Source organism: Prionailurus viverrinus, chromosome E1, assembly GCF_022837055.1.
Source record: "Prionailurus viverrinus isolate Anna chromosome E1, UM_Priviv_1.0, whole genome shotgun sequence".
Classification (NCBI taxonomy): domain Eukaryota; kingdom Metazoa; phylum Chordata; class Mammalia; order Carnivora; family Felidae; genus Prionailurus; species Prionailurus viverrinus.
Window position 1 is genome coordinate 2197065 of NC_062574.1, and position 233698 is coordinate 2430762.

At 60.2% G+C, this 233698-nt stretch overlaps 30 protein-coding genes across 62 annotated transcripts in view; 18 read left to right on the forward strand and 12 right to left on the reverse strand.

Moving 5' to 3' along the window:
- The window catches only part of ACADVL (acyl-CoA dehydrogenase very long chain), a 5016-nt gene extending 3323 nt beyond the window's left edge, over window positions 1–1693 (forward strand). The window contains 9 exon segments of the mRNA XM_047833296.1: window positions 37–150; window positions 235–297; window positions 399–500; window positions 583–680; window positions 756–828; window positions 914–986; window positions 1085–1157; window positions 1246–1321; window positions 1396–1693. Of these exon segments, the coding sequence (XP_047689252.1) occupies window positions 37–150; window positions 235–297; window positions 399–500; window positions 583–680; window positions 756–828; window positions 914–986; window positions 1085–1157; window positions 1246–1321; window positions 1396–1536 (813 nt within the window). The 3' untranslated portion in view covers window positions 1537–1693.
- Window positions 1694–1762: 69 nt separating this feature from the next.
- Window positions 1763–9556, reverse strand: DVL2 (dishevelled segment polarity protein 2). The gene is given in 17 exon segments (XM_047832511.1): window positions 1763–2638; window positions 2640–2758; window positions 2880–3095; window positions 3499–3678; window positions 3865–3996; window positions 4085–4213; window positions 4385–4452; window positions 4940–5016; window positions 5096–5235; window positions 5324–5393; window positions 5535–5625; window positions 5769–5904; window positions 6009–6118; window positions 6213–6271; window positions 6273–6359; window positions 6628–6697; window positions 9080–9556. Coding segments are annotated over 17 exon segments (2208 nt in total). The 5' UTR covers window positions 9274–9556; the 3' UTR covers window positions 1763–2308.
- Window positions 9557–9995: 439 nt separating this feature from the next.
- On the reverse strand, window positions 9996–14450 carry PHF23 (PHD finger protein 23). Of its 2 annotated transcripts, none has more exons than XM_047834033.1 (5): window positions 14220–14450; window positions 12596–12627; window positions 12300–12392; window positions 10914–11751; window positions 9996–10810 (listed from the first exon to the last, which is right to left on the reverse strand). In XM_047834033.1, the coding sequence occupies exons 1-5, from the start codon at window positions 14251–14253 to the stop codon at window positions 10596–10598; spliced, it is 1212 nt and encodes a 403-aa protein (XP_047689989.1). In that variant the 5' UTR covers window positions 14254–14450; the 3' UTR covers window positions 9996–10595. The 2 variants fall into 2 exon arrangements, with proteins under 2 accessions (XP_047689989.1, XP_047689990.1); XM_047834034.1 differs by lacking the exon at window positions 14220–14450 and adding an exon at window positions 13187–13213.
- Window positions 14451–15350: 900 nt separating this feature from the next.
- On the reverse strand, window positions 15351–17469 carry GABARAP (GABA type A receptor-associated protein). Its single transcript, XM_047832670.1, has 4 exons — window positions 17240–17469; window positions 16610–16688; window positions 16332–16450; window positions 15351–15847 (listed from the first exon to the last, which is right to left on the reverse strand). Exons 1-4 carry the CDS (start codon window positions 17327–17329, stop codon window positions 15782–15784), a joined length of 354 nt encoding a protein of 117 aa, XP_047688626.1. The 5' UTR covers window positions 17330–17469; the 3' UTR covers window positions 15351–15781.
- A 1035-nt stretch (window positions 17470–18504) lies between these two features.
- CTDNEP1 (CTD nuclear envelope phosphatase 1) lies at window positions 18505–25136 on the reverse strand. Of its 2 annotated transcripts, none has more exons than XM_047832667.1 (8): window positions 24373–25136; window positions 21772–21838; window positions 21556–21674; window positions 21251–21322; window positions 20479–20595; window positions 20162–20273; window positions 19438–19522; window positions 18505–19183 (listed from the first exon to the last, which is right to left on the reverse strand). In XM_047832667.1, the coding sequence occupies exons 1-8, from the start codon at window positions 24472–24474 to the stop codon at window positions 19123–19125; spliced, it is 735 nt and encodes a 244-aa protein (XP_047688623.1). In that variant the 5' UTR covers window positions 24475–25136; the 3' UTR covers window positions 18505–19122. The 2 variants fall into 2 exon arrangements, with proteins under 2 accessions (XP_047688623.1, XP_047688622.1); XM_047832666.1 differs by having other exon boundaries at window positions 20162–20291.
- A 29-nt stretch (window positions 25137–25165) lies between these two features.
- On the forward strand, window positions 25166–31335 carry ELP5 (elongator acetyltransferase complex subunit 5). 2 transcript variants are annotated; one of them, XM_047832665.1, is made up of 8 exons: window positions 25531–25772; window positions 25930–25990; window positions 26078–26158; window positions 27734–27954; window positions 29284–29465; window positions 29982–30077; window positions 30224–30324; window positions 30965–31335. In XM_047832665.1, the coding sequence occupies exons 1-8, from the start codon at window positions 25730–25732 to the stop codon at window positions 31077–31079; spliced, it is 900 nt and encodes a 299-aa protein (XP_047688621.1). In that variant the 5' UTR covers window positions 25531–25729; the 3' UTR covers window positions 31080–31335. The 2 variants fall into 2 exon arrangements, with proteins under 2 accessions (XP_047688620.1, XP_047688621.1); XM_047832664.1 differs by lacking the exons at window positions 25531–25772; window positions 30224–30324 and adding an exon at window positions 25166–25509.
- Window positions 31336–31598: 263 nt separating this feature from the next.
- On the reverse strand, window positions 31599–34160 carry CLDN7 (claudin 7). Of its 2 annotated transcripts, XM_047832669.1 has the most exons (5): window positions 33973–34160; window positions 33179–33859; window positions 32271–32435; window positions 32074–32158; window positions 31599–31978 (listed from the first exon to the last, which is right to left on the reverse strand). In XM_047832669.1, the coding sequence occupies exons 2-5, from the start codon at window positions 33399–33401 to the stop codon at window positions 31816–31818; spliced, it is 636 nt and encodes a 211-aa protein (XP_047688625.1). In that variant the 5' UTR covers window positions 33402–33859; window positions 33973–34160; the 3' UTR covers window positions 31599–31815. The 2 variants fall into 2 exon arrangements, with proteins under 2 accessions (XP_047688625.1, XP_047688624.1); XM_047832668.1 differs by lacking the exon at window positions 33973–34160 and having other exon boundaries at window positions 33179–33939.
- A 9766-nt stretch (window positions 34161–43926) lies between these two features.
- LOC125151823 (collagen alpha-1(I) chain-like) lies at window positions 43927–45548 on the reverse strand. The gene is made up of 5 exons (XM_047833297.1): window positions 45512–45548; window positions 45137–45385; window positions 44290–44480; window positions 44041–44173; window positions 43927–43937 (listed from the first exon to the last, which is right to left on the reverse strand). Exons 1-5 carry the CDS (start codon window positions 45546–45548, stop codon window positions 43927–43929), a joined length of 621 nt encoding a protein of 206 aa, XP_047689253.1.
- SLC2A4 (solute carrier family 2 member 4) lies at window positions 45518–50903 on the forward strand. Its single transcript, XM_047833784.1, has 11 exons — window positions 45518–45739; window positions 47091–47207; window positions 47324–47496; window positions 47584–47708; window positions 47827–47942; window positions 48044–48206; window positions 48332–48519; window positions 48692–48796; window positions 48910–49011; window positions 49716–49919; window positions 50404–50903. The coding sequence occupies exons 1-11, from the start codon at window positions 45707–45709 to the stop codon at window positions 50608–50610; spliced, it is 1533 nt and encodes a 510-aa protein (XP_047689740.1). The 5' UTR covers window positions 45518–45706; the 3' UTR covers window positions 50611–50903.
- A 1023-nt stretch (window positions 50904–51926) lies between these two features.
- Window positions 51927–57361, reverse strand: YBX2 (Y-box binding protein 2). Its single transcript, XM_047833785.1, has 9 exons — window positions 57082–57361; window positions 56419–56482; window positions 55005–55038; window positions 54053–54142; window positions 53497–53781; window positions 53243–53346; window positions 52789–52966; window positions 52391–52475; window positions 51927–52307 (listed from the first exon to the last, which is right to left on the reverse strand). The coding sequence occupies exons 1-8, from the start codon at window positions 57344–57346 to the stop codon at window positions 52425–52427; spliced, it is 1071 nt and encodes a 356-aa protein (XP_047689741.1). The 5' UTR covers window positions 57347–57361; the 3' UTR covers window positions 51927–52307; window positions 52391–52424.
- A 16209-nt stretch (window positions 57362–73570) lies between these two features.
- On the forward strand, window positions 73571–78337 carry EIF5A (eukaryotic translation initiation factor 5A). 3 transcript variants are annotated; one of them, XM_047831666.1, is made up of 6 exons: window positions 73571–73750; window positions 75659–75844; window positions 76949–77053; window positions 77222–77353; window positions 77440–77513; window positions 77674–78337. In XM_047831666.1, exons 2-5 carry the CDS (start codon window positions 75680–75682, stop codon window positions 77500–77502), a joined length of 465 nt encoding a protein of 154 aa, XP_047687622.1. In that variant the 5' UTR covers window positions 73571–73750; window positions 75659–75679; the 3' UTR covers window positions 77503–77513; window positions 77674–78337. The 3 variants fall into 3 exon arrangements, with proteins under 3 accessions (XP_047687622.1, XP_047687624.1, XP_047687623.1); XM_047831668.1 differs by lacking the exon at window positions 73571–73750 and adding an exon at window positions 73954–74071; XM_047831667.1 differs by lacking the exon at window positions 73571–73750 and adding an exon at window positions 73984–74114.
- On the reverse strand, window positions 76268–81224 carry GPS2 (G protein pathway suppressor 2). Of its 3 annotated transcripts, XM_047831661.1 has the most exons (11): window positions 81075–81224; window positions 80752–80914; window positions 80285–80394; window positions 80094–80206; window positions 79888–79967; window positions 79714–79796; window positions 79359–79512; window positions 79180–79269; window positions 79013–79092; window positions 78821–78916; window positions 78522–78696 (listed from the first exon to the last, which is right to left on the reverse strand). In XM_047831661.1, the coding sequence occupies exons 2-11, from the start codon at window positions 80843–80845 to the stop codon at window positions 78613–78615; spliced, it is 984 nt and encodes a 327-aa protein (XP_047687617.1). In that variant the 5' UTR covers window positions 80846–80914; window positions 81075–81224; the 3' UTR covers window positions 78522–78612. The 3 variants fall into 3 exon arrangements, with proteins under 3 accessions (XP_047687620.1, XP_047687617.1, XP_047687618.1); XM_047831662.1 differs by lacking the exon at window positions 81075–81224 and having other exon boundaries at window positions 79180–79248; window positions 80752–81065; XM_047831664.1 differs by lacking the exons at window positions 78522–78696; window positions 78821–78916; window positions 81075–81224 and adding an exon at window positions 76268–76278 and having other exon boundaries at window positions 79000–79092; window positions 80752–81065.
- A 102-nt stretch (window positions 81225–81326) lies between these two features.
- NEURL4 (neuralized E3 ubiquitin protein ligase 4) lies at window positions 81327–94947 on the reverse strand. 4 transcript variants are annotated; one of them, XM_047831656.1, is made up of 29 exons: window positions 93510–94947; window positions 92138–92582; window positions 91837–91902; window positions 91387–91685; window positions 91108–91219; window positions 90934–91022; window positions 89824–89896; window positions 89444–89708; window positions 89014–89195; window positions 88607–88692; window positions 88323–88485; window positions 88029–88227; window positions 87862–87938; window positions 87684–87762; window positions 86657–86826; window positions 86432–86563; window positions 85916–86061; window positions 85586–85810; window positions 85390–85488; window positions 85145–85306; window positions 84786–84950; window positions 84070–84228; window positions 83487–83666; window positions 83293–83380; window positions 83100–83207; window positions 82867–83011; window positions 82593–82705; window positions 82346–82511; window positions 81327–81968 (listed from the first exon to the last, which is right to left on the reverse strand). In XM_047831656.1, the coding sequence occupies exons 1-29, from the start codon at window positions 93789–93791 to the stop codon at window positions 81764–81766; spliced, it is 4680 nt and encodes a 1559-aa protein (XP_047687612.1). In that variant the 5' UTR covers window positions 93792–94947; the 3' UTR covers window positions 81327–81763. The 4 variants fall into 4 exon arrangements, with proteins under 4 accessions (XP_047687612.1, XP_047687611.1, XP_047687608.1 ...); XM_047831655.1 differs by having other exon boundaries at window positions 86651–86826; XM_047831652.1 differs by having other exon boundaries at window positions 86651–86826; window positions 88327–88501.
- LOC125151150 (uncharacterized) lies at window positions 94935–98269 on the forward strand. 2 transcript variants are annotated; one of them, XM_047831659.1, is made up of 9 exons: window positions 94935–95462; window positions 95832–95939; window positions 96075–96146; window positions 96375–96463; window positions 96561–96815; window positions 97143–97349; window positions 97441–97578; window positions 97824–97979; window positions 98132–98269. In XM_047831659.1, exons 1-9 carry the CDS (start codon window positions 94972–94974, stop codon window positions 98188–98190), a joined length of 1575 nt encoding a protein of 524 aa, XP_047687615.1. In that variant the 5' UTR covers window positions 94935–94971; the 3' UTR covers window positions 98191–98269. The 2 variants fall into 2 exon arrangements, with proteins under 2 accessions (XP_047687615.1, XP_047687616.1); XM_047831660.1 differs by lacking the exon at window positions 94935–95462 and adding an exon at window positions 95651–95737.
- A 559-nt stretch (window positions 98270–98828) lies between these two features.
- Window positions 98829–111220, forward strand: ACAP1 (ArfGAP with coiled-coil, ankyrin repeat and PH domains 1). The gene is made up of 22 exons (XM_047831658.1): window positions 98829–99045; window positions 99614–99671; window positions 103589–103708; window positions 103905–103958; window positions 104056–104114; window positions 104376–104559; window positions 104673–104717; window positions 104832–104927; window positions 105043–105117; window positions 105208–105317; window positions 106850–106901; window positions 106993–107093; window positions 107452–107575; window positions 107675–107886; window positions 108431–108500; window positions 108655–108749; window positions 108834–109003; window positions 109440–109612; window positions 110069–110178; window positions 110261–110371; window positions 110695–110744; window positions 111036–111220. Exons 1-22 carry the CDS (start codon window positions 98993–98995, stop codon window positions 111134–111136), a joined length of 2223 nt encoding a protein of 740 aa, XP_047687614.1. The 5' UTR covers window positions 98829–98992; the 3' UTR covers window positions 111137–111220.
- A 1454-nt stretch (window positions 111221–112674) lies between these two features.
- On the forward strand, window positions 112675–114648 carry KCTD11 (potassium channel tetramerization domain containing 11). The gene has a single exon (XM_047831665.1). The coding sequence runs from the start codon at window positions 112712–112714 to the stop codon at window positions 113408–113410; it is 699 nt and encodes a 232-aa protein (XP_047687621.1). The 5' UTR covers window positions 112675–112711; the 3' UTR covers window positions 113411–114648.
- A 306-nt stretch (window positions 114649–114954) lies between these two features.
- On the forward strand, window positions 114955–116890 carry TMEM95 (transmembrane protein 95). 2 transcript variants are annotated; one of them, XM_047833292.1, is made up of 7 exons: window positions 114955–115191; window positions 115320–115376; window positions 115582–115662; window positions 115764–115784; window positions 115924–116004; window positions 116131–116218; window positions 116352–116890. In XM_047833292.1, the coding sequence occupies exons 1-7, from the start codon at window positions 114984–114986 to the stop codon at window positions 116383–116385; spliced, it is 570 nt and encodes a 189-aa protein (XP_047689248.1). In that variant the 5' UTR covers window positions 114955–114983; the 3' UTR covers window positions 116386–116890. The 2 variants fall into 2 exon arrangements, with proteins under 2 accessions (XP_047689248.1, XP_047689249.1); XM_047833293.1 differs by lacking the exon at window positions 115924–116004.
- A 7858-nt stretch (window positions 116891–124748) lies between these two features.
- On the forward strand, window positions 124749–131550 carry TNK1 (tyrosine kinase non receptor 1). 7 transcript variants are annotated; one of them, XR_007146817.1, is made up of 14 exons: window positions 124895–125389; window positions 125956–126182; window positions 126373–126443; window positions 126558–126752; window positions 126886–127041; window positions 127134–127417; window positions 127597–127870; window positions 128967–129061; window positions 129394–129558; window positions 129788–129867; window positions 130171–130469; window positions 130551–130646; window positions 130757–130989; window positions 131085–131550. XR_007146817.1 is itself a non-coding variant. In XM_047832592.1 (13 exons), exons 2-13 carry the CDS (start codon window positions 126020–126022, stop codon window positions 130868–130870), a joined length of 1992 nt encoding a protein of 663 aa, XP_047688548.1. In that variant the 5' UTR covers window positions 124749–124807; window positions 125956–126019; the 3' UTR covers window positions 130871–131550. The 7 variants fall into 7 exon arrangements, 5 of the variants coding, with proteins under 5 accessions (XP_047688548.1, XP_047688549.1, XP_047688547.1 ...); XM_047832592.1 differs by lacking the exon at window positions 124895–125389 and adding an exon at window positions 124749–124807 and having other exon boundaries at window positions 130757–131550; XM_047832593.1 differs by lacking the exon at window positions 124895–125389 and adding an exon at window positions 124759–124869 and having other exon boundaries at window positions 126018–126182; window positions 130757–131550.
- PLSCR3 (phospholipid scramblase 3) lies at window positions 131511–135976 on the reverse strand. Of its 2 annotated transcripts, none has more exons than XM_047832598.1 (8): window positions 135827–135976; window positions 135431–135607; window positions 134937–135172; window positions 134781–134823; window positions 134461–134681; window positions 134052–134213; window positions 132351–132512; window positions 131511–132161 (listed from the first exon to the last, which is right to left on the reverse strand). In XM_047832598.1, exons 2-8 carry the CDS (start codon window positions 135435–135437, stop codon window positions 132105–132107), a joined length of 888 nt encoding a protein of 295 aa, XP_047688554.1. In that variant the 5' UTR covers window positions 135438–135607; window positions 135827–135976; the 3' UTR covers window positions 131511–132104. The 2 variants fall into 2 exon arrangements, with proteins under 2 accessions (XP_047688554.1, XP_047688555.1); XM_047832599.1 differs by having other exon boundaries at window positions 135431–135611; window positions 135827–135959.
- A 7185-nt stretch (window positions 135977–143161) lies between these two features.
- On the reverse strand, window positions 143162–144396 carry TMEM256 (transmembrane protein 256). The gene is made up of 4 exons (XM_047832600.1): window positions 144090–144396; window positions 143818–143849; window positions 143485–143565; window positions 143162–143390 (listed from the first exon to the last, which is right to left on the reverse strand). The coding sequence occupies exons 1-4, from the start codon at window positions 144379–144381 to the stop codon at window positions 143247–143249; spliced, it is 549 nt and encodes a 182-aa protein (XP_047688556.1). The 5' UTR covers window positions 144382–144396; the 3' UTR covers window positions 143162–143246.
- Window positions 144397–148419: 4023 nt separating this feature from the next.
- NLGN2 (neuroligin 2) lies at window positions 148420–159692 on the forward strand. Its single transcript, XM_047832589.1, is given in 10 exon segments — window positions 148420–148473; window positions 148475–148726; window positions 148728–148793; window positions 148795–148876; window positions 151741–151791; window positions 153936–154085; window positions 154258–154443; window positions 154593–154785; window positions 155128–155724; window positions 156623–159692. Coding segments are annotated over 10 exon segments (2505 nt in total). The 3' UTR covers window positions 157497–159692.
- A 367-nt stretch (window positions 159693–160059) lies between these two features.
- Window positions 160060–161371, forward strand: SPEM1 (spermatid maturation 1). 2 transcript variants are annotated; one of them, XM_047832596.1, is made up of 3 exons: window positions 160060–160273; window positions 160371–160428; window positions 160631–161371. In XM_047832596.1, the coding sequence occupies exons 1-3, from the start codon at window positions 160130–160132 to the stop codon at window positions 161341–161343; spliced, it is 915 nt and encodes a 304-aa protein (XP_047688552.1). In that variant the 5' UTR covers window positions 160060–160129; the 3' UTR covers window positions 161344–161371. The 2 variants fall into 2 exon arrangements, with proteins under 2 accessions (XP_047688552.1, XP_047688553.1); XM_047832597.1 differs by having other exon boundaries at window positions 160060–160264.
- A 1852-nt stretch (window positions 161372–163223) lies between these two features.
- On the forward strand, window positions 163224–165029 carry SPEM2 (SPEM family member 2). Its single transcript, XM_047832595.1, has 3 exons — window positions 163224–163361; window positions 163459–163516; window positions 163658–165029. Exons 1-3 carry the CDS (start codon window positions 163224–163226, stop codon window positions 164953–164955), a joined length of 1494 nt encoding a protein of 497 aa, XP_047688551.1. The 3' UTR covers window positions 164956–165029.
- Window positions 165030–165684: 655 nt separating this feature from the next.
- SPEM3 (SPEM family member 3) lies at window positions 165685–170160 on the forward strand. The gene is given in 4 exon segments (XM_047833392.1): window positions 165685–165876; window positions 165999–166056; window positions 166157–169593; window positions 169595–170160. Coding segments are annotated over 4 exon segments (3672 nt in total). The 5' UTR covers window positions 165685–165738; the 3' UTR covers window positions 169634–170160.
- Window positions 170161–171166: 1006 nt separating this feature from the next.
- Window positions 171167–173808, forward strand: TMEM102 (transmembrane protein 102). 2 transcript variants are annotated; one of them, XM_047833394.1, is made up of 3 exons: window positions 171167–171798; window positions 172118–172350; window positions 172647–173808. In XM_047833394.1, the coding sequence occupies exons 2-3, from the start codon at window positions 172137–172139 to the stop codon at window positions 173792–173794; spliced, it is 1362 nt and encodes a 453-aa protein (XP_047689350.1). In that variant the 5' UTR covers window positions 171167–171798; window positions 172118–172136; the 3' UTR covers window positions 173795–173808. The 2 variants fall into 2 exon arrangements, with proteins under 2 accessions (XP_047689350.1, XP_047689349.1); XM_047833393.1 differs by having other exon boundaries at window positions 171169–171798; window positions 172476–173808.
- Window positions 173809–175702: 1894 nt separating this feature from the next.
- On the forward strand, window positions 175703–181222 carry FGF11 (fibroblast growth factor 11). 4 transcript variants are annotated; one of them, XR_007146977.1, is made up of 6 exons: window positions 175703–176033; window positions 177697–177807; window positions 178009–178112; window positions 178209–178438; window positions 178903–179101; window positions 179382–181222. XR_007146977.1 is itself a non-coding variant. In XM_047833395.1 (5 exons), exons 1-5 carry the CDS (start codon window positions 175841–175843, stop codon window positions 179450–179452), a joined length of 678 nt encoding a protein of 225 aa, XP_047689351.1. In that variant the 5' UTR covers window positions 175703–175840; the 3' UTR covers window positions 179453–181222. The 4 variants fall into 4 exon arrangements, 2 of the variants coding, with proteins under 2 accessions (XP_047689351.1, XP_047689352.1); XR_007146978.1 differs by having other exon boundaries at window positions 175703–175987; window positions 177741–177807; XM_047833395.1 differs by lacking the exon at window positions 178209–178438.
- A 133-nt stretch (window positions 181223–181355) lies between these two features.
- CHRNB1 (cholinergic receptor nicotinic beta 1 subunit) lies at window positions 181356–189794 on the forward strand. 2 transcript variants are annotated; one of them, XM_047833529.1, is made up of 11 exons: window positions 181356–181468; window positions 181554–181693; window positions 182287–182331; window positions 183010–183119; window positions 183225–183333; window positions 183903–184050; window positions 184386–184595; window positions 187514–187737; window positions 188238–188419; window positions 188742–188889; window positions 189180–189794. In XM_047833529.1, the coding sequence occupies exons 1-11, from the start codon at window positions 181408–181410 to the stop codon at window positions 189318–189320; spliced, it is 1518 nt and encodes a 505-aa protein (XP_047689485.1). In that variant the 5' UTR covers window positions 181356–181407; the 3' UTR covers window positions 189321–189794. The 2 variants fall into 2 exon arrangements, with proteins under 2 accessions (XP_047689485.1, XP_047689486.1); XM_047833530.1 differs by lacking the exon at window positions 181554–181693.
- Window positions 189795–190838: 1044 nt separating this feature from the next.
- ZBTB4 (zinc finger and BTB domain containing 4) lies at window positions 190839–205920 on the reverse strand. 7 transcript variants are annotated; one of them, XM_047833522.1, is made up of 6 exons: window positions 205799–205908; window positions 203490–203521; window positions 198033–198128; window positions 197704–197774; window positions 196213–197309; window positions 190839–195507 (listed from the first exon to the last, which is right to left on the reverse strand). In XM_047833522.1, exons 5-6 carry the CDS (start codon window positions 197298–197300, stop codon window positions 193512–193514), a joined length of 3084 nt encoding a protein of 1027 aa, XP_047689478.1. In that variant the 5' UTR covers window positions 197301–197309; window positions 197704–197774; window positions 198033–198128; window positions 203490–203521; window positions 205799–205908; the 3' UTR covers window positions 190839–193511. The 7 variants fall into 7 exon arrangements, with proteins under 7 accessions (XP_047689478.1, XP_047689482.1, XP_047689481.1 ...); XM_047833526.1 differs by having other exon boundaries at window positions 198033–198120; window positions 205799–205856; XM_047833525.1 differs by lacking the exon at window positions 203490–203521 and having other exon boundaries at window positions 198033–198120; window positions 205799–205913.
- A 172-nt stretch (window positions 205921–206092) lies between these two features.
- On the forward strand, window positions 206093–209168 carry SLC35G6 (solute carrier family 35 member G6). Its single transcript, XM_047833531.1, has 2 exons — window positions 206093–207135; window positions 207631–209168. The coding sequence occupies exons 1-2, from the start codon at window positions 207133–207135 to the stop codon at window positions 208642–208644; spliced, it is 1017 nt and encodes a 338-aa protein (XP_047689487.1). The 5' UTR covers window positions 206093–207132; the 3' UTR covers window positions 208645–209168.
- Window positions 209169–210126: 958 nt separating this feature from the next.
- On the forward strand, window positions 210127–232759 carry POLR2A (RNA polymerase II subunit A). The gene is given in 34 exon segments (XM_047833520.1): window positions 210127–210633; window positions 219156–219288; window positions 219405–219541; window positions 219668–219841; window positions 219961–220242; window positions 220489–220650; window positions 220755–220975; window positions 221112–221151; window positions 221153–221245; window positions 221726–221850; window positions 221949–222159; window positions 222756–222965; window positions 223104–223211; window positions 223213–223273; window positions 223441–223535; window positions 223644–223742; window positions 223744–223816; window positions 223819–223847; window positions 223974–224106; window positions 224109–224195; window positions 224693–224876; window positions 225257–225428; window positions 225521–225626; window positions 225722–225927; window positions 227611–227835; window positions 227973–228219; window positions 228468–228568; window positions 229444–229548; window positions 229643–229825; window positions 230007–230210; window positions 230401–230587; window positions 230674–230787; window positions 230927–231076; window positions 231181–232759. Coding segments are annotated over 34 exon segments (5907 nt in total). The 5' UTR covers window positions 210127–210540; the 3' UTR covers window positions 232338–232759.
- Window positions 232760–233698: the final 939 nt, after the last annotated feature.

Consider the following 233698-nt stretch of genomic DNA (forward strand, 5'->3'; position numbering starts at 1 on the left):
AGGTGCTCGGGTCGAGTCTGACACGCTGCTTTTCCTTCCCGCGTCCCCACCCCGCAACCTCAGTCCATGGCTTACATGGTGAGTGCCAACATGGACCAGGGATCCACGGACTTCCAGATAGAAGCCGCCATCAGTAAGATCTTTGGCTCGGTGAGGTCCCAGGCCCACAGGGCGGGAGAACCCAGCGTGGGAGCTTGGCTCCAAGACCAGTCTTACAGGGCTCTCTGTTCCCAGGAGGCAGCCTGGAAGGTGACCGACGAGTGCATCCAGATCATGGGCGGCATGGGCTTCATGAAGGTACAGGCTGGCTCTGTGCCCCGGGTGGCCACGGCTGGGACGGGGGGCGGGGCAGGTGGGTGCACCTCGGCAGGGGTGTACGTTCTGGCTTCCTGTGGCAGGAGCCTGGGGTGGAGCGCGTTCTCCGAGATCTTCGCATCTTCCGGATCTTCGAAGGGACGAACGACATTCTCCGACTGTTTGTGGCTCTGCAGGGCTGTGTGGTAAGAGGGAACGGGGTGAGGGTGGAGGGGTGGGAGTAGGGAGAAGAGCACGTCCTGAGCACTAGGCCCTCTCCCCACACAGGACAAAGGAAAGGAACTCTCTGGACTCGGCAATGCTCTGAAGAATCCTTTTGGGAACGCCGGCCTTCTCTTAGGCGAGGCGGGCAAGCAGCTGAGGAGGTCAGCTCAGAGCCGGGGTGGGGCTGGTAGGGGCACGGGGCGGCCACTAACCCGTCACTCTCGCCGTCCTCTCAGGCGGGCAGGGCTGGGCAGTGGCCTGAGTCTCAGCGGCGTCATCCACCAGGAACTGAGCCGCAGCGGGGAGCTGGTGAGTAGTCGGGCGGGCCTGAAGGAGGCGGCGGAGGGCCCGTGCGGCTGGGCTCCCTCCCCCAGCCCCTCTCCTCTCGGGGCAGGTGGTGCAGGCCTTGGAGCAGTTCGCCGCCGTGGTGGAGGCCAAGCTGATAAAACACAAGAAGGGGATTGTCAGTGAGTGAGATCTACCCCGTCCCCCCCCCCCCACTCCCCCCCGCTCCCTCTCCCTCCGGCTGACACCTCCCCCCCCGACCGTCCCACGTACCCGACAGATGAACAGTTTGTGCTGCAGCGTCTGGCAGACAGTGCCATTGACCTCTACACCATGGTGGTAGTGCTGTCCAGGTGAGGGGGGTGGCGTGGGAGGCCTGAGCCGCAGGGGTCCCGGGTTGGGGCTCCCAGCCCAGCTGTGTGGTCTCTTGCCGTGCACCAGGGCCTCGAGATCCCTGAGCGAGGGCCACTCTACAGCCCAGCACGAGAAGATGCTCTGCGACAGCTGGTGTATCGAGGTGAGGCTCGGGGTTACCGAGGGCGCGCGGGGGGCCGGAGGCGCAGGCCTGGACCTCTCCTGCCCTCTCCCCAGGCGGCCGCGCGGGTCCGGGAGACCATGACCGCTCTGCAGTCTGACCCGCAGCAACAGGAGCTCTTCCGGAACTTCAAAAGCATCTCCACGGCCTTGGTGGAGCGAGGCGGTGTGGTCACCAGCAACCCTCTCGGCTTCTGAGGACTCCCCGCCACCTGCCCGCCGGCCCCCCCTGTGCCTTCTCCCAAGCCAAAGCCCAGCCCCCTCGTTCTGCCTTAAGGAGGGCCTGGCCCCCGGGCGGCGGCTGCTCTCGGAGGCCCAATGCCTGCCTCACAAGTAAAGGTTCTCACCAGCCGTGCCTCGCTGCTGCCTCAGTTCTCTCCCTCACTGCCTGCCTCCCTCCAAAGAAAGGAGCCAGAGGCGTGCGCAGTTGGCCTCTATTGCTTTATTTGGTGTCTTATACAGGTGACTAAATAAATAGAGTAACAAAAGCAGCTACACGGGCCCCCGAGACCGAACACCCCACCTTCCTTTGCTGTCTAGGGTGCCCAGCCCTTCCTCCTCCCAGGGTACCGCTGACCACCGCTACCCTGCACAGGACAGAGTTGGACGGACAGAGGAGGAGGTCACATTTTGGGGTTGGGAAGGGCCCAGGAGATAGAGGTTCTTCGTATAAAAAGAGAAACATCTACTAAAAAAATAGTCCAAAAAACGTACGAAAGTCTACTTCAACCCCCCCCCCAAAAGGCGTACAAAAACAGTAAAGCTAAAAATAACCCAAGGTCCCTTGTGCACCCCCGGAGGGAAAGGGGAGGAACCAGGCACTGCTGGTGAGAGTCCCAGGGGCAGCCGCCTCCCAGCAGCCCACAGGCCGGGCTGAGCTGGGCCAGAGGAGTGCCAGGCACGTGACGGACGAGACCCCCGGCACAAGACAGAAGCACCAAGCGCTGACTGGACAGGCCCGCCACGTGCTCTACATAACATCCACAAAGAACTCACTGGGGTTGCCCATGGCCATGTGGAAGCTCTGGCGGCTGGCGGTCAGCTCCGGGGGCACAGAGCCCAGGTCTCTGACCGGAGGGGCCCCCGGGGGCTGCACTGCTGGAGGCACGGGGGGAGGGGGCGGGGGCACCATGACCACCATCATGGGATTGTAGGGCAGGGCCATGCCAGGGGGTGGTCCGTAGGGATGCAGCCCAGGGTGGGCTCGGAGATTGGGCGTGCCCCCCGAAGAGCCTCTGGAAGGGGGCGGGCCCCCGTCACCAGCTCCACCAGGGTCCCCGCCCCGCCGAAGGCTGCCCCCCCCGGGTGGAGGGCTCGGACTCACTGCCGCTGCCGGACTTAGACTCGGGGGCCCGCTCCTCAGGCCTCCCCGCACGCCCTGCCCCCCCGTCGCTCCGTGTTGACCCACTGCTCCGGCTCCCTGTGGGGTGGAGGAGAGGAGGCGAACTGAGCCCTAGTCCAGCGGCCCCGGGTCACCCACCTCCCGCACCAGCCTCTCCTGCCTGCATCCCCCCCGCCGCTGGCGTCTGGCCGCGACTTACCCTCGCTGTGCTGGCTGCTGGCACTGCCCCCGCCGTAGGTGTAGGATGAGAGCTCATGGTAGGGTGGCGGCTGGGGGCTGTATGGGTGCGGGGCCGGGTACTGGTAGGAGAAGGTGGGCAGCAGGGGCCACGGGGTCGCCCCAGGCAGAGGGGCCAAGGTGTCCTGGTCCGAAGCCCCGCTGGAACCGTCATCGTTCAGGGACAGGTTGACCAGGTCTGGAGAGCGAGAGGGAGACCGGGAGTCACTGCTTCCAGTGGCCAGGACGCAAAGATGGTGAACGGAGGGAAACCAGGCACTGCTTCCCCAGAACCATCCACGACGGGGGGCGGAGACGAGGGCCTCTGACAGGAAACACCCACCCCTCTGCCGCGGTCAGGGCAGAGCTCACCCAGGGCCCCGAGTCCCACGCTCTCCTGAGACTCAGGAGACTCCGCTCCCCCCCAGCACACAGCCCTGCGCGTGGCGCACGGCTTGAGAGGCAGGACGCAAGTGGACGTTGGCCGGGGCGGGGCCTGACGCAGGACACACACTGCTCAAGTGACCACGGGCACCCTGGCGGGCTGTGGGCCGGAGACAGGAAGGGGCGGGGATGGGGGCGGGGGGGGGGGGGGCACTTACAGCTCTCACAGCCGCCACTGAGGTCCCCGAACACGTAATAGCACTGCTCAGAGAAGGTGATTTTGTTCACCGTGTGTCGGATGAGGCCAGCCTTGAGCAGCCCGCTGGCGTATTTGCGGGCCTCCCGGCGCTCAGGAAAGCCTTCCACGTGATGGTAAAGCCAGTCAACTACGTCCGAGCCTGGGGGCGCACGGAGCCGAAAAAGCGCTCAGGTTTTCCTCCCCGACTGCTGCCTCACCCCTGCCTGGGCCCTTCCCAGCCTGGGCCTCCTGCCCCGCCCCCTCCCCAGCACCACCTGCCCAGAGACAGCCTGGGCCTCCTGCCCCGCCCCCTCCCCAGCACCACCTGCCCAGAGACCGGAGCTACCCAGGAAGGCGTTAGGGATGGTGATCTTGAGCCACATGCGGTCCCGAACTTCCAGTCCAGATTCGGGAGCTGCCATGGCCTTGGTCACAGACGCCATGTCTGTGTGGATGGAGAGGCCCCGCCCCTCACAACCTGTCAGAGAAAGGAGGCGGCAGGGTAGGGCCCCGGCACCACGGAGAGGCCTCCCGGGGAGGGGAGAGAGGCGGGGCTGAGGGCTCACCGTCAGGCAGAGAGGACCCCGATGTCATGGTGCTCATGGACGAGGAGCCCGGATAGGCTGGGAAGGTGCCCGTCAGCGCGGCGGAGTGGGACACCCAGGCAGCGGGGTCAATGGGCTGGATGGGCTCGTCTGGGACAGAGGAGGCCCCCCGAGACGGATGCTTCCCCGGCCCTCCCCGACTCAGACTCCCACCCCGCCTCCCTCCCGACCCTCCCCCACCGCCTCCCGCCACGTGGAGGCCCAACCCCGACCCCTGCTCTCTTGCCCAGGCAGCCACAGACCCTCCCTGACGCCACTCACTCCGAGGAAGGGTGAAGTAGGCCTGGGGAGAGGGATCCCAGCACTTGGCCACCGTCAGCACGATGGGGCTGTGGGAGGGGAGAAGCGGTCAGGCGGGGGGGTGGCTGGCAAGGGCTCGGGAGTGTGCGGGCCTGGAACTAACGGGCCGAGGGACAGGACGGAGAAGACACCAGAGACAGAGGGACCCACCAACGCAGACCAGTCTAGAAATGCCGCTGAGCGTTAAGTCCGGGAACCAGAGAGCTAACCGATGCGGTTCACGAACCCGCATACACGCGTGCGCACGCACACGAGGTGGGGGGACCGGATGGAACAGTGACAGCAAGGCAGGAGAACAATGCCCTCCGGGGAGACCGAGGACAGGGCGTCGGAGGCGCCGGCCACCTTCTAGGTCACGATCTGAGTCGGGCTCACACAGGCACCCCCACGCCACGGTTACTTGTCACGTCACATGGTCCCACCTCGCACTCTCGGGACACGCGTGATGTCACGCCCCCGCTAACCGAGACGCCGCCACCACTAGGAGAGCAGACCGAGGCCGGGCCAGCGGCTCACCCCGGCTTGTGCACGATGTCCCGCAGCACCCGCACCGCGTCGTCATTGCTCATGTTCTCGAAGTTCACGTCGTTCACCTGGAAGCCGGGCCAGCGGGTCAGAGGCCGCCGGGGCCCCCAACCCTACCCCCCGCCCCGGGGCCCAGGACCAGCGCACCTGCAGCAACATGTCGCCCGGCTCGATGCGCCCGTCGGCCGCCACGGCGCCCCCCTTCATGATGGAGCCGATGTAGATGCCGCCGTCGCCCCGCTCGTTGCTCTGGCCCACGATGGAGATGCCCAGGAAGTTGTACTTCTCTGCGGAGGGGGCGCGGGTGACCGGGGCAGCCCGCCGCGCGCCCCCCGGGCCCCCGCAGACCCGGCCCCCGCCCGGGCTCCCCCGTACCCATGTTGAGCGTGACCGTGATGATGTTGAGGGACATGGTGGAGTCAGTGACACTGCTGAAGGACGAGGCCTGTCGGGGAAACGGGGAAGGAGCCGCACTGCCTCCGACGACCCAGGGACGGGCCCTGGGGTGCTCGCTTCCTGTGCCCTCGTACCCCCTGAACCAAGGCCCCCGACTTTAGGGCCAGCTGTCCCGTGAGAGCCCCCTCACCCTCTCCAGGCGGGGCGGCCGCTGCTTCCTCCGCCGCCGGTGGCGCTTCAGGAGGCGGGAGGCGCTGCTCTGCTCCGTGGAGCTGCTGAACCTGTTGGGAGGCGGAGGCGGTCACGGGGCGGGGGGGGGGGGGGGGGGGGGGGGGGGGGGGGGGAGGGGAGGAAGGGAGGATGGCAGAGGAGGGACAGGAGGAGGAGGAGGAGGAGGAGGACAGGAGGATGGGCGGTGCCCTACCTGCTCATGGTGTCGTCGTCGTCAGAGTCGCCCAGGCTGGTGCTCTCCAGCTCGCTGGTCATGAGCGTCGAGGAGCTCTCATACCCGGCCAGGTGGCGCTCCAGCCTCGAGGGGCCGCCAGGCCTATGGCCCCCCGCTGAGCATGAACAGGAACCTCAGGAAGCTGTCCCCCCTCCTCACTCCCACCACCGCCCTCCCCGGGCTCCCGGAGGACCCGGCCTCGGGCCCGCCCCCCCTCACCGCCATGCTCACTGCTGTCTCTCCTGCGAGGCCGGTCCCGCCGCAGAGACACCACCGACTCTGTTTCTGTCTCGGGCTCCAGGTTTTCCCGGCTGCTGGACACGTTAGGGCTGGACGGGCAGAGACGGTTCGCAGCCCGCATCAGTGGGCTGGGGCTCCACGTCCTCGCCTCCCTCCCCTGGACTCAAGGATCCCCAATCTCACTGGAAGGACGGAGGTCTGGAGTCGCCAATGCCACTGGTCCTCTCCGGCGGCAAAGGGGGGTAACGGTGGCGGCGGCGGCGCCAGCTCGGTCCCGAGGCTCGTGGGCTGGGGAGCCACCTCGGGTTGGGGGTTGTCCGACGACACCAGCTGAAAAGTACAAAGACAGAAACTGCCTCGACAGGAAGTGAGGCGTCCCAGGACGGGGAGAGGGGCAGGGGGTGGGTCTGAGCGAGGACGGGGGCTTGGGATGAGCACAGAGAGAGCAGGAGCTGGCAGTACAGGCCCCAGAGGAGGCTGATGGGCCGCGGCTGGCTCTCCAAGCCGCCGAGGAAGCAAAGAGCCAGGGCCTCCAACGAGCGGGCCGGGGACACTGAGGCTCAGAGCGCCCAGCGGCGTGAGAGGGACGGCCGCTCACCCAGGACACCACCCTTCCGTTGAAGCAGGGGAGGCGGGCGCTGTCATCTGAAATCTCCTCCTTCACCACCCTGCCGAGAGAGGGCACAAAGGCCGGTGAGACTGGCCTCACCACCCCCCCGACACACCCCCAATTCAAACCTCCTGACCCGCATCCATGAAGCTCGGGGGCGCCGACTTTCTCCAGCCCTGACCCAGTCCTCTTCCCTGACGCTGAAACCCTTCGCGTGCACGCCTACGGGGTCTCCCCATTCGCTCCCTTTCCTTCCTCCTCTCCCCAACTCATCCTCCGGGCTCAATGCTGCTCCAAAGATTTCCTGGGGTCCGCTTCCAACTTCTCACTCGGATCTCCGAGACCGTCCTGTCCCCTTGGGCGACCCTACAGGTAGGTCTGTCTCACCTTAGGAGCCTTGCCGGCACCTCCCCCAACCCCCACCCCACTCCTCACGCCCTGTCCCCAAAACCTTTGGCCCCGAAGCCTCCAGTCTCACGTTTTCCTTGCTTTTCTCTCTCTCCCTCCCTCCCAGAGAGCTCTCCAAATGGGCTACTTTTCCCCACCTGAAAACACCTGCTAGACCAAAAATGGTACCTCCTCACTAGGCGGGGCCCTCCCAGGGACAGACGAACCCCAGCCGTGACCCGCCCCCCCGTGCTTCCCACAGGTCTCTGCACCAAGCAACCTGTCTTGCCTGACAGACCCCAAAGCCCAGCGTCAGGATGGACACGACTCGCACCTTCTTCTCACCCACCACGTGAAATCACGGCCGCCTGTTCTGTTCGGCACCCTGTCCTGGCCGCACAGCGACAGACCGGACACTTGTTAAGCGTCAACAAGCGTTGGTTGAATAAATACACGAACTACGAGAATCTCTGCCCTCAACGGGTTCTCTCTCTCACACGCACACATTCTCACCTCCAAATTCAAATAGCCTGTCTCATTAACCCTCTGGCTTAACGTGGTTCTAGAAGTCTGGGTATGTGACATCTTAATCCCATTTGTTACCAATGGGACAACTCAGCCCAATCACTGTCAATCAATCTCGATACAACACAGGATGTTTTGTAACATAATTCAGTCTCTGCGTAACCGAGTCTGGCAAATCACTCCGTCTTACGTCACACCATAACCTCACTTATGGACAGGTCAGACCCGACGTTATTAACGACGGTACCAACTTACCGAAAAGCTGCTGTGCGCCACGCACCTATGAGATTTTCTATACTAACTACGTCAACATACTGCTAACAAACAGTAGAACCTTGATTTAAATCCCAGCCAAGTCCCAGGGGGCGCCTGGGTGGCTCGGTTGGTTGAGCATCCAACTTCGGCTCAGGTCATGATCTCACGGTTCCTGGGTTCGAGCTCCACATCGGGCTCACTGCTGTCAGCACAGAGCCTGCTTCAGATCCTCTGCTCCCCATCTCTTTCCCCCTCCCCCTCTTTCTCTTTCCGTCTCTCTCTCTCAAAATCAACCAATCAATCAGTCAACCCCAGGTAACTCCCAAGATAATACCGCCTTCCCAACATCCAACAAACAGTCTTTCTCGGTAGAAGCCAGTCTGTTCAGCTATCCATAGAAGCCAGACTGCCCCAGTCTAATCCAGCCTGCCTTCAAGAGCTGAAGGTGGAGGGCTCCGTATCAAGAGCTATAAACCCAAAAGGGCTCGCTGTGTATTGAAAGTCCTAGTCGAGTCCAGAATGACCCAAATTACTCCAGAATAGCCCAATATATTTTAGAAACAGCGGAGAACGTCCTCACATGCAGCTGTCTGTACCAATATAGAGCGGATTATCCCTATACAGTTGTCCGTACTGGCATAGACCCCCCCCAAAGCCCTGCTTGTCTGCCCCTGAACTGAGGCTCAATAAAAACCAAACCCCAGCAAAAACTAACATCAACCAATACAACCCAGTAGAGACCAGGGTGGCCCAAGTTTTTCCCAGACAGTCTCATCTACCCCATGGCAGCCTAGAACATCCCAATACAGCATTCTTTGCATTAGTACATACCAGAACGTCCCCAAACAATCCTGTCTGCTCTAATGCAGTCCAGGATGTCCCAAATTGCCCCAACACAAATCAATCTATACCCGAAGATTCCACGACATCCCTCATAGCCTGTGTGCTACAGGACTGCTCGGAATACAGGACGGGTGAATTCAGCACCTCCCCAAATAAAGCACTGTGTCCCACTCTATTCCAGGATAGCCTAATCTCCCCTAATCTGGTTTAGCACAGCCCAGTCTGTCGTCCTACAGCGCCGAGCGCCCCAATCTGTCCAAGCATAACCTTGCCCGTCCTGGGATAGGCAATCTAACCCCAGTATAACACAATCTGCTCCACTAGAACCCAGAAAACCCAGTACGGCCCAGAGCAGACCTGTGCCCCTCGATATTGCCCAATCCACGCCAGCACGGCCCCCCATCGGCTGCAATCTAGGCCTCGCGCTCACCCGAAATCCTGATCCATTGACTTGAAAAAGTACTTAGCGCCCGCGGGCCGCTGCAGGACGCTCTTGAAATCGCCCAGGGTGATGCGCTCCGCGGGGACGGGAATCTTCACCAGGTACGGGGTCTCTTCTTCATCCAGGTGGTAAATCACCTTCGTCTCCCCGACACCACCGCCCCCCGCGCCGCTGCCCGCCATGGTCTCGCCCGCGCGCTCCCGGGCTCCGCCGCCCACCCAAAGGGGCGAAGCGCCCCCGCCGCGCCTGCGCACACCCGCCACCCGACGCGCGAGGCGACCAGGACCGGCCCGGCGCCGGAGAGGGGCAGCGGGGCGGAGGGCGGGGGGCAGCGGGGTGGCGGCCGAGGGAAGGGGGGACGGGCCGCAGGGCTCGACCCGAGGCCGTAGACGCCGCCGCCGCCTCCTCCTCCGCCGCCGCCGCCGCCGCCGCGCGCCACCGCCGCCGACGTCGCGGGCGCCCTTCAGCACCCCGCCCACCTCTCCCCATGTCACGTGGTCCGCGTCGACCCGCCCTCCGCCACGTGACCCCCTCCCGGTCACGTGACCTCCCGGCTCCTCCCAGGGCCCCTGACACGTGATCGTTGCTTTCAGCAACGGTCTCCCAACCCTCAACGGCCCCGCCCCCGAATGTGTCCCCACCCGCGTCCACCCGGCCTCTGCCCCCCCCGCCCCCCCCCAGCACCCCCCCTGCTCTGCTCCGCTCAGGCGGGGTGCTCCGAGCAAGTCTGATCCCCTGGAGCGTGCGTGTCGGGGGAGCGGATGGGGGGTGTGGGGGTCCCGGACTGGGGGGAGGGGGGAAGGCGCGCCGCCAGGTCGTGGAGGTGGGTTTCGGCCCCACTCCCAGCCAGTCTTCGGTCAGCTTTTCCCAAGCCTCCCTCCCAAGCAGGACAGTCAGTGAGGGCTATAAACACAAAAGAGCCCACTCCGCTTTATTTACAACACGCAGGCTGTCTGTACAAACAGCTGGCCGACGGTATTAAAAACAAAAGAGGTGAGTGAGTCCCGTCACCTTTCTGTTTTCCTTCCTCCCCTCGGCCAGGCTCTGGTTGGCCCTCCACCTCCGAGCTGCCCTGCCCGAAAGGGGAAGGCCGAAATTAAAACTACAACCGGTGTAGAATAAATGGGGAGTGAGAGAAAAGACGAGGAAGGGGAGGGGGGTGCTGTATTTACACTCGAGTTTTACAGACAACTGTCCCGTTCCACCCCAATTCCAACGCTGGCCCACAAGGTGAGGGGTGGCAGGTCTAAGGGGCAGAAAGGAAGTGTCGAGGGACCCAGACGGCCTCCCACCCCCAACCGTAATGGGTCCACGTTCAAGTCCACAAGGTGGGAAGGAAAGGTAAGGTTGGAGCCGAGATACTCATTTCCAAACCAGCCTCCCTCGGGTATTCCTGCCTTTGAAGTGGGACAATATCCAAGCTCCAGGGGACATACTGAGGACCCCGAGGCTCAGTTCCCAAGTCCTGTTGTCATCTGGAAGTCCCAGCCTAGAGATGGCGATGTCACGGCTCTCCCGATTTGGGAGGCCCCCCTAACCGCCGGGCCTCTGGCCGCAGTTCCTTGCATTTCTGGCAGTAAAAGAAGTCGGGGACATTGGTCTTCTTAATCTTCGCACAGGACAGGTGGATCCATGTCCCACACAGGCTGCACTCGATCATGGGCCGCCCTGCAAAGGGCTTTCGGCAGTAACACGTGATCAGGTCCCATGAGTCATCACCTGGGGAAAGAAGGTTTGTTTGGTGCTCTGCCCGAGCTCTTAGGTCCCCAGCAGCCCTGAGCCCGTCCTCCTAGCTAACCCGGGCCAGCCCCAAACCTCGCACCTGATTCCACCATGATGTCCTCGTCCATGACGCGCATCTCGCCTTCGCTGGAGCTGGCGTCTCCGTCTTGGCTGGTTTCCGTGCTCCCCACTTCCTTGCTTTCGCTGTCAGTGGGAGGGGCTCCTTCGGGGTGCACCGTGGCAGGAGGCCTAGGAGCCTCTGGGGGTGTCGGCAGCACGGGGGCGGGGGCTTCACCCCCCACCATTGCCGCCATCTCTTCTTCCTCCTCCTCTTCCTCTTCTTCCTCCTCCTCTTCAGAGTCTGTGTCACTGGGGGGTGCCCGGGGAGGCCCAGGAGGTGGGAGTCTATCCCCCCGCTCTGCCTTTTTCAACTTCCGTTTCTTGCTCTTCTTAATTCGAGACCTCTTTTCCCCATCCCCGGGAGCCGGCCGAGGCCTCCGGAGCACCCCAAAGCCAGCCCCCCCTCCCGGCCCCAACTTTCGGTTCTTTCGGTCCTTCTTTCGAGGAGGTTGGGAGAGGTCCCCCTGGGAAAGGGGCACCGGGGTGAGAGCAGCAGGGGGCCGGGAGGCATGTGTCAGGGATGTGGGGGACAGTGGAGACGCCATCTTGGGCCCATCTAGATCAAAGAGCGAGTCCTTGAGCTTCATCTTCTCAAGCAGGGTCGCGCTGTCAGGGGCCTGCAGACGAGAAAAAGTGGACCTTGGGGGTCCTGGTTGAGTGGGGCCTGCTTGAGCCGCCCTTCTCTTGGATGACTTTGCTTTCTTAACAAAGGTCTGGATGGTTCGGAGATCTGAGGGGGCCGAGTCCCAGCCATCACTGTCTGCCGCACTCTCACCTCGCAAAGGAGAGCTGGAGCCTGAGGCTGGCCAATCGCTTTCCTTAAATGGGGGGAAGAGACCAGGGTCAGCAGGGGCCCAGGGGCACCTCAGCCCCTGTACAAACCCAGCCTAAAAACCAGGGACAAGATCTACCCCGAGATACCCTGGCCCAAACCACTAAAACAAAAAACAAAATCACTGTACTCAGAAACTTTGTCCCCTCCCCAATTCCCCTCAGCATCTCCCCTTGAACACCTGCACGTCACCTCTGCAGTCCCCACAGCCTTGCGGCATTGTCACCCCCAGACCAGAGCGCGATTTCTTTACCTGCTTCCGTATAGCCCCGTTTGTTGCCATTTTCAGCTTCCTAATACTTATCCAGCAGCGCCCTCCCATTAATAGCCCAAGACCGACCATTCACTGCTGCTCGGCCCCGCCGAGTCTCTGAGTCACCCAGCTGCCCCCAGGTACTGGTTTTCCCACGTTTCCCATTTCCCTGGTCTTCTGTGTCCCATCATCGGGTAGAGGTTTCCCTTACACAGTGACACAGACTGCCCTCTCCAGTCCTAGGACACCCACCCTCAGGCTACTGGCCCTCCAGTCCCTACCTCTTTGCTAGAGGGAATGTAACCGGCATAGGCCAACACGAAACTGCAGAATTTGTTGAAGTCCTCAATTGTTCTCCGACGTTTCTCTGGTGGCTGAAAGGAAACATGTATCACAAGGAATTTAAGAGGGGCATTCCCAAAGGCAGAAACCCCGGAGCAAGGGATCTAGAAGAGGCAGGAGGAAGGGGGAGAGGGAGAAGGGGGGTGGGGGTGGGGAGAGAGAGAGAGAAGGAGAGGGAGAGAGAAAGAGAAAGGAGAGGGAGGGCCCCCGGCAGCAAAAGGAAGAGAAACCTCACCTGAGTTTCTGGCTTAAGGGTCGGAGGTGGATCTGTGGAAGCAATAAAAGCTGAGTCAAGGCACTAGCGAAGAGTCCGCATGAAACCCCACCTCTAAATCTCGGAGGATCCAGGCAGACCCCTTCTTCTCTCCGGTCTCCCCCGGCCCGGCCGGCAGGTCCCCAGCTGTGCTGGACCCGCCCCTGCTCCCCCTTCCGCCCTGCGAGGGGCGGAGCCAGGGCGCGGCGCCCTCTCAGGCCTCGCTATAGCGCTCCCCTTCCCCCCACCGGAGGCCTGGCGCCCCGCCCCCCCAACTCACGGTTTCTCTAGACTCCAGTCTACTCGATCACTCGGCGCCCCACCCCGCCATACCGCTCCCCGGACCGAGCCCGGGCGGCCGCCTGCCCCTGTCCTTCACACGCGCCCAGAGCCCCGAGTTCCTACCCGGTCGCGATCTGCCGCCCGGGGCCCTCCGCGACCGCACACGCAACCCGCCCGCCCCCAGGGTCCAGGATGACCACGCCGAACCGCTCCCCGCCCTCCGGGCCCCTTCTACTCGAGCACGAGGCCCGGCGCGCCCCTCACCCCCACCCTAAACACACACAGGCTCACACATCCAACGCCACTTCGCGGCCGGGACAGACGAGCGAGCACTAACCCGGACGCGGCCCCACCTGCCCCCCCATACCGCGCTCCCCACAATTTCGCCGTCCCTCCGCCCCCATCCGGGGCTTTGGCCCCTCCCCGTCTCGAGCTCCTCGGGCTCCCCGCCGGGCCCCCGGGCCCAGTTCCGAGCCCTCCGGCCGCCGCCCCCCCTCCGCCCCCGTACTCACCGCCAAGTGACTAGGCTGCGGACCCCTAAACTCTAGCCCCCCCCCCCCCCGCCAGCTACTCTCCCTCTACAGCGACCCCCGCTGCTGCCGCCGCTGCCCCCCTCGCCCTCCGCAACTCCCGGGCTCTGGCCCTCGCCGACCAACAGCACCCCCCCCCCCCCCGCAACTCGCCGGTCTCAACCCCCCCCCCCACACCCCGCCCCACCGCCCCTACAACTACCCGGCTCTCCTCGCTTCCCGGCGCTCTCTCCCCACAACTACCCGCCCTGTACAGGTCCCTCTACCGCAGACAATACCCAGACCCCCTCTTCTCCCCACAACTATCTGCCCACCCCTCCAACGATCCCCGGGCTCTCTCCGGCGGCAACTACCCGGAGCTCCGGCACCACCGCCACAAACTCCCCCACCTCGGCCAACTACCGGGCTCCTCACTCAGTCCCCTTCCACATCCTCCCTCCTCAACAACTCTCCGGCCCCCAGATTCCCCCAGCCTCCCGGCCTCAGGGCCCCAACGTGCTGGAGGCCCTCTCGGCCCCTAACCCCCGGAGCTCCGGGGTTCAAGCTCCCGCTCCCCACCCCCCACCCCTACACACACACATTCACGGTGTCTGATCTCCAGCTACCCCCAGCCCGAGCTCCCACTCCTCTTTCACCAAGGTCTCCCAACTCGCCGCTCTCCTACCTCCAGGGGCAGGCCCCCGACCCCCTCCCCGCGCTCCCCCGCCGGGCTCTGGGCTCGACCTCCAAGTTTGCCAATTGATTCCTCGCCCGCCCCCCACCGGCTCAGCGCTCCGTGCCGGTCGAGAGCTCACCTTCGGGACTGGGCTCCGCCATGGCTTCCAGCATCGCCCCCTCCCCTCCTCCCGGTCCGGCGCCCCCCTCCCCTGAGCCGGGGATCCCGGTGCCGCCTCCGGTGCTCGGTGCTCCTACTGCCTCGCTCCACAGAGGTGTCTGCCTCGGCCTGGTAATGACTCGAGTCCGCTAGCCGCTGCCGCCACCTCCCTCTACCCCTGCCTCCCGCACTCCCGGACCGGGCCCCCTCCCCCCGCGCCGCCGGCCGCCTGCTCCCTCCTCCTCCTCTCTCCTCCCTCCTCTCTCCCTCCTCCTCTCTCCCTCCTCCCTCCGCGGGCGCCGACGCGCAATGCATCAAGGGGCCTGTAGTCCGTCTGGGGGCAGCGGAAAGGGGACCCCATAGGCCTCTGGAACTTCAGTTCCCAGCAAGCCAAGGATGGGCGCAGGCGCATTAGTCCGCTCCCCTCCCCCGGGGAGTGGCGGGGAGATTGGGAGCAGAGGGTAGGGCGGAAGAGCGCGCGCAGGATCCTGGGAAATGTAGGCTGGGCGGGACTAAGAAAGAAGGAAAAGAAGGGATTAGAACTCTCGGCCACCATACTGCCTCTTTCTGCGGCTTCTTTCTCCCCCGTGGGACCGCCCCACTTCCGGCCAGAGGGAGAAAGGGTTGCTGGGGGATGAAGTCCTCCTGATGATAATGGCTCCCTCCTCCCCCGTCTTCTGCCTCCCTTGAATTCCACACACCGGCATTAGTCCGGCCAAGCGAGATGCCAAGCGAGGACGGAGTCCCTTCACCAGCTCCCACACGCGACCAGCTCTTCCCTAACCCAAAGGCCGTAACAAACTTGGGAGGTATTTATTTAAAGCAGGTACTTTCCAACTTTGTCCACCGGAACCCACGGTGTAAAAAACAAAAACGATTCTTTATATCAAGACCCAAAAGACAGGCATATAAAACGGAAGTTTCACGAAACGATACTCCGTATTCTTTTCATCACAGCAAAAACACTGCCCCTCCCCTCCCCTCCCCCAGGAAAAAAACCAACATGAACAGAGTAAACCAAAATATATTACTGTCCCTCCAACCGCCACTTTGCCCACCTCCGGATAACTATCCCCACCTCGGGACAACTAAAAAGCAACGCAAAGCAAGATCCAGTTCGGCTCGGTGGTTTCCTCTTTATTGATGTGCCTCCTACCTTCCCCCCACAATTCCAGTCCCTCCCCTCTACCCCCCAAAAAGAAGGTAGTGAAAGGAAGGGAATGTCGGGGTTCTGAGCCCTTTGGGCAGTTAGAAAGGGAACAGGAACCAAAACAATCGCTAGATGTGACAGAGATTGACAATCGAGAAGTCTAAAGCACAGTGGGGAAGGTGGAAAGAGAAAGGGGACAAAGGAGAGGTCCTAGAAGCCACCTCCCCCATGAGCCCTCCTGCTAAGAGGGGCTGGAGGAGAGCCTCGAACGTTAGGAAGTGCAGGTCCTGAAGGAGGGAGGTGGTGGTCGAGCCTGAAGGAGGACTAGGTCAAGGAAGGGGGGCCACCTCTCTCTTTGTAGGCTGGGACCCCCCACCTCAGGGGCAGCAGCTTCACAGACCGTAGACACTTTCATCACTGTAGGCGATGTATAGAAAGAAGTCTTCTTCGTGATGTTCCTGGGGCAGAAGCAGAGGACACCGGTACTCAGGCACCCGGGCTATAGTCACTTGAACCACCCACTGACCCCCTCCTTCTCCAAAGTCCCGTTCTGGAGGCAGACCCCCCCCCAAAAAAAAAAAAAAAAAACTAGCGTCCTGACTCACTCCCTCACTTCAGACCGAAGCAGCCAAGCAGCGTCACCCCTAGCAGCAGTCCTGGGCAAAAAGCCCTCCCTCTGACTGTTCTCTGCCTTGGAACGGGGAGGACGCTGGGGCAGGTGGAGGATCGGGACTGCGGTCCACCTCACCTTTCTCTCCCTTCTGGCCATTCCCATGGCCTCGTGCAAACCTCCAACCCAGGACTATGCTGAAATTCTGAGGCCGAAGATAAAGTGGAGAGCGGAGCAAGGCAGCGGGTCCAGGAACTGCTGACTTAGCACCTTCTTCCCCTCAAGCTCTCCCCACACCTCTCCCAAGCCTCCCGGCTTCCCCAGGGACATACCTGGTACAGCTGACCCATTGTGGCACTGGTGGGTGGAATGACATTGTTGACAAAGAAAAACAAGGCATCCTCAGCTCGGAGATGAATTCGCTTCCGAATCAAGAAGTAGAACTGACCGACTGCCAAAGAGACAAGGCAGGAGGAAGCCAGAGATCACAAGTGCCCCCGAGACCCCGAGAGAGAGAAAGAGAGAGAGCAGTTACAATGTGGAACCTTCTCCCACAAAGATGCCCGGCCACCCATAGGAAGCTAACCCGGGGCCTGGGTCAGGTCCCCACCTGTGAGATCAGAAGGCACCAGATATTTCTTCTTGTCCAGGTCTCCTATCCGAGCTTTGGGAGCCTTTTCTACAATCACCTGATGAAGGGTAAGATGAAAATTAGGAAATATTAGGTGTACGGTCCCAGACTTACCCCTGCCAAGAACTCGAGTAACACAATTCCCAGCACCCAAATCTGTCCGACTCCGTTTTCTTTGTCTCTGAACACGCGGCGCAGCCTTGAGCAGAGATCCTGACCCCACTGTGCTGAACTCACCCAAACATTCAGGATCCCTCAGCAGGGCGTCATGATCAACAACTATCCTAATAGGGCACGGACGACTCGAGTGGGCCGCCTAGAGCTTCAGGCTCAGAAGCCTGGCTAGCTCGGGGTAAAGACCATGAGCAGCTCAGGCTGTCAAACTCCCCGCAGCCTCGCACACCAATCCCCAGGTCTCCCTCTCCCATCTGTGTCCCCCCCACCCCCAGCTCTCCCGCCACCCCGCTTTCAACCTCCGAGCCCGGGGACAGCAGGGTCGCGCCCGCCACAGCCCGCAGCCCAGTGCCCGCGCCGCCTGGCCGGACCCAAACCCAGGCTGTGGCGTCAGAGCCAGCGCCCCGCGCCCTCGGCCCTGACTACTGTCCTCACCGGAACCCGGTCCGGGTATTTCTTTCGGATCTTCTCGCCCTCAGAGCGGCGCTTCTCGAACGGATGCTCCTCTTTATACACGAACTTCATCCTCCCGGGAACCGGGCTGGACCGGGCTGGGCTGAGGGAACCCGGGGGGGGCCGGGACGGGGGGCGGCGGCGACGGCGGCGACGCGCGGGCGGATTCAGCGGAGCGATCCCGGGACTTGCGCCACTTCCCTATTCACCAACCCCACCCACGACGGTCCGGGGCCGCCCCGCCTGCTACGCTACGCCACCAGCGCAGCGGCCACAACGCCGCCAGCGTAGCACCACCCCCTGACCGCCCCCCCCCACGCCGTCTGCGTAATCGCTTTGGAATCAACTTGTGGGCTACGCCGACGACGTAGCAAAGGTGGTTGGCTTGTGCTATGGTCGAAAATAACCGAAAACCCACATTCTGACCTTCCCCCACGAGGCTGGGGATGAAAAGGGCTGCGAGTCCCTAACTGTAATTTGAGACTCGGTTCTCCGAAAGTTCTTTTCGGGAATAACGTAAAGAGGGGGAGGAAAAAAAGGCAGAGATAATTACAAGGATAGCTATTCACGAAACGCGTTGGTACGCCGACGGCGGCAGCTGACACCAAAACAAAGTAGTACCCAAGTCGGGGAGCTGGTCTCCGGAAATGAAGGGGGACAGAAGCGAAACACCCGTTCAGGGAAACGCACCGGACGCTTAGGTTCCAGGGAAGAGCAGACCAATAGGGACCTGAGAGGAGGTCCGAAAGGTAGGGACTACGTCATCGCGGAGGAACACACTCGGCGGTCGCGAGAGAAAATCATGTGATCTCAGAGAAGGGCGGAGCGTCACGTGGCGGCCGCGGGAAGTAGAGCCGGCCGCGGGGAGGTGGGGGGAGGGGCGCTGGGGGGCGGGGCAGGGGCGGCGGGAGCGGGGCCGGGCCTGGCGCTAGGCCCCCCGCCGTCGGGCGTGTCCGCGTCGGCCCCCGGCGAGGTCCCGCCTGTCTGGCTTCTGGTCCAGTATCTCCTGCCGCCACACTGCCGCGTCGTCCTAGCCCGCAGGCCAGGTTCCTTCAGGACACACGGCCGCCCTCCCGGTCCCCACCGGGGCGCCCATCCCGTCTCCAAGACCCTTCCCGCCAGAGCACCTGATGTCGAGTCTCCCCACTCCTCCCCCAAAGCCAACAGCACCTCGCCCCGACAGGGGGGGACGCGAACAAAGACGCCTCCCTTCATCTCCCAACCCCCAGAGAAGGACCTGGGGCAGCTTTGGTTTCAAAGTTATAATGCATGGTTTAAAAGAGAGAAAGGAGAAAAAAAAAAAAAGAAAAAAAGAAAAAAAAAGAAAGCTGGTTACAGGTCTGAGGGAGTCTAGGAAGAAGGGAAAATAGAAGGAAAAGAAAGGGGGGAGGGCAGGACAAGTTTGGGGAAAATCCAGTGGCCCAAAATCCCAGTTTCCCACCCACAGCCCAGCCCTTGGAGTGAAGAATTAGATCAGTTTTGTACAAGAGTTTTTAAAAAATCAAATCACAACAAAGCTGGCTTGGCTTTTCTTTGAGCCTCCCGGATTACCGAATGTCTGTCTCTCATTCTGGCCGGTCTGGTCTCTCCACCAGACAGTTCGGGCTCTCCCAGGCCTCCGCTTCTGTCCCAGTCTGGGGTTTCCAGGGAGCTCGAACTCGAAGTCAGAGTGAGGCTGCTTGCGAGTGTGGCCCGTGTGTCTGTCCAGACTCCACACGGAGCGCAGGGCTCCCTGGGCAGAGAGGGGCGGGAGGGGCAGGTCCTGCCCAGGCAGTCCTCACCATCGGACAGGGCATCAGACGGCATCCCGAGAGCTCACCCTCCCTCTCCCCCCCACCCCAGCGCAGGTGGAGGGGGAGCAGCCGTCACCAGAGCCTGTGTTGGTGAAGGTTTCGGCTCAGCACAGAACGAACGTCGGCGGTGAACCTGGGATGACAAGATGAAGCCTCGTTGGAGATGGGGGGGGGGGGGGGGGAGGAAATAATCACCATTCTCACATGACACTGAGGTCCAGTTTGCCCAAAACCCACTGGCTACAGGTGATGAGCTTTACTGTAAGAACACCTGGGTTCAAAGGCTAAGTTCTTAAGGGAAAAGGGATAAGTCAAACAGGACGCGTTTTTATTCCCTCCCGGGATCCCCCACCTCCTTTCCTCAGCAATGTGTCTGGCTTCCGTTACCTGAGGGCGTCCAGCATGGGAAGCAGGTTGAGGAGGGCGGTGTCGCTGGGGTCACTGAACCACGATTTGATGGGGATGGCGTTGTCTAGGGTGGGTGAAAATATGAAAAAAACCACACAATTCAAGACTCAGGCCGGTTTTTCTTTCCTTTGGGAAAATGGGGATCATTACTTTAAAATCCGCACCCTCTCCCTGACCCACCCAAACCTAACCACCTAGGTAAACCTTCCTATTTTATTCTCCAAAACAAACTTTTTAAAAGAGGCATTCATACTCATGTCTATTTGAGAGATGGGGGTGGATGCGTGAGTGGGAGAAGGGAGCAGAGGGAGAGACTGCCAAGCAGGCTCCACGCTCAGTGCAAAGCCCGACACGGGGCTCGATCCCATGACCCTGGGATCGTGACCTGAGCCTACATCAGAGTCAGATGCTCAAATGACTGAGCCACCCAGGCCCCACCCCCAAAATAAAATTAACCTATAATCACCGTATCTCACATTAACGTGAGGCTGCTAATCAAATTTATTGCTACTGTCTCACCTGAAGCAAACTGATACGAGCAACGTGACCTAGGAAGTGGACAAGTGGGGAAGGGAGAGTGTCTCCCAGAAACACCTGGCATCCTGACCTACAGTAAGCCAGGAATCCCTGCTCCAGGCATTCAAAATAACCTTCTCGGAACCACTTCCTGGTCCTGCCAGACTCACCCCCCCCCCCCCCATACCTGGGTGGCTCCGGTAGGCCCCTGGGGAGTTATCCAGGATCACGATGCTGGAGAGGTCGCTGTGGACCACGGAGAGGTCCTTGATGTAGCTGCCCAGTTCCAAAGTGCAGTGCTGGAGGGTAGGGCCACGCTGGGCATCAAAAGGAGACTCGGCCCCTGTGACGGCTGCCCAGTCCCAACAATGCCCACGGGCAGCCACCTCCCACAGAGGGGGTCATGCAGTATGCCTCCGCTCACCCCCCAAAAGGTCCCTTTCTGGGGAAACTGCTCAAACCCAGACCCCTCCCTGCCAGCCTGCCTCCCGAGCCTCCTCTTACCTGTCTGTAGTATCTCCTCTTGAGAATGCTTCTGCTATTGTCCAGTTTATCTGCCACAGCAGAGCCGTAAATCTCCATGCTTGCTGTGAACACCACCAGCTCGTACCACTGGCTCACCTGAAATTGATCAGGGGGAGGGTGGGGTCAGAAGAAGCGATCCTTCCTCTGAACGCACAACTCTCCTTCACTAGACTCCAGCCCGGTCCTTCAGGCCTTTCAAGAGCATCAGATGTCTCTGAGAACACAAAATTCTGAAGGCCCCCAAACCCAAGAGTCTTAGGCCCCGTACACCCTTAAAGGTTCAGAGGTGCAAGAACAGAAGATCAGGAAGCCTGTGGAAGAACAGACTTGCATCAGCACCACAAATGAACCCAAGCTACTGACAGCCGCCCTCCGAGCGGCCCACAGCTGCCTTTCTCCAAAACTGCCCATACCTATTTTCTCCTCACCCTGCACTTCCTCCAACCGCTCTGAATTCCCAGAGCCTTAACGCCATTCCTTCATCACAGGGCTCCCCACAGCTTCCACAAATTCACCATTTTTTTTTCTAACGTAATTTTTTTCCTTTTTTTTTTTGAGAGAGAGTGAGTGTGTGAGCCGGGGAGGGGCAGAGAGAGAGACGGAGACACAGAATCCAAAGCAGGCTCCAGGCTCTGAGCTGTGAGCACAGAGCCCGACGTGGGGCTCGGACCCACGAACCACGAGATCATCATGACCTGAGCCGAAGTCAGATACTCAACCGACTGAGCCCCCCAGGTGCCCCCAAACTCACCACTTCTAAGAAGAAATCCACATGGGGCCTCTTATGTACAAAAAACCGGACGGGATGTTTGTCTATTACCACCTGTAGAGGAACAGGGAAGAGCTGGGGGGGTGTCCTGAGCACAGGCCTAAAGGACACACACCCCTCCCTGCCACCTCCCCCCCCCCCCCTTCCCCACTGCCTGCTTCCCTCCTGGCTGCCGCTGGTGCCAGAGGATGGGGACAAGGACGATATGCTCTGGGACTGGGAAAGGAAGTCTAGTTGTGAGCAGAATCACAGGCATGACCATCCCATCACTTCCCACCCCAACACACCTTAAGGATGAAGTCGGGAGGCGTTCCAGGCCGGACGGTAGGCCTCAGGACCCCATCGTGATGGGAGTGGATAAGTGTCTCATCCAGATCCAGCACCAGGATCTTCCTCTTCACCTGGCCTGAACCACAACAGCCAGGAATGATACCCACCAACCTCCAGCCCACACCTTGAGCCCCACCTCACCTTACAGGAGCCTTCCCAGCCAGCACACTCACCTAGCCGATTCCGGGACACGGGAGATAAGGGAAGGATATCATAGCGAACAGTTTGGTACTGAATTATCTAAAAACAGCAAGAGAGAGGATTAGACCCCTTGAGCGGGAGATCTTGACAGAGGAACGTTTACTATATACGGGGCATCGTGGAAGTGACTGACGATCACCTCATTTAATCCTCAAGAATGCGGTAACGACGCTATAGTAACGACAATGACAGCAACATCATCGTGTCTATTTTAACAACGGAGAGACCGAGGCTTAGCCAGGTTAGATGCCTTGTGTAAGACCACACTGCTAGGAATTATCTTATTTGGTCATTTGTCCCCCCAGTTAGAATGAAAACCTGGCGAGAGCACCCGGTCCCGGCTGCGTTCCCAGGACGCTGTCACAGGGTGGGTGGTTAATATCAGAGCGGATGCAGTCGTGGAGCCAGGACCGCCCTGAGGCAGGCCGACCCAAAACCTGCCCTCTTCCCTGTGCTCTGCAAGGAACAGAGACACGCACGGCTCCCCACATCTCCGCCCCACGGATCCTTCGTGACGACTCTCGTCACTCGGGGGACTGAGAGGAGTCAGTACAGGAGGTCCTTGGGCACCTGAGGGGAAGGAAGGGCAAGGAGGGAATCCAGGGGTTCTCAGGTCAGCTAAGTTCCCCTGGCTGGTGGCCGCCAGGCCTATTTTAACCAGCCACCTGTCCATTTCTGTCTCTACCAGCCAAGTCACAAGTGGCAGAGAACCTCGGCCCTCCGCGCTGCCTCCTTATTCCGGTACCCAGGACAAGGCACACTGGGAAGCCCCACCCACCAGGCTGACTGATAGGGTGGCGAGAAGGCCAGAGTGAATGAAGGGCTGTGAGGGAAGTCAAGAGGGGACAAGGACGTCAACCTTCCAGCTCCTCCGAGTCTTCTCTAGAAGCTCCTGTTTCTAGCACTCAGTTCTCTTCCACGCGAGCCTGGCAGTCCCTTCCTCTGCTCTTTTCTTCTAGGCTTCTGTCCATCCCTAGGCCCCATCCCTAGGCCCCAGCCTCGTCAGAACCAGTCTCGCCCCTTGCAAGCCACAGGGCCCTCTCCTCCGAATGCCAAGGCACCTGCCCTTTTCTCCCTGCAGCAGGATGAAGGCCGCGCAACAGCTCGGGTGTCCTGGCCTGCTATCTCGGGTTGCACATGCTGGGCATGTAGGGAATGCTCCAAGCATCTGCCAGCAAGGGGGTGGGGGGAGAAACCAGATTGGAAGGGAAGGAAGGGAAGACAAAAGGCCGTGGGGTCAGCGCTTGCCCGGAGAGGTGCAGTTTTGCCAAAAGCTAGCCTCTAGAGGGGCTGGAGCTCTACTCCCTGCCTCCAGAACAGAAATTTCAGGGGCAAACGGGGCGTGCTCGGAGCAAAGCCAGGCAGATAGAACAGCAGCTGACATGTAGAGAAAACCCCAGGAGCCAGCCCCACACACACCTCAGCATCTCTGACCCCAAATTCTTCCGGGCTCCTAACACGTGTTTCGGGGAAATAGCCTTGCCTACCACCGTGATCACCCAGAAACAACCCTCACCCTAAATCAGGAAGCGGAAAGCATAGACTGGTAAAGGAGACACTGAATCTGAAGCAGGCCCACTCCCCCAAGTCAGTCAACAACGACCACCACCACCCAGGGCTCTCTGGAGACTCTCGGACCTTCCAGGTATTACTGAGGTACACCAAAGAGCACGGGCCAGGGAACTTCTGCATGTCGGCTTACTGAATTCTCCCCAGCAGTGAGAACACAGCACATTCGCTAAAGGATGTTAGCCTACGGGAGCTCTGACCTTGGAGAGAAGCTCTCTGGGGGAGGGAACCCACAGATACTTGGGTACGTGCAGTCTTCGCTGCCCACAGGACCCCTCTCAAAGCTGGGGTCTCCTGGAGAGGCAAGCCTGCCCTCAGGCTCAAGCCTACAACTGCCAAGCGCTGTCTTCCCAGAGAGACACCCCAACACCAATGTGCTCCTCTCCCTAAAGCCCAACATAAAACCATCCTTCTTAGTCCCAGGGACTAGGTGACCCCAGATGCCCACACCAGGAAATAAGTTTCCGGGACCCTTTTTGGACGAGTCCCCGTAAAGCCAACGGCCGGGGTTTCTCCTTCACACCCAAGGCTGTTCCCCTGTTTGTCACGTATGGTCTCCCACCCACACCCCTACCCTTGCCACATAAGCCCGTCTGTCCCTTGTTCTGAGCCCTAACACACAGGGAGGCTCCTAGTAACGGAAGGGTCTGTCACAAGCCCACAGCAGACAGAGCCGGTGCCATCAAACAGGTGTTCCCCTCCTCTTGGTCTCTAACAACAACTCCAGCTTTCCTAAACGGCGCCCCACCCACCACCCTGGCCCCCAAGAGTTGCCACATCCAGTCTCCGTCTTGCCCCCCCCGCCCCGATCTCGATTGTCCTACGGGGGTCTCCCCCCTCCCCATGCCACCCCATGCCCAGCCAAGGGTGCCCCAACCCTCTAACGGGAAACGCCGCCGCCAGGACTCCGTTCCGAAGCCCAAACAGAGGCCCGACACTTTCCGAAAACCCGTGAGCACCGCTGACACGGGTTCCCACCACCACCAGCGCCCACCCAGGCTCACCGTGCGGATCTGCCTCCGCAAAAGGTAAATGAAGAAGCTCCAGAGCTTGGCGGCGAAGGCCACGAACGTGCGCAGCCCCAGCAGACACTGCGTCCGCATCATCCCGATGACCCCGGCACCGCCGGCCCCGGGGCCCCCGCGGCCCAGCTCCGCCAGCCCCCCGGGGGCAGCCCCCCGCCTCCGGGAGGGGGAACGGGGGCCCCGAGTGGCAGGAAAGGCTGCAGAGAGGGGCACGGAGCGGGCGGCTCAGAAAGCCACCCCCGGCGAGGGGAAAGCCCAGCGGAACCGGGAGCTGGGGGACAGGCGTGGGCAGCCCGCGGGGGCCCACATGGGCGGGGAGTGGCACCGACGGCTTCGCGGAGGTTGCGGGCCGAGACGGGTCGGGGTAGGACGGGGTCCTCAGAGACCGGGAGGGAAGGGGATGGAGAATTGGGGGAGGGGGCAGTGGGGGAGGGGGCCAGGGAGAAGGGAGGGAGGGAGAAGGGAGGGGGAGGGGAAGGGGGAAGCGGAGGGTGGCCCGCTGCGCAGGCGCGTTAGGGGGCTGCCCGCGGGAAAGGGCGGGCGGGGGCCGCGGCGCGCGAAGGGCCGCGGCGGCGGCGGCGGCGGCGGACGGGCGGGCTGGGCGAAGGAACGGGGAAGGAGGGGGAGGGGGAGCCGAAGGGCGCGGATGGCTAGACCGGAGCGGCCTCCCCCTCCCCGAAGTCGGGGGTGCCTTAGCCGCTGGGGAGCGGGGCTGCAGCCTCTGCAGCCTCTGCAGCTGGATTTCCCACTCTGACAGGCGCCATTTTACCGCCCTAAGGGCTCCCTCCTCCCTTCTTCCCCCCTCCTCTTCCCCTCTGACACTGCTTCCGGTGGTGACGTGTATTCGCTTCACCGGGACTAAAGTTCCCCCTCCTCGGTCTATGGGGGCGGGTAGAGGAAAGCCGAGAGCGCTCCCAACAAGGCCGCAGTATCGCGCAAGCGCGGAAGGTGGCAGCGGGGCGGACCCCGGGGGCGAGGCGGGCCCCGCCTGGAGCGGCGTGGGCGGGGCGGGTGACGTCTCTCGTCCCCGGGTGTCGGGCCGTCGGACGGGCTCGTGCGGCCTCCTACCCCTCCCGCCGACTACTGCCCCCAACGGCTCTTCCGGCCCCAGTCGTGGTAAAAATGTCCTGCGTCTGTGCGCCGGAGCTCGGGAGGGGCCCCTCCGCGTGAGCGCCCCCTGGGATATTGGACATAATCACCTCTCATTCCGGACCGGGCCGGGTCTCGGTTGTGGGAGGACTCATGGGTGCCCCGCCCCTTTTCCCTGGAGGGGGCGGGGCGGCGGGCCGTGACGCCATCAGAGGGCGCCCGAGGAGGGACGGGCCGCCAGTTGGAGATGGAGTCGGTGCTGGCTCTGCGCGGCCTGGTGCTGCTGCGGGGTGAGGGCCAGAGGCGCCGGGGGTTGCGAGCTGGGCTCGAGGGGCGGCAGCGGAGAGGAAGAGCCGCGTGTCACCGGCGAGGGGTGGTCCCCCGGGGTCGGTGAGGACGGAAACGTCAGCGTTCTCACGCTGGTTATCCGTCCCCCGCTCTCCCCAGACTCCGTGGAGTGGGAGGGGCGCAGTCTCTTGAAGGCGCTCATCAAGAAAGCTGCGCTGGGGTGAGTATCCCGCAGCCTTCCCCCCGAAGTCCCCGGGAAGGAAGGCTGGGCCCAGCTCTGTGACACTCTCCTTCATCTCTGCCTTAGTGGGGAGCAGGTCCACATCCTGGGCTGTGAAGTGAGCGAGGAAGAGTTTCGTGCAGGTTTTGACTCCAGTATCAACAGCCGGTAAGCACAGATCGGGAGAGAGTTTGCCGGGTGTAGGATCCCTGTAAGGAAATTGCTCTACGGCATATTCATTGAAGGAATGGAGATGTGTCTTTCGGGAGGCCAAGATTCGTAAGAGAAATGAGTGGCGAGTTAATGGAGAACCCAGAGCATGGGCCATAGAAGCGCAGACGGAAATGGAGCGTAATAAGAGGCCGACGCTGTAGTTTCGCACCAGAAGCTGTACTGGTGGATAAAAATGAACATATTCTGTCTTTTGAGGTATTCAGAATCCGGATGGTTATTCCAGACGTGGATTCCAGATTTGCACCAACACTAGCTGCCAGCTACTGAGCGATCTGTTCTAGAGGCGAAAGTAACAGAGTGTGCAAAATGAGGGACGTATGGGAAGGCATAGCTGTTCATGGGAGTTGGAAGAGCTTCCTGAGACCAGACCGATAGCAAAAGGTCTCAGCGTGAAAATGAGTTCAGTTGTTATCCCCAAGGCAGTGACGGCCCTTTCAACGTGTAAGAGGCGAGTGATAATCTCATACTGTTAGACTACTCCAGCGACCAGTGTGGAGAATGGGATTAGAAGGGGGCAGCCTCAGACAGACCGGGAGGGAAGGCTGCTGTGGTAGTCCAGGTTCACTCAGGGGTGTATGTGTACTGAGCACCAGTTACGAACCGGGTGCTGTGGTAGGCATGGTGAATGAGACGGCTGTGGTCTCTAACGCATCTTAGGGAAAGATGATAGGGGGTGACAGATCTGGCTTAAGACAGTAGCAGTAAGTAAGCATAGAGAGTTTAAGAGGAAAGTAAAAGGACTCTAGCAGGTAGAATTTCCAGGAGTTATAGACTGATGTGGAATAGACCTTAGGAGACCCCTGAACCCACCTGTGTGCCTGGATAAAAAAAGATTACTTCCCGGTCTAGACAGCTCAGTAGCTTACATCTGTGTTCAGCTCTGGTTTTTCAACCATGTGATGGAAGTGATGTTTCATGTTAAGGTGGCACTTACAAGAGAAGCAACAGATAGGACGGTGGTGTCCAGGAACAAGTTGGGCCACGTGAATCCGATCCCAGGATGTCTAACCCACGTCAGACTCCCTTTTTCTGTGGTGCTATTTTATCTGTAGTTAGTAACACAGGATCTAATTCTTGATCTTCTCTAAACTGTCCTACAGGCAGGAACCATGTCTCACATCCTGTCCTCTCCCTGTTCCTCCAGGGAATGACACGAGTTAGGCTCCGCTCGGGAAATGTTTGATGGTGATGATAACTAACGTTTGTCAAGCGTTTAATACGTGTTAAGGATCGTTCTAAAGATCAAACAGTTGGTATCTGGGCATTTGTTCTACAAATGAAGAAACGGTTTTAGGATAAGTAGCTTATCAGTTAGGTGACCTTGGGTAAGTAGTAAAGCCACGCTTAGAGCCCGGGGCTTTCTGACACCAAAGCCTGTGCTGCCCACATGGTAGCCTGTGTCTCAGTTTTAGCTCTAAGTCACAGAGAGCCACAGAGATCACAGGGTGAAGTTCAAGATTGAGGGGAAGGGGCAGGGTTAATAAGTTGTCTCCTGTTTTCCCTTTGCAGGCTGGTTTACTATGACCTCTTCAGAGACCCGCTCAACTGGGCACAGACTGGGGAAGCCCTTCCGGGGGGACCCCTGGGAGCCTTGCAGGCCATGTGCGAGAGGACGGATCCTGGTCCTGTCACTGTGGCTCTCGATTCACTGAGCTGGCTGCTGCTGCGTCTTCCCTGTGCCGCCCTCTGCCAGGCCCTCCATGCCATGAGCCGTCAGCACGCCTGCCGTGGTGAGACCCCCTTCATTACTACTCATCACGTACCTTCCCCTGCCAAGGAGTAAGCCCAAAGAACATGATTAGGGATTGCCAGTTGGGCCTTATTCCATCTCTTTAACGTTTATTCTAGTTCTGGGCTTCTTCGTAACCAGGCTTTTGTTCCTCTTCCGGGTTCATTTTTACTCATTTGTTTCATTCGTTCACTCAATGAGTACAAATTACGTGCTATGTGTCAGGCACAAATCTAGATACCAGGAGAGTAAAGACTAGCTGTGCTCAGGTTCTTGTCTTCCAGGAGCTCAAAGTGCCAAAAAGGATACAGACAAGTTAGCAGTTACAAGACAGTCTGATAGCAGCCGTGATGATAAAGGAACATACACAGGGTGTCCTAAGGAAAGAACTGTCTCGAAGAGGAAGGGGTTAGCCAGGCAAATTTGGCCAGACCAGGGGCCCTGGGAGTAGCCCTGAAGTATACCGTGGATTCTAGAACTGACCATGCAGTCAGCTACCCAACTTTGTATTAAGATGCTTGAGTCTCTCAGTGTTTCAGTTTACTCTGTAAGAGTGGGGGGAAGGGGTGAAATTACAGTATTAGCATGAACTATTTAATTTTTTTTAATGTTTATTTTTGAGAGAGAGTGTAAGTGGGGTAGAGGCAGAGAGGGAGACACAGAATCCGAAGCAGGCTCCAGGCTCTGAGCTGTCAGCACAGAGGCCGACACGGAGCTCGAACTTACAGACCGTGAGATCGTGACCTGAGCTGAAGTCAGACGCTTAATCAACTGAGCCCCCCAGGCGCGCCTAGGAGGAACCGTTTAGAATTGCTGTTAGGTCAAGTGATAGCGATGTCATATGCTTCAGCCCAAACATGCCGACGTTTGTAAGCGTCAAAACACGAAGGCATCTTCTAGCACAGTGCTGACGCTCTTTAAGCGTGTGTGTGCGCGCTCCGCAAAAGGGAGAGACGACGGGAGGGAGTCAAAGGCACTGACTGGGATGGGGTCAAGTTCCAAAAGCCTCAAGTAGTTCATCATGTAAGAGATGAGGCTGGAAAGTAAGCAGAGACTGGAAGAGGAAGGGGTTAACTCTGTCCCGAAGGCCCTGAGGGAGGAGCTCCGAGGACGAGGACCAAGTCAGAGTGGGCCTGGCTCACATTCACTCTGAGGAGGTGAGAGCTGCAGCTCCACAGTCCCAGCCTCACCAAGGGAAGTCAGGATTGTGGCGGAGCAGCAACGGAACGTGGGGCACCCCCTCCTTCCTCCTCCTCTACTGTTCCATCCCTGGCCTCCGCTCTGAGCGTTCCCCACTGCCCTTTGCGCCCCACGCTCCTTGTCCTTCCAGGTGGCGGCCCCGCAGCGGAGCAGCTGTGCGTGCTAGGCCTGCTGCACCGAGAGCTCCACGGCCCGGGCCCCATGGGAGCATTGAGCAGCCTTGCCCAGACCGAGGTGACCCTGAGTGGTACAGCGGGCCAGGCCTCGGCCCACATCCTCTGTCGGAGGCCCCGACAGCGCCCAACCCTCGAGGTCAGGAGAACCCCGGGGAAGCACTAAGGTCAGGGTCAGACGGAAGGGGAGTCTTGGCGGAAAGAAGAGTAAGAAAGCTGGTGTGGCCGAGCGCTTCCCTGTGTCTCCTTGTTTTGTCATTTCCCTCCTGATCCTCACCACGGCCCTGGGAGGTGGCTTGTTTTGTTGTCCCCTTACCCAAGTTACAGACAGTGAGTGGTAGAGCCAGGATTTGAACACAGGATTGCCTGATTCGGATCCCGTGGGCTTAACCAAGAGGAGATCTTGACTTCCAAGAAACGGCAACGGAGAAAAGACTGGGAGCGGTTGTTGGGGGAGAAGGAGCGAGTCCCTTCGGAGAGCTTTGAAGGAGGGCGAGGGGAAGAGCAGGGGCTGGAAGCTGTTACACTGATGGTGGGGTGGGCAGGGGCAGGGCCGGCGGGGCCGGGGGGGGGGGGGGTGGTCTAAGTTCTTCTCTCTGGTTTGTTCCGTCAGGTGGAAACAACCTTTCTGTAAATACTCTTTCTTCTCCCCCAGACTCTGTGGTTCTCCGTCCTGCCAGACTTGAGCCTGGATCTCCAAGGGGGACCCCCGCTAGAGTCCCAGCCCCACCCAGATCCTCACACACCGCAGGTATCTCGCAGGCCAGGGGCGGAAACGAGGGAACTGGGGAACGGAGCTTGTGGGTCTGGTGAAAGGAGAGACTGGAAACTGCAGGGGGTGGGGGTGGGGTCAGGGGTGCAGCCATGAGGCAGTGGCAGTATCCCTCGTGCCTGCAGGTGGACCCCGCCTCCCACTTGACCTTTAACCTCCACCTGTCCAAGAGAGAGCGAGAAGCCAAGGATAGCCTGACACTGCCTTTCCAGTTCAGCTCCGAAAAGTAAGGTTGGGGGCCAGGCGCCTGGGTTCCTGAGTAGAGCCCCGCGTCCGGGCCTGAGAGGTGGGGTGATGGCAGGTTATTGATTAACCTCAGACTTTACAGGGGCTGAAGTCCACCTCCAAAGACAAGTCTGGGGAGTGGTTCTCTACCCGCTCCTGCCCCAATGAGGCTAAAGGGCCTCTATGTCTCTTTTCTCGCCATTAGAGCCTTAGGTCACAGAGCAATCGGGTCTGGGCTGAGCCAGACCAGACCCTGGGGAAGTGGCCCTGCCCCTCTCTAGGCAACAGTGTTACTGGGAGGACGGGAAGCCGGTTGGGTGTGGTAGGGACAGGTTCATAATGGCCTCTGTATGCCTGTCGTTCTGTGCTCAGTGTGTGGGCGGGCGAAGCCAGACCATGGCAGGATCCGTGCCCTCGAGCTGCTAAGAACGTAGGGGATCGTTAGGAGAGCGGCATCAGTCTATCCCGGTGCCGGATGCGGCTCCCATGCTGACTAAACGAGGAGGTCAGAGAAAGGGACTTGAACCCAGAAAACACGAAAGCCAACGAGAAAGAGGAGGGAGTCGGTCACCAGGAAGCGTGTCCAGACGGGACCCCGTTACCCACCCTCACCAGCACCCGCTCCCCCCTCCTCTCCCCAGACAGCAGGCTCTGCTGCGCCCTGGGCCCGGCCCTGCTACCAGCCGCATCTTCTATGAGCCAGACGCGTTCGATGACCTGGACCCAGAAGACCCAGATGGTGACCTGGATGTTTGACGGGGAGCCTTGACTAGCCTGTACTGGGGAGGGGGGAGAGAGACCTTGGACGCGTAACCATCCTTTCGTTGTTTGCGGCGGCCTTACCCTGCCCTACCTGTGTTCCCTGTGTGCGGAGGTCCTGCCTCGTGACCCCCGAGTCAGGGAGTAGCTTCCAGGCGGGACAAAACGTGGGAAGGGGCAGAGGGGAAGGTGAGGGAACAGAGACGCCTCCCTTCCCAGCCTAATAAAATCTATTTTTTTACGAAAAAAGAAACTTTGCTAGCTGTGTAAGCGGGAGTTGGCAGTGGGAGGGACTGCGTGGGAAGAGGCAGGGAAGCCAGGCACCTGAGTCTTGGAGAGTCCCTAGCGTTGGGGCCCAAGTGACAACGGTGCCACAGGGAGGGCCTTGCACCCCGATAGCGCTCAGGGTGTGTTGTTTTAAACTGAAGCAGATACACTTAAAGGTGCCGGGTTCCCTGCAAGGATCTGGGTTGAAAGAAAGCAGAGACCCTGAAGGGGGAGGGGAAAAAAGCCTCCTTTCCAAAACATACGGTTTTATTCCTGTACAAAAAGCACACCCTCCTCTTTTTGCGTCCCTCACCCAACCCCCTCGGGGGAACTGTACAAGGCGCGCGAGCGGGGTGGCGGGGCTTGTCTGTCTCCGCATCCCGCCCACAGGCCGAGCTCTGCCCCAGGCCGGTTCAGGTCCCCGGGCACACCATAGGCCGCCAGGCCGGGCCAGGGGGCCCCCGGCTCACACATACTCCTTGGCAGAGTTGGGCTTGGGGTAGGAGCGGGGTGCACGGTACCCAGCTTTGCTGTCACTCCCGGGACAGGAGCAAGAGAGCAGGGCGCCTCCCAGGATGACCAGAGCCGACCCCGCCCAGCCAATGAAGATGGCAGGACCGAACTCGTACCTATGGAGAGAGGGGGTTAGGGTCAGAAACGCTGCCTTTCCTGGAGGGGGATCCGGAACTGTCGCCCCTGTAGGAGGCCGGGCTCCCATACTTACTTCAGATTCATGGGGACCAACGGGTTATAAAAGTCTGTGACAATCTGGTGGCCATACCAGGAACAAGCTACCAAGGCAGCAAGACCTGGGGGAGAGAAAGACTGGCGTGTTAGGAGGCCCCAGGCCGGCACCTTGCACGCCTCCACGCTACGACCGGAGAAGAGAGGCGCTGGGCCCTCCTTGGGCCTGCTGCTCACCTGCCACGATGAAAACGATGCCTCCGGTCATGGCTATCCGGGCCTTCTTCACTTTGTCGTCTCCCCCGCAGCTTGTACACTTCATGCCCATCGTGGCCACGAACATGGCCAGGAAGCCCAGCACCAGGGACACCACCATGAGGGCTCGGGTGGCCTGTATGGCCGCTGCGGGGAAGGGGGAAGGACGCCCTCATTCCTGGAGACGCGGGTCGCTGGGCTGGGGCCCCTTGGGCGTCCAAGCCCCGCGCAGCGCCGGGTGGATCCCGCCCCCTCCCGGCTCCGCGGCCTTGCCGCTCCGCCCCGCCCTCCTTCTGCCCTAGGACCCGCCCGGGGCGCGAGGGTTTCGGCGAAACCGCCCCGGCTGGGGAGAGGGGGGCAGGGAGGAAGGGGCCCCGCGGAGAGGGGCGGCGGCGGCGGCCGGAGCCCCCGCACGGGCCGCAGATCTCGGCCCGCGGCCCAGCCCTGACCCCCACTATCGCGGCCACCGGCTCTGTGGCCTCGGCTAATCGGCCGATAAGATTACAGGCCGCAGGCGGCGGCCCTCGTCTGACGGCGCGCACGGCTCCTCCGCGGACCCAGCGCCCTCCGCCCCGCGCCGCCTTTTGTCCGAGAGAAAAGGGCGGGAGACGGAGGCCGCCAGCCGCGCAGGGCGGCGGGGGTAGGAGAGGCCTAGAGGGGGCTGGGCCGCCGGGCGCCGAGACCCGGGGAGGCTCGGCCGGGGGGGGGGGGGGGGGGGGTGGAGCGCAGCCGACGTGCAGCCCCCACCACCCCGCCCCCGGCCCGGTCCGGCCGCTTCCGCGTCCTGCTCCCCGGCAACCCCGGGCGTCGGGGCTCGCGCCCTTGCCCCGCACCCCGCCCGGCGCCCTCGTTCCCTGGGCGCGTCCGCCCCGTCGGCCCCGCGGCCTTACCCGGCAGGGCGAGCACCGAGTCGTACATCTTGCAGCTCATCATGCCGGTGCTCTGCGTGACGCAGTCCATCCACAGCCCCTTGTACATGGCCTGGGCCGTGATGATGTTGTCGCCCGCGTACGAGCTCATCTGCCACTGCGGGATGGCGGTGGCCGCCACCAGGCCCACCCAGCCCAGCAGGGCCAAGGCAAAGCCCAGCAGCTGCAGGCCCGAATTGGCCATCTTCGCCCTCGGAAGAGCCTGGGGACGCCGGGCGGGCGACCCTGCGGTAAAGCAAACCCACCTCGGGGGGGCAGCCCCACAGAAAGAGACGAGTCACCCGAAGAGAAGTTTGGGGTCAAGTGACTGCAGATCTTTTTGTCACTCGAGAAAAACACCAAAAAACAAAAAAGCCACACACACACACACACACACAAATCGATCCTTCCGGCGGGGCAAGGGTCTCACAGAAGGATCAGGCCACGCCCGGGGACTGGTGGTCGAAAAAGCGATCCCGCGAAGGCCAGGCGGTCCCCTCCGGCGTTCTCCGCGACCCTACCCAGACGGAAGGCGGAGGGGCGGTGTGCGCGCGGTCCTGGGTACTGGAAGCCCCCAAAGTGCCCTGGGCTGTCGGCCTGAGGCTGCAGTTCCCGGTGGCTCGGCGGTGAGCGGGCAGGTGCGGGCGGACAGGTGCGGCGCACCTGAGTATATGTAGGGCGTCAGGGGCGCGCCCCCGCGGGCACCGGGAGCGCGGGGGGGAGGCGGGACCGGAGGGCGGCCGAGGGTGACCTGACGTCACCGAAGGGACACTCACCTGAGCCGGAAGTCCTGGCCCCCACCCCTCCTTGCCCAGGTGAAGAGGAAGAAACCTGAGCCCCAGGGTCACGCCCCTTCTCCTGCCCGGCTTGGATTGCGGGTAGGGAGGAGGCGGCGGCTTCTCCGGAGTTCCCAGCTTGGAGTCAGCCCCTCCAGACTGGACTTCCCTGGGCAGCGGGATGCCCCTTCTCCTCTCCCGGGCAGGTGCATCCTCCCCAGCGGGGGACACCCTGGGCCCCTCGGTTCCGCCCCCCCGCCCCTCCCCTCCGCTGGGACTCTTGGTTTCTACTCTAGGCGCTCTTTGTCCTGCCCTACTTTCGTCCCCACCCCTCTGCTCTTCCTTTTCTTCAGTCGGCTCTCCTAAGCGTCCCCACCTTGGAGAACCCTAGCTCCAGTCCCTCAGAACTGCCCCCCTTCAGCAGCCTCCTTGGAGTCTGCATTCCCAGAGCCACCAGCCCAGCAGCACCCCGACGCCCCGGGCCCCCTGGCCGCCACCCTCCTGTCCCGCCCTCCAGCTGACACCTGGCTCCCAGGCCCCGGCCTCCACAGCCCCGTCTTCTTGGCAGTCCATTCCAATCCCTATCCCTGACCTGCCTGGACCCTTGGCACCCCACCTCTAGGGGGTCACTATCCCCCACCTGCGACGAGGGTCCTTCCTAGCAAAAGGAAGAAAGCACTGAGGCCAGAAGTCAGCAGAGGGTGGGGAGCGGGGTCAGGCCTAGGTGACATTCTTGGCCACACCTGTCGCTCCCTTCCCTTGGAGACTTTCCAAACCTGTACTCCACTTTCTCCTTCCCTCCCGTCTTACACACATTTCCCTTTCCTTCTTTCTGAGCCTGGACCTGACTCTGTGCACCCTCTCTGTCATGCAGGGCTTCCTCCCTCCGGAGTCCACCTCCCAGCCCCTTCCCTGCCCCCGCGCCCCGCAGCGCCACTCTGCTGCCCCCTTGCCCGGAGTCCTCCCCACCCACCTCTCCGCTCCCAGACCCACATGTTTCCAGCCCCCTCTCCGTGTCTATTTTTTCCCTCCACTCTCCCACATTTCCCATTTTTCTTCCTCCTCTCAAACATTTCTCTGTAAGGCTCTTCTTTTTTGATTCATGGTGAGGTGTTGTTGTTTTTTTTAACCTATCGTTTTTTCTTACAATTTATTTTGAGAGAGAGAGAGAATCCCAAGCAGGCTCCACACTGTCAGCCCAGAGCCCGATGTGGCTCGAACCCACAAGAGTGAGATCGTGACTTAAGCCAAAATCAGGAGTCAGAAGCCCAACCAACTGAGCCACCCAGGTGCCCCGAGTTGGGTTTTTTTGTTTTGTTTTGTTTTGTTTTGTTTTGTTTTGTTTTTTAAGGTGCTTTCCAGCTCCAAAATGTTATGTTTCTCATTACGGAAGTATATCCAGCTTGTGTGCAAGCTCACTGCCACACCTCAGGCCGACCCGCCCCATCTGCCTCTTGCCTGCCCACCCCAGCTGCCTCCAAACCGACAGCCCCGTTTCCCCGCTTGTCCTTTTGAAATCTATTCTCCGGAAGTGAACTGGTTTGTTTGTTTCAGACTTGGGTCCCGTTACTTTCTGTTTAAAATCCTTAAAGCAGGGGGCACCTGGGTGGCTCAGTTGGTTAAGTGTCTGATTTTGGCTCAGGGCCTGATCTCACGGTTCGTGAGCTCGAGCCCCATGCCGGGCTCTGAGCTGACGGCGCTGAGCCTGATCCTCTCTCTCTCTGCCCCTCCCCTACTCGTTTCCTGGCGCCCGTGCCTGCGTGCACGCGCGCTCTCTCTCTGTCTCTCGCTCTCTCAATAAATACACTTAAAAAAATAAAAATGAGGGGCGCCTGGGTGGCGCAGTCGGTTAAGCGTCCGACTTCAGCCAGGTCACGATCTCGCGGTCCGTGAGTTCGAGCCCCGCGTCAGGCTCTGGGCTGATGGCTCAGAGCCTGGAGCTTGTTTCCGATTCTGTGTCTCCCTCTCTCTCTGCCCCTCCCCCGTTCATGCTCTGTCTCTCTCTGTCCCAAAAATAAATAAATGTTGAAAAAAAAAATTTAAAAAAAAAAAAAAAAAAAAAAAAAAAGAAAAAAAAATAAAAATGAAACAAAATCCTTAAAAGCCTCCAATGTCTCTCCTCGCTCCAGTGTTGCTACACTGGGCTTGGCAAAATAAATGCCGTGTGTGGCTCGCCGGACTGTGCCTCGGCCATACGAGCCCTCTCTCTGCTCCCCACGTGTATCTCTTTTACTATTCCTTCACACACTCTGTTCTCTACGCCTGGATGCTCTTGTCCCTGTCCCCTCCCCTCCTTCCCCCACCCTGCTGACCGACGCATCCGACTCATCCTTCAGCAATCAGCTGGAGCCTCGCTTCTCCTGGGAAGCCTGACCTGACCACCCCGCCCCAGACTGAGTCATATCCCTCGGTGGATGTGTTCACTCACCGCTACTTGGTGCTTTAACTGCACGACTTCTTATCACAGAAACTATTTACTCGTGTGCCTATTTACTCAGTGTCAGTCTTCCCCTGTCGATGCCTCCGGGTTTATCGCCAATAAATATTTGATGAATGAATGAAAAAATAAACTACAAATGAACGATGTTTTCATCCACTGGTTCAACAAGTGTTTCCCGAGGGCCCGTATAAATGGCTCCAGACGTTGCTCCGGACGTACAGCTGGAGCGACCCAGATGAGGACACTGCCCTCCTCGGGTCACTCGGATGCTAGAGGGAGGAAGCAGACAATAAAGGCATAAACAAGATGCCACATGTTATCAAGGCAATAAAACAGGGCAATGTGAGGAGATTGGGTCCACTGGAGGGAGACCTTTCTAGGAAGTGACTAGCAAGGAACCAGCCAAGAGAAAACCATGTTGGGTGAAGAAAGTGGAAAGGGCCGAGAGACCCTGTGTGGGTTGCCCCTTTGCGATTTTGTAGTATTCATTTCTTTTTTTTTTTAATTTTTTTTTCAACGTTTATTTATTTTTGGGACAGAGAGAGACAGAGCATGAACGGGGGAGGGGCAGAGAGAGAGGGAGACACAGAATCGGAAACAGGCTCCAGGCTCCGAGCCATCAGCCCAGAGCCTGACGCGGGGCTCGAACTCTCGGACCGCGAGATCGTGACCTGGCTGAAGTCGGACGCTTAACCGACTGCGCCACCCAGGCGCCCCTCATTTCTTTTTTTTTAATTGTCTTTAACGTTTAATTATTTTTCGGAGAGACGGAATGTGAGCAGGAGATGGGCAGAGAGAGAGGGAGACAGAGAATCCAAAACAGGATGCAGGCTCTGAGCTGTCGGCCCAGAGCCCGACGTGGGTTTCGACCCCACAAACCGTGAGATCATGACCTGAGCCCAAATCAGGCACTTAACCAACTGAGCCACCCACGTGCTCCTATGGTACTAATTTTATTTTATTTTTTTTAATTTTTTTTCAACGTTTTTATTTATTTTTGGGACAGAGAGAGACAGAGCATGAACGGGGGAGGGGCAGACAGAGAGGGAGACACAGAATCGGAAGCAGGCTCCAGGCTCCGAGCCATCAGCCCAGAGCCCGACGCGGGGCTCGAACTCACGGACCGCGAGATCGTGACCTGGCTGAAGTCGGACGCTTAACCGACTGCGCCACCCAGGCGCCCCATATGGTACTAATTTTAAAGCAGGAGCTCTCAACCTCAGCACCATTGACCTTTGGGGCCAGATAACTCTTTGTTGCAGGTGACTGTCCTGTTCATTATAGGATATTTAGCATAACATCTTTGACTTCTATTGATTAGATGCCAGGAGAGCCCTCCGCTGAGCCCCAAGGTGACAATCCAAAATGGCTCCAGACGTGGCGGGATGTCGGGGTGACGAGAGGGGCAAAATGGGTCCCGGCGAAGAGCCACCGATTTAAACCGTGGCCAGGCAGCGTCGCTGTGGCTGTTTAGCTCTGGTAGCCTCCAGTAAACAGTTGGGTACAGGGAACTAGTAGACGGATGATTGGACTTGACCACGGTTGGGATTTTGCTAAGGAGAGGAAGGAGTTTGAGGTGTTGGCACGAGAGTGCTTCAGGTGTTCGAGCCCGGATGTAAATTGGGTCGTAAGAAGAGTTAAACGCAAAAGGCTTGGGCGTTAGTGGAAAACCGGGGGTGGATGGTGTGGAGGTCTCTCCCCACGAAGAGAAGGGAGCGAGATACCTGGGAACACGAGCTGGTCGGCTGGGAGGGGCCTGGGACCGCCGGAAGAGAAAGATGAGGTTCGACACCTACCGATGACAAGAACTTCTAGCAAACAGAGATTAGAAAGGACATTCTTAGACCTCGTGAAAAAGTATCAGGCTCACCTCTTTTATTTTCGGGGAAAAGGATAAAGAAAGTCACTGTTACCGCTTTTGTTTGGACCGAGTTCTGGATGTCTTGATTGCTGCTACTACAAAGAAATAAAAGAAGGAGGTGGTGCAATGATTGAAAGAGACAAAATGAAACTGATTTGCAGATGTTATAACTATATCCTTAGAAAAGCGAATGGAGGGGCGCCCGGGGGGGGGCTCGGCTGGTGGAGCATGCAACTCTTGATTTCGGCTCAGGTCGTGACCTCACGGTTTGTGGGTTCGAGCCCCGCGTCAGGTTCTGCGCTGACAGCACGTTCTGCTTGGGATTCTGTCTCCCTCTCTCTCCTCCCCTCCTCCCTGCTCCTTATCTCTCTCCCTTAAAAAAAAAAAAAAAAAAAAAAAAAAGGAATAGAATCGAGAGACACTGTTAGTAATTAGTTTCAGCAAGGTTGCTGTATGCGAGATGCAGCTACAAAAAACAAAACAAAACAAATTGCTAGCATTTTGCTACACCAGTAATAACCAACTGGAAAATACAATGTAAAATTCGATTTGCATCAAAATTATAAAGCGCCTAGGAATTAACCAAGTATTGACAAGACCTCAGTGGGAGAAAAAAACCAGTTTAATTCAAATAAAGGACATAGATAACTTGGAAGAATAGAGAAACCGCCCCTGCGCTTATAAATGCGGTGACTTCACATTATAAAGACATCAGTTGTTTCCAGAATAAATAATTTTATATATTACCAGCAAAATCCAATTAAAAAAAATATTTCTTTAGGGGCGACTGGGTGGCGCAGTCGGTTAAGCGTCTGACTTCAGCCAGGTCACGATCTTGCGGTCCGTGAGTTCGAGCCCCGCGTCGGGCTCTGGGCTGATGGCTCAGAGCCTGGAGCCTGTTTCCGACTCTGTGTCTCCCTCTCTCTCTGCCCTCCCCCGTTCATGCTCTGTCTCTCTCTGTCCCAAAAATAAATAAATGTTGAAAAAAATATTTCTTTAGAGAGCGCGTGAGCGTGAACGGAGGAGGGGCAGACAGAGAGGAAGATAGCAAGAATCCCAAGCAGGCTCCTCACTGTCAGCACAGAGTCTGATTCGGAGCTCGAACTCTCAAACAGGGAAATGATGACCTGAGCCGAAACCAAGAGTCAGACACTTAGCCGACTGAGCCACCCAGGCGCCCCAGAAAGGAATGAACTCTTGAGATACACAACAGCATGGATGAATCTCAAAATAATTATGTAGTGAAAGAAGCCAGACCCCCACACATCCTGTATGTCTCCGTTTGCATAAAATTCCAGAAAATGCAAAGTGTTCTAGAAAGACTGGCACTGGCTACCTACAGGGGTGGGTGGAAAGGGCTGTAGGGAGGGATTACAAAGAGGTAAAGGAAACCCCAGGGGATGATGGATATGTCCACTCTCTTGATGACGGGGATGGTTTCATGGGTGTGGACATCGGTCAAAACTTACCAAATTGTACATTTGAAATATGTGCAGTTTATTGTTTGTGAATTATACCTCAATAAAGCCGTTAAAAAAACAAAAACAAAAACATAACTGGGTTCGACCCACTGTAAGCACCATATGAGTGTTTCATTATTCCCCTTCATTAAAACCCTAAGATGTAGATGCTATTATTATCTCCTTTCTTGTTTTACAGATGAGGTATATAAGACACAAAGAACTTAGGTAACTTTCCCAAGGGCAAAGTTAGCAAGTTGGTAAGGGCACTCAAACTCAGGGAGTGTGAGCCCAGAGTCCATACTTTTTTTTTTTTTTTCATGTTTATTTGTTTTTGAGAGAGAGACAGAGCATGAGCCCGGGAGGGGCAGAGAGAAAGGGGACACAGGATCCGAAGCAGGCTCCGGGCTCCGAGCTGTCGGCACAGAGCCCGACGCGGGGCTCGAACTCACAGACCGTGAGATCCAGACCTGAGCCGAGGTCAGGCGCTCAACCAACTGAGCCCCCCAGGCGCTCCCCAGGGTCCATACGCCTAACTGCGCTGCATCTAGCCGTTTGCTGAGAGGCTGGGGTGGTAACAGAAGCCTCTCGCACTGCTGATGGACGCGGAGCCCGGGACAGTCAGTCTTCAGAGCAAGCTGGTGGTACTTAGTCAAAGTAGGTGTAAGTATGCCCTATGACTCAGAAATTCCACTTGTGTAGACAGATATAATTAATAATAGACATACGGACAGGCAGCGATGTCTCTCCCAGAGAAGTTCTCACAGGAAGCGGTAACAAGCCGGGTAGGAAATGTGCGTTGACACATTCTTTTGTTGCGTTTGGGAACCGCAGGTGACTTGGGTGTTCATCAGCGGGACCTCGAGCAACTACACGTGGCGTGAGTGACACCGTGGAGCCCCCACGCATCAGACAGAGCATGAAGGAGGACGGAAACCATGGTGCTTACAAGGGCACCTGGGGGGCTCAGTCGGTTAAGCATGGGACTCGTCATTTTGGCTCAGGTCATCGAGTCCCGAGTGGCACTGACCGCAGGGAGCCTGCTTGGGATTCTCTCTCTCTCTCTCTGTCTCTCTCTCTCTCTCTCCCTCCCCCACTCGTGTTCTCTCTCTCTCTCACACACACACACTCTCTCTCTCTCTCTCAAAATAAATAAACTAAAAAAAAAAACCACAGTGCTTCTGGTCAGTAAGTAGGATCAGAATGAAATATATAACAAGATGCTATTTACATAAATTAGAAATGTTTGCGGGAAGGCCAGCTGGTGCAGCCACTCTGGAAAACAGCATGGAGGTTCCTCAAAAGACTAAAAATAGAACTACCCTACGACCCGCCGATTGCACTACTAGGCATTTATCCACGGGGTACAGGTGTGCTGTTTCGAAGGGACACATGCACCCCCATGTTTACAGCAGCACTATCGACAAGAGCCAAAGTCTGGAAAGAGCCCAAATGTCCATCGATGGATGAATGGATAAAGAAGATGAGGCATATATATGCAATGGGGTATTACTCGGCAATCAAAAAGAATGAAATCTTGCCATTGGCAACTACGTGGATGGAACTGGAGGGTATTATGCTAGGTGAAATCAGAGAAAGACAAAAATCATAGGACTTCACTCATATGAGGACTTTAAGACACAGACAGATGAACACAGGGAAGGGAAGCAAAAATAATATAAAAACAGGGAGAGGGGCAAAACAGAAGAGACTCAGAAATATGGAGAACAAACTGAGGGTTGCTGGAGGGGGTGTGTGGGGGGGGAATGGGCTAAGTGGGGGAGGGGCATTAGGGAATCTACTCCTGAAATCATCGCTGCACCATATGCTAACTACTTTGGATGTAAGTTTAAGAAAATAAAAAATAAAATAAAATAAATAATAAAATAGGATTTGTCAAAAAATAAAAATAAAGAAATGTTTGCACAGAAAACAACTGATGTTTTGCAAGAGCACAAACACAAGTGAGCATGAAATGCATTGGAATGGCTGCCTTTTGAGGGAGGACAAAGGGAAATGGGTTGTGAATCCAAAAAAAGTTTTGTTTTCCTTTTTTTTTTTTTTTTTAAGTAAGCTCTATGCCCAAACGTGGGGCTTGAACTCACAACCCTGAGATCAAGAGTCACTGGGGCGCCTGGGTGGCGCAGTCGGTTAAGCGTCCGACTTCAGCCAGGTCACGATCTCGCGGTCCGGGAGTTCGAGCCCCGCATCAGGCTCTGGGCTGATGGCTCAGAGCCTGGAGCCTGTTTCCGATTCTGTGTCTCCCTCTCTCTCTGCCCCTCCCCCGTTCATGCTCTGTCTCTCTCTGTCCCAAAAAATAAATAAAAAACATTGAAAAAAAAAAAAGAGTCACATACTGTGCCAACTGAGTCAGCCAGACGCCCCAAAAGAGAATAGCTTTTAAAATAAAAACAAGACGTATGGGGCGTCTGGGTGACTCAGTGGGTTGAGCATCCAACTTGGGCTCAGGTCATGATCTCACAGTTTGTGAGTTCGAGCCCCGCATCAGGCTCTGTGCTGACAGCTCGGAGCCTGGAGCCTGCTTCGGATCCTCTGTTCCCCTCTCTCTCTGCCCCTCCCCTGCTCGAACGCGCTCTCTCTCTCTCTCAAAAGTAAAGATAAACATTTCAAAATAAAATAAAAACAAGACATCAATCAACACAGACAATGCACCAAGAACTGTGTCATTAATTCAATCCTCTGCACCTCAGACCCTGATCTATAGACAAAATGCAGCGAAGGAGCGAACAGGGGAGACGGCATTGCTGAAGCTTGGGAATCCAGGTTGCCTTCCAGAAACTGGAAGCCAAATGGTCCTGTGAAGTAGGAGCAGAAGGTAGTGTGTGTGTGTGTGTGTGTGTGTGTGTGTGTGTGTGTGTGTGGCGGGGGGGCGGGGGCGTCCTGGCTTTCTCCTGCCCCCTCCCACCTCCATCGCTTACCCATCACGGGCTGAACCCAGCCAGAAGGCAGTGGTCACAGGAGCTTTGGAAACAAAAGCCTGCAGGGATGAACTCCCCGTGGCAGAGGGCAGAGTTTGGGAAGGGCTACAGCTGTCTATCAAGAAGCAAGACACACACACACACACACACGCACACACGCACGCGCGTGTGTGCGCTCCGATGTAAAGCCCCCCCCCCAATGTCATGTGTCTCTCCTCTCCTTCCATCTTCTATCAACAACCCCTTGCTCACCTTCCAGACCACCTTTCTTTCTCCCTCCCAGCTCTCCTGACTTCTCTCTTGTCTAGAAGGGTCGCTGAGAAGCACCGGAAACACAGCATCTGAATGAGAGCAGGAATGTGCCCTCATAGAACGGAGCCCAGAACCTCACCTGCTACACTGACTTTCCATCTGCCCCCAGTCTGCGCCCCCCTTTAACCCCTCTGTTCTAGGCACCTTGCTTGGCTTTTCCCCTCCTCCCCTTGTAGCATCCCCGAGTCTCTGGTTCCTCGTCGGCCCTTCCCTGCTTCTATCAATGGCCTCTGCTCCTTTCGGCTCCTAAAGGATTGGTACTCCTCAATGTTGACACTTTAGTTCTTCATCTGTGCCCCCTTGGCCAGATAGGTGGAGCCAATCCCCTGATAGTTCCCTCTTTTGTGCCGGCTCTCCAGCCTGTGCTCTTGGCCATAGGGCCAGACATTCATTCATTCATTCATTCATTCATTCAACATGTACTGAGTGCCCGCCACTAAGGCTGGGTGCTGGGAGCACAGAGGGAAACAAGGTGAACTTCTATGCTCAAGGCTTAAGTACAGAGGGAAGAAAACAAATGACAATCTACTACGCTGAGGACACGAGGCTTTCTTTCTCTACCCCCGCCCCCCAGAGGAAGGCCAAGAAAGGTTTCAGAGAGGAGGTGGGCATTTTTTGAAGGGTGAACAGAAGTCTTCTGGTTTTCCAGATTGAGAGATTCGTACAGCAAAGGCACTCAGGATAGAAATGACACCATGTGTTCTGGGTACAAAGAGTCAGGTACCGGGCCCCTGGGTGGCTCAGTGGGTTAAGCATCCAATTTCGGCTCAGGGCATGATCTCCCGGTCTGTGAGTTCCAGCCCCCCTATGGGCTCTGCACTGACAATTCAGAGCCTGCTTGGGATTCTCTCTCTGCCTCTCTTTCTCTGCCCCTGCCCCACTTTGTGCTCACTCTCACAAAATAAATCAATAAGCTTAAAAACAACCACCACCACCAAGGGGTTAGGTATTGCCTAGAAGACGAGGGAAAAGAAGGGAAGGTGAGGCAGAGATAAGAAAAGCAGGAGTTTTCACTCTGAAAAGGGGTTTGAATCTGACGTGGGGGCAACAAGGAACCAGAGAGTTTGGGGGCAGGAGTGATGAGGTTGAACTTTTTGCCTTGAGCGCCGTCCTCCGCGGCAGGGAAAGTAAGGAGCAGGAGGTTAATGGTGGTCTGGACCAAGGCGGCAGCAAGGCAGGTGGAGAAAATCTGATGAATGTGAAATTTAGGAGGTCAGCGCACCAAAGCTGGTAACGCACCGGATAAAGGCGGGAGGCGGGAAGGGGAGGAGGGGAAGGGGCAAGGGAGGAGGAAGCAAGCAGGACCTCCGGGATCCCCCCAGGAGTGACAGGGTGGGCAACGGGACCATCCACTGGGATGAAGAGGTCAGAAGGAAGAGCGGGTGTGGGCATGCTGATGATGCGAGCCGCCCGGCGCAGGCGGTAGCTGAATACTGGGGTCCGGAGCTCCCGAAGGAGGCCTGGGCTGGATGTAACGAAGCCTTTCCGAGGCGGACCTGAGAGGGAAAGGGGGGCCAGAGACGACTGTGCCCGGATCCGCTGCGGATCCTCGCTCGCCCCGCAGGTGGTGCTACAGCCCCGCGCTTCGGGGACCCGAGGGCTGCGCCGCGCGTTCCGCGGAACGCGCGGCGCGCCAACACTAGGTCGCGCCCTCCTGGCTGGGGGTTCAGACCCGGAGCGGCCTCTGGAGAGCGTGTCCAAGTCGTCCACGCGGCCGGCACACTGGTGGCGGCTCGGGAACCTCAGGCTGGTGGCGTGACTGGTGTGAACAGCTGTCCCTCAGGCCGCCTCCAGGAGCCAGTGTGCGGGACGGCTGTAGGGGGAGGGCCAGATAGGTGCAGGGGTGCACGGAAGGAGGACCTCCAGGCCCACACACGCCACCCTCTAGGAGCGGAATTTCCTGTCCCCCTCCTCCCACCCGGGCCGTCCCCGCGTGGGAAGCGCGCCTCGGACCCTTTAAGGCTCCATCTCCCTGCCCTCCCCCGCCCGGGACAGGCCGGGACACCCGGGACCTGACATTTGGCATCTCCCAACGTGGGAGCTAAAAATAGCCGCGGGGGGGTTACTCCAGGCCATTGCTCCCCAGCCACCCCGCGCGCCACCTCGCGCGCGCTGCGTCGGGCCGCCAGACTTGTCTCCCGGCCCAGCCTACCTGCCGCATCCCCTCCTCCCGGACCCCGCGGTCCCAACCCGCGGCGCAGGGCACCCAAGTCGCCTCTTCGGCCCCAACCCCGGCTGCGGGGCGGAGTCTCCGCACGCGGCGGGGCGGGGCCGCTGTGTCCTGGGACCCAGTCTCCAAACTTGCCCGCGGGAGGCGGGCGGGAACCCGCGGGGCGTGTCCCGTCGGGCACGTCGGGGAGGCGTGGTCTCGCCGGCCCCACCCGCTCCCCGGTGCCAAATTCTGAACACAAGGCTTAGGGAGGGGCGTGGCCTTCTGGGGTGTGCGGGCTCCTGGCCAATGGGTGCTGCGAAGGGCGTGGCCCGTGGGGGCCGCGGGGGCTCTTCGGGTCTCTCCCCCCAGCCCCGCTGCGCCAGATCCCGGGGAGCCCTGCCGCTCTCTGCATCCTTGGCTGGCGGCAGTGGGTCCCGCCAGGCTCGCCCTCCGCGCGGTCGCTCCGGGACGCCCGTCGCCCCGCGCCCTCGGCCCGCCAGTCCGGGACCGCCGACCCCCAGTCGCCTCCCCGTTAACTGCTGCTCCTGCGCCTCCGGTTCTTGAGACAAGATGCCGTCGGGTTTCCAACAGATCGGCTCCGAAGTAGGGTTCAGCATGAGGGGGCGGGACGGGGGCACAGGGTCCTCTTTCTCGGGCTGGGGTCGCCTTTGGGGTCAGCTAGGGGGCGGTCCCTGCGCAGGCGCAGGGGGGAGGGTGGGGGTGGGGGTGGGGGCCTGGCTATTTATACCCCTGCGGGGCAACCCGTGACTGTCGGATTCCAGTCCTTCCAAGAGGCTGAGTGGGTCTCGGGGACAGTTCGGGGACACGGGCCACCACTGGATTTCCCGAGTCCAGGGTTCGCTCCCTTCTCCAGTACGAGGCGCGCTGCGCCGGGATCGGGGACACCCTGCCCTCGATCCAGCTTGAGAAAGCAGATCCAGGCGAGCCGTGCCCTCCTGGAGCTGTCCGTCTGTCCCGGCTCTCTCGGGAAGTTTTTCGAGGACCGGAGGCTCTCCGTGGGCCCCCACCCCCACCCCTGGCCGTCCTCCAGGACGCTGAACTTTCCCTCAGCCCCACGGTTGGTGGAGGGGCTGAGGGGAGTGTCAGCCCCCCCCCTCCCCCAGCTCAGGTTTCCGCTTAGAGACACTCCGTACCGCCAGCGAGCGGCCACCACCGCCACCGCCCCTCACACCACCTTCCCGCCCCCATCCCCTGGGCCTGGCTCCCCCAGGCAGAAGCCAGGCACGGCCCCCCGCCCTTCGTCGGAGCCTGGAGGGGGAAGGGAGGCCGGGGCGGGGACAGAGAAGGCCACCCCAAGGGCCATATGCGGGGAGGAATGACCGCGATGTCCTTTTTGGAATTGTCTTTTGTTGAGCCTGTTGGGCGCCTCCGGGAGCCCGCTGAGGGAGCCCCCAGAGGGGGAGAGGAAAGAGGGCAGAGGCGGATGATAAGGCCCACTTCGCTTTATCAACCCAGCAGTGTCCGGAATACTGTTAACACTTGACTTTGACTTTCTGACTTTTACTGACAGGTAGGCAAAGCAGGCAACATCACCCCTACCCGCCCCCCCCCCAACCCAGTGGAAACCTAGGCTCAGAGTGGGGAAGGGACTCACCCAAGGTCACCCAAATTCCAACTCAAGTCTTAAGGCCAAGCCTGTCCCAAGGTCACAGAGGAATGGTGAGGCCCGAGGTCCTCAAACATTTCTCAGCTTGCTGGACCCAAAGACCCAGTTTTGGTGTTTTTCTTTTTCATGGCTGATCACTGTTGGGTTCTTCCCAGTACTGTTTACACTGAGATCTTTGCTCTATTCCTAATATGGCCCAGCTTCCCTCACCCAACATGTTGGATAGAACCCAGCATCTTAAAGCTCCGGCTGGGCCCGGGCCCCTGGAGGAAAGAAAGGAAGCATGATTCTGTGTGACATGCCTCGTCTCTTCTTCTGCCTACCCAGGACGGGGAGCCCCCACGGCAGCGAGTAACTGGGACCCTGGTCCTCGCCGTGTTCTCTGCTGTGCTTGGCTCCCTCCAGTTTGGCTATAACATTGGGGTCATCAATGCCCCGCAGAAGGTGAGGGGTCTGTGGCTGGCACGGTGTGGACTGTCTAAACAAGGAGGGCAGGGGACAGCAAGGGACAGCAGAGGGAGACGCCTCTGCAGGCACTCACTCTTACGCTGTCCCCCCAGGTGATTGAACAGAGCTACAATGAGACGTGGCTGGGGAGGCAGGGGCCGGAGGGACCCAGCTCCATCCCACCAGGCACCCTCACCACCCTCTGGGCTCTGTCCGTGGCCATCTTTTCTGTGGGCGGCATGATCTCCTCTTTCCTCATTGGTGTCGTCTCTCAGTGGCTGGGAAGGTATGGGCCTGGAGGGCAGGGGTGAGGGACAGGACCAGGGGTCACAGCATGGCACCCTAACTTCCAGCCCCACTCTTTGCCCGTCAGGAAGAGGGCCATGCTGGTCAACAACATCCTGGCGGTGCTGGGGGGCACCCTCATGGGCCTGGCCAATGTTGCTGCGTCCTACGAGATGCTCATTCTCGGACGGTTCCTCATCGGCGCCTACTCAGGTACCGACGGGCGCCATGGCCCTGCCCAGTGCCCTGCTATCTTGTCCGTTCACCATCGCTGAACCTGCAGGAGGGAGTGGCCAGCTGCCCTCAGCCCTCTCTTCTCCCCTCTGCCCAGGGCTCACGTCGGGGCTGGTGCCCATGTACGTGGGGGAGATCGCCCCCACTCACTTGCGGGGCGCCTTGGGGACGCTCAACCAACTGGCCATCGTCATTGGCATTCTGATCGCCCAGGTGACCGGGCCAGGCCTTATGAGTGGCTAGGCGGGGGGGCGGGGGGCTGGGTGGGGCTCCGGGCTGAATGGCCTGTCCCGTTTCCCACCCTCGTTCCTCAGGTGCTGGGCTTGGACTCCATGCTGGGCACGGCCACCCTGTGGCCACTACTGCTGGGCATCACGGTGCTGCCTGCCCTCCTGCAGCTGGTCCTACTGCCCCTGTGCCCGGAAAGCCCCCGATACCTCTACATCAGCCGGAACCTGGAGGGGCCGGCCAGAAAGAGTGAGCCTGTGCCCCACCTTGCTCGGCTGCCCTCCCAGGCCCCCCCCCCCAGGTCCCCCTCCCTGCCCTCCCCGCCCCCCTCCCCGCCCGCCCTCCCTCTCAGGCCCCACCCTCCTCGCCCCCAGGCCTGAAGCGCCTCACGGGCTGGGCTGACGTGTCTGGAGCGCTGGCTGAGCTGAAGGAGGAGAAGCGGAAGCTGGAGCGTGAGCGGCCGCTGTCCCTGCTCCAGCTCCTGGGCAGCCGCACCCACCGGCAGCCCCTGGCCATCGCTGTCGTGCTGCAGCTGAGTCAGCAGCTCTCGGGCATCAACGCTGTACGCGAGCCGCGGCCTCCGGGAAGGGCAGGGGTCGGGGCCCGGCCCAAGAGGAGGGGAGAAGAAGGGCGCAGGCTCCCTGCGTTCAAACTCGGGTCGGTCGGGCTTGGTGTGGCCACCAGGGGGGAGAGGGGCACCCCTGCCATCCCCTTCTCTTCTCCCCCGCTCCTAGGTGTTCTACTATTCAACCAGCATCTTCGAGACAGCAGGGGTAGGACGACCAGCCTACGCCACCATAGGGGCCGGCGTGGTCAACACGGTCTTCACCTTGGTCTCGGTAACTGCGGGCGCCCACCATCGCCTTCGTGTCCCCCACTAGCCCCCACCCGCCCAGTCCCTCCCACTCCTGTGCCCGGAGGCCCCCTGCCAAGCCGCGACTCTTCCTCGCAGGTGTTCTTGGTAGAGCGCGCGGGGCGTCGGACCCTCCACCTCCTGGGCCTGGCGGGGATGTGTGGCTGTGCCATCTTGATGACCATAGCTTTGCTGCTGCTGGTGAGGCCTGGGGAGGGGGAGGGAGCCAGCGGCCCAGCCCGAGGGCACCGCCCCGAGGAGCTCTGGGTCCAGGACCATGGTCCGCGTTCCCCTTTGTTCCTGCACCTCTTCCTGCTCTGGGAGGAAGCTCGGGCAGCACCCTGGCAGCCAGGGAGGAGAGCCACTGTCTAGTTTTGGGAACAACAATCCCTAAGGACCCAGTTTGAGAACCAAGAGAGAACCAACTAGCTTTTCTTCTTTTTTTTTTTTTTTTTTTTTTTTTTTTTTGTTTTTTGAGAGAGAGAGGGAGAGAGAGCGCAAGCAGGGGAAGGGCAGAGCGAGAGGGAGAGAGAGAATCCCCAGCAGGTTCCACGCTGTCTGTGCAGAGCCCAGTGCGGGGCTCGAACCCACAGAACCATGAGATCACGACCTGGGTCGAAATCAAGAGTCAGACGCTTAACGGACTGAGCCACTCAGGCGCCCGGAGAAGCGACCACCTTGATAGCTGAGAACGTAGAACATTCTCTCTGCCCTGAATGGAGTAGCGGTTGGGCAGCCAGCTGGATGTCAGTGGTCAGAAATGCTCCAAGACCTGTTCTAACTTAGGGTGGCAGGCTCTTCCGTGAGCCGCTGGGAGGGGTAGATGTCAGTTCTCTGCACTGAGAGCAAAGGAAGATCCAGAAAGACGGGACCTGAATTCCTTCCTCTCCTTGCCCGTCCCCCAGGAGCGGGTTCCAGCCATGAGCTACGTCTCCATCGTGGCCATCTTTGGCTTTGTGGCGTTCTTTGAGATTGGCCCTGGGCCCATCCCCTGGTTCATCGTGGCTGAGCTGTTCAGCCAGGGCCCCCGCCCGGCGGCCATGGCCGTGGCTGGTTTCTCCAACTGGACGTGCAACTTCATCATCGGCATGGGTTTCCAGTACATAGCGGTAGGTGCCCTGCCCCCGTCCCACCTCCTACCCGGTAGGCCAGGGTGGGGCAGGTCCCCGCCAGCCCCCTTGCTTCCTCCAGCCCCCCACCCCCATCCCCGGCCCCAGGGTCGCTCTGGTGGACCACGTGGGCCCTGAAGACCACCTGCTCCACTAGAGTCGAAGGAGACAAGGGAGCTGAAGGAGTAAGGACAGAAGGGCCTCCGAGCTGTGGCGTAACCGCAGAGTAACGCGCCCAGCTTCACGTCCACACTGCAGGTGGCTGGGGATCCAAGCTGAGCGGAAACGCTCTGGCCCTCACCATGGTAAAGACGGCGAAAAATTCTGAGAGAGGCTGGGGAATGGAGAATCCTTTCCTCCCTCCGTTCTCATTCCTGGTTGTTCCCCCTGCCCCCACGAAGGAACCACCTGCTGTGTGTGTAGCACCACCCCCCCCCCCCCCCCGCCCTCCCCTCCGTCAACACCTCTTCCTCCGCCTGTCCAGGAGGCGATGGGTCCATACGTCTTCCTCCTGTTCGCGGTTCTTCTGCTCTGCTTTTTCACCTTCACCTTCCTAAGAGTGCCTGAGACCCGAGGCCGGACATTTGACCAGATCTCTGCCGACTTCCGCCGGACGCCCTCTCTCTTAGAGCAGGAGGTGAAGCCCAGCACGGAACTGGAGTACTTGGGGCCGGACGATGAGAATGACTGAGGGGCCTGGCAGGGGCGGGAGGGCCGTGCTCTCGCCCACCCCCACCCCCACCCAGACCCCCTCCTCACCTGTGCACTTTAACCCTCTCTTCCCTGTTACTTCCAGGGCGGAGGAGCCCCTGCAGCCTGGGGGGGTCGGGAAGCTGGAGGGAAGGGCGGTCTTGGCAACGCCTCATTCCCCTCGTGTGACTCGTGGATTATTGATGTGGTGTGATTAGGCTGTGGCCGTCAGGGTGGGCCGTTCTCCCGTCTCGCCCCCTCCTTCCTCCGTGGCCCACCCCACCCACCCCCCACCCTCAGTTCCGGAAGACGTGGCTCCCTTGCTAGAGAAGGGGGGCTGCAGGGAGGGGAGGCCCGGGGACCGTTTCGTGGGCAGACTGAAGCGGAGAGGACCGGAGCCGTGGCCCCTGCCACCTCGGACTCGCCCTCCTCCTCTGGCACTTTGCTCTGAGTTCTTGCCTCATAGACTCTGGGCCAAGCGGGTCCGGTTTCGACCCCTCCCAGAGGACGCCCCCTCCCAGGGCCTACGCTCCCCTCTCCTGGCAGGCTCAGCCCTCTGGGCCCAACCTTCTGGGGCAAGAAGGGAGCACGGGCCAACGCGCGGGGAGAGGGGGCCCTGCTCTGGTCTCTTCTCCCGTCCCGAAGGGTGTTGTACCCACAAGCTTTTGACCAACTAAGGGAAAGAGGAATTTGAAAGGCGGCCTGTAAACAGGGGGTGGGAGGAGCCTTTCGATATTTTTGTATAGGTCTGGAAAAGGGGCAGGGAGAAGGAACCAAAGGTCTGTCGTACGACGTGTATATAGGAGATGCAGACATAAAGTCGCCGTACGAGACGCGCGTCCTGTCGTGGGGGTGCCCAAGGACCGGCTGGACAGCGCGCACAGCTCCCCTTCCCCCCGCTGTCTCTCTCACCCTGCCTTAGCTCAAGGCCAAAGAATCCTCCGTAGGCAGTCACTCCGCCCCCACTTGTTTCTAGTCATGGTTTTAAGAAACACAAAACACACACCCGACATGGGGACTGAACCCATGGCCCTGAGATCAAGAGTCACACGCTCTACACCGAGCCTGCTGGGCGCCCCCAGTCACTGCTCTTATCGACGGCGAATGAGCAGGAAGTTGGAGCCGAAAGTGCCAGAGCTGCTCTCAGGACTTTCCAGACCATTCATCCTGCAGGAGAGACACCAGCCCCAGGTTACAGATGGGAAAGGGACTCTCACGGGCCAGAGACGCCAGGAGGAGGGCTCAAGGCCTGGCCCTGCCTCCCCTTCCACGGGGCCTTAGCAGTGATTCTCCACAGAAAAGAGGCAGAGACAAGACCACAGAAAAGCCTGTTTTCGTTTTTACTGGAGGCTCAGGTGGCACATGACGGTTCATAAAATGGCTTCAGAGGGACGGGCTGGAAGGGAGACGAAAAATAAACTGGGTGGGAAAGAAAACAACCAGGAGGAGGGAAGGGCCGGCTGGTTCCTTCTCAGCCTGATTCAGGGGAGGGCGGTGGGGCCTCTGAACAAGAAGGCTGGGTCCCTTCCCTCCACCCACGGTGGGAGGGAGAGAAAGCAAAAGGCGGTTGTTTGGGCCCTCCTGAGTCTCAAGGAAAAGGGGAAAGCCGCTGTTTCGATGTCAGGAACTGGGGGGAGGGGGCAGGGGGTGCTGGGGGGGGGGGTGGTTACAGAGCAGTTGGAAACACTGGCAGATAACCTGAGAGAGAGAAACGGATAAATCGTGAGTGGGGACTCCTCAGGCACAGTGCCCCACCGCCCGGCGCCGGGGCCGCCGCTCACCAGATGATAGCTCTACGTGTCCTTCGAGTTGGGGTCACTCCAGTATGGTGGTGGGGGGCTCCCCACTGTTGATGGGGGCTGAGGTCTAGAGAGAACAGGGGCGGTCAGCCCCCGACCCCAGCCTTCTCGCACGCACCCTTTTCCTTTCCGCTCCTCCCCAGCTCGCACCCACGAGCGGCCGCAGTGGCTCCAAGCAGCGCAAGAGAGGGGTCTGCGGGGGCTTGGGGTGGGGGGGGGGCACCTGGGCTGCGCGGCCTGGAGGATGGGGGGGCTTGCAGTCTGGGCCCTCTGGTTCAGGTGGGGGGCGGGGCTGGGTGAGGGGGAAGGGAAAGAGGGCGAGTGGGCCCCAGCCTCTCCTCTTACCTGCCCCCCACCCCCCAAGCGGCCCAGGTGCTCACCTCCGGGGCTGTGGGCTGCCTGGGTCCGGGTGGCTGCTGCCGCCGCCTCTGGAAGTAGGGCCGGTTTCGCGGGCGCTGGGGCTCGGGCCGAGACCCGTCCGCGGGGCCCTGGCTGGGCTTGGTCTCACCATCCCCACCTTCTGTGGTAGGCTGCTGGGGCGGCCTGGGGCGGAAAGGCCTGGGGAGAGGAGCAGGGGGCCGTGGGGGGAGCAGGGACCCAGTGTGCCCCACCTCCCTCCCTCCCGGGGCTCCCCCAGCAGCCTCCCCATCCGGCGCCCTCCCCCCCAGGCTTCCAACGCCCTCCCCCACCGGGCCCCTTATCAGCCATCACGGAACTGCCAGCCCCTCACCGCCAGCTCCAGATTCTCCTAGAACTTGGCTCTTCCCCCCTTCCCGGGAGGGCCCAATGCCGGACAGCAGCAGAGGGAAGACAGCCCCAGAGAGGGACTCTCACCTTCGGTACCTAGGCCGGAATCTGGGTGGGGGGACCCGCTCGTCTCCCTGCTGTTGGTCCCCCTCCAATGGGGCTGTCTCTTTGGGCTCCACCCCATCGGTGGCCTAGGAACACACGAAGGCCTGGGGGAGCCTGGGGAACGAGGTCGCCCGGCGCCGCGCGTCGGCGGCCCTTCCCAGCCCTCCGGGGGTCTCTGTTCTCGCGGGCGCCCTTCCCGGGGTGGCAGCGGGTTCCACGTCCCCAGGCCCCCTCACCTCTATAGGCTGCTGCTGGTTGGGGGGCCGAGGGCCTCTCACAAAGCGCCGTCGGTAGAAGAAGGGGGGCGGGCGCCGCCGCCTGGGCCTCTGCCCGGAGTCCTCGGCGCGCTCCCCTTCGCTGCCTGGCTCCGTCCCGCCCGACGGGGCCTCGGCCACCATGGGCGGCGGGGCGGCCGGGCGCGGCCGGGGGATGAAGCGGCGGAACCGGCGTCGGTTGGGGGCGTAGCGGCTGCCCTTGACTGGCACGCCCCCCGGCCCAGTTACGTTCGCAGCTTCGGCGCCCTGGGGAGGGGGCGGGGAGCGCGCCGTGAGACCCTGGCCCAGCCACACGCGGTCCCCAACCTCCCTCCCCGCGTCCCGCTTCCCTCCGGCTCCTGCCTCCCCCGGGGAAGGAAAGAGCGGCTCCCGGACCCTCGGGGGGGGGGGGGCCGACGACAGACGCCGGCAAGTGCTGGGTGCAGGACGGAGAAGCCCGGAGGTCACCGGGTGCGGGGCAGGGATGCGGTCTGGAGGCCCCGGGCTAACGGGCCCCGTCCCCCGCCGCCGCCCGAACCTTCTCTCCCTCCACGACATCGAACTCCACCGTCTCCCCGTCGCCCACGCTGCGCAGGAACTTCCTGGGGTTGTTTCTTTTAATGGCCGTCTGGGAGGGGAAAGGCCACGGGAAGGTGAGGGCAGCGGGCCCGAGGCCTCCCTCCCCCCTCCCCCCACCCCCGCCGGGTCCGCCACCCCATTTCTCGGTCTTCGGCACCTTCCTTCCTCGTGGCCGGGCCGCAGGGTGAGCGCGGAGGCAGGCCCAGCTTAGCGGGGGAGAAGCCGCGAACTAGGGCCTCCCGGCAGCCTGTGCCCTCAGCACCGCCCCAGGGCGCACTCCCTCCTCCCTTCGCCCCGCAGGGGTTTCCGAAAGGGAGGCCAGAGACTAGAACTCAAAGCAGAACACACAGCGGAGGCGTCCGAAGTGGCAAAGTGGGTAAAACGCGCCGCGCCTCTTACCTGGGAGCTCCGGCCGCCACGGCAGCGGTTCTCAAACTGGGGCCGCATCAGCATCACCTGGAGAGCTCGTGACAACAGGTGGGCGGGCTCCTACCCCTGACTGACTGATTCGGCACGTCTGGGGTGGGGCCCGAGAATCTGGCCGCCAGGTGATGCTGCTGCCGCGGGGCCCGCACTTTGAGAACCAGCGCACCCAAGTATCGCTAGCCTGTGTCCTTTGCCTCTGAACACTGCCTAGGATTCCTTCTTGTGTCAACGCGTCCCGATGTAGGTAGTGAGCATGCCGTGACCAGAGGGCAACAAGTTGCTTCTCACAAAGACACCCTGACACAAGTGGGGCCCATGGTGGTTAACACAGGCACCTGAGGCGGGTGGAGGGGGACCATTTCCTGTGGGGCACGCTGTGCCAGGGGAAGGCAGGAGAAACGCTGTGTGCGGCTGAGGATTATGGCACAGGCCTTCCAGGAGAGGGTGGGTTCTCCCCCCCCACCCAAAGACGACCCAGCACTTACCTGGTGAACAAAGACATCCTCCTTGGTGTCATTCCTGCAGAACAGGAGGGGTTGTTAGGGGGGGTGACCTTGGTGAGGCCTCCCCAGCTGCCTGTTCCTCAAAGCAGCAGGCCAGCATCCCCTGGCTTCTTGAGGGTACACAGGACCCATGGGGGGACAGGAGCTGGAAGCTCCAAAAACCTCCCTGAAAAGCCTGGGCTTTGTAAGGGCGGGAGAGGGGGTGCAAAGTCACCTTGAAGCAGCTGGGCCAGCTCTTACCTGCCGAGGACGAAACCCTCCACCCCAGGGGCACCGTAGGACCTGGCAGGACTGGGTGTAACTGTCCCTGGCCAGCACCCCCTCTGTTCCAACCCCCATCCCGGCTGGAAAATCCCCGTGTCTTCCCTCCTACAGTCAAGGAGGAAGGTGGGGTGCGGGCGGAGCAGAATATGTCTGAGAAGGGGACAACGTGTCAAGAGCCTGCTCTGAACATCCCCAAGACTTTATTCTCGCCCTCAGCCCAGAGGGGAACCCCAGGGTCAGGCCCCCACTCAACACACCCAGGGACCAAGGGTGAGAAACAAGATCATACTCGATCCTTCTCTCTGCCTGCTCGCCCGTTACCCCGGTTTAGCCTAGCATCCCACGGCGGGGAGGGGAGAACGCAAAGGTTTTCCTTCAGAACCTCCCGGGAGTCCTCAGTTTCCAGAATTAGGGAGGGATCCTTCCCTAGATCAAATGTTCTAGCTTTAAAGCACTTGGATCTGTACAAAGGTCAGCCTGCTAAGAGGGAACTGGGGCCTCCCAGGAGGGCTGGGCTGGGCAGGGTGCCCGGGCTGGGGAAGGGCCCGCTGGGGGAGACCTGGCTCTGCTCACAATCAGCCACCACAGTCGCTCCCAGCAGCCCAACCGAAGAGAAGCAGCAGCAGCCGCCTCTGTCTGCGGGGGCTGGCTTCCTGCCTCGGCCCCAGCCCCCAGCCGGCACGGGCCTCCGTCAGGTGGGGGATTCAAATGAGCCAGCAGCCCTTTCTAAGGGCGGTGAGTCAGGGGACCGTGCTGGGAGCCGCCCTGCACGGGAAACGAGTGAGGACTCCAGCCCCGAGCCCCGAGGCGCAGACAGCAGGTACATTCGGCCCCAGAGGTGAAGCAAACCAAAGCACAAGGTGAGACAGACGAGCAGCGGGAGGCCCGGAGCCAGGTTGGCCAAGTTCCTAGATCATTAACTCTCTGCTGCCCTTGAAGATTCCGAGGCGGCTCCATCCCGCCCACGTTTGTGCTGTGGTTAAAGACTTTCAATCAGCGTCAGCTGGACACTGCAACCACGTGCCTCGGCAGGGGTAGAGATGGGGCTGGGAAGGTGTCCAGCCCCACAGGCCAGTCTGGAAAACACCCGTCCCCCCACCACCCCCCCCACACCCCTGGGGTTCTCAGATACCTGTTGATGAATCCATAACCGTTCCGGACGTTGAACCACTTGACGGTGCCCAGGACCTGGATCGCTGCCAGGCAGAAGCGCAGTGGGGACAAGAAGATGGGGGGAAGAGAGAGAGTTGGACTCAGTTTGGAGGCACTCCAGATCCAACCTACCTCCCCATGACCTATGAAGCGCCACTTGAAGCCACCAGTTCCGCCCAGTGGCTTCAAGGCAATCCTGACCCGGTTCCCCCAAATTGAAGCGCCCGTACAGCAGGGCTCAGGCTGTCATGACCTTTCCATCCCTACGTCCTGTTCCTCGTGAGCTACAAATCCGGGTCCTTCACCTAGAACTAGGTACTCACCAGGCCCACCAAGGCCTGCCCTAGGGGTTCCTAGCGCACCTGCTGCCCGGGCTGAGTCAACCAGGCCAAGTCTCCCGCCGCGGGGACGTGCCCCGGACCCTAGCTGGACCTACCCACCGCGCCCTTGCTGCCAGGGAGGCGCGGCAGGACTTCCCACCAGGGGAACACGCTTGGGTCAGCTGCCCCCAGCCCAGCTAGTCCTTCGAGCCTCCGGGGCCAGGCCCGCCTTCGGCTTTCTGGGTTCTGTGGGCTCCACGACACTCCTCCCCCAGCCCGTCGACACCCTCAGAGCCGCTCTGGCACGCGCCCCCCCCCCTCACCCAGCACCGGCTTGTCCGCCTGACTCCGGGCCGGTGTCGCGGGGGTCCCCGAGGCTGCCGTCGCCGGGTTGCCCGGGGTGCGGGGACCCTGCGCCGAGGGGGTCCCGGCAGCGGGGCCCGAGGCGGCTCCGACCCCGCCGCCTGCCCCGCCGCCTGCTTTCTGTGGCTCCCCCGCGGGCACCGGTACCACCACCGCTACCACCCCTGCCGCCGTCGCGGGCACCGTCGCCGCGGTCGCCACCGCTGCCGCCTCCGCCTCGCTCATCCCGCCGGGTCCAGTACCGGCCCCCGCCGCCGCCGCCACCGCCTCCTCCGCCGCCGCCACCGCCCCGGCCCCTCCCCCCGGCTCGCAAACCCGTCGCCCCGCTCAGTCCTCGCGCCCCGAGCCTCGCCCGCACGCCGGCAGCGGGCCCCGGGCCGAGGCCAATCGCAGCCCGCAGCCGCGGCGCGCGCAGGCCCCGCCTGCCGCCCCCGGGCCAATCCCGGCGGAGCAGCCCCCAGCCCCGGCCCGCACGCCGGCCACGCCTCCCGGGCTTCGCAAGGAGGCCAAGACCCGGGCTGGCCACCTCGTAAGTACACCTGGGCCCCGCCCCGAGGCCGTCACGTGACCTCCCCGCCCCAGCCCATTGGCCGACGGCCCCTTTCCCCTCCCCCTCCGCCCCTTTCCACCGGCCGCGGGAAATCAAACGGGCTGGTCGCGCCCCAACCGCCACCTGGCCTGTGCGCGCAGGGCGGGGCGGGGGGCGCAGCTTCGGGGTTGCCCCTGACGACCCCGGTGCGCGGCCGGCGCCGGCAGCCTCCTCTCTGGCTGCGCGCCGCACGGCTCATCTCCGCCCTCGAGACGGCACGTGCCCGCACACCGCCTCCTCCCGGCCCGGGGGATGCCCCGCACGCCCCGGGCCGGGGTCCCCGCCGGCCGAGCGAGCCTCCAGGCGCCGCGGAAGAACGACTCTCCCAGCTCGCAATTGCTCCCACTTTTATTTTTGAGGTGGGATGCACGGAGAGCGGAATGCACAACTCCGTTGTCCGCGCAGTCAGCGCCCTAAAGGGGAGAGCTCCCCCCCCGAGCCCTTTCCAGGCCTCCCCGGCCTCCCCAAGGACCGTCGCCGCCGTGATGTCCAGCTCCCCGCAGCTTCCCCCGCCTTCCTTCTTTGCCTGCACCTGCGCTTGCCGCCACCTAGAACGCACCTCGGTGATTTGCAGAGCAACCTTTTCAAGTACCGGCTGACCTATCGCTCCTCACCATCACGTCATCCTTTCCTTTTCTCGGGGCGTTTTTGAAAATATGAGCGTATCTCGCCCTGTGCCCCCGCTGCGCTGGACGGAGCTGGTGGGCGTGCCTGACGCCTGCAGCACTGCCTGGCACAACGTGGACGCTCACTTGTTTCTTGAGTAATCGGATGGTCCCCATTGCACAGATGGGAAGCCTGAGGCCCCGGCGCGAAGCTTGCCCCAGGTTTCCCCGGAGCCCGGGTGCTCGGCCCGGAGCTGCGATCTCCCTCCCGGAGTAGTGCGGCTCCAGAGTCGCTCCTCCCGAGGGCCGCCGCCCCGCCCCCGCTGCCGGACCCGGGCAGCGCGTATTTTTAGCCGGGACGGTGCGCGTGGACCAGCCTTCGTGCCCCTACGCGCCGCGGGCCCCAAGCGCGCCTCTCCAGCCCCGGGGTCCGCGCCAGGCTCGGCGGCGACTCTCCGGCGGCCGTGCTCCAATCCCGGTCCCGGCGCGCCCTCTGCCGGCCGCTCCCGGAGGCGCCGGCGCCGCCTTCCTCGCGGTCCTGCCACCTGCGGCTTACTCCGCCCGCCCCACCCCTCCGGCCCGGTCCGAGGCGACAGTTCTGTGTCCCCGCGCAGCCGGCACCGCGGATAGAAAGAGAGAAAAAAGCGGGAGAACAATTAAATCAAGAGGCAAGGCCGCGAAGGATGCAGAAATGACCACTCTCCCTCGGACTGTCAAGGACCCGTGTACCTGTGTCCAGCCCCGAGATCGAGGCAAGCAGACGAGGGCAGGGCTGGGGCAAGGCGAGCAGGAGACCTCCCAGTGCGGCCCCGGCAGCAGAGGAAGCACGCAGAAGGTACAGAGAGAGGGCAGGTGTGGCCTGGTTAAACCGTGACAGGAGAGGAAGCTCATAGGAAAGATGAGCCCTGTTTGCGGTAAGAGTTTTTAAGAAAAGATGTCAGGAGAGCCCTGGGCGAGGGCGCTGAGGGGCAGGCGCCTGGCGACAGGACACGACGCTTCCTCCTGCAACAGTAACATCCTCCCTATCTCCACGGTCAGGAATTAGCTGCCACCGAGAGAAGCAATTAATTTCCCTGTTGCGTTGAAGGGTCTGCACGGGTGATTTTCTGGGGATTTACAGATGTTTAGGGGCTGGAGGTAGCCCGGGCTCTGGGCGTCCCGGCAAAAAGGGTCCTCCTTTGTGGCTCTCTTTCCGTTTGCTCCCGTCCACTTGAAGTTCGCTGTCTCGCCCGTCTCGTTCACGGGTTTGAAACCAAACAAAAGGCGAGAAACAACGCCTCCTTCACTGTGGCCCTTCGCGGCTCCTGCAGAGAAGAAGATGTGCGAGGTCAGACGGAGACGCTGTTTGAAAGATTTAAGAGCCGGTGCCGAATCCTGCTGGCGACACACGTCTCCTCGCAGCCCAAACCAGAGCTTCCGCCCTGTCCCCTCTAACACCTGCTCGCTCGCTCTCTCTCTCTCTCTCTCTCTCTCTCCCCTCTCGGCTGCTCCAGGAAGTGCCACAGACCCCGCGGCCCTCTCTTCGCCCGTCGACTCTTCCTCGGCCTTTGCCTCTGTCTCCCCCGCCTTCCAAGCTCTGCTAAGACCGCTAGATCCTTGACCTTTTCTCCGCCCTCTGCCTGTCTCCTTGTCCCATCTGCCGCATCGGATATTATTTACACGTCCTTCTTGAAACTTCCTCCTTGTCTTGTTGGTTTTTTTGGGGTTTTGGGGTTTTTTTTTTGTTTTTACCCAAGAGCAGTAAGAGTTGAGATTCTTTTTTAGCACCTAACTATGTGCCACACGCTGTGCTAAGCAGCCTAGGGGACTTCGGTCATTAATTCCTCACGGCAACCCTGGGGAGTGGGTGCTATTATCGTTATACCCACTCTTCAGATAAGGAGACTGAGGCAGAGTGGAGGTAAGCCAGCAGCCCAAGACCACACAGCTCCGGAACCGGCCAAGCGGGGGGGTTCAGACGCAGAGCAGCCTGACTCCAGGACCTTTCTTCTGAGTCACCAGCCTCCTGCCACCGCGCTGGGACTGCACTTTTCCACCTTCCTCCTCCCCTCTAGTACTTTCCACGTGTCAGGCTCTTCCTTCCCAGCCAAGTGTCTTGAGAGGCCGCCTGCGTTACGCAGGCTCTGCTTCTCCCCCGGGCCCGGCATCCGGGACCGGCGTTGGTGTCGGTCGCACTACCTTGTTCGACGGACCCTTGCTTGCCCCGTTCCTCCGCCTCCGTCCCCGTGGCACATGCCCACGGAGACCGTTTGGCTCTCAGATTTCTTCAGGGACTCCGCAGCCTCTCCCTCGCCCCTTCCTCGAGGTCAGAGCCCCCCAGTTCTTCTCTTCTTCTGACTCTGTGACCCCTCCCGTGGAGGCCCCTCCACCCCCACTGCTTCAAATATGACCTGTTAGGGGTCTACCTTCTTAAGCACCGAGCTTGTGGCATTTCGTTAATGCCAGCCCTAGGGAGGCAAAGACAACCCGAACCCAGTGACCCCCCCCCCCCCCAGCCCGGACCACCTGAGCCCCAGACCCACGATGGCCGGCCGCCAGCGGGAAATCTCCAGGGCCCCCTGCCTGGGGAAAAGGCTCCACCATATCGGGGCACAGAGAGGTGAACCCCACCGCCCCCACCTGGTTCACACCGTCGGCATCTCTCACCCGCATCAGCTCGGTGGCCTCCCCCCTGCGTGGTTTCCTCGCCCTCAGAACTGCCCTCTCCAGTCCATTTTGCACAATGGACCTCACAATGGACAGCAGCTTAGCCTGTCCCACCGCCGTCCCGCTGCCCTGCTTGATTTCCACCGTAGTATTTATTCGTACCTGACATTTGCTTGTTTGTAATTTGTAAGCTTGGGATCTTGTCTGTCTTGTCCACTGCTGTATTCTCAGTGCCTCAACCTGTACCCAACACGTAGTAGGTGACCGGTAACTACTTGACCGGATAAATGAAGGCAGCCAGAAACATCTTTTATTATTACTATTTTAAGGTTTTTTTTTTTTATTTTTTTTTTAACGTTTATTTATTTTTGAGACAGGGAGAGACAGAGCATGAACGGGGGAGGGGCAGAAAGAGAGGGAGACGCAGAATCGGAAGCAGGCTCCAGGCTCTGAGCCATCAGCCCAGAGCCCGACGCGGGGCTCGAACTCAGGGACCGCGATAGCCTGACCTGAGCTGAAGTCGGACGCTTAACCGACTGAGCCACCCAGGCGTCCCTTAAGTTTATTTTGAGAGAGAGAGCACGAGCAGGGAAGGGGCAGAGAGAGGAGGAGAGAGAGGAGAACCCCAAGCTGGCTCTGCTCTGTCCGCACAGAGCCCGCTGCGGGGCTCGAACCCACCAACCGGAAGATCGTGCGTGACCTGAGCGGAAGCCGAGAGGCGGACGCGTAACTGACTGAGCCACCCCGGCGCCCTCCGAAACATCTTTCTGAAATGCATTTTGGTTTTCGCGATACTCAGGCACCTTCCACGTGCACATTGTCTATGGCCAGCAACTCATCCGCGGGGCACACGACACAAAGAGATTCCTTCCACAGATGTGCACGTCGACGTGCCTGGGAACGGGGAGGCCACCCGGGCGTCCATCGCCGGGCGCGTCCTGGGTAAAACGTGGTAGGTGTCCACCCGGGGTGTCATGCAGCACTTAGAAGTGACCCCGTGACAGGCTCCGTGCTCTGTGACAACGTGGACGGACCCTCACAACACGGCCCTTAGAGAAAAAAGAATAGGAAACCAAACGAGAAAGACCGCAGTCTCACTTACTTAAAAAAACACAGCCCCACAAACAACAAGTCACATCTGGTCAGAATACGTCAAAACCAGAAGGGAGGGGCGCCTCGGTGGCTCAGTCGGTTGAGCGTCCGCCTCTCGCTTTCGGCTCAGGTCGTGATCTCCCGGTTCGCGGGACCGAGCCCCACATCAGGCTCTGCACTGACAGCGTGGAGCCTGCCTGGGATTCTCTCTCTCTCTGCTTGTCCCCTGCTGGCGCCCTCTCTCTCTTATAATAAACTTTAAAGAGATACACAACGGCACGATTCCCTACAGAAAGGCAGGGTAGAAGGGGGTGAGAGGTTAACAAAATAACCAAGCAAACTTACGAACGAATGAATGAAATACTCTATTCTGCCGTGACTTCTCATTAAAGGCTCACGGGTGACATTCAAAGACCCGAGGTGAACTTAGCTCTAAAGACCCACCATCCAGCCCTCTCTCTTCCTGTTGCCAACGAGTCTCTACTCACCCCGGCCCCTCACTCCCTCCTGACGGGTCCTCCCATTGTCTGAATGGGCCGATGCAGCAGCCACTCGCGACCTGTGGCCATTTGAGTCCAGTCAAAATGAAATGAAATACGAAATCCACATTCGGCTCGGGGACAGGGATGGAACACGTCTGCGGAACAAACACTTCTGTCGTCACGGAGGGTTCTAGCAGGCAACGTGGCTACACGTGCTTCTCTGTACATCGCAGCTTCCGTGACGCTAAGTCTGTCCCCGAAGCCCAGGGATTCCTGCCTTGCCTTAATTTCACGGACACTTACGGACTACCTTCCTCTGGCCGCATAGTGAGGGAGGCAAGGGCACTAGCAGCTGTAATGGCCCCTGCAGTGCTCCCGGACCACTCTGCAAATCTCCTAGAGACGTCAGGTGGTTTACGGTCAAATGTGCCTCTTCATTTACGTCTCCCAAACAAACGTTTGTGGCGCACCTACTGTGTGCCAGGCGCTATAAAAAAAATAAATAAAAGGTGCTGCGGATACGGTCGTGGACAAGACACGCGCGTTCCCTGCCCCCAGACAGCTCACGTTCTAGAAGGCCCCACGATGAAATAAGGAAATGGATGCACACGATAGTTACAGATATGATCACAAGCCATGAAGGAAAGGCACAGACTGGTGTGATAGAGAGTAAGATGTGGGGGGGCGAATCTAGAATCGGGCCACCAGGCCCCCACTGCCAGGGGAGGTGTCACAGTCTATGCGCTGACCTGAAGCATGGGAAGAAGAGAGCCGAAGGAAAGGATGAGGGAAAGAGGGTTCCGGGTGCTTGAAGCCGCTAGTGCAAAGGCCCTGAGGCAGAAAAGCTTGAGCCCATTGGAGGAAAAAATTTAATGGACAAAGAGGAGGGCGAGAAAGGCAAAGCCTGGGAAATGAAAGCTTTGGAATCTGGATTTTATTCCAGAAGTGATAGGAAGCGTTTGAGGGTTTTAAAAGGGGGAGTGAGTCATATGGCCTGATTTATTTTTATATTTTTTAAATAAGGGCACCTGGGTGGCTTAGTCGGTTAAGCATCTGACTCTCGATTTCGGCTCAGGTCATGATCTCCCCATTCGTGAGTTCGAGCCCCACGTCAGGCTCTGTGCTAACAGTGTGGTGCCTGCTTGGGAATCTCTGTCTCCCTCTCTTCGTGCCTCTCCCCTGCTTATGATATCTCTCTCTCTCTCTCTCTCTCTCTCTCAAAAGTGAACAAACGTTAAGTTTTTTTAATTAAAAAATTTATTTTTTAAAGATTTTATTTATTGTTTGCTTGTTTTTATTTATTTTTGAGAGAGAGAGAAAGACACAGAAGGTGAGCGGGGAAGGGGCAAAGAGAGGGAGACAGAATCCAAAGCAGGCTCCAGGCTGTGAGGTGTCAGCACAGAGCCCGATGAGGGGCTCCAACTCCCCAACCATGAGATCATGACCTGAGCCAAACTGAAGCTTAACCGACTGAGCCACCCAAGCGGCCCTAAAGATTTCATTTTTATGTAATCTCTACACCGGGGGAGCGGAGGGGCTTGAACTCTCAACCCCAAGATCAAGACTGGTAGACTCCAGCTACTGAGCCAGCCAGGCGCCCCATGAAATAAATTTCATTTGTTAAAGCACTTTCAGGGTCACAGAGAAATTGACCGGAAGATACGCAGATTTCTCACATACCCCCCACACCTCTACTCCATCTGTTTTTGTGGGTTTTTTTTTTAACATTTATTTATTTTTGAGAGACAGAGACAGAGCACAAGCGAGGGAGGGGCAGAGAAAGAGGGAGACAGAGAATCGGAAGCAGGCTCCAGGCTCTGAGCTGTCAGCACAGGGCTCGACACGGGGCTGGAACCCACGGACCATGAGATCATGACCTGAGTGAAGTCGGGTGCTTAACTGACTGAGCCACCCAGGTGCCCCTCCAATTTTTTTTAAAGATTTTATTTTGAAAATTTTTTTTTAAATTTTTTTTTCAACGTTTTTATTTATTTTTGGGACAGAGAGAGACAGAGCATGAACGGGGGAGGGGCAGAGAGAGAGGGAGACACAGAATCGGAAGCAGGCTCCAGGCTCTGAGCCATCAGCCCAGAGCCCGACGCGGGGCTCAAACTCAAGGACCGCGAGATCGTGACCTGGCTGAAGTCGGATGCTTAACCGACTGCGCCACCCAGGCGCCCCTATTTTGAAATTTTTTAAATGCTTATTTATTCTTGAGAGAGAGAGAGAGAGAGAGAGAGACAGCGTGAGTGGGGGAGGGGCAGAGAGAGAGGGAGACACAGAATCCGAAGCAGGCCCCAGGCTCTGAGCTGTTAGCACAGAGCCTGATGCGGGGCTTGAACTCACGAAGCCTGAGACCATGACCTGAGCTGAAGTCCGACACTCAGCCGACTGAGCCCCCCGGGGGGGGGGGGGGGGGGGGGCTACTCCATCTGTTTTTAAAACATTGTCTGGCTGCCCTGTGGGACATAGAGCGGCCAGAGGCAGAGGTGATGGGGGTGCGGATTCGAGTGGCGGCAGCGAGGGGGGAGGAACGGGGGCCGGTATGAGAGACGTTTTGGAAACAGGGTCTGCAGGACTTGGTGGAGAGCTGGATGTGGGGGTGAGGGGAAAGGAATCAAGAAATCTGGGTTTTTCGCTCCCCCCACTCCCACCGTGGGTGACGATGCTGATTTCACTGAGCAGCCCCAGGGAGGCGCAGACAGGCAGGGGCTTGGTGTGGGGCTCGTTGGAGACCCCGGCCAGGAGAGCAGGGGCGGGTGGTTGGAGGAGAGTCGAGTCAGGCTGGGGACAATCCCAGCCAGAGGCATCCACCTGGGAATCTGCCCACACACGCGGGCAGGGTCACGTGAGCTCTCTAGGAGGTAGAGGGTTCCTCTCTCTATTGTCATAGCTGAGGAAGCCGCCCCCAGACAGTGAGTGACCCAGGAGCAGGGAAGGCGTGACACGGGCTGTGGGAGGTGCAGGGGGCCTGCACGCGCCCTGTAGGGAAGCGGTGGGCTGCGTAGGGCCTGAATCCAGGCGGGAACTTGTTCTCCACCGACCGAGCCGGCCCCTGAATGGTGATCTAAAGCCCTTCACTGGGCTCTTGGTTGAATCGAATGGTCCCAGAGGACTGACACCACTGATGGGGATGTAGGCCTGGCCGCCAGGCTCCAGGCTCCGGAAGGCACCGAGGTAGAGCAAAGACATTACACCTCGGGCTGGGAGGCCAGGGGGGCCCTGAAGACCGGCTGCTTGGATGCACGGAGGGTTGGTGGGAAGAGAGACTCCCTCCTCTCTAAAGGGGCAGGAGACTTGGGCCCCAAGCGGGGGAATCCACTTGCTTGGCCGAGTCCTGTCCAGTATTCTTTTTTTATAAAAATTTATTTATTTTGGGGCGCCTGGGTGGCGCAGTCGGTTAAGCGTCCGACTTCAGCCAGGTCACCATCTCGCGGTCCGTGAGTTCGAGCCCCGCGTCGGGCTCTGGGCTGATGGCTCAGAGCCTGGAGCCTGCTTCCGATTCTGTGTCTCCCTCTCTCTCTGCCCCTCCCCCGTTCATGCTCTGTCTCTCTCTGTCCCAAAAATAAATAAACATTGAAAAAAAAATTTTAAAAAAATGTATTTATTTTCACAGAGAGAGAAGAGAGAGGGGGAGAGAGAGAATCCCAAGCAGGTTCTGCACCGTGAGCACAGAGCCCGATGTGGAGCTCGAACCCATGCGAACCCTGAGCCGAAATCAAGAGTCAGATGCTCAAGCGACTGAGCTCCCCCAGGCGCCCCAAGAATCTGGTATTCTAGGCTGGGTCGCACATCCTGAACAGGAGAGGAGGCAGCCCGGGAGGGAGAAGGGATTCAGAACCCGCCACATGCCAGACCCGGCTGTCGCAGTCCGGCGGGCTAGACGGCCACGCGCTCTGTGGGACAGGTGCTGGGCAGAGGTGAGCACCGGGGTGGTGAAGCAGGCAAGATGCCAATGCCGTCGAAGTCAGCCCGGCAGGGGCAGGAGGCGGAGCCAGATCCCAGCTCTGGCCAGGAGGTGAGAGGGTAGCCAGGAATGGGATTGGCATCGGGGCTGGGGGCAGGTGAACAGGCCTGGGACGCGAGATCAGCGCTCGAGTCCCTGTCGGAGGTGAGGCCCCCGTCTGCCCTTGGACCTTTCCTCTCTGAACACGGATGTCATCGCCCGCTCACCTCCTCTCTCGCATCTTGAGATATTCTTTTCATGGGTCTAGACCAGCCAAGAAGCTGGTCTATCGACGCCAAGAAGCGTTGGTACCCAGCTAAGCTTTCTTTATCCGCTGTCCCCAGAACTCGTAGACCCTCCTTCATCCTGCTGAGGGCCGGCTTCCCTCACGTTCCTCGGCTCTGGCTTCTCTGTTGCCAAAAGACTGGCTTCTGGGCTGGGTTCGGCCCGGTCCTGGCGCTCACTCAGCCCCCACGTTCCCCGCATTTGGTCCCCCGTCTATGGCATTTTCCAACTTCTCTCTCGAGCACCCAGGTTCAGCAAGGCCTCTGAGAATGGGGGATGAGGAGGGCTTTTGGGTAGGGCTTCTCCTCCGGACCCAGAACCAGGCCTGCCTCCGTCTTCCCCACCTCCACTCACTTCTTCTCAGCTTCCAAAGAGGCGAGGTCAAAGTCACAAAGATCCCTGTGGTATCTTCTTCTCAGGAGCTCCTCTGACTCTCATAACTGCCGTTCATAAGCCCATCACTCACTGGTGGTAGACAGGTGGCCTGAACACTCGTTACGTGTTATGTATTTTGTTGATTATCGATTGTTTTCCCCCCTCCCAGCTGTGGGGAAGGGGCCATAGTGCTAAGGTCACCACCCCTGTGTCTCCAGTATCCGGCACCTAACAGACGCAGATATTTAAAAAAAAATTTTTTTTATGTTTATTTATTTTTGAGAGAGAGAGAGGGGGGGAGACAGAGCGCAAGACGGGGAGGGTTCGAGAGAGAGGGAAACACAGAATCCAAAGCAGGCTCCAGGCTCCGAGCCATCAGCCCAGAGCCTGATGGCGGGGCTCGAACTCACAGACCACGAAATCGTGACCTGAAGCCCCCCCCCCCCCACCCCCGTGCCCCTCAGATGTATCTTTTCCCCCCCCCCAGTATTTTGTTTCAGATGTATCTTTTAAAAGGCATAGAAAAAAGTTTGTAGGCAAATACGGTAAAACATTAATAGTTGCTGCCTCTGGGTCCTGGGGGTTATGTTTTTGTTTTTCTTTCTTTTCTGATTTTCCCAAATGTTTCCACAAAGACTTGTATTTTCATGATAAAGAAAACTTGACAGAATCTTTGTTATCATGTAAAACCATTCCTCTTGATATGCCTGGAGCCCCTTTCCTGTCTGTGAGGGTCAGTGCTACTAAAAACAGCGGCCTTGTCCTCAACCCCAGTCCTACCCACCTTCCCAAGTCCAGCTCTGCTTGTGACTGGCTTGCACACCCCATCGCTCTGATGGCTTCCCAAGACTCTCAGAATCCTGGAATCCTTTATTTTTTAAACTTTTTTTTTTTTTTTGAGAGACAGAGCACCAGCAGGGGAGGGGCGGGGGGGGGGGGGGTGCACCGAATCCGAAGCAGGCCCGACACCGGGCTCGAACTCACCAACCGTGAGATCACGACCTGAGCCGAAGTCAGACGCTGAACCCAGTGAGCCACCCAGGCGCCCCTAGTGTTAGACTAGCTTGACCTAACACTACTTTCTATATGTCAGAACCTCCTTTCCAATCAGTGCATGCTGCTAAATGTTACCAACCAGCTCTGGGAAATGGAAAACAACATCTGCCAATTTCCCTGATGTAAACACTTCCACTGTGGTCAATTTCAAGCTTCCAGGAAGACATTATTGAATGTGCTGTTAGGAAGAGGTGTGCACAATTGCTTCTTACAAACCTACACATGCAGCCTCCACCACACTGTTGGTTCCCTCCAAAGCCTCACTGCTTCTGCGGTGCCTGGGGGGGCTCAGTGGGTTAAGCGCCCGACTTCGGCTCAGGTCATGATCTCACAGTTTGTGAGTTTCGCCCGACTTCGGCTCAGGTCATGATCTCACAGTTTGTGAGTTTGAGAGCCCATGTCGGTGTCGGGCTCTGTGCTAACAGCCCGGAGCCTGGAGCCTGCTTCAAATTCTGTGTCTCCCTCTCTCTGTCTGCCTCAGACCCCCTCGCCCTCTGCCTCTGTCTCTCAATAATAAACATTAAAAAGAAATAAATAAGCATTTAACAACTTCAAACAAACAAACAAACAAACAAACAAAAACACACAAAACCTCACTGGTATTCCTTAAAATATTTTTCATACCACTGTTGCGACTCTTCTGCATAGCAAAAACGATTCCAAAATAGAAGGTTTGGAAAGTCTACCAGAAGAGATACAAACTTACTTGGCAAACTTCTTTCTCAGCAGAACGCTAAACTCTTACCCTCTGAGAAAGAAATGAGAAAATAATGAATCAGATGGATTGCCAGGACAGTATCCAAAGGCATTGAAAATCTATAGATGGGTAGCTGGAGAGTTCTCCCCGAATATCTGAATTTTAATCTTGGTGAGTGGGTGTAACCACAGAAGGTGGGAAAGAAATGCCATCTTAAGATAGAATCTGATCAAGTGCATTCAAATCAGTTCTCAAGAAAGAAATTTCTATGTGACCTAAAGGGGGTTGCTTGGTATGTAAATCATTAAAAAAAAAAAAAAAGACAGAGAGGTTCTCCAATGATTTTCAGGGGAGTTCTGATCCAAGATCATCACTATTCCAGGATTCTTTTTTTTTTTTAAAGGATTTTTTAAAATATTTATTTATTTTGAGAGAGACAGTGAGCTGAGGAGGGACAGAGACAGACAGACAGACAGATGCAAAGCAGGTTCTAGACTCTGAGCTGTCAGCACAGAGCCCAACGCAGGGCTCGAACCCATGATCTGTGAGATCATGACCTGAGCCAAAGTTGGATGCCTAACTGAGCCACCCGGGCTCCCTTTCCAGGATTCTTTTTGAAGGGGAGACAGACTGGCCTTTTCACAATGAGGACAGATGCACTGTGTTCTTCTGTTCTTAGAGCTGTGTGGTACCAAACGTTGGAGGACACGTAGCTAATTCCCTTGTCCGATGTCAAGGTTCCTTGACTAGATTTTGTCTTTCCACTTACACTTCCTTATAGAAAAGAACGGAGAGTTGGACCAGCCAACATAGACTTTCTGTTGCCCTTCCCCATTTCAGTTCATTTATAGAGAAGCTGATACTCCCACTTTTTGGTCAATCTATCATGAGTCTGATTAGCCAGAGCCTTTCCTCAACGGTACCTTTCCTCAACGGGAAATTAAGATCGATAGCGTACCGTGTATTTTCCAGGCACAATTCTAGTTGCTGGGAACACAATAACGAACCAGACAGGTTCCCAACCCTACACAGGTTATATTCCAGTGGAGAAAGCCAGACACGAGTAGAGCAATTGCACACATAAATGGATGTCACCAGTATGTGACAGGCTCTATGTCTGCTGTGAGGGCACATAACATGAGAAGCCCACTTAGTCTTGTAGCTCAGGAAAGGTGTCCCTCAAGAAGTGATTTGACTGGCCACGTAAACTGGGAGGGCTCCCAAAGCTGAGGACTCTGCCCTGGACCGTGGGGACTCCACACAGGCAATGCTGTGGTGCTTCGGCCGGGTACCAGGTACCTCATCACCCTACAATACTGAACAGTATTTTGCCCTTTTCTTCCTCTGAGTATGTAGAACTCCGTCTTTTGTCAAGGTTATCTGTGCCTTTTGGGGTGCCCAGATGGCTCAGTCTGTTAAGCGTCTACCTCTTGGTTCCTGCTCCGGTCATGATCTCATGGTTTGAGAAGTTCGAGCCCTGCATCGGGCTCTGCCCTGGCAGCACAGAGCCTGCTTGGGATTCTCTCTCTCTCTCTCTCTCTCTCTCTCTCTCTTTCTGTGTCTCTGTGCACCCCTACCCCCCACCTGCACAGCGTCTTGTCTCTCTCAAAATAAACTTAAAAAACAAAATTTGTTTTATTCATTTTTTTTTTTTTTACATTTATTTCTGAGAGACAGAGACAGAGCACGAGCAGGGGAGGGGCAGAGAGAGAGGGAGACCCAGAAGCCGAAGCAGGCTCCAGGCTCCGAGCCGTCAGCACAGAGCCGGACGCGGGGCTCGAACTCACAAACTGTGCGATCATGACAACCAAAGTCAGGCACTTAACTGAGCCACCCAGGCGCCCCCAAAAAACAAATTTAAGATTATCTGTGCCTTTTTTGAGTTTTGGATGGAAGTTGGCGAGGGTTGTTATCACTCAGTGCCCCTGTCATATCATGGAGCCTGTGCCTTAGGTCAGTGAGGACACTTCACCGATGTCTCAGGGAAGTGAATCAATTAAGACTGGCACATGACACACGGGAGGTACAGTCACACAAAGACGACAGCACTTTTTAAGGAATAACTTGATTGAAATATAATTCACATAACATCCAATTCAATTTTTTAAAGTGTACAATTCAGTGTTTTTTTAATATCTGAAGAATGGGACCATAGCTCCAATCAGTGTTAGAATATTTTCTTCAGCACAAAAGCCATACTCTGCCCCTCCCTGTACTCTTTAGCAGTCCCTCTCTGGCTCCCCATTTCCCTCTAACTTCTCAACACTAGGTGTCTACTGATCTATTTTCTGTCTCCATGGATTTACCTATTGTGGGCATGTCATGTAAGTGGAACTCTATATACTATGTGGTCTTTTGTGACCGACTTTCATTTAACACGTTTCAAGGTTAATCCATGTTGTAGCATTTACCCAGTACTCCATCCTTTTTTATTGCCCTGTAATATTTCGTTGTATGCATACACCATACTCTATTTATCTATTCATCAGTTGATGGGTTCCAGGAGTTTCTGCTTTTTGGGCTACGATGAACAACGCGGCTTTGAACATTCCTCTACAAGTTTTGGTAATTGAAGTGAAATTCACATGGCATAACACTAACCATTTTTTGTTGTTGCTGTTTTTTAACGTTTATTTATTTTTGAGACAGAGAGAGACAGAGCATGAACGGGGGAGGGCCAGAGAGAGGGAGACACAGAACCTGAAACAGGCTCCAGGCTCTGAGCTGTCAGCACAGAGCCCCACGCGGGGCTTGAACGCACGGACCGCGAGATCATGACCTGAGCCGATGTCGGCCGCTTAACCGAATGAGCCACCCAGGCGCCCCAACACTAACCATTTTTAGATCAATGAAGTGCCAGTTAGAGCATTGGGTGTTGTGCAACCCCCACCTTCACCTAATTCTGAAACGCTTCATCATTCCAAAATAAAACCCCCTGCCCATTAACCCCACTCCCTGGTCCCCTCATCCCCCAGCACCTGGCAACCCCCAATCTACTTTCTGCTTCTAGGATTTACCTATTCTGGATAGTTCTTGCCATTCATATCATAGGGTATGTGACCTTTTTTGTCTGACTTCTTTTACTTAGCAAGTATTTTTGAAGTTCATCTAGTGGAAGCAGGTATGAGTACTTCATTCCTGTTTTGTGACTGAATAATATTCCATTGTACACCCCCCCCCCCCTTTATCCATTCCTCTGTTGATGGATACTTGGGTTGTTCCTACCTTCTGACTACTGTCAATAACGCTGTTGTGAATATTTTCCTGCAAAGATTTAAGTAGCTTTTTTTTTTTTTAAATGATTTGGGGCATACACCTAAGAGAGTTGTTGGATCATATGGACAAACACATCTTTGAGAAGAGCAGGTAGGGGCTTTAAACAATGCGCCCAGACCCTTACGGGGGGAGGAGGGGGGTGGTGGTTTTGCGTTTTACAAAGGAAAAGGCGGAAACTTCAGAAAGCTGAGTGGAAGGAACGGGGAGTGATAGTGGACCACGCCGCATAAACGTATTAATTCAAGCCGGTGTTTGCGGTACGCATCTACCAGGTCACGGGATTCTAAAACAAAACAAGAACCAGATCCAGGGTTGGGGACTCCCAGCCCAGGTATGTGGCTGCTCGTCTTCTCTACAGGACTGCTGCCCGCCTGGTTTGCGGAAGCAAAGCAGGTGGCCACGAGGGTAGTGCCGGAAACCTGGAAACTGGAAGAAGACCACAGAGTTGCGGGAAAAGCGGCAGCTTTCTTCCCTAGGAGGAGAGCCAGAGAAATAAACCGCGAGAGACGGGTTGTCCCCTGCTTCGTGGTCGCCTTCCACGACTTGGAGAGCGTCAGCGGACCGTAACACGCCAGTCGGCTTTAGAGCTTTCCCAGGGTGCTCGCAGACAACTGCTGTGGAGCAGCCGGGGGGCCGGGATCGGGGAGAAATAAATGCCTTGCGAAGCTCCCTAGAGCTCAGCCGTACGGCAGCCGCCCCGGCGGCCCCGCACCCAGGGAATCGACAAGATGGTGGCCGCGACCCGGGCGCTCTAGCTCCCGGGCGAAACTCTATGGCAGGCCCGAGGCCGGGAGGTGAAGCTGAGATGGGCGGTAACCCGACCACACTAGCGCGCTAGGAAGCGTGAGCGGAAAGAGCTCTTGCGCGCATGCGTGGACGGGGGGGGGGGGGGGATGGGCTTTGAGACGAGGGGCCCACCCCGCAATGCAAGTTTTCTGAAACGTGTGAGTCGTTTAAGTCCAGTTAAAGCCGAGGTGGGGCGTTCCCAAGACGCATGCGTCCTAGCCGAGCCCAGCGCTACAGTGGCGTGGTCTTTTCAACGCCCGGCGTACAGACGACGTCTGAGGTGGAAGGGGCGGTCAGGATTCCCAACACGCATGCGTTCTGAGGCCGAGGCGTTCCCTTCGGAGGGTGTGGAGTGCAGGGCTCCTTATTGCGCAGGCGCGAGTCCCGTCCGGTAGGGGTAGTGGTCTATCACGGGAAGGGAAGAGGAGGTTGAAGGGCTTGAAAAACCGGGTGCGCCTGCGCACTGCCTACTGGTGGGAAGCTTTCTGGGTTGGGGAGGGGCGGGGTCACGCGTACGCGTCATTGGATGGGAAGGTGGGAGGGAGGGTGGAGATCGGGGAGGGTCTGTGCGCTTGCGCAGTGCGGGGGTGGAGGGCGGAGGGGATAGATAGCACGCTTGCGCGGCTGTCACAGGGCTGCTTGGTTGGTCAGTGGGGAGTCGGCGCCTGCGTACTAAGACCCGTGTGCAGCAGCGGCGGCGGCGGTAGAGGCGGCGGCGGCGGCGGCAGCGGGCTCGGAGGCAGCGGTTGGGCTCGCGGCGGGCGGACCGGGTCGAGTCAGTGCGTTCGCGCGAGGTGAGAGCGGGCAGGGCGCGCGTGCGCGGAACCTCGGCTGGGGCTTGGGAGCCGAGATGGAACTGCTCGAGGGTCGGGGAGGGGGCAAAGGGGAGCGGCGGCGGCCGCCGCACAGGGTTCGGTCCGCGAGCGGCGCGAGGTGCGGAGAGGCGCGGGAGCGCGCCCCGGTTGGCGCGCGGGGTGACGGTTGGGGCCGGCCGGGTGACGTTGGAGCGACGCAGGGCGGGGGACGGCGAGCCGCGAGGCCGCCACGCGGGAGAGGCCGCCGGGCGGCCACGCCGGGGCGAGGGCCGGGGGCCAGATCGGCCCGGAAGGGCCAAGGTACCTGGGCCGTTGAGAACCGGGCGCCGCGCGGCCACGTGAGGTGGGGGAGGGGGCTATTCGGTGAGAGGGCAAGTGGGGGGGGGGGCTGGCGGCCGGCCGGAGAAGGGGGGGAGGGGAGGCGGCGTGGCTCCGGCCTGGCGCGGCCTTTGAGGAGGGGGTGGCGGCGGCACCGGAAGTGTCCCCCCTACCGGAGGCTGCCCTCTGGGTCGGAGGCCGCATGGCCGAACGTGGACGGGGGCCGCATGGCAGCGCGGGGACCCCTCCCCCCAGATCCCGGCCACCGGAAGCCCCGGGAGGCCACATGGTGGGCGGGAGCCGGCAACCCCCAGCGCGGAGAGAGGTGGTCGGTCCTCGCGGGCGCCCAGGGTAGCTTGGAATTTTGGGGAGGGGGCGAAGGCTGAGGCCCGCACCTGATCTCCCCGGAGAGCCCGCTGCGGACATATGTTAGCGTGCCCCCGCCCCATGGGTCCCTGGCGCGCTACCCCCCCGCCCCGACTCCCCTGGGAAGTGAGGCGGCCAGCCAGGTGCGAGCAGCGCTCTCCCGTGCTGGGTGGCCGGAGAGACGGGGAGACTGAGGGCGATTGGACGGGAGCCCAGCTCTTTTCGGCCGCGCCGACAGCGCCTTAAAGTCCCGAGCAGAGGAACTCCCCGCTGTGATAGGTGCTCTTCACCTTGTCACGGTCTTCCTCCTTGTGTCTGATTTGCGGGCTCCTGCTTTCAGAGCCCCAACTCTGGCGGCCTAACAGAACTTCTGCTACTCACTACTCCCAGCGTTTTGCTTTCATTTTATTGTCATTCACGCTGCCCACTCCTCCACTTTCCACTGAGCGCACAGGCCCGGCCTGAAAAGCCGACAGGACCGGTGCATCCTGGGAAAAGGGGGAGGGCCCTCGAGGAGAGGCCGGGTTCCCGGGTTCCCTTTGGGAAACGAGATGGAGGTGTTTGGCAGGGGGAGAAGTTAGAGAACAGCTTTACTTTCTCTCCCTCGGCTGTGTCGGAAAAGGCCTGTTGGAGAGGCGGGAATCCCCCAAAGAGGCCTTGTGGTTTCCTGTACCAGTGACTGGCGCGTGTGGATCGGGTGGGGGGTGTAACAGACGGGTGGGGCCCTGTCCTCCGGTCTCCACCCTCCCCTCTCCCCGCTACGGTAGCCCCGCCCTTTTGCTGGCTCGCGGCTGCTCACCTAATTATAGCCCTGTTCTGTGTGGGGAAGAGGGGTGGTTGGTGGGTGGTTGGTTTCAGCGGCCAGTAACACCTGAGTCTCCCCCCGCCTCCCAGGAATTAGGCGTTTGCCCATCTTGGAGATTTGGCATCCTAACTCCCCAGAGCCTTCTGTTCCCGGGCCACCCCTTTAGCTTTCAGTTGGGCTAGGGGTCCGGCTTGTGTTCCCACCACTTCATATACACGCCCCATCTTACGGGTTTGTGGTCCCAACTCCGTATTTAACCTGGGCACTTTGACTTTCCTTTAGGCGGGTGATGGAACGGAGGGCTGGGGAAACTGAAGCCTGTTTCCAGAGAGCAGTGGGGCAGATGGAGAGCTCTGTTGACCTCCACCTCTACTGACTCCGCTTCTCTTTGACTCTAGTTGGAATCGAAGCCTCTTAAAATGGCAGATGATTTGGACTTCGAGACAGGAGATGCAGGGGCCTCAGCCACCTTCCCGATGCAGTGCTCAGCATTACGTAAGAATGGCTTTGTGGTGCTCAAAGGCCGGCCCTGTAAGATCGTGGAGATGTCTACCTCCAAGACTGGCAAGCACGGCCATGCCAAGGTTAGAATTGGATCTCTCCATCTCTCGCCTTCCCCACACTTCCCTCATCCGTGGGGCTCCCTGCAGCAAGCTGCCCTCAGTCCTAGTCCTCTCCATTCCCGGAGCTCTCTTTTTACCCCCCAGTTCCTTGTGTAGTGCTCAGCCCTGGCTACCTTCCACCTTCCCCCGGCCTTCAGCCTTTCGTTACCTCCTGTGCCCCGTCATTGCCTCGTGCCCGGTCCTCTTCCCCACTGGTGAGTCTCTAACTTTGCCAGGTGGTCTGGTCAGCAGCTCCTTCCTTCTTGGCTTCCACTTGTGGTTTTTCTTGCCTGGGGTTCTAGTTCCCAGGCTTTCCTAGTCCCACTACAGGGCAGCTTCCCCTGGAGGGGGCCAGCGTGCCTTGAGCTTCCAGATCCCCTCCTGCCCCACGCCCCGATGTCCGATGCAGCGTCACACTGTGTCTCCGCCTGCCCCTCTCCCGGAGTTTCCTGAGCCTCCACCTCGCTCTCTTGGATCTGGACGTTGTTGCTAGTGCTTGTCAGTTTTTTCTGCCCTCCCAAAACTCGACCTGACTCATCCTTGCTGGGGTTCTTGTGGTTTTGTTCCCTGGTCGGTTTGTCTTCTGTTGGCTCGGGGTTCACCCTGGGTCACCCCCAACGTCTGCGTCCTTGTCTGTGTTCTTTTGTGGCGTTTATTCCCTTTGCGTAATTTTCTGTCCCCGAAGCCGCCTCTTCTCAGCGCTCTTCCTTTCTTGTTGCTTCCTGTTTTCCCAAGTTCACCTTTTATGCTGATGTCCAGATGCTTTTCCAGATGTTCTGCCTAGAGTCCTCCCGGTCCCCTGGGCACATCGGTCAGTGTCCTGGTAGCTCAGGGTAACTGGCTGCTTGGAGCCTGCCCTCCTGTTTTCTTTGTGCTGTCAACCCCAAAGTCAAGGGCAGTCTTTCTGCCTCCTGTTCTTAAAGGCTTTAGTGCTTCTTTGGGCTGATTGGTTTAGTTCCAGCTCCCCTGGTCTTTTCCCTGACAACCTCGTCGGACTTCCCTCACCAGTCAGGAGCACCTCGAGCCTTTCTCTTTTCCATCCTAGAGCTTGGTCGGGTTTCTCTTTCATGTGATGCACACATACAGGTCCACCTGGTTGGTATTGACATCTTTACTGGCAAGAAATACGAAGATATCTGCCCGTCGACTCATAATATGGATGTCCCCAACATCAAAAGGAATGATTTCCAGGTATGTAGGTGGGTTAGTGGTTTGTCGGTGGCCATAGGTGACCGGGAGAGAGGGGAACGGCCGGAGAAGGGGTTTGGTGTTAGAGGTTTGCCACCAGTTTGTCCTCAGACCCTTTATCCTCCCCCCTACCTGGGCCAACCTGCAGCTTCCTTCCTCCTCTGCCCCCAGCTGATTGGCATCCAGGATGGGTATCTATCGCTGCTCCAGGACAGCGGGGAAGTGCGAGAGGACCTTCGTCTGCCCGAGGGAGACCTCGGCAAGGAGATTGAGCAGAAGTATGACTGCGGAGAAGAGATCCTGGTACGTGCCCCCCTCCCTCGGGCCTTGTGCCCAGCTCCTCTCCTCACACTGCTTCCTCTGACCTGATGCCTGACCTCCCCCCCCAGATCACGGTGCTGTCTGCCATGACAGAGGAGGCAGCAGTTGCAATCAAGGCCATGGCGAAATAAGTGGCTCCCAGGTGAGTGTGCCGGCTGCCCGTCCCCAGCCCCTGCACGTGCTCCGCGTCCCAGACAAAAGCTGCCTCAGTCCTGTTCCAGGTTCCCCTTTCTGCCCCAGCAGGGTCGCCCCCCCACCATGGACAGGACAGTCCAGTCTCACCAGGTGTCTCTCCTCCCCAGGGTGGCGGTGGCGGAAGCAGTGATCCTCCAGCCTGCAGAGGCCCCCTTCCCCAGCCTGGCCCAGCTCCGGCCCGGCCCCGGGCTGGACGACTCCTACACAATTTATTTGACGTTTTATTTTGGTTTCCCCCACACCCCCTCAATCTGTCGGGGAGCCCCTGCCCTTCATCTTGCTCCCTTGGCCAGGAGTGAGTGACCCATGGCCTTGGCGAAGTTGTCCTCCTCTTCTCCCCTCGCACTACAGTCCTGGTCGGGGAGAGGGGGCGGGTGCTGCTTGTGGTTTAGTGGGTTTTGTTTGGTTTTTGTTTTCTTTCTTTTTTTCTTTTTTTTTTTTTTAAATTCAATCTGGAATCAGAAAGCTGTGGATTCTGGCAAATGGTCCCTGTGCCCTTCCCCCACTCATCCCTGCTCTGGTCCCTTGCTCCCCTTGGCCCTTGACCCCAAGCACCACCCCACAGACTGGGGACCAGCCCCCTCTCCTGCCTATGTCTCTCCCCAAATCCCTTTAGCTGGGGAGGGAAGAGGAGGAGAGGGGAGGGGACCTGCCCCCTCCTCAGGCATCTGGGAGGGCCCTGCCCCCACGGGCTTCACCCTTTCCTGTGGGCTCTCTCCCCGACACATTTGTTAAAATCAAACCTGAATAAAACTACAAGTTTAATATGAAGGCCCCAATTCAGTTGCTTCTTTGAATTGAATGGGCATTTGCGGACTGGAGGGGAGATGAGAAATCCTGTCCACCAAACTCGGCCATCCGTTCACTTGCTGTGCATCTGCCGGCCACCCCGCCCCTCCAGAGAGCCCTGGCCGCCTCCGGGTGAGGCCACACAAACAGCAGCAGCAGCCAGGGGCACTGGCAGGTAGATTTTATTGGACCGGGACACACCGGGGACCCTCACCCACGGCGGGGGGTGGGGGGAGGCCGAAGATAAAATCTGACGGTCACTTGTGGTAGAATCGCGGGTTCTGGCTGTGCTGGATGAAAGGGAGCCGAGGGCCAGGTTGGCTGGTGGCCGCAAAGCCCGACTGGTGGCAGTGACGAGAGGGGGGGTTCGGTCAGCGAGCACCCTCTCCCTCCAAGCCCTTGAGCCCCCCCCCCCCCCCCGAGTGGGAAGGTGGGGGTCTGGGCGCACCTGGCTCCCTACCTTACCTTTCCTGCCGGTTGCATCTGCACAGGGAGCTGGGGAGAGGCCAGCAGTCCAGGGGCTGGATGCAGAGCTTGGGGATGCATGGGGCGCAGGGAGGACTGCGGAGAGGAGAGTCAGGACCGGAGGCAGCCGGGGGCTCCCCTGAGCACAGCGCTTCCCCTGAACTCCCAAGACCCCATACTGTCCATACTCACAGAGTCCGAGAAGGCGGTCTGCTGGTTGGCGTGCTCCATCGGCTTCTGTAAGGACAGGGCGCCACCCGGCTGCAGGAATCCTAGGGAGGGAAGGAGGGGGGTGTGACGCAGCCACCGGGGGTGGGGGAGGTGGGGAGGGCAGGGTGCTCGCGCAGGGGTGTCGTCACCTGTCTGGGTGGGCTGGAAGTGGCCGTGCACTGCGTAGGGCTGTGGCTGCGGCTGCGACAGGTACTGCACTGCGGGGAACGCCGAAGGCGCTGAGGAAGGGACGACGCACGGCCATCAGAGCCTCCTCGTCTCGGTCTTGCTAGAGTTCCCCCCCCCCCCCCCCGGGCCCACCACTCACCTCTGAGCTGCTGGCTAGGGCTATAGGCCGGTTGCGTGGGGCCGTAGTGCGGCGGGGGCTGAGCGGTCCCATAGGCACCGCCGGGGCTGCCTTGGAATTGACCGTGCTCTGGGGTCCCTGCGAAAGCCGCCGCTGAGCCCACGTAATGCCGAGTCTGAGGAGGGAGGACGAGAGCTGGCCGCTGTAAACTCCGAGGCGGGACCTCGGGGGCCCACCGTGCCGGCTTTCCCCCACACCGTGAAGGGTCCGACGCCAGTAACGCCCATCATCTGAGTGCTGGGTCACTAAGGGCGCCTAGGTGTGGGTGGGAGAGGTCGGGGGAGAACAGGCCGGGATGCCCCATCCTACTCCTTACTGTAAGCACTTGGGGCCCGAACATCTGTTTGGCCCTGTCAGCCGCCATGAGGGTGCCTGGGCGATTGTGTCCTCCAGGGCTCCCTAGGGAGGGACAGGGGCTTCATGAGGCCGGAAGGGGTGGCTGTGACCCCCAGGAGGGCCCGTTTGGACATGCGGTCTCTCCACTCCTCACCCTGCATGCTGAGGAGGTGCGTTCCCGTGTGGACCGTCAGGCTCTGCTGGTACGCAGCTGATGTCAGAGTGGTGAGGTCACTGGGGCGAAAGGCGGGCGCGTCAGAGTCGGGGACAGGCGCCCCCTTTTGCCACTAGACGCCGGGCGTTGTCACCCGATCCCAGTTACACCCTGCCCCGATTTTATTTTTAGCTCTCCAGTCTCACCTCTGCTCCTTTCGCCTCCGTTTCTCCTCCTCGTGTAAAACTTTCTTGAGCTGCAAGAAAAGCTGGTGCTTCTCCTCTTGTAAGGCCAAAAGCTTCTCCTGCAGTTTCAGGATCTGAGAAGCGAGGGGGGCAGAGATGAAGGCAAGAGGGCCAGAGGGAAAGCGCTGTGAGAGATCAGGGGACTCGCTCACTTGCTCCTTGGTCTCCTCCAGAGACATTCTCTCTTCCATCTCCTTTTTCTTTCTCCTCTCCTGCTCCTCCTTCATCTTCTGTTCCATCATCTTGTCCACCTCTTCCTCTTCTGGAGAGAGAGTCGGGCGGAATGGGAAAACGGCAGGGTGGTTAACAAAGCGGCCTGGTGCGCACCGCGGGCCAGCGAGGCCTGGTCACCACGATGCTCCTCGTGCCTATCTCGGCAATGGCTCTTTCCCCGCCGAGGGGGCAGGCGGGTGGGTCTAGTAGGTGCTCTCCAAGGTCCTTCCCGACCCAAGGGTTCTGGAGCGGAGACCTGGCCTCCGACTTCCACCACCCGCGGGGCTGTCTCATCCTAACTGCGGCGCGGCCGCGGCGGCGCGCTGCACGGCCCGGGGTGGAGGCCTGCTCCGGGGAAGCGGCGCCTCCCCGGGGCCCTGTGTCCTCCCGCTCGGGCCCGGCTCACCTTGCCGCTTGCGCTCCCGCTCCATCATGATGTGCCGGTGCAACGCCCGGGCCATGGCGTTGGAAAGCTTGGGGCGCTCCAGGAGCGCGGGCATGATGCCGCCGGGGGCGCTCGGGCCGTGGGCGCCCGGCTCTGTCACTGACTGCCAGACCTCGGACCGGGCCTACCGGGAGGCGGGCGCTCAGGGCGAATCGCGCCCGGCCGGCAGAGGCGGAAGCCCTCCCGCCGCCCCCCTCCGCCCGGCCGGCCCCGGGGGCCCCCGCGTGCGCCGGCGGGCCGGGGTCTCCTGCCTCGGCGCTGCCCGCCCCCCGGCCCCTCCCTACCCGCCTGCTCTGCGCTTTCTCCGCGGCTCCTGCGCGCCTCGGCCGCGCGTCACATCCGGCCGCCCGGCCGACTCCTTCCGGAGCCGGGGCGGCCGCCGGCCTCGCGGGTCGGGCGCAGGGAAGGGCGGAAGCGGCCGCGACGGGTGCCGGCGGCGGTCAAACCCCTTCGCCGCGGCCCGCGCCCCCGGCGGGGCGGGCCCGGGGCTCGCGGGGGGCGGTGCGCGCGCGCGAGAAACAGGCCGAGGCGCGCGCTCCGGGACGGCGTTTATTGGCTGCTTGGAAACCCGCGTCCGTAACAACTGTACAGAGGCCCGCCTTCCCCGCGAGCGCCCTCCCACCGCCCGGCGGCCCGGGAAGCGGCGGCCCGGAGGGGGATCCGGGCTGCTCGGGATTCACAGTAACAGGAACGAAAACGGAAATAAATTAAGTGGTACGGGGGAGGGAGTCCGGGGAGTCGTGCTCCCCAAGTCAGTGCATGAAAGGGGGGCTGCCGGGCCCGGCTCCCGCTCGCCCGCCGCGCGGTCGGGGATGGCTCTGCTGCCGCGGGCGCGGGAGGCAGGACTCGAGCTCCAGGGCCCCCTGCCTGTCCGGGCCCCGCGCGCGCGCGCGTGCCGGGGCGATCGTCGTCGGTCGTCACTCGGAGTCCCGGGCCCAGGGCCCCGCTGTGCTTGTCATCTCCAGGCGACCCCTCATTCCACCCGCACCAGCAGGGCATAGAGGAGCGTGGCCCCCTTCTCCTTGGTCACCCACTCGAGTTCGGCTGGGCAGAAGTGAGGGTCCGGAGGTTCTCTGAGGGCGGCTGAGGGGGGCCCGGGGGTGTAGGAGCCGGGGCGCACGCACACCTGGAACGCCACCTGGGCCTGGTGCGTCCGCTGGGATTTGGGGTCCCGGAATCTGTCGAGGGGAGAAGAAATCCGGCCGTGAGGCCTCTGGTCCCTCTCCTCCCCTTGCTAACTGCACGGCCACACAGTCCCTGCGGGGGCACCCCCACCTTGCAGGGGCCTTGCCCTCCCCCCACTCCCTCCCTACCTCCTTCCCCAACGGCTGCTCAGCCGGCTCCCCGCTTCCCAGTGCAGGCCGCTGCCCACCCTGCTCCCCGTGCCCGCTCCACCCGCCCTTCTGACCCACTGCACCCCCCTTTTTGTCACCTTTAAAAATAGAAAATGCTTCTTATATAACAATGTTCTAGAGCGAGAGAAGACCCAAGTGGCACAGGTGAGAGAAGGGAAGGCAAAACGTGGAGACCCCGGGCGTGTCCCCCGGGTACTCACTGCACTTTGGATGCCAGGGTCTCGGCCCCAGCGTACTGCAGGGACGGGGAGAGCAGCACCGGAGGGGGCTGCTCCTCCCGGGGAGGGGCGCAGTTCTCGCCGGGCTCCTCAAACCCCACCCCGGGCTCGCCCTTCAGCGGCCGGCAGCTCAGGATAGAGGCAGCGCCTAGGACAAGAGCTGCTGCGTCAGGGCCGCCCTCCAGGGGCCGGGCCCACCCGCCCCGCCCTGCCCCTGCCGCCCCAGTACCTGCTCCCAGCTCCCCTCGGTCCAGCACCCTCCGCACGGCTGCCACGTGGCTCCCGTGATATGCCATGTGCCACTTCTTGGTTAGCGTCCCAGCTTCCAGACGGGGATTCACCCTAGGATGTAGACGGGGCAGACCGGACAAAGGTCGCTGGCTCCCCAACACTGTCCCCTCTACAGGAAGTTCTGCCACGTCTTCCATGCACCCCCTGGGGAACCTCCTTCCTCTAGGGGAAAAGAACAGTAAGGGAGCCGCGTGACCCTGCCCTGCGCACACCTGAGGTTGAACCTGCACCAGCCGAAGGGCAGGGCATACTCCCGAGGGGGCTCTCCCCGGCGCCTGTGGGCCTCGTCCCCTCGAAGCTTCCGGCAAGACTCACAGTAGCACAGGCTTCGCTTGGGCGGAGGCATAAAGTAATCCTCTGCGGGAAAGCGAGGGGCAGGCTGGGTGCCGAGGTGCCCAGCACTGCCCCGGGGAACGAGGCGGGTCCCGGGGGACCGGGGACTCACCGGGAAGCAACAGCAGTTCTTGGAAGCGGGAGCACAGGGCGTGATACTCGCAGCTCTTGAGAGGGCTGGCGGCAGGCAGCGGCCCCCAGCACACGCTCTCCTTCATACCTGCGCGGGCAGGAGGGGGCACAGGTCACAGGAGCCGGGGCGGCGCGGCACGGTGGGCGGGGCGGGGCTCTGCGGGCTGGCTCACCATCTACCATGTCCGCCTTCTCCATGTCCCCTTGGGTTCCCGCACCCTTGCCACTGGCAGCCCCTGGTTCAGGACTCACGATGGTCACCTGCAGGGGAGGGGGGCGGGAAATCAGCCTGGGTGTGCCCCAGCCCCCGGGGCCTGCCCGTGCCCTCACCGGTCGCCCCCTCCACCCTTCCTCCGTTACAGCCGACCTGCTCGCACTGGCCGTAGAGGTCCACTACCGCGTGGCAGGGCTGGGGCACGTCCGGTACGGCCACCCCCTGGTCTAGCCCATTGACGTGGAGGTGCAGCCCCCCAGAGCTGTCCAGCCGCAGTCCCAGGACGGTGCCTTCAGGACACGTGTCCAGGTTTGGCCCAAACTTCTCACAGATCTAGGAGGAAAGACCTACTGTCTTCCCAGAGATCAGACGCCCACAGGCAACAGCCAGGCTCGCCCTTCACTCTGCTTCCGGTTGCCAGGCCCCAGGCTTGGCCTTCACGCCGGCCTGCTGCCCGGGCTCCACCCCCCTCCTCAAACATCTGGAGTCCACCTCCCCGCCAACCCCCCCACTCCCCTCCCCCCCACAACATGCTCAGTGGCAGGAACCCAGGACGACGTGACAGCCTGAGCGTCCAGACAAGGCCCTCCACACTCTCGCTCACCCTCCATGGGGTCTACCCCACTATGGGGCCCCTTTACGCCCGCAGTCCTACTGCCGGAGCCGGGGACCCTTTTGGCCAGACCCTCCCGACTCAAGGCCCCAGCCCTCCCTCTTCTCTCTGCCCCCTACTCACCTTGAGACCATTGTGGAAGATGCCACGGCCCCGCAGCAGCCAGGCTGCCCGCTTGAGGGCACAGGCAGAAGCGGGGAAGTTGAGCCTCTCGGGCGGGCAGGTGATGACGCCCAGGACCAGGGAGGACGTCCACTGCCGGTTCAGGAAGTCTATCCGCACCTGGGGAAAAGGGCAACTACTCCCCAGTCATGGCCTGCTGGGAAGAGGCCGCCCCCCAGCAGAACCAGGCTCCTCACCCCTGCCGGGTGGGAGGGGGGGAGCGACAGGACCTCCCACGGCGTGGCCTGGGATGCTGCCCTTCCCTCGCCCGGAGGGACCGCAAACTACAAACCGCTTGTTTCCTTCCCCACGTGAGCCTCGGCGCTGTCGGGACAGTAAGGGTCCCCATGCCCCGGCTTCCTAACTAAATCTCTCCGTTTGTGGCAAACAGCAGAAAGGCCTCCTCCTCGGCAAAGCCGTCCACGCGCCCACGCGTAGGGCCGGCGTCTCTCTTGGCCTCCCCCAGCCCCTGCCCGCTGCCGCCGCCCCCACCGGTCGGCAAGTAAGGCTTCCTGATAAGCGACCTACGAACCCCACCGCGGGCACGAGCCCAAGCCCGGGAAGCTCATCCGAGGGGCTTGCCTTCCACCTCGTCCTCAGCTGGAAAGGGGTTCCTCCAGGAGGGCTGGCCCTGGGTCACCCCGAGCCAGAGGAGCGGCGGAGAAGGTGAGGCCCACCTGGACCAGCAGCTGGGGCACCAGGGGCTGGTTGATGACAACGATGCCCTGGTTGTAGCTGGCCACCCGCGTGGCGGTGCGGTTCCCGTTGGACAAGAGGATGTTCTTCCCGTGGTTCTCCAGGAACTCGAGGGCTGTGGGCATAATGGCCACTTGATTCTGGCCCTGGTGTGGAGGAGAGACCGAGCTGCTGGGTTGCCAGTACGAGCCACCCCCCGCGGGCGTTTACACGGGGCTCGCACACAGGCGACTGGCCACCCGGGGCTGGGTCAGAGAGCCCCAGGACAGCCTGGTGTTCCGCGGACCACCGACCCCAGCGGCCCGTTCACGGGCCCCGCCTGCCCCGCGTGGCCTCTTACCCTCGGGCTGTGCTCCTCCCCGTCATCATCTTCCTCACCCTCGCTGCCGGTGTCCGAGCTGGGGGAGGGAGGCTGGGTGCCTTCCGACTCCTCCAGCCTCGTGGAGCTGACCACAGACACGCTCCGTACGGGCCCGTAGAGGTCCAGCACGGCCCACACGTTCTGTGGGCACACACGACACAGGAGTCAGGGGTCCGCGGAAGGCCTCAAGCCCGCTCCCCAAGCCCAAGGTTCCCTGGGTCTACCTTGGCGACGCCGGTGGCCGCAGGCCCCATGTCCTCTCCGTCTACCAGGATGTGCATCGTGTCGTCCGCCCCCCGGCGGATGCCCACGCGGCTGCCCACCTGGCGCCAAGGTGAGACGGGCTCGAATGCCTGGCCTCCCTCCCCCCCCGCCGCCCCCCCTCCACCTCCACCCTGACCCCGGAGCCGGCTGCCTCACCCCCAGCCTCTCCAGGTTCCGGCCGTAGTTCATCCTCTGGAGCTGGCCGTCGCGCCTCACTTCGCAGCTGGACACCATCCAGGTGGTCTTTGTCCGGAGCTCCGGCAGGGAGGGCGGCAGCGCCGGGCCCCCGCCCGTGCCGGGCCCCATGTCCCCGGGCACCAGCGTGGTCAGTCCCAGGCGCAGGGAGCCCGCCCACTTCTCGTCCAGCTCGTCCACTTTGACCTGACAGAGACAGAAGGCGGCGGCCGGCGCTAGCCAGGGACAGGGGGACAGCGGGGGGGGAGGGGGGGGGGGAGCCTGCCTCGCCGCGAGGGGCCCGCCGCCCACCTCGAACACCTCCTCCGTCTTGAGCTCCTTGGTGCTGAAGACCAGGCCGTGAGCGTAGCCGGCCGCGCGTACCGCCCTCGTGCCGTCCTCCTCCAGAGTGACGTTCTTGCCACACGTGCTGTGAAAGCGGTGAGCCACGCCAGCCACTGTGGGGAACAGGCGCAGCGGGAGGGGACGGTGGGACAGCAGGCTTCAGAAAGGACATGGAGCAGCACTCTCGGGGGAAGCGGGAAGTTGCCGGAAAGGCCCCGTTTGCCATCGGAGAGCCTCCGGCGCCTCTTTCCCCACGAGAGACCCGTTCCCGAAGCGGGCGTGCCCGGCTCCTGGCCTCCTGGTGGCCGAGAAGAGCCTCGGTCGTTCCAGCCAGTCGTGACCTCCTCCCCTCTTCTTGGCCGCCGCCTACCCTGGGCTCATCCCTCCCTTCAGGGGCGAGCCTGTCCTGACCCAGCTCCCTGGGCTGGAAGCGGCCCCCTCAGGCCCACGGTGAGGAAGCAGAGCCCGCCCCGCCGGCCGCACCTGGGGAGTGCAGGGGGAAGGACTTCTCAGTGGCCGTGTTGCTGGTCGCCAGGCTGTTGTCCATGGGGCCGGTGGCATTGGTGATGGAGACTTGGACACACTGGCCGTAGAGATCCACGACCGCGTACACTTCTGGGTGGGAAAGGAAGGGGTCAGAAGTCCGAGAGCCCGCGGGGCACCGGCACGAGGCGGGCAGGCCGAAAGCCACAGCGCAGTCACCTTTACCCGGAGGCAAGCCTGAGCAGGCGGCGCCTTGGTCCTGGCCGTTGATAAAGTAGTGCAGGTCGCCCTTGGCCGTTCGCATCATGCCGATGCGCGCGCCTGTGCCCAGCGCATCGAGGTCGCACCCGTAGTTGTTGCGCATCGTGTTTCCATCTTGCATGATGGCCGTGCCACTGGAGGGGCGACAGAAGGGGCCGGTGAGTCTCCCGGCTCTTTCCCACACAGGCCCCTGCTCGGTGTCTGCTCATCAGAACCTTCCAGCGATGGGGCGCCTGGGTGGCTCAGTCGGTTGAGCGTCCGACTTCGGCTCAGGTCACGATCTCGCAGCTCGTGAGTTCGAGCCCCGCGTCGGGCTCTGGGCTGATGGCTCAGAGCCTGGAGCCTGCTTCCGATTCTGCGTCTCCCTCTCTCTCTGCCCCTCCCCCATTCATGCTCTGTCTCTCTCTGTCTCAAAAATAAATAAACATTAGGGGCGCCTGGGTGGCGTAGTCGGTTAAGCGTCCGACTTTAGCCAGGTCACGATCTCGCGGTCCGGGAGTTCGAGCCCCGCGTCGGGCTCTGGGCTGATGGCTGGGAGCCTGGAGCCTGCTTGGGATTCTGTGTCTCCCTCTCTCTCCGCCCCTCCCCTACTTGTGCTCTGTATCTCTTTCTCTCTAAAAAATAAATAACATACCCCTCCCCCGTTCATGCTCTGTCTCTGTCCCAAAAATAAATAAACGTTGAAAAAAAAAAAATTAAAAAAAAAATAAATAAACATTAAAAAAAAAAAATTTTTTTAAAAAAGAACCTTCCAGCGCCTTGGATTGGGATCTCGATCTGGGGTCTGGGACCCAATCCCGTTTCCTATGCCTCCGGGACAGCGGGAGCTTCCCTGAGAGGAGAGGGGGCTGAGCCGCTGCAGGGTGCGGGGCGATGTGGGAAGGCTGCCCAGAAGCCCTCCGGTCTGTCACTGTTCAGGGGCACCGCGGGCCCCAAACCTCGCTTCCCTCATCCTAGCCGGCCGCATGGCCCGCAAAGCAGGCAATCTGACCTCAGCATCCACGTGTCATAGTCGATATCCGTCATGGTGTTGGGGAATTCAAGGTCCTCTGGCCGAATAGCGGTCACTCCTAGGAGGCAGGGGTAGGTCAGAGCCAAGCGCCCAGCAGTGGGCAGCCAGCAGCCACCACCCCCGCCCCCGGTGCGCGCATACACACGGGTGCCCTCACCGGCCTCGATGGAGCCTGACCAGCGGTCCACCATCTTCTGAATGACGATTTCAAATAGCTCCCCATCCCGCAGGGCCCTGCCAGGGACAGTGGCAATTAGACAGGCCCTGCTCGGTGGCCGAGGATGGGCAGCGGGAAGCTGGGGGCACCAAGGCCCAGGCACTGACCGATTGGAGATGACGATGGCGTCGTTGAACTCGCTGCGGCAGTTATGGCGGAGCGCGGTGCGGCCCCCGTTGGTGATCACTGCGTTACTGCCGTGTAGCTGGTGGAAACGCAGGTCGGAGCCCCCGGCCCCCGATGACGGGGAGCTCGGGGACACCTGGTTGTTCCCTTCGGGGAGTGGCTCGGGGACTGGGGGCACCTCTGCATGAGTGGTCATCACCTATTAGGCTCACAGGGGTCTCTGAGGCCCCCCAAGGCCACCCCGACCCCCTGCCCCTGCCCAGTCCGGCCCTCACCCACGTCGTCCACAATGGTGGCCTGGGCCGCCTGGCCGTAGAGGTCCACGACTGCGTAGACACCCGGGGGCACGTTCCAGGCCGCGGGGCCCTGAGTCATCCCGTTGACAAAGAAGTGCAGGGTCCCGTCCTCCCGCCGCACCACGCCCACCGTGTCCCCTGCCTTGGAAGAAGGGGGGCTGGAGTGAGGAGTCAGGCAGAGCTCCCGCCTGGGCTGGTCCTACGGCAGCCCCGCCTTGCCCGCCTCCCGCCGCCGGGCCCCGGCCGGACGCACGCTCTCCCACCTTGAGGCGGTCCAGGTTGTGCCCGTACTCGTCCAGGATGGTCGTCCCGTTGTGCATCACCCCGTTCCCGGTCATCATCCAGGTCCCTAGGGGGACGAGGGGGGACAGAGGACGTGAGTGGGGACCAGGGCTCCTGTCGTGCAGCGGTGCCCGCGTCCACCCCCCGAAGCCGCTGGCCCGGCCTGCCTTTTCTAACGGTCGGCTCTCTTCCCAGAGCTGAACAAGAAAACCCTGCACGTCCCAAGCCAGCCACAAGCCCTGTCCACGTGACAGGCAGGCCTCAGCCACCGGATGAGTCGTCACAAGGGTGACAAGCGAAAAAAGGGCCGGAGCACAAGCATCCGGGCTCCACGGGGTGGTTTCCTCCCGAGGACCCTGTCCCGGCCCCGCCCCGCTGGGGGGCTCACCCGAGCGCAGGTTGGTCATGGTGGAGGGCAACTGGAGGTAGGCAGGGTTGTGGGTGGTGACACCGATCTCGATGGAGCCAGCCCACTTGTCCACCATCTTGTCGATGCGCACCTGGAACACCTCTCCGTCCCGCAGGGCTCTGCTGCTCAGCACTACGCCGTGATTGAAGTCATCGGTGGCACTGAGGGCACAGCACGTGGGGCCTCAGGCACAAGCGCGCGCTCTGAGCACGCCACACCCCGGCCCGGTCGGTGCCTGCCTGACTCCTGCTGCCCCCAATCCACCTGCTGACCTTTGCTCTCCCGGAGGCTCCCTCCTTCTCTGTCATGACGGCCCCGCTCAGAATCCCGCCGCCCCCCGCGTCCGTGCCCCTCCCGCAAGCCCGTTAGAGCCCCTTCTGCGGGCTTCTCCCCACCCCCTGGGCCATACTGGGGCCTCAAGGCGGTGCGTCCCTCGTGGGTGATAGCCGCCTTCTGCCCGCAGTTCGGGTGGAAGAGCAGGCGCTCGGGCTCGGCCTGAGCGGCGGGGGCGGCGCGGCGGAGGGCGCCCTCGGGAGACAGGGCCCGCAGGATGGCGTTGTTCCGGCGCAGACGGTCGCTGTGGTTGTTATTATGGACGATGGTCACCTTCACCGCCATCCCGTACAAGTCCACCACTCCATACACCACCGGGGGCGTCAGCGGGGTGGCCACGCCTGTGGGGGTGGAAGGCAAAGGAAGGGGTCAGACACGGGGACACCAGCCTCAAAGAGAGACAGGAGTGTGAGGAGCAGACCCCTGCACCGAGCGCCCTGGCCGCACGGCCCCTACCCTGATCGATGCCGTTAATGAAGAAATGCAGGGCAGAGTTGGACTTCCTCGTGAGACCGATGTGGTCGCCCTCCTGGTCAAAGCAGAAAAGACGAAAGTCTGGAATCTATCTCCAGTCAGGAATCTATCTCCAGTCAGGCTCAACTTGTCCTGGGGACCCTGGAACAACGCGGTCCTAAAGCCTGCCCGCCAGCCCAGGCCGCAGGGGAACTGCTCCCAAGGTGCCGGAGTCCCAGAGCCGCCCCGAATGCTCACTCCGAGGCCAGCGCTGCATTAAGCCATCTCATAGACATCACCCCATCTACCTCCCAAAAGAGTCTAGAAAATACTAACAGGCTCGTTTTAAACGTTAGAAGGGAAGAAAAAAAAAAACCCACCAAACTACCAAAGAGAACGAGTTTGTTGCCTCTGGGCACCACCACAAATGGCCAAACGATTAAGAAAAAGTAAAACTCTGACTTGGAAACCTGAGTGCCTAACTACTGGGCAGCCCTGCCTTCTCAGAAGGAACCTCTAGGCAAAAGCTAACAGGCCTTGGGGCGCCTGGGTGGCTCAGTCGGTGGAGCGTCCGACTTCGGCTCAGGTCATGATCTCACGGTTCGTGAGTTCGAGCCCCACATCGGGCTCTGTGCAAACAGCTCAGAGCCTGGAGCCTGCCTCGGGTTCTGTGTCTCCCTCTCTCTGCCCCTTACCCACTCACGCTCTGCCTCTCTCTAACATTTAAAGTAAATAAGCATTAAAAAAAAAAAAAGACTTGGGGCGCCTGGGTGGCGCAGTCGGTTAAGCGTCCGACTTCAGCCAGATCACGATCTCGCGGTCTGTGAGTTCGAGCCCCGCGTCGGGCTCTGGGCTGATGGCTCAGAGCCTGGAGCCTGTTTCCGATTCTGTGTCTCCCTCTCTCTCTGCCCCTCGCCTGTTCATGCTCTGTCTCTCTCTGTCCCAAAAATAAATAAACGTTGAAAAAAAAAAAAATTTAAAAAAAAAAAAAAGACTTTAAAAAAAGCTAACAGGCCTTGCTCTGGGTCACAGGGGAGACCGTGGTGCACAGGCAGGGGCACAGGGAAACGGGGCTGCCCCACAGAGGGGCCCAGGCTCCACGCCCACCCTCACCTGTAGCTCATCCAGACTGAACTCACAGTACTCCCGGCGGGTGCCCTTGCCGTTGGTCAGGATCCCACAGCCACTCATCATGATGGTGCCTGGGGGGGGAAGCGGACACCCCGCTCAGGACACGGGCTTCCTCCGCCTTAGGAAGGTGCCCCCCGCCCTGCCCGGGGTTGGTACCTGACTGCAGGTTGGTCATGGTGGCTGGGTACTCCAGGCTGTTGGGGTTGTGGGTGGTGACACCGATCTCAATGGAGCCAGACCACTTATCCACGAGCTTGTCGATGCGGATCTTCGGAGGGGTGATGACAGAAGGGAGGAACGGGGAACGTGAGCAAAGAACAGGGCCCCTCAGTCCCCGGCTCTTCCTTGGGCCCCACCCTTCTAACGTCAAGGGTCAAGCCCGGTCTCGAGCCCCCGGAGAGTGACGTGCCAACCAGAGCCCGGGATCTCGCACACCTCAAACATCTCATTGTCCCGGAGCGGACGGTTGGTCATGACCACGCCGTTGTTGAACTCATCCAGGGGCCGGCGGCGCTCGGCCGTCTTGTTATTGTTGCTGAGTTTGATGAGGGTTCCGCACTTCTCGTGAAAGAGCAGGGCGTCGTTGGAAGTGAGGACAGGCGAGGTGGCAGCGCCGCTGGGCCCCGGTCCTTCCCCGGCCGGGGGGGAGCTCAGGTTCACATTTAGGAGCCCCCCGTTGTAGGCAGACAGGATGGCGTTGCCCACCACCTCCGAGAGCTCCATGCTGGCAAAATCTGCAGCGGCGGGGCGGGGGAGGGAAGCTGGAATGAGGCCGTACCCCCTCTGGCTCGCCACTCGCCCCCTGGCCCTCTCCTGAGGTCCCTCCCCTCGCCTGGGCCACCTCACTTCCCACTGCCCTTCCCAGAGCCTCCCGGAAGCCCTCACCATTATGCGACTCAAGGCTGTTAGGAAACGTCTCCGGCCGGGCCTGCGCTGGGGACACCATGAAGGCTGGGGACCAGGCGGGATGGGAGGGGAATGAGGGTTCGGCCCCTGCTGCAGGGGCCCACAGCCAGGAGACCCCCTCCTCTAGCCCCTGCTTTCCCCTTCAACAGACTCGGGTCGGGGGGAAAGGGGTCGGAGCGGCCCTGCCCACACCCAGCCTCATGTGTCACTACACGTCACCCACTCCTTCAGCCGGTCCCCCTGCCCCGCCCCTCCACCGCTGCCCGAGCTGTATTCTCACCTTCGTCCCCCGGGGTCCCCTGTTCAGTCAAGGCAGAATCTTCAGGGGGCGCGGAGGGCTCGAGGGGGGGCGTAGGGATGGGAGCAGGGGGGCTGAAACCTGGCTCAGGGGGTAGCACGGTGATCTGCGTGCACTTGCCGTAAAGGTCCACAACGGCCCAGACACGCGCGGGGAGGCCCGTGGCGGCCACCCCGCAGTCCCGCCCGTTCACCCAGAGCCGCAGCTCCCCGGCAACTGTGCGCTCCACGCCCACACGGTCCCCTTCACCGAGCTGGTCCAGGTCCTGACCATATTCCTCCAGCACAGAACGTCCATCCCTCAGCACTGAGCAGCCCGACACCACCCATGAGCCCCCCTTCAGCCCCGTGGCGCTGCTTGGGAAGTCCAGCACACTGGGGTCCAGGGCCGTCACCCCAATCTCAATGGAGCCACTCCAGGAGTTGACCTGCGATGAGAGTGGTGGACAGGGACTCAGGAAGGGCCCCCACGGGTCTCCCACCACTAGGAAACCACACTTCACAGACCACCGTGTCCCCCCTCTTGCCACGTCTCAGCCAGCTGGCTCTCCTCTCTTGAGACGCGGGACACTAACCCAGAGGTGCGGTCCTACAAGCAACTTCCCGGACTCTGTCCCCGGGACCGTGGGCACCGCTGTCCCCTAGCAACTCTGCTCCCTACTCTGGCGGCTCGGTGTCTCTGACACCATGCCTGTCCCCACCGTCTGGGCGAAATTCCCTGGCTGCAGCCCCCTGCCTCCTCTAAGTGCCCGGTGTCTGTGACTTCTCAACCACCCAGATGCACAGCTCTCCGAGTCCGTTCTCCCTCCTCTTGTACACCGCTCTCCTCCTCCCCTGGCCCATTTCTCTCCTAGGCCCTGGCTCCACTCAGATTCACTCACTTCCCAAATTCCACCTCTGTGCCCCTGGCCTCGTCACCAAACGACACCCAAGAGGCACACCTCCCTCTCCCTGAGTGTCCCTCCCCACCCATCGTTCCGGCCTGAGTTTATCCTCCGATGGTTGTACTTCGCCTGGCTCTCTCTCATCCTGACATCTCTCTCATCCCTGACATCTCTCCGTCCTCCACAAGCCATTCCAGGAGACCTGTTCCCCAGCCATTCTAGTGGCTGAAGCCCGTGTCCCTTCCCTGCTCCTGGGTCCGGAGGAAATCAAGCTCTCCTTACCCGTTTCCCCTCCAGACTCAATGTTTCTACTTCCCGCTCCCCTCCCGCCCGTCACCGGGTGCCCATAAGGTCCGTCGGTTCCCTCTCGGTGCCCGGCGATGGGGCTGCCCCGGTTGTCCCCCATCCCGCCTCTCGCTCTCCCCCTCCCACCACCCTCCACATCTCGGTTCCGCGGACCCAGCTCCGCACCTTGCGGTCGATGCGGACGGTGAAGACGCGGCCGTCGCGCAAAGGCTCCCGGCTCAACACCAGCCCGTGGTTGAACTCCTGGCCCGGCTGCTGCCGCCGCGCTGTACGCCCACAGGCCGACAGGCTCACCAAGCGCCCGGTGCGCGGGTGCAGCTCCCCGCCGCTGCCCAGACCCCCGCCGGACCCCGGCCCTGGGCCGCTCCCGCCGGGGCCCCCACCCCCACCCGGCCCCGGCCCGGGGCCTCCCCCAGAGCCCCCGCTCCCACCCGACCCCGCCGCCATCGCCGCTGACACCCGGGCCGCGCGACAGCCGCGCTTGGCGGCACCGTGGCAACCGCGGTGCACACACACCCGGAGGGAATAGGGCTCGGGGCTGGGGCCAGGTATGCTTTACGGCACTGCCGGGCAACGAAGCATCCCGGGCTAGGGAACTAATGACCACCGCGGTGGGAACAGAAGGACGACGGGGTCGGGCAGGCTTGCTTTACGGCACGGCCAGGTGACGGAGTGGCTCAGAGTGGGGTGCAGACTTGGGCAGCGAGCTTTTGCGACAGTAGAAGAAACGACCGCCTCAGGCATCTTTACGACGCAGGGGGTGCTGGCCCCCACCTTCAGCTTTGCGACAGCGGCCCCAACGACCCCGCCGCCGCCGAGGCAGGCGACGCCTGGAAGTTTTCGCTTTACGGCAACAGGAGGAGGTGTCTTGCCTTCGCGCTACACCCTTCGACGCCGTAAGAGCGGCGTCTGGAGCATCCAGAGAAGGGAACCGGTAGCTTTATAAATAAAAACCTCTCCCCTCGCACCGAGACCGAATATATTTTGCGACACTGTCGCAGTCCCTCCACTGTGTAGCGCACTTCTCGTGAGAGGCAAAGCGCGTCGACTTGGGTGGGGGGAGGCAGGGAAGGGGCTCGTGATATTCCTAAACAAGCCCACTTGAACTCCAATCTAGCCAAACCCTTAAATTTTAAAGCCACGGATGAAGAGTCCAATGAAACCCTGGCAGGCAGATTCAAGCAATCGCACTGACGGTCCTGCCCCCAAAACCCCGAGCTATCAAGCCCCCCAGCCCAGCTGTCCGAGCTCGCGCTGAGGTTGGAGGACTATGACGTCACAATGAAGGCTTCCGCCCCATGACCGGGACCCCTGACTATGATTGGATAATTCGGATGAAGGCGGTGATGGGGAAGAAGGGCGGGAACAAATCCCAGAGACAAAGAAAGAAGGCCTTTGGGTGGGGCAGCCGGAGGGGCCCCTAGCCCGAGGTCCCTATATAAAGTCTCGATGCTGGGGCCGCAGCTCCAGGTAGCTGAGCGGGAGGGGACCCGGGCCTCAGCCCGAGCCCCCGACCTCCACGCCCCTCCGCCCCACGCCACGGTGGGGGCGGGGCCTCGGGGCGGGGCTATGAGGAACAAGGAGGCGGAGCGGGGCGGGCAGCTGAGAGAGGTCCCCGGATGGGGCCATGGCGAAGCCCGAGGCTCTGGGGGCTGCCGGCGGCCGCAGTGGGGAATCCCCGGGAGAGGCGACCATGGGTGTGTCCGGAGGAATCACGGTCGAGGCAGACGCCGGGCCGCCCTCCAGCGTAGTCCCGTTTCACGGTTCTGGGCCCTCCCTGCACCCCGGGGGAATCGTAACTCGCAGTCCTGAATCTAGCCGGCCCTCCGGGGCCGTAGCAGTCCTCGGTTCCGGACCCAACCAGCACCCTGGGGAGGTTGCGAACCTCGGCACTGGGTCCGACCCGTACCCAAGCGAATTACATGGCCCCTTCCCTGAAACTAGAGTATCCGGGACCTACAGGCTCGGGTCCGAGGGGTCTGGGGCGTACAACTCCGGACGCAGTCCGCGCTCCAAGTCAGCTTGCTTGCACTCCCACAAACCTTGTGAGGACCGGCCCCGGAGCATCCTAAAAAGCAACGGCTCCGTCTTGATGCAGAAATCCCCCATTGCGGAGAAGTAAAGAGTTCAGCTCGGCTGGCACCCGGCTCGGAGCCCGGAGGGAGGGGTTTCGGACACTGGAGGGGGCGGGGCTAGGACGAAGGGGCGGGGTCCTGAGAACTAGAAGAGAGAGTAGCTGAGGGCTTTGGGGGGCGGGGGGGGGGGGGGTGTGTGGAATCTGAGCTTCCAGGACTCCGGGAGAGCAGGTACAGGGTAAACGCTGGCTACACCGTGTGTGATTATCATTAGGCGTGACCCCCGCCCTCACTGCTACGCCTCTGAGACTACGAGCGGTACCAGAAGTTTCTGAATGGAAGAAAGTGGGAGGGCTGTGAGGAAGAGGTCGCGGGAAGTTTTCCTACACCTTTCTGTGTCCTCCTACGCCAGGAACAAGTCTCAGCGGTGGGACGAAATGAATATCCTAGTCACCTACCACCTTGCTGACAAGGACTATGGATTTATGAAGGTGGATGAACCCAGTACTCCCTACCACAGGTGCTGAGCCCTCAGCCCTAACCTTTTAGCCCAGACCCTTCCCTATTCAAAGGCAGTGGGGGAGGCAGAGAGGCCCCAGGGATTGGATACTTCCAGATGCTTGCCCCTCACCACTGCTTACTCCCTCGTCTGCAGGCTGCAGGACAGTGATAAGGACCTGCCTGGGGCATCCTCTCCTTCAGTGACTCCGGAGGTGCTGGCCAAGAGGTGAGAGTCCTGCCAGAGGTCAGTAGGGATGTGGGGCCTCTTTCTCCCTCCACCCCTGAGCTCTGAGGTCTGAGCCAGCTCTGCTTTTTGGCCACCAAAATCGGAGGGACTACAATTCCCATCTGGACTGACCAAGGCCAAGGTGGGGGAGTTAGCCAGCTACATCTACCACCTGCCCCTCCTCGTTCTCTCTGTTTGGTGCCCGCCACCAGTCTCCCTCCTCTTCAGGTTGGCAAAAATGGACAATCTCTATCCCAAGGTCCTCCAGTATGGTGATACCAGAAGTTTGGGAGCTCCAGACCACTTTTCCAAGACACGTGAGATGAGGGGTGGGGATTGAGCGGAAAGGGGAGGCAGAGTGAGCCGTCAGCGAGAGCCTGGCCGGAAAGCCAAGCTGTTTACAATGGCCCACAGGCTCCAGTGACTTCATAAACCGCCGAAAGACACATTACGATGAAGGAAAGGTCTTCGAGACTCAGAAAAGTTTTTCCTTCAACGATAATAAGCACAACAACAAAGCAGGCCGTGCCAATACGGGCAGTGGCGGTCGGGGCATGATGCTGGACCCAGAGCCCAGGCCTGTGGAGAGAGGCTGGACAGGAGGACTGGCCAGAGGAGTCAACGATGAGATTGACCTGGTCACCGGGAACCACATCCGAGAAGCCAAGGGTTAGCTATGGTGGAGCCCCAGGGATTTGTGGGAATTGTAGTCCAGAGTCTTTGCCATACCCTATCTTTCTCAGCCATTGGCCCAGGGCCTTGCTACCTGGGAGGGAGGTAATGGCAGGTGACCCCCAGGGAAGACAGAAGGCGTGTGGGGTGGGGGCCTCATCAGAATAGTCCTCAGGAAGCCCAAGAGAACCATGGGGGATGGAGAGGTCACTGGGATTTTCTAATACGGGAAGAGGCCAGAGAAGTGAGATGAAAACCCAGGGCTGGAACTTCTCCCCTGTGGAGGGGGCCATCATGGACACCTGGGGGTCCTGGATACCCTAGGTGGCCGTAAGACCCAGATGGACTCGGATGATTCGGCAGATTCCCCTGCCTTCAGAAATCAGTGCCGAGCTTCAGCCACCATCAGGTCAGGCCAGGAAAGTGGTCTGCAACAACGAAAGGAGTATTACATCAAAGGAAGATACCTGAGGAGCTCCCCCCACCCCGAGCTCGAGGAGGACACAGAAGATGAGCATGAGGAGCAGGACAGTGAGAGCTGGGCCGCGTCAGCCTGGGGCGGGGGGGTGCTGACAACCCCAGACTGATGGGTGCCCCAGCCTTGACCCTGTGGTGTTTCCAGGCTCTGCAAACTTGAGCTGGGTGATTGAGAATCCCATAAGCACCGAGGTCCGTCTGCTGGGCCACCCAGGAAGCCCCATTCAGGATCACAAGGCCACCAAGGACCGCCTGAAAGTGACAGTGACAAAATCGCAACCTGGTGAGGGCACCAGGCCCCAATAGCTGGCTCTTGACAAGCTCCCATCCCCCCACCCCCCCTTCTTTGCATACCAGTATACCTTCAACAGATGCTAAGAGCGGCCTCGGGCATCCTGGTGTGCAGGGCCCACGTTGTACAGAGAGGAACGAGGGAGGCTCAGAAGGGGTTGGGACCCCCTCCAGCTTGGCACTAGCTGTTGGTCCCGCGCCTCCCCCTGATTCCCCTTTACCCCCACCCCCCTCCAGGTACCGCCCTGTCCTCCAAAGACAATGGGTCCAGATCAGAGTCAGGCTGGTGTCAGTCAGTGCCTGGTACCCAAGGACTCACCTGGCAAAGGCCAGAAAGCTTGGAGAGGCAGCCTGGCAGCCACCGGAAGTCCCCACACCAAAACCAAAGCAGACGTGAGCCTGGGCGGGTGGGGGGACAAGGGGGCCGCCTGAACCAGCCCCGGATAGAGGACCTGAATGGGTGGGTTCCAGGGAGTTTCAGGGTCACGTGGGCCAGATCTCCTGCCTCCTGCAAGGAAGCCAGTAACCCAGTCATTTCTCCCCAGATGAAACCCTGCGTCTTCAATGGACACAAGAGGGGGAAGCCAAACGATGGAAAATGTAGCCAGCTGGGGATGGGGTGGGTCCCAGCCTCCCCCTGCCCACTGTCCTCAAGGTGGACAATAAAGAAAAGTGTGAGAGTCTGGGTGCTCCGAGTCGTTGGCCCTGCATGGGACTGCTCAGCCACAGAGGAGAGGGGCGGAGGGAAGGACGTCTGCATACAGGAAACCACAGCAGGCAGAGAAGCGGAGAAGAAAGCTTGGAACAGCCTGGGGCACTGGACTCAGGGAGGGCCTGGGAGCCCCAGAAGGCCCCCCCCACTGCAGCAGGGGGATGGTGGTTGGTGGGACCCCAAAACCACGAATGTACCAATGTCCTCTTTAATTCCTACGACATCTCTGGGCCGGGCGGTGGCGGGGGGGGGGAGGTTGTCATGCCCATCTTCCAGATGAGGAAACTGAGGAATCCGAGAGCTTGCCCAGGGTCACACACAGTCTCTGAGTGACAGAATCAGGACTGGAGCCTGTATCTGCCAGTCACCCCCAGCCCCCAGCATGGCTAAAGGAGAAAAAATCGGGGAAGGGGACCCTGGTAAGAAGGGGACTGCAGATAGTCTGTGTGGGTGGGGCTGTGGCTTTTCCGCCTGGCCCCGCCTCTGCCCCTCCCAGTACTGCCTGCAAGTGTGAGGTGAGAGCTCTTCCTTGTACACCCCTAACCCTTAGGGAAGGGATTGAGCCCCCTCCCCCACCCCCAGGCTCTCCCCAGGAGAGGACCCCCCCTCCTCCTCCTCACCAACCCCTCCTGGGGCAGGGAGCGCTTCCCCCTGCAGCCCCTGCCCGTCTGACCCCCCTGTGCAGTGGAGCAAGATGACGGTCAAGCTGGATTTCGAGGAGTGTCTCAAAGACTCACCCCGCTTCCGGTAAGTGTGCGCAGGTCTGGGTGGCAGAGGGGGTGAGGTCCGACCCCCATCCCCAATGGACACGCACACACACACACACACACACACACACACACAGGCCCTTCCCCAGGCCAGATGTCCTTCCCGGGAATGACTCTCAGCGGGACAAGATGGAGCTTCTAGGCCACTCGGAGGACTTAGTAGCACCTCTGCTATGAAACCCCCAGACTCTGATGCTCTCTGCCCCCTTCACATGCAGAGGGGGCCTCTCTAGCCCCTCTTACCCCCAGAGCGGACACTACCTCCTCGGCTCCTGGTACCCCCGCCCCTCCCCCAGCACCTGCTGGGGCGGTTAGCAACTTCCTGCCCTCGCCACATCCACCCTCCTTCTGCCCTTCCTGCTCTGGCCTGGGCCCTACTAGCTCTCAGACGCGCGGAGTGAGGGAGGCGGCCAGGGCTTGCGGACAGGTCCCCAACCCCATCAGCCTTTCCTGTCTACGCCCTTACCCCCTCGCCCCAGCCCCAGCCCTACAGGGGCGCACAGACCAGATGGACCCAAGCTCTGTTCCCGTGACCCCTCTTTTCCCAGAGCCTCTATCGAGCTGGTGGAAGCCGAGGTGTCAGAACTGGAGACCCGGCTGGAAAAGGTGACATGGGCAGGGGACCCAGGATGGGGTAAAGATGAGAGGGGCGAGGCCAGGGAGAAAATTGGAGACCACGAAGGAGTTCCAGGGGTTTTTGAATGCTAACTGTGCGGGGTAAACACTTTGGGGGCCATAGAGAAGCAGATGGAAGTTCTGCACCCTCAAAGAGCTCGAGGTCCTGGAAGACAAGACTCACTTGTGGGCTTTACTGGGTCAGCTGTGAGCCCGGGCCTCAGGACCGCAAGACTGCTCTGCCCCCAGGGAGCTCACAGCAGCTTTTGGGAGACAAAGCAGTGGGACACTTAAACACGGGACAGTAGGGCCCTCCGTGGCTACTCTCGATAAAATGGGCACACGCACGTGTGAACACTCCCCGCCCCCTTAGCGGGTTTGGTGTTTCTCTATAGTATTTACCCCAGTCTCACGTGTTACATACGTATTGGTGCGTGAGCTTTCTACCGGCCGTGTAACAAGTTATGCCGAATTTAGTGACTTAAAACAACACACATGTGTTGGCATAGTTTCTGTAGGTCAGGAGTTGGGCGCGGCTCCGGGTCCCACGGGCTGCAGTCCATCTGAGGCTCAGGGTTTCCTTCCAAGCTTGCGTGGTTGTTGGCCGACTTCAGCTCCTTGCTGCTGCGGGACTGAGACCTTCACCTCCTCGAAGCTGCCCGGTGCCCTGTCATGTGGCCCTGCCCCTAGACAGCTTGCTTCCTCAAGGCCAGCTGGAGGAGCTTTCTAACTTTTTTTTTCATTGTATTTATTTGACAGAGACAGAGAGAGAGCACAAGTGGGAGAGAGGGGCAGAGGGAGGGAGAGAGACAAACTCAAGCAGGCTCCACACTCAGTCCAGAGCCCGTGGAGGGGCTTGATCCCATGACACTGGGATCATGACCTGAGCTGAAATCAAGAGTCAGAAGCTTAACCGACCGAGCCACCCAGGCGCCCCAATGACAAATTAACATATATTTTTTAATTAAACTGTTGTCCTTTGAGTTAATTGCAGACTCACAAGAAGTCACAAAGACAGTAGAGGTCCCATGGACCCATCGCCCAGCTTCCCCCAATGGTGGCATTTGGGGTAATGCTAGTACTTTACCAAGAGCAGGAAATTGACGTCGTCATGGTACAATGTCTGTGGACCTTACCTGGATTTTACCTGTTTTGCATATACAGTTGACTTTTGAACAGTATGAACATTAGGGGCACTGACCCCCCCCCCCCAGCACAGTCGAAAATTTACATGTAATTCTTAAATCCCCAAAAACTTTACTGATAGCCTGCCACTGACCAGAAGCCTTACCGATAACGTAAATGGTTAATTCACACGTATTTTGTGTGATATGTGTATCATATGCTGTCTATACAATAATGGGAGCTAGAAGAAAGAAAGTGTTATTAAGAAAATCATAAGGGGGCTCCTGGGTGGCTCAGTCGGTTAAGCGTCTGACTTGGGCTCAGGTCATGATCTCACAGTTCATGAGTTCGATCCCCACGTCGGGCCCTGTGCTGACAGCTCAGAGCCTGGAGCCGGCTTCAGATTCTATGTCTCCCTCCCTCTCTCTCTCTCTCTCTCTCTCTCTCTGCTCCTCCTCCACTCACACTCTGTCTCTTTCTCTCAAAAATAAATAAACGTTAAAAAAAATATCATAAGGAAGAGGGACACCTGGCTGGCTCAGTCATTGGAGTGCGTGACTCTTAACCTCAGGGTCATGAGTTCAAGCTCCACGATGGGTGTAGAGTTAAATACGTACATACATACATAATTAAATTTTTAAAAAATCAGGGGTGCCTGGATGGCTCAGTTAGGTAAGTGTCCAACCCTGAATTTGGCTCAGGTCATGATCCCAGGGTCATGGGATCGAGCCCCCCATGCCGGGCTCAGACCTAAGTGTGGAGCCTGCTTGAGATTCTCTCTCTCCGTCTCTGCCCCTCCCTCCCTCCCTCACACACCCGGACACGCACGCACTCTCTGTGTCTAAAAGAAAGAAAAAAAGCACAAGCAAGGGAAGATAACATTTACTGTACTGTATTTATCACAAAAAGTCCACTTCTACACGGACCAGCGCGGTTCAAACCCCTGCTGTGCCAGGGTCGACTGTCCTTTTTTTTCAAAACAAAACAAAACAAAGTCTGTGTGTACCGTTCAACGGCGCTCTGTCACATGCCGGCATCTCGTTCAAGCCCTTAAACTCACCGCAAGGAGCCCTTGAGATACCCTCCCCTGCCTGCTCCGATCCGCTCATCTGTTCTCCTCCTCCGGACGTTTGTCATTGCTACACTGTTACTTAAGTGAAGCCATACGCTGTGTGACCTCTCAAGATTAGCCTTTTTTGTCCTTGTTCTCTCTCGGAATAACGCCCCCCCCCCCCCGAAGTTCGTTCGGTTTGCTACACATTAGTACAAGTAGTTCACGTGTGGATAGTTCCTTCCCTTGCGCGGCTCAGGGCTACTCCATTGCATGGACCCCCGAAGAGGCTGCGTTGTGGTTAGTTCCTTGATCGTGACTGACGCTGTCAGTCACTTTCAGGTGAAGCCATACCTCCCTGCAGCCTTCGCGAGCCCTGGGAGGTATTTTTCAGTTTTCAAAAATCCACTGAGAACCCACGTGGCCCGAGATCTCTTGAGCCCCCTCTGCCCAGGATGTTTCCACAGAGGTTCCCTGGTGGTCTCCTGTCCCCGGGGCCTGACCTGAGGGGCTCCACAGACACTTGTTCCATCCCTGTTGGGGTGACTCAGGCCAGAGCCAAGTCGTGTCACCTCAGGATGTAATGCGGTGACTGGTGACCGAAGATAACAAGGGCCAGAGGTCAGGAGATCTCACTTTGGTTTCTGACTCAGCCACCTGGCCCTACCAGAGGGACCCTGCTCAGGCCTGTCAGCTGTCCCCTTGTTTCTTTTATTTATGTATTTAATTAATTGATTAATTTTAACATTGGTTTATTTTGGGGAGACAGAGCATGAGCGGGGGAGGGGCAGAGAGGGACAGAGACACAGAATCTGAAGCAGGCTCCGGGCTCTGAGCCACCAGCACAGAGCCTGATGCTCAAACCTGTGAACCACGAGATCATGACCTGAGCGGAAGTCGGAGGCTCAACCGACTGAGCCCCCCAGGCGCCCCAACTGTCCCTTGTTTCTCAAGCCTCTTCAGTTGTCAGTCGAAGGCGCCAGACAAAATGGGCCCTGGGAACACCCCAACGTGCTATCCTTGTCCTGGCCTGTTCCTGTTCGTGAGGAAATTGCTCAGTGAGCCCAGAATGGGAAAACTCCTCACAGTAAAGACTGCTAGAATTTATTTATTTATTTAAAAAAAAAATTTTTTTTTTTTAATGATTACTTATTTTTGACAGACAGAGAGACAGAGCATGAGCTGGGGAGGGGCAGAGAGAGAGGGAGACACAGAGTCCGAAGCAGGCTCCAGGCTCCGAGCCGTCGGCCCAGAGCCCGACGCGGGGCTCGAGCCCACAAACCGCGAGATCATGGCCTGAGCTGAAGTCGGATGCTTAACCGAATGAGCCGCCCAGGCGCCCTTAGACTGCTAGAATTTAAGGCCACTCAGGCAGCACATCCATCCTGTGAGGCAGACAGTTGCGTGAGCAACTGGAGTTTCTGGAAAGCTCTGGAACCAGGCAGCCAGGGCAGGGCAGGGCAGGGAGGGATGCATGGAAGTGGACGCAGCAAGACGGGCTGGAGCCAGCTGACACTGGCTTCGGTGACAGGCCGGGAGGACTTTTCTTCCAAGCACAGAGCAGTGTGAGCAAAGCAGCAGAGAGGAGAAAGCGCCAGCTGTGTGTTCGCAGCTGGGAGTACTGGGCTGGGCCGCAGAGTTGCTTGGGCAAGGCTGGGAAGGAAGGGAGAGGGAGGGGGGGCTGCTGTGAGGGGGTCACACAACTCCCTGCTCCCCCCCCGTTGCTTCTTAGCTCCTCAAGCTGGGTAACGGCCTCCTGGAAAGTGGCCGCCATTACCTTGCGGCCGGCCGCACCTTCATTGCTGGCATTTGTGACCTGGCCCGTCTGGGTCCTCCTGAGCCCATGATGGCGGTATGTAGCTCCCCCCCCCCCCCCCCCCCGCCCCAGCAGGCTGGGTGGGGGGCCTGGAATGCAAAGGTCCTCTGGGAGGGGAGGGGAGGGTCGGCCTGGGGTCTGCAGGGCCCAGGCCAGAGCGGGGCTGGGTCCGGAGACGGCGGCCCAGCTGCCCCACGCCTGGTACTCTCTCTCTCTGACTCTCCGTGCCCAGGAGTGTCTGGACAAATTCACCGAGAGCCTCAGCCACAAGCTGGACAGCCATGCGGTGAGCGGAAGCGGCTGGGGCTGGGGCTGGGCTGGGGGAGCCCTGGGCTGTCTGCGGCCTGACCCTCACCTGCCAGTGTCTGCTCCCCTCCCCGCAGGAGCTGTTGGACGCTACCCAGCACACCCTGCAGCAGCAAATCCAAACCCTGGTCAAGGAGTGAGTGTGGGGGGGGGACCCGGTCCTCCGTCCCTCGTCCCGTTACCACGGGGGCCTCCTTCGAGGCAGGAGCCGTGCGGTTGGGGGTTTCGGGTGGCCTGACAGCTGTCCCCCATCCCGACACCTCCTCGGAGGCCCGTCCGGAAGGCCGCGAGCTGGCCTCCACCGGGAACCACTCCGCCGGGGACCATTCTGCTGGGCCGGGGTTGGGGGGGTACAGGAGGGGTACCTGTGGTTGTGTGTTGTCCTTCCATCCCGCAGGGGTCTCCGGGCTTTCCGAGAGGCTCGCCGGGATTTCTGGAAGGGAGCTGAGAGCCTGGAGGCTGCTCTCATCCACAATGCCGAGGTCCCCCGGCGCCGGGCCCAGGAGGCCGAAGAGGCCGGAGCCGCTTTGAAGACTGCGCGGGCCGGGTACCGGGGACGAGCACTGGACTACGCACTGCAGGTGACCGCCCGGCCTGTCCCCCAGGACCCCTCGGGGCTGGAGAGGCCCCGGTGTGCGGTGGGCGGGGGCGCTATGTTTTCGAGACTCACCTGACGTCTTTCGGGGGCCCTCAGATCAACGTGATCGAGGACAAGAGGAAGTTTGACATCATGGAGTTTGTGAGTTGGGGGGGCGGCAAGTGCCACGTGACGAGGAGCCTGCTGGGCAGAGGGAAGAGGGAAAGACAGGAGGGTCCCTCGTCACCTCTGCCCCCTGCCCACCCTGTCGCCCAGGTGCTGCGTCTGGTGGAGGCCCAGGCTACCCATTTCCAGCAGGGCCACGAGGAGCTGGGCAGGCTGGCCCAGTATCGCAGGGACCTGGGTGCCCAGGTGGGGCTCCGGAGAGCGGGCGGTGGTGGAGGGAGGGGGGCGCTCCAAGACACCTCTCCTGGCCCGGTTCAGGAGAGGGGGCTGGGGACATCTGAGACGCCCCTCCCGTGCCCAGTTGCACCAGCTGGTCCTGAACTCGGCTCGCGAGAGGAGGGACATGGAACAGAGGCACGTGATGCTGAAGCAGAAGGTGAGGGTCTCCCCGCCCGCAGGAGGGTGCGCGGGGCCCTGCGCCCCGGCCTCTGCCCGTCAGCTGCCCGGGACCCTCCTGTGCCCCCAGGAGCTGGGCGGGGAGGAGCCAGAACCCAGCCTAAAGGAGGGGCCTGGCGGCCTGGTCATGGAAGGACACCTCTTCAAACGGGCCAGCAACGCATTTAAGACGTGGAGCAGGTGAGGAGAGGACCCCCCGTCACCCACACCCGCTCAGGTGAATGTTTCTTGAGTGGTTTTGTGTGCTAAGCGCAGCGAGAAAACAGACAAAACCCGCCGCCGTCGGGGAACTTCTGTTCCCTCAGCAAAGACACACGGTAAACGCGACAGCGAGTTACGTTACGTTACAAGGTAAGAGTGGCATCGGAGAAAAATAATAAAGCAGGGGATGCAGAGAGCTGCGGGAGGTTGCCGTTTTAAATTAAAAAAAAAAATTTTGATGTTTGTATTTGAGAGAGACAGAGCGTGAGTGGGGGAGGGGCAGAGAGAGAGGGAGACACAGAGTCCCAAGCAGGCTCCAGGCTCCGCGCTGTCGGCACAGAGCCCGACGCGGGGCTCGAACTCACGGACCGCGAGATCATGACCTGAGCCGAAGTCGGAGGCTCAACCGACTGAGCCCTCCAGGGGCCCCGGGGTTGCAGTTTTAAAGAGGGTGGTCAGGAAAGGCTTCATGAGAAGGTGACTTCTGAGTGAAGACTTGAAAGATATCTGGGGGGAGAATGTTCTAGGCAGAAGGAGGAGCCAGTGCCAAGGCCCTTGAAAAGCCCAGGGCATTGGAGAAACAGAGAGGGCACTTGGGTGCGGACGCGGGAGGGAGGAAGAAGCGGTTGGAGGTGCAGTCGGAGCTCACAGAGACGTGAGCCACGATAGGGCCTTGTCTGCTTCCGGCTTCTGGCTTCCCTAGGGACTTAGGAGCCTCGACAGGTGTGGAACAGGGGTGTCACCTGCTCTGACTCCGCTCCTTCCCCTTCCAGGGCCACTGCCAGCCCATGCAGGATATTTGTGCAAAGTAGAAAATTGCGCCCCTTCCGAAAGAAACTTCCATCTGTCAAAAAGTTGTGGCAATAGACTTGGGGCGCCTGGCTGGCTCAGTCAGTAGAGCACGCAACCCTTGGTCTCTGGGGTTGTGAGTTCCAGCCCCATGCGGGGTGTAGCGACTATTTAAAAATATACTGCAGAGGAGCCTGGGGGGGGGCTCAGTCGGTTAAGCATCCGGGTTTGGCTCAGGTCATGATCTCACGGTTCAGGGGTTCGAGCCCCATGTCAGGCTCTGTGCTGATGGCTCAGAGCCTGGAGCCTGCTTTGGATTCCGTGTCTCCCTCTCTCTCTGCCCCTTCCCTGCTCACTCTCTTTCTCTCTCTCAAAATAAAGAAGCTTAAAAATATATATAGAAATATATATACTATACACATTTTAAAAATTGGAGCCGTTGACCAGTTTTATTGGAAAAGCATTTTACGGCCATCTGCTGGAAAGTTGTCTTCCCAAATGTATCCAATCTGGGTTGTTGGAGTTGTGAACAGCACCGCCTTCCGGGTCCTGACCTGCACGGCTCCGAGGCCCTGTTCTGGAGCATCTGACTGGATGGGACGGTCAGCCCAACCCTCCCAGCAAGATCCTTACGGGGCAGAGGGCGCAGCCTCTGTGCTGTTTCTGTCTCGAGCTCATCCCAGGGCTGCCCGTGTCCACAACTCTCTTTCCGCCTCCTTCAGACGCTGGTTCACTATTCAGAGCAACCAACTGGTTTATCAGAAGAAGTACAAGGTAGGGAGACGCGTCCTGGCTGCCCCGGGCCCAGGGACGCTCCGCCCTGGCTGCAGCCGGCCGGCTGGCCCTCACCACCGTCCCGTTCCAGGACCCTGTGACTGTGGTGGTTGACGACCTTCGTCTCTGCACCGTGAAGCTCTGCCCTGACTCGGAAAGGCGGTTTTGCTTTGAGGTGGTGTCCCCCAGCAAGTGAGTGCAGACGTGGGGGGCGATGCCCTGATGCAGCGAAACCTTTACCGACAGGAAGGCAGGCCAATCGCAGGGGCGTCTTGGGGGCCCCTGTGTAGCACCAGGCATTAACGCTTTGGTGGCTGGATTGGGGGGCAGCCTGGGGGGGGGGAGGGTGCCTTTAGGGGCAGGGGATGGGGTGACGGGGGATACTTAGAAAGATGGGACCAACTGGTGCCAAATTTCTATCCGGCTGGTATCTCGTATCTCTTTACGGCGGGTACCAGTTGAATGGCAGGTGAATGTCAGCCCGCCTATCCCCCCACGTGGCTCCCCCGGCCTCAGAAGCCTCCCCGCCCCACTGTCCCCTCCTGCCCAGGTCCTGCTTCCTGCAGGCCGACTCGGAGCGCCTCCTGCAGCTGTGGATCAACGCCGTGCAGAGCAGTATAGCCACAGCCTTCAGCCAGGCCCGCCTCGACGACGGCCCCTGGGGGCCAGGCCAGGTGCCTTAACAGGAGGGTGCGGGGGCCCGGCTGCCCAGGGAGACGAGGCACCCCTTCCCCAGGCCCCATGGCCACTCTGTCTCCCCCCGTCTCCCCCAGGGCTCAGGACCCCTGGCCGTGGGCTCCTCCGCCACGCTGGGCTGTGGCGGAACCGCCAGGGGACGGGAATCCGGCGGAGCTGGGCACGTGGCAGCCCAGGTGCAGAGCGTGGACGGCAACGCCCAGTGCTGTGACTGCCGAGAGCCAGCCCCCGAGTGGGCCAGCATCAACCTTGGTGTCACCCTCTGCATCCAGTGCTCCGGCATCCACAGGTCACCACCCATGACCCGAGCGCCAGGGGCTGCTCTCCTTCTGGCTGCGGGTGGGGGGGGGGGGGTTTGGAAGGGGGGGGAGTTGGGAGGGGGCGGGATTGAGCCCATCACACGGACCCCTCCCTCCCACCCTGTCCTGGCTTCCTTTCTTAGATCCTGGCCGGCCCTGGGCACAGGGTCCTGGTCTGGCCAGAGATGCTTAGTGGCTTGACTGTGGGGTCAGAGGTCTTGAGGGTAGGGGAGCCGATGGAGAGCAGAGAGAGCAGAGGTCACTAGGCCCCAGCAAGTCTATGAGGCCCTCCGCCCGGGTCAGCCTGGCGGGAGGAGGGGAGCGGCAGGGCGAGAGGAGGGAAACTGAAGGCCCTGAACGTGAAATGTAGGAGGGCGAAGCGGGACGGTGAGCAGAGCAAGGCCACGTGGCCCGCTGCCCTGCCCCCACCTGGCCAGCACCTCTGCTGCAGGGGGTCCCTGCCTCCAAGTCCTCCTGGGGAGCCGCGGCTGCTGCCACCCCACAAGGGGCCTGACCCCCGCTCTGGCCCTCCAGGAGCCTTGGAGTTCATTTCTCCAAAGTCCGGTCCCTGACCCTTGACTCGTGGGAACCAGAGCTGGTGAAGGTGACTGGTGGGGCGGGGGGGGGGGGGAGGTCTCCTGATGGGAAGGGGGACTGGGGGGGGGGGGTGCTGAGTCCAGGGGCTGCAGAGCCCTGAGGACTCAGACACTCACCTCTCCCCTCCACCTGTCTCCGCCTCTGCCTGGGCCCACCCGAAGCTCATGTGCGAGCTGGGGAACGTAGTCATCAACCGGATCTATGAGGCCCGGGTGGAGGCCATGGCCGTGAAGAAACCTGGGCCCAGCTGCTCCCGGTGAGGTTGGGGTGTGTGTGGGGGGCTGCCCGCTGTGGGGAAGGAGGGAAGACGGTCCCCTCCTTCCCCACCACACTCTCACAGGCAGGAGAAGGAGGCCTGGATTCATGCCAAATACGTGGAAAAGAAGTTCCTGACCAAGCTTCCGGAGACTCGAGGGCGGAGAGCGGGCCGGGGGCCCCCCAGGGGGCAGCCTCCCGTGCCCCCAAAGCCTTCCTTCCGGCCCCAGCCCGAGAGCTTCAGATCCAGGCCAGGTAGAGGGCTGCGGGGGCATCGACTGAGCCCGGCCGTGTGCCCCGTGGGGAGGGCAGAGTACGGAGGCCCGAGCCTCCCCCTCGCCAGTACTGGGGGGTGGGGGAGGGGGCAGACCACAGCAACACTGGTTTTACCAGGCAAGAGTTTGGGGGTTAAGGGAGGAATGGGAAGGATTGTAGGGCTGGGAATAGGCTGCCGAGGGTGAGTGACCTTGAGCTGGAGAAGGTGGTCGGACAGGGAGAGGTGAGGGACGCTGTCTATCCCCCCCTGCCCCAGGGACCCCACACACACATGCACCTCCCACCCCGCACCATCCCGCCTGCACCTCCTACCCAAGTCCCCAGCGTCCTGAAGGCCCTCCCAGAACTGAGAAACGACCTGTCCCATTAGAGCATCTGCGAACTGTGCTGAGGGTCTCTTCCCACCCCCTAACAGAGCCCCCCTCTGATGACCTGGGCGCCCTCCACCCTGGGGCCCTGCTGTTTCGAGCTGCTGGGCATCCTCCCTCCCTGCCCACCATGGCTGATGCCCTTGCCCACGGAGCTGACGTCAACTGGGTCAACGGGGGTCAGGAGAATGCCACTCCGCTGATCCAGGCCACGGCTGCTGTGAGTCCTGCCCACTGCCCCGCCCCCACCGTTAGGCTCCTTCTCTCCCATTCCCGGGGTTGGGGGGGGGGGGGGGAGTCTGAGCCCTGCTCCTACCCCTCCTCCCACCCTGGAGAGAGTGATAATGATAACCCACAGACACTGGGTTGCGAAGGGTGTGTGATTTGGGGGCAGACAACCTGGGTTTGAATCCAAGCTCCCACCGCTTACAGTTGTGAACCTCTCTGTGCCTCAGTTTGCCCACCTGCGAAATAGGGACAGCATACCTCATGTGAGGCTGGACTGTGGCTTTAACGCATGACCTACTGTAAAAAGCTAGGGCAGAGCCTGACCCAGCCGAACCCTTACACTCCTGGCTCCCCTACCCCACCCTCTCAGCTGATCCCATCCTAAAGTATCTTTGGCCCGCTTCTGAAAATGCCACCTTCTCTCCCCGCTCGCAACTTCTCGCTGCAGAATTCTCTTCTGGCCTGTGAGTTTCTCCTCCAGAACGGGGCGAACGTGAACCAAACGGACAACCACGGCCGGGGGCCGCTTCACCATGCGACCATTCTCGGCCACACGGGGTAGGGGCCGCGGGGATGACGGCTGTGGGAAAGAAGGCTCGGGTAGGCCGAGTGGCCGGCTGACCCTCGCTGTCATTTCTAGGCTGGCCTGCCTGTTCCTGAAACGGGGGGCCGACCTGGGAGCCCTGGACTCAGAAGGCAAGGACCCGCTGACCATCGCCATGGAAACAGCCAACGCTGACATCGTCACCCTGTGAGGAGGCCTGCGGGGCGGGGCTAGAGCTTGCCCTGCCCCCTTGGGGCGGGGCTAACGCCCAGACGGCCTGGGCCAGCTCCGGGACTCGGCTGGAGAAGTGCTGTCCCCAGCGTAGATTGGGGCGTGGAGTAGGAGGGGGGCCGGGTAGGGTCCAGGGATGGTGAGTTCGTCCTGAGTGAGGGACGTCGATGTTGTTGAACGCCTTTAAGCACTGGACCCCGGGGGAGCAGATGAATTAAACCACCCAGCTTACAGGATGGGAAGTCCGAGTGGGGGGAGTGAAGCAAAAGTCATCCATACGTTCGTTGCTTCCCCTTCAGGCTACGACTGGCAAAGATGAGGGAGGCCGAAGCGGCTCAGGGCCAGGCAGGTAACGTGCCCTCCGCCCCCGCCCACACTGTAATTCTGGGCTTCTGGCCCCCGAAGCCCGGTCCCCGTCGCGCCCAGCTGCACTGATTAATATCATACTTTTGCAACAAATCTGTGTGGGGCGCAGCTGGTGCGCCGGGGCCTCGGAACAAAAGGGAGAACCCGCGAGGGCGCTGCGCGCCGGCGCTGCTGTCCCTCCGGCCACGCCGCCAGCGCGCCCGCGGGCCGCGGGTCCCCCCACCCCCATCCCGCGCTCGGCCGCGCCCGCCCAGCCCTCCCTCCCCCCACCCAGGAGACGAGACGTATCTGGACATCTTCCGCGACTTCTCCCTCATGGCGTCGGACGACCCGGAGAAGCTGAGCCGGCGTAGCCACGACCTCCACACTCTTTGATCCCAGGCCTTCGTGGGCCCGCAGCCCCCAGTCCCCTCTCCCCGGCCGCCGGCCCCTCGGTCAATAAAGCCGCCGTGCTTTGCGCTTCCCGTCGTGGTTCTTTGGCAGGGCGCCGCCTTCGGGCCGGGCCGGGGACCGGGCGCCGCGGCTGCCGGGGTGCGCGGGCGGTTGGGGTTTGCGAGCTCGAGTCACGCGAGGGGCGCCTTCCGGACAAACTAGGTGGTAGCTTCGGCCGCAGCCCTGGCGCCGGGCGGCCCCGAGGCGGGGCTCTCGGGCTCGGGCGACGTGGCCAGACGAGTCCGGCCGGGGAGAGGCCGCCCGCGTGGGCTGGGGGCCGGCCTTCCGTAGGGGGGGTAGCTGGCGTCGGGCCGGGACGGAGAGACTGGCTTCGGCCACCCCGGCCGGGAGGCATCCCCGGAATGCGGCGGCTCAGCACCCGCCCCCTCGGGAATTCCCTGCGTGAGCGAGCGGGGAGGGCACCGCCTCCAAGCCGGGGACCGTCGGGCCTGGGGGCCCTCGTCGAGCTGCGGACGTGAGGCCCGGCACACCTGCGGGGCCTGCGGGGCGGACGCGGCCGCATCCGGAGCGACGCACCTGAGTCACCCTGCGGACCCCGCCCCCGCCCGCGTCCGCCCGGGTCCGCCCGTGTCCGCTCGTCCAGCCCGTCCGCCCCGTCTCTCCGGTTCCAGACTCTCGGCTCCCACCTCCGCCCGGGCCGCGCGAGCCGGGCGGGGGCGGGGGGCGGGGCGCCAAGGGGGCGGGGCTGTCTCTTAAAGGGCTCCCAGCCGCTGCCCTTAGGCCACTTCCTGGGGGCGGAGAGGACTTCGGCGGCTGCGGCGACACCCGTGCAGGCGGCGGCGCCCGGGTCCCAAGAACCCCGGGCGGCTTCCCTCAGAGTCCTGCGGCGCGCCCGGCTCGCTCTGAGCGTGCGCCCTCGCTCCCCAGCGGATCCGGAGCCGCTCCGCCGCCAGCAGCGCTCAGCCCCGCCTCCGTCGCCAGAGACCCGCGCCGAAGCCAGGCCCTGCCGGGCCTCCGACTGGCCCCCGGCGCCGTGCGCGGACTCGCCCGCGGCGACAGCCATCGACCCGAGAACTCGGAGGCTGGGTCCTTCCGAGGGTCGGCCTGTGCTCGCCACCGTCACCTGCTGGCTGGACTCCGGAAACCCGCTGTCTGAAGACCGCAGAAGAGACTTGCTGACCCACCGCCCTGCATCGAATGCGTCTGGGCCGAAAGCTCCCTTCCCTCTCTGGCTTCTGTTCTTTTCGGCCGGCCGTGTCTGTGCCCGGAAACCATCCCCCACTACCAACGTAGCTGGGGTGAGCCCTAAATCTTCCTGCCTTGTGTTCCGACCTGTGCATCCAACCCCGAGAGAGTCTGAACGAACCTTAGGACCCAGTTCTGCCCACGCCCGCGGAGTTTGCGTTTTCTTCTCTGTCGGTGTCTCCTGTACTCCCCAAAATTTCGCCTCCTCCTGTGCCCTCTTCGCCCCCCTCTTTTGGGGGCCCCGTGACCCTGAATGTGGGGGGCACACTCTATTCCACCACTTTGGAGACCCTGACTCGCTTCCCAGACTCCATGCTGGGGGCCATGTTTAGGGCGGGCACCCCCATCCCCCCCAACCTCAACCCCCAGGGAGGTGGCCACTACTTCATCGACAGAGATGGCAAGGCCTTCCGGCACATCCTCAATTTCCTGCGGCTGGGCCGCCTGGACCTGCCCCGTGGCTACGGGGAGACGGCCCTGCTCAGGGCAGAGGCGGACTTCTACCAGATCCAGCCCCTCCTGGATGCCCTGCGGGAACTGGAGGCCTCTCGGGGAACCCCCGTGCCCACAGCTGCCCTGCTCCATGCAGATGTAGACGCCAGCCCCCGCCTGGTGCACTTCTCCGCTCGCCGGGGCCCACACCACTATGAGCTGAGCTCTGTGCAGGTGGATACGTTCCGAGCCAACATCTTCTGCACCGACCCCGAGTGCCTGGGCGCCATGCGGGCCCGATTTGGTGTGGCCAGTGAGGACAGGGCAGAGGGAGGCCCTCACTTTCGTCTGGAGTGGGCCCCCTGTCCCGCAGAGCTCCCTGAGGTGGAGTATAGGAGACTGGGGCTACAGCCTCTGTGGACTGGGGGGCCGGGGGAGCTGCGGGAGGTGGTGGGCACGCCGGGCTTCCTGGAGGAGGTGCTGCGGGTGGCTCTGGAGCACGGCTTCCGCCTAGACTCCGTCTTCCCTGACCCCGAGGACCTGCTCAACTCCCGATCTCTGCGCTTTGTGAGGCACTGAAAACGCGGCCCTCCCGTCTGCCTGGGAGGGGGAGAGAACGGACAGCAAAGAGAATGAGAGACTCCCCCCCCCACCACCACCTCCGAAGCCTCTTCTTAGCTCTGCCTCTGGAGCTGTGAGGGTCAGGGGTGCACCTTGACTGGAGCCCAGATGTGGGCAGGAGCTCCTGAACCTGAGCCGTGCAAAGGGTCTGGCTTGGTGCTAATCCTGGGAGGGGCGGGGAAGATCCCCTGGCTTGCTCTTGCCCGAGGCTGGGGGCCTGCAGTGTCTCCCCGTTGGAGCTCAGTATTCAAGGGTCTAGAGAAATAGGGACACCTCTCTGCCCAGGCTAGGCCTCGCAGAACCCTGGGGGGGACTGAAGTGTGGGAGAAAGGAGGACTTTGAACTGCTCTGATGTGGTCTCCTGGACCGTGGCGTCTCCTGCGGCTGGATGGCCTGGCCAGGCCTGACCGAAGACAGACCAGAACATTCTGGAATATGGGAAGGGGGATCCTTTGCTCTGTCTCAAGTCACCTCCTGAGGGAGACAGAGAGGCCACACCCCACCCCACGGTGGCCTAAGGGAGCTAGGAGAATCCCCATTTACTATGGGGCTGGAGCCCCACACTCTAGAAAGCCAAGTTTTTAAAGGACCCTCCATTGATGGTGGAGCTGGCCTTTGGGAAGAGGGTGGCATCTTCTTGGGCCTTGGCCTTACTGCCTTCATGTGTGCACGCGTGTCAGTCAGAGTGTGTCTGAGCGACGTCTGGGCCTCTCACATCCAGGCTCCCGTCCGTGTGACAGTCTCTCCGTGGTCTCTGCCTGTGCAGGCCTGTTTGGGGTTGCCCAGCAACTGCTTTGGCGCTGGGTATGTCTGCCGTATGGGTGTGAGTAGATTGAGAATTAGTAGTTGAATCACGAGGGGGGGTGTGTGTGTGCGTGCACACATGTGTGTTCGCCTCCCCGCGTAGGCACGAGGGGCCTGTGGAGGCCTGGGGCGCCAGGGGCTTCCTGGTGAAAGGTAAGAGAAGTCACTGGGCCCCGCCGGCCCTTGGAGGCCTGTGCAGAACTCTTGGTTGCTAAGGCAACCGTGGGCCTGTTGCTAGGAGAGAGCTGGGAAGGCCCAAGGCGGCCCAGGGCAGAGGGGAGATGAACAGAGGAGGCCGGGAGCGTTGGGGGAGGATGTGGTTTCTGGGTCCCCGAGGGATGGGATCCTCACGCACGAGTTCTTCACGGTGGGAGGCGGGGGCCGGGGGGTGGGGGCGGGCTCACTCGCTGTTTATCGCGGGTCACGAACTTACAAGAAGAAAAATAAAATTGCTTTTTGGAACCTCAAACTTGTAAAGGCTGCTGCTGAGGGCCAGGGTGGGGGTGGGGGGCACTGCCCCTTTGCAGCAGAAGCCCTGCGTTCTCTGCCCAGTCTTCTTCTGGCCCCCAGTTCCTTGGGCCCCTGCTTTGCCCTAGCCAGAGACGGAGCGGTGGTGCTGTTCCAGAATGCTCTAGAACCCCGAACCCCGGCTGTTCCGGAACAGTCTAGAACCTCTGGGCAAAGGGTTGGATCCAGGATCGAAGCATTCCAGGCCTTCCCAGCCTACATGGGGCCAGCCTCCCTGTGCCACCCGCTAGCGGGCCTCATGTGGACGCTGGCACTAGGTGGGGTCTTCCTGGCAACCGCCCAGGCCTGTGTCCTCTGTCACCTCTCAGACCGTGACCTGTCGGGCCGCCTGGCTCGACTCTGCAACCAGGTGAAGGCTCGGTGGGAGACCTGTGAGGCCTCCTGGACCTTCCCGGCCTTTGCCTTAGGTAGGATCAGACATCCAGGGCCCGGCCCGGCAGCATGTGGCTTCCCAGCTGAGCCCTTCGGCCACCACCTGAGTCCCCAGCCCTGGGAAAGTCAGGAAAGAGTCACAGGTCCTTGCCTGTCTCCACAGATGAGGTGTCCACAAACAAGGTCATAGAGAAGACTCACAGAGTCCTGAGGGTCATGGGTGAGATCAAGGGCGAAGGCATGACCTAGGGGCTTGGATGGGCACCAGGGAGGGGGATGGGAGGAGGGACCTGGGGAGGCAGGGAAGGGTGCAAGGCAGGTGGAGACGACGGGAAGGTGTAACCGGGGAGGCGCTGGGTGAAGCGTGGGAGGTACGCCTGCCCTGGGGAGGCCCTGGGCAATACAGCTGCCCTCTGTCTCCCCAGAGATCAAAGGGTCTCCCTCCTCACTCCCTTTATATTGGCAATGGCTGCAAAAGGTCAAGTTTCCCGAGTACACCAGGGAAGGTACTGACGCGGGCAGGGACCGGGGCACCCGGGCTGTCCGGTGAAGGGGTGTGTGGCTGAGTGTCTCCTCTCCCCCCACCCCTCCTTGTCTCTGGTTTCAGCTTTCTGTGCTCCCGCCTGCCGTGAGTAGAAAAGGGAAGGGGTAGGTGAGGACGGGGGACCCGAGGAGAGCCTGGCGGTGGTCCCGGAGGGAGTGGGGTACTCTGGAAGGTGGGAGCCGGGACTCCCCCGCCCCAGCTCCGGCCCCGCCGTCTCCTGCAGGGGGCAGCACCGTCCTGTACAACTGTTCCACCTGCCAGAGCTTTGCCGTGCACTGCTGGCCTCTAAAGCGCTGCCTCCCAGGTTCCGCTCCCCGCCCTCGCCTCACCCCTGCTCAGATCTCTGATCTCGGGCTCCCCCCCGCCCCGCTCCGCCACAAGGACAAGCGAGGTCCCCAGGATCACTCACTGCTTCCTGGGTTCCCTGCAGGAAGTCACGATCTTCGGGAAGCCAGGATTCTGCTCCTCTCTGTGTTCATAACTGTCCTGCTCCTGGGCGTTCTGAGCCTCGTGGTGGAGTGAGTGGGCAGGTGGCGGGTGTGGCCTCGCCACCCTTGACCCCCCAGCACCTTCTACCACCGTCCCTGTGCCCTCTCCTCCCGGCTGCCTGCCCTGCCCCTCTCAGGCCCCCCATTCTCTGTGTCCCCTCAGGTCCAGACACTTCAAAGCAAAAAGTGACATGTGAAGACAGCCTCCCAGCCCCCACGTCCTTTGGAAGGGACCCGCCAGCCCCTCACTTCCAATCCCAAAGGCTCAGCCTTCCAGACCCTAAACCCAGCCGCCTCCGTGATCCCAGTGTCAGATGGCCTCCACGGGCCCAGGCACCCACAGCTGGAAAGTTCCTCCCCTCTGGCCCTCAGCTAATCAGCCAGAAGCAGTCACTGATTCCAGGAAAATGGCTACAGGAGGAAAGAACCCCCTCCACACACACACACACACACACACACACACCGCCGCCCCCACACCCCCTTCTGCCTGTTCTCGGAAAGCGGGGGCTGTTTGCCCCAGAAGCTGCTCTTGGCCCTCCTCTGACTGATTGGGAATCCGGGAACGAGGGTTCTGGAAAACTCCCTCCCTTTAGAGTGGCGACCACATCAGTCAGCCTGCTGGCATGCTATCCCTCCATTTAACATTGTGAAGCCTTGGCCTCCCACAGAGGCCTCCCTCCTGCCAAGATCAAGTAAACCTGCTTTTCAGTGGCCTCCGCCCGGGCCTGGCCTCTGTCTACAACTGGGGAGGGCGGAGGGGGGACGGGAGACTCGGTGTAGCCCAACAGTTCTCAACTGGGTGGGGGGTGGATTTTACACCCCAAGAGACGTTCGGCAACATCTGGAGACATTTTTTATTGCTTCGATCGGGGGATGTGCTACTGACATTTAGGGGGTACACACGAGCAATGCCGCTGGCACCTTATGATGAACGTGGGCGTCCTCTGCGACACCGAGTTGATCTGCCCGACTCCTCCGTCGTGTGTGGTTCAGAGACCCTGGCGTTTAGTCCGCTGGCTATCAGGAGCTTTGGGTTGGGTAGATGGACAAGGAAACATAAAGAGAGGCCTGTCGTCAACCCCAAGTCTCCGTCGGAGGGGCTGGGCCTGGAAGGGATCCCGACACACACCTAGCCCGGTGGTTTTCAAACTGGGTATCTAGAGGCTCCAGGGCAAAGGTTCTCATCCGGCTGCACATCGAAGTCACCTGGGCCTTAGGTCCAGAGATTCTGAATTTAGTGGTGTGAGGGGGGGCCTCAGTGAATCTAACTTACAACCAGCCAGGGCTAGCGGGAAGGAAAGAAGGAGGGAGGAAGGAAGGAGGGAAGGAAGAAGGAGGAAGGAAGGAAGGAAGGAAGGAAGGAAGGAAGGACAAAGGAAGAAAGGAGGAAGGAAGGAAGGGGGAAGGAAGGAAGGAAAAAGACCCGAAGATCATATGCCAAGTTCTTACAACCTGCCCAAGATCATACAACAAGTCACGTCCATTCACCTGACGGACGCTTAGCGAGTACGCGTCGGGTGCCAGGCAGCGTCACTGCCCAGCCTGGGGTGAGAAGCCACGACTGCTGACCGCCCGGGCACCACGGCCCCCTCGGGTCTGCAGCAGCCCTTCCCTAGCCCTTCTTGCCTGTGGAATACAATAGGCCTGGCCCTTGACCCTGACTTTCAAGACTCTCCATCAGCAGCTCCCCACGTCTTACTTGGTCCTCGTGCCAGAGCTCACCCATCTTGGCCCTAAGTGGAATCTCCACCCGAACGCCCCACAAGCCTGTCGGAGTCACGAGTCCAAACCCACCTTCCTCCCCGACCCCGCCTCCTCCTCGTGATCTCCCTCTGGGCTAATGGCGGTGCCAGGAGGAAGGGACATCCCCTTCCTCTCCCGCCGCATGCCGGCTTCTCATCAGTAAGCCGTCCACCTTCGTAATCCTTTTTGGAATCTGGCCCCCGTGTGTCCCCGGAGCTTTATCTCAGCTCTGCCCGCCCCGCAGCCCCGCTGAATCACTTGCCCACTTTGTTTTCTCATGGCTCCTTGCCTCTGCCCAGGCTTGTTCCTGTACCCGGGATGCCCTTCTCCTTTGGCTCCGACATCACCTCTTCTGAGAAGCCTTCTCGGAGCTCCTGAGGCAGAGTAGAATGTCCCTTCTCCAGACATCTGTCATGGGGCGCCAACGTCAGGTCGGGGGGGGGGGTTCCTTAAAAATCTTCCTTCTCGACCATGTGCTACCCTATAAAGCTGCTACCTGAGGTTTTGTCTCTGCTTCCCCAGAACCGGGCCCGCGGTGACAGCAGGAAGCATCTCTGGCCATCTTGATCCCTCCTCTTCTGAACCTTGGTGACCCCCCCCCCCCCCCGCACATGAGTTTTTCATGAACTTGTGACACAGGAGGCCGGCGGGGCTGGTGTTTTCTGTGCAGGGAAGGCCGACGGCCTGCCAGGCCAAGGCTGGTTCTTCTGAGCCCCTCACAAAATAAGAGGGGCCACGAGGGCTCTGGCAGTTTTAAACCACGGACCCTAAAGCCTTTGACATGCCTCCTCCATCAAGAGGTAGGGTCTCTGTAGCCTTCCCTTGAACGTGGGCTCTACGACGGGTTGACCAACCGAATGAGGCAAAGTGAACTGGGCCACTCCCTGGGCCAAGGCCTTGAGAAACTGGCAACTTCTGCCCTCTGCCTGTGAGGACATTCACTCTGAAACCCAGTGACCATGCTGTGACGATGTGCAGGCTACAGGGAGAGTCCACCCTGCGGCGGAGGGGGGGCGGGTTCCAGTCCCTGCTACCACGGGAGCGATAATACAGCCCCCAGCTGTCAGGTCACCTGCAGACTTTGCGTTTTTCCAACGATGGCCCCAGACCCAGTAGGGCAGAGAACTTGTCCCCACCTTGTCCTCTTGGAGTTCCAGACTCTCAGAGCCCAGGAGCGTGATCAAGTGGTTGGTTTAGGCCACTAGATTATCACTACTCAGCAGTCGAGGACAGTGGGGACAGAAGAAAGGAGCCTGGGACTGGGCGCCTAAGGGCCTCACGACACAACTGGCTGTGTCACCATCTAGCTACGTGCAGGAGAAACATCACTCACCAGCTTCAGCCTTAGTCTTCCTACCGGTGCGGAGCCCGAAGCAGGGCTTGAACTCACGAACTGTGAGTTCATGACCCGAGTGGAAACCAAGAGTCGGCTGCTTAACTCTTGAGCCACCTGGGCGCCCCCCTACCTGCAAAGTCAATGTTAATGGTGGCTAATGTACGGAGACGATGTGTCAGACACAGCCGGTTAGCTAAAGCTGTGTAACAAATGATGCCAAAGGTTAATTGTCTAAGGCAATAAACATCATCTCATAGTTTCTGTGGGTCAGAAATTCGGGAGAAGCTTCCCCGGGTGGTTCTGGCTCATGGTTTCCCATGAGGGTGCTTCAAGACGTCCGTCAGGGTTGCGGAAGTCTAGGGTTTGACCGGGGCCGGAGGATCATCTCTCAAGATGTCTCACTCACGTGCCTGGCAGGTTGGCGTTGGCTCGTTGGCGAGAGGCCTCAGTCCTTTGACTCGCGGAGCCCCTCCACAGGACTGCTTGAGCGTCCTCATGACCTGGTGCCTCGGTTCCCCCAGAGCGAGGGGTCCAAGAGAACGGGGCAGAATCCTCGCGGTCTCGTACGAGCTCACTCGGAAGTCACACACCATCCTTTCTGCGACATCCCTCTGATGACACAGAGGAGCCCTCGTCACTGTGGGAAGGCACCGCATTCAACAGTGCTGGTGCCGGGAAGGAGTTTCATCGGCAGCCGCTTGGCTACTGGCTGGCGACCACCCAGCTGTGTAGACACAGCTAATTCTCCAATGACACCGAAGGTACATACTGCAAACAGATGCATCTCGAAGAGGAGGACACAGAGGCCCAGAAATGGGAAGTAACTTGCTCAGATTCACAGGGGGGTAAGTGATAGAGTCACAAGATGCCAACTCAGGTGGTCCGGCTCCCAAGGCGGGGTCTAAGCTACCATGACCCTGAAGACAGACCTTCAGCTCCTCTGTGGCCCGGAAGGAACAGGGTGGATTCAGGACCGCTTCCACTCCGGAAAGCCAACCAACAGACGCGTACAGGGTGGTGGGCTGGTGACTCCAAAAACTAGCAAGATAAATGCAGCCTGGGAAGGATGGGACCTGGGGATGGGGTGGGATGGGAACGGGAGGGTTTCACCCAAGGGTCTAGGGAGAGCCAAACTTGGGGGCCCAAACAGTGAGAAAGCAGGGACGGGTTGACCAGAGAATGCTTACGGTGAGGTCTGGGCACTCCCGTCCCCATCACTACCAGCAAAGGAGCTCTTGGCGTCAAAAAGTCTCCTTGGCCTCACCCTACCCAGATGGCATTGTCTCACCCACTTGTTCAACAAGGGTTACTGAACACTTACTGTACGAGCCAGGCACAGGACTGGGCAAGAGGGACACGGCAATACCCAGGCGAGATAAAGTCCTTTTCTACCCGGAGCTTGGAATCTAGCAAGGGAGACAGACAAGTTTCTGGCAAATTCTACAAGAACAACGAGTACGATGATGGGAAGGCGCAGGGATCTTGGGGTTTGGGGGGAGGGAGCAGATCAGGGAGGGACAGGCTTCCTGCGCTCAGCCAGAATGGATAAGGGCGGGAGGACTTCCAAGCAGAGGGAAGAGCCACACAAAGGCTCCGAAGAGAGGTGATTTCCCTCGTTGAGAGGTTGGCATGGGTAAGGCGGAAGGGGAGAGCCCAGTGACTTCAAAGATCAGGGCAGGAAAGTGGGAGCTAAGGGGGAACGAACGTGGTTCCCCAAAGGAGAGGGGAGTTTTCCGCAGAGGGATGGGCCCTACCCCCGACCCGAACCCAAGGCAGTAGATGGGGAGGACCCCAGCAGGCCTCTCTGCTTGCCCTTCTGGTTCCCTGGCCTGTGGGGAAAGACTTGGCCGGTGGTGCCAATGTGCTCATCCTTCCCGGATGCAGAGCCCGCAGGGCAGGGCAGAGGTTGGGGAAAAGCAGACGACGCGGGGGTGATGCCAGATCTGGGCCTCCAGGTTTGAGGGTGAGCAGGACCCCCCATCGTGGCTTAGAAGGGGCGCCCCTGAGGGTGGTCAGACAGTGCTTCCCCACACAGGTGGGGATGACAGAAGCTTAACTCCAAAAGTAAGAGATGAATAGGGACAAGGGGAGGAATAAAGAGGCCTCTCTGGTTCCCTGGGTTTTGTCCAAGCCCCAGATGAAGGTGGGGCTGAGCCTCTGTGTCTGGTTTCCTGCTGGGGCAGAGGACCCGGGCCGGGAGTCCAGTCAATAATGCCCCCTCTCTTCACCGCCTCTCCATCCCGTCGCCAAGGCCGAAGCAGGGCCAGTCTCTGTCTCCGGAACCAATGGGAAGAGCCCCTCCCCTGAACTCCCTGCTCCTTCTCCCTCACCTTTTCGCAGCCCCTTCCTGCAGCAGGGTGGTTCTGTCACTCCTCTGTTCAAACCTTTCAGTGGTTATCAGGGCCCCCAGGCAAGGCCCAAGCTCCTGACCACGTTCTCCAAAGCGTTGCAGAAACCCAACCAGGGCCATGGTCATGGCTGCTTGTTCACTCGGGTCCCCCAAACCTGGCATGGTGCGAGCTTGCTGAGGGGTGAACTGATGCCCGGTCTGGCTTCCACCAACCTCTCTGGCTGTACCTGCCTTCATATACCCCCAAGCGCGCTTCACGCACACGTTCAACTCCCAGAGGACCCCTCCAGTGCACCCGGATCTGTGAAGACACCGGACTCAGAGAAAACTCAGGCGTTACACGCTCTTCCTCGAAGAAGCTCATGGAGCCGCGTGTTTCCCACCAAGAACTTGGGCGACATCAAGACGAATCTCAAAAACGCGCTGAGTCAAAGCAGCCAAGTGCAATTATAAACAGTACGTGGCTCCGTGGATGAGAAGGTTGGGAGCAAGCAACAGTGATCTTTGCGCTATAGAAGTCAGAATAGCAGTGGCCTCTGGAAAGCAGAATTGGCAAAAAATGGGCACGACGCGAGTTTCTGGGATCGTTGAAATGTTCCGAGTCTTTTTGTACATTGGCTGACGTGCATTGAGCCACGTGGTTAAATCCGGGCGTGTTACTGAATGTGAGTTATACCTCAATAAAGTACTGTCAGTATACAAAATAGAGTAACGTTCGCATGAATGTAACAATAACGAAAGACCCTCAGTGTCTGGATTAAAGAGCACATCGGATGTAAGCAAAGAGAGAACAATGAGCTGGAAGATGGACCCAAGGAGATTATCTAGATGGCATCACAGTGACACATAGATTGCAAGATATAGAAGGGAGGCAGATTACACGGAGGACGGGTTGAAAAGGTCTAGCATACTTTTCTTTTAATTTATTTTGAGAGAGAGAGAGAGAGAGACAGAGAGAGAGTGGAGGAGGGGCAGAGAGAGAGAGAGAGAGGGAGAGAGAGAATCCCAAGCAGACTCCATGCTGTCAGCACGGAGCCCAGCATGGGGCTTGAACTCACAAACTATGAGATCATGACCTGAACCGAAATCAAGAGTTGGCCGCTTAACCGAGAGTCACCCAGGCGCCCCTAAAAGGTCTAGCATACTTCTAGCCATAGTCCCCAAAGGAGCAAAGAATGGACGAAAAAGAATATTTGAGGAGATACTAGCTGAGAATTTCTCCAAACTGATGAAAGGTATGAATTCACAGATACAGGAAATACAAAATACTAAGAGAATAAATTTAAAAAGAATCTCTTCCTGGATACTTTGTAAAGAACTACAAAATACCGATGAATACCAATGATAGCTCTTTTTTTTTTTTTTTTTTTAGAAATGTTGACACTTTTTAAAAAAAGTTTATTTATTTATTTCGAGAGAGAGAGAGAGAGAGAGAGCACAAGCAGGGTAGGGGCAGAGAGAGGGAGAGAGAGAGAATCCCCGAGCAGGCTCTGCACAGTGTGGAGCCTGACGTGGGGCTCAAACTCACGAGCTGTGAGATCATGACCGGAGCCAAAACCAAGAGTCGGACGCTTAACTCCCTGAGACACCCAGGTGCGCCACCAATGGTATCTCGAAAGCAGGGAGAAAAAGGCAGATCACCCACAAAGGAATGACAATGTGACTGAGCAGACGTCTTCCCCAACAATATGCACCTGTTATATGCCTAGCTAAGAACGCTAGGGTGAACAAGACAGCCCCGGCCCCTACCACGCGGAGCCCACGGTCTATCAGGAACAGCAGACGTGGAGGAAGCAATTATAGCGTGATGAGCTGGCCTGGCTGGAGGGCACGAGAATTGGCAAAAACAGCAAACGGGTAGATCTGTGAACTGGGAAAAATTTCTCATCGGTGCCGCAATACCCTGTGTGTTTACCGAGATGGGGTAGGTTTTTTCCTCCACGGGACTCTGGGGGCAGCTCACACATCCTTCCGAAGACTTGCTGACTTCCTCCCTGGACCCCTGGAGGAAAGGGAGAGGGATGGTCCTCTTCAGACCCTTCTTCAAAGTCCTAGACTTTCTCCTGTGGCCACAATCCAGGTAGCAGTGAGCGGAGGCTACATGGGGGGAAGGAGGGTTATGCCGGAATGAGGCCACTTAAATGCCAGTGATGGGGAGGGGTGTCCCATGGGACGGGGCTTAGGAGCCCACTCCCAACTTCTCCCCACCCTGCACCCACACACAAGACCTTCCACATGCTCCCCAAAACGTCCCTTTCAGGGGCAGCACACTGGACCCAGGTTCAGAGCTGGGAAACTGACAATCCCTCCAATTTTAGACTCTGTCTAGGCTGGGGGTTGACTTCCTGCACCATCAGCACCTCTCTGCCCTGGCTCCATTTGTTTTTTTTTAAAAACTTTTAATGTTTATTTATTTTTGAGAGAGAGAGAGAGAGAGAGAGAGCGCGGGCGCAACTGGGGGAGGGACAGAGAGAGAGGGAGACACAGAATCCGAAGCAGGCTCCAGGCTCTGAGCGGTCAGCACAGAGCCTGACGCGGGGCTCGAACCCGCAAACCGTGATCATGGCCTGAGCCAAAGTCGGATGCTTAAAGGACTGAGCCCCCCCCCCCCCCACACACACACCCCGCCGCCCCCCAGGCGCCCCTGCCCTGGCTCCATTTCAAAGCACCTGTGCACCTTGCCTTTCTCCACTTGGGGGCTAGGAAGCTCTCTCCCCTGCTGGGACCCGGGGACTTTGTCCTGTTTAGCCTTATACTCCCAGCGCCCGGGCCCGTTATCTCCATCTGAGGCTGATTCCTTCGAGGGGTGGGACTCTGGCTGAGAGAGGTGATCTGGGGAGAGGGGAGCATGGGAGACAGGACACCGAGGACGAAGTCTGGGAGGGGCGAAAGGTTCTTTGAAAGAGGCTGGAAAGAGGGTGTGCAGCAGGGCAGAGGGAAAGGACGGAGAAGGGTTTCTCGGGGTCTGGCCGGGCCGAGGAGGGGCCCCCAGCCCGCGGTCGCGGGGCTCCAGGAGTCGGGGCCGGGGACCCGGGCACGGCGTGGGCTGGCCGGGACCCGCGCCAGGCCCCGCCCCTCGGTCCCAGGCCCCGCCCCATAGGCCCCGCCCCGCCGCCTCGGCCCCGCCCTCCCCGGGATTTAGCGCTGGCGGCCTGGGCGGCTCCGCAGCCGCCGTTTCCGCTTTCTCCAGGTGAGGGTCCGGAGGAGCCGGGACGCCCCGCGCAGGGGCTGGCGGAGCCGCCGTCACTTGGGGTGCGTCCGCGGGTGCCCTGTTCGCTTTCCCTCCTTCCCTCCTCCCCCTCTCCTTCCCCCCACCGCGGCCGCGTTTCTCCCGTCCCCCTTCCCGTGCTTTCTCCCTCTCACCTGGCAGGTGGTCCCGGGTCTCTCAGCGCCGTGGCCTCTCCCCCCCCCCCCCCCGCCCCTCCTCGAGCCCAGTTCCTCGTTCAACCCTTCCTCCAGGTCTCCCTCGCGTGAGGGGACGGAGAGGTCCCGGCGTGTGTCAGGGAGAGCGCTGTGCAGGCAGCGGGCGCCCGGAGCACCGGGCCTTAGCGAGCAAAGATTGGTGGAGTTAGGTTGGTGACGCTCAAGGTGGCTTGAGTGACTCAGGGGTGCGGGCCGGGCGCTACCTGGAGCTGAGCTCAGGTGGGTGTGGAAGGGACTGTGCACCTGGCAGCACCTGCCTCTGTAGGCAGCGCCCGAGCTCAGCTGGCCTGCACTTGACCGCCAATCACAGACGGGTCTCGGACACGTGGACGGCCGTATCTCCCAGGCGGTGAGCTGCCGGGTCACAAGTAGGCACAGGAGGGAGGAGGGTATGTGGCAGTATGAGCTGCGTTTCACGGCAGCGTCCCGAAGTGTCTCAGATCCGCGAGGCCACCTACCTGGGTGGCTCAGACACCGGCTGCAGCATGTTGTAGATCTCTGTGCGTGTGGCAGTGTTTTGAGCGTGGGAGGCATTGTACCTGTGTGTGTGTGTGGTTAGCCTATCTGGGCATGTCTGGTAGGTCCCTGGTCCCTGGGCGTCTGGTCTGGGTGCGCTAAGCATACACAGGCTGCGTGCCTTCACAGCTCAGGAGTGAGCAAAGGAACGTCCCTGGGGTCTCCAGGGTGCTCAGCTCTCAGGTGTGAGGAGGGCGGGTTTCTCACTGCTGAGGGGGGTAGGGTAGTGGATCTCAGGCATGGGGGGCGCTCTCCCTGGGGCTTGTGGGAGCGGCGGGATTCCTGGCTGCTCCGGGTGTGTCCCTCCCTCTGCCCTCCCCCCCCCCCCCCCCCCGAGCGTTTCTGATGGGTGGAGGGTGGAGGCGGCTGGCGAGCGTGTTTCTGGGGTCTCGGTCTCAGGTGCCTTCCTTGGGCTATGTGTCTGGAGGTGACTGCGTCATCCTGAGGGATTCCTTCTCCAGACATGCTCCCTGAGGCCAGCTCGCTGTGGCTGCTGCGACTGCTCCGGGACATCCAGCTGGCCCAGTTCTACCGACCCATCCTCGAGGAACTTAATGTTACTCGGCCGGAGCATTTCGACTTTGTAAAGCCTGAGGACCTGGACGGCATCGGCATGGGCCGGCCCGGTAAGGGGCTCCTGCGCAGAGGTCCTGCTCTCTTGGTCCCCAGCCTCGTAGTTTCGAACCCCCTCTGCCCACCCCCCGACACACCAGCCCTCTTCTTTGCCTATAAATCCTTCTGCAACCTCCATCCCCACCCCCATCCCCACCCCCACCCCCACGTACCACCAAGTCCTCTGATTCTGACCTTCCCCAGCCCAGCGCAGACTGGCCGAAGCCCTGAAGAGACACCGTTCCGGGCTTAAGTCTAAGAACTGGGTCTACAAGGTGTGCATTTCCCGGTGGGGGCCGTGGACTTCAAGGGCCAGCTTAGGCCCAGGAATGGGGTGGGTTGAGTGTCAGGGAGGAGGACACCCACTTAATTTCCCACCCCTGCTTCAGATCCTTGGGGGCTTTGTACCTGAGCAGAAGGAGACCACCCCCCCTTCAGACAGCCCCCTGTTGTCCCTCCCTGAGCCCGAGGGGGGACTCAAGTGTCTGATCCCGGATGGTGCTGTGTGCAGAGGGGAGCTGCTGGGCTCTGGCTGCTTTGGAGTGGTGCACCGAGGGTTATGGACACTGCCCAGCGGTCAGAGTGTGAGTACCCAGGGAACCCAGTGCATTCTGGGTGCTGGGGCCGGCTGCCCATCTCTTCCTCGTGCCCTCTGTGCTCTGGCCCCCCACCGTAGCTGTTCCCTAAGCGTCCTTCCCCCCCCCCCACTCCTCCCAGGTCCCAGTGGCTGTCAAGTCCCTCCGCGTGGGTCCTGAAGGCCCCGTGGGCACCGAGCTGGGGGACTTCCTTCGAGAGGTGTCCATCATGATGAACCTGGAGCACCCACACGTGCTGCGTCTTCACGGCCTCGTCCTGGGCCAGCCTCTGCAGATGGTGAGCAGACCCGGACAGCGGCTCCCAGGGCAGGTGGGCGGCAGGGTCCCCTAGGGCGGGACCTCTGCTCACGCGGCGCCGTGCTCCCGCAGGTGATGGAGCTGGCGCCCCTGGGCTCCCTGCACGCGCGCCTGGCCGCCCCGGCCCCCACGCCCCCGCTGCCCGTGGCCCTGCTCTGCCTCTTCCTGCGGCAGCTGGCGGGGGCCATGGCGTACCTGGGGGCCCGGGGGCTGGTGCACCGAGACCTCGCCACCCGCAACCTGCTGCTGGCCTCCCCGCGCACGATCAAAGTGGCCGACTTCGGGCTGGTGCGGCCGCTGCGCGGCGCCCGGGGCCGCTACGTCATGGGCGGACCCCGCCCCATCCCCTATGCCTGGTGAGGGCGCGGAGCCGGGATCCCCGGGCACTAGAGGGCTCTAGAGGGCTGGGGCGGCGTGGACGGCTCCCTCCGGGGGAGGCTGGGACGAGGATTCTGGGAGGGCCCCCGGAAGTCCTCAAGATCACCCAGCTCCCCCGGGAGGGACCCGTGCGGCCCGTTCAGCTGCGTTTCCACAGGTGCGCCCCAGAGAGCCTGCGCCACGGGGCCTTCTCTTCTGCGTCTGACGTGTGGATGTTTGGGGTGACGCTGTGGGAGATGTTCTCCGGGGGCGAGGAGCCCTGGGCCGGCGTCCCGCCGTACCTCATCCTGCAGCGGCTGGAGAAGGACCGAGCCCGGCTGCCTCGGCCTCCCCTCTGCCCCAGGGCTCTCTACGCCCTCGCCTTGCGCTGCTGGGCCCCCCACCCTGCCGACCGGCCCAGCTTTCCCCACCTGGAGGGGCTGCTCCAAGAGGTGGGAGCCCCCACCTCCCCAGATGCACCCAGTCTCTGGTTTCTCCCAGAGCTCCGCGCACAGGAGTGACAGATACTCCTGGGCTGGGGTCAGGGACCGGCTCTGGATGACCCGGATTCAGTGTCTACCTGCAGCGGGGCCCAGAGCCCTGGGGAGACGGCTTAGGGCTGCGGAGACGGATGCTGAGGGCTGGGGGACGGAGCACCGAACAGAGAGCAGTAGGTTTGACAGGCAGAGGGAAGAAAGGTCTGCATGCGACTGGGAAATACAGCTAAGGCGGCCCCAGCATCTCAGGTGCCCCGTGGAGGGCTATGCGAGGAATGATACGTAACCAGGGCCAGCCCTGGGAGACACCGTGCTAAGTGCTTCACATGTCTCCTTCTTGCACGTTGGCCCGCTTCATCCTCGCAACAACCCCGTAAGGCCATTATTATCTGGAGTTTACAGATGGGGGCACTTAAGGCAGTTAAGGCAGTGACAGTTTAAGTGGAGGAGTTGGGATTTGAAGCACTCAATTGACCCAAGAGCGCCGTCCCCTAAATCGGTAAACTGCGTTGTTGAAGACTCTGTCTTTACCCTGAAGGCACCTGGGAGCCATGGAGGGATTTTGAGCGGGGGAGTTCCCAGTCACTTTACATGTTCTCTCACTCTGGCTTGGAGCAAGGAGGGATGAGAGGAAGGAGACTGAACAAGGGAAGAGCAGGTGGCCGACAGGGGTCATGAAGCAGAAATGAAAGGATGTCTGCGGTCAGGGTCAAGGCAGCGGGGCTGGGAAGAAAAGGAAAATATTTCCAGAGACACTGGGAGGCAGAGCGGTGCATGGGAGGACCCTCCCTTGGTTCTCCTAGGCAGAGACAGCCCCCCCCCCTTTGTTGCTTCCTGACCCCTGGGGTACGTCCGGCTTGGTGTGGAACCCAGATCTGCCACCCCCTACTGGGGGATAGGGACAGTCCCCCCTGGGCCCGGGACAGAGGACACACCTGGTATGGGTTTGATGGGTGGATGCGTAAACAGGAGTCTCCTTCCTCTCCTCACGTGATCTTGCCCTTCTGACTCAGGCCACAAGCCCTGCCACCCTTTCTTCCTGTCTCTGCAGGCGTGGCCTCCTGAGGCACATTGTGTGAGGGAGGTCACAGAGCCAGGCGCCCTAAGGATGGAGACTGGTGACCCCATCACCGTCATCGAGGCCAGGTGACAGCCTCGGGCCTCCCACACGTCCCCAAGGAGGAGGACTCCCACCCGACCTGCCTGACCCTGGTCCCAATCTGCTGCCCCCTCCCCGCCCAGCTCCCTGAACCCTGACCCTCTGCCTCCTCCCTTCCCCGCTGGGCCCCGGGAGCACCACTAAAGTCGTGGCTCCCACTGGAGCCACCAAGCCCGTAGAGCCCTTTTGTGTTAGGGAGAAAAGAGCCTCCCTTCTTCCAGGCAGCTGCCGCTGCAGGCACACAGCTTGCGAGCTGAATGTGGGCCGGAGCCCAGCCCCCCTCCCCCTCCGTCCCCTCTAACAGTGCCTCTTCCCACAGCCCGGACTCCACGACCTGGAAGGGCCAGAATGGCCGCACATTCAAAGTGGGCAGCTTCCCAGCCTCAGCAGTGACACTGGCAGACTCGGGGGGCTCGCCGGCCACCCGTCCGGTCCACAGAGTGTCCCCTGCCCGGGGCGAGCTGCACCAGGGAAGCACGGATGGGTGAGTGGGGGACACAAGCCCAGCGATGCCTCTGGAAGGGAAGCTTGGGGAGGGGGGCGGGGGGGGGGCGGGCAGCTGGAGGGAAGGCTGGACTTGCCTCCCAGCCGGGGCTTCCACTCTGGGGCTCAGCCTGCCTGGGAGCCCCCCCCGCCCAGAGTTTCTGGTGTGTGTGTGGGGGGGCACACTGATGTGCCAGGTGGGGAGAATGAACCGGATTGCTCTCCAACAGGGACAGAGGGAAGGCCAAGCTTCGGGATTTGCCTCCGGCACGGGGCCAGAGAAGGAACGTGCCCCTGCAGAGGGCGAGAGGTGGGTGTGGTGCCGGGGACCTCGCTTCTCGCAATTCTGCCCCGCTCTGAGTCCTGACCTTGGTGTCGGCGATGCGGCGGCCCCCCATCTGCCCTCTCTAGCGCTGTGCGTCTCCCCCTGCAGCGCCCGCCCTCTCCGTTCTCTGGGGCCTCAGCTGCCTGGGCTGGGGTGTCTGTTCCGCACACCTGTCTTCCTGTCCCCCTAACCAAGGGCCCCCCATGAGCACGGCACAGACACAACGGGGAGAAGGCAGGGCCCAGCATCTGGGCCTCCTCTCAGGTTGATTATTTCTCAACTGTGCAGTCATTTCCAAGAGCCTGGAGTCTGTTCTGTCCCTGGGCCCCCGCCCCACAGGGGGTGGTTCCAGCCCCCCCGAACTTCGCCATGCCAGAGCCGTGACCCGGGGACCCCCTGGCCTGCCATCCTGCCCTCCCTTTGCCTCCAGTCCTTCTCAGCCCAGCCAGCCCCCCAGGGAGCGGCCTCCGTGGCCCAGAAGAGAACCCCTCCCCAGCCACCCCCCGGGAAAACCTGGAGCCGGCAAAGCCACCGTTCCCTCCGGAGGCCTCTTGCCCGACCCCGAGTTGCAGAGGAGGATTATGGAGGTGAGAACTCCCTGAGGTGGCCTGGTGTCCCGAGGGGCTACAGGCGGGACCGTGGCCTAAGCCGGACTTCGTGCCCCGTAGGTGGAGCTGAGCGTTCACGGAGTCACCCACCAGGAGTGCCAGGCGGCGCTAAGGGCCACTGGGGGAGACGTGGTTTCCGCCATCCGGAATCTCAAGGTAAAGCCAGACCCTTCTCTCGGGTTCCCACCCCTCCCACCCCTCCCACCCCTCCCACCCCTCCCACCCCTGCCCTGTGGCAGCCACTGCCCTCCCTCCTGCCTCCGCAGGTGGACCAGCTCTTCCATCTGAGCAGCCGGTCCAGGGCCGACTGCCGACGCATCCTGGAGCATTACCAGTGGGACCTCTCGGCCGCCAGCCGCTACGTCCTGGCCCGGCCCTGAGGTCTGCTCCCTTGGGTGTGGATACTAGCCTGGGTCAAGGGCCTGGCCACGTGGGACCAAGCAGAACCCGGACAGGTCCCATCAGGGCAGAATTTCCCACCTGGGGAGATCGTTGGCAGGTATGGGAGGAGCCCGGGGTCGCGCACTGCTGAATGTCTCCTCCTGCCCTGCCCCTTGGCCTCTGAGGGCTCACGCTCCCTCGGCTGGTTCATAGAAGGATCTCCTCCGCTCTGCCTCCCACATTGCCAACCACGAGGAGAACTCGGAGGGACACAGCTGCCACACGTCGCACCCACAGGAAGCTTCCACTTGCTACAGAGAGCGATCCAATGGCCATCCTGGGCCTCGGGGACAGCCATCCCGAACTGCCGTCAGCTGCCACACGGGTCTCTGTGGGAGCAGTCATCTCGGATGACGGAAGCGATCCCGCTGACTTGGGCTACGTGGCCCAGACTGCCTTGGCTTGGTCCGGGGCCATAATGGACGATGAAGTCGCCCTCTTGAACTCAGAGAGGCTGGATCTTGGCAGCACGGATTATGAAACGGGCCAGCCCCCACCCAGCCCGGCTGGCTGTCTTCCCATCATTTCTTCCCATACCAACTCCCTTCTCCTCTCTCCCATCACATACATCTTCCGAAATCCAAAAAGTTACAAAGTTTATATGAATATAACATACAAAGATACAGCCTCCTTCCTAAGGCAGAGGGCAGGATGGGGTGCTTAAGGCTCCGGAGGAAGCTGCACGAAGCACCGGCTGTGGGCAGGGCCTGGGGGAGGCGGGGATCCCCTCAGAGCGCCACGGTCTGAGGTTGAACCGATTGGCCAAGCTGATGCGGGGCGAGAGCGGTCACGCCAGCCATCTTTGGTGCTGCAAACCCTTGCCCACCCCAGCTCCTGCCAGAAAGCCCGAGGGCCCTGGATTCCCAAGGCCGGATCTGGAGCACAGGCCCCGGAAGGAGGCCGGGGGAAGGGAGGGTAAAGCTGATATGCCTGTGTGCCAAGGGATCGGAGAGACAGCGGTGCGAGGGAGAAGGGTTCTCATACATACCCTTCCCCAGGGGCCAAGGCGAAGGAGGCCAGGGGATCGGGGCAGGGGTAGGGCACCGCGGCCCCTAGACTCTCGGGCATCCCCGTCTGTCCCCTGCGGCAAACGTCGTGGAAAGCGGCTGCCTCTGACAGGTGGCCATCCTGGATTCTGGTTGAGGTGATGGTCTCCTCGCCCTGAGGTGGCCTCTAACTGGTGACGGCAGAGGGCCCAGCGCCTCCTCGCTTCTCGAAGAACATGTAGTCCTGACGGGAGGGCACGGTCAACGGGGCTGGCGGGGCTGGCCTAGCTCAGCTCTCACAACCCGGGTCCGGAACCTGCACCCGCCCCCCGCCCCCATAGAGCGTGTCTCTAATCTAGCAGGAGGCCAAGATGCACACAGAGCCTTGATGGAGAGCGGGGTGGTGGGAGGGGAGGCGGGGCAGCCAACTCACAATGAGGAACGTGGCTCCCAGCAGCACCGCCTTCACCCTCACGTCCAGATCCAGCGGGAACTGCAGGCCGAAGTCATCTGCATCGGTGAGGGCTTCTTGGAGCAGCCCCCCCCACTGCTTGCTGATCCGGCCCACGCTGCGTGATTCATCCGGAGTCTTCACCTGTCGGGAAGGCAGGAGCCAACTGGGGGGGACGTGGCTGACCTCCCCTGCCGCCAGCCCCCCCCCCCCCCATCGCCGCTTATGAGCGGCGCCGGCTCTGTCCTTAGTGAATCCTTCCGGCGGGTTTCCCGGTGGCATCCGGGGAAACCAAGTCACCCTCGGTCACACTGCGTGTGTATAGTGCAGATCTGAGTTCAGACTCACATCTGTTGCTCCTGAAAGGCCATACGCGAAAAACCGAACATAAGTAGCGGCAGGAACGTTAGCACCGAGTACTCATCTCCGTGTAGGGCTGCTTCCCAGGTTTGTTTTGGTCATCAAAGTACCTGCCGCCCGTAGCTGGTGAAGTCAGCGCCCTGAGCAGAGTGGCCTGGTCCAAGAGGGCTAGGGGGCTGCGCTCGACCAGCCAGCCAGGCGCCTAGAAGGCTGTGCCTGCCCAAAGAGGTGCCTTTACCCCGCAAAGTAGCAAGGGCCCTGTCCAAGCTTCATCCAGAGGGGATCCAAGCCCGTCTGGTGGGGGAGGGGCAGCAGTAAGTGGCCTCTAAGGACCAGGATTTCCACTGGCCTCTCCGGGCCCAAGAACAACAGGCCCTGGTGACGGAGGAGGTAATTCACTGTGATTTCCTGATCGTTTCCTATGCTTATTTTCAGGGGCTAGAACTGAAGTGATTGCCTTCTGTGCCCTCCCGGTCCCCTTCCCCCACTGACAGCTCTGGGGCACTTCCTGCAGACCAGTCTCCGGCTGGGCAGGGCCTCTCCCAGCCAGCCCTGCCATCCCCAGTGCAGCCCCAAAGAAGGGCTGCTCATAACTACGTAAAAGGGAGCCTGGGTCTCCCAGGGCCCCACGGGCTGCATGTTCCCATGCGGAGGTCACCCAGTCATCTTTCTATCACAGAGCCTCCACCCAGCTCCCCAGGTGACTCGATTGGTAAAAGTAGGCTTAGGTAGGACACCTCATCCGAAGCCTTGGAAAGTCTACGGGCTTCTCCCTGTGATTTCTCCCTTATCTGCCCTGGTGATTATCCCTTAAAGAACCACAGTGTCGGGGAGGTGCCTCTGTCTTCTGGAAACGAAAGCGCTTCCCAGGCCTCACCCCTGGCACTGTCACCACTTGGGTTCTGATGACGAGGACGCAGATCACCTGTGGGGTGGGGGCAAGCCGCAGGATGCTGACAAGTTACACTGGTGCTGGCTCCAGGGCCCCGGGCTCACACACTCATGCATAGCAGCTAGCCCGCAGCAGACCCAGTGGTCATCCTGTGCCCCAAACCAAGCCTGGCCTTAGCTTGTTTCCCCCTCAACACGGGGCGGCAGGTGACAATCGGCATTGGTCCTTCAGAGGAAAGCCTCCCTGCCAAGCTTTCAGAAGGCCACCGGGCCGCCCCCTTCTGAATGGAGAACACTGGAGATGTGCTAGGAGGCTCCCTGGATTTGGATCAGTGAGCTCAGGGTCTTGCCCTTAGTGTTGGCCATCGCGCCTCACAGAAGCTGCCACCTTGGTTTGTGAAGTTCCCAGGAATCTCCCCTTCTTCCTGGTACCTCAAAGTTGGTGTCTGTGCCACAGCCACAGGTCCAGCAGGGCCCCACCACGCGCAGGAGGGTCCGGCGATCGGCATCCTGGATGGACAACTTGGGGATGAAGGGATGCCAGGTCTGTAGCACGTGGCCAATGGTGGTGCCGGGAGGGGCCTGTACTTCCATCTGGAGCCAGGGGCAGGCAGGGTCACTGCCGAGCCAGGGCACCCTGGCCCGAGCTCTCAGCTTCCGGGTCTACCGCCCGCCCCGCTCCCCACTAGATCTCCCATCCCGCCTGCCACCCCCACCCGAGCTAAGCTTCATCCCAGGCCTCATCACGAGCGCGGACCATGTTCCATCCTTGGTCCTCCGCATTCCGGCCTGCCCCTCCCCCCACCCAACCCCGTCCCTGGCCCCAGCCCTCCCAGCCCACCTCCTGGAGGCCACACGGGCAGCAGCTGCAGCCACAGTGCAGGGGGCGGAGCAGACGCAGCACCTCTCGATCACTGGGGTCCACCACGCGGACACGCAGGGGCCGGCGGGCGCCACAGCACAGGCGCGCGCAGCAGTGGCTCTCTTCGGCCGCCTGGCCCAGGGGCTGTCCGGCCCCCGAGCGCAGTTCATACCGGTTACATGTCTCCCAGCCCAGGAGCGCTGCCAAGGGGGACACGCTGAGGCTCAGGCCCCGCCACCTGCCCAAGAGCCCCCTGTCTCTGCCCTCGTCACGAGGCCCAGCCTACTCTTTCCACTCACTTTCCACTCGCTCGGCCTTCTGGTGAATCAAGATCTGATCAATCTGGAAAGGCAGGAAGGTCCGCGCCCGACGTCAGCTGGCTGGTCTGGACGCCAGGGTCCCCTCCTCGTCACTCTCCCCGCCCCCCCCCACCCACCCCGCGCCCTCCCACTCACCTGCACCAGGAATTCGAGGCCGGAAGGCACCCCGGGCAGTGGCAAGAACGGGGCAGCAGGCCCTGGGGCCCCGGGGCCGGGCGAAGGGAAAAGAGAGAAGCCGGGCGCAGGGGCAGGCATGTGGGGGGGCACTGGTGCCTGCCCGGGCCCGGGGTGCAGCGCCGGCTCCGGGTACCCAGCCGTCACAGGGTAGGGAGGAGGGGGTGAAGGGGCGTGGCCCTTGGGGGGCAAGTAGCCTGTTGGTGGGGGGACAGGGGTAGATTAGACGGGGACCCGCGGCCACATCCCCTCTCCCCTCGGGCCGCGAGGCTGCAGGGCGATGAGATGGGAAGAGACTGAGGACGACGGGGCGGGGGAGCAGGGCGGCGGCTCCCCGGGAGGAAGGGAGGGGCCCCACACGGCCAGTCGGAGCACATTCCCGCAGGGTGTGCTCGACGCCCAGCTCCCGAGTCCGTGGGGGGATAACGGAGACCCTCAGCCTCGCGCCCACTTACCTGCCATGGGAAAGGGGCGAGAGTTCGCCGGTGTCAGTGTCCGGGAGGCTTAGTTTTGGAGGTGGCGGCAAGTTCGGACACAGCCAGACAGACACAGAGACAGACACAAAGACGGACAGGCAAACGCGGAGAGGCGGCCGCGCGCGGCGCGGGCCCAGGGTCTCTTGGGCGGCGCCTCTGACTCAGGGAGAAACCGAAAGTGTCAGCGGGCAGGGCGGGTACCTGGGACCCTGGATTCCCTCGGGGGCCCCAGAACCGCCCCCTCCCTTTGTTCTCCCATTCTCCGCGGAGGCGGCTGCTGGCAGACGGCCGGAAGGATGGACCCGCGGTCCGAGCGACGGCCCGGCCTCGAGGGAGGCCTCCCGGCCCCCCTGCGCCCCAGTCCCCCCCGCTCACCTGAAGCCCCTAGAAGAGCTGGCGTGCCCAGCGCTCGGCGGCTCGCAGGAGCTCGGGGAGGCGGGCCCGGGCCCCGACCCCGCCCCTCGACCCGTCCAGGCCCCGCCCCTCCCGGCCCGGGCGGCGCGCGTGCGCACAAAGGAAGCCGGCTCTCCTGCGGGGCCGCGAGCGGTGCGCCGGGGAGCTCGCTGGCGTGGCCGGCGTCCCCGCCCGCTCCGCCCCGCCGCTCGACACCAGAGGAGGCCCGCCAGGGGAGGGCCGCCGGCCCAGACCTAGCCCGGCGACCCCCGCCGGGTCTGCGGGCGCAGAGCGCTCGGTGTCCCCGGGTGGGAAGCCAGGGCGGCTGGCGCGGCGCTGGACCCCAGGCTCCTCCTCCCGAGGGCGGTTCGGGCCTCGCTGACGCAGCGGAACACCCTCCACACTCCTTCTTTGGCTTCTAGGACTGGCCCCCCGGCTCCCTTTCCACCTCCCCGGGGGGCTGCCTCCGCGGCTGCTCGCCGTGACGCGGCGGTCATCTACACAGACACCTTGCTACGACAGTACGTCTTCCAGGAGCCCCTGGCCACGTGGGTGACAGGCCGCCAAACGGTGGCAACAGTGAGCGTGCGCGCAGTGAGGTCCGGGGGTGGCCAGAGGACGCGGCGCGGTTAGCAGGAAAGCCTCCCCCCGTCCCCACTGCCAGAGGAGTCGCTTCTTCTGGGTCCTGAGCAGAGAGGCCCGCAGGTGTAAGGAGGTGCTGAGCCTGGGGCCCTATAGGCAGAGTAACGAGAGAAGAGTTGAGGGAGGGAGGCCACCCGCCTACCTGCACGGAAGGCCTGGTGGCAGCTGGGACTTGGCCCCAGGGGCAGCGGGGGGCCCATCGAAAGATGTTAAGACCCAAAGAGAAGGTCGAATTTGGGTTTTAGAAAGACACATCTAAACCACAAGGTGGAGAACCACGAAGGCGCCCGGGCTGGGTGGTGGACGGCGGCCGGAGGAGCGGGTGCTGTGCTAGGTGCACAGAGGAGTGGTAGATCGGGGAGATGCTTACACAGCAAACCTAGAGCTTGTTTGAGGGGTGACGTGTGCAGGTGAGGCGTTCCGGATGACCCCAGGTCCCTGTCTGGTGACCACGCAGGTGGAGGGGTCACCCACCAAGATGAACATACAGGGAGGGGCGGCGGCTGGGTGGCTCAGTCGGCTGAGTGTCTGTCTTTGGCTCAGGTCACCATCTCCCGGTTTGTGAGTTCAAGCCCGGAATTGGGGTGTCTGCTGTTAGAGCCCACTTCCGATCCTCTGTCGCCCTCTCGATGTCCCTCCCCTGCTTGTGTGCGAGCACTCTCTCTCTCAAAAATAAATCAATATTAAAAAAAAAAAAAAAGATGAACATAGAAGCAGGTTTTCAGAGATGGGTCCAAGTTCTTCTGGGCTGGTCAGCTGCTCCCACAGCTTCAGCCATCATCAGCTTCGGACCCAAGTGCCTGACCTCTCCCCCCGGGGGGGCTTAAGTACCCCAGATTCTACGTGGCCCAAACCATGCACCGGCATCCACCAAAACATCAACATACAGAAACTCGGTTACTCAACAAAGATTGAGTGAGCGCCTACTATGTGTCAGACAGCTTTTGAGAGGAACATACAGCAGTTTTTTAAAAAAAATTAACCAAAATTGCTGATCTCCTGGGGCTTACGTTCTAGTAGAGAAGAGACAGATAAGGTAAAATATACTAGAAGTCAGAGGGTAACAAGTGTTATGGAGAAAAATTGAGCAAGATGAGGAGGACAGAGAGTGGTGGGCAAGGGTTGCAATTTTGCAGAGGGTGGACTTGGAAGGTATCACCCAGAAGGTGGTAGTTGAGCCAAGACCTGACTATAGGAGGTCAAGCACGGAACCAGGCCGGCCTCTGGAATAAAAAAAAAAAAAAAAAAAAAGTTTCAGACAGCGCGAACAAGAAAGGCAAAGTGTGCCTTAGTCATTCAGTGAACAAAAGTGACACCAGTGTGGCTGGAATGGAACGAACCAGGCAGAAGGAATGGAGAGCCCAGGAGCCCAGATCACATACAGCCTTGCAGACCATTGGATTATACTGAGCGAGACAGGAAGTGTTGCAAGGTTCGGATAGAGACGTGAGCCTTACACACGCAGTGGTCCTCAGCTCTGGCCACAAGGTAGAATCATCTGGGTGCTTCACAAAATACCTCTACACGGGCCCCATGTCGTATCAACAATTTAATTAGAGTATTTGGGGTAAGGTGCAGATATCAGAACTTTCTGGGAATTTCTCCAAAGACTTTAATGTGCAGCTAAGGCTGAATAGCACTGTTACAGGATCTCTCTCTCTCTCTCTCAGGCTGCTTTGTCTAGAGCAGGCTATAGTTAGGCAAGGGCAGAAGGACATTCTTGCAAAAAGCGAGGGGGGATGTGATGGTGACTTGGACCAGGGGCCGGAGCGGTAACAATGGAGGTGGTGGGAAATGGTCAGATTCTGGTTATGCATTCAGCCAATGACGTGTTGACTTGATAATGGCTTGGATACAGGATGTGAGGAAAAGGGCAAAGTTGACTCAGGCTTGGCCCAGGAGGCCATTCCCAGCGGGCCCTGCTCTTCCTGTTTGCTCATTTCCTGTCTGCCCACTCCATCCTGAGCTCCAGGCACTTCTGTCTCTCTCGTCTTGTCACCAGTATGGTGTGTCCCTTTTCTTCTGGCGAACGAGTCACGCTGAAAGCTGGCAGATGGGCAGAAGTCTGTACCAGGCTTCAAAAACCAAAGGAGCCCACCTGGGCCGTACCAAACTCTCTCTTGAAAGGATCGGTCTTCCCTGCCGAAGATTGGAGTTTCTTGGTGCTCACGGGAAGGAAAGAGCTTAGCTCTGGGAATTGGGCAGAGGAGAATTTGAACCCCAGGCCATGCTGGTCCCAACTACGATACAGAACAAGTTACTTCATCTCCGTGAGCTTTAGTTCCCACGCAGAACTATCGAGAAGATTGGACACAGTGCGCAGTAATAATAGGGGCCGATTATCAGGCAGGCCTTATTTATCCTGGTTTCTCAAGATCCCCGCTCACGGGCAGGGTCAAAGCTAAGGGATCACATTACACGGAGGGTGGCCGTTCCAGATGTTGGCGCCTCCCCCACCTGGAGGTTTCCTCTGAGGCTGTATTTCAGGCACCACTAAAATGAAATATTGTGATCTTCTACTAATATGCCTCAAATCATGCCTCCTCCCTGGATATAAATGCTTCAGTGGCTCCCCATTGCCCTCAGAGGAGAGTCCAATATCTCAGCCCAAGGCCCTCCATCGTTTGCCCCTGCTGCCATCTTTCCCTACGACCCTCTCAAGGTCTTTCAAGCCAGCCACCAGGAATTTTTTGACGTCTCAAATGCCCCGGGCTCTCTTTGGCTTCAGGGCTGCCCGGATAGCTCTTGCCTCGGGTCTGGAACACACCCCTTCCCCTTGTGCATCACCGAACTCCTTCAAGGTCCCCACTAAACATTCTGGCACCCAGCAGCTGCTCCGAAGCTCTGGAGCTCAGTAGGGACTAGTTGGAGGGGAGACAGAAATTCTAGTATCCCTCTCATTTACAGAAATGGTCTATTTTTTGTTTGTTTATTTATTTCTGAGACAGAGACAGAGCATGAGTGGGGGAGGGGCAGAGAGAGAGGGAGACACAGAGTCCGAAGCAGGCTCCGGGCTCCGAGCTGTCAGCACAGAGCCCGACGCGGGGCTCAAACTCACAGACCGCAAGATCATGACCTGAGCCAAAGCTGGACGCTCAACCGACTGAGCCACCCAGGCGCCCCTGGTCCGTGCTTTTTTGAATGCAACTTTCTGAAAAGTTAAGCATGCACCTCTGATATATCACACAGATATGAACTTTATGAGACGTACACAAAAATGGAAAGTAAAAAGACGGAAGTTAAAATTTGTGTACATAGGGGCGCCTGGGTGGCTCGGTTGGTTGAGCATCTGACCTCGGCTCAGGTCACGATCTCATAGTTTGTGGGTTCGAGCCCCACGTCGGGCTCTGTGCTGACAGCTCGGAGCCTGGAACCTACTTCAGATACTGTGTCTCCCTCTCTCTGCCCCTCCCCTCTCTCAAAAATAAATAAACATTAAAAAAAAAAATTGTGTACTGGGGCGCCTGGGTGGCTCAGTCGGTTGAGCGTCTGACTTCACTCAGGTCGTGATCTCACAGTTCATGGGTTCGAGCCCCCACATCAGGCTCTGTGCTGACAGCTCGGAGCCTGGAATCTGCTTCAGATTCTGTCTCCCTCTCTCTGCCCCTCCCCTGCTCACACTCTCTCTCTCGCTCTCTCTCTCAAAAATACACATTAAAAATTTTTACAAAAATTTGTGTACTTAGGAGCTCTAACTTTTTTCCATTAAAATTTGAAAACCATTGATTTAAAGTGGATAGAGAAGCCAGCCAGGCAGTCACAGCCAGAGGGAAAACCAGGAGGGGTGTCCTAGAAACAACAGGATGTATTTTAAGGACAGTGTGGCCAACTGTGTCAAATGCTGCAGAGGCTAAAGACAAGATTAAGTCAACCATTGAGGGCACCAGCCTGGCTCAGTTGGTACAGTGTGGGACGCTTGATCTCAGGGTTGTGAGTTCAAGCCCCACATTGAGCATGGAACCTACTTAAAAAAAAAAAAAAAAAAAAAAAAAAAAAAAAAAAGGGAGGTGCCTGGATGGCTCAGTTGATTGGGGTCCGATTCTTGATTTCAGCTCAGGTCTTGATCTTGGGGTCCTGCAATCAAGCCCCCTGTTGGGTTTCACGCCCAGCGTGGAGCCTAATTTTAAAAAAGAAAGAAAGAAAGAAAGAAGAAAGAAAGAAAGAAAGAAAGAAAAAAAAAAGAAAGAAAGAAAATCGTCCGTTGGATCAGGCAACCAAGACCTCTAAGCGATCCATGGATCCTTCCAAGGGCATTTGTGGGGAAGAGAGGGGATGGGAGACCGGCCAGAAGAGGGGTGCTGAGTAAACCTGAGTCCAGATCTTTCCCAAGCCCCCACACTTCCCCGAGCTCCCCAACAACCTACTTGGATGTGTCCCAGGCATTTCAGAAGCAACCTGCCCCAATCTGACTGCCTCCCCCTCATCTTCCCCCTCCTTCCGTTCTTCTCATCTGAGTAACAGCACCTCCAACCACTAGGTGTATAAACAGGAAGCCTCCTGCTCATTCACCCTTACATCCAATCCATTAGCAGTTCCTATCGGTACGACCCTCAACATATATCCTGGATCGGACCCTTTCCACCACCTCTTCCACCCTAAGCCAAGCCACCACCATCATCTCATCCCTGGCCTTCCTGACTGGCCTGTGGCCACCCTGGCTTCCTCCAGATCTTTTAAGCGTACAAATCACGGGCGCCTGGGTTAAGTGGGTTGAGCATCCAACTCTTGGTTTTGGCTCAGATCATGATCTCATGGTTTCATGAGTTCGAGCCCCAAGTCAGGATTCTCTCTCTCTCTCTCTCTGCCCCTCCTCCTGTCTCTCTCTAAATAGATAAATCCATAAAAATTACCTGTATAAAAGAGCCTAGCCTTCTCTTGAAACCTTTCAACAACTCACTGTTGCTCTACAGACAGATTTCAAGCGCTTTACTGCTCTCTGCAAGGCCTGCACGGACTACCTGGGGGCCCTCATCACTACCCATCAGCCACATGGTTTTTGCTCTTTCTCCAACCACCCTCCCCCCTGCCTGATTTTCTCCTGCCTCAATGATTTTGGACTGCTCCTTTCTAGCCCGTCTCGCCAGCTTGCCTTGCCGCCTAGGACATGCTTCCCCTCCAACTCTGTACCTGGTTAGCTCCAGCTTCAATGGGACCTCCTCTGTGAGGCCTTCCCATCGGAGGGGGGACACGCCCTCCAGGACCCCACTGTCCCGCTGCCTCCCTGCTCTTTTCCTGCGCATTCAGAGCCCAACTCACAACCATCCATTTGTATGCTGAGCTGTTAAAGCCCGTTTTTACTACTTTGAAACTCGGCCCACACAGATCGTGGAGCCCCTCTGCCCCCCCTTCCCCACCTCTGTCTCTGTTCATGGTCTCCTCCACAACAGAGTCTTCTTTTTATTTATTTAAAAAAATTTTTGTTAATGTTTATTTTTGAGAGAGAGAGTGCACAAGCGCGAGCAGGGGAGGGGCAGAGGGAGAGGAAGTCACAGAATCAGAAGCAGGCTATTGGCTCTGAGCTGTTAGCACAGAGCCTGACGTGGGGCTCAAACTCACAGACTGCGAGTTCATGACCTGAGCGGAAATAGGGCGCTTCACCGACTGAGCCACCCAGGCGCCCCTAAGTTTATTTATTTTGGGGGGGGAGGGGCAGAGAGAGAGAGAGGAAGACACAGAATGGGAAGCTGGCTCCTGGCTCTGAGCTGTCAGCACAGAGCCTGATGTGGGGCTCGAACTCACGGACCATGAGATCATGCCCTGAGCTGAGACAGGACGCTTAACCAACCGAGCCACCCAGGTTCCCCTAAGTTTGCTTGTTTTTTTATTTTTTTTAAATGTTTATTTATTTTTGAGACAGAGAGAGACAGAGCATGAATGGGGGTGGGTCAGAGAGAGGGAGACACAGAATCTGAAGCAGGCTCCAGGCTCCGAGCTGTCAGCACAGAGCCCGACGCAGGGCTCAAGCCCACAGACTGTGAGATCATGACCTGAGCTGAAGTCGGACGCCTAACCGACTGAGCCACCCAGGCGCCCCCCCCCCCCCCAAGTTTGTTTTTGAGCGAGAGGAAGAGAGAGTGCAGAGAGTGCGAGAGGGGGACAGAATCCCAACCCTGCTCAGTGCTGTCAGTGCAGAGCCCGACGCAGGGCTCGAACCCATGAACCGTGAGATCATGACCTGATCTGAGATCAAGAGTGGGGCGCTTAATGGACTGAGCCACCCAGGCGGCCCCACAACAGAGCTCTTTTAAGGATCATCTCAAGCACTGAAGCCTTTTATGCGCCCCCCATACATGATGATCTGTCCCTGCGTTGAACCCCAAAAAGTTTTGTAACTAATGGCACTACTCCTGAGCTGCCTTGCCTTAACTCTGACTTCTAGAGTGAATGTTCAATAAATGTGTGGCCTGGCAGGCCTGAAAACGTTACCCTACAGGAACCTTCAGTTCTAGTGGGCAGCAGAACCGCACGGTGACTTGGGCCCAAAGAGTGCTTCCGAAAGATTCTGCAGTATTTCCAACATTCTTTAGGACTCTGACGCCCACCGGTTTCAGGACCTCCTAACAAGCTAACCTCGAATGAACAGAATCCCCAGACCCAAGATTCCGTCTCAGGAAAGGGAAGGAGTCCAGAGGTGGACAATGCTTACCCTTCTTTCTCCAAGAGGTTAGACGAACAAAGACTCGAGTTCTTTATTTGCCTTTCCCTTTTAATCCCCTCCCTGCTCCAACTCTTAAAGAAGTACCCAGCAATACAAAGAAGTTCAAAGGGCCAAGGCAAGCCAGCCCAAGATTAACAGGCTCCCTCCCACGGGGGCCAAAGTCTGGATGCTGGGGTCTCCACTCAGAGCCTGGTAGTAAAAGCTGGTGCAGAATAAGGTGGTTCCAGAGGCTAGCAGTAACCCGGCCTGAAGGAGATACAAGAATACAGGCCAGTAAGAACAGGGCGGACGGCGGGAGCTGGTGGGGCATGGTCAGGGTTGGGCATGGGGGTAGGATTACCCAGAGGGGCTTTCTGCAATGGGGCACCCCTAACAGAGCCAGGCTGTGGAAGAAGTGGTGTTTGTTGGCCTTGTCGAAGAGCTGTAAGAAAAAGAGAAATGGAAGGCGGGGTGGGGGAAGACACTTCCTAAGCAACGCTGGTGCCTGCATCCCGTGGGGGCACATCGGAAAAAGTTCGTCCCCCCGCTACTAAAGTCCCGGCTCGCCTGTCCCACCAGCACCCACGGCACATGCTCGCCGCCCTCCGTGCTCCGCCCCTCCCCTACTTCCCTCAGCGACCCCAGACTTGGGGCGCTCCTAGACCCGGAAGCTGGGCAGCCCAAGTCCCTTCACCTCCTTCCCGTAGGCATCCGGGAACTGGGCGCCTGTGGAAGGAGAGGCAAAGGTTACCAGTCCGAGCACCTGCCTCCACCGCCCCGACTCCCGGGTGGAGGGAGGGCCCAGGCGGATGCCCCCAGAAGGCGTCTCATTGGTGCAAACGCACATGGGCGCTTCTGGGGACCAAACTGGACCAGGCAGAGGGCTGTCTGGTGGAGGGGAAAGCCGGCACTTCCACAGACCCCGCCCCTGCACTAGACCCCGAAGGTCGACCCCAGCCCCCTGACCGTGCGCCCCGTAGGAGGCCAAGCCTAAGGCCCCGGCTCCGGACAAGGCGCCCAAGCGGCGGAAAGCAGCCCCCGCCCGGCCATGGCAGTGGATGGTCACGCGCCGGAGGAACACCGCCCAGGCCACCCAAGAGGCCAGCCCAATCCCAATCTCCCATGCAAATAATGTCCAAAAGTGCCCAATCCGGGACGTGTTCATTCCGGCGTCCAGGTCCTCACCCGGGTACTCGCGCCTTTGTAAAAGCTCTGCTGAGTGGCGAAGCCGCGTGGCGGGCGGAGAAACAAGAACCATCAGGGTCGGAGGAGCGAAGCAGTGAGGGGCGGGGGCGCGGAGGCGGGACTAGAGGATTTGCGTCACGGATTGGCCCACTTTCAAAGTTGATCGCTCCTTCCGATACCTACCCCCTCCCCACCTCCGGCCAATTTCCAAAGATCCCGGTCCCCACGCGGAGTTCCGCCCCTTTCCCCACTGGCTCCTCCTTTTCAGCTTTAAACCAGGCCTACTCTCACAAGGAGGCGGCCGCCTCGGGTAACCAAGCCCACACCCACCGCCTTCAAAACCCCGCCCACTGTCGAGATGGCCCCTCCCACGGGCCCAAGGCCCCGCCTTCTTCGTGTGATGCCCCGCCCCCTTGAGTTCCACCCTCCCCCTCCCCCTCCCCCCCCCACCCGCCCCCAACCCACCAACCGCGGGAGCCCGGAGGGTGGGAGACCCGGTGGGGGCGATGTCTCCACCCTGCCCCGGCCCGCTTCGTTCCTCCGTCGGTCTGTCCGCTCCCGCCCCCATTCTCCCGTCTCCAATCCCCCCACACTCTGGAGGGCGGGCGGGCAGGCGGGTACGAGCGAGGGGTGTGCGCCGCTCTCTCCGCAGGGGGCGGGGGAGGCGGCCGCGCGGTGACGCGCGGGGCTGCTGCGGCTGCTCCGCCGGCGGATCATCACTCTCGGGCTGGGATGGACGCGGGGCGGGCGGGCCCCTGGCGCGCGGAGCCAGGAGTCCGGGCCTCCTGGCTGCTGAGCGTCTCCCGAAGCCTCCCCTTTACCCCCGCTGCCCCTCCTAGGAGCCCTGCCGACCCCCACCCCGGGGCTCCAGACCCGGCTCCCCGCCCTCCTCTGACTCCCTGGACCCTCCCCCTCCCGCCCGCCCTCGGGATCGACTAGATCCCTCCCCCTCCCCGAGGATTCCGGCTGGATCCCTGCCCCTGCACCGCGGATCCTGCGCTCCCGGGCTCCGGGCCCCTGGGGATTGCCGTGGACACCTCCTCCCGCACCCGATCCCTTAGGATCTTCCGCCTGTACCACCTTCTGGTCCTCGAAGCCGGCCCACGGAGCCAGTGGATCCCCAATCCAGTCCTGTCCTCATTGCCCCCTCTTCGCTCCGCCGGCCCCACCGCGGGGTTCCCTGGTCTCGGGTTCCTCCTGACCCCATCCCCTACCTCTCCTTTCCCGGGGATCGACTGGATCCCGGCCCCGCCCCCGGGGCTGGGGCGATCCCCCTCCCCCGCCCGGTGAGGCGCTGCGGGCGGGGGCTGGGGCCTGCGGGGCCGCGGGGGCTCAGAGGCCGCCGCCCCCCCTCCCGAAGCCCAATCCGCCCCCTACTCGGAGCCCTGGATGGAGGCACCACGGCCCCAGGGCTGAGCCAGGTAGGAGCTAAGCCGGGCCGGGTGGAGGGGGTGCGTGGCGGTCCACTGGGGTCTCCTTTTCCCCATCTCTCTCCCTGCGCCTGGTTTCCCCCCAGCCTGCTCTGTCTGCGTGTCTCCGCCTAGGGATGCTCTCGCCGTGTCTCTGCGTCTCGGTCTCTTTGTCTCTGCCTCTCTCCAGCCCATGAATGATCCTTTGAATGGGCCCACAGACCCCGTGTGTTCCCATCTCCCCCTCCCCCCCCTCCTTCTCCCCTTCCCGGCCAAGCCGTTTTCCCCACTGCAGGAAGAGGGGGGGGGGGCCTGCGGCCTGAGCCCCCCTCCCTCAATTCTCCCCGGCTGGGGGAGTCAGGCCTGGGCAGGAATGGAGAGAGCAAGCAGAGGGATAGGGAGAAGGAGGGGGAGAAAGATGTGGCAGACAGAGATGGGGCGAGAAAATGGGGGAGACAGAGATAGGGAAAGAGGGGGGAGAGAGAGAGAAGTAGAAGGGGCTTAAGGGAGAAATTTGGGGAAGAGGTTTGAAGGGGAGAGAAAGATGAGCCACGGCGAGGAGGGAGATGTGGAAAGATTCGTAGAGGAGAGAAGGGGAAAGGACTGAAGGCAGAAACGAGAGCAAGCTGGAAGAGGCCGGGAAAGATGCTCCGAGGGAGCATCATGGAGAGGAGAGAGGTGAGGGGAGGGAAGGGAGAGAAGCGGGCAGTGAGGAGGCCAGGGGCCCAAAGTACCTTAAAGGGGGGGGGGGGTGGCAGAAACAGACCATGTTATTAGGAGGGGGAGGGGGAGGCAGGGCCATGGAAGCAGAACCCAGCCTGGCTTGGACAGAGGAGATCCTGAGGGAGCCAGCCCCAAGCCCCCTCCTGGTGAGGGGGGAACAGGAGCTTAAGAGGACCTGAAGAGGGGGAGGGGCACGACTGGGTGTGTGTGGTAAGGATTCCTGTGTCCTCAGCTCTGGAATAAATTGACACCTGCAGAGAGCCACCCCGCGGGCTGGCGCCTGGCTCCGAAAACCCCGCGTCAGCAAACAGCTCTGGCGGCTGTTGGGGGGGGGGGGGACAGGGGGCGCTTGCTGGAATGACCTGGGTGTCTGCCCCTTTGGTCTGATCTTGTCTCTTGTCCTGTCCCTGCTGTCCTGAGCATCCAGGCATCAGAGCAGCAACTGTGGGGGGCTGGCAAGGGGAAGGGGACATCAGTAGCTGAGATGGGGTGAGCAGAAAGCCGAGGTTTGACACCCCCCCCCCCAGGACGGAGGTCAAAATGGCCACGCACGGAAGAGGCGTCTGGGGTCCAAGGCTGTTGGAGACTGTGGGAGGGGGGCAGTGGGTGGACGCATGTGATGCCCTCCAAACCCACCTCAGCACCCCTTCTCCCCAGCCAGAGGCCTGGTCACTAGGGCTAGGCTCTGATTGGCCCACGAGGGGCAAGAGGCGGATCTTTTAGGGTTCTCCAGGCCCCAATCTCCCGCTCCTCTCAACATATACACTTCTTTCTCTATGCTAAGGTTGGGGAAAACTCACGCCTCTGCCCTCATGCCCTGAATGTACCCCGCGACCAAGCCAGCCCCTTCCCCTCTTCCTCCAGACCCCCCTCTAGGGTTAAAGCTGCAGCCGGTTGCCGAGGTAACATTGCGGGGCAGCATCCCGTCGCCCGGCAACCGGCCGCAGGATCACGCATCTGTCCCCGGATTTGCCCCTCCAGCATCCCCTGCCTACTCGAGGCCCTGCCTCAAGGCACCTTAACTCCTGATGGAAGGAATGAGGAACACCTGGGGGAAAGGGGATCCCCCCCCCCCTTGCTGCACAGATTCTTAGGGAATGGGCTGTGGAAGGAAGGAAAAGGTGCTGGGCTCCTGTGGTCCCAAGAAGGGCCCGAGTCTGGCCGGGGTGGGGGTTCAGTGCCTGGAAATTACAGCTGAGGAGTAATTAACACGTATAAACAAACCGCCACTTCCTGCTAATTAATGACTTGGTATTTTTATTTTCTCTTCCTTGTCTCTCTCATCCCCTTCCAGGGAGGTGGGAACTGGGACTCCTGAGTCCCCAGCAACGCCTGCCTAGGAGGGACAAAGCAGCTGGAAGGGTGGGGGGCAGGCTGGTTCTGGGGAGCTGGCCTGCTTCTCCTCTGGCTCTGTCCTGGACCTGTGCCGCATCTTGACCCTACGCTAGCCTTAGACTTTTCTGTCTGGGTCCCTGCTTTGGGGGTGGGGTGCTGGGGTGGGGAGGGGGAGGCGCTAGGGGGCCGGACGGGCCAAGAAGGGGGGCAACTTGGTGTGGATTCCAAGTCACTAACCACTTGTCTCTTGTTTTCCCCATTCCCTTCTGTCTGCCCTGTCAATTTCCCTTCCCTTCTTCCACTTCTCCGTATTGTTCTGTCTGTCTGTCTGTCTGTCTGTCTGTCTCTTGCATACCCCGTCCCTCCTCCCCTCCCCCCCCCCCCCCCCCCCCGCAGGTCGGGCCTGCCTTCACCTTCTCCCATTTCTTTCCCCTTCCCCACCCCTCGCCCCCTCCATGGAGAGGAACAGACCCCTTCTCTGTCAGTCTAACCCAGGTCCCTCCCCACCCCCCTCCTCCCTCCTTTCCCCCCACCCCCCTTCCCCCCTCCTGGGGCAAGGGGGGCCTCCCTCCCTCTCCCCCCCCTTCTCTCTCTCTCCGAGGGGGGGGGGGTCCCGGGGAGGGAGGGGGGGTCCCCCGATCAGCATGTGGCTCCTGGCGCTGTGTCTGGTGGGGCTGGCAGGGGCTCAACGGGGGGGAGGGGGGTCCTGGCGGCTCCCCGGGTGGCCCGGGCCTGGGCCTCAGCAGCCTCGGGGAGGAGCGCTTCCCAGTGGTGAACACGGCCTATGGGCGAGTGCGCGGCGTGCGCCGTGAGCTCAACAACGAGATCCTGGGCCCCGTCGTGCAGTTTTTGGGCGTACCCTACGCCACGCCACCCCTGGGCGCCCGCCGCTTCCAGCCGCCCGAGGCCCCCGCCTCGTGGCCCGGCGTGCGCAACGCCACCACCCTGCCGCCCCGCCTGCCCGCAGAACCTGCACGGGGCGCTGCCCGCAATCATGCTGCCTGTGTGGTTCACCGACAAACTTGGAGGCGGCCGCCACCTACGTGCAGAACCAGAGCGAGGACTGCCTGTATCTGAACCTCTACGTGCCCACCGAGGACGGTAAGGGCGCGGGCACCAGGCGGGGCACCCCGTGGACGCAGGCCACAAACGCGCATGCGGACCCTCGGGCGCCGGCACCTGCTGGCCTTTGGGGGGGGGGGGGGGCGTGAGAGGCGCTGTGTGCCTGTAGGCGCCGAGTGCCCTCCGAGGGTGGCCCTGGGAGCCTGGCGGGCAGTCCCAGGAACGCATCCCACAGACAGCCACCCCGGACGTTCTCTGGGGGGCTTAGCGACCCCAAGGCGCGCACAGAGTGGCCCCTGAGGGTGACCAGGCATCGGAAGCACCTGTTACCCGCCTAGACGCCCACTCCAGCTCTGTGCCACCTCCCACGCCCAGGCCTGGGCTCCTCCCGAGGAATACCCACTTTAGTGACTTCTGCCCCTCAAGACAGATAGAGACTCCCTTTCCTCCAGGTGTGCTTGGACAGACTGCCACCTCCCACATCGCATCCAGAGGGCCTCACCCGAGCTCAGCGTCTCCTCTTCAGACAGCTCTGTCCCCTGACCCCTGTGCACCCCTAAAGGATCAGGGACCCCCCCCTCCCCCGCCTCGCCAGGGGCCCCTCCATTCAGAGCCCAGCACACCCATCCCCATCAGAACATCTTTCCCTCAGGGCTCTGGAGCGGGCTGCCCTCGTGAGGTGCGCCCCGGCAGGGCACACGGCCCCAGCACACTGCCCGGAAAGTTCTCCCCGGGCCAGCCTTCAGCACACGGGGTATCTCTCAGGGTACCTTCCAGCTGTTCTTATATGATATGCTTGTATCACTGCTTCCGTCTATGTCCACGAACACCCCCATATCATTACTCCAGAACACCCCCACACCGCCACCTATGGATCACGTGACCTAGCGAGAGTGCTTACCCGAGTAACCCCGCACATGGCCATTCACACCACAGTCCCCAGCACCCTCAACACTTCCCAGGCGTCGGTTACCCCAACCCTTCCTGGTCCCAGGAAGGGACTCGCATCACGACTCAGGCTGTGACAGTGCACCCAACGGCCCTTTCCCCTACCCACAGATCCAGTGCTCGGACACCTCACTCCCAGCACATTCCGTTCCAGCCACCCTGTGTTCCTTGTACCAGCCATGCACCCCAACACCGTAACCACCCTTCCCATAGAAACCATGCCTCCTAGCAACCCATGCCCACGACGCTCAGAAGTCTCATCTACCGCAATCCTACCCAGATTCCAAGCACCTCAATGCACCCCACACCTCCTCCCCAATACCGCAAGCCCCTCCACGTGAGGGCCGTCCACCCCCCGCCCCCCTGCCCTCTCACGGGCCTCCCACCCCGACAGCCTACCTACCCCTAAGGATGGCCTGTGAGTCGTCCACCCGGTACTTCCCACCAATGGGCTGTCCACCCTGCCCCCACGCCACCCACGCCCACACCTTCTGTATTTTTAACCGTCTCTTATCACAGACCTGCTTGGGGCCTGACACGTTCAGGTGATCTCACTGAATCCTCACATCAGCTCTGGGAGGAAGAGGTTGACTCAGGCAGGCGCGCCCTCGCGCTCGCGCACGCGCGGGCACGGACGCACAACATTCTCACGCCCACACGTGCCCTGCTGACTTCATCCCCAGTCGCTTCCTGATCCTACTGGGTCCCTATGGGGCTATCACCGCTAGCTGGGAGAAGCCTTCCAGAGACTGGCTTAGGCCTTGCGGACCCGTCCCTCCCTGCGCTGGTCCTTATGTCAATGCGGAGAGATCAATCACCGGGGGGACGGGGGGGACCCCTCCGATTCCTGGGCTCTAGCTCTCCCCTGACCATTCCCCAGTCTGGAAGAAACCTGAAACCAAACTGCGAGCCCAGTCTGGGGCCTTTCCTTGACAAGGGGCACTCTTTGTGCCTCCCGGCACCTTCTGGCTGGCACCTTATGTGTCAGGGCACTGTGTTTCCTGTTCCCTATGTGGGGACCGAACCCCGAACTGGGGAGGGGGCGCTTTCTGGCATTAGAGCAGTGGCGGGGTGGGGGTGGGGTGGGGGGAGGCGCTCACGACCCCGGTGGGAAGTTTACCGTTCTGGACCGGGATGGGGGAGAGTAGGCCTGGGTAAGGGGGGAGGTTGGGGGGTGCAGAGGGAAGAGGTGGAATGGAGGGCAAGACCTGATGACCCCTTTCCCTGCTTCGCCCCACACTGGGGAGGTGGGGTGAGAAGCCAGGCCCGTGAGTGCGGAAGGGAGAGGCGTGCTGGTGGGTGAGAGGCTGGGCGGGCGGGCGGGCGCCCGACTGACCTACCCCCAGCCCTCCGGTGGGCAGCTGAGGGCCTCCAGGGGCTGCGAGCTCGGGAGGGGGGGGGGGGTCTCTGCTCTGCCCCCCGGATCGGTCCTTTCCGCTGCAGCCCCCGTCTCTCAGTCTGGGGGAGCAGGCAGGTGCCGCGCGGGCCCTGAAGAGGGCCTGTGCGAGTGGTGGCCCCGTGGTACAGCTGGCCTTGGTGACCCGGGCTCGGGTGGGCCTCCCCTCCCCTCCCCACCCCCACCTCTAACACCGATTAATTTCCAGCGATTAGCAAACACTTCGACAAGCCAAGTCAATGTCTTTAAAACAGGCTTCAGCCCACTCAGGCCCCAGCCACCCCCCCTCCCCCCCGCCACCCCTCCAAAACCAGCCTTTTCTTCGGGGCATGACTTTTTCCGGGAAGGGGAACAAAATCGGGTTGTAGAAACGTTTTTCTCTTTTCTTGGTTTCTTTTTCTTGCGACCAAATTTTGCTTTTTTCGGCTTATTTTTTCTGCCCCCACCCTCCCCTTTTCTGCTTTCTGCCCTCCCCTCCCCATCCACCGCCTCCCCCCGACCCCCCATCTTTCCCCACAAAATTGTCCTTTTTTTCTCTGTTTTGTGTTCCCGGTCTTAGGTCCGCTCACAAAAAAACGTGACGAGGCGACGCTCAATCCGCCGGACACAGGTAGATTTAAAAATCCGGCCGCTGCATGTGGTTGCTGATAAGAGGACGGTCACGGCCCTGCCCCTATAACTAAATGTCCCCGCAGCCCTCCAGGCCCCTAAGTCGTTGTCCCCAACTAAACACGAAAAAGAAAAGAAAAGAAAAACTTGTAACAATTGGAAACGAGAATTTGTGAAAACTGCAAACGCAGTCTGAACCATGTTGGACCCACTAGCGAGCCTGCAAGGAAAGCCAAACGCAGCAAAAATGAACGTGAAAACACAATTGGATGTTTAGCGTTTGACAGAAATTTGGGCTGGCTTGCCACTCGTGACGAGTAGCATTTGAGGGAGAAAGCAAAAAGCCACACAAACTTTAATTTGGAGCAAGACTCCATTTGAAACAGACACAAATCTAAAGTTGGCAAATTGGTGGCCCAGTTGAAAACAGCAGAACCAAAAGCCTGCTGCGATTTCCAAAAGCCTAGCAGATGCAGGAAGCGCAAACATTTGAAGCAAACGAAAGAATTTGGAAATTTTTGAAAGCAGGGCCCAATATCTCGGAGTTTCACCGCAAAATTTTGAAAAGGAAAAAAAAAAATGCAAAGAACTTTTTTCTTTTTTTCTTTTTTTCCGAAAAAAAAAAAATGGATCTTTTTGGTTTTTGGGGTTTTTTTTTTTTTTCTTTTCTTGTCGAATCTGCCCCCCTCCCCCGAGAGCTTCTTGTTTTTTGGTTGTTGTTTTTTTCTTTCTTTCTTCTTTCTTGATCCTGGTTTTTGTTGTTGGTTTTGAATTCTTGTTGCCCCCCAGCTCCCCTCCCTGCTCCTTCCCTTTCTGACCCCCCCCTCCTCCCACACTGGGAGTGGAGGTGCCGGGTGGGGAGGAGGGGGAGAACTGAGGACTTTAAGAGAGAGCCTTGCAGGGCGGACTCCAGCCCGAGTCTGGAGCAAGGGGAAGGACGAGGTTTGGAGAGGGCGCAGACAGGGCAGAGCCCAAGGGGCAGGGGGAGGTGGCAGAGAAGGTCCTGAGAGACTGGAGGCTGGAAAGCTGTCCTTAGGGGTGGAGGGGAGTGTCTCAGTGGCCTGCGGGCTGACCTCGTGGCAGGAGCAAAGTTTCCAGCAGGAGGGAGGTGAGCAGAGGCCCTGGGGACGGGCTGTGGAGGCCCAGGCCCGGCTCGGCTCTCGTTTGTTGAATGCCCAGGCTAGTCAGACATGGCAGGTGTCAAGAAGGAGGAGGGCCCACGGGGCCATGGGTGACCCCAGCCTGGCGCTGTGGCTGAATCGTGTGGGAGGGGCTGCAAGGGAGGGTACTTGCCATAGCCCTGGGGACCACTGTGGCGGGCCCTCCCAGGCTCCCGCCCTCTTCTGGGATCTGTCACTCCTCGGTGTGGTCTGCAGGGCCTCAAGGGCCTACCGCACGTGGCAGTGATTGACGGGATCCTTTAGGGACATGGCAAGAGGGATGTCCGGTGCAGAACCCAGGGTCAGGCCAGTTTGTTGCGGGGCGGGGGGGGGGGGGGGGTCTGAGAGTACAGAGCCGGGCCCTGGCTTTATCAGGCAGGCTCTCTCCCACCCTGCCTCCTCCTGCACAGTAATTAGGCTGGGGGTTGCCATGGTAACTGGGGAGGTGACCTAGAAAGGAATTAGGGCGGGGAGGAGACCAAGCCCCCAGGGACCCTAGGCTGGCACCCCCTCACCCACAGACCAGGCTACCACGTGGACATGAGGCCCAAGGCCTGAGTCTGAGGAGCGGCCAGGACCCTCCCAGCATCCCTAGCGCCAGACTTGGGAGTCTGGTCTCCCTAGGAGCGGGAAGGCGATTTGCTGCGTGTGTGTGTGGGTTGGGGGGGGTCCCCCGGGTCCAGCAGGTGCCCTGGGGAGGGTCCCCCGCTCACCCCGGCCTCTTAGGCTTCTCGGAAGGTCTGTGTGGCATTGGGAGACGTGCTGTGGGGCAGACTGGCAGGAGGTGAGGAGGGACCTTCGGCCAGGGCTAGACGGGGAGGGGGGGAGGGGAATCCGGTCTTGCCCCCCCAGGGATGGGAGCGACACGTCCCCTGAGCTCCGGGCCCGGTCCTCCGTAGCCCCGGGAGCTGGGCGGTGCTGCTTCTGGTCTGACTGTGCTCTTGTCCCCCGACCCTGGCCCACCGCCCGCCCCCTCCCCACGCAGATATCCGGGACTCTGGGAAGAAGCCCGTGATGCTGTTTCTGCACGGCGGCTCCTACATGGAGGGCACCGGCAACATGTTCGACGGCTCCGTCCTGGCCGCCTACGGGAACGTCATCGTAGCCACGCTCAACTACCGACTTGGGGTGCTCGGTGAGGGTGGACGGCCAACTCTAGGGGCTGGAGTCTGGGAGGGGCCCTGGCGGGCGGTGTTCCCCTCGACCCGGCAGAAGCGGAAGGGCTCCTGGGCTAGACCGGGCTGCCCAGAGAGGGGGCCGGGGTGCTGCGACACCCCCAGGAAGGCCCTCTCCTCCTCTCCTCCCAGGTTTCCTCAGCACCGGGGACCAGGCTGCGAAAGGGAACTACGGCCTCCTGGACCAGATCCAGGCCCTGCGCTGGCTCAGCGAAAACGTTGCCCACTTTGGGGGTGACCCCGAGCGCATCACCATCTTTGGATCTGGAGCGGGGGCCTCCTGTGTCAACCTTCTGATCCTCTCTCACCATTCGGAAGGTACCGGCGACCCCGCCGCCTGCCCCCTCCCCCCCCCCCCCCCCCCCGTCCCCTTTGCCACACTCGGATGCTCCCGGGCCCCCCCCCCCCCGCCCCCTTCCCGCCTTGGGCTAACACAGCCCAGCCTGAGGTCTGCCTGTCCCTGCCAGGGTTGTTCCAGAAGGCCATCGCCCAGAGCGGCACCGCCATCTCCAGCTGGTCGGTCAACTACCAGCCGCTCAAGTACACGCGGCTGCTGGCGGCCAAGGTGGGCTGCGACCGCGAGGACAGCGCCGAGGCCGTGGAGTGTCTGCGCCGGAAGCCTTCCCGGGAGCTGGTGGACCAGGATGTGCAGCCCGCCCGGTATGGGGGTGGGAGAGGGCCCGGGCCAGGCCTTCACTTGCCTTGTTGGTTCCAAGGAGGTTGAGGGTGAGAGGTGCCCGCAGGCAAGGAGAGGTGGGCTTCGGGCCCCCCCCCCCCCACCGGCTCCGCCTTCTTCCCTAAGTGGAGGTGCCCAAACAGAGCGAGGGGGCGCACGGTGCCATGAGGTGCTTCAGGGACGACTTCCCGAGAGGCCAAGCGCCCTGAAGGACTCAGGAGATTTTGAAGTAGGGGAGAAGGGTCTTGCGAGCACAGGGCTCAGCAGGCTATGAGCTGAGAGGAGGCCAGGGGGCAGGTGATGAGACCCTGACCCCTTCTCCCCAGCTACCACATCGCCTTCGGGCCCGTGGTGGACGGTGACGTCGTCCCCGATGACCCTGAGATCCTCATGCAGCAGGGAGAATTCCTCAACTATGACATGCTCATTGGTGTCAACCAAGGAGAAGGCCTCAAGTTCGTGGAGGACTCGGCGGAGAGCGAGGACGGCGTCTCCGCCAGCGCCTTCGACTTCACCGTCTCCAACTTCGTGGACAACCTGTATGGCTATCCGGAGGGCAAGGATGTGCTTCGAGAGACCATCAAGTTCATGTACACGGACTGGGCCGACCGGGACAATGGCGAGATGCGCCGAAAGACGCTGCTTGCGCTCTTTACAGACCACCAGTGGGTGGCGCCGGCCGTGGCCACCGCCAAGCTGCACGCTGACTACCAGTCCCCGGTCTACTTTTATACCTTCTACCACCACTGCCAGGCGGAGGGCCGGCCCGAGTGGGCGGACGCAGCGCACGGGGACGAACTACCCTACGTCTTCGGCGTGCCCATGGTGGGCGCCACCGACCTCTTCCCCTGCAACTTCTCCAAGAATGACGTCATGCTCAGCGCCGTGGTCATGACCTACTGGACCAACTTCGCCAAGACCGGGTGAGGGCCGGCGGGGCCGGGTGGGGCGCCCCCTGCAGGCCAAGGCGCGCACACCCTCCATCCTCCGCGCGGTCTCCCTCGCGCCCCCCCTCCACAGTCGTCATTCGGCCATCTAACCCTGACCCCTCTCCGCCCAGGCACCTGCTGGACGCCTCCTCAGTGCCACGCACTGACCGTCCGCGGGGTCCGACAGAGAGGGCCCTGTCCTTCGCGGGGTGGGGCGGCTCGCTTGGCGGCTTTGGCTCCGGGTCGGTCTCTCCCGCCCTCCTCCTCCCTCTCTCCGGACACTCTGCTCTGGGTCTGATGCTCCGGGCTGTGTATGTGAGCGTGCGTGGGGACTTGTGTCTGTCCGGCTCTCTCTCACCGTCTCTTCGAATCCACGGATGCCTCTCCCTCTCTCTCTTCTGTTTACCTTTTGCCTGCTGGTTTCTCTCCAGTGTCTTCGACTCTCGGTTTCTGACGTTTTTATGTATTTTTGAGAGCTACAGACAGAGCGCGAGCAGGGGAGGGGCAGAGAGACAGACGGAGAGAGAGGGGGATGGAGACACAGAATCCGAAGCAGGCTCCAGGCTCTGAGCTGTCAGCCCAGAGCCCGATGCGGGGCTCGAACCCAGGAGATGTGAGATCACGACCTGAGCCGAGTCTGATGCTTAACCTACCGAGCCACCCAGGCGCCCCTCTAAAATGTGTCCCTCTCACTCAGTCGCAGCTGCTGCCCCTCTCACTGGCTGTCTCTCTTCCTGTCTCGTGTTCTCTGGCTTTCCTTCCGTGTCCCGGGCTCTCCGCATCTCTGTGGGGCGCGCGCGCACACACACACACACACACACCCCGTCCCCCACCCCCTCCCCCTCGGGGCCTCCCCCTCACTCCCCCTCTCCCTGCCCTCCTGTGCCCACAGCGACCCCAACCAGCCGGTGCCGCAGGACACCAAGTTCATCCACACCAAGCCCAACCGCTTCGAGGAGGTCGTGTGGAGCAAGTTCAACAGCAAGGAGAAGCAGTACCTGCACATCGGCCTGAAGCCGCGCGTGCGCGACAACTACCGCGCCAACAAGGTGGCCTTCTGGCTGGAGCTCGTGCCGCACCTGCACAACCTGCACACGGAGCTCTTCACCACCACCACGCGCCTGCCGCCCTACGCCACGCGCTGGCCGCCGCGCCCCCCGCCCGGCGCCCCAGGCACCCGCCGGCCCCCGCCGCCCGCCACGCTGCCGCCCGAGCCCGAGCCCGAGCCGGGGCCCCGGGCCTACGACCGCTTCCCCGGGGACTCCCGAGACTACTCCACGGAGCTCAGCGTCACGGTGGCCGTGGGCGCCTCGCTCCTCTTCCTCAACATCCTCGCCTTCGCCGCGCTCTACTACAAGCGGGACCGGCGGCAGGAGCTGCGGTGCCGGCGGCTCAGCCCCCCGGGCGGCTCGGGCTCCGGCGTGCCGGGAGGGGGCGCCCTGCTGCCCGCCGCCGGCCGCGAGCTGCCGCCCGAGGAGGAGCTCGTGTCGCTGCAGCTGAAGCGGGCGGGCGGCGTCGGGGCGGACCCCGCCGAGGCCCTGCGCCCCGCCTGCCCGCCCGACTACACCCTGGCCCTGCGCCGGGCGCCGGACGACGTGCCTCTGCTGGCCCCCGGGGCCCTGACCCTGCTGCCCAGCGGCCTGGGGCCCCCGCCGCCGCCGCCGCCCCCCTCCCTCCACCCCTTCGGGCCCTTCCCCCCGCCGCCCCCCACCGCTACCAGCCACAACAACACGCTACCGCACCCCCACTCCACCACTCGGGTATAGGGGGCGGCGGGGGGAGGCCCTCCTCCTCCCCAGCCGTCCCCCCACCCCCACCAACCCCCCGCCGGCGGGCAGTGCCGCTCGGGAGGCAGGGAGGACCGCTCCGCGACAGGCTTTTCCTGCGTGGGGAGGGGCGGGGGCGGGGGGGGGTGGGCTTCACGCGCGGAGGAGCATGAGGTGGACACGGGTTTTCCTCGCCAGGATGCCGAGAGGCCCTTTCTCTTCTCTGGACCTGGGCCTCGGAACAACTCGGGGGGGGCGTTTCGTCCCCTCCATTGGGACACCAGTCTTAGGTGTGCGGAAACGTGGAAGTATTTTCCCACGTGGAGGTGTGCTTTCTCACGAGGGGGTGCGTTTTGCCATGTGCAGGGTGAGGTTTTTTTTTTTTGCCGCCCTGGACACATGTTGGCCCCCTCGAAGAGTTTCTGCGGGGATTTGTACCCCAGAATCCCGTTCCCTCCTGCCTTCTCCCACCTCCTCCCCTCCCCCACCCCATGGAGACCCTGGAAATGGCGTGTTCACGGACCCGTGACCCTTGGCCACCGGACAGACACAGCAGGGTGGTGCCTGGGAAGCAGCGAGGAAATCACAGTCCCCCCGCCCACCCCCACCCCGGCTCCCTGCCCCACCCCCCTCTGCCCCAGCCAAGCATGTTTATTCCCCCCACCCCTGGCATATGTCAGATGAAGCACGTTCTCTGGGTGGGCCTGGCCTTCGCAGACGACAGACACAGATTCCCTGCCAGGGGGAGGGAGGGAGGAGATCCGTGCACCCCCGTGCTCCCCGGGGAACTTGTTTCCCCACGGGTCCGGGACACATTTCTCTGGGTGGAAACGCCTTCTTGCATGTGGATGTGTGTGTTCCCATGCGGACGGCCCCCAGCTCTCCGGCGCTCCTTGGCCTCCCCGCCAGGTCCAAGAAGGCCTAGCGCCCCGTTCCTCCCCACCCGACAGGTGGGGACAGACTCCCGACAGACAGAAGCTGGGGGTGGGGGTGGGGGGATGTACAACTCCTGGGGGCAGAGCTCTGCCCCTCTCCAAGAGATGCTAAGTTGGGGGGGGCATGGCGTGCCACCCACAGAGGCCATGCATGTTTGACCAAAGCCCTCACTCGGGTCTGAGGACAGCCTTTCCCTCAGTCCTCAGATCATTGCTCATCCGTGCCAAACTGCGTAGGTGGGTTTGAGGGGTGGGGTGGGGGGAAGACCCTCAAAACGTGCCAAGGATTCCCCAGTCCTGGGCCAGGGCAGGTAACTGTGGAGACAGGGGGGGACACGGGGTGGGGGGGGGAGGGGAAGCGGCAGCTACAAGGGTCCCGCCTGTGTCTCCGCTCTTCACTGTGTCTCATCCCCTCCCTCGGTGCCTCGGTGTCCTAATCCCCCAACCCTGTCTCCCTCTTTGAAGCCATCCCGTCTCGATGTCAGACCACCTTCTCCCCTTGGATGTCCTCCCCTTCTCTGACCTGGCCCCCCCCTTCCCTCAGCCGGCCAGGGCTCAAGGAAAGGCGCGGGGGAGAGCAGGGGGGGCGAGGCTTCGAGGGACAGGTTGGGGAGAGAATGAGGTCAGCCGTGCCCAGGAACAGATGGAGGGGCAGTGGGGGGCGGGGCCTGGGCAGACAGCAGCAGGGAGAATCTGAAAGGACATGTGTGAGGTGACTGCCCGGGAAGGAGGTGCCCCAGGACAAAGGGCTTGGGCCTCTGGGGACAGGAACGTCGTCAGGAAGGGTTTGAAGGGACACCAGCAGGAGGAGCATCCTCGCCTGCTGGCATTTTGCGGGTTTGTGCCAAACTTGAGTAGGGGGTGGGGTGTCGTCTTCCACACCCGGGTCCAGAACCCCTGGCCTTGGCTCCCCAAAGCCCTTGCCTCCTGACTGTCCCTTCTCCCACCTCCCCCCATGGAGACTTAGTTCTTTTCTGCCCCCTTCCCTTGCCTGGTCTAGCTCCTCTCCAAACAGCCACGTCCTCTAAATGCTAGGGACCTGGGCCCCGAACCCTGTAGACAGATGCCCCCCCCAAGCTGGGGCACGGGAGGGGGGCTGGGGGACCCCATGATTCAGCCACGGACTCCAATGCCCAGCCCCTCTCCCCAGAACAACCCCCTGACAATCCCATGTCCCTGCCCCAACCCTTCGCGGCTCTGTACACATTTTTAAACCTGGCAAAGATGAAGAGAATATTGTAAATATAAAAATTTAACTGTTGTTCGTGCGTGCTCTGATGGGGGTGGGGGCCCGAGGAAACGAGCCGTCGGGAGACCCCCCTGCCCGCGCCGGGGGGGCAGTCGGAGCCCACAGCCCATCTCGGCTGATGGCTTCAAAGGCTGAGAGAAAGCGGGAGAGGGTGCTGGGGTGAGGCTGCTATGGTGGCAGGGTTGTTTGGGGAGTTCCGTTCGGGGCCCAGGTGTGGGCAGGGGCTGAGCCTGGTGTAGAGGAGGAGTGGGCAGGGGCTGATGGGGGCGGGCAGCAGACAGGCCAGAGCCCAAGACTCTCCCTCTTGGCACATTGTGAGGGAGAGCCCCGGCATCATTGTGACCCACTTACCCCCAGGAGCTTCTGGGGCGGGCGGGCGGGCGGGCGGGCAGACGCTGTGGGCACAGTGGGCTGGGGGCCTAGGGGCCCCGGTGGCCCCAGGGACCCCCATGGCCATGGCTGAGCGGCCACGGCCTGGGTGGGCCTCATATCCCAGCTCCAGCACCAACAGCTGTCAGGACCTGGGCAACTCCATCCTGTTGCTGCTGGGTCTCATCATCTGCATTAACATTGGCATCAATATGGTGACGCTGGTCAGGGCGGTTCTGGCGGGAGGGGGACGGCAGGAGGGCTGGGGGAGGGCCTGGTGGCTGGGGCCTGCCTGGGGTCATTGTGTTCTCCATCGCCTAGCTCTGGCGCAGACTCCGCGCCTTCTTACATCGGGTGTTCCATGTCATTTATGAGAAAGGTAAGCGGAGGCTGCTGGGGGCATAGGAGAGGCAGGACCCAGGGGTCTCCAGGCCTGACCCTGAGCCGGCCCCTTCCCCTCCAGCTCTCCCCTCTCAGACCCCACGGCGATGCCCCCTCTCCCCCCACCCTGTACCCTGCCCTCCCCATCCCTGGAGGAACCAGCCTCCCCCCCCAGCCTCTCGCCTCCCCTCGATCCACAGAAGCTTCTAAGCCATCCTCACCTGAGAAGCAGACCCAGCCTCCGAAACAGAGCGCCCCTGCGGTCCACCTTCGATGCACCATGGACCCCGTGAAAATGACCGTGACCCCCCCACCCACTCGCCGCCATCGCCACAGGGGCTCCTCCAGGCGCCGGGGGCACCACCTGGTCGCCTGGGCCCCCGACACCGACCAGGAGGAGAAGCCCCCACATCGGCACCCAGCAGTCTGCTCCCACAACTGGGATCACTGCGCAGACTGGGAAAGCTTCCAATCCACCCAGGGGCTCTGGGCTCCCCACACCATTCGCTTCCAGCAGACCATAGAAGGAAAGCCCCTCAAAGGAGAGATGCCGTCGGAGCTGGGCCTGGAGGCCTACGTGTACCCGGTGAACCCACCACCGCCGAGCCCAAAGGCCCTGAGCCACGACAACTGTGGGGCGGGCGCGGGGGCGGGGGCCCAGGCGGAGCAGGAGCAGGGCGCCCCTGCCCCTCCGGCCCCGCCCCCTGCCCGGGGCCCCGCAATCGTCCCCGACCTCCCCGGACGCCCCTCCTCGCGCCGCGTATTGTATGACGCCCGAGAAGTGAGGCGGCGCCTCCGGGAGCTGACCCGCGAGGTAGAGGCCCTGTCCCACTGCTACCCGCTGATCTCCAAGTCCAGCAATGCCGAGGGGACGGGCAAGGACTGGGTATACCATTCCCTGGCAGAGAGGTGACCGGGAGACAAATAAAAGGAAGAGAGGAGGTGGTTTGTGATGGTGTGGGGGGGAGGGGGGTGCCAGGGCCCCCAAAAGCCCTGGTCGCTAAGACAACGCTCTCCCTGGCAACAGGGCCTAGAGAGCCCTAAGGACCCTCATCCACCTCTTGGCTGCCCTGGGCCCTGCCGGCAGCTCTTTCTTCCTTCCAACGTTCCCACCTGTAGCTCCCCTGTTTCCCTTGGTGCCCAGAGCAGGCCCCCCAAATCCCTCCCCAGATCCTCAGGCAGACCTGCACTAGAGGGGGACCCCATCCCCATGGCCCTAGCCCTCGAGCGGCCTGGTTTCCGCCAGAGGTAGGCTGCAGCCACAGGGCGCGGTGTGGTTGCCTCTTAAGCCCTGGTTTTTTGGAGGGTGGCCGGCCGACCGAGAGATCCAGGCCTTCAGAATTTCCCGGCCGGGACCTGAGGTTCTCGTACCCCAGAGCAGGCTCAGAGCAGAGGATGAAATCCTGGGGACATTCTCTGTGACCTCGCTCCTCTGATTAGCACCTGCCTGTCACAATGAGGAGAGCGAGGCTCAGAGAGGATAAGGGACTTATTCGCGGTCACACAGACACCAGGGATCAACCTCGCGGCCCCTGAGGCTCCGGGCACTGCTCCCGCGGGTAGATTTCACGGCCACCGAGTCAGCCTGGCCCAGCAGAATCTCCCACCTTCCTCAGCTTGCCGTGTGAACTCATCAGAATATTCCATCCACAGAGAGCAGGGAAACCCAGGCCCTACCCCACTCCTAGACAGTTGGGGTCACAGGCATGCACCCACGTACACGTGCACAGGCACGACCTTAGGGAAGGGAAGCCACGTGAGGGCAGGCGCCCAGGCGGAAGCAGCTTGGACCTCACCTTCCGGAGCAGGTGGAGTCCTGCAAGGCCCTTTGTGAATCGGCCTGCTTTAAGCTGATTCCCTTCAGTGAGTGTGTCCCTACTAGGCGTTTGGAGGCTGGAGGGGAAACGCCCCGCCCATCGGCTCTTTATTTTTGCTGAGTTGTTCCTCAAGCCAACAAAAGACTAGAGGTCCCCGGGGCACCACTTGCACGGACCCCCAGCGACGCACCTGGTTTAAAAGAAGACTCCTTATGGCACATCGACAATTACATCTGTGCGGTGCTTTGTGTATTTCATGAGTTTTTTTCTTAAGGTGGGAGCCAACAGTGTTTCAACTTGGAGGGATGGGCCGGTGGGAGGGCAGTTGGTTAGGAAGGGGAGAGACCACGGTTGGCGGTGGTCCCTGGCGGAGCGACCCCGGCAAGGCGGTGGTCAGTCTTGCTCTGAAGCGAAGCGGTCGCTGGGTTCAGTGACCACCACGCCTGTGGCTGCAGCCACTGGCAGGACAGGGAGAGAAAACTGCAACCCTAGAGGGGACTCTCGCTGTCACCTTAGCTGCTGGCCCCAAGTGGGCGCGGGTGGAGAGTTCCATCAGGCTACTAAGCTGCCCTAAGGTCTCGAAAGAACAGTGCACTGGAGGAAATCCTTTCTGGCTGATTCGGTCCCTGTGAAGACTGTCTTGTGCCCACAGCTACCATATTTTGCAAATCCGCAATCAGGTGTTGACTTAAGCAAAGCCCTATGGAGACAGAGAGACAAAGGGAGCTCTGGGGTATCTGGGGACTGGACTCCCATCAGGTCGCAGCCAAGGTCAGAGACGGCCATATAAAGAGCAAGCCAAGTGGATAAAGGAGCTGCCAGATGCTCATTGTGACTCCCCTGCCATGTGCCTCATTGTGACCCAACAGCCTCACCAGCTGGTAGGTGTCCCCAGGTCCTGGCATGAGCACAGTGTGGTCGGGGCGGGTGGGGGGGTGGGGCGCAGTGGCCCAGGTGGCCCTAGGACCCCCCCACCATGGAAAACCAGCTCTATTATGACAGCCTGGGGTCCTGCAGTCCATACCAAGAAGCTCCCCAGGGTGCCAACGACTTACTGCTCCTGCTTCTGGGTCTCGTCATTCTTGTCAACATTGGGATCAACGTGGTAACTACGGTCAGTGACGGCATGGCCGTGGGCCACCCCGTCCCCCCCGGGGTGGAGAGGGCTGGGGGCAGGCGTGGTCTTCACTCCCACCCCACCGTACCCCCAGATGTGGCATGGACTCCAGAATGCCTTAGACAAGATGATCCATTGGATTCATCTGAAAAGTGAGTATGGCAGCAAGAGAGGCAGAGGACACCCCTCCCCCCGATGCCACCGTCACCACCCTAGAAACCCAGGCCGCACTGTTCCCAACCCCGAGCTCTTCTGACATTCACCCTGTCCTCACGGACTCTCGTCGCCCCCAGATGAAATCTTCCAGGCTTCCGAAGGTTCCCCCAAAGACGCCCCGGCCAAGACCCAAGACGTTCACATCCACTGTGCCCTGGACCCTGTAGAAGTGAAGATGGCCCCGCCCACCTGCCATCGCTCTTCCTCCTACCGCTGTCTCCGCAGCCCCCGCTGCAGCTGTCGCCGCCACCGCCGCTGCAGCCACCGCCGCGGCCGGCACCCCGGCCACCACCGCCCCTGCAGCCACCAGTGGGGACTGAGGAACCATAGGCATTTCCCCCCCAACCGCTCCATCTTCCACAGTCACTGTCAGAGCTGCAAGATGTCACAGCTGCGGCCAGTGCCCTCCTTTGATGAGGACAACCTAGACTCCTGCCTGGAGGAGGATGACCTATCCTTCCCGCACCCCAAGTACCCATGGCGGGGCTGGGGAGGGCTCTACCAGCCGCTGGGCCTGCCCTCCAACTTGGGGCTGTGGGGCCGCCAGGGTGGGATCCTGGCCAGCCTGCCACCACCTTCTCTGTACCTGTCACCTGAGCTGCGCCGCATGCCCAAGCGCGTGGAGGCCAAGTCAGAGCTGAGGCTGCAGTCCTACGGGCCCCACTGCCCCCAGTCCCGAATCTGGGGCAATCTGGAAGCTGAGCAGCGGACCCCGTCTCCACCACCCGTCCGCCGGCTGCCCCCCGGCCCCTCCCGGGTCCCCGCGGGACACAGCCCTTACCCCTCAGGGGCCCAGCTACTCCATGACTCCCGGGATCAGCGGCGGCGTGGTCTGGAGGGCTCCGGACCGCCCTGTGCCCTGGTGCCTCGGGGGTCCCGGCCCGAGGCCCGGGAGCCCTGCTCCCCCCAGGTCCACCGGCAGAGCCTCCCTGGCCACGCTCACAGCCAGTCCAACCGCAGCCCCCACCCATCCACGGGGCACTTGGGCTACGGCGCCCGGGACCCCCACGAGGTTCGGCGCCGGACCGGCGAATGCACCGAGGCAACGCCCGCCCGGCACCCTCTGACCACCGCATCCCTCACCGTGCTGGGCGAGACCTCCCACCAACGGGCCCCGGCTCCCGGCTCAGCCCTGCTGCCCCGCTCCTCCCAGCCCCTGCCCGAAGTCCAGGCTCCTGAGCCGCCTCCAGCTCAGCCCACCTTCAGGCCACTCAGCCGGACCCCGGGGGCCAATGGCAGCTACCAGGTATACGACAGCCTGGAGCTGAAGCGGCAGGTCCAGGAGAGCAGAGCGCGGGCCAGCTCCCTGCCGCCCCCCTGCGCCTCGGCCTCCAGGCCCTCCCTGCACAGGAGCCGGAACGGGAAACTCCACTGACCGGCGGGGAACACGGGCGGTGGGGGGGGGGGGGGGGCGTGGAGAGAGGAATAAAGAGCAACAAAGTCCAGGAAGCGCTGTGATGTTCTGTGGCTTGGAATCGCCCCCTCCTCCTGTCAGCCCGGGGCCCTACTCTTGGCTTCCTGACACGAGAAGCCAGTGTCCCCTTCTCGGCGGCGGCCACGCCCCCCCGTTCCCCACCCCCCCCACCCCCCCGCCCCGTCCCGTGCCACGCACTAAGGACATCTTGCAGCGGCAGACTCCAAACCACAGGTCCCTGAGCACCTACGCTGGGTCCCTGTCGCCCTGATCCCAAAGTGGGCTCAGAGGCACAGCCCCACGGGAGACCGTGAGGTCAGATTCCAGACCCGTGGGTTCCACGTGTGGGCAGAGCCGGGACCACGGCCCGGCGAAGGGCAGGAAGCATGCCAGGGCTCTGGGGTCCAGCCGGGCCTTCCCCAGGGCTCTGAGGCCAAGGTCTCCCCGGCCTCAGGAGCCGGCAAGGGGATGGAATTGTGCGTGTTTGATGGAGTGAGGCAGCGGGCAGTGGGGGACCCAGCCAGGGCCGCGGGGCAGGCACGCCGGCTTCCAGGCCCCACCTGACCGTCCGGGCTCAGGCGACCTAGTTCCCAGGGCACACTGTCCCCGGCCCTCCCTCATTGTGACCCCAGCCGCCCGACCCCATTATGACTCAGTCCTTCTCCCCCTCCCCCGCCAGAGGAGCCGGGCTCCTAGCGAGTATGTGGGGGCCAGGGGGCCCAGGCAGTCCTGGGACCCCCGGCCATGGGACAGCGAGCCCACCCCGGAGCGCCAGGGTGCTCTGGCACCCACCCCAGGAAGTGCCAGGACCTCGGAGACTCAATTCTTCTGATTCTGGGCAGCTTCATCTTGCTCAACGTGGGGATCAACGTGGTGACTCTGGTCAGGGCAGGGCTGGGCACCAGGGGCGGGGGGCGGGGGCCTCAAAGGGGCCCAGGCGGGAGGGCAGCGGGCCTTCGGGGCTCACCGCGCTTCCGGACTCCCCCTTTCCCCGCGTCCCTCAGCTCTGGAGGCATCTGAAGAGCAACCTGCGGCTCCTCTTCCGTCACCTCTTCCCCAAAGGTGAGCGGGCCCCAGCGTGGCCTCAAGGGGATGTGGGCCTGTCCCCCTTTCTCGGGCCCCTCAGGAAGCCGGGCCTCGTCCCATCCCGATTTCCCTGCAGACAAGCAAGCCAGAGGCGTGGGCAACCGTCCCACGTGCGTGTGCTGCTCCGAGGACCCCAAGAACCTGTGCTCGAGAGTCTCTTCCGGCTACCATCGTCGCTTCCTGCCGGGGCGCTCCGACCACCTGGACTCCTGGAGAGTAGACGCAAAAGACGAGAAGGCCTCCGGGTGCCGCTGGATGCCGCCTCGGGGTGGACACGCAGGGGGTCCTGTGGACGCGCCATGGGGACTGTGGAAGGAAGGGGTGATGGGAGCCGGGGAGGCCCCTCAGGTCACAGCCTCAGAGGCCCGGGCGCCCTTCCTCTCCAGGCACGAGACACCTTCCCAGTTCCCCAGGATGAGCAAGGCAGACATGGCTCCCCTCCACTTGCCCGAGAGCGAGACTAAGACCCCAGACTACGACTCGGCCCAGGCCCCGGCCCCGGCCCAGATCTCCCCCCCAGCCCACACCCCTGAGCACAACCCCCTCCAGGCCCAGGCCCAGACCCAGATCTCCCCCCCAGCCCACACCCCTGAGCACAACCCCCTCCAGGCCCAGGCCCAGACCCAGATCTCCCCCCCAGCCCACACCCCTGAGCACAACCCCCTCCAGGCCCAGGCCCAGACCCAGATCTCCCCCCCAGCCCACACCCCTGAGCACAACCCCCTCCAGGCCCAGGCCCAGACCCAGATCTCCCCCCCAGCCCACACCCCTGAGCACAACCCCCTCCAGGCCCAGGCCCAGACCCAGATCTCCCCCCCAGCCCACACCCCTGAGCACAACCCCCTCCAGGCCCAGGCCCAGACCCAGATCTTCCCCCCAGCCCACACCCCTGAGCACAACCCCCTCCAGGCCCGGCCCTCCTCCCCGGCCCTCACTCCTGAGCACCCCGACCCCCAAGCCCAGATCCTCTCCCCAGCCCCTGCCCCCGAGCATGCCTCAGCCCAGGCCCCTCCACATCCCCCAGGCCTCACCCCTGAGCACACCCAGCACACTGCTGCCCACGCCCATGACCCTGAGCACCCCTCAGCCCATTCCCTGGGTCACAGTCCCGGGCACACAATAGCCCATGCCCCAGCCTTCCCTCCGGCCCATGCTCGTGTGACCTATACCCCCACCCCTCACACCCTGCTCCCTGCTCCCGCCTCTGCCCCCGTGCCTCCCCCAACTGCTACCCCAGCCCCTGGCTCAATCTCTGTCCCCACCTCAGCTCTGGTCATGACCCTGACTACCGCTCCTGTCCCTATTCCTATCTCTGTCTCTGCCACCATACCTACCCCCATCCTAACTCCTATTCCCTCTACCCCGACTCCCTTCAGCCAAGGCCTCCCCACTGGCCAGGTGGTCTACGATGCCCGCAGGGCAAAGCAGAACTTATGCCACGTGTGCCCGCCCCAGAACTCTGGGTATTCCAGAAAGGACTCGGGCACCCTCCCCAGGGCCCAAGAGGGGCAGGGTCTGGGCAGTTCTGGGGCAGTGGAGCAAACACCGAAGCCACATAGTGGGGACAGTGCCAAGCCCTCCGCAGGGTCCATACTGGGTTACCTGGAGTTGGGGAATATGGAATGGAAGATCTCAAATGACGCCAAAGACAAGTTCCTACAGCCCAAGACCTTCCCTTACTGTAGCTTCCACCCTTGCAGCTCTGAGAGGAAACACACAGACTCCCAGACTCCAGTCTACCCCAAGTGCGTGGTCTACTCCAAGGATGCCATACCTTCACAACCTTGCGTTCATTCTCCAACCGGTGGCCAGAGCGTGCTGGGCACTATTCCTCCACCATGCACTCTATCTCTGCCTCTTATGCCTCCCAAATCCTTTGTCCTCCGTCAACTCTCCAACCATCAAAATCCCCCAACCTCCAAGTCTTCTCCATCCACCCCCTCTTCCCAGTTTCCCATCCCTCCCCAGCTCTCCGAGACGTTCCAACCCCCAATCCAACCCCAGGCCCCTGAACTTCACGAGAGTCCGGGCCTCAACCAAAACTCTGACCTCCAAAGGACTCCAAACCTTTCAAGAGACTCAAGAGTTCCTAGGAACCCAGGCCTTGCCCCAAATCCAGGCCCCTACAAGAACCCAGGCCTTGTTCAAGATCTTGGCCTGAACAAGCCCCCAGGCCTTCCCCAAGACCCCTATCTTTACAAGAGTCCAAGCCCTTCCCAAGACTCTGGACTTCCCAAGAATCTAGTCCTTACCCAAGATTCTGGCCCCCAGAAGAATCTAGGTCCTATTCAAGATGGAAGTATCTCTAGGAGCCCATGTCTCACCCAACCTTCTGACCTCCACAAAAACACACCATTTCCCCAAACTTCTGACATTCAGAGGAGCTCAGGCTTTAGGCAAAACTCTGGAGTCTATAGGAATCTAGAACAAAACCAAGAGACTATACTCTATAAAAGTCAAGATTGCTCCCAAACAACTGGTCTCCATAACAGCCCAGGCCCTTCTCAAGATTCTGGAGGTTATAAGAGTACAGGTAATGCCAACGACTCGGGAGTCTCTAGGAGTCTAGACCTTCCCCAAGATTCTTGCCCACGTAAGAGCCCATACCTTGCCCAAGACTCTGGAGTCAACAAAAGCCCAGGCTTGGTCCAAACCTCTGGCCTTCATAAGGGCTCAGGCCTTACCCAAGACTCAGGAGACTACAAGAACCCAGGCCTTCCCCAAGATTCTGGAGTCTACAGAAGCGTAGGCCTTACTCAAGATTCTGATCTCCATAAGAATCCAGGCCTTACACAAGCCACTGAAGTCGAAAGGAGATGCGGCCATATACAAGATGTTGGAATTCACAGGAGCCCAGAACGTACCCAAGACCCTAACTTCCACAAGTACCCAGGAATCAGTCAAGATCCTGGCCCCCACAAGGGCCCAGCCCTTACCCAAGACCATGGCCTCCCCAGGACTCAAGGCCTTACTGGGGGATCGGGCCTCTGCAAGGATTCGTGCCTTACCCCAAGTCCCCACCACCACAAGAACCCAGGCCCTGTCCTAGGTACTGACACTGTCCAGGTCTCGGGCCTACCTCAGACCCCAAAGACAACACAAATGACAAAGTCATTTGTACCCGAGGAGGCTCCTCGGAAGGAGGGTCCAGAGCAGCACCTATCATGGATTTCTGTTCCACTGAGTCAGAACTCCTACTCCTCCAAACCCCAGGTGGTCTACAGTGACCTGCACACCTTCTCAGAGGTACCCGTGCTGATCGAGCTGCAGCCATCCCCCCGGCGAGCAGGCAGCCAAGACTGGGTGTATCGTCCCGTGGGCACCATCCCGTCAGCCTGCCAGAACTATCGCCAGAAGTCTATGCCTCCCCAAAACAACTGGAAGCCCTACTGTCCTGGGTCGGGCATCCACGTAGGGCACGTGGTCTTTGACGCCCGCCAAAGACAGCTGGGCAGGGACAAGTGCGAAGCTCTGACTCCCAGGCGCGTTCGCCAAGAGGCACCCAGCAACTCACCGGAGACCATCAGGGAGTGGGGACATCAGTGTGTGGTGAGGACCCTGGAAAAAGAGGGGACAAAGGTGCATTGGGAATAAAGAGACAAGAGAAATGTTGTGTGGCTGATTGAGGACATCCACCCCAGCCCCATTCCCGACGCTGGCCAGCCACGGGCCTCAGGAAGACTGGTGCTAGCCTTGTCCCTGCTCCTGCATTGCCACGTAGCGAAACCCATTGTCCCCAAGGCCCTCAGGCTGCATTGTCCGATACAGTAGCCACTGGCCACATATGGCGATTAAAACGTAACTTAACGAAAACTAAGCAAACTTCAGGGGCGCCTGGCACAGTTAGGTGGGGCGCGTAATTCTTGATCTCGGGCTCATGAGTTCAAGCCCCCCACTTTAAAAAAATGAAAGCAAAACAAAAGCAAAAAGAGTAAAATCCTGTTCCTCAGTCCCAGCATCTACATTTCAAGGGCCCAATAGGCACGGGTGGCTGCTATATTGGACGGCACAGATTCAGAACATTTCCATCGTCACAGAAAATCCTGATGGATGGCAGTGCTTTATTTAGAGTTTAGAGAAACTTTTCCTTTCCCTAGTCGCCCAAACCCACCATCGTCAAAGCTCCCACGGAACCCGGAGAACTTCGTTGTTTTTAGTGTGAGTGAGAGGTCACCCTCTGGGGAGGAGGGAAGATGTAGGGGTCCCCTTTGCCTGATCACCCCAAAACTGTGAGATAGAGCCTCATCCTCAGTTTTCTCAATCAGGTCTCTTGGGTCACAGCCAGATATATGGGAACCTGCCTCCCCAGTTCTGGGCTGTGTTTTGGGGCTCGAGGTGGCCGAGGGAGAAGGGTTCTCTTTGTCAATGATTGGGAACCCCTGATTTCTGGGCTCCCCAAATTGAGCTCTGGATTCTGAGAGGTCCCCTCCACAGGCCACTATAATTTTTCTCGGTGTCTCTGCTTCATTCTCTTGCCATTGACTCAGGCTTATCTCACTTCAGACCCAGTCCCCCGGGTGGGAGGAGAGGGGAGGGCACCTGGTCCAGCCATGGGTCGCTCTGAGCTGTGAGCCTGTCCCTGGTTTCCTGTGGCTCTGTCTTCTCGTTCTGGCTCCTAGTCTCATCCCCGACTTAAGCTGTGCCTCTGATAGCCGTGGTAACTGAAAGCCATTTTTTCTCTTGATAATTTCCCCTTGCCCTGCCCCAGCCCAGCTGGGATTTTCCTCTGGACTTGATTTTTTGGTCCTGATAACTCTTCCATGTACATACACGAGCTGGCAGATGTCAAAGTGTTTTTTTTTTTTTTCCCCTGCCCTCACTCGTGTCTGAGGTGGGCATCATTAATATGCAGGTCCCTTCCCTGAGCCAGATGTGTATTCCTGGGTCACCTCCTGTGTGTTCTTGCTTACCCCTGACTCCAAAGAGATGCCTCCCCACCCAGCTGCGAGCCGCTTTCCGACACCCCTCTGGCTCAGCTCTATCATGGGCAACCTTCGTAGGCTGCAGTCTCTTCTAAAATGCAGTTATGGGGGGCACCTGGGTAGCTCAGTCAGGTAAGCACGCCAATCCACTCAGGTCACGATCTCGAGGTTTATGAGTTCCGGTCCCATATTGAGGGGTCTTCACCGACAATGCTTGGGATTCTCTCTCTCTCAAAATAAACTTAAAAAATAAAATAAAACGCAGTTAGGATCGCATGGACGAACCCTCCTAGGTCTACTCACACAAGGGATGCGGAGACCCCTATTTCTCCCCGGGCTCTGGGGTGTGTCCCCCACTATTATCTGCTGTTCAGATCCATCCTCTGTCCCAACCCCACGGGATCTTTTTGTGCCTGGCTGACCTGGGCTCGAAAGTCACGAACAGTTGATCTCCATAGAAACTACAACTTCCATCAGGCACTACTTCGGCGGAACAGGAAAGGATGTGGGGGCGTGGCCCCAACGCCCTGGTAGCTCGGAAGACAAACTACAACCCCCAGGACAGCGCGAGATCTCAGCAGAGGGAAGAATGACTGAGCTCTGGCTGGAGGCGAGGCCGGCCCGGAACCACCAGGCCGGCCGCCAGAAGGGGGTGTGGTCGCAATGGGGGGGCGTGGCGCTAGGAGCTACAGGAAGAAGACACCTGTTGAACCTTTCCATCCGTTCCCTTCCCAGCCCTTGCAGCTGCCCCTGAGAGGGAAGCCGCAGGCCACAAGCCTCTTCCCTTCCCAAATAGGTGAGTGGAGGTAGACAAGGGGCGGTGGCGGAGACTATTTCATCCCGCAGGAGGGGCCTAACGGCTACTTTTTACCTGCTGAGTCAGGTGAGCCGCTCCACGGGGGCGGGGACCAGCGTGTGAGAAAAGGGCAACGCCGGAGGAGGTATTTATTTACTGGTTCGTTTTCAAGACTAAATTTAGAGCCCTCCATCTGCAGACCCATTGACGAACTGTGCTTGGGCTCGCTCCGCCTGGGGAAGCGAGAAGAACGCGGGCGACTTTTTGGGAGCAAAGGAACGGCCCGTCTAAACTTCCTCCCGTCCGTGTTTTCCCCTAGCCCCAAACGATTGAGCTGCATGGCTTCCGCGGTCTGGGGGAGTGCGCCCTGGTGGGGCCCGCCGCCCCCAGCCCCCGCCCGGCCGCTCACGGACATCGACTTTTGCTCTGGGGCGCAGCTGCAGGAACTAACCCAGCTGATCCAGGAGCTGGGTGTGCAGGAAAGCTGGAGTGACGCGCCCAAGCCGGGGCCAGACCTCCTCCGGGCCAAGGACTTTGTCTTCTCTTTGCTGGGTAAGTAACTCTCCCTGCCTTCGGGTGCTCGCAGCTCTCAGTCCGCCCCGTCCAGTCCCACCCCAGCCCGGCCCGGCCCGGCCCGGCTTTGGGTCGTGCCCTCCCGATCCCGTCTTTTCTTGTAGGTCTTATTCACCGCCGGGATCCCCGCTTTCCTCCCCAAGCGGAGCTCTTGCTGCTTCGTGGCGGGATTCGCGAGGGCTCCCTGGATCTGGGACCTGCACCCTTAGGTCCCTACGTCCGGGGACCTCATTACGACGCCGGCTTTACACTCCTAGTGCCCGTGTTTTCGCTAGACGGCACCGGGCAGGAGCTGCGACTGGACGTGGACTCCTCTTACGCGTGGCTGTGCCTCCCAGAGCGCATACGCGGAACCTCGGTCCGGGAGGCATGGCAGGATTGCCTAGGACCTCCAGTCCCAGGAGGACGTGATTCCACCCACCGAACCGAAAGTGAAGGAAGTCCCAAGAGCCAGCAAAGCTCCGTGGACCAGCCGCACGGTTCTGTCACTGAGGCTGATCCAAACGTGGCTTTGGAAAAATCACCTCCTAACGTTTCGGGGCAAGAGCCGCCTGGGCAAGGCATCATGGATCTTGGCTTTCCCACCCCGCTGGAAAACCTGAATGGTGACGTCACGAAAGCAGCCGTCGTTAGCCCAGGCCTGCAGCAGACGGAGGGGTGGGAGGCATGGCCCACACTTTGCCCCGCCCAGGTGGCCGCGTGGTTCTTTGCCTCACTGGCCGCGGTCGCCGAGTCCCTGTGCCCGGTCCCGGGTGCCCCGCGCTTGGTCCACGCAGCCCGCCACGCGGGGTTCACCACCGTCCTCCTGGCTACGCCGGAGCCCCCGCGCCACCTCCTGCTCTTCGACCTGATTCCCGTGGTGTCGGTGGCCGGCTGGCCCGAGGGCGCTCGGAGCCACTCGTGGGCCGGCCCGCTGGCCTCCGAGTCGTCATCCTTCTACCTGGTGCCCGGCGGCCACAGCGAGCAGCCAGGCGCCTCCGGCTGGCAGCTCTGCTTCGCCCGCCAGGAGCTGGCGCTCAAGGCGCGCATACCCGCTCCGCTGCTGCAAGCGCACGCGGCGGCCCAGGCGCTGCTGCGCCCGCTGGTGGCCGGGACCCGGGCCGCGGCGCCCTACCTCCTGCGGACGTTGCTCTACTGGGCGTGCGAGCGGCTGCCCGCGCTCTATCTCGCGCGGCCGGAGAACGCGGGCGCCTGCTGCCTCGGGCTGCTGGATGAGCTGGGCCGTGTGCTCGAGGCCGGGACGCTGCCCCACTATTTCCTGAGCGGCCGAAAGCTCCGTGCGGGGGATGGCGCCGCTGGGCTGCTCGGGGCGTTGGCCGGGCTCCGCGGGGACCCTGCCCGCGCCCTGCGCGCCGCGGTGGAGGAGGCCAAGGCTGCGCGCAAGGGGGGCGGCTTAGCTGGCGTGGGAGGCGGGGCCCATTAAAGACGCTGCTCCTACCCGCGTGGAAAGTGCTTCTGTTGGCTGGCGGGGTGTGGTGGGGGGCCGCCGGCCCCTCGCCTGGAAGGCAGGCTGAGCGTCCTGGGCCCCAAGATCAGTCTAGAAGGCTTCCTCGCGGGTCGTTCCCCACCCTCCTGCCCCGTCCCCGGGCCCTGACCTGTGGTCGTCCCACTTCTGGCCTCTCTGCTCCTCAGATCTGTGGCCAGCACCCCTCCCCGCCCGGTGCTTCCTCAGGCAACCATCTTCCCCAATTCTTATGGTCTTTTCTCTTAGGAGTCAATAGGGAAGGGGGAGGGGGGCATATTGCTGACAAAACGCAGAAAGAAGGCACGGAGACCAGGGACTGACCAATCTGGCTCACACAAAATCGGAGATTAAGAAGGCCGGATTCGGCCCCAGGCTAGACCTCACCACCACCTCTACCTACTCTCCCCCACTTTCCCCCTTCAGTTCTGCCCTCCCATCCGGGGCAGTAGGGTCCCCTTCTCCATTCTCCCAGCGTCCGCCATTCCATCCATCTTAAGCCCAACCTCTCCTCCCATCCAGGGATCCGCTCAGTGGAGTCGCCTCCTTGCCCCTCCTCCTCTGAACCCCAAGACGTGCGGCCTTGCCTCGGCTCCGCCTGCCTCTGAGACCGTCCCCACTCCCTGCCTCCGAGGAACCCCGGGGTTCCTCCCGCCCGGCTTCACCCCCCCCCCCCACTCCTTCCCGGCGTCTCCGCCCCCTGCCCCGCCCCCGGGCCGGCTCTCGGAGGAGGGGGAGCCGCTGTCGCCGCCGCTGCCTCAGCTCCCCACTGCCGCTGCCGCCGCCGCCGCCGCCGCCGCCGCCGCTCTGCTGGGTCCAGCCGCCAGGCCCGGGGCTCTGACTTCGCCGGACCAGGGCGCTCTGCGGAGACACCCTCCCTCCTTCCTGGGGGTCTGGGGCGCCTAGCCCGGCGTGGAGGGAGGCTCCGCTCGCGAGGGACAGGGAGGGAGGAGCCTGGAACCGGAGCCAGAGCCACCCGTCGCCGGATCAACAAGACAGGACAGGTTGAGGGGCGTCGGGGAAGGAAGAGGGTGCTATAGGCTGTCCCGGGGAAGCCCTGTCGCAGAAAGCTCTGACGCGCCCTGACTTGTAGGGAGCCTGTTCACATTCGGGGACTGGTGATAACGTGGGTGCACGCCTCTCGGGGGGCTGGTTGGATTGGAGGGCGTGGGATCTAAACAAGCACCAGCTGTCCCCGAGGAAATTAAGGGGCAACCCGGGGGGGGGGGGAGCGGGAAACAACGGATGCTCCTTGTGGCGAGGTGACAGAGGCCCTCCAGACAACCACCTACCTGGTGAACCCACTAGGAAGGGTGGATTTGGAGGTGACTTCAAAAGGAGTGGGGGGTAACAAGGTGAGGAAGGGGGTTCAGCAGCTGGGAACCATGTGAAAAAAAGGTATTGCCCAGAGACAGGGTCGGGGAACCCCTAATCGCTGAGCGGGGGACAGCCTGGGCTTTCCCAGACATAGTTTTGGGGGACTTCAGGGGAAAAAAGTGGGGGACCCACTTAGAAGGTGGCAAAGACACCAAGGTTGGGTTCCTCCCTGACATTGGCAGTGCCCCAGTAGGGATGAGTCAAAGCTAAGGACCCACACCCTTTAGATTACAAGGGTGGGTTTGGCAGGAGTGCGGGTCCCCAAAATAGGGTGGAAAGGTGCTTGGGGGTATTGCAACCACATCTTGGAAATTTTGAGGGTCTTGACTTTGGGATAAGGGAAGAGGGGACAGGGACACTGGAGAACAGGGAAAGGGGGTAGTTTTCAGTAGGGGGCAAAAGTCGAGGGTGGGGTCAACAGAGATACATAGGCTGCTGGGTCCAGTGGGGCTAGCACGGGGCCCAAGGGTGGGAGCTGGCGGCCGAGGGGCGGCGGGGGGCAGGGGCCCTGGGACTTATCCTCGGCTCCAGTGGGTGGGGCGGTGAGTTGGGACCCCAGCGTCAAGAGCATGCCCCGGTGAGCGCGCTGGGGGCGCCTGCCGGTTTGGGGGTGTCTCCTCCCGGGGCGCCATGGCGGCGCTGGCCAGTAGCCTGATCCGGCAGAAGCGGGAGGTCCGCGAGCCCGGGGGCAGCCGGCCGGTGTCGGCGCAGCGGCGCGTGTGTCCCCGCGGCACCAAGTCCCTTTGCCAGAAGCAGCTCGTCATCCTTCTGTCCAAGGTGCGACTGTGCGGGGGGCGGCCCGCGCGGCCGGACCGCGGCCCTGGTGAGTGGCTGGAGCGGGGTCTCCGGGTCTGGGAGGTTGAGGCCAGGGACGCCGAAGGATGGGGCCCGACTGAGGGGGGCTCCCCGAAAGTGAGAGGTGGGGTGGGCCAGGACGACACAGCTCCTGCCAGATCGTGCCTCAGTTTCCCTTCTCTTTTGCCCATACCCCCGAGTCTCCTTGCTGTCGAGGGCAAGGGGAAGGCTTGAGGGGCTAGGTCTGGCGCTCCGAAGCCTCGCGGCTCCGGCTCGGCCCCCCACTCCTCCCCCCCCCAACACAGGAGTCCCCACCCCCACCCCCACCGTCCGCCGCCTACGTGCCGGCTCTCGCGATTCTTTCAATCCCGAGCGCAGGGGCCTGGGGGTTCCGGACGCCTGGGTCACCCCGAGGGTTTCTGCAGCTCTGGCAGCCCCGCCCCCGCCCCGGTTCTCCCGCCCCTCCACGCCTTGGCTCGGTTCCCGCTGGCCGAGCCTGCCTGGCGCGGCGCCAATCTCCCCAGCTCTCCCCCGGGTGTCCTTGCAGCTACCTCGCCAGCCCGCCCCTCTGTGCGCCCGCCTCTGTGACCTGCGCTTCGAGAGGGGAGCCGGCCCCCCCCCCATTACCCCCTACGCGACTCCGAAGGGGGCTCCCACACGATCGGGGGACCCTCCGGCGCCAGCAGCTCCGACCCAGTACAGGGCTGGAGACCCGCTGGGAGACTGGGGGGTCGTACCACCTACAAGGGGGTACAGGGAAGTCGGCCGAGCGCAAGCGACGGGGGAAGGAGAGTTGTGAGGGTTAGCGCGTGGTCCCCGTCCAGGCTCGGCTGGCAGGAGGCCCTCTGGCCCCGCTCCCGCCGGCTCCCCGCTCCCCCAGGGGCAGCCCCCTCGTGCCCTCCTCCCCCCGCCGCCGGCCCTCCGCTTGGTACGGTCCGCAGCCCACCCTCTGAGTGGGACCCGGCCCCCACGTGACTCAGCCTGCCTCGCCAGCTCCCGGGCCCCCTTCTCCGGTTTCCTCGCTTTGGTACCACGTCCCCCACCTCAGGCGGGTTACCTGGCTGAAAGGGAGAGGCTGAGCCTCGGGGAGGGCTGGGCCCCCCGCGAGCCAGCAGACTGACAGACAGACAGACAGACAGACAGATGGGTCAGTGTCAGACAGGCCGGCACTGGGCCAAGGCAAGGCCCGCGCCAAGCGAGCGGCAGCCGCAGCAGCAGCAGGTGCTGAGTCAGCGTCAGCCCCAGCCCCACCCCCACTCCCGAGGGGGCGCCCCTACCCCGTGGTCGCCTGGCCGCCCCCCGCGGCCGCAAGCACACTGCCCCTTCGGCGGTCCAGCCTGGCGCCCTCCGCCCTCTGCCTTTGGATGGATCTCCCCCTTCCTTTTCCAACTCTTCTCCCCTCCCCCACTGGTGGTTGAGCTGTAGGGTAGGAATTAAGCCATTTAAATAAATTTCAATAAATTAAACAGAAAGCTGGGGGTTAGAGGAAGCAGAAGGGCCCCACCCCCCAGCTTCCTCCCGAGTCAAAGAGAGGTGGCTGAGAGCGTGCTTAGAGGGGCTGAGGGCTGGGGCCCTGGGACCTGCGTCCTCCCCTCCATTCTCCCCTGGTTCTCTCCTCTGATCCCGCCAAGTGTAGGAATGTTTCTGGGAACAGAGATGTCATTTTCAAAGATGAATGTCTCTCTCTCCAGAGCCTCAGCTCAAAGGCATCGTCACCAAATTGTTCTGCCGCCAGGGTTTCTACCTCCAGGCGAATCCTGACGGGACCATCCAGGGCACCCCAGAGGACACCAGCTCTTTCAGTGAGAGAGGAAGCCAGCTGCTGGGTGGGAGGGGAGGGGAGAGCGGGGCTAGGAGGTGGCCATCCTGTGCCTGCTTCAAGTGCTGTCATTCTCCGTCTGGCTCTTTGACACCCCCCCCCCCCACCACCACCAAGGGAAGCAGGGGAGCCAGGATGGGGGTCTGAGGCTCGGGACACTGATGCCCCCTCTCTCCACCCCCAGCCCACTTCAACCTGATCCCCGTGGGGCTCCGTGTGGTCACCATCCAGAGTGCCAAGCTGGGTCACTACATGGCCATGAACGCCGAGGGGCTGCTCTACAGCTCGGTGAGACACTGAGGCCGAGTGGCCAGGGGATCGCCGCCCCTGCCAGGGCTCCCCAGCTACAGCCTTACCTACCGCTAGGACTCCCTCTCCCTCCAGCTCTTGCTGATGTGCTGTTACTGCCCACCGCAGAACACCTCCGCTAGGGTCCCTCCCATCCCTGCTGCCTGCGTAGCCCCCCAAGAACCACCAGGCTCTTTGGCCAACTCTTCCGGCCTCTTGGAACTCCTGCACATCCTACTCCCTCCAGATTTCATGGTTACTGAACTTCGCCAGACTCAGCCCGGAGAGGGGCTGGCAAGAGAGGCTGGAAGGAGAGTAGAGAGCAGGTATCTTCTTATTCCGGGCCCCACCCCCACCTCCTCGGTGGGGGGGTGGGGGGCGCTGACCAGATGCTCCCTCGTTCCCCCTTTCTCCTAGTTTCTACACGGAGTAAGAAGTTGGCCCTCCAGCCCAAAACGCAGGGGTTGTATCCTGACGGTTCTTTTTTTTTTTTTTAAGTTTATTTATTTTAGAGAGAGAGAGCAGGGGAGGGGCAGAGAGAGAGAGAGAGAGAGAGAGAGGGAGACGCAGAATCCCAAGCAGGCTCCAGGCTCCGAGCTGTCTGCACAGAGCCCGACGCGGGGCTCGAAATCGAGAGCTGTGAGATCATGACCTGAGCCGAAGCGGGACGCTCAACCGACCGAGCCACCCAGGCGCCCCCTGGCTGCTTCTTCTCAGGGCTCCCTTCTGTCCAGTGATAAGTCTTTTTGTCTCTGTCTCTGTGTGCCTTTCTGGCTCTCCGTCTCGTCAGCCGCATTTCACAGCTGAGTGTCGCTTTAAGGAATGCGTCTTCGAGAATTACTACGTCCTGTACGCCTCTGCTCTCTATCGCCAGCGCCGCTCTGGCCGGGCCTGGTACCTGGGCCTGGACAAGGAGGGCCGAGTCATGAAGGGAAATCGAGTCAAGAAGACCAAGGCAGCGGCCCACTTTGTGCCCAAGCTCCTGGAAGGTGAGTATGGATGGACTCAAGGAAAGGATGTCAGGGGGAGGGTGCTGGCCTCGATGTGAACATTGAGTGACACACAGCTAAGGTACTAAAGAGGACACCTGTTATGAGGGGTCAAACCAGGAAGGCTCCGGCCCCTGGCCCCCGGGACTTTGGGGAGCCCTTCTCCTGTGGGTTGGGATTCCCAGAGGACGGGTGTTGGGGATGGGAGCCCTTTCAAAGCTGATTCTTCCCACGTCTCTCCGTGCCTAATTCTCCTTCCTGCTCTCTCTCCCCTTCACAGTGGCCATGTACCGGGAGCCTTCTCTCCACAGTGTCCCTGAGACCTCCCCTTCCAGTCCCCCTGCCCCCTGAAATGTAGTCCGTGGACTGGAGGCTCCTGGCACTTGCACGGAGCCAGCCACAGCCACAGCCTGTCTCCCAGCCCTGCTCCCGGCCCCGCCCCCACCCGTGCCGCCACACTCATGCCCTGAGCAGCCAGGTCCCACCCGGTGCTCGATCCTGAGGGAGCCAAGGGGCTGGTTGTGACTCCCCAGGCTTCCCTGCTCCTCGGGCCTGGGAGTATAGAGAGGGGGAGGCTGACAGTGGTCCTGGCTGATCCCTTCTTTCCTTCCACACTCACAGCCCCGCAAAGCCTTTTCCCAAGAAGGCGCCCGGGTTCCCAAAATGACAGAACCAGGACATAAATATTCCCCACCCCGGGGCTCAGCCAGTTCCTGGAGCCCTATGCCCTTTTCATTGCCACTGAACCATAGATTTATAGGTCTACTGGAGCTCAGGATCAGTTTCCTTTTTTCCCTCCTCCACCTTCTGCCTTGTTCTGGACAGGTTCTGGAACACCAGGCACCCTAGCCAGGGCCCTTTTTGCACTCAGGCTCTGGGCTGGAATGCTGGCATGCTGCCAGGCTCTGTTCTGGATCCATCAGGCTTCTGTCCTTGACCCAGATGGACCCCCTGGTTTCCAGGTAGAGAGGGGCTGGGTATGAGTCCTGTCCAGCTGCTGGCCTTGGCCTGAACTAGGACCGGTCCCAGAACACCACAGTTTTAACTTTCTTATCCCAAAGACACCCACTGCTAGAGCATGGTGTTCTAGACACATATATATGGAGCCATACTTCCTCCTGAATCTCGGCTCTAGGACGTAGACCAGGACTCAGCCCTTTCCTCCAGGATGGAAACGAGGCCTGAATAGCCATATTAATGCTCATATAGAGGAAGCTCTAGACCCATCCTCCTACCTTCTCTAGTAATGCGTTTCTTGGTGAATCAAGAAACACTTCTTGTTTTTCCTAGGTTTTCTAAAAATCTGATTCTTCCTATAGAATGCTAACCTTATTTATACATGCAGTTTCTAGCTCCTGCAACTCAGCTGGGGTCCCGCCGGGGAAACAGAGTCTGAGGAAGGGCAGAGGAGTTTGGGCAGGAATCCTTGGCTCACAGTAGGGAGGTTGGGATGGGCAGGGGGCCACAACCATGGCATGTTTTGGCTGTGCTTGGGTTGGGGGGGGACATGAACACTTAGCTACCTCAGCAGGAATTCCTCCCAGGTCCCCTTTAAAGCTGAGGTCTTTAGGGTAATGAGTCTAGAATAAAAAGGATAAGAGGAGGGACACAACCTTGATCCCCCAGTGCAGAGACCCCAGTTCAGCAATAAGTTCCACCCCACTCCCCTACAAATCAGGCCAAGGAGGGCGAGGGCCTCTCGGGGCTCTAGACCTCATATACCCCCAGAGCTTCTGACTGACTAGAACTTGCTTAACTTACAGCTTATAACCTCAGCTAAGTTTTAGGTACCCAAAAAGGGCCTGACTAGATTTTCCCAAAAAAAGCGTGGAGAGCTTGGGGCAGGCCTGGAAAAGACCAGGAAGCCACCAGTGACTAGGAGGGACACTCTGAGTAGCCTCAGACCTGGGCAGGGTAGAGGAGAGGGCCCTAAAGGGAGGGGCTGGGGCTCAGAGGCTGGTCACTTTTCCTCAGGCTCTATTTCTGGCTTGTTGCAAGAGGGGCGCATATTCCCCTCACCCACACAGACCCCGCTCAGGCTCCACCCGTCTCCTGGCTCTGCTCCCAGGGGACAGGGTCTCCACTCCATGCTTTCTCAATTAAAGACGATTTGTACAACGATTTACACGTTGTCTGTCATCTGTGGGTGGCGGGCATTGGCAGTTGCTTGGGGCGGGACCAAGTCCCAGGGGCGGGGCGGGTGGGCTGGCGGCTGCCCCCCAACAACAGGTGCACATTCCTGGGCGCCTCGTCACTTCCCCTGCGCTGGCGAACGGAGCGAAGTCACTGAGCTACGCGGCCGGGCTATGACCTCAGGGGCGCTGCTGCTGCTGCTGCTGGGGGCGCTGGGGGCGCCGCTCGCCCCGGGTAAGTGCGGGCCTCAGAGGAGCAGTGACAGGACCAGGGGTCGTGGCAGGGCACGGTGGCTTCACTCAGTGCCCTCCTCTTCCAGGCGCCCATGGCTCGGAGGCGGAGGGCCGGCTCCTCGAGAAGCTTTTCTCGGGCTACGATAGCTCGGTGCGGCCGGCGCGGGAGGTGGGAGACCGTGTCGGGGTCAGCATTGGCCTCAACCTGGCGCAGCTCATCAGCCTGGTGAGGGCGCACGCCGGGGTTCGAGGTCCGACTTGCCGAACGGCTGGGGGCGTGGCCTGGGGCGGGGCGGGGGCGTCTGGGGGCGTGGCCATGCCGGGAGATAGGCCGTGAGCCGAGATTGGGTCGAAATCGGACCAATGGACAAACCGTGGGCGTGGCCGCCGGACAGGCCAGGGGTGGGGCGGGCTAGGGCGGCGAGCCGGACTGCGGGCGGATCCTGAAGTGAAGCCGGGCCTCCATGGCGCGCTGGGGGGCGGGTCTTGAGGCGGGGTCGCAGGCTGGGGCGGAGCTTGGTGCGGGACCGGGTCAAGAGACCACAGCGGCCGGAGATATGCAGGGTTGGGTGAACTGCAGGCTGTGGGCGGGGCCGGGGGTGGGCGGACTGGTTGATGAATTGGCTGGCCGGGTAGACGGCCGGAAGTTTCTGAGATAGAGGCGGGGCTCAAACCAGGGCAGCGCCTTGGAGGCAGGGCTTGGACCCGAGAGAGTGGGCCTCCGGAAAAAGAGGGGTTTCCAGAGGGAGCTTGACCCTCCGAGCCCCTTCATTGCTCTCTATTCACGTCACCTCTACCCTTGAAATTTTTCCCTTCTAGAACGAGAAGGATGAAGAGATGAGCACAAAGGTGTACTTAGACTTGGTACGGAGACCCCGTGGGGTGGGAAAGGGCGTCCCGCTGCCTTTACAATTTCCTCCAACGTCCCGCTCAGTAAGAGTATTATTTCTAAGAATCACGACCTCGGAGCACATGACCCAAAGGGAAGCTTCAGGAAACAATACATATATTTCCTATGAGAGTTGCATTCCATATTCTAATTTTTTTTTCACACTTTGGGTACACCAAGTTTTTTATTTATTTTTGAGAGTGTGTGTGCACAAGCAGGGGAGGGGCAGAGAGACAGAGGGAGACACAGAGGCGGAAGCAGTCTCCGGGCTCTGAGCGGTCAGCCCAGAGCCTGACGCGGGGCTGGAACTCACGAACTGGGAGATCATGACCTGAGCCAAAGATTGACGTTTAGCTAAGCCCCCAGGGGCCGCTTATTTGATTCCAGACCCGCTGAAGGGTCGCCAGCTGTAGTTTGAAAAACACTGTTTTAGTGGCTAGCTAGTGCCACCTGCTCAGTGGGGGAGGGGGAAATTAGCCGACGGGGTCCCAGCCAGTAAAGGTGCAGCCGGGATCAGAACCCCGACTTCCAGAACCCTAGTCCCTGCCTGCCGGCTTCCCTCCCTGGCACTCCCTTCCCGGGCTTCCTTCGGCCATCCCCAGTCCCCTCCCAGCCTCCAGCCCCGGACAGCCCCTCGGCCTCTGCTTCCACAGGGGTGGACTGACTACAGGCTGAGCTGGGACCCCGCGGAGCACGAGGGCATCGATTCACTGCGCATCGCGGCTGCATCCGTGTGGCTACCGGACGTGGTGCTCCTGAACAAGTAGGGCCTTCCCAAAGACCGGGAGGTGGGCGGGGTCTCCGGAGGGCGGGGTCTCCGGAGGGCGGGGTCCTGATCCTGGCAGCTGAGAAGACCCTTCGCCCGCAGCAACGACGGAAATTTTGGCGTTGCTCTGGACTTGAACGTGGTTGTGTCCTCCGACGGCTCCGTGCGCTGGCAGCCTCCAGGCCTCTACCGCAGCAGCTGCAGCATCGAGGTGGCCGGGCTCCCCCTGGGAAGCTCAGGGCTCACAGAAACCTTGCTTCTCCCCAGAGGCTGACGCCCCTCCCTCCTCCCATATGCCCTCAACCTCACATCTCTCCCGCCCTCCTGATTTTCCGTTGTTGTGTGTGTGGTTTTTTTTTTAATGTTTATTTATTCTTGAGAGAGAGCCAGAGCGAGACAGAGCGTGAGCGGGGGAGGGGCAGAGAGAGAGGGAGACACGGAATCTAAGCAGGCCCCAGGCTCTGAGCTGTCAGCACAGAGCCTGCCGCAGGGCTGGAACCCACAAACCACGTGATCGTGACCTGAGCTGAAGTCAGACACCTAACCGACTGAGCCACCCAGGTGGCCCGATTTTCCGTTGTTCCTTCTCCTCCCGTCACTGTCCCTGACTTCCAGTCTTTCTCAGTGATCCCGCTTCCGTTGGCCAAGGCCTCCCCTAATAACCTTCCAATTCGTCTGTGACCTTCCAACTCCCCCAGCACCCCCCCCCCCACCGCAACAGTTCTCTGGCAGCCCTGGTGACACCCCCCCACCCCACATCACTCCCCCCCCTCCATCCAGGTCACCTACTTCCCCTTCGACTGGCAGAACTGCACCATGGTGTTCAGTTCTTACAGCTACGACAGCTCAGAGGTCAGCCTGCAGACCGCGTTGGGTCCTGACGAGCAGAAACAGCAGGAAGTGTACATTCATGAAGGGACCTTCATTGGTGAGCGGGCATGGCTCCCACGTCCATGGGCTTTATGCTTTCCGGTTTCTAACAGGCTGATAAATACCGCCCCCTCTCCAACACCCCCCCCCCCCCATCAGCAATGCCCGGGACAGCCCTGTGGGGTCAGCAAGACAAGTTTCGCAGATATGGAAAACTGAGACTTGTTCACGTTTATCAGAGATGGGCTGCCCAACCCGGTGTCCACAGCTAGCCCTTATCACATCAGCCGCCTGAGGGTTAGGATGTGGCGGATCAAGCTGTATCTGGCACCGGTAAGGTCAGGTCCTACATCTGTGTCCCGTTCTTCTCTCTTCCCCTCTCCTTCCTCCCAGAGAATGGCCAATGGGAAATTATCCACAAGCCTTCTCGGCGAATCCAGCCTCCGGCGGATCTGAGGGGAGGCGGGGAAGGACAGCGGGAAGAAGTCACTTTCTACCTCATCATTCGTCGGAAGCCTCTCTTCTACCTGGTCAATGTCATTGCCCCGTGCATCCTCATCACGCTCCTGGCCATCTTCGTTTTCTACCTGCCTCCAGATGCAGGTAAGGGAGGGAAGGGCCCTGCCAACCTCCCCACTTCTCCCCATCCAGTGACTTCTGCCTCTTCCCTTTCAGAATCCTAGGATCTCCTTCTTGGGACCAACAAGCTCCTGGGATTAGACAATTCTCCTTTCTCCTTCTCCCATTCCTGGTATCCTCCCCAGCTCACTCCCCTCTTTTCCAGACACCTACTAATCCCTTGGCCTCCTATCCCCCTTCGAAACAATAGTGACATTTCTCTAGGAGGCAGCAGAGTAGCCTTGGGCAAATTCTTTCCTCTCTCTGGGTCTCAATTTCCTGAACTGGAAATGGGGACAATTGTTGTCTCGACCTGATAGGATTATTCTGAGGATGAATTGAGTTAATAGAACCGTGCCCGGCACCACGTAAGTTCTGTGTAAGCATTAGTATTATTTTTACTATTTTTGAGCCTTGCTAGAGGTAGTATGATGAACATGTTGCATATATTAACTCAATTCTAATCTTTACAACTCCGTGAGATAAGTACTGAACTGTCTTCCCATTTTATGGAGGAAGACAAAGAGGCTGAGAGAGTTTAAGGCATTTGCCCGACATTAGGCAGTCAGAGAGAGCTGGTGCCAGCCGGATTCACAGACAGAAACCCTCAACTCTGGTATTTAAAGCACTCTTTCCTTTTCTCTGGCATTGAGTTCTCCGTCTAGAGAAGGAGAATGATCCAGCTCTAGAACACACTTCCAAATGTAACTTCTACTTCCTCCCTGAGCAGGGCAAATCTTGGAACCCAGTATTATAGGACTAAAGTAGAACAGACCATAAAAGTTATTTATTTCCATACCTTCCTTGAAGTTTGAGGTGCCTGTTGCATGCCCCGAGAATAATCAGCCACCTGGCACATCCTTATATACTTTGTTTCATTTTTAGATCCTTCAAATTGCTATTTAGTTCCTTTAAAAAGCTACAACGGTTGGTCTATTCATTCGTGCAATGATATTTGTTGAGCATCTACAACGTGCGAGGCACTGGGGCTACCTCAGTGAATGAAAGAGACAAAAATCTCTGCCCTCCTGGAGTTTATGGTCTAGTGGGGGGAAACAGCCAACAACCAAAATAAATCAATCTATTAGGGTGTATACTGGGAGAAGACAAGTCCTAAAGAGGAAAATAAAGTAGGAAAAGAGGTTAGGGAGGATGAGAATGGGGGCAGGGGTTGTAATTTAAACTAGAATGGTCAGGGGTGCCTGGCTGGCTCGGTCGGTATAGCACGTGACTCTTGATCTCAGGGTTGTGAGTTCAAACCCCATGGGGGGGTATAGAGATTACTTAAAATCTTAAGGGGCGCCTTGGTGGCTCAGTCAGATGAGGGACCACCTCTTGATTTCAGCTCAGGTCATGATCCCAGGGTCATGGGATCAAGCCCCATGGTGGGCTCTTGGTGCTGAGCATGGAGCCTGCTTACAATTTTCTCCCTCCCTCTCTCTCTCTCCCTCTCCCTCCCTCCCTCCCTCCCTCTCTCTCTCTCTGTCTCTGTCCTGCTCGTGCTATCTCTATCTCTCTAAGAAATAAATAAAATAAAATCTTAAGGAATAGAATGGTCAGCCAGTGCCTCACTAAAAAGGAAATATTGGATCAGTATTTGAACAAAGAGTGAAGGGGTTGAGAGAATGTTCCCTGGCAGATATCTGGGGGGAAGAATGTATCAGGTGGAGTTAGCAGTGAATGCGGACTCTGGAGTGGGAGTGAGCCTTGCGTATTCGAGAAGTAGCCAGAATGACTGAATGAAGTAAGTGAGAAAGAAAACAGTAGGAGATAAGGTCAGAGAGTTAGCAGAAGGCCTTGTCAACCATACTAAACACTTTGGATTTTTTTTTTTTAATTTTTTTTTTCAACGTGTATTTATTTTTGGGACAGAGAGAGACAGAGCATGAACGGGGGAGGGGCAGAGAGAGAGGGAGACACAGAATCGGAAACAGGCTCCAGGCTCTGAGCCATCAGCCCAGAGCCGGACGCGGGGCTCGAACCCATGGACCGCGAGATCGTGACCTGGCTGAAGTCGGACGCTTAACCGACTGCGCCACCCAGGCGCCCCAACACTTTGGCTTTTATGCTGAAGAAGATGAGAAGCCACTGGAAGGTTCTGAGAAGGAAAGGGATGTATCTGATTTCCATTTTAACAGGATCAGTCTGGCTGCTCTGTTGAGAACAGTCAGCAGGGGTAAAGACAATGAAGCAAAGAGGAAGCCTTCTATTTTTTTTTAATTTCTTTATTTTTTAATGTTTATTTATTTTTGAGGAGAGAGAAACAGTGCGTGTGAGTGGGGGAGGAGCAGAGATGGGGGGGGAGGGGGCGGGTACAGAGGATCTGAAGCGGGCTCTGGGCTGACAGCAGAGAGCCCCAGGTGGGGCTCGAACTCACCAACCGTAAGATCATGACCTGAGCAGAAGTCACACGCTTAACCAACTGAGCCACCCAGGCGCCCCGAGGAGGCCTTTATAATAACTCAGACCTGAGGTAATGGTACTTTGTATGGATATATTTTGAAAGGAAAACCAGTAGGGTTTGCTATGGATTGGGTATGGGTTAAGAGAGAGGGAGGAGAGTTGAGCAGGACTGAGAGCCACAGAAATGATGGAGTTGTCACTTCTGAAGTGGGAAAGGCCGTGGGAGGGGTTGGTGGTCGAGGGATTAGGTTCTGGACAGGTTAATTTTGAGATGTCTCTTGGACATCCAGGTGGAGAAGTTAAATCGGCAGGTGGCTATAAATCTGGAGTGTAGGAGAGTGAGTCCAAGCTGGAGGTTATCGTTGTAGGACTCATCTGCCCGCAGTTGGCCCTTCCAGAAGCCTGTCCTTGAGTGGGCTGGAGACATGGTCACTGATTATGCCATGGAAATCGCCTTCTGGCAAAGCCTAATCCTTCCACCTTCCTCTCTGCCCCGCAAGGAGAGAAGATGGGGCTCTCGATCTTTGCCCTGCTGACCCTGACTGTGTTCCTGCTGCTGCTGGCAGACAAAGTTCCTGAGACCTCCCTGTCTGTCCCCATCATTATCAAGTACCTCATGTTCACCATGGTGCTCGTCACTTTCTCAGTCATCCTTAGCGTCGTAGTCCTCAACCTGCACCATCGCTCACCCCACACCCACCAAATGCCCATTTGGGTCCGTCAGGTAAGATGTCCTTCTCCAACCAGTGTTAACTCTCAGTCCTAGCATTCGTCTTTTTGTGCAGGTGCCACTCCTCTCTCCTACCAACTTCACAGACCTGAGCGATAACTACAACCCCTGGTAGAGTGTTCAAGTGCCAAGGCCAGTTGGGTGTTGAAAGGCTGCACAGTCAACTTTACCCTCCTGACATTATCATGTCCTAGATCCCCTATTGGCTTCATCAACACTGCCCATCCCTGGGTCGCAGGGAAACATCCTCGGGGTCAGGTCCTGTCAGGGTGGAAGCCCTCGGAACTTTGTTTTCGGGACAGGATGCCTCCAACCCACTTAAGTTAAGGCCGTGTGGTTGCGCTTCCTCGCTGTGCAGCTGGGGGACGCGCGCACGCATGCGCAGGGATGGGCAGGTGGTTGGGGACGGTGAGCTACTTCCCTTCCCGTCTGAAAGCATGAGAGCCCCGCCCCCCCCCAGCCCCCCACGACCAATATGCCTTTCTACTCAGCAGATCTTCATCCACAAACTCCCTCCATACCTGGGTCTGAAGAGGCCCAAACCTGAGAGAGACCTGATGCCGGAGCCACCTCCTGTAGCCCTCAGGGACTCTCCAGCAAGTGGCTGGGGTCGAGGAACAGATGAATATTTCATCCGGAAGCCACCGAACGATTTTCTCTTCCCCAAACCCAACAGGTAGTACCTACTCTCCGTCGCCTACAAGGAAGGGAGAGCGTGAACTACCGTTCCCAGAAGGCTGTGCAGAGGCAGGCGGCCTAAGGTCCCGGAAGATGCCCTTGAGCATCATGGGAAGTGTAGTACCCCTTCTGCCGCCTACTTTGCGGAAAGGCGGAAACTAAAGCGTAGAGGGATGGGAGGAATTGCGGAAGACTGGAGAGGTCGTCGCTGACGGGGAGAGCCTAGAGGGCCCTCTCACGTTTCGAAAACTGACAAGAATGTTGGAGGAGGGAATTGGGATGGAGCCTAGAGCGTGGCCAAACTGTCCCGCCTCTTCCAGGTTCCAGCCTGAACTGTCTGCCCCGGACCTGCGGCGATTTATCGATGGCCCAAACCGGGCTGTGGGCCTGCCTCCCGAGCTGCGGGAGGTCGTTTCCTCGATCAGCTACATCGCTCGACAGCTGCAGGAACAGGAGGACCACGACGCGGTAAGTCCAATGAGGGTGGAGCAGGGCAGGGCCTGGGTGGCCTTGGCTCCACCCGCCAATCCAGGCTCCGCCCCTAGCACTCGGTTTGGTTTCTGATTGGAAGCTTGCCTCCTTTGGTTCCGCCCCCTGTTTTCCGACTGGCTCTTCACTCCATCCATCGCCCGCAGTTTCGCTTTCCTCTGTCCCACGGCCCGCCCCTGTCTCAGAGCTCGTAGGACAGGGTAAGGGTAGCGGGCAGACCTTCCCTGGGGGTCTGCAGCTCAGGAACAGTTTACTCTGCCTACCCCCAGCTGAAGGAAGACTGGCAATTTGTGGCCATGGTAGTGGATCGCCTTTTCCTCTGGACCTTCATCATCTTCACGAGCGTTGGGACCCTCGTCATCTTCCTGGATGCCTCGTACCACTTGCCCCCTGCCGACCCCTTTCCTTGAGGACAGAGGGCCAAGACCCAGGTCCTCTGAGGGCTGCATTGAGAGTCCGGCGGTACTCTCGAGCCCTATCCCTTTCTGCCTCTCGACTCCACTAGGAATCCGGCCCTCCCAGGTCATTGCCTTTATGGGGAGCGAGCCGAAGTGGGACGGGGCCGACTGAAGCCTTGGGCCCCGCTAGACATGCACTAGCAGTTTATTTAGCCTTTGGTTTCTTGTAGAAGTTCCTTTGGATAGCAACACTAGCTTCCCAGTATAATGGAACAAAGAATAAGAACTAGACTGTAAGCCTTTTGAGGGCAGGAACTGTGCCTTGTTCACTGTAATATCCCCAGCTCCTAGCACAGGTCCTGACCTATAGGATTGTAGGTGCTTAACGTCTGTTGAGTGAATAGGGGTTTTGTTGTTGTTGTTGTTGTTGTTGTTTTTTCCTGGAAGGAAATGCACCAAATAATAGTGCTTATGTTTGCATGTTGAGACTAGTGATCTTTGTTTTCACTTTTCTGTAATTTATTTTTTTGTAATAAGTATTATCTTTAGGATAAAAAAAAAAGGTTATGTCTAAAAAGATGCATTTGTAATAAGGGGGGGGGGAGAGCCCTTTAAAATCCTTCCTTCAGGTTTCAGCTTTGGTGCTCAAACTTTGGATAAGCTAAGCTATTGAACTGCTCTGGGCCTAAGTTTCCACATCTGTAAAGTGAGGCAAATGACAGGACCTACTCCCTTAGTCTGAGGGTCACGTGACAAGATGGGAGCAAACGCACGATACAGCAGACATCAGAGGTTGCCAACTGGTGTGTTTTGTTTGACCTGTGTTGTTGACCTCACAGGTTTCAGCGTGAGTTCGCTACTTTAAAAGTTTGGATAGTGCGCAGAGAAATTTGGACTTCCGGCTTCCCTTGGGGGAGGGAAGTTAAAAGTATGGTAACACCAGGCCTGACTCCCCTGTTGGCAGCAACCTGAGGGTTAGTGGCTGCCTGGTCTGGTCAAGGTTATTTGTACCAGAATTCTGCAAAGCCCCCACCCACCTGACCCACGACTTCCTTCATTTTACTTGCCTGTCCCATTTGACAAAGTAAAGGGGAGGGGAGGGGGGGGGGATGAGGAGTTGAAGGTAGTGGGGGGCTAGGAGTGGAAAAAGAAAGCTTGCCGTATCCCATGACTGTCACTTGTTTTGTGCGTCGGTTTCCTTTCAATTTGGAGACAGGGTTGCACCTGGCTTAAGGCGCATGGGCCACTAGGATCTTGTGCCCAGCAGGCTGTGTGAACTGGACTGCGTTCATGTTTCTGCCTGGAGGTCAGACCAAAGTCAGCTTGAGCCTGGTGGCTGCGGCCATTATGGTGAAGCAGGTAGGGTCACCAGGCCCTCACACCTCCTCGGTTGCTGGAAGCTGTGGCCCCAAGAGGGATAATACAGCTGCAGCTCCCAGGATCCCTGTGGGACAGGGCAAGCGTGTCCCTGTCCGGCCGACCCACCAGCCACGAAAACAAGTGCGCTTGGCGTACTACTGAGGAGGACAGTTTGTTTGTCTTGTTGGTTTATTGGCCTAGAGAGTTGGACACACACACAGATGCGGAGATAAATATTGGTCAGTTTCTCTAAATCTGGGTCCTCACTACATATAGAGCTATAGTCTGTAGAATTCTAAACCTTGCGTGCTGTGGCACAGAACCAGTGGCCTTCCCATTCCTCCGTCACCCCTCTTCCCAGGGAGCATGGGGAAAGAGGGCACAAACTGACAAGACCCGAATGACTTTCAGAAGACGAGATTGCAAAATCCCAAATTTCCAACCTCTGAAATTCACAATATTCAGGTTCCCCAGCTCAGATACATATTTTTAATCTCCAATTTTGCCACAATCTCATTGATTGCCCAGAACGACCACATTCTGGAAACTATTTTCCTAAATCGTCATTAAAAAAAAAAAAAAAAAAAAAGTCTACAATCTCAGTTCTCCCAAAATGTCCACAGTTTTGGAATTTTGACCTGTTCTGAAATTCGAATTGCCCGGTCCACCCTCACCTCCTTCCATTTCCTGTGCCTTTTGGCCTCAGAGGAGTGCAGGTTAAGGATCTAGGGGAAGCAATTGTAGCATCTGCTCCCTGCCTCCAAGGCCTTTCTGTCTCTCTTGTGGTTCCGCTGTGTGTATGTGTGTGTGTGTGTGTGTGTGTGTGTGTGTGTGTGTGTAGGTGTATATATATATGTGTGTGTAGATATATATATATAAAATTTGTGTGTAGATATATATATGTATTTTTTATTATGTTCTTTTTTCGCAGTTTTTCTAAAGTGCCAGAAACAAGATTTGTGGGAATTTTTTAGTGATTTTTTTTTTTGCATTTTCCCGTTTTAAGCATTTTTCCCCCTTAAAAATTGGAACTTGGTACATTCAGTAGGAAACTCTTCACTCGGACTGTGGCCAAGACCAAGAAAAGTGCAAAGAGACAGAGGAGGAGTGGAGGAGTGATACTCCTCCATGGTTAACATTCAGGAGCCTGTCAGAAACCTCCCCCTTCCTATATGCTAGGAGGGTCAGATGCTCCTGGTCCTTCCCTCGCGCTCACCTCCCTCCAAAAGCCATGGTCTTGCCCTTTCAGCATCGTTGAGAGGGCGGCCGTCTTGGCCCCAGAAAACAGTAGCTGGGAGAAAGCTGCCATTTAGGTGACGGCAGCCTTTCCCCTTTTTAAACTGCACTCCTGTAATTCCCATTGTCAAATTTCCTCCCCCAAACTGGCTCTCCCCTTGTGAGCTGTTTTTATTGGGGGGGGAGGGGCGGGGAGGAGGTGGGTGGGATGGGAAATGTTCATCCAATCACAGAGTGGGGACGCCCGGTCATCAAAGAGAATTAGGAGCAAACGTTTCTTCAACTCCCCAGCTGGAAGGAAACATACGGACCCCTGACCAGGGTTAACTAGTGCAAATTAGGGATTAGGGACTGTTTCGGGTCCCTGCACCCCATCCCTAGGCTGGGATCTTTGGGTGTGGGGAACTGAGTCAAAGATGGGGTGTAAGGTGCTATTTTGGAGGAAAGACTGGTGGGGATACCCCAAAGCCCACCAAGGGAGTAGGATGGTTCCCCAAAAACCACCTGGAGTGAATGGTGAGGGAAGCGACACTGGGGAAGATGGAGGTAAAAGTAAGGACGGGAGGTCATGTGCAAATCTTGGGCTTACCCACCCATCCACCCCCCATCACTTTTCTGGCTATTTGGTCTAGTCTGGGAGAAACCATCAGGAAAAAAAAACCAAAAAACAAAAAACCAGGGAGAAAGTAGATTCTCTTCCCCATCCCATATGGAGCTCCTCCCTCCTGGCCCCCAAATCTGATTTAGCCCAGAAGAGGCCATAGGTAGAGGCAGGGAGAGGTGTGATCTACTCACCTCTTTGCCTTGGAAGAAGAATCTGGGGCTCACTGGATTTGAGGGTCAAGATAGGGCTGAGATTAGTGCTGCCCTGGGCTGGGGAAGTGCTCAGCCGTGGAACAGATGGGTAGCCCTCCCCCCAACACCTCCTTGACCTGGATGGGAAGAGGCCATCTCCAGAGTCTAGGAGAATGAGGAGGAATGTGGAAGATCCAAAGGCATGGAAGCCAAAGAAGGCATGGCGTCTTAACGTGAAGGGAACAGGGACACAGAACCCCACCCCTGGGAAGAATGGAACCTGGAGCCAAGCTCCCAGATGGGTGGGTGTCGGGTATCACAATGGTCTGGTCCAGGCCCTGGGCCACAGAGAATGGAATGTGCTAGGAAGCATCTAGGCAGGGGCTTGGAGAAAGCTGCACAACCAGGGGAGGTCACTAGGCGAGAGAGATGGTTCCCCCCCCTCCCCCGGGTTTACGAATCAGGAGGGTGGGTTAGACATTCAGAGCTGGTGGGGGCCGTGAGTAGAGATTCCTAGAAGTATATTGCTCAGTTGCCCCAAGGGCTGAAGAAGGGATGGGGGCTGGCCCTGCCCCTCGCGGAGGCCATTCCCTGGAGGAGAACCGAGAGGGGAGCCACCAAAGATCCCTCCCCGGGAGACGGGAAAACTACAATCTCACACAAAGCAGCCTGACCCCTGAGCTCCAGGGGCCCCCAAGTCCCTGCACAAGAGTGTGGAGGGGCTCCCAAGGGGCAGGGAAGCCAGGGAGCTGGTAGTGGCAGGGGGTTCAGGGAGGGTGGCATCTGGTGAAAGGGGGGAGGTGGGCCCAGAGCTCACCCCACATCTCCCTTCTGGGTTCTCTCAAGCCCCGCCCTTTCCCCCTCTCCCTTAGGGGGGACTGGGGGAGGAAGAGTCGGGGGAGGTGGAGTCGGGGGCGTAGGGGGTGCTGCTTGAGGATTGACTGCGTAGCCAAAGACCCCTGGAAGGAAGGGGAGGGCGCCCCCACCCTTCTCGTCAGGTAGGACCATGTTGAGAGCAACCGGGAGTGCGGTCAAGTTGCTGAAGTTATAAGGGTAGGCGGCAAGGAGCTGGGGGCCATAGACCAGTGGGTAGGGCTCGGGGTAGAAGGTGACTTTGGCGGCCCCCATCCCCTCCACGCGGTCCCCCTCCCCGGCCCCCACCGGGCCCTCGCTCCCCGCTTTGCCCCTCCCACCACTAGGTTCCCTGCCGCTCCCGATCAGAGCCAGTGGAAATTCCTGCACGGGCGGATAGGCATAGGTGCCCCCTCCTGCCACCAGCGGGGGCTCCTCACCCCCGGAGATGACAGGGTCCTGGAGAGACGCGGTCTCGGAAGCTTCCTCCGCGGCCGCGCCCCCGCCCCCTGCCTCCCCGCTGGAAGAGGAGACTTGCATCTCCTGGGGGGCCTCCTCCTTGACATCCCCGGGTCTGGTGGCAGCGCTGCCCTTGGAGTAGGCGATGACGGGCGTGGGGGTGCCCCCGGGCCGCTCGGCGGCGTGCCTCTGCGCGTGGCGGCTCAGGGCGGCCGCCGTCTTGCACACCTTGGCGCAGTGAGGGCAGGCGAAGCGGGTGGAGGGCCGCCGGCCGGCCCGGGAGCCGTGCGCGCCGCCGCCGTGCGCCTCCTGGTGCTTGCGCAGCTTCCGCAGGGTGGCGAAGGTCTGGGCGCAGTCCCCGCAGCGGTGCCTCCGCTCGCCCCGGGCGCGCCCCGCGGGGCCCTCGGCCGCCGCCGCCGCCGCCGCCGCCGCCGCCGCCGCCGCCGCCGGGGTGTCCTCCCAGCTCCGGCGCTCCGACTTCTGTCTCCAGCGGGGCTGCCGGCGGCCTCTGGGCAGCGCGCTGCCCCCGGTGCTGCCCGCGCCCGCGGCTCCGGCCTTGCGCTTGGGCTTGTAGGAGTAGTAGGGCCTCCAGAGCTGGTCCTCCCCGCCGGCGCTCGCTTCCTCGTCGTCGTCCTCGTCGTCGTCGTCCTCGTCGTCGTCGTCGTCCTCGTCGTCGTCGTCGTCCTCGCTCTCCTCCACCTCCTCTCCGCTCAGCTCCCCGGGACGCAGGTCAGTCTCTGAGATGCGGCGCTTGACAATGGCCTCCTCCCCGATTCGCACAGTGATCTGACACAGTGGAGGTGGAGCCTGTAGCTGAGAGGGGCCCCGGCCAGGCCCCGCGGGGGGACCCCCACCCCCGCCAATCCCGCCGGCTGGCTTGGCCGTGTAGGTCAGTGTCCTTCCGGCCCGTGGGTTCCGGCCCTTGGCCTCCTCCGTGGCTGTGGCCGGCCCCGCGGCTGTGGCCGGGCTACCCGCCGTGGCGGGGCTGGTCGGTGTGGCTGCAGGCTGAGGGGGAGGAGGCGGGTACTCACGTTTTTTGGGGGGCCTCGGGGGAGCGGTGTAAGTGATGACCGAGGCAGCCTGGGCTCCCCCGGTGCTGGCCGGGCCCCCCCCTGCTCCACCACCGCTCCCGCCCCCGTGCACAATGACCGAGGGAGCTGGGTGGGCAAAAGTGATAACAGAGGGTGGGGGGCCGGGCTGGGGGGCGGGTGGGGGGCCGGGTGGTGGGCTGGCAGGCATTGCTACAGGGGCCGGCGTGTTGAGGCTTGGAGAAAGGGGGGCCTCGGGGGCTCCCTGGCTGTAGGTCTTATAGGGCCGCTTGGCTGCCCGCATGGGGAGCAGGCGGTACAGCTTGAGGGTATTGAGCTTGGGCTTGTAGCCTCCATTGGGTGTCTTCTCACTGGCTAAGAGGCCGGGGCTAATGCCATGGAAGGCTCGCTGGTGGGTCTTCAGGTTATAATAAGTGACAAAGGTCTCCCAGCAGAAGATGCACTGGTACCTGGGCCAGGACAGCAGGGAACAGGGCAGGGACAGAGACGCTGGAGTCAGGGGCCCGGCAGCCAGGGCCTCAGCTTCCCACGTCCTCCGCTCAGACCTAGAACTCCCCCAGCCATTCCCTCGCCCTCCTTTCCTGCTGCCTGTCCTATCCTGCCAGCTTCCGGGGAGGAACACCCCCCCCCTCGTCCTAGCTCAGGCCCCCCCCCCCCCCCCCCCGGGTGGCTGGGAGTCACCAGGTCCCAGCTGCTCCATCTGTGAACCGGGAAGAAGCACGCACCTCGCCTAACTCACAGCTCCGGGGACAGAACGGGGACACGTCTTATGAACGGGGACGTATTACGGAGACACGTGTCACAACTACCGGACAGGCCCGCGCTCCCCACAGTCTTGTCCTGGGAGGACAGCTTCTTCTGCCCTCCTCGGCCTTGGCCTCGGCCTCGGCCTCGGCCTCGGGCACAGCACCAGGCCCCACCCCACCCGGAGCATCTGGGGGCGCTGATGAGCGTTCACGGAGGGAGCGGAGGCAGGGGGGAGGCAGGTGCGTGAGCGACCACGAGCAGGCGAGCAGGGGCCAGTGGGTGAGCAGGCCAGCCTCTCGATGACTCTCTCAGGCCCCCCTCCTTCCCTTGTCAGTGGTCCCCGCGCGCGCAGCCTCCTGACCCTGCGCCGCCACCCGCGCCCCGATCTCCAGGACCCCCGCGCTCACCTGCGCTCCCCAGTGTGCCACACCTCGTGCTTGGTTCGGTACTCAGCCAGGGCGAACACCTTCTCACAGTAGCGGCAGGGGTACTTCCTCCGCCAGGAGTGCACGTTGCTGTGCCGCTTCAGGCTGGACAGGGTCACGTAGGAACGCTCGCAGGCCGCGCACACGTACAGCACGTGGCCACCCACCACCTTCACCACGTGCTCAGGGCCACCTCGGAAGCCCACCGGCGGGGGCAGGGCTGAGGCATCCACTCCTGCAGGACCACTGGGGCCGGAGCCCCCGGAGCCCAGCCCCGCAGGCCCTCGAGGGCCGGCCCCCCGTCGGCACTGAGCCTCGTGGGTCTGCAGCCGCTTGGGATGGATGAAGCTCTTCCCACATCGGGGGCAGGGGAGGGGCCGCCGGGACAGCGGGGGCTGGGAGTCAGAGGCCTGGGCCTCGGCCCTGTCACCCTCCCAGTCCCCTGCCGGCCTAGGCCCGGGCCCGAAGCTGTCGTCTTCAGGCTGCGAGCTGCCCATGGGGGCTGGGGCAGGAGGTACCCAGGCATCGCCTCCCTCCCCCAGGCCCTGCAGGCGGGAGATGCCCAGACGCCGCCCCAGAGCCCCGATCTCTGCCACCGCTGCCCCGTCCCCTCCGCCGCCTGGGAGCGCGAGCCGGGCGCTATAGATGAAGTTGAGGACATCAGAGAAGGCGGCGGCTGGGACCCCCGGCAGCTCCAGGACCCGGGGTGGGGAGGAAGTCGGGGGTGAGGCCGGAGGGGGAGAAGACGAGGAAGAGGAAGAAGACGAGGAGGAAGAGGAAGAAGAGGAGGACGAGGAGGACGAGGAGGAGGAGGAAGAGGCAGCTGTGGTGGTGGCCGGGTTGGGGGCAGGGCCCCCAGTCACTGGTGGGAGGGGCAGTGGAGCCGAAGCAAGCAGGGCCTCTCTGAAGAAAGGACTAGACGCGGCCAGGACACTGCGGTGCGCGGGGAACTTGGTGTCTCCAGCTATGAGGGTGACGTCACAGAAGAGGCCACGGAGCCGCTGCTCGTTGAGCTGGCGCAAGACGGCGGGGGCATGGGACGGGTCCGTCACCTCTGCTGGGGGGGGCATGGCGCCAGCCTAGACAGACGAGAACAGGAAGGGGGGGGGGTGAGCGGGGAGGGCAGCGGAGGCTGTTGGTCAGAGACCAGTGGGAGACTGACAACCTTCCGGTCACAGAAGGCAGGGGTTAATCTTAGCCACGCGAGTCTGGCGGGCATCCGACAGTAGTACGTCGAACTTCTGGGGCTGGAAGAGGCTAGGAGTGGCTCAGGTCACGATGAAGGTCAAGGGTGAAAGCCTCCAAAGCCACAGACAGAGAGGAAAGCAGTGGCCACTTCTCTCCTGGCGGGAGGAAGAGGGAGCCCCCACGGGGACTGGTGACCCCTTCACAGGACGCCCGCGTCTAGAAAAACATGACTGCCCTTGCCCCCCGTCCGACTTCTCCCAGCCTCAGACTCTCGAAACGTCTCACCTGAGGGCACAGTCAACATGGAGCAGAGCGGGGGCTGGCTCAGCGAGTCCCTTCTGTGGGGCCTCTTCCTTCTGCGGAGACACACAAACCGTGTTCTCAGGAAGGGAGCCGGGAAGGAAAGGACCCCAGGAGAGGGGGGCGGCCACAGCCCTTGGGGTCAAAGAGGACGCCCGGGGCTGCTCTGGAGCCCCTGACCCTTCCGGGGACCTGTCAGGTTATTTGTCTAACTGCATCCGATTGGACCTAGGAGGTCACACGCAGATAACTGCAGACCCCTGCCTGCCGGCCCAGAGTACAGGCACAAGGCAATTTGCATAGTCCCAATTCACCTCAAAACAACACGACGGCGGTGGCGTAGTTCAGTCCCATAGGTCCAGGGGAGCCTCTCGGATCAGTCTCAAGTCCCTTTGGCCCAATCTTCGGGGCTCAAAGAAAATCAAAGATTTGCATGTTGTCTTTCATTATAAGAGTCTCATTTCCACATCAAAATAGATTTGCTAGAGCTTTTTTTTTCATTGGACCAAACTGCTTAGATATTCCACTTAGGAGAGGATTGCACGCACACACACGCGCGCACACACACACACACACACACACACACACACCAGGCCCACAAATCTTAGAGGGGGTTTCTGGTGCCAGGTGACCACCAAAGACCACGGGTTCATACATACGTGCCAGCTCGCTGCCATCTCTGGAGGGCACTGGAAAAAGGCCGCCAGACCGAGAGTGAGGAGGCTTGGGTCCCACTCCTTACTCTGAAAGCTGGTGGCTTTGGAACTTTGGCTTAAAAGGGGGGGGGGTGGAGAGAAAGACACCCCCTACCTCACCTCTTGCTAGAAGGCTCATCCGAAAGGAATAGCAGGCACCCCAAATTTGAGCCGTTGTGGTCACTGCACAGAAAGCACCTCACAGCCACTGTGGGCACAGTCAGGGCTTTGGGGTCCCGTTTTTCAGTTGAAGATCCAAGTTCCAGAGCCGTACGGTGACATAGCCAAAGTCACACACAGCTGATAATAACCGGGGCGGGGGGGGGGCGCTGATCACAGAGCCAGACCTACAGACCCGAGGGCAGAGCTCTGGGCCCCTCGTCCACCCTGCATGAAACCCAGGAACACTCTCCTTCCAAATGCCCTGGGTCACACATGTCCTCTGAGATATACCGCATCTGGGGTTCCTCATTACCCGCCCCCAAAGGCTCTTTAGCATCTGGGCTGAAAGGCCTCCCTGCCACAGCCCACTTCGTGCTCTGATTCCTCCTGGAGGAGGAAGGTGGCAATGGGGGGGAGGGGTGATATTCAAAAGTTCTAACAGCCCCAAGTGCTAGGCACACAGCAGTACCAGGCCAGGTGTTCCCCGTAACATTGTCACATTGCACAGGGGTCGGGAATCCTGCAGAAGCGCCCCTGCCCCCGCCAGCCTCCCTGCATGTGGCCTGGGGTCCAGTTCTGGCTGTAAAGTGACAAGAGAGAAAGGCTTCCCACTCCCTTCCAAGGTAGCCGCTGGCCCCCTGGGACCCTTAAGATCCAGTACCTTCCTTGTATTACCTCCTCTGCTCCTCATCACTATCCTACAAGGTAGTGCTTAGCTTCCCCATTTTAAGGATTTTAAGTAATCCCTACACCCAATGTGGGGCTCGAACTCACAACTCTGAGGTCAAACGTTGCATCGACTGAGCCAGCCAGGCGCCCTGGCTTCCCCATTTTTAACGGACAGACTTGAGTTAGAGATGTGTGGCCAGTTAATAGGAGGGCTGAAATCTGATACCAGAAAAGTGTGGTGACAACGTCTGTATTCTGGGGACACCTGGGTGGTTCAGTTGGTTAAGTGTCCGACTTCAGCTCAGGTCATGATCTCATGGTTCATGGGTTCGAGCCCCACATCGGGCTCTGTGCTGAGCGCTCAGAGCCCAGAGCCTGCTTCGGATTCTGTCTCTCTCTCTCTCTGCCCTTGCCCCTGCTCACGCTCTGTCAAAAATCAATAAACATTAACAACAACAACAACCCCAAAAAACAAAGCCGGTGTTCTGGACTATAGCCCCTCACGATGAAGGACCAGTTTATAGCTGTGATGTTTATGATACAATAAAAAATACGTACATAATTGGTCTTCATCCCCATTCCTGACACAGAGCTCCTCAAACTCCTCTAATTTCCCAAGTGATAAGGGTGCTGGGAGCATCTTTGTTGCTAACATTTGGTGGTTGACCCTGAGCCCTGACACAGGGCTCCTCAATCCCTTGGAATTTCCTGGGTGACAGGAGCATCTTTTGTTCTAGTGAGGTGACCTTGGTAGTCTCCTGGAAAGCTTCGGGATGGGGGGCGGTCACCAGAAATACCAAACCATGAGTGGAAGCTTGAAACGTTCAGCCCACATCCCTCCGCCACGGAGGGGAGAGGGGCTGGAGACTGAGTTAATCACGGATCGTGACTACGTGCTGAGGCTTCCATGAAAATCTCTAGCCCGTGGGGTTCAGAGAGCTTCTAGGTCGGTGAACATCCATGGGACAGGAGGGTGGTGAACCCCAACCCGGGGAGACGGCAGGTCCTGTGCTCAGGGCCTCTCCAGATTTCGCCCTATGTATCTCCTTCATTTGGCCATTCGCCTGTATTACCGTATCCTTTATTATACAATGAACCGGTAAACCCTAAGTAAGCGTCTCCCTCCGTTCCATGCGCCACCCTGGCAAATTTTCAAAGCTGAAGGGGGGGGGCATGGGAAACCCCGATTTACAGCTGGTCAGAGGCCCAGGCTTGTGGGTGACTGACATCCGAAGCGGGCGGTCTCACGGGACTGAGTCCTTAACCTGTGGGATCTGACGGTACCTCCAGGGAGACAGGGTCAGAATTGAGCTGAGCTGCAGGACGCCCAGCTGGCGTCAGAGCCTTGGTCGGTGTGGGAAAACCCCACGTATTTGCTGTCGCCAGTGTTGTGAGGAGAGTGGATAGAAAAACAGCACCCGCTAGGGCCCCCGCCGGCCCATCTAGTATCTTTGTGAAAATGAGAGGAAGGGAAAAAAATTCAAGGAGGGGCCCCTTCCTCCGGAGGTGGCAGGCCTGTCTGTACAGGCAAGCATGACAGAAGTTCAGTTCCAGCCCCCCCGGCCCCCCTCGGCCAGGCCTGGCCACCTGCACGGGCACGCGGGCTTGGTGCCTCCTGAGGCGTGGCTGTGTGCCGACTGCCAAAATGCTTGGACGAGGCCCGTGAGGGCTTCTTAGAACCACGGAGGTCCCAAGCTGGCCTGGCCCTCGGCGACCGGCCGGACGCACCATCATCATCATGGAACTTGTAGCTGCTGTGTGTGACATCCTTATGTGAGGAGCACAGTGCGAAGCATTTTATCTGCACTCAAGTGTCATTTCGACACTTGCAAGGCCCCCAGATGGCCGCAGCGGGGGCTATCGTCAACCCTGCTGTACAGAGGAGGAAACTGAGGCTTGAAGTACGCCAACCCCCTCACCTGGGAGTGGAGAGAACGCGGTGCCGGGGGCGACCTGCCCCTGGTCTCGGGGTTTGGACCCAGCTCCCCGGAGTTCAACCGCTACCCTACGAGGTTTGACGGGAGGGCCGGTCGCTTCACCCCTCCGTATCTCAGTTTCCTTGTCTGTAAGGCGGGGATAAGGAGCGGTTCCCACTTGGCAGGGTCGTGAGGACGAACGCGCTCCTGGCCGGCAGGACCCGGGGCAGTACTAGGTACGTGCTGAAAGTTCAGTTAATGCAGGTTCTTATTATCTCAGAACTCAGTCCCGGAAAATGGGGGGCGGGGGCAGGGGGAAGCCGTAGAGAAGAAATTCAGCTTCATGGGAAGTTTGGCGGCTCTGTGGTTTGTTAGTTTTTTGTTTGTTTTCACGGGTCCCTCCACTCTTGACCAGCTGTGTGATCTGGGCGGCGTGACTGACGTGGGGCTCTGTGCACCGCCACCAGACGTGCTCTGTCTCTTGCTGTTCCCCCTGCCCAGAACGTTCTTCCCTCGGGCAGCCCCAGGCCTCGCCGCCCCCCCTCCTTGAAGCCTTGACTCAAGTCACCATCTCCTGGAGGCCTTGGTGGCCACCCCCACCTCCCCAGACTTCCTACCCCCTCCCTTCCCCCTTCTCCTTGGCACTTAGCAAGGCGTACTATTCATGTATTTCTAGAACGTAAGCTCCAAGGGAGAGAGATTCTTACTGCTGTTTTCACTGCTGTCACCGGTGCTTAGACCGGTGCCTGGTACAAGGGGAGATTTAAAATTGGTGAATGAATGAAATCTGCCTTCTTCAGGGTCTTCCTGGGGTCTGTCCACCCCCAGGAAAGGAGCCGTCCCTCAGTGCCAGACTGAGCTGGCCAGCAGCCGGGATGACGCATATAACTCGACCCCTTCTGGGGCCCTCACACTTTGCCTGATACACTTCCAGTGCTTTCCGTGGGCTGTCTCACGGAACGACTTCCTCAAAACAGCCACCCAGAGTCAGTATTTATATGATCCCAGTTGGACAGATGAGGAAACCGAGGCTCGTGGAGGGGCACGTCCTGCTCAAGGTCACACAGCTTGTGAGCACCAGAGTCAGAATTCAAATCTGGGCTTATGTGAACCCAGATGCTAAATCTTTTCCCCCTGCCACAGCCCTGATCCTGCTCTGGAGGGGCCTACGGCTGGCCGGCGGGTTACAGAAATCACAGAAGGGCTCACGTGCTGAGTGCTAACTGTGTCACGACTGACCCCGCCCTTTCCTCCACTCCCCGCATCCAGCCGTCACCAGGCTGGGTCGGATCTGCGGCCCAGCTCGGGAATGGCTCTGGAAACCTTCCCTTCAACCCGCCTCTGGCCCCCGAGCAAGCTCAGGCCCCAGTTAACACTTGCGTGGCCCAAGGCTCTTCTCCCGCCTCCAGGCCTCCTCTCACTGACGGTCCGCGTCCCCAGAAACCTCCGCTGGTCTCCACTCACTCGGGAATGAGGTTCAGATTCCTCAGCCAGACACTCAAGGGTCCAATTCCAATCTTCCTTTCCAATCTTGCCCGGTGTTGGACTCCCCTCGAGCACCCAGGGCGCTCCTCCCCCCCCCACAACGCGCCCCACAGCCCCCTGCCTTTACCCTCCTGGCATAAATGCAACCTTCCCTAACCTCTTCCCCAAAGCCCTCCAAAATGTGCAGATGTAACTCAAATGCCACCTCCCTCTCGGCCCTCCCTGACCCACAGGGCAAGGACAATCCCTCCTGTGCCTGGCTTATCAACATTCTGTGCCCCCATGGCCGGCACCCAGCAGCAGATATTAGATTAGGTTCTCACTCCCAAGGCCAGGACTGTCCGAGTCACTGTCTCAGCACACTGGCCTTCCGACATGACACCGACTGGTACAGGTGCTAAATTCTGGAGAAACTGGGGAGAAGTGTGTGTGTGTGTGTGTGTGTGTGTGTGTGTGTGTGTGTGTAGGTGGGGGGTGCACAGAGAGGCCCGCAGAAAGCTTCAGAAAGGCAGCAGAAAACAGTGTGTAAGCACACAGGATCTAGAAGCTGACTGCCAGGGTTCAAATCCAGCTTTACCTCTTAGCAGCTAAGTGACTTTGAGCAAATCACTTAACTTCTCTGGGCCTCAGCTGTCCCATCTGAAAAAGGGGGTAATCAGGACACCTACCTCCATGGGGGTTTGCAGAGAGTAAATGAACGATCATATGTGAAAGCACAGAGGACAGCGTCCTGGTACCCAGCGAGCGCCAAATACGGCCTTACTACTATTGTCATCAGCCAAGCCCCGAGGAGGGGACCCCCAGCGGCTGGCACAGGCGTAGCCCCCAAGCCGTAGCTACTTACCAGGTACATCTCCCATAGTGCCACTTACGCCCCTGTTGGAAGACAGGCAGGGCAGGAAATTAGCCCCATATTACAGATGAGGACCTGAGGCTCACTCGGGGAAAGTGCCGGTGAGGTCGAGGCAGGGCCAGAACTCCTCACTCCCAGGCCTCCTTCCCCCCCACCAGGCCACGGTGCACCTGTTGTTCAGGCCTCACACAGCAGACAGCACCCCCCACTCCCATCTGACAAGAGGGCCCCCGCTGTGGTGCCCTCCCCACCCACCCCCTGCACAATCACCCTCCCCCCAGCCAGGCCAGGCACAGCACACACACACACACACACACACACACACACACACACACATCTACAGAAGGGCCCAGGCACCAAAGGTGAGGAAAACCTGTTCTGAGCAATCTGCCTAGCGAGCGAATTCCATTCCCAGACCCCTCCGCAGTGGCGGGAGCGGCCCAGTGTGCGTCACAGAGAACAAGAAAAGCAGAGATCCCCGCCAGGGGGGCAGAGAGAGGGTGAAGCAGGAGGAGGGGACTGCAAACTTCGTGTTTCTTTTTCCTTTCAGTGACAAGAGTCACACCCGGCCTTTACGTAAACACCGCCAAGAAGGCGCTGCGTCCCAGCTCGGTTTCCTTGCCGCCGCCAGGCCTCTCCTCCCGGTGACCCTGACACGCCGGGCGGGCCGTTGAGGGGCCAAGCGCTCAGACCCCGCACGGGGACCAGCTGGGCCACCCGACAGCTCCCAGGCCTGCCCTTGTCTGCCCCATATTTATCTCCCGGCCTTCCTCCTCCCGTATCCCCACAGCAGCCTCACGCGGACACTCCAGCGCGGAAGGCAGGCTGCACACAAGGCTGGCGGCTGATCTCTCCAGTCTGAGGCCCACATTGTCCTTGTCACGCCACCTCCCTCCCCACAAGTGTTTTCTGACCAGCTCGCCTCCTGGTCCAACAGCACGGACGGGCTCCCACAAACAACGTCACAAAAGAATCCCATAGAGAACGTTATAAACACACAGCCTTCCCCTCGCTCGGCTGCCCACGATCCCATAAACACAACCTGCACTTTCCACACACCCCCCCCCCAGCCCCTCGCACGCCGGTGCCCGCTGCCCCACAAGTACCTGGGACACACCCTGGGGGCTCCCACTCCCCACAGATCCTCGGGACCTGAGTTCTAGACGTGCTCTCCACTTACAACTCACTCCATACACAGACACACAAACCCAACCTGCTGGGGGCGGTGGGGGGGGGGGGCGACCTCGCTGACACCGGACCACACCTCAGCAGGGCCACAGAAAGGGGACCCGGACGTGACGCCTTCTGACTCAAAGGTACACAACCGCCCCCTCCAAAGGGGCGCGCGTGCACGCTGCACTCTGGTGCCCTCCACAAGCACGCACACTAACCACGACAGCTATGCAGAAAACAACAGTTCAGAAATAGTTCATGTGTACAGCAAAAGACACATACGTGCAAGAAAACACACGCGGGTCTCAAACCTACAGAAAACCACCCATCTGACAAACTCCGCATGTATCATTGCCCCGCTCCCCAATGCGGACCTGTCACCCAAAGCCACCGGGCCGCATCTTGTAATTCTGCCCCCCACACCATCGGACGCCCCTCCACGAGGCTTCCTGTCCCCGTGGCCCACGGAGGGCCCTACCCGGACCCCTGGCTGCCGGACCAGCAAACAGTGGTGCCCAGGACAGGTTTACCTTGCCCCACAACACAGCGGGAGATACACAATCTCCAGGACTCACAGCCACGACCCTGCCCCGACGGCACGATGGCTCCGGGGCCCCTGCCCGCCCCGCGCACCCCGCACACCCCAACTCTGGGGCGCTGGGCGGCCCACCCCTCCCCCTCTCCGCCTGGCTCCTACGCCATCGCCCTCCCGGCAGCTTGCAGCGCCGGCCCGGGCTCACACCCGCCCCACCCCACCCCCAACCTGCCCCACGGGGGGGGAAGGGGGCACCGGGCTGCAGAATTAACCCTTCCGAAGGGGAGGGCGCGGGGCCCCCCTCCCCGGCCCCGGGCGATCGCGCCCCCCCCTCCACCGGCCGCCGCCGCCGCCGCCGCCGCCGCCGGACCGGCCGCCGCACCGGGGCCCCCTTAGCCGCCCCCCAGCGCCGCGCGCGCCTGGAGGCGGGGCTAGGCTCAGCCCCCGACCCCGGAGCCCCCAGGTCAACCCCAAAGGGAGCGGTCGCGGCGCGGGGCGCGGCCCGGGCCCCCGCGGCGCCGGGCAGCGGGGAGGGGGCCCGGCTGTTGGCTCCGGTCCGCCCTGGCCCTGCCCGGTTCGCCCCGGGGCCCACCTGACTGCGATGGCGCCGAGTCCGCCAGGCCCGGCTCATCCCCGTGGCCGCCCCCGGCCGCTCCGCTCTCGCCCGCCTCCAGCTCCGGCTCCGGCTCCGGCTCCGGCCCCGGCCCCCCCAGCGCCCGGCCCCGGCCCGGCCCCGCCGCCGCCGCCGCCGCCGCCGCTGACATCATCGGCTCCCCCCGCCCCGGTCCTACCCCCACCCCCACCCCCGGAAACAGTACCCCCCCAGCGCCGCCGCCGCCGCCGAGAGGAGGCCGGCGCAGCGCAGCCGACACCGACGCAGGGCTCCGGGCTCGGGCTCCGGGCGAGCGCGCCCGACGGCCTCGGCCCGGACCGATCGCGGGACGGGACCCGCGCGGCGCAGGGCCGCCGGACGGGCGGGCACCGAGCGGGCGCGGGGCTGGCTGCGGCACCCCCGCCGGGCCGCACGACCACCCGCTGCCTAGCGAGGGACGCCCCCCTCCCTCCCGCCCCCTGCACGCCCTTCACTCGGCGGGGCACAGCGCCCGGAGCACGCACACCCTCTCCGCGGACACACAACATGGCAGGCTCGCGATACGGCCGGGTGGGTCCCTCAGACCCGGGCTCGGCACACGCACAGGGGCAGCCCCGGACACACGCACGTGCCCACCCGCCCTTCCCAGAAACGCGCAGGGACCCCCACCAGGCCGCGGCCCGGGCAGGCCCCAGCCCTAAGGAGCAGACACACGTAAATGACTACCAGTGCAGATGACCACGCAGCTTGGTATTTTGTCCCCACCGGCAGAAATATCCACATCTATATACTTCTGCGTAAATGCAGAGGCCCTGGTGTGCGCCTCCCGGGGCGGCACCGACAAAACACCAGGTGAAAAGCACACACAAGAAACACATTCCTGAAACTCCAGAGGGACAGTCCCAGAGACTCCTCCCTGGTGTTCAAAAATCCACAACTCGGGGGAGACAGAGCGGTCGGCCCTCAGCTCCCTCCCGCAAAACCTTTCTTTGGAAACAAGGTGAGACATAAACGAGTTCATTTAAAACCAAACAAGTCTCATCACAGAGCTACTCCTCCAGAGAAAAAGAGAAGGAGACCCACTTGGGAGGCGCAGAGACAGACACAAAGCAAGCAGGGCTGGAAACCACGAGAGAAACTAGGCCCACCCCCACCCCACCCCTACCCCACCCCCACCCCTGCCTCAGGAAGGTTCCAGGGGAGAACCTCCCGCCCCCACCTCAGGAAGGTTCCAGAGAAGAACCCCGCTCCCACTCCATCCAGGTCACAAGGGCTGGAGCTCCGAAGGGCCCAGGCCCCCTGAGCCAGGCATAGAGGAGGAGGTCCGAGGAAAGATGGTGAGTGCGGGGGTCAGGGAGACAGAGCCCCCTTCCCTGTAGCTCCTGGCTGCTCCCTTTGGTCTCTTCCCCCCAAACTTCCCAGCTGTGCTAGAGACACCCCCAAATGAAACTCACAATGGTGTACCCAGATGTCCCTGGAACCTGTGACATCACACAGACGCACGGCATCTGAGGCTGCCTCCCCTTCCCCAGACCAACAGGGCACCCCCCCCCCCCCCGGGTCCTCCTTTACTTCTCCCAGGAATTTACCCAGAGAAACACGATGCCCCTGGACCGCTCACCCCCTGCTTCCTGCTTTAGAGGCCCAAGGCCCACGCTGTATCACCTCATCCACGTTCAGGCCCTTTCTAGCTCCCAAGAGCTCCTCGGCCAGACGGCCCGCCCCTCTACTGTCCCGAGAGACGGGTCCCACAGCCCAGCCTGGCGTTCGCCCTGCCCCCGGTCCCCTGGGCTATGGCTGCCCTAATGCCCGAGCTCCTTTCTCCCTAACAGGCCGGCAGTCACCCCTACTTCAACCTGCCCGACTTCACCCAGCCATCGCCGCCCTCCACTCCGCCCAGCCTCCCCTCGCACCAGCGCTGCCGGCCCTCCGATGCCACCAAGGGCCTGCTTGTGGCCCTGCTGGGTGGGGGCCTGCCCGCTGGCTTTGTGGGGCCCTTCTCTCGTATGGCTTACCAGGCTTCCCACTTCCCCTCGCTGGAGCTGCTCATCTGTCGATGTCTCTTCCACCTCCCCATTGCCCTACTACTTAAACTGCGCGGCGACCCTCTGTTGGGACCTCCCGACGTCCGGGCCCGGGCCTGCCTCCACGCCCTGCTCAACGTCCTCAGCATCGGATGCGCCTACAGTGCGGTTCAGGTGGTGCCGGCCGGCAACGCTGCCACGGTCCGCAAGGGCTCTTCCACAATGTGCTCTGCCCTCCTCGCCCTCTGCCTCGAGAGCCAGGGTCTCAGCGGCTACGACTGGTGTGGCCTGTTGGGCAGCACCCTGGGACTCATCATCATTGTGGGACCGGGACTAGGGACACTGCAGGAGGGGACCACGGGCCTCTACACCGCCCTGGGCTACGTGCTCGCCTTCCTGGGCGGCCTGGCGCTGTCGCTGGGGCTGCTGGTATACCGCTCTCTGGACTTCCCCTCTTGCCTCCCGACGGTGGCCTTCCTGTTTGGCTTGGTGGGGCTGGTGGGCTGTGTGCCAGGCCTCTTTGTACTGCAGACCCCTGTGCTGCCCAACGACCCTCTGAGCTGGAGCTGCGTGGGGGCGGTGGGGATCCTGGCCCTGGTCTCCTTTGTGTGCGTGAGCTACGCAGTCACCAAGGTCCACCCCGCCCTGGTGTGCGCCGTCCTGCACTCCGAGGTGGTGGTGGCCCTGATGCTGCAGTACTACGTGCTCTATGAGACAGTGGCACCTTCTGACATCATGGGGGCAGGGGTGGTGTTGGGTAGCATTGCCATCATCACCGCCCAGAACCTCAGCTGTGAGAAGGAAGGGCAGGTGGAGGAGTGACATCGAACTTGAGAGCCTGGGGGTTGGGGGTGGGGGGTGGGGGGCAGGGGGAAATAGAAGGAGAAGGAGAGACTGGCAGGCAAGCAGGGGAGGGCACGTGAACGGGAAAGAACTGGAGATGGGAGAGGGGCACCCCTTGGGAGTCGAGGGTGACCTGGGGACTCAGTGGAGAAGGGACTGTCTGGAAGAGCTGGGACGAGCGTGGGGATCAAGAGATGTGGAGTCTAGGCTGGGGCTTGGGGATCAGGACGTGACTGTGGGGTAAGTAAGGTCTAAGGAGCACATCAAAGGGGTGAGGCAGGCCGGCCGTGAACCACGGGGAGGGTTTTCCCCTCAGTAGCAGACAGAAGAGCACTGGGGCTGGGCTGTTTGGGGCTTTCAGGCCAGCGGACAGAGCCAGCGGCCGGCGTGAGGGAGTGTGCCTTTTTCCCTGAGAGACAGTTTCCTTTCCTCATGGTTATGCTCCCCCCACCCCCGGGGTGGTGACGTGACATTGACATCAAACAAGGATCACTCTGAATGTGGCTGTGCCGTTGGTGTCATCTCTGCTTTGGAAGGAGAGCGAGAGCCCTACTCGGCTCTCATTGGAGAATCCCTTGGGATCCTTGCCCCCTCTCCCCCCTCTCCCCCCCCCCCCAGTCTTATTTCTGAAATATTCTGGAAGGGGGAGGATGTCCTAACGTTCAGATGCCTTGACCCCGAATCCCGAAGGACTTCTGTGTCCCGCCCCGTGGCTAATCTGCTTTTCCTGGATTGTGGCGGTCCCGTGATCTCTCCCGGACAGTGGCCAGCCTCCTTCCGGAGAAGGCTCCCCGAGCCCAGAGTCCAGGCCTCTTCGAGCGGCTCAGAGCCGGGGGGAGGGGGGAGGGGTGACCCAGGACCCGAGTTCCGGGCGGCGCTCCATTTGAGGCCCGGAGGTGCCCACCCGTCCCAGGAGGCCGCTCCACAAACATCAGCTACTTCCGGACAGGCGATTGGCTTCGCCATCTTGATCGATTCATGCATATTCAGTGTGGTTACTGCATATTCATGACCAAGGACGGTCCCAGCGCTCTCCCCGCCGCCCCCCCCCCCCCCCTCCAGGAACCCTCTGGGGAGGACCCGACCGGCCCCGCCTCCTTCATTACCGATTCGCCGAACAGACCATTTTCCAGCGGGAGGGGGGGGGAGACTTTTGCTGAAGACGAAAGCACAGTCCAAACTAGAATAAAAGCGGCCTATATTTCCCCTAGATCCTACACACCGTAAATCTCGGCCTGGAGGGAAGCAGAAAGGGGAGGCGGCGGGGTAAAAAAAAAAAAAAAGTCCCCCTCCCCCTTGTCGCTTCAAAAGGCCGCCCAACCCGGGTGCCGGGGAGGGAGGACCAACGACTCGAGCGCGCGCTCCGTGCAGGCCGGCGCAGGCGACCCCGTAGCGCAAGGGAGGGCGGGAAAGGAAGGGGCGGGGATGCAGGGGCGAATCTATAAAGGGCGTCATTCGGCCAGTTCGCTCCTCAGAAGCGCCGAGAGCGCGGCCGGGACGGTTGGAGAAGAAGGCGGCTCCCGGAAGGGGGAGAGACAAACTGCCGTAACCTCTGCCGTTCAGGAGCCTGGTTACTTATTTATTCGTTACCCTTTTTCTTCTTCCTCCCCCCCGAAACCTTTTCCTTTCCCCCTCCCTCTTTTTTTTCCTTTTTGGGAGACGAAAAATCTCCGGAAAGGGGGAGGAGAGCTCCTTTCGCTCCTTTTCACTTCCCCGCCTTCTTCCCTCCCCCACCTTTCCCTCCTCCGGCTTTTTCCTCCCAACTCGGGGAGGTCCTTCCCGGTGGCCGCCCCGACGGGGTCTGAGCACCTAGGCGGAGGCGGCGCAGGGTTTTTGTAGAGAGGTTTGCGCCTGCGCAGCGCGCCCGCCTCCGCGATGCACGGGGGTGGCCCCCCCTCCGGGGACAGCGCATGCCCGCTGCGCACCATCAAGCGAGTGCAGTTCGGAGTCCTCAGTCCGGATGAACTGGTAAGCGGCCTGCCCTCCCTCTGCGCTCTGCCGCGCCGCGGGCGGGGCTCCACGGTGGCCTGGGGGACGGGCCTGGAGCACGGGCCGCCGGGGCGGACTGGTCGCAGCCGGGAGGGAGTAGATGCAGAAGGACTTCGGGGGGTGGGGGTGGGGGGGGGGAGGCTTTTCAAGTTTGGATACGAAGCCGGACCCCAGATCTTTTTCTCCTCTCCCCTTCTGCAAGTATGAATTGAACGCCTGTCGTGGGATAGACGCAGAGCAGACACTAAACACATAAATGAATGAACGAGGGGATTGCGTTAACGGCGAGTACTTTGAATGGAGTGAAGCGGTGCTCGCTGCCACGAGGTGTGAAGTTCCTGTAGATGGGGTAGTGTCAGGGTCCACAGGCCCTGCCTGGGGAGGTGACATTACCTGGATGAGAGAAGCAGCCAGTAGTCTAGGCCACAAATTGGGGGACAAGAGCTCTTCAGACAGAGGAAACAGCAGGTGCAAAGGGCCTGAGGGAGGCATGAATTCGGGGTGGCCCCAGGGGCTTCAAAGAATTGTGCGTGTGTGACTGGGGTTCAGCCGAGTGAGGACAGTTGTGGAAATGGGCTGGAGAAGCATGCGACCGGGCAGGCCAGGTGAGATGTTGGAAATCATGGTAAGGAATCCTGGGGTTTAATTCTATTTTTCGTAGGAAGCCATTGGAGAATTCGAAGTAGGAGAGGGACATCAAGTTTACGTTAAACAAACAAACAAAACGGGCTACTCCTACTTCCGTTGCCCTGTGAAGAACCCATTGCCGAGGAAGAGGAGGGCTAAGAGGGGAAGCAGGAGAGATCAGGGAGGAGGGGAGTTCTGGGGGAGAACTGCTGGTGACTTGGACTCCTTTGTGGAGGGAACTGGAGGGAGCCAGTGGGCTGGAGAGAATGGAGTTGAATGGCTGTGTTTGTGGATGGAGATCGTTTTGCTGGAGGACAGGGCTCAGCCACGTGAATCGGAAGTTGTGTCAGGAGTCAGGACCTCGTAAACGCACCATTCCAGAGAAATTCCAGGTGGAGTTAAGGTTTAAGTCTAGAAAGATAAACTAGGAAGCCCTAGAGACATACAGAAGCCTTGTGGGGGCCGATTCCGGGGACAGAACCCCTCAATAGGAATGAATGAATTGTAGGCGGGGCACATGATAGGCACTGAGCTAAGCATTTTATGTACAGGGAAGAGCCGGGCACGTTTCACTACTTGAAAATAAGAGGTGCTTCTCTTTATCGGAGGCACCGGGGACAGCTAAAAAAGCAGACTGGGAAACAGTATTTGCACGGTGATAGACCAGGTCAGATTTCTTAATACACAAGGAACGTTTATAAACCAGTAAGGAAAGCACACACCTGATAGGCAAACGGAAAAAGGATACAAACAGTTCACAGAAGTAGGGCAAGTGGCCAATAAAAAATATTCAGCTTACTAATAAAAACATGCAAATTTAGATGAAGTGTTTTTTCTTTATCTGCTTGTTCTCTGCTCGCCCAAATCCTGGGAAGTGAGCACGCTTAGCCGCTGTTGGTAGGAGGCTAATAAACTGGTGTCGCCTTTTTGGAGGACCGTCTGACAAGTTGATGTGGTTTAATATGCACATACCTTGCTCCGGCCCTACCGCTTCTAAAAACATATCCTGAAATGAAAACCTCTTTAATTTCTCCTCTTGAGCGTGCCCCTCCCCGGGTCTTGCCCGGTTCGCCAGGCGCCTCTACCATTCACCCACTTCCTCGGGCCAGAAACCCAAAAGCCGTCTTTGGTTCCTCGCCTTCTCACAACTTCCACTTGGTCCATCTGCCAGTCTGTCGGCTCTGCCTTTCAAAATAGGCCTGGAATCCAGCCATTTGTGACCATCTCCATCTGGACCGGCAGGGTCCGCGCCGCCCTCGTCTTTCCGGGCAGTAGCCCCGGCTGCTAGCTGTTCCCTCTGCGGTGCGCAGAGCGGCTAGAGAGCTCTTTTTCCCCCGGGCTCTTCCCTGTGCCCAGTCCTCTCCGAAGGGTCCGAGCGGCTTACCCTGACCGGCGGGGTCCTGCATTACCTGCCCCCTGCCTGCCTCTCCAGCTCCTCGCCAGACTCCTCTTTCGCTCTTTAACCACACCCATGTGCCCATTCTTCCAACAGTATGAGTTCATTCCTGCCTCGGGGACTTTATTATTCACTGCTCCTGCTGCTTAGGGCATTGCCCGCAGCTCCCCAGGCTTCAGCCTTTCTGTCCGTGTGTTCTCTGCTCAGATAGCCCATTGTTTCGGGGTGCTTTCCTGACCTGTGCATTCTCTAACCCCTGGCTCTTGGCTTTCTCATTTTTTTTTATCTTTAAATAATCTCGACACCCAATGTGGGGCCCGAATTTACAACCCCGAGATCAAGAGTTACGTGCTCCACCGACTGAGCCAGCCAGGCACCCCTCTAACCCTTGGTCTTGACTTTATTTTACCTCAGAGCCTGTCACAACCTGAAAGGATTAGTTTTTCTGTTCCTCGCTCCCTCAGGAGGATGTAAATTTTGTGAGGGACCTCGTATTCACCTCTGTAACGTCAGCCTCTCAAATCGTGCCCAGCACATAATCCTGGTGTGTAATTAGAGCCCGTTAAATGAATGAGAGAATGAAATAATTGCCAAGTTCACAAAGATATGTGTGGGAGGATTTTTATCACAACGTCGTTTGACAAGGATATTGTTTGAAATTATAAATTGCCTAGATATTTACTGATAGGAATCTTAGGGAGTAACTCTGGGCGTGTATTCCTAGAAGAGAAAAGATCTTCCCGTTAGGCTGAGTTCCCTGTTCCCCAAACTGGGCTGAGCCACCTCGGCGAACTCTCAGGGGCCCAGTGAGGGGTTTTAAATTTTCAGGAGAAGCGCCAGAGCTCAGCTCCATGTGTCTGATGTCTTGGGAATTTGGAGTTCCTGGTAGCTGCCTTTCAGCGTTAGATGGCGCCAGATCCCTTTCAGTGACGTCATATCTTTGGGAAGCTGGGTTTTTAGCAGCTGCTAATAGATACAGGGGGAAAAAATCAGTGTAGAGCAAGAAATCGGGGTGGTGCTGACCAATCTGGTTCCAAGATCTGCCAAGTAGTACCGTGCCCAACAGGTGTCGTAAGTAATTGTGGTTATCTAGGAAATAAAAATATTTTTCTTTCTAAAATATTGGAATCTTTTTCTCAATTTATGTGTATTGTTTCAAATGGCTATTGAGTCGGTAGGATATAGATGTTTAGTGAGTTGTTTGGATTTAGGTACTTAGTAAGTGGATCTCTCTTGGCCCAGGGAGTGCTGTGAAAATTACTGAGACACCAAGGGCACGAGGAACCAATAAAGTTTAGGAATCGGATAAATGTTACTGAACAGTGTGCAGAATGAGACCCTGTTTATGTAAAAATAGGAACATAGTTGCATTTTATGTTTTTATTTTAAAAAAATGTTAAGGTTTATTCATTTTAGAGAGACAGCGTGACTGGCGGATGGGCAGAGACACACACACACACACACACACACTCACTCTCTCTCTCTCTCTCTCTCTCTCTCTCTCTCTCACACACACACACACACACACACACACACACACACACACAGAATCCGAAGCAGCTCCAGGCTCTGAGCTGTCAGCCCAGAGCCAGATGCACGAACCTGAGAGATCGTGACCTGAGCCATCCAGGTGCCCCGGAGCATACTTGCATTTTAAAAAGCGTGTGGCAGGCCAGTTGCTCACAAAACTGGACGGGGGTGGGGGGGTCATCTCTGGTGGGCAGGCTTATGGGAAAGTGATTTTACCCTGCATGGCTTGCAGTTTATATAGTGCTCTTGTAGTTTGAGGGAATAACAGCTCCACTTTGGGTAGGAGGACCGGCGGGCAAGGGACCTCTTATGGAACAGGTAGTATTTAAGAGGAGGGCTGTGTGTCGAGGTACTGAGGGCTCTTAGAATTGGCTGTAAGACGGGGCGCCTGGGTCGCTCAGTCGGTTAAGCGTCCGACTCTCGGTTTCAGCTCAGGTCGTGATCTCGCGGTTTTGTGAGTTCGAGCCCCACATCAGGCTGTGTGCTGACGGTGCAGAGCCTGCTTAGGATTCTCTCTCCCCCTCCTCTTGCTCCTCCCCTACTCACGCTGTCTCCGTCTCAAAATAAATAACCTTAAAAAAAAATGGCCGGGGCGCCTGGGTGGCTCAGTCGGTTAAGCGGCCGACTCTCGGTTTCAGCTCAGGTCGTGATCTCGCGGTTTTGTGAGTTCGAGCCCCACATCAGGCTGTGTGCTGACGGTGCAGAGCCTGCTTAGGATTCTCTCTCCCCCTCCTCTTGCTCCTCCCCTACTCACGCTGTCTCCGTCTCAAAATAAATAACCTTAAAAAAAAAAAATGGCCGGGGCGCCTGGGTGGCTCAGTCGGTTAAGCGGCCGACTTCAGCTCAGGTCATGATCTCGCAGTCTGTGAGTTCTAGCCCCGCGTTGGGCTCTGTGCTGACAGCTCAGAGCCTGGAGCTTGTTTCGGATTCTGTGTCTCCCTCTCTCTGACCCTCCCCTGTTCATGCTCTGTCTCTCATTGTCTCAAAAATAAATAAAAATGTTAAAAAAATTAAAAAAAAAATGGCCGTAAGATAGAGCTGCTCTCTCGGCCATTGTGGCGGGTTTGGATGTTGCGGAGTGAGGGCGAGGACGCAAGGAGGGCTGGCACTGGGACTTTCCTGCAAAGCCGGTACCAAGTCAGGGGAGACGGGTGCTCCGTTACATGTGGCGAGATTGGCTCCTTTTCATTAAAAGCGGCCATCTGCCAGGAAGAGTATAACTTTATTTATTTACACCCCAACTTAGGATTTAAAACAATAATAGATTCTGATACGTGTGGGTTATGTCGGCGGATCAGAAGCTTATTCTCGTCCTCACGTTATTTATAATCTAAGGAAGGACTTCCTGTACTTGCAGCAGCTACTTGCTGAGCCCTATCACATGCTGGCCACTGTGCAACATGATCCTTGCCCTCAAGGACTGCGAGAGACGGGAGGAAACGAGGAAAGACAGCGGCCGAGCACCTCTTGGGGTGTGGATGAGGCCAGGGACAGCTCAGTGACCATTACGGAGAGGGGACATTGGATTGGATCTTAAAGAACGGAAAGAAGTGTACCGGGAAGGGGGCATGTGAAGGAAAGGAATTTTGAGAGATCTCTGTGGTTGGAGCATAGATGTCACGGGGGCAGGGTGGGTACCGCATCTGTACAAGTGGCCCAAAGCCCAGTTCCAAGGACAAGTGTTTTCTTCTTTCCTTCCTTCCTTCTTTCCTTCCTTGCCTCCCTTCCCTCCCTCCCTCCTTTCTTTTTCTTTCTTTCTTTCTTTCTTTCTTTCTTTCTTTCTTTCTTTCTTTCTTTCATGTTTATCTATTTTGAGAGAGCACACATGCAGGTTGGGGAGGGGGAGAGAGATGAGAGAGAGAGAATATCCCAAGCAGGCTCTGCACTGTCAGCTCAGCCCGACGTGAGGCTCAATCTCACAAACCATGAGATCGTGACCTGAGCCAAGATCAAGAGACAGATGCCTAACCGACTGAGCCACGCAGGCGCCCCTCCAAGTGTGTTTCTCTAAAGGCAGAGAAAAGAGAATGAGTGTTTCCTGAGACTCTGTGGCAGGCTTCTGTTCTGTGACCTCAGGGCCACCCTCTGGGACCAGCCACCCCCTCAGGAGCCTACCCCTTACGTAGGTCATGAGAACCAGGGCTTGGATGAAAGGCTGCGGGCTGATGTCATGTATATATATAATCCAAAATGAAGTGTGTTACCTTCTGGTAGAGAGATATTCCAGAACATTCCAGGACAGCCCCCAGCTGCTTCCCAATACCTGCAAGCAGAATAGTCCTTGCAGGTGGGTGGCTTGGCGGGCTTGGGCTCGGAGCAGAGAAAGCCACAAAGTTTTGAGCTTGATCGCCCTGAGCTCTCTAGTGACCCTTGTGGCAGCCAGAGTCAGGCCTGCTTCTGCTTTCCTGTGTTTCCTTCAAGGTGAGCAGAGCCTTTGGTTTTCTCACAAGACACGATGCAGCTGAAGGGGTTCCAGCTCTGGGAATCCAGTCACCCCAGCCTTGTCTTCCTGATGAACGTTGTGGGTGCTCAGAGCCTTCTCAGCCTCACATCAGTAGACCGTTAGGTTTCTGCTCAGGATGGCTGGTCAGACCCGTTATGAGGGGATCGAGGGCTTGGCTGGCAGGGGCCAGTCTTTTTTCCAAGTTCTTTGAACACACTTCCCTGTACCGGAGGGTCCTGAGCGGTGGAGTTCCGTCTCACAAACATTCATTAGGGGCCGTGGGATCCAGGACGAGAGAGAAATGCTGTCTGCCGAGTGATGCTTATAATCTGTGGGAAGACAGACCCCCCCCCCCCCAGTAGGTAATTTGATTGCATTAGGAGAGGTGCAGTGGGAGAGGGGTTATGGAAGCCTAGAGGAGGGGTGCCGGTCTGTCTTGGGGAGGCTCTGGAAAGGCTTTCTGGAAGAAGCAATACCTGAGCTGGGTCTTTAAATAGCAATTTGCCTTATGGGGAAGGACCTTCCAGAAGACAATGAGGAGGGCAGCACGCGTGCTGGCAGATGGGGAGACCACAGGGGAGTCTGTTACCCAGGTGGGAAAAGAAAGGAAGGTAGAAACATCATAAAACCCATTTTGTAAGCTCTGCTTACTCCTACTGAGCTTGGATGTCATTCCGAGGACAGGAGGGTACAAAGATCAGATTTCCATTTTAAGAGGAGCACCCCACGTGTGTGGACGGATTGACGAGAGGCAGGCTGCCCACTGAAGGAATGCTCTGATGTAGACGGCAAAGGAAAGGCCTGACCTGAGGCAGGGCTTGTGGGCTTGGAGAAGAGGGGCGAGATTCAGAACCCGTTTAGGAGCTTGCTGAGTGATTAGATCGTGAGCGCTGTCATTTACTGAGCACCTGTCACGTGCTGGGTTTAAGCAGGTAAATGAAGTTGCATAGTTGGTAAATGGTGGAGCCAGGATTGCAAACCAGGGGTCTCTGGCCCCAGCCCGTGCTCTCTCAGCCACTTTGTGCCTGAGGGTGAGGAAGGGCAGGTACTGGCTTCTGACCTGAGTGCCCCCTCTTAGGTGGGAAGGATATGAGGCTTGGTGAAGTGGCCCACCTGCCGAGTGTCACAGGCCCACAAGCTCAGACTGGCCGGCTCCGCTGGCTTGGGCAGAGTGCAGCTCCTTGGTCCGTCTGGCCTGGTTTCGGGGACTTGGTGGTGGCCGTAGTGGAAGGAGGTGGAGTCGCCCCGTGGTGCCAGTTAGAACCCACTGTCCGTTTTCTCGGCGCGATGCACTAGAAAGGACGCACAGGTGATCCTGGCCCCGTTCCTTTCTCGCCCCGTGTCCTTGGGCCCCTCGGTGTTGTAATCTGTAAAATGGGACTGTGGTGCCCGTCGGTCAGCTGTGGAGAGAAGACTAGTCAGCCCGTGCTGTGCTTGCCACCCAGAAGCTGTACCCCAGAGCTTAGGTGCTTACCGGGCCGCGGGACGGACTGTGATTGGGTCAGAGGCTTGGGTCCGACTTCCGGCGGCTCCTGGAGGTAGAGGCCTTGGACAAGTCCCTTCATGCAGCCTCAGGTTTCTCCTGTCTAAGGACAGGACCTCATTCCTGGAAGGTGAGCAGTTAGGGTTAGACAGACAAGGTGCACTGAGCGCGGTTGGTGCCGGCCTGAAGTTGACGTGCTGATCAAAGCTTTTGTTAGGTTTCAGTTCGCTCTGGAAGTCGAGTGGGCCAAACCCAGCTCATTGCAAAGCCCTTGGTTTTCAGGGCGTGAAAAGTAAAGGTTTCCTGAGCCCGCCTCTCGCCCAGGGCAGAGATCTCTTCTCTAACACACACAGGCCTCTGAACTCCTCTGTCCCCCGCTCCCGCCCCTGTCAGCATCCCACCCCGGGTTCTGCCTCCCTCTCCTGGGCCCCGCCTGGGTACACTTCTCCAGATCATTCTCACCGACCTTCCACTCCCACACCTGCCTTTCCCGTCTTACCACGAGCTCTCCATCTGATGAGGAAGGGTTCTGAAGAGCTGGCCAGGCCCTTGTTGGGGAGGAGGAGCTGACAAGGATGAGAGCCGGTTATTCGGCAGGCCACATCTTGGGGCAGGACACGTGCACTGTCACGGCGGGGTGCCGTACAGAGGGGTTCCTGCCAGGGGCTCGGATTCTGGGCTTGTTTTCAGCTTTGGGGATGCATCCTGTGGATGCCAGAGACCAGGAATTCGGTCTGGAGGGGTGTCTGGAGCTTGAGTCCAAGAGCTAGCCAGCTTCTCTGGGGGCTGGGGTCCACGGCCCGCTAGTGTGAGCGCCCCCTCCCACTCTGGCAGTGGCTGGGACCCCGATACTCTGGCTCTGTCACTCGCAGAGGAGCACACACACTGATGCCCTGTTCCCCTCACCCCGGGCTATACCCGGCTCTCTCTGCTCTGGGTAGTTGGGGTTCTTCGAGGCCTTAGCATACGAAAGCTGGAAAGTAGGAATCCTATTTAGTTGTTATTGGTCTTTTTCTCTGTAGAAACGAATGTCCGTGACCGAGGGGGGTATCAAATACCCCGAGACGACTGAGGGAGGCCGCCCCAAGCTTGGGGGGCTGATGGATCCAAGGCAGGGGGTGATCGAGCGGACTGGCCGCTGCCAGACCTGTGCAGGTGAGTGCGGGGAGGCTGGCGCGGCGCCCCAAAGGGAGCAGGAGGCTGGGCTCCTTGGACCCCGGCCTGAGGGTGGACACCTGGGGACCTGGTCTCTGAGGTGTGTGTCCCCACAGGAAACATGACAGAGTGCCCTGGCCACTTTGGCCACATCGAGCTGGCCAAACCTGTGTTTCACGTGGGCTTCCTGGTGAAGACGATGAAAGTTCTGCGCTGTGTCTGCTTCTTTTGCTCCAAACTTCTCGTGGACTCTGTGAGTGGGGGCGGGGGGGGGGGGGGGCGGGGGGGCGGCCCCGGCCCCGGCCCCGGCCCCAGGGGAGGGGATGCCTGGGGGGGCCAAGGAGCAGGCCCAACCGACCCTGCTCTGCCGTGTCCCCAGAACAACCCAAAGATCAAGGACATTCTGGCCAAGTCCAAGGGGCAGCCCAAGAAGCGGCTCACACACGTGTACGACCTGTGCAAGGGCAAGAACATCTGCGAGGGCGGAGAGGAGATGGACAATAAGTTCGGTGTGGAGCAGCCGGAGGGCGACGAGGACCTGGCCAAGGAGAAGGTAGCGGCCGTCGGGGACGCCGCGCGGGGTGGGGGGTGGGGGGGGCGCGGCAGAAGACACCGGGAGGGCACAGAGGCGCCGGCACCTCCCGGCTCTGACGGCCCCCCTCTGTCTGGAAGGGCCACGGTGGCTGCGGGCGGTACCAGCCCAGGATCCGGCGCTCCGGCCTCGAGCTGTATGCCGAGTGGAAGCACGTCAACGAGGACTCGCAGGAGAAGAAGATCCTGCTGAGTCCCGAGCGCGTGCACGAGATCTTCAAGCGCATCTCCGACGAGGAGTGTTTCGTGCTGGGCATGGAGCCCCGCTTCGCGCGGCCCGAGTGGATGATCGTTACGGTGCTGCCCGTGCCCCCGCTGTCCGTGCGGCCCGCCGTCGTGATGCAGGGCTCTGCCCGCAACCAGGTCGGCGGCCCGGGGACCCTGCCTGTCCGGGGGTGGGATGGGGGGGGGGCAGGGAACAGCGCGGGTGCGGGCGTGCAGGGGTGACCGCCGCCTGCTAGCCGCGCGCCTTTCAACGAGGCCCTTACTGCGGTGACGGTCGCAGAGGTGCCTCTGCGCCCGGGAGAGGAGGGATGGGCAGGGCCCGCCCGCCCGGGGGCGAGGGAGACCCCGAGCGCCTGGCGGTGAGGACGCCGACTTCCGCCGCAGGACGACCTGACGCACAAGCTGGCCGACATCGTGAAGATCAACAACCAGCTGCGGCGGAACGAGCAGAACGGCGCGGCGGCACACGTCATCGCCGAGGACGTGAAGCTCCTCCAGTTCCATGTGGCCACCATGGTGGACAACGAGCTGCCCGGCCTGCCCCGCGTGAGTCCGCACGCCCCGCCTGCCCTGCGCCCCTGCGCCCCTGCGCCCCTGCCCCGGAGGAGGGGCCGCGCTGACCGCGGCCGCCTCGCCGTGTGTCCTCGCAGGCCATGCAGAAGTCCGGACGCCCCCTCAAGTCCCTGAAGCAGCGGCTGAAGGGCAAGGAAGGCCGGGTCCGGGGGAACCTGATGGGCAAGCGAGTGGACTTCTCGGCCCGCACCGTCATCACCCCCGACCCCAACCTCTCCATCGACCAGGTCGGCGTGCCCCGCTCCATCGCTGCCAACATGACTTTTGCGGAGATCGTCACGCCCTTCAACATCGACAGGTGGGCTCTGCGCCGGGACCCCGCCGGGAGGGCTGCGGACACACGAGGGGAGTGGGCCCGCACCGAGAGCTCCGGCTGAGTGAGGCAGCGGGGGCTCCTGGGAGGCGCGTGTTCATCGTGCCTCTGTCCTCCTCAGACTTCAGGAGCTGGTGCGCAGGGGGAACAGCCAGTACCCGGGGCGCCAAGTACATCATCCGGGACAACGGCGATCGTATCGACCTGCGTTTCCACCCCAAGCCCAGTGACCTTCACCTGCAGACCGGCTACAAGGCACGTGACAGGCCAGGGCCTCTGTCCCCTGAGCAGGAAGCTCTCTGGCAGGGGGCCCTGGGGGCGGGGGGATCCTGTCCTCTTGGTTAGGGTCCAGGCGCGTGGAGACTCTGAGACTGCCGCCTCCTAGTGGAGCCAGAGCTGCTGGCCGTGGGCATCTGGGGTGGGGGTCGCATAAACCCAAGCGCAGCACGAGGGGTGTATGTGGCAGGGAAGGGAGATCCAGGGGAGGAACAGAACAGGAGGCTTCGTGTCCAGGGTCTCTGGGCTTTCTCTCACAGCCGAGTTCCCTGAGGCTGGTGGATAACTGTGCCTTGGCATCGCTGATAACCTGGCCCGAAGCTCGTGGTTGACACGTGTTCCGTGTGAAATTAACCCCACAGTGTCGTCTGTTTCCACGTGTAGAGCATTTCAGGCCCACGGTCCTGTCCTCCCATTCACAGCGCCTCCCCTAAGACCTGTCCACACTTCCTCCGACAGGTGGAGCGGCACATGTGCGACGGAGACATTGTTATCTTCAACCGGCAGCCGACTTTGCACAAAATGTCCATGATGGGGCATCGGGTCCGCATCCTGCCCTGGTCGACTTTCCGCTTGAATCTGAGGTCAGCGCCCTGGCTGAGGGAGGCAGGCGGGGCCGGGCTGCTCCCTGACGCCTCCCTGCAGGCGTCTTCCTGACCCCGGCTTCCGTCTGTCACCGCAGCGTGACCACTCCGTACAATGCTGATTTTGACGGGGACGAGATGAACTTGCACCTGCCGCAGTCTCTGGAGACCCGGGCGGAGATCCAGGAGCTCGCCATGGTGCCACGCATGATTGTCACCCCCCAGAGCAATCGCCCCGTCATGGGCATCGTGCAGGACACGCTCACCGCAGTGCGCAAATTCACAAAGAGAGACGTCTTCTTGGAGCGGGTGTGTGCCCCTGGGGAGGGAGCCCGACTTGGGACGGGCAGAGGGGCCCCAGGGCGGCGAGGGGATGGTTGGGAGGGAGAGTCAGGACTCTTGCCTTGACTCGCGTCACACGGACCTGCATGTGAGGCAGAAGGAAGATGGGGTCAGGCGGATCACGGGCCGAAACGTTTACCACTTTAGCTCGCTGTTCAATTCGTTTTTTGCTCGTTTATTTTTGAGAGCGAGAGAGCATGAGTGGGGAGGGGCAGAGAGAGGAGGAGCCGGAGGAGCCGAGGCAGGGCTCCACCCTGACAGCCTCGAGCCCGACACGGGGCTCAAACTCATGAACCGCGAGGTCACGACCTGAGCCGAAGTTGGACACAACTGACAGCCACCCGGGCGCCCCGGTTACTTCCTAATTATTTAAAGTAATTTGTACTTTTTGTTTAAAAGAAGAAAAACCCAAAATCTAGCTGTTGTATTTTCAATTAAAATTTTGGAAAACACTTCCTGGCATCTCTCTGCCTCTAGAATCTGGCTGTCACCCTTGGGCAGGTGACATTCCCAAGAGCGGGGCCTGCGGTTCTGAAGTCTGTTGGCCTGCTCTTCCCTCCCAGGGTGAGGTGATGAACCTCCTGATGTTCCTGTCCACGTGGGACGGGAAGGTCCCACAGCCAGCCATTCTGAAGCCCCGTCCCCTGTGGACGGGCAAGCAGATCTTCTCCCTCATCATACCGGGCCACATCAACTGCATCCGCACCCACAGCACCCATCCCGACGATGAGGACAGTGGTCCCTACAAGCACATCTCTCCCGGGGACACCAAGGTAGGAGGACCCGGTCTCTGCGTGTGTGGGAACGGCATTCGGACCTGGCCGCCACCTTGCCTCTTGGCCTTCTGCTGAAATCCATGGGATTTCCAGGGGAGCCACTGCAGGGGCCTTGAGAGGGTGATTTGTGCACAGGTGGTGGTGGAGAACGGGGAGCTGATCATGGGCATCTTGTGTAAGAAGTCCCTGGGCACGTCTGCCGGCTCGCTGGTCCACATCTCGTACCTGGAGATGGGTCACGAACATCACTCGCCTCTTCTACTCCAACATTCAGACCGTCATTAACAACTGGCTGCTCATCGAGGGTGAGTAGAAGGCTCTAGCAAACCTGCTTTGAATCTTTACTCCGTCTTTTTACTGCTCTTCTCCAGCCTTTTCTCTTCCCTGCTTGGGTTTGGCACTCTCTTGGCTGTGATCCATCCCAGGTCTTTGGGGAGCCCCCAGAGGGTGTGATGCTTCTCCTTCTCCCTAGGTCATACCATTGGCATCGGGGACTCCATTGCGGACTCTAAAACTTACCAGGACATCCAGAACACGATCAAGAAGGCCAAGCAGGATGTGATAGAGGTGGGCAGAACACTCAGAGACTTTGAACGTGACGTCCGCGAGAGCCCAGCGGGTGTGAGGGATGGGGAGTAGGACGCCACTGAGGTCTGCCCCCGCCCACGTACCCAGGTCATCGAGAAGGCTCATAACAACGAGCTGGAGCCCACCCCGGGGAATACCCTGCGGCAGACGTTTGAGAACCAGGTGAACCGCATTCTCAACGACGCCCCGAGACAAGACCGGCTCCTCCGCCCAGAAGTCCCTGTCTGAATACAACAACTTCAAGTCTATGGTCGTGTCCGGGCCAAAGGTTCCAAGATCAACATCTCCCAGGTGGGGAGCCCTGTCTTTCCAGATCTGGGCCGCAGAGAAGGGCTGGGAGCGGCGGAGGGGGTAGTGCTGGGAGCCCCCGCTCCTGGTGCAGAGGGCGCCGGGTGCACCCCGCCTCTCACTTCCCAGGTCATCGCCGTCGTCGGGCAGCAGAACGTAGAGGGCAAGCGGATCCCGTTCGGCTTCAAGCACCGGACCCTGCCCCACTTCATCAAGGACGACTACGGGCCCGAGAGCCGAGGCTTCGTGGAGAACTCCTACCTGGCGGCCTCACGCCCACCGAGTTCTTCTTCCATGCCATGGGGGGTCGCGAGGGACTCATCGACACCGCTGTCAAGACAGCTGAGACTGGTGAGGCCTTCGGGCCCGTGCGTATCGGCCGGGGGGGGGGGGGGGGGGGGGAGGGGGGGGAGGGGGCGGGTGCAGGGCGTGGAGGGAGGGGTAGGCATTCTCCCGGACATGTGGTTTGTCCCTCGTGGGGGGAACGACAGCCACAGCCAGGGAGCCGCCCCCGTGTGACGGCCCTGCAGCCTTCATGTGCAGGGGAGGAGCTCGGGGTCTCTGTCGTGCACTGTGACGCAGGGGCTGGTTCCTAGGGCACTCTTCTGGGCCCCGTCCGGTGGCTGGTTGCTAAGGGACTCTTCTGGGCCCGGTTCCGGTCGGTGGTAGGCTCGGCTTTCACGGAGAGGCCTCGGGGACCAGGGGGCTACCGGCTGCCCCCTCTGAGGTTCGGGTGGGCTAAGGCCCTCGGGCCGCCGGCAGGGCTCGCTCTGAGAGAGGCTCTTCAGGCCACGTGTTCGCCTCATTGCCCTGCGGCCCGTGGTGAGGCCCCGGTGACCTCCTCGCAGGGTACATCCAGCGGCGGCTCATCAAGTCCATGGAGTCGGTGATGGTGAAGTACGACGCCACCGTGCGCAACTCCATCAACCAGGTGGTGCAGCTCCGCTACGGCGAGGACGGCCTGGCCGGCGAGAGCGTCGAGTTCCAGAACCTGGCCACCCTCAAGCCGTCCAACAAGGCTTTTGAGAAGAAGTGAGGAGGAGGCAGGGGGTGGTTCTCGCCTCCTGGGGGCCCCCCCCTCCCTGCACACAGACTGCTCGCCTGGACTGTGCCTCGCAGGCAGCCCGATCCCCCAGAGCCCCGCGCCCACCCGGGTGACGGACGCCGCGTGGTGGGAGCGGGTGGGTGGGGAACAGACCTGAGACCCGGCCCCGGCCCGTGCCCGATGACCCGACAGAGCAAACCCAGACGGGCCGCCCCGCCCCAGGTCCTTTTTGCAGTTTCCCTGCCCGAGAGTCTCGCCTCCACAGCCCCGTTGTGCAGACCTTGCCCCTTCGGGAGCCTCGGTGCCCCGGGCAGGGGTCAGGCCCTGGGCCCGCCTGCCCCTTGACGCCGCCTCCCGCCGCGTGCAGGTTCCGCTTCGATTATACCAACGAGAGGGCCCTGCGGCGGACTCTGCAGGAGGACCTGGTGAAGGACGTGCTGAGCAACGCGCACATTCAGAACGAGCTGGAGCGTGAATTTGAGCGGATGCGTGAGGATCGGGAGGTGCTCAGGGTCATCTTCCCAACCGGCGACAGCAAGGTACGCGTGGGCGGGAAGGCTGGGCTGGCGAGCTGCCGCCCCCGAGAGACTGTGCCCACTCGCGATCCTCGCTCCCTGTCGTCCTCCCACAGGTGGTCCTCCCCTGCAACCTGCTGCGCATGATCTGGAACGCTCAGAAGATCTTCCACATCAACCCTCGCCTCCCCTCCGACCTGCACCCCATCAAGGTCGTAGAGGGTGAGTAGCTGCTCTGGGGTCTCCGGGCCGAGCGGGGGGACAGGAGGGAGCTGGGCCCCGGTCTGCAACTTCTTTACCTCCTTTGGCCGTCCCAGGAGTCAAGGAATTGAGCAAGAAGCTGGTGATCGTGAATGGGGATGACCCCCTGAGCCGGCAAGCCCAGGAGAACGCCACGCTTCTCTTCAACATCCACCTGCGCTCCACGCTGTGCTCCCGCCGCATGGCCGAGGAGTTCCGGCTCAGCGGGGAGGCCTTCGACTGGCTGCTCGGAGAGATCGAGTCCAAGTTCAACCAAGCCATTGTGAGTGGTGTTCTCAGCCTTGCTCTTCTCCTTTGACCTGCTGACGCGTCTGGGCTCTGAGAGCGGCCCCCCCACCCCCCGCCGATGATGGCCCTTGTTCATGGAGGGGCTGCTCCAGTTCTTAGCGGTCTCGAGACCACCCGGCAACTTGGGAGCCCCACGTTTCAGACACGAAAACTGGGCCTTGGAGGGACGGAGTGCCCACTCTAGGACAGGCAGCTGTACAGGAAAGAAGCTGCGTGGTTGCACTATGAAATGGGAGGATTGTTCTTTATTTTCTTCGAGTGCCTGCCGTGTGCCGAATTCCAGTTTAGGTGGAGGTAGGGGATCGGGGAGAGAGCAGGACAGCAACTAGGTATGCTACCAGTGTTTTTGTTTTTGTTTTTTTTAACTTTATTTATTTAGAGAGCATGAGTGGGAGAGGGGCAGAGAGAGGAAGAGACAGAATCCTAAGCAGACCCCGCGTTGTCAGCACAGAGCCCCCCGTGAGGCTCAAATTCATGGTTGTGAGATCATGACCTGAGCAGAAATGAAGAGTCAGACGCCTGACTGACTGAGCCAGCCAGGCGCCACACCATCACCGTCTTTAAGGATTTTACAGAGTAGTGGGAAGAGAGAAGCGTTATAATTGTAGGCGTACTTCCGAATATATTTGACGTAAATCCAGTATCCGAGGATACCAGCAAGAAAATGAGAAGACAGTCCAGAACAGGAGGAAACATTTGCAAATCGCACACGTGATAAGGTTGTGTATGAAAAATACACGAAGGACTATTGAGAGTCAGCAACAAAAAGAAAAATGTCAAAGGATTCGAGTAGACCTTTCCCCCGAAGAGTTCACGTAAGCGAGCGGTAAACACGTGAAGAGATGCTCGACGTCCTCAGCCGTCAAGGAACTGTGGGTGGTGAAAGCCACGGTGAGCTACCGGTTCACGCCCCACGAGTTTAGGATGGCTACAGTGGGGAATAAAGGGACGGCGGGCGCGGATGTGGAGGAATCAGAAGTCTCCTGGACCGCCGCTGGGGATCAGGGCCCGCTGCTCCTCTCCAGGTGGGACACAGAGTTCCCGTTTGAACCAGCAGTCCCGCTAGGAGTGTCCCCAAGAGACGGCGGAGTGTGTGTCCACAAGACCCAGTACAAGTGTTCAGGGCCCCATCATTCCTAATAGCCAGGCGGTGGAAGCAGGCCGAAAGTCCATCCACTGACGAATGGGTGAACCAAACTGCTAAACCCGTACAAAGGAATATTATTCTGTGATGAAAGCCGTGAGGGGCCCAGCCATCAGAAGACGATACGGTAACTTGTATCTAAGCGAAAGAAGTCGGTCTGAAAAGGCTACGTACCGTATGATTCGCGTTGAACGGTTAAATTTTACGTGCTCATAACCTCGATGACCATTGGGAGCTTCCTATTCGGAAAACTGCTATAGAGTGAACGTTTAGCCTGTAATGTTGGCGTACTTTAGAAATGGGGGTTTTGGATGGGAGAGCCTTTTTCTGGGTGTGCACCCCCTGGGGGCAAACGTGTGTCACTTGAGGCACTGAGGAAGGGAGGGGTACGCGGGACTCCACTTTAAGTCTCTGCCTCGTGCAGACGCCTCTGTCCCCGTCCTGACTGCGTCTCGTTCTCGGCCAGAAGGGAGGGCTTTGCTGATTCTGATGCTGGCCTTTCTTACTCCGCAGGCCCATCCCGGGGAGATGGTGGGGGCCCTGGCCGCACAGTCCCTTGGAGAACCCGCCACCCAGATGACCTTGAACACCTTCCACTACGCCGGTGTGTCTGCCAAGAACGTGACCCTGGGCGTGCCGCGACTCAAGGAGCTGATCAACATTTCCAAGAAACCAAAGACCCCGTCACTCACGGTCTTCCTGCTGGGCCAGTCTGCTCGGGACGCCGAGAGGGCCAAGGTAGGGGGTGGGTCAATGGACTTCCTGGCAGGATGAAGAGGAGAACTCTCGTCCTGGAATAACTCCTCTCTACAGAGGGTTTGGAGGGGCCTTTGGAGCCACCCACGTGCCGTGTCATCAATCCCTCTTCGTCCCAGGACATTCTGTGCCGCCTGGAGCATACGACGTTGAGGAAGGTGACCGCCAACACAGCCATCTACTACGACCCCAACCCCCAGAGCACAGTGGTGGCCGAGGACCAGGAGTGGGTGAACGTCTACTATGAGATGCCTGACTTTGACGTGGCCCGAATCTCCCCCTGGCTTTTGCGGGTGGAGCTGGACCGGAAGCACATGACTGACCGGAAGCTGACCATGGAGCAGATTGCCGAAAAGATCAATGCTGGTGAGGCGGCGGGGGCAGGCCCGGCTCGGGGTCCTGCCTGGGCTCCCCGTCTGTCACGTCACCGCCCGCCCATCCCCAGCGAGCCACCCTCCCTCTCTGCCTTCTGTGCTCAGTGTTTCCCCCCTTCTAGACGGTTCTGTGAGAGGGAGGAGAAGCCAGAAGGAGCCCCATCTGGGAGAGCTGTGGATGAACAGTGACTGCGAGGTGTGGTCGCGGCCGTCTTTCTCACAGTTCTTGCTCCCCACCAGGTTTTGGCGATGACTTGAATTGCATCTTTAACGATGATAACGCGGAGAAGCTGGTGCTGCGGATCCGCATCATGAACAGCGACGAGAACAAGATGCAGGAGGTAACGGACGCCCTAGGGGATCGGCAGCGTCGGGTGTGGAAGGCTGTGAAGCCTCGTTCGGGCCGGAGAAGTCCCGATGGAAGCGTTGAGGGACCAGGCACGCCGGCTGCCTGCCGTAGGGATGGGGAGTGGGGGAGTAGCAGGGATTCCCAGACTTTTAGCCGCAGGAGCCTTGGAAAACCGGGGCAGCGGCCCTGTCGAAAAAACAGATGGTGTCGAAGCAGGGGAGTCACTGGGCTTTCCTCCCGGGAGGCTCCTGCATGAGGGCAGAGCCAGGGGCAGGTTGACAGCAAAATTGCCGTGTCCCGTGGAAAGTGGCATGCCAGCGGGCATCACAAGACCCAAGGAAACGTTGGACCGGTGACTTCCCTCCTGAGCACCGCTCCGAAAATACTGTTCAGCATGTGGGGTGCCTGGTGTATTAATGACAAAAACTCAGAACTTACTGTCGAACTGTCAGAGAGTAGACTCCAGGATTTTGACGTGTCTCGACATCTTATGCTCTAGATCTCCGTGAACGAGCTCATTTGTCCAGGAAGTAGCGGCCTGGGCAAGTAGTGAGTGCCATTAAGGCAGGGGGTGGTGCTGCTTGTGCAGTTACAGTCCTGGGGCCGTGTGTGCACAGATGCACGCACACACACACACACACACACACACACGGAAATTGTGTTAGGAGGGTGGAGTGTGGGTGCTTTTCCTTAGGTTTCTCTTACTAGGATCGTAAAAACACGATAAAAGGGAACTCAGTGGGACGGAGGGGGGCAGGGTCCGGCACCTGACTCGACTTGTGGGTTCCCTGGGGGCGCTGGGGTTGGGCGTGAGTGAGCCCAGGGCGCGATGAGGGTTCCGAGACTCTGGCTTCGCTCTTGGCACAGGAAGAAGAGGTGGTGGACAAGATGGACGACGACGTTTTCCTGCGCTGCATCGAGTCCAACATGCTGACGGACATGACCCTGCAGGGCATTGAGCAGATCAGCAAGGTCAGCCCTCCCGCCCCGTCCCGCCCCCAGTGAGCTCCCGCCCTACCCCCCGCCCCCCGCCCCCGCCCCCAGTGAGCTCACGCCGTCCCCGCAGGTGTACATGCACCTGCCGCAGACGGACAACAAGAAGAAGATCATCATCACGGAGGACGGAGAATTCAAGGCCCTGCAGGAGTGGATCCTGGAGACCGACGGCGTGAGCCTGATGCGGGTGCTGAGTGAGAAGGACGTGGACCCTGTGCGCACCACGTCCAACGACATCGTGGAGATCTTCACGGTGAGCCGCTCGAGCCCGGAAGCTCCCGCACCGCATCTCCTCGCTCAGGGTTATCCGTGCCCGAGTGCACTGTTGGGTCTGGGCCGCACCGACTCCCGACTGTTCCTCCGGGCGGGGGGCGGGGGGCAAGAGGAGAGCACGGTCACTCGGTCTTGACCCTTCACCCCCAACCCCGTGCCAGGTGCTGGGCATCGAAGCCGTGCGGAAGGCCTTGGAGCGAGAGCTCTACCACGTCATCTCCTTTGACGGTTCCTACGTCAATTACCGCCACTTGGCTCTCCTGTGTGATACCATGACCTGTCGTGGCCACTTGATGGCCATCACGCGACACGGGGTTAACCGCCAAGATACGGGACCTCTCATGAAATGCTCCTTTGAGGAAACGGTAATGGCGGAACGGAGCAGGGGCGGACGGGGGGGGGGGGGGGGGGGCAGGAGGAGGGAGCGCCGTGGGAAGAGGGGAGGCGTGGCCGCCGCCCTTGCCCCGTCGGGCGGATGTGTGCGCCGGGGGCGGAGCGGCCGCGGAGCATTGGGAGTGGCGGGTCTCACGGGGGCCCCGTCCTCCGGCCGTTCAGGTGGATGTGCTCATGGAAGCGGCCGCGCACGGAGAGAGCGACCCCATGAAGGGGGTGTCTGAGAACATCATGCTGGGCCAGCTCGCTCCGGCCGGCACCGGCTGCTTCGACCTCCTGCTCGACGCGGAGAAGTGCAAGTACGGCATGGAGATCCCCACCAACATCCCCGGCCTGGGGGCCGCCGGACGTGAGTAGGGGGGGGCGGGGGGCGGGGGGGACAGGCCGGTCCCCAGACGCCGTGCTCACCAGTCCCTGCGCATCCTCCTCGCACAGCCACTGGCATGTTCTTCGGCTCAGCGCCCAGTCCCATGGGAGGGATTTCTCCGGCCATGACTCCCTGGAACCAGGGTGCCACTCCGGCCTATGGCGCCTGGTCTCCCAGTGTTGGTGAGTGACCCCGGCTGGCAGAGGGGCCCCCTGGGGGGGGTCACAGGAGGGTGAGGAGTCTCCGTGTCGGAAGGCGTTGGGGGGGGGGGGGCTCCAGCTCTGGTTTTAATGCCTGTTTCCTCTGTCTGTCACTCCACAGGAAGTGGGATGACCCCAGGGGCGGCTGGCTTCTCCCCTAGTGCTGCTTCGGATGCCAGCGGCTTCAGTCCAGGCTACTCCCCTGCGTGGTCCCCCACGCCAGGCTCGCCGGGCTCCCCGGGCCCCTCGAGCCCCTACATCCCCTCACCAGGTGAGCAGGCCCTGTCCGTCTGTGGGGGCCAAGTTCATTTCGTCCCGGTCCTTCCCTCCGGGTGACTCTCCCTCACGTGGCTCCTCTCGGCTTTTCTCCTCCAGGTGGTGCCATGTCTCCTAGCTACTCACCCACGTCTCCTGCCTACGAGCCTCGCTCCCCCGGGGGCTACACACCCCAGAGCCCCTCCTACTCCCCGACCTCGCCCTCCTACTCCCCGACCTCTCCGTCCTACTCTCCCACCAGTCCTAACTACAGCCCCACGTCACCCAGCTACTCCCCAACCTCCCCCAGCTACTCTCCCACGTCTCCCAGCTACTCCCCGACTTCTCCCAGCTACTCCCCGACCTCTCCCAGCTACTCTCCCACTTCCCCGAGCTACTCTCCCACCTCTCCCAGCTACTCTCCGACCTCTCCCAGCTACTCTCCCACTTCTCCCAGCTACTCCCCGACCTCTCCCAGCTACTCCCCGACCTCTCCCAGCTACTCCCCCACATCCCCCAGCTACTCCCCCACATCCCCCAGCTACTCTCCCACATCCCCCAGCTACTCCCCAACATCCCCGAGCTACTCCCCGACCAGCCCTAACTACTCTCCGACCAGTCCCAATTATACCCCAACGTCCCCCAGCTACAGCCCAACATCACCCAGCTACTCCCCGACGAGCCCCAACTACACACCGACAAGCCCTAACTACAGCCCAACCTCTCCCAGCTACTCTCCGACTTCACCCAGCTACTCCCCGACCTCGCCCAGCTACTCCCCGTCAAGCCCACGATACACACCGCAGTCTCCGACCTACACCCCGAGCTCCCCCAGCTACAGCCCCAGCTCCCCCAGCTATAGCCCCACCTCGCCGAAGTATACCCCCACCAGTCCCTCTTACAGCCCCAGTTCCCCGGAGTACACCCCGACCTCCCCCAAGTACTCACCCACCAGCCCCAAGTACTCACCCACCTCCCCCAAGTACTCACCCACCAGCCCCACCTACTCACCCACCACCCCAAAATATTCCCCAACGTCTCCTACTTACTCGCCAACCTCTCCGGTCTATACCCCAACCTCCCCCAAGTACTCGCCTACCAGCCCCACCTACTCGCCCACCTCCCCCAAGTACTCGCCCACCAGCCCCACCTACTCGCCCACCTCCCCCAAAGGCTCCACCTACTCGCCCACCTCCCCCGGCTACTCGCCCACCAGCCCCACCTACAGCCTCACCAGCCCGGCCATCAGCCCAGACGACAGTGATGAGGAGAACTGAGGGTGACCGGGGCGCAGCGGCCATCGGCCAGGGCGAAGGGCAGCCCGGGGGGTGCCCTCACGAGGCGCAGGCCCCCGGCCCGCCTCCCTTGTACATAGTTCTTGTGACAAAGTTCCTCGTTGACGTTCTGGTTCTGTTTCCGCTGGGGCTTCTTGTCTCGTTCTCCACTTGTGCTGTCTCAGAATCCACTCGCCTGGCTCTGGTGGTCTTCCTACCCCACCCACCCCGGGCCCGTCCCCGAATTGAGGATCCCTCCTTGCCTGTGGCTTGATTGGGGGTAAAGGGTATTTTAACTTCTTAGGGGTAGTTCCTGCTTTGGGTCATTCTATCTGATCCTATGGAAGAACAAAGCTAAAGCTGCCTTTCGTCTGTTATTTTATTTTTTTGAAGTTCAAATAAAGTTTACTAATTTTGGCCAAAAACGTGACGTTGAGTGCTTTACTGGGAGCAGCTGTGTCTGGCCCACTCGCCTGGGCTGCTGCTGAGTGTGGGGACCCCTGCCCAGGCCGGGAAGAGGCGGGGAGACGCCCCCCGAGGGTACACGTATTCTCTGAACAAATACCACCACGTGCTCCGTGGTGCTTTTTACCAGCTTGCTGGGCGAGCAGGTCGGGCCCTTGCCTTAGCTTAAAGCGTGTTCCACATGACAGCTTTTTAACCCGTCTGCCTCTCCCGGTCCGGAGTTTGGACAAGTGCGGCAACGTACGCGCCACAGAAGCAGAAAACGTCTTGCCCTTCAAGCCGCCACCAGGAGGCACGTTTTCTTTTGGTATTTTTCCTACACGTTTCTCCAGTCACTACCGACCAGTTTTTGTTTTGGCCTCCAACCAACAATGAGAAGGTTCTGGATGCTGTAATACGTTTGAAAACTAAAATTAAAGGATTTGGGAATAATTTATTGTTTTTGGCCACTTCATATTTTTTTCATTAGTTTCTTGTTCATTTGGAGATCAACATTCCTCTGTCCTCTGCAAGTTATTTCCGCTTCACTTTGAATGTTTTAAATTCATCTTTTAAATTGAAGTATTTCAAAGAACGGTATCGAAAGTATTATGACCAAGATCTATTAACATCACCAAGATTATGTAGATGCCATTTGGGTATATTTAACCCCAATCTTAAGTTGTTTTGAAAGATGACTTTTTTAAGTTTTTTTTTAACATTCATATTTGAGAGAGAGAGAGGGAGACACAGAATCCGAAGCAGGCTCCAGGCTCCGAGCCGTCAGCACAGAGCCCGTCGCGGGGCTCGAACCCACGAACTGTGAGATCGTGACCTGAGCCGAAGTTGGACACTCAACCGACTGAGCCGCCCAAACGCCCAGAAATGACTTATTTTTATAAAAAGGGTATACATTTATT

What these genes read in the sequence shown, in the direction of transcription:
- PHF23 (XM_047834033.1), bottom strand. Translation starts at nt 14,253, where the DNA reads ATGCTGGAAGCCATGGCGGAGCCCAGTCCCGAAG. An exon ending in GGCGGAGCCCAGTCCCGAAG is followed by an intron (nt 12,628 to 14,219) that starts GTGAGCTCTCGA and finishes TTGCTTCCACAG; the next exon opens with ATCCACCTCCGACCCTTAAG. An exon ending in ACATTCCCTCTAGCAAAGAG is followed by an intron (nt 11,752 to 12,299) that starts GTAGGGACTGGA and finishes CCCCCATTTAAG; the next exon opens with GAAAGCGATTGGCCAGCCTC.
- GABARAP (XM_047832670.1), bottom strand. Translation starts at nt 17,329, where the DNA reads ATGAAGTTCGTGTATAAAGAGGAGCATCCGTTCGAGAAGCGCCGCTCT. An exon ending in AATACCCGGACCGGGTTCCG is followed by an intron (nt 16,689 to 17,239) that starts GTGAGGACAGTA and finishes ACCCTTCATCAG; the next exon opens with GTGATTGTAGAAAAGGCTCC. An exon ending in CAATGGGTCAGCTGTACCAG is followed by an intron (nt 15,848 to 16,331) that starts GTATGTCCCTGG and finishes CTTCTGCCCCAG; the next exon opens with GAACATCACGAAGAAGACTT.
- CTDNEP1 (XM_047832666.1), bottom strand. Translation starts at nt 24,474, where the DNA reads ATGATGCGGACGCAGTGTCTGCTGGGGCTGCGCACGTTCGTGGCCTTC. An exon ending in GGCCTACCGGAGCCACCCAG is followed by an intron (nt 19,523 to 20,161) that starts GTATGGGGGGGG and finishes CACCCACCCTAG; the next exon opens with ACAACGCCATCCCCATCAAA. An exon ending in CCCATGCTGGACGCCCTCAG is followed by an intron (nt 19,184 to 19,437) that starts GTAACGGAAGCC and finishes TTGTCATCCCAG; the next exon opens with GTTCACCGCCGACGTTCGTT.
- ELP5 (XM_047832664.1), top strand. Translation starts at nt 25,275, where the DNA reads ATGGGGGCGGGTAGAGGAAAGCCGAGAGCGCTCCCAACAAGGCCGCAG. An exon ending in CTCTTCCGGCCCCAGTCGTG is followed by an intron (nt 25,510 to 25,929) that starts GTAAAAATGTCC and finishes CGCTCTCCCCAG; the next exon opens with ACTCCGTGGAGTGGGAGGGG. An exon ending in ATCAAGAAAGCTGCGCTGGG is followed by an intron (nt 25,991 to 26,077) that starts GTGAGTATCCCG and finishes TCTCTGCCTTAG; the next exon opens with TGGGGAGCAGGTCCACATCC.
- CLDN7 (XM_047832669.1), bottom strand. Translation starts at nt 33,401, where the DNA reads ATGGCCAATTCGGGCCTGCAGCTGCTGGGCTTTGCCTTGGCCCTGCTG. An exon ending in CTCGGTGCTCGCCCTGCCGG is followed by an intron (nt 32,436 to 33,178) that starts GTAAGGCCGCGG and finishes CCTTCCCCGCAG; the next exon opens with CGGCCATACAGGCCACCCGA. An exon ending in TTGGTCCCCATGAATCTGAA is followed by an intron (nt 31,979 to 32,073) that starts GTAAGTATGGGA and finishes CTCTCTCCATAG; the next exon opens with GTACGAGTTCGGTCCTGCCA.
- LOC125151823 (XM_047833297.1), bottom strand. Translation starts at nt 45,548, where the DNA reads ATGCAGAGAGCGGCAGGGCTCCCCGGGATCTGGCGCA. An exon ending in GCTCCCCGGGATCTGGCGCA is followed by an intron (nt 45,386 to 45,511) that starts GCGGGGCTGGGG and finishes CCTTGTGTTCAG; the next exon opens with AATTTGGCACCGGGGAGCGG. An exon ending in GGGAGGAGGGGATGCGGCAG is followed by an intron (nt 44,481 to 45,136) that starts GTAGGCTGGGCC and finishes TTTCCCTCTCAG; the next exon opens with GTCCGCCTCGGAAAGGCTTC.
- SLC2A4 (XM_047833784.1), top strand. Translation starts at nt 45,707, where the DNA reads ATGCCGTCGGGTTTCCAACAGATCGGCTCCGAA. An exon ending in TCATCAATGCCCCGCAGAAG is followed by an intron (nt 47,208 to 47,323) that starts GTGAGGGGTCTG and finishes CTGTCCCCCCAG; the next exon opens with GTGATTGAACAGAGCTACAA. An exon ending in GTCTCTCAGTGGCTGGGAAG is followed by an intron (nt 47,497 to 47,583) that starts GTATGGGCCTGG and finishes TTTGCCCGTCAG; the next exon opens with GAAGAGGGCCATGCTGGTCA.
- YBX2 (XM_047833785.1), bottom strand. Translation starts at nt 57,346, where the DNA reads ATGAGCGAGGCGGAGGCGGCAGCGGTGGCGACCGCGGCGACGGTGCCC. An exon ending in GGCGGACAAGCCGGTGCTGG is followed by an intron (nt 56,483 to 57,081) that starts GTGAGGGGGGGG and finishes TCTGCCTGGCAG; the next exon opens with CGATCCAGGTCCTGGGCACC. An exon ending in ATGTCGTGGAGGGAGAGAAG is followed by an intron (nt 53,782 to 54,052) that starts GTTCGGGCGGCG and finishes CCCCCTCCCCAG; the next exon opens with GGCGCCGAAGCTGCGAACGT.
- EIF5A (XM_047831666.1), top strand. Translation starts at nt 75,680, where the DNA reads ATGGCAGATGATTTGGACTTCGAGACAGGAGATGCAGGGGCCTCAGCC. An exon ending in GCAAGCACGGCCATGCCAAG is followed by an intron (nt 75,845 to 76,948) that starts GTTAGAATTGGA and finishes GCACACATACAG; the next exon opens with GTCCACCTGGTTGGTATTGA. An exon ending in ACTGCGGAGAAGAGATCCTG is followed by an intron (nt 77,354 to 77,439) that starts GTACGTGCCCCC and finishes CTCCCCCCCCAG; the next exon opens with ATCACGGTGCTGTCTGCCAT.
- GPS2 (XM_047831661.1), bottom strand. Translation starts at nt 80,845, where the DNA reads ATGCCCGCGCTCCTGGAGCGCCCCAAGCTTTCCAACGCCATGGCCCGG. An exon ending in GCGGGAGCGCAAGCGGCAAG is followed by an intron (nt 80,395 to 80,751) that starts GTGAGCCGGGCC and finishes CTCTCTCTCCAG; the next exon opens with AAGAGGAAGAGGTGGACAAG. An exon ending in TCGGGCCCCAAGTGCTTACA is followed by an intron (nt 79,513 to 79,713) that starts GTAAGGAGTAGG and finishes CTCCCTCCTCAG; the next exon opens with ACTCGGCATTACGTGGGCTC.
- NEURL4 (XM_047831652.1), bottom strand. Translation starts at nt 93,791, where the DNA reads ATGGCGGCGGGGTCGGGTGGGAGCGGGGGCTCTGGGGGAGGCCCCGGG. An exon ending in ACAACCTGGACCGCCTCAAG is followed by an intron (nt 88,502 to 88,606) that starts GTGGGAGAGCGT and finishes TCCTCACTCCAG; the next exon opens with CCCCCCTTCTTCCAAGGCAG. An exon ending in TCTACGGCCAGTGCGAGCAG is followed by an intron (nt 83,381 to 83,486) that starts GTCGGCTGTAAC and finishes CCTCCCCTGCAG; the next exon opens with GTGACCATCGTGAGTCCTGA.
- LOC125151150 (XM_047831659.1), top strand. Translation starts at nt 94,972, where the DNA reads ATGGCGAAGCCCGAGGCTCTGGGGGCTGCCGGCGGCCGCAGTGGGGAA. An exon ending in AAATCCCCCATTGCGGAGAA is followed by an intron (nt 95,463 to 95,831) that starts GTAAAGAGTTCA and finishes CTCCTACGCCAG; the next exon opens with GAACAAGTCTCAGCGGTGGG. An exon ending in AGACCACTTTTCCAAGACAC is followed by an intron (nt 96,464 to 96,560) that starts GTGAGATGAGGG and finishes AATGGCCCACAG; the next exon opens with GCTCCAGTGACTTCATAAAC.
- ACAP1 (XM_047831658.1), top strand. Translation starts at nt 98,993, where the DNA reads ATGACGGTCAAGCTGGATTTCGAGGAGTGTCTCAAAGACTCACCCCGC. An exon ending in AAAGACTCACCCCGCTTCCG is followed by an intron (nt 99,046 to 99,613) that starts GTAAGTGTGCGC and finishes CTCTTTTCCCAG; the next exon opens with AGCCTCTATCGAGCTGGTGG. An exon ending in AGTTTGACATCATGGAGTTT is followed by an intron (nt 104,718 to 104,831) that starts GTGAGTTGGGGG and finishes CCTGTCGCCCAG; the next exon opens with GTGCTGCGTCTGGTGGAGGC.
- KCTD11 (XM_047831665.1), top strand. Translation starts at nt 112,712, where the DNA reads ATGCTGGGGGCCATGTTTAGGGCGGGCACCCCCATCCCCCCCAACCTC.
- TMEM95 (XM_047833292.1), top strand. Translation starts at nt 114,984, where the DNA reads ATGGGGCCAGCCTCCCTGTGCCACCCGCTAGCGGGCCTCATGTGGACG. An exon ending in TCCCGAGTACACCAGGGAAG is followed by an intron (nt 115,663 to 115,763) that starts GTACTGACGCGG and finishes CTCTGGTTTCAG; the next exon opens with CTTTCTGTGCTCCCGCCTGC. An exon ending in GTTCTGAGCCTCGTGGTGGA is followed by an intron (nt 116,219 to 116,351) that starts GTGAGTGGGCAG and finishes GTGTCCCCTCAG; the next exon opens with GTCCAGACACTTCAAAGCAA.
- TNK1 (XM_047832592.1), top strand. Translation starts at nt 126,020, where the DNA reads ATGCTCCCTGAGGCCAGCTCGCTGTGGCTGCTGCGACTGCTCCGGGAC. An exon ending in CACTGCCCAGCGGTCAGAGT is followed by an intron (nt 126,753 to 126,885) that starts GTGAGTACCCAG and finishes CACTCCTCCCAG; the next exon opens with GTCCCAGTGGCTGTCAAGTC. An exon ending in CCGCCATCCGGAATCTCAAG is followed by an intron (nt 130,647 to 130,756) that starts GTAAAGCCAGAC and finishes CTGCCTCCGCAG; the next exon opens with GTGGACCAGCTCTTCCATCT.
- PLSCR3 (XM_047832598.1), bottom strand. An exon ending in GCCTCGAATTCCTGGTGCAG is followed by an intron (nt 134,824 to 134,936) that starts GTGAGTGGGAGG and finishes CTGCCTTTCCAG; the next exon opens with ATTGATCAGATCTTGATTCA. An exon ending in GCCCGTGTGGCCTCCAGGAG is followed by an intron (nt 134,214 to 134,460) that starts GTGGGCTGGGAG and finishes CCCTGGCTCCAG; the next exon opens with ATGGAAGTACAGGCCCCTCC.
- TMEM256 (XM_047832600.1), bottom strand. Translation starts at nt 144,381, where the DNA reads ATGGTTCTTGTTTCTCCGCCCGCCACGCGGCTTCGCCACTCAGCAGAG. An exon ending in CGGATGCCTACGGGAAGGAG is followed by an intron (nt 143,566 to 143,817) that starts GTGAAGGGACTT and finishes TTTTTCTTACAG; the next exon opens with CTCTTCGACAAGGCCAACAA. An exon ending in ATTGCAGAAAGCCCCTCTGG is followed by an intron (nt 143,391 to 143,484) that starts GTAATCCTACCC and finishes TATCTCCTTCAG; the next exon opens with GCCGGGTTACTGCTAGCCTC.
- SPEM1 (XM_047832596.1), top strand. Translation starts at nt 160,130, where the DNA reads ATGGCCATGGCTGAGCGGCCACGGCCTGGGTGGGCCTCATATCCCAGC. An exon ending in GCATCAATATGGTGACGCTG is followed by an intron (nt 160,274 to 160,370) that starts GTCAGGGCGGTT and finishes TCCATCGCCTAG; the next exon opens with CTCTGGCGCAGACTCCGCGC. An exon ending in CCATGTCATTTATGAGAAAG is followed by an intron (nt 160,429 to 160,630) that starts GTAAGCGGAGGC and finishes CTCGATCCACAG; the next exon opens with AAGCTTCTAAGCCATCCTCA.
- SPEM2 (XM_047832595.1), top strand. Translation starts at nt 163,224, where the DNA reads ATGGAAAACCAGCTCTATTATGACAGCCTGGGGTCCTGCAGTCCATAC. An exon ending in GGATCAACGTGGTAACTACG is followed by an intron (nt 163,362 to 163,458) that starts GTCAGTGACGGC and finishes CCGTACCCCCAG; the next exon opens with ATGTGGCATGGACTCCAGAA. An exon ending in CCATTGGATTCATCTGAAAA is followed by an intron (nt 163,517 to 163,657) that starts GTGAGTATGGCA and finishes CGTCGCCCCCAG; the next exon opens with ATGAAATCTTCCAGGCTTCC.
- TMEM102 (XM_047833393.1), top strand. Translation starts at nt 172,137, where the DNA reads ATGGCTTCCGCGGTCTGGGGGAGTGCGCCCTGGTGGGGCCCGCCGCCC. An exon ending in CTTTGTCTTCTCTTTGCTGG is followed by an intron (nt 172,351 to 172,475) that starts GTAAGTAACTCT and finishes CTTTTCTTGTAG; the next exon opens with GTCTTATTCACCGCCGGGAT.
- FGF11 (XM_047833395.1), top strand. Translation starts at nt 175,841, where the DNA reads ATGGCGGCGCTGGCCAGTAGCCTGATCCGGCAGAAGCGGGAGGTCCGC. An exon ending in GCGGCCGGACCGCGGCCCTG is followed by an intron (nt 176,034 to 177,696) that starts GTGAGTGGCTGG and finishes CTCTCTCTCCAG; the next exon opens with AGCCTCAGCTCAAAGGCATC. An exon ending in AGGGGCTGCTCTACAGCTCG is followed by an intron (nt 178,113 to 178,902) that starts GTGAGACACTGA and finishes CCGTCTCGTCAG; the next exon opens with CCGCATTTCACAGCTGAGTG.
- CHRNB1 (XM_047833529.1), top strand. Translation starts at nt 181,408, where the DNA reads ATGACCTCAGGGGCGCTGCTGCTGCTGCTGCTGGGGGCGCTGGGGGCG. An exon ending in CTACCTGCCTCCAGATGCAG is followed by an intron (nt 184,596 to 187,513) that starts GTAAGGGAGGGA and finishes CTGCCCCGCAAG; the next exon opens with GAGAGAAGATGGGGCTCTCG. An exon ending in CTCTTCCCCAAACCCAACAG is followed by an intron (nt 188,420 to 188,741) that starts GTAGTACCTACT and finishes CGCCTCTTCCAG; the next exon opens with GTTCCAGCCTGAACTGTCTG.
- ZBTB4 (XM_047833528.1), bottom strand. Translation starts at nt 197,300, where the DNA reads ATGCCCCCCCCAGCAGAGGTGACGGACCCGTCCCATGCCCCCGCCGTC. An exon ending in TGGCACACTGGGGAGCGCAG is followed by an intron (nt 195,508 to 196,212) that starts GTGAGCGCGGGG and finishes GTCCTGGCCCAG; the next exon opens with GTACCAGTGCATCTTCTGCT.